Here is a 219,193-nt window from a genome sequence, read left to right as displayed (position 1 = left end):
AATACAAACAGTATGGTAAATCTGTCTGGAGTAGGCAGTTCTCAAAAGTGAATGATGGTGCAATGTGGTGAGAGAAGCCACCAAAACAAATCTGAACGACTGATTAACATCATTTTGAGCAGATGGAATCAGTTAATCAGTGAAATCACCTGGTGGAGGAGGTGGTTGCAAAGAAAACCTGCACCCTTTCTGCCCTTACTGGAACGAGTTTGAGACCTTTGACTTACAAGTAGATTAGTTGAATTGAAAACTCTAAATTGACCGTAGGTATAAATCTGTGTGAGAGGACACTGGCATCACTGCTTTTCACCCTAATCACTTCCTTTGAAAGGCGCTACAGAGATCGAAGCTCATAATAATAATCATAACAATCAGAATAAATTTCAGCTCAGTTCAGGGCTCAACACTCACGCTTGCCCACTTGACATTAGCAACTCAGTGGTGCTATTAGACTAACACACCATACCTCAAACCTGGCTACCTGATGTAGCAAGTTAATTTTCATGCCCATTTAGAACAAAATATGCCAATGCACCCTCCAAATAAATAAATATCAACATATGTCAGTGACATTCCTGGGGATGCAGAAACATTTTTCCCCCAAATTGATCGGTAGAGCCTAAATGAAACCAGATTAACTCAACTTCTCCAGATTTTCTCTGTTTGTTTCATTAAGCACTGTGGGTATATTCAGCACAGAGTGCAGGACGTGATCACACTGCTTCACATTAAATAAACAACAGTCTATTTTATTCAAACATATCAACAGTGTGCGTCAGTTCTACTGTTTGTTGTTGCCGACACAGCAATAACAGGTTGGAATCTCCACCACCGGACGCCCTCACCAAAATGGCTGCCATTTGGAAGTCCCTTACTCCATTATTTCACATGATTATGATATTTTTATATGAATGTGCATGTTACACAGAGCACAGAGACGTAAGGGGTAAGTTAAACTGGGGTTGTCGGTGCGTATATGCTCCGCAACTTTGATATTGACAATGGCAGCACATGTGGACATCGGTCAGCCGGTACCCTCAAGATTGCCGTTGTAGCGGTCTGATCAGTCCCCCCCATCTGATCAGTAACCCTGCCTCAACTGCACATGCGTTGTTTTGGAGCGGAATAACACACACACTGCAGTCTGATCAGTCCCCCCAGTACTTAGTCACGTTATAATAGTAATAAATTCAATCAAAATAAACAAAGACCGTAGACTATTCGGATTTATATAATGGCTGAGTGGATCCTTGTCATTTGATTGGTGCTTTGTATGTCACATGTCATGGATTAATTCATCCCATTTGTGTTGCATTGCATTTAGAGTGCAGCTTGGTTCCATTTAGAGTGCAAATTTGGTTCTATATGTTTGGTACCATTGCCCTCTGCAACGCACGGCCTTGTGCACACACGCATGTGCACACGTCCACACACGCTCGCGCCCGCACATGCGTGTGCACACACACAACATGCGCGCACGCGCACACACAAAGCAAATCCAATCAATCAATCAATCAATTTTTTTATATAGCGCCAAATCACAACAAACAGTTGCCCCAAGGCCCTTTATATTGTAAGGCAAGGCCATACAATAATTATGTAAAACCCCAACGGTCAAAACGACCCCCTGTGAGCAAGCACTTGGCTACAGTGGGAAGGAAAAACTCCCTTTTAACAGGAAGAAACCTCCAGCAGAACCAGGCTCAGGGAGGGGCAGTCTTCTGCTGGGACTGGTTGGGGCTGAGGGAGAGAACCAGGAAAAAGACATGCTGTGGAGGGGAGCAGAGATCAATCACTAATGATTAAATGCAGAGTGGTGCATACAGAGCAAAAAGAGAAAGAAACAGTGCATCATGGGAACCCCCCAGCAGTCTACGTCTATAGCAGCATAACTAAGGGATGGTTCAGGGTCACCTGATCCAGCCCTAACTATAAGCTTTACCAAAAAGGAAAGTGTTGTCTGGAGGCTGGTAGCAGGAAGAAAGAAAAGCTGGACTCATTTCTGACGTGATTTTTTTTTTTTGTTTCGCTGCAGTGAGGACATACACAGTCAACAACTCGGGTCAATACACGGGACAACAACTCTCCCGAGACAATTTGATTGAACTAACTGACGCTGCTTGTAAAACACACACACACAACAAAATCCACAACAAATCCACTGTGCTGTCTGGGGGCTGTTAGCAGGAATAAAGAAAAGCTGGACTCATTTCTGACGTGATTTTTTTTTTTCGCTGCACTGAGGATATACACAGTTGACCGAGCCGGTTACGTGTGAGAGTGTGTGTGGGGGGGGGCAACGACACGATGATTTGATTGAGCTAACTGAAGCTGCATTCTTGTAACACACACGCACACACAAAATCTACTCCGCTGTAAGCCGTCTGGATGCATGAAGACCTGTTCACATGAAACGCTGACATGATTTTTGGCTGAACTGAGGAACTACATTTTTTTTTTTTTTTTTTTAATGGAAGTCCGAAGTCAGTGCACATCATCACTGTTACAGTGGAACACCAAAATGTAAGTCCCTTTTCTGTTGTTTATAAACTAATAAAATATCAAATGACAAGGATCTATTTTAGCCATTATATAAAACAAATAATGAATGTTTTTACATTCTTTCAATGGAACAATAATTTAATTCAGTGAAAGCTGGAACAAACCATTCAATGAGGTGAAGCCGCGTTGAATAGTTTGTTCACGCTTTCACCTCATGAAATATTCCTACCATTGAACTCATGAACATTCATTATCTGTATCTGTATTGCACTACTCGCCACAGTGTTGAATGTTTTTGTAGTCCACTTGTAATTTCTAAATTATCTTAAAGGGTATATTTATTACAGATTGGCAGACTTTGTCTATTTAGACTTAGTGTATTTCTATTACTACCCAGTCTGAACAGTCCCCTTTCATGGCAATTCATCTTGTTATGCTGATGGCATCTCATCTCCATCATGGCATTCATGTTCACTATATATCTAGAGTGAGATTACAAGCGTCTTATTACTTTGGTGAGAAGTGAACCCATGGGTAGGTACGTGCATGTGACCTAAATATGGCGTCCACTGTGGATGTATCAGCTGTACCTGGCCTGGGAGACTTTCCAGGCAATAGTGCTGAATTCGCATTTTGTAGAATGTGTTTATTTTTTGGCAATCGGGAATCTCCCTATTTGATGTAGTTGAACCCTGTTTTCCCCAAAGTCATTTTCATACGGCATTCCTGTGACGAGTAGAGGCTAAAAAAATTCTGTGATTGAAATTTTGTGCCGAAAAAGTCAAAGAAATGAAGGTGAGTAAGACTGGTTTTCAAATCATATAGAACATTTAATTCATGTAATTATGTACCTTTCTGCAAATTTTGGTGGTGATCAAAGCCTTTGCATGTACAACCCCTGGCAAAAATTATGGAATCACCGGCCTCAGAGGATGTTCATTCAGTTGTTTAATTTTGTAGAAAAAAAAGCAGATCACAGACATGACACAAAACTAAAGTCATTTCAAATGGCAACTTTCTGGCTTTAAGAAACACTATAAGAAATCAAGAAAAAAAGATTGTGGCAGTCAGTAATGGTTACTTTTTTAGACCAAGCAGAGGAAAAAAATACGGAATCACTCAATTCTGAGGAAAAAATTATGGAATCACCCTGTAAATTTTCATCCCCAAAACTAACACCTGCATCATATCAGATCTGCTCGTTAGTCTGCATCTAAAAAGGAGTGAACACACCTTGGAGAGCTGTTGCACCAAGTGGACTGACATGAATCATGGCTCCAACACGAGAGATGTCAATTGAAACAAAGGAGAGGATTATCAAACTCTTAAAAGAGAGTAAATCATCACGCAATGTTGCAAAAGATGTTGGTTGTTCACAGTCAGCTGTGTCTAAACTCTGGACCAAATACAAACAACATGGGAAGGTTGTTAAAGGCAAACATACTGGTAGACCAAGGAAGACAAAGCGTCAAGACAGAAAACTTAAAGCAATAGGTCTCAAAAATCGAAAAATGTACAACAAAACAAATGAGAAACGAATGGGAGGAAACTGGAGTCAACGTCTGTGACCGAACTGTAAGAAACCGCCTAAAGGAAATGGGATTTACATACAGAAAAGCTAAATGAAAGGCATCATTAACACCTAAACAGAAAAAAACAAGGTTACAATGGGCTAAGGAAAAACAATTGTGGACTGTGGATGACTGGATGAAAGTCATATTCAGTGATGAATCTCGAATCTGCATTGGGCAAGGTGATGATGCTGGAACTTTTGTTTGGTGCCTTTCCAATGAGATTTATAAAGATGACTGCCTGAAGAGAACATGTAAATTTCCACAGTCATTGATGATATGGGGCTGCATGTCAGGTAAAGGCACTGGGGAGATGGCTGTCATTACATCATCAATAAATGCACAAGTTTACGTTGATATTTTGGACAATTGAAAGGATGTTTGGGGATGATGAAATCATTTTTCAAGATGATAATGCATCTTGCCATAGAGCAAAACTGCAAAAACATTCCTTGCAAAAAGACACATAGGGTCAATGTCATGGCATAGGGTCAATGTCAATGAGCAGATCTGATTTGATGCAGGTGTTAATTTGAGGGATGAAAATTTACAGGGTGATTCCATAATTTTTTCCTCAGAATTGAGTGATTCCATATTTTTTTCCTCTGCTTGGTCTAAAAAAGTAACCGTTATTGATTTCTTATAGTGTTTCTTAAAGCCAGAAAGTTGCCATTTGAAATGACTTTAGTTTTGTGTCATGTCTGTGATCTGCTTTTTTTCTACAAAATTAAACAACTGAATGAACATCCTCTGAGGCCGGTGATTCCATAATTTTTGTCAGGGGTTGTATATTTTTATGATTGTCAACACCAATGTCAAGTCAACAAGACAGCGAACATGATAAAATTTCTGGGGTTTTTTTTTAGCTGGGAAACTACCATCAGAAAACACTGTTTAAACAGCTGATCGCTGCAAATCACACGTTTAAATGAGATAATAATTAGGTTTGCCAGAGTACCATCATTTTGAAGTATAAATTAAGAGAAACTGGTCACAGCTTTGTGTTGTTTTTCCTTTAAGAACAAAGACGTAAATTACCAAGATCTTCCAAACTTTAAATTCTCATAACTTTCTTCATATGTGACACAGAACAAATATTTAAACACCTTTAAGCTCTTTCCATCCACGCCACTCTTTTACTATTCCTTTGACTTCAATGTTTTTATCACATACCTACCAGGGGGGATTTATTTTACTGGAAGTAAACACTGCACATCACCAATGTGGCGCACATGCCCACTATGCGAGAGGGGACTGATCAGACGGGGGGAGACGATGAGACCGTGACACCCCACCATATTACACCAGCACAATCTACTCCAATATGATCCACTGCATTGTAGCCCAATACAAATATGGTGGAAGCGTTGCTATCCAAAACTGTGTTCAGCACCCGCAAGAATTGGAGAAACAGCCATTAATGTAGTAGAAGTATGTAAGACTAGCAGGTACACAATACAGCAATATTTATCCCTCATGGTACAACTGTGAGCAATGGAAGCAAGCTAAATACAAAGCAAAAGAAGTACCTAAGTGGCAAGACTGCTATCAAATAAATGTATACATAAATAGACAATTTCTGTCCTTTAGGTTTAATCCATCTGTGATATGAACATGTGACTGTGAGCGCAAATAGGACAATTTTGCAGGTTTTCATCTAAATGAGTAAATACGATTTATATACACTCAGCACTTATAAATTAACTAGTTTTAACTAGTAAATTAACAGGGAGAAATCACATCTACACAACTCCAGACAAACTGGGCGCAAAGTGATGACGTCACTGCACGTACCAGCTAGCACAATTTTTGCACAACTGAGTACAATTTCTAACAAGAAAACTGACTTTCCTACGTCGGAACGTAAACCTAGCGATGACTCAGAGGCCCGGTGAAATTACTCAATAACCCAATAAAGTTGTATATGTCAAACAGCAGTTACATCTCGGAAATCATACGAAGAAGTATGTTAGCTAATGAGCTAGTTAGCTCGCCCAAAGAAAGAAAGCGGTCCTCTGCAACACCAAACTCTGCTTCATTTAAAAACAAATACAAGCCACAGAGCGAAAATAACTATTTTAAAATCAACCGGCTGCTAGTGCAAAACTACACATATAGAAACGACAGTGGAAGTTTCGAACATTCCACTGTGAAGTTTTTTAAAGAAAAGGCGAAACACACACACCTTCACAAGCGCCGCGAGCAGGAAAGTATCGCTCCGTCTGCGGAGCCACTGCTCGGTCACAAAACACCCACATATTCATCCGCCAACTGAAAATACAGGATTTTTTTTCCACTTAAAGAATATAATAAATATGTTTGTCACCGTTGTACGGAAACACACATGAAAAAGTGGAGATTAAAGATAGATTAGTGCATTTTATTGCTTAAAATTTGTTTATCTAGTACTGGCGGAAAGCTACATCATCAAACGAGGTGGTTTTAAGACCCTCATTTTCGATGGTCTTTAGTTTAGCGAAACTGCGCATGCTCATTGTATATATATATATATATATATATATATATATATATGATTTAGAGTTGAATTATTATTGAGAAAAATAAAAATACTATATATTTTTATTTTATTAACTGTTATGGATTTTATGTATGTATGAAAGTATGTTTGCCTGTGAGTATTTTGTTGGGCCACACTGGAAACAAGCATTTTTTTTTTGTATTTATTTATTTTTTGCTTTTTTGGGTTACCCCGTATTTTATGTATTTATATGTTTAAACATACATTTTTCTATTTTTATGCATGTTTACATTTTATACGAATTAAAACACACACACACACACACAGACACACACACACACACACACATATATATATATATATATATATATATATATGTAGAGAGACAGAGAGAGAAATGAAAAACATGAAAATAAACTGATTCCACTTCTATTTCACGCTTTATTTCACAATTTATTTTATTTTGTTTTGAAAAGCAGCATTTGGAAATTGCAAACATATTTCACTGACCGAACACCGAAATATGGGGATGCTTAAGATTTTTGCAAATGACTGAATACATATCTCACCATTTGCAAAGTGTATCATGGCGGCATGGCAGGCGTTAAAGGTCAGTTTGTTAAACAACGGTAAGACCAGCAGTGATATAAGGAACTAAGACATGGGCATTGAAGGGAGTGCATGAGACAAAGCTGCATATGGTAGAAATAAGAATCTTGACCCTGCTTGCTGACGTCACTCTCGTTTGGTGTTGCTTCACTGATCACAGTAGATCTTCTGCTGGCTGTCAGCCACATGTGAATGACAAACTGTCCATCAGTCTAGATTTAGATGTCCCACAAGATCTTGATTCATTTTCTGTGTGCCAATCAACACTTTAAAAACAGTATAACTGAGCCTGTCTGGCAGGTCTGAGTGATGGAAGAAATTCTGGTATACAGTGATGGTATCGTGACGTTAGGTTTTGGAAAGTCTTTCAGTCTGCAAAAACCACAAATAAAAAGATCTGGAGCAGCAGAGAGTGGATAGACCCTGGACAAGGACAAAGATGCTGAAAGATGAAGCTGAATGATGTGGAATAATTTTCCAGTGTGTATTTTTATGTCTCTCATTGATTTCCAAGTTAATTGTAACTCAAAAACATGTGAACGGAGTAAATTCGCAGTAAATTTGGCACAGAATTAGGCTTTGGGTCAAGGATAAACTGATTACATCTGGAAGTACATGCAGCTAATTTAGTATTTTTATAATCTCTCCCATTAATTTATATGCCAGTTGAATATTATTAAAAAAATAAAAATAAAATACTTTGGTGGAGAAGCAGGCTTTGAATCAAGGATGAACTGATTTCATTTTGAACCCGATACAGGTTCAGAATCATTTTTTGAAATTATTTTTATTAAATCTCCAATTGATTTCCATACTTTATTTGTATTTCACACTTTCCTTTCAGGAGAGTGTGTTCCAATTATAGAGGAATCATACTTCTCAACCTGGGAAAGTCTGTTCCAGGATACTAGACAGGTGTCGAGAACTTGAACCCAAAAAGGCTGGACACAAATGCAAGACTCACACAGAGGTGTGGAATGAGTTTAAGGATTGACTGAGCAAACAGGCAAAGGTCGGCACACAAAAAGGCAAGCCAGAATCACCAGCGATGTCCAAATCATGAGACTAACTCGAGGTGAAAAACAGGCAAACAGTTCAAAAAACACAGTATGGCAATAACAAGGAACAAGGACTGTGAAAAGGCTGGTAGCAAAGACACGAGGCACAACAAACTGGCAGAGACAGGAGGGAAAACAAAGGGCTTACATAACAGGTGATCCAGGGAAAATTAGGAACAGGTGTGAGAGAACAAACAGGAAGGAGGTGTGGAAAACAGAAGGGAAGAGCCACACCCAGACCCAACCCCACAAGACAAGAGTGTGCAATAAGAAAAACACAAAGCAAAACAAAACCTGAACACAAAGCAATGGAAAAAATCCAAACATGAATGCAAAGAAAATACAAAACCCACACATGAACGCAGTCCCACATGACAAGAGGAGACTTAGACTGTTAGTCGAACCTCACTGAAACCAACCAAGTGCACTAACCACTTGGCCACCACCACTACACCATTAATCACCTTTAATTGCACTGTTGTCTACGGCTGGGGGGGTACACGTCATTTCCGGCAAAGTGGCAAATCCAAAAGTGAGAATTTGTACTTTCGCGACTGGCCACTTGGTGAAAAAGTGTTCCGACTGTATTGCTTGTCTATTGAAATCAGCTGGTTTGGTTTAGTCTCTAACTTGCTTTTATCAGCCAGCCGATAGCTATCATTGCCTGTTATGATGAGATTTGTACACCAAGCTGACCTGACATGAACCATTATACATACAACTCACTTTATTGAGGAGTCTGACCCCTTTGAAAAGTGGCCAAATTACATGGATTTGCAGACTTGCACGACGTTTTCGTCGGCCAAAAACGGCCACCAGAGGGCACTGGGGTACTGCTCGTACTCAGCCATAAATAAGTTGAATTGAAAATCAACAAATAATGGTAATTCACCATAATTAAATGTTTTTTTTTAAATTGTCACAATTTGTAGGCCTACCATAAATGTAAAAATGACTTAAACATGCTCTCCTGAATACTAGGACTAGGACTAGGGGAAGGGTTCACTAGTCTGAAGGTTCATTAGTCCGATATTCCGAAGGTTCAGTAGTCTGTATGTGTATTTACTCCAAATTAAGCTAAACATCGCAAATCAGAGTAACCCGTGAAGGCTGGATAATTGCCATTTGAATTAAATGCCAAAGTCTTAATTACGGAATGTATGACATTTACATTGTGCGGTGCATCCCTATAACCAGCAAAATTTAAAAACAAAGTGATGTTTTTTTTATTAAAGTAACATTCATTCTCGTATCACTACAAAAAATATCTTTATAACTGAAACAAACAAGACATGTAAGTATACAGCTAGTAGTGCAGCCTACTGAAATCAAAATATATTCATTTATTCTTGTGAACCTTCAGACTAGTGGGATGTGGGAGGATCCTAGGACTAGTGGGCCCTAGTACTAGTGGACTAGTACTAGTACTAGTAGAGCAACCAGATTTATAAAGTGTGTAAAATGTACATACTTGTGGTGGCTGAAGACCTGAGTGAACAGAACCTCATACAGCAGTGATTCACAATGCATTTAGTCATTTATGTGTCTTGAAAACTCACTAGAATCATATAATGCAACGCTAAAGCGCGAATGTTAGCATGTAAACTCGCTAGCATCACATAACATGATGCTAACAGGTCAATGTTAGCATGAAAACCTGCTACCATCGCATAATGTGATGCTAACTGGCTAACGTTACCATGAAAACTTGTTACATCAAATGACATGATGCTAATCACATAACAAGATGCAATAGGCTAGCCATGAAAACTGTCATGCACATAACGTGACATAACGCAATACTAACAGGCATCACATAACGCAATGCTAATGGGCTGACATTACTTTGAAAACTCACTAGTGTCAAAATAATGCAATGGTAATGGGCTAATGATAGCATGTTCACTTACTAGCATCACATAACACAATGCTAACAGGGTAATGCTAGCATGAAAACTCAGTTGTTTCCCGTAATGCAATGCTAAGGGTTAGCTTTAATATGAAAACTCTCTAATGTCACATAATACAATGTAAAGGAGCATCACATAATGCAGTGGTAATTGGATAATGTTAGCATGACCTGAGTTCCTCCATTGTGAGCAACTGGGATTTATATTATACTTTATAAAACGCAGATTTCCTTAGAAAAATGTTATGGCACGTGTTCATTTAACGTCACGTCTCAAAAAAGACAATTTAAGTGTGTGTTTTTTATTTTAATTTTAATTTTTTCTTTTCTAACATATAACACACAGAGATGGGGGTCGTATAATTGTAATGCAGATTTCAAAATGAGATAGGCAGGTTGGTGATATTGTAATAACTATGTAATAACTTTGCAGGTGTAAGGTTGTGGTTTTAATGTCAGAAAATCATCATGACTGGAGGGATGAGTGAAATTCATTTACTATCTTTATGCTCTTTTTCTTCCCCTTCACGCTCCTGTTTGTCCGCTGCAAACATCAAATCGTTCATCGCGTCAGAATATATTTTTTTTTAAAAATAGCTCCTGATTTCATTGGCACAATAATAAGTTTCTCTCATCCACACATCTCTCATAAATGGCTTTTTTTCTTGTGACAACAGAGGCTGGGGTATTTTTTTTTTAAATTATGCTTAATAGCTTGGTAATAATGAAGTGTTTTTGAGAGATGATCATTTTTGCAGCCCACAGTGGTAATGGCTTTTAATTCTTCACCTGTGCACGATGAAGCGACTGGCAAAAGATAGCACACAGAGCTGAATGTCATCTGCAAAGGAACAGATAATGTGGCCTTTTAATTCACTTTTTCTCACTGGTGTTTCCTCAGTAATAAAAGACGTTTGGTTTGTCTCTGGGTTATTGGTCTGTCCAGCTTCATTAGTGTCTTTTTTTTTAAATCCTGAGTGGGAGAGTGGATGACACACTGCAGCCCCCCCCCCCAAAAAAAACACACTCATGTGTCCATTAGGTTTGTCTTGTCCTTTTTGCAGACGTGCTCCCTAATAAAGCGGTACCAGCCCGCATTATTTCTCCCACAGAAAGAAGTGCACTTTCCTTGAGACTGTTTGTCCAGATCAGGAGAATAAACAGCCTCCGTGCATGTTCACGTGCACTCCGGATTACTGCCCAGTGGGAACTGGATGCATGATGCTGGTTGTGTGACTGTGTGTACATTCTAATGAAAGTCGACTCTTTCATGTGCAGCTTTTTAATTAGTGGAAGTTGAAGTTGGCCTGTAGGTGCACGCCATCACCAGCGGGGAAACCAGGTGTGATGTCACAGAAGCAGGTTCATCGTTTTTTTAGCCACAGGGGCTGGAACATGACGTCACCATAGACGGTAATTGGCTGCCACAAGTGTCACAAAGTTACTCAGAAAAAAAACAAAAACCTGAAGGTGTCAAACAGCGTTTGTTCCTGCAGTCCAAGAAAGAAAGAAATACAGAAAGAAATACAGAAAGATAGAAATACAGAAAGAAAGAAAGAAAGAAAGAAAGAAAGAAAGAAAGAAAGAAAGAAGAAGAAAGAAGGAACGAAGGAAGGAAGATAGAAAGAAAGGGATGAAGGAAGAAAAAAGAAAGAAAGAAAGAAAGAAAGAAAGAAAGAAAGAAAGAAAGAAAGAAAGAAAGAAAGAAAGAAAGAAAGGAAAGGAAGGAGGGGAGGGAGGAAGGGATGAAGAAAGAAATGGATGAAGGAAGGAAGATAGAAATGGATGAAGGAAGGAAAAAGAAAGAAAGAAAGAAAGCGATGAATGAAGAAAGGAAGGAATGAAGGAAGGAAGATAGAAAGAAAGGGATGAAGGAAGGAAAAAGGAAAGAAAGAAATACAGAAAGAAAAGAAATACAGAAAGAAAGAAAGAAAGCGATGAAGGCAAGAAGGAAGGGAGGGAGGGGGGGGAGGGAGGAAGGGATGAAGAAAGAAAGGAATGAAGGAAGGAAGGGATGAAGGAAGGAAGATAGAAATGGATGAAGGAAGGAAAAAAAGAAAGAAAGTGATGAAGGAAGGAAAAAAGAAAGAAAGAAAGAAAGAAAGAAAGAAAGAAAGGGATGAAAAAGGAAGGAAGATTTATTTTCTTTCTTTCTTTCTTTCCTTCCTTCCTTCCTTCCTTCCTTCCTTCCTTCCTTCCTTCCTTCCTTCCTTCCTTCCTTCCTTCCTTCCTTCCTTCCTTCCTTCCTTCCTTCCTTCCTTCCTTCATCTCTTTCTTTCTTTCTACTCTAATGTTCTGACAAAACATTATTTTCCTTTTTTCATTTATCTTTTTGCAGTTGTGTTGCAAAAAGAAGGCTTTAAAATGCACGCAGGCAATTAAAATGATGTGCGAATAAAAAAATTGATTAAATTGAATATGTGAACATTGTCTCCCACTTCCACACACTTTCCAAATCACACCTGTACATAGCCCACACTGTTTGTTTTAAAATGACACCGAAAATAAGAATGTTGTGATTTATTATCCTTTTTGCATTATGCTGTTGTTGTTGTTCAGTAAAGTGTGAAACAAAGGACACTGAGTGATTGACACCAGCAGCTCCAGCAGTCGAAACCCGTCATATTTCCAGCGTATTGCAATATACAAGATGTCAGCATAAAGATTTAATATTTTTAAAAAGACACAAAAATGAGGGAAATGATTTGTGTCTCTAAGAAAGTTTCCATTTCTGTGGACGTCACTTTAAAGGGCAAAGTGCACAGACACACACAGACATGTGGTAAAACCACATCTACATGTAAATGTGCAAAATATTACCCCTTTAAATAAAGAGAACCCTCAAAATGAAGACACGCGAAATTCTGAAAAATGTTTGAAAGGACAAAATTTGGAAACTGAAATGTAATAGTGAAGATAAAGAGCTGATGTGAAAATAACTGCAAAACTAATTACAGCTGATTGTTTATTAATGAAATAAATATTTCGGCCTCAGCAAACATATTGACCAAGCACAGATTTGCCTCTTAAACAATAATTGTTCTAACTCTACAAATAGAACCAAATAACTTTTGTGGAAAAAAAAAAATACATTTGCATGTTTACATTCTCATTTTAAGTGTAAACACCCCTCAGTGACTAAACTTGTTATGTGCAGCTCGGTTTGGTGCCGTGTTCAATTGCACAGTGGTCTATCATCCCTCCTGCACACCATGCTTTATTGACCTTTCACAGCCAGGCGGGGAGCTCTAACTTAATTGCTTACGACCACATGCAGTTTCTCCACTGCTCAGCTGTTTATTGAAACAACTCAACTGAATGTAGTTAGAATGATTTATTACATTTTAATAGCTCAGAACACTCTCAAATGTGTTTTATTCAAAATATATAACATAACATGTGGATAAGTTACAAGAATAAATTTGACTTTACTGGTAATCTTACTTGTAGTCTTCACTCAGTTGGTGTGTATCATAGCTTTCAAAAAAAGTCTTTAATGCTGTTATGCTGCTGTTTTAAAGCTATGGAGTTCCTCAAGTGTCTGTTCTAGGCCATGCCTTATGCTTTATTTACTGTATATGCTGCCTTTGTGGTTGTAGTTCAAACTTTTAAACTTTATTCTCAAAACTTAGAGTGGATATCCTGAGCATGTTCAATGCTCCAGACAGGGCTTCTGATTGGCCAAAGCTCTGGGGCAGGGTGTGAATTCTGCACGAGCAGAGAGAGGACATTCGGATGCACCAACATGCAATGCAGCGTGACTGATCATTTAGCCAAGGTCAGACGTAACTGAAGAAAAAAGACATTGTGGCCCTCTGCTTTTTTTCTGGATATCAGATTCTCTTGGCGAGAAGGTGCTGCAGAGAAAGAAGGTTGTTTGCTGTCCTCACTGTTGCAGCCCACCAAACAGCGGCACAGTGGTAAGGTGCTATCAGCACACAAATGTAGTGAGGAAGTATGATGTCATGATCCCCTAGCAAGCCCGATTCTAGTCACATTTGGGTTCAGACCTCAGCGAATCCCGCTCAAATCTGACTGCCCCAAGTGTGCATATATGTCTTGAAACTGGGAAAATCATTCTGCTGAATGCAGCTCTTTGTGTGGCAAGTAGAAATGTGATGTCATCTGTCCATCAGAGCCCTAAATCCACAGGAGACTGATGGATTAAATTATATTTGCCACCGGACAAAAAATGTAAATATGTAACTAATGATTGTACTCAGACCGACATCGTAGTGAGACAAAACCATTATGCTGATGATACTCTCTTTTATGTAACTGTCAAATTTAGTTGTTTGTTCATCTGTAAGCCATTGTAAAAGAGTGGATGTCTGAAGTCAAATCATAAAAGAACAAATGCTGTTGTGATAAAAAGAGAAACTAGTAAAAGGATTTTGAGATTGGAAAAAAAAAAAAAAAACAATTTCAAAATGTAGGCATGAAATTTGATTTCTGGTTGATATTTCCCATGCATGTAATCAGATTATAACAGTTGTGTTTCTTTCCCCAAATGAATACTTGAGACACTGCAACATTTCAGCATGCAAAAACTCTGACTTGTGTGTGTGTGTGTGTGTGTGTGTGTGTGTGTGTGTGTGTGTGTGTGTGTGTGTGTGTGTGTGTGTGTGTGTGTGTGTGTGTGTGTGTGTGTGCGTGCGAGTGATAGTGGTGTTGGTGGGGGGTGAGGGGGGGTCCTAATGCTTGTGTTATAGCACAAATTGCAGCGCTGGCCTCTCTTAAGGCTACCAGTGAAGTTTAGAAAAAAATTCAAACATCAGCTCATTACACAGTGAAGCCTCTGAGTGCTTCTCCGAGTGGCCGTGTCATCCTGCTCCCGCAGAATTGCAAATCAAGGTTGCAAAGATGTACTCAGAGCTCGACTAAAAATTCTGAGAAAAGTGGCCCAAAAACCTTGAAATATCCAACTTGTTCATTTGATTTTATCTGATCCATTCTGTTTTTTCTTAATGTTCTGCAAACTCAGTGTTTTGATGGTTAGAGTTATACATGGTTAATCCACAATAACAGCAAGTCACATGGAGTTAGGACCTCCTCCTTTGCACCACGCCGCCTTAGACAACCCCACAGCACAATCAAGATTTTTGCAACAACAACCCCCCCAAAACAGATATTCAAGATGGCGCCCAAAATGGCTGCCAAAGTATGATGTTCTGTTATTGTAAGTTCTGTTTTGACTAAACTCATGAATGTTATTATTTAGCCTCGGCACAAATGTATCATGACCTAAAACCTTCTTCTCATGAAATACTTTTGAAAATTGATGTCTTTTACATGTCATTAAATGCATTTTAATGGGAAATATAATGTTGGTGGCCTTTTTGGGTGATATCTTGGATTTAAAACTTATGAATGGCGTTATTTAGGCACAACTATATTCACTGCGACCTAAAATTTTCTTCTGTAGGAATATTTTTTGTGACAAATCGTTTTTCTCATAGAATATTTTTTAAAATTAAACCCTTTTCACATTGTTTAATGCATTTTAATGGAAAAAAATTGGATGCAATTTTGAATTTAAAACCCCCGAATGAACCCCCGACACAAATGTATTTATTGTGATCTAAAACCTTGTTGATGTGAAATACTTAAAAAAATGACATTTTACGCCAATGAATGCATGTTTAAAAAACTATACGTATGCCGGTAGTCTTGTTGGGTGCTATCTTGAATTTAAAACTTGCAAATGGAGTTTTTTAGTCACAGCTGTATTTATTGTGACCTAAAATTGTCTTCTGGAGGAATATTTTTGAAAGTTATTTACGTACAAATGTATTTTTTGTGACATAAAACTTGTTTTTCATGGAATATTTTTGAAAATTAAGCCCTTTACACACTGTTTAATGTATTATAATGAAAAAGCTATTTTGGACGACATCTTGAATTTAAAACTCCTGAAACTAATTATTTGGCACAGCTGTATTTATTGTGACCTAAAACATTCTTCTCATTGAAAAAAGCCCTTTTTACAGCCATTTATTGTGTTTTAAAGTTTTGATATTTTTTTGGCAGTCATCTTGAATTTTTGTGCTGAGGTCAGTTTATATATATATATGTGTGTGTGTGTGTGTGTGTGTGTGTGTGTGTGTGTGTGTACAACAACTGGCAAAAATTATGGAATCACCAGCCTCGGAGGATGTTCATTCAGTTGTTTAATTTTGTAGAAAAAAAGCAGATCACAGACATGACACAAAACTAAAGTCATTTCAGAAACACTATAAGAAATCAAGAAAAAAAATTGTGGCAGTCAGTAACAGTTACTTTTTTGACCATGCAGAGGAAAAAAATATGGACTCACTCAATTCTGAGGAATAAATTATGGAATCACCCTGTAAATTTTCATCCCCAAAACTAACACCTGCATCAAATCAGATCTGCTCGTTAGCTGCATCTAAAAAGGAGTGATCACACCTTGGAGAGCTGTCGCACCAAGTGGACTGACATGAATCATGGCTCCAACACAAGAGATGTCAATTGAAACAAAGGAGAGGATTATCAAACTCTTAAAAGAGGGTAAATCATCACGCAATGTTGCAAAAGATGTTGGTTGTTCACAGTCAGCTGTGTCTAAACTCTGGACCAAATACAAACAACATGGGAAGGTTGTTAAAGGCAAACATAATGGTAGACCAAGGAAGACGTCAAAGCGTCAAGACAGAAAACTTAAAGCAATATGTCTCAAAAATCCAAAATGCACAACAAAACAAATGAGGAACAAATGGGAGGAAACTGGAGTCAACGTCTGTGACGGAACTGTAAGAAACCGCCTAAAGGAAATGGGATTTACATACAGAAAAGCTAAATGAAAGCCATCATTAACACCTAAACAGAAAAAAACAAGGTTACAATGGGCTAAGGAAAAGCAATCGTGGACTGTGTGTTGTGGAAGTGTAGGAACACGGACCCACAACAGGGGCGCAATGAACGGACAATGGAGGAAGATAAATAACAAGTTTTACTATTGTGAAACAAGCACAATAATTACAACAATCACAATTTGGGGCCGAATCCGCTGGTGTCGTGTGGGCAGGCTCGAAGGTAGGAGACGCCCGTCTCAGTAGAACCGGAACCACCCAGATCTCCTCTGCCACCGAACCCTGGAGATGCTGGAACCGCCAAGTCCCGAATTCCCAGGTGGCCACTGCCTCCGCTCGTCGGATCCGGTACTGCTGGCAGGAGAGAGCACACACACAGGTGGGATGCGAGCACCCGATAATGGAGAGGGGAGAAGCCGCCTCCACCTCTTGTCAATGTACAACAGGAAGGTGAGTACTTATCCAAGCAATAAGCTCCTAGTAGTCAACACTCCTGAAAAGGCTTTACAAATGATTAGTCAGTTTACACTAAATGTGCATGCGGAGATTACTACCTCAGTCGTAGACGATATCTCGGCACTGAGGTGGAGACGCCGTCCTCCTGATATACCCTGGTGCTGAGTTGAAACAGCTGTGTCCCATAATGGGTGACAGCTGTCACCTTGGCTGCTCTCACCAGGTGGCGACGCCCTCTGGTGGTGGTGGGCCAGCAGTACCTCCTCTTCAGCGGCCCACACATAACACTGTGGATGACTGAATGAAAGTCATATTCAGTGATGAATCTCGAATCTGCATTGGGCAAGGTGATGATGCTGGAACTTTTGTTTGGTGCCATTCCAATGAGATTTATAAAGATGACTGCCTGAAGAGAACATGTAAATTTCCACAGTCATTGATGATATGGGGCTGCATGTCAGGTAAAGGCACTGGGGAGATGGCTGTCATTACATCATCAATAAATGCACAAGTTTACGTTGATATTTTGGACACTTTTCTTATCCCATCAATTGAAAGGATGTTTGGGGATGATGAAATCATTTTTCAAGATGATAATGCATCTTGCCATAGAGCAAAAACTGTGAAAACATTCCTTGCAAAAACACACATAGGGTCAATGTCATGGCCTGCAAATAGTCTGGATCTTAATCCAATTGAAAATCTTTGGTGGAAGTTGAAGAAAATGGTCCATGACAAGGCTCCAACCTGCAAAGCTGATCTGGCAACAGCAATCAGAGAAAGTTGGAGCCAGACTGATGAAGAGTACTGTTTGTCACTCATTAAGTCCATGCCTCAGAGACTGCAAGCTGTTATAAAAGCCAGAGGTGGTGCAACAAAATACTAGTGATGTGTTAGAGCGTTCTTTTGTTTTTCATGATTCCATAATTTTTTCCTCAGAATTGAGTGAGTCCATATTTTTTCCCTCTGCTTGGTCTAAAAAAGTGGTCGTTACTGACTGCCACAATTTTTTTTCCTGATTTCTTATAGTGTTTCTTAAAGCCAGAAAGTTGCCATTTGAAATGACTTTAGTTTTGTGTCATGTCTGTGATCTGCTTTTTTTCGCACAAAATTAAACAACTGAATGAACATCCTCCGAGGCCGGTGATTCCATAATTTTTGCCAGGGGTTGTATAAAAGGCAATCTATGTATGTATGTGGCACGGTTTGTGTTCGAGGTGAACTGCGACAGTAGCAATCAACACCAAACTTGGTATGCTGACTGGGGGCACCAAGGGGGACGTCTTTGAGGCCCATACGTTTAAAGCACACGTGAGCAAACACATATACACACACACACATGCAGTCAGCCTTATACACTCAACAAAAATATAAATACAACACTTTTGGTTTTGCTCCCATTTTGTATGAGATGAACTCAAAGATCTAAAACTTTTTCCACATACACAATATCACCATTTCCCTCAAATATTGTTCACAAACCAGTCTAAATCTGTGATAGTGAGCACTTCTCCTTTGCTGAGATAATCCATCCCACCTCACAGGTGTGCCATATCAAGATGCTGATTAGACACCATGATTAGTGCACAGGTGTGCCTTAGACTGCCCACAATAAAAGGCCACTCTGAAAGGTGCAGTTTTGTTTTATTGGGGGGATACCAGTCAGTATCTGGTGTGACCACCATTTGCCTCATGCAGTGCAACACATCTCCTTCGCATAGAGTTGATCAGGTTGTCAATTGTGGTCTGTGGAATGTTGGTCCACTCCTCTTCAATGGCTGTGCGAAGTTGCTGGATATTGGCAGGAACTGGTACACGCTGTCGTATACGGTGGTCCAGAGCATCCCAAACATGCTCAATGGGTGACATGTCCGGTGAGTATGCCAGCCATGCAAGAACTGGGACATTTTCAGCTTCCAACAATTGTGTACAGATCCTTGCAACATGGGGCCGTGCATTATCCTGCTGCAACATGAGGTGATATTCTTGGATGTATGGCACAACAATGGGCCTCAGGATCTCGTCAAGGTATCTCTGTGCATTCAAAATGCCATCAAAAAAATGCACCTGTGTTCAATCAATCAATCAACTTTTTTCTTATATAGCGCCAAATGACAACAAACAGTTGCCCCAAGGCGCTCCATATTGCAAGGCAAGGCCATACAATAACCATGAAAAACCCCAACGGTCAAAACGACCCCCTATGAGCAAGCACTTGGCCACAGTGGGAAGGAAAAACTCCCTTTTAACAGGAAGAAACCTCCAGCAGAACCAGGCTCAGGGAGGGGCAGCCTTCTGCTGAGACTGGTTGGGGCCGAGGGAAAGAACCAGGAAAAAGACATGCCGAGAAGGGGGGCAGAGATCGATCACTAATGATTAAATGCAGAGTGATGCATACGGAGCAAAAAAAGAAAGAAACAGTGCATCATGGGAACCCCCCACAGTCTACGTCTAAAGCAACATAACCAAGGGATGGTCCAGGGTCACCCGATCCAGCCCTAACTATAAGCCTTAGCGAAAAGGAAAGTTTTAAGCCTAATCTTAAAAGTAGAGAGGGTATCTGTCTCCCTGATCTGAATTGGGAGCTGGTTCCACAGGAGAGGAGCCTGAAAGCTGAAGGCTCTGCCTCCCATTCTACTCTTACAAACCCTAGGAACCACAAGTAAGCCCGCAGTCTGAGAGCGAAGCACTCTAATGGGGTGATATGGTACTACGAGGTCCCTAAGATAAGATGGGACCTGATTATTCAAAACCTTATAAGTAAGAAGAAGAATTTTAAATTCTATTCTAGAATTAACAGGAAGCCAATGAAGAGAGGCCAACACGGGTGAGATATGCTCTCTCCTGCTAGTCCCCGTCAGTACTCTAGCTGCAGCATTCTGAACCAACTGAAGGCTTTTTAGGGAACTTTTAGGACAACCTGATAATAATGAATTACAATAGTCCAGCCTAGAGGAAATAAATGCATGAATTAGTTTTTCAGCATCACTCTGAGACAAGACCTTTCTGATTTTAGAAATATTGCGTAAATGCAAAAAGGCAGTCCTACATATTTGTTTAATATGCGCTTTGAATGACATATCCTGATCAAAAATAACTCCAAGATTTCTCACAGTATTACTAGAGATCAGGGAAATGCCATCCAGAGTAACGATCTGGTTAGACACCATGCTTCTAAGATTTGTGGGGCCAAGTACAATAACTTCAGTTTTATCTGAGTTTAAAAGCAGGAAATTAGAGGTCATCCATGTCTTTATGTCTGTAAGACAATCCTGCAGTTTAGCTAATTGGTGTGTATCCTCTGGCTTCATGGATAGATAAAGCTGGGTATCATCTGCGTAACAATGAAAATTTAAGCAATACCGTCTAATAATACTGCCCAAGGGAAGCATGTATAAAGTGAATAAAATTGGTCCTAGCACAGAACCTTGTGGAACTCCATAATTAACTTTAGTCTGTGAAGAAGATTCCCTATTTACATGAACAAATTGTAATCTATTAGACAAATATGATTCAAACCACCGCAGCGCAATGCCTTTAATACCTATGACATGCTCTAATCTCTGTAATAAAATTTTATGGTCAACAGTATCAAAAGCAGCACTGAGGTCCAACAGAACAAGCACAGAGATAAGTCCACTGTCCGAAGCCATAAGAAGATCATTTGTAACCTTCACTAATGCTGTTTCTGTACTATGATGAATTCTAAAACCTGACTGAAACTCTTCAAATAGACCATTCCTCTGCAGGTGATCAGTTAGCTGTTTTACAACTACCCTCTCAAGAATCTTTGAGAGAAAAGGAAGGTTGGAGATTGGCCTATAATTAGCTAAGATAGCTGGGTCAAGTGATGGCTTTTTAAGTAATGGTTTAATTACTGCCACCTTAAAGGCCTGTGGTACATAACCAACTAACAAAGATAGATTGATCATATTTAAGATTGAAGCATTAAATAATGGTAGGACTTCCTTGAGCAGCCTGGCAGGAATGGGGTCTAATAAGCATGTTGATGGTTTGGATGAAGTAACTAATGAAAATAACTCAGGCAGAACAATCGGAGAGAAAGAGTCTAACCAAATACCGGCATCACTGAAAGCAGCCAAAGATAACGATACATCTTTGGGATGGTTATGAGTAATTTTTTCTCTAATAGTCAAAATTTTGTTAGCAAAGAAAGTCATGAAGTCATCACTAGTTAAAGTTAATGGAATACTCAGCTCAATAGAGCTCTGACTCTTTGTCAGCCTGGCTACAGTGCTGAAAAGAAACCTGGGGTTGTTCTTATTTTCTTCAGTTAGTGATGAGTAGAAAGATGTCCTAGCTTCACGGAGGGCTTTCTTATAGAGCAACAAACTCTTTTTCCAGGCTAAGTGAAGATCTTCTAAATTAGTGAGACGCCATTTCCTCTCCAACTTACGGGTTATCTGCTTTAAGCTACGAGTTTGTGAGTTATACCACGGAGTCAGACACTTCTGATTTAAAGCTCTCTTTTTCAGAGGAGCTACAGCATCCAAAGTTGTCTTCAATGAGGATGTAAAACTATTGACGAGATACTCTAGCTCCCTTACAGAGTTTAGGTAGCTACTCTGCTCTGTGTTGGTATATGACATTAGAGAACATAAAGAAGGAATCATATCCTTAAACCTAGTTACAGCGCTTTCTGAAAGACTTCTAGTGTAATGAAACTTATTCCCCACTGCTGGGTAGTCCATCAGGGTAAATGTAAATGTTATTAAAAAATGATCAGACAGAAGGGAGTTTTCAGGGAATACTGTTAAGTCTTCTATTTCCATACCATAAGTCAGAACAAGATCTAAAATATGATTAAAGTGGTGGGTGGACTCATTTACTTTTTGAGCAAAGCCGATAGAGTCTAATAATAGATTAAATGCAGTGTTGAGGCTGTCATTCTCAGCATCTGTGTGGATGTTAAAATCGCCCACTATAATTATCTTATCTGAACTAAGCACTAAGTCAGACAAAAGGTCTGAAAATTCACAGAGAAACTCACAGTAACGACCAGGTGGACGATAGATAATAACAAATAAAACTGGTTTTTGGGACTTCCAATTTGGATGGACAAGACTAAGAGACAAGCTTTCAAATGAATTAAAGCTCTGTCTAGGTTTTTGATTAATTAATAAGCTGGAATGGAAGATTGCTGCTAATCCTCCGCCCCGGCCCGTGCTACGAGCATTCTGACAGTTAGTGTGACTCGGGGGTGTTGACTCATTTAAACTAACATATTCATCCTGCTGTAACCAAGTTTCTGTTAGGCAGAATAAATCAATACGTTGATCAATTATTATATCATTTACCAACAGGGACTTAAAAGAAAGAGACCTAATGTTTAATAGACCACATTTAACTGTTTTAGTCTGTGGTGCAATTGAAGGTGCTATATTATTTTTTCTTTTTGAATTTTTATGCTTCAATAGATTTTTGCTAGTTATTGGTGGTCTGGGAGCAGGCACCGTCTCTACGGGGATGGGGTAATAAGGGGATGGCAGGGGGAGAGAAGCTGCAGAGAGGTGTATAAGACCACAGCTCTGCCTCCTGGTCCCAACGCTAGACAGTCACAGTTTGGAGGATCCAAAAAAATTGGCCAGATTTCTAGAAATGAGAGCTGCTCCCTCTAAAGTGGGATGGATGCCGTCTCTCCTAACAAGACCAGGTTTTCCCCAGAAGCTTTGCCAATTATCAATGAAGCCCACCTCATTTTTTGGACACCACTCAGACAGCCAGCAATTCAAGGAGAACATGCGGCTAAACATGTCACTCCCGGTCTGATTGGGGAGGGGCCCAGAGAAAACTACAGAGTCCGACATTGTTTTTGCAAAGTTACACACCGATTTAATGTTAATTTTAGTGACCTCCGATTGGCGTAACCGAGTGTCATTACTGCCGACGTGAATTACAATCTTACCAAATTTACGCTTAGCCTTAGCCAGCAATTTCAAATGTCCTTCGATGTCGCCTGCTCTGGCCCCCGGAAGACAATTGACAGTGGTTGCTGGTGTCGCTAACTTCACATTTCTCAAAACAGAGTCGCCAATAACCAGAGTTTGATCCTCGGTGGGTGTGTCGTCGAGTGGGGAAAAACGGTTAGAGATGTGAACGGGTTGACGGTGTACACGGGGCTTCTGTTTAGGGCTACGCTTACTCCTCACAGTCACCCAGTCAGCCTGCTTTCCCGACTGCCCGGGATCTGCCAGGGGGGAACTAACGGCGGCTAAGCTACCTTGGTCCGCACCGACTACAGGGGCCTGGCTAGCTGTAGAATTTTCCACGGTGCGGAGCCGAGCCTCCACTTCGCCCAGCCTGGCCTCCAAAGCTACGAATAAGCTGCACTTATTACAAGTACCGTTACTGCTAAAGGAGGCCGAGGAATAACTAAACATTTCACACCCAGAGCAGAAAAGTGCGGGAGAGACAGGAGAAGCCGCCATGCTAAATCGGCTAAGAGCTAGTAGCTACGCTAAGCTAGCGGATTCCCAAAAACACACAAAGTAAATAATGTGCAAATAATCCAAAGGTGATTCAGCAGAAGGAGTGCCCCAATCTGATCTGTTCTTCGTCCATAACAGACGCCTGCCCATACCATAACTCCACCGCCACCATGGGCCACTCGATCCACAACATTGACATCAGAAAACCGCTCACCCACACGACGCCACACACGTTGTCTGCCATCTGCCCTGAACAGTGTGAACCGGGATTCATCCGTGAAGAGAACACCTCTCCAACATGCCAAACGCCAGCGAATGTGAGCATTTGCCCACTCAAGTCGGTTACGACGACGAACTGGAGTCAGGTCGAGACCCCGATGAGGATGACGAGCATGCAGATGAGCTTCCCTGAGACGGTTTCTGACAGTTTGTGCAGAAATTCTTTGGTTATGCAAACCGATTGTTTCAGCAGCTGTCCGAGTGGCTGGTCTCAGACGATCTTGGAGGTGAACATGCTGGATGTGGAGGTCCGGGGCTGGTGTGGTTACACGTGGTCTGCGGTTGTGAGGCTGGTTGGATGTACTGCCAAATTCTCTGAAACACCTTTGGAGACGGCTTATGGTAGAGAAATGAACATTCAATACACGAGCAACAGCTCTGGTTGACATTCCTGCTGTCAGCATGCCAATTGCACGCTCCCTCAAATCTTGCGACATCTGTGGCATTGTGCTGTGTGATAAAACTGCACCTTTAAGAGTGGCCTTTTATTGTGGACAGTCTAAGGCACACCTGTGCACTAATCACCTGTGAGGTGGGATGGATTATCTCAGCAAAGGAGAAGTGCTCACTATCACAGATTTAGACTGGTTTGTGAACAATATTTGAGGGGAAATGGTGATATTGTGTATGTGGAAAAAGTTTTAGATCTTTGAGTTCATCTCATACAAAATGGGAGCAAAACCAAAAGTGTTACGTTTATATTTTTGTTGAGTGTATATTTGAATTAGATCACGACCTGCTCGGCTATACACAGCTACAATAATTAAGCAATCGACACCAAACTTGGTATGGTGACAGGGGGCACCAAGGGGGAGGTCACTGGGGTCCTTAGGTTGACAGCGCACGTGTGCGAACACACACACACACACACACGCGCACACATGGTCAACCTTACATAGGCTTTGAAGGATTATGTCAAAACTACTTCATGAATTCTCACCAAATTTTCACCACAGAGACATATTACGCCAGGGAAGACTCCAATAAATTTGGGGGGTGGTCCAGATCCGAATCCGGATTCTGGCTCAAGATTCACTTTATATGGGGTTTGAAAGATTACACCAACATGACTTCACGGATTCTCACCAAATTTTCAACACAGATACATATTAGGGCATGAAAGACCCCACTGAATCAGAATTCTGGATCAAGATTCACTTTATATCAGCTTTGAAGGATTATGTCAAAACTACTTCAGGGATTCTCACCAAATTTTCAACACAGATACATATTACACAAGGGAAGACTCCAATAAATTTATATATATATATATATATATATATATATATGCAACATCTTGATTGTAACAGTATTCTAAAGAAAAAGGAATTTTTCACATTTCACATTGTCATGATGGGGTATTGTGTGTATAATTCTGAGGGAAAAAACGAATTCCATCCATTTTGAAATAACGCTGTAACATAACAAAATGTGGAAAAAGTGAAGCGCTGTGAATACTTTCTCGATGTACTGTAGTTCTGGACAATTCATACAGGACTATTTTTATATTTGAATCTGCTTTTATGTCTTAGTTTTACAGTTTCCCTTTTGTTTTATTTTTGTTTCTTTTCTTTTCTTCTTTAATGCCCTTATTACAGTGAATTGGGACTCACTGTGACCAAGTGGGCGTGTCTTAGAGCCTGTAGCAAATTAAGTAATGACCTTTGTGACATACATTACTAAAGTGTAAAACTAGCCCTAAATTTAGCTTCTACCAGACGAGTTTCAACATTCACACATAGAAATCTCTTTAATATGAATCTCAACTCTTTGTTTGTTTTACCTGTAATAAATTGATTAAAGCTACTTTTGCACAATATGACCCCTTTAAAGGTGTGCCTGCCTGTGAATGTCAGGTTGAACAGCTGATGAGTGTTCGAAGAAAAATTAAAGTTATGATAGCACCAAAGGAGCAACACCCGAATAAACAAGAGGGCATTAAATGTTTCTAAGAGGTAATAAAAAATAAAAAAAATCACTCCCTTCCACTCTTTTGGCTGCTGAATTGCTTTGAAATTATTAACTTTTTTACAGTATCGCCTAATTAACTTTCCAGACAAGTAAAAGAACAAATAAATAAATAAAAATATTTCGGCCAGTAGCTGACGTCATTCTACGGTTGTTCCACGGAACTCCTTTTTTGGTAATCCTGTTTCTTAAGGGGAGCTGTCAGATCAGCACCACGTCGCGCGCTCTGTTTGCGCCAGGAATAGTCCTGGTTAACTACAGAAGACACTTTACCGGGTTTACAGCGCCCTTGATCGGATTTTGTGCTTAGACGTCTCTCGATCTCTGTGGTTTGACATGCCACTAGGTCGAGAAAGCAGTTTTCGCGATGATTTTTGGGTATATCTCTACTTTTGAGGTGTATTTTACGCCCTGAACTTCAGCCGTGATTGTTGCTTTTTAATTTTTTTTTTAAAGGCTTTTCGTGTCTTACGTGACTGACCTGGCAGATATGTGTCCTCTCCTGTACGGACTGTTGTGTTTGTGCGCGCTGGGCTGCTGTCAGCAACCGAGCGCGCGGGTGGATGATGGAAAACGGTACATATGTCGCGCCGTCCCCATCAGTGGCGACACGACCTGCCCGGTGACACTGCTGCCCGAGCTGAGCCCCGGGAGCCAAGAGGAAGAGCTCAGAAACACTGTCATGCAACTACGGGACACAATTTTACAACAGAAAGAAACCATTTCAAAACAGATTGGCACCATCAACCAACTAACCACCAAACTGTCTCTGTGCGCCTCAGCCTCCGACGACAGGACGTACGGCAAGGCGGGGTCCCCGGGCAAAGACAAACAAAATACAATGGGGGATGTGCCCAGAGATCCCAACGACACAATTGACAGTTTGGGAAAAACCATGCAGGGTCTCAAAGACCGACTGGAGAACCTGGAGGTAAGGTTTGCCAAAGATGCGTAAAAAACAACTCTCGCAATGAATTTACGGGTTTGCACAGTGCTTACATATTATGTGAACATGTTCACATGGATCGTAAAGCAGCAGTCAACTCAAGTGGACATTGCTGTGGGGGAAAAGGATAAACCCAAAAATATCAGTTTACGCAGGAGAAATTTTGTTGTGTGTGTGTAAATTACGCACGGGCAACCAATCAAGTGAGTTAAGTATGTTAAACACTGCTTTCAGCAAAATGCAAAATCCCAAAAATAAAAAAAGGTTTTTAAGTTGATTTTATGAATTAATTAATTTCTGCAAACACTAAGTCTTCTGAATGTCTTTTCTTTAAAGTACCATCCCTGCCTGTTGGCAGGTTACACTGTGGTCATCCTGCTGATGTCGTCCTCTGTGTCCATCCTTAGCAGCAACAAATACGGGCCAACATATCGGGCGCTGCCTTCCCCAGCGAGCTTCGCGATCTACTGCAGCTTCGCCTTGCAGATCTGGAAAAGCAACTCCTGAAGAAAGTCAGCAACCTGGAGGAGGAGAAGAGCTTGCTGTCCAACGCAACCGTCGCCTACAGGCTGAAGACGGAAAACACACTGAACGCTCTGGTGGACAGGATCAGTGAGCTGGAGAAAGGTAAAATGCCCCCCCCCCCAATCCCCAAATGGACCTCTAACACTGTCAGGCTGAAAACATCTAATCTGGATGGGTAAAACTGTTTGGAGATGATGAGGTACAAAAGTGTGATTCAGAAAGGTGAAGCACACAAAAAACACATTAGTGGAGATGAGGAGTAAAATGGAGAATGGTGCTGCACAAAGGGAGAAGATGTACAGCAGACTGATAATGAAGAGAGAAAAAGGCGCTGAGAGGGTTTGATGAATGAAATAAAGCGTGACATCACCTGCACAGAAACTTTTTTTTCCTGCATAAAAGGAACTCAGTATTCTTTTTGATGAGGCAGTTATAAAACCAAATTCCTGCTGTCTGTGACAAGGGACATGATGGTCATCTGCTCTATTTAATTCTCTTGGGCATCATTAACACATCTGAGAAAACTGAAAAGACTCCATTCTTTTGGCTTCTCATTTGTTCACGTTTACAGGGTGTTAACTGTATTTTCCGAAGCACAAGTTACAGTTATTTGGAAGTCCTGTGACTTATAGTCTGGTGTGACTTATACACTGAAAAATCATGTGTTCGTCATTATAATTAATAACAAGAACAATCAAAGATTTCTGACGTCTGCCAATCTGGATCACCTCAAAATTCAGTGGAGTCTTCCATGTCCTAATATGTGTCCGTGGTAAAAATTTGGTGAGAATCCATGAAGTAGTTTTGACATAATCCTTCAAAGCCTATATAAAGGGAAATCATGATCCAGAATCCGGATCCGGATTGAGATCGCCTCCAAAATTTAGTGGAGTCTTCCAGGTGCTAAAATGTGTCCGTTTTGAAAATTTGGTGAGAATCTGTTTAGTAGTTTTGACATAATCCTTCAAAACCTATATGAAGGGAAATCTTGATCCAGAATCGGGATCCAGATTCATATCACCAAAAAAATTCAGCAGAGTCTTCCATGTCCTAATATGTGTCCGTGGTAAAAATTTGGTGAGAATCCGTGAAGTAGTTTTGACGTAATCCTACAAAGCCTATATAATGTGAACCTTGATCCAGAATCCAGATCCGGATCCAGATCACCTCCAAAATTCAGTGGAGTCTTCCATGGCCTAATATCTATCTGTGGTGAAAATTTTATGAAAATCCATGAAGTAGTTTTGATGTAATCCTTTAAAGCCTATATAAATCATGATCCAGAATCCGGATCCGGATTCAGATAACCTCCAAAATTTAGTGGAGTCTCCCGGGTGGTAAAATGTGTGAAAATTTGGTGAGAATCTGTGAAGTAGTTTTGACATAATCCTTCAAAGCCTATATGAAGGGAAATCTTGATCCAGAATTGGGATCCAAATCTATATCACCACCAAAGTTCAGTGGAGTCTTCCATGTCCTAATATGTGTCCGTGGTAAAAATGTGGTGAGAATCCATGAAGTAGTTTTGACATAATCCTTCAAAGCCTATATAAAGGGAAATCATGATCCAGAATCCGGATCCGGATTGAGATCGCCTCCAAAATTTAGTGGAGTCTTCCAGGTGCTAAAATGTGTCCGTTTTGAAAATTTGGTGAGAATCTGTTTAGTAGTTTTGACATAATCCTTCAAAACCTATATGAAGGGAAATCTTGATCCAGAATCGGGATCCAGATTCATATCACCAACAAAATTCAGCAGAGTCTTCCATGTCCTAATATGTGTCCGTGGTAAAAATTTGGTGAGAATCCGTGAAGTAGTTTTGACGTAATCCTACAAAGCCTATATAATGTGAACCTTGATCCAGAATCCAGATCCGGATCCAGATCACCTCCAAAATTCAGTGGAGTCTTCCATGGCCTAATATCTATCTGTGGTGAAAATTTTATGAAAATCCATGAAGTAGTTTTGATATAATCCTTTAAAGCCTATATAAATCATGATCCAGAATCCGGATCCGGATTCAGATAACCTCCAAAATTTAGTGGAGTCTCCCGGGTGGTAAAATGTGTGAAAATTTGGTGAGAATCTGTGAAGTAGTTTTGACATAATCCTTCAAAGCCTATATGAAGGGAAATCTTGATCCAGAATTGGGATCCAAATCTATATCACCACCAAAGTTCAGTGGAGTCTTCCATGTCCTAATATGTGTCCGTGGTAAAAATTTGGTGAGAATCCATGAAGTAGTTTTGACATAATCCTTCAAAGCCTATATAAAGGGAAATCATGATCCAGAATCCGGATCCGGATTGAGATCACCTCCAAAATTTAGTGGAGTCTTCCAGGTGCTAAAATGTGTCCGTTTTGAAAATTTGGTGAGAATCTGTTTAGTAGTTTTGACATAATCCTTCAAAACCTATATGAAGGGAAATCTTGATCCAGAATCGGGATCCAGATTCATATCACCAACAAAATTCAGCAGAGTCTTCCATGTCCTAATATGTGTCCGTGGTAAAAATTTGGTGAGAATCCATGAAGTAGTTTTGACGTAATCCTACAAAGCCTATATAATGTGAACCTTGATCCAGAATCCAGATCAGGATCCAGATCACCTCCAAAATTCAGTGGAGTCTTCCATGGCCTAATATCTATCTGTGGTGAAAATTTGATGAAAATCCATGAAGTAGTTTTGATGTAATCCTTTAAAGCCTATATAAATCATGATCCAGAATCCGGATCCGAATTCAGATCACCTCTAAAATTTAGTGGAGTCTCCCGGGTGGTAAAATGTGTGAAAATTTGGTGAGAATCTGTGAAGTAGTTTTGACATAATCCTTCAAAGCCTATATGAAGGAAAATCTTGATCCAGAATTGGGATCCAGATCTATATCACCACCAAAATTCAGTGGAGCCTTCCATGTCCTAATATGTATCCATGGTAAAAATTTGGTGAGAATCCATGAAGTAGTTTTGACGTAATCCTTCAAAGCCTATATAAAGGGAAATCATGATCCAGAATCCGGATCCGGATTGAGATCACCTCCAAAATTTAGTGGAGTCTTCCAGGTGCTAAAATGTGTCCGTTTTGAAAATTTGGTGAGAATCTGTTTAGTAGTTTTGACATAATCCTTCAAAACCTATATGAAGGGAAATCTTGATCCAGAATCGGGATCCATATCCATATCACCACCAAAATTCAGCAGAGTCTTCCATGTCCTAATATGTGTCCGTGGTAAAAATTTGGTGAGAATCCGTGAAGTAGTTTTGACGTAATCCTTCAAAGCCTATATAATGTGAACCTTGATCCAGAATCCAGATCCGGATCCAGATCACCTCCAAAATTTAGTGGAGTCTTCCTTTGTCTAATATCTATCTGTGGTGAAAATTTCATCAAACTCTGTGCAGTAGTTTTGATGTAATCTTGTTAACAGGCAGACTGACAAATAAATAAATAAATAAATGCTGATGATTTTATTATGTCCATAATCATGTTTTTGTCATTATTATTAATAATAATACAATAACTAATGTTTATACACAGCTTTCCTAGGAATCAAAGTACTAAATGAAATAAACTCCAATAATAATAATAATAATAATAACAATGCTCAAATCCCAAATTAAAGAACTGACAAAAAATCAGATGGACTCACATTTTCATTATAGTGTTTCCAACTCTGTCTGTGTCCATCTGACAATTTCTTTTGTCTGCAAATAATACCCAGTAAGTTGTCCAACAAGCATTTATTTGTCCATCTTTCTTATATTTGGAATTTCACAGTCCTTATGTTACAGACCACAAGCTGAGGGCTTCCTGCATAAATCCACACTTCTCTATGTTGCTGATGGCCAGCAAGCTGTGTCCATCTGATAATTTGTTTTGTCCAAACTGTGTCAAGTAACATCCAATATCTTTTCCATCACACATTTATTTGTCCATGTTGCTTATTTTTGGAATTTAAATGTCCTTATGTTGAGTAACAGCACATGCTGTGGGGTGCACATGTGCTACGCTGAGTTCCTTTTCTACTGTTAAACTCCCTCCCAGGGAAACATTATTACAAAGTAGTTCCACATAGGGAAAAAGGTGCATCTTATACTCTAGTGTGACTTATGTTTTTTCCTCTTCACAATACATGTTTGACAGGTGTGACTTATACTCTTGAAAATACAGTATGTGTAGTTTATATATATATATATATATATATATATATATATATATATATATATATATATATATATATATATATATATATATATATATATATATATATATATATATATATATATGTGTGTGTGTGTGTGTGTGTGTGTGTGTGTGTGTGTGTGTGTGTGTGTGTGTGTGGGTTATTGAATTGAATTGAAAGCCTTTGTCATTGAACTGTTGCAGAACAACAAAGATTAGATTGCAACCCACTGGGTACACATACAATAAACAAAAAGGTACATGATAAAATACACATACAACAATTTAAAATTCACAAGTAATAACGTGCAGAGCATCCAGGTAAACATGGGGAATTCCATTTATCCATTTTTTCCATTTATCATGACTCCTGTGTTGTGTGGGCCGCCAGAAGAGGAGGTACTGCTGGCCCACCACCAGAGGGCGCCCTGCCTGAAGTGCGGGCTTCAGGCACGAGAGGGCGCTGCCGCCACGGACACAGCCGGGAGTGACAGCTGTCACTCATTATTTACTGACAGCTGTCACTCATTCTTCATCATCTCACTCCATAAAACCCAGACGTCATCTCCACCTCATTGCCGAGATATCGTACTTCTATGGAGGTAACTTTCTCTGCCTGTATTGATTGATTGTGTTGCAGCTGTCTAACCGGAGGACCGGCGTGGGTCGCGACTGTTTGTCCTACTTCCCGTCAGATAAGTGGTTACACAGACGCTGCACGAGTGTGTATTAGAGGTGGAGGTGGCATTCCCACCGTTGTTGTTACGGGGTGTACACACACCCACACTTGACTGTGTTTTTGCTCTTCGCCAGCAGTACCAGATCCGACAGTCGGGGACGGTGATCACCTGGGAATTCGGGACTTGGCGGCTCCAGTATTCACCAGGTTCGGTGGCGGCGGAAATCGTGTGGTTCCGGCTCTTCTCAGGACAGACGTCTTCTATCCTCGAGCCTGCCCACACGTCACCTTTGTGGATTGACTGTTATCAGATTCTGAGATTGTCTGTATATTCGTTGTGCACCTTCACAACATTAAATTGTTACTTTTTTGGCTCATCTATTGACCGTTCATTTGCGCCCCCTGTTGTGGGTCCGTGTCACTACACTTTCACAACATCCTGGCACCTTATAGGCACCTTATCAACAAATTTACCGTTTACCGGCACTTTAGAACAGTTAATTCTGTTCACTGGCCATTGTGTTGCCTGTTTTTTTGTTTGTTTGTTTTTTGGGGTTTTTTTTGGAACTGGTCATCCTGTTTGTCCTTCATTGTAACTCCAAGCTCTTCAGAACAGTTCATATTGTTCATCGGGATTCCCAGTTCCTTTAGCCCCTGTTCCAACAGACACCATTGTTGACCAAAACACCACCACGACTATCAAATTGTTGCAGGTCCTGGTGATAATCTTGATGGTATCTTCTACCATCAAGACTTAACAAGAATATCCCAGAGTCATAAAGACAGCACCAGACATGTTAAAATGGGTATACGTGTAGTATGTGTGTGTAGGTATATTATATGTGCATAGCATGGATATATAGATTGGGTATAAACACTGGGAAAATATTTATTTAATTTGCTATTGATTACCTTTATTTAATTTGTAAATGTCTATTCACAAAAAGGAAAAATGGAAAAAGAAAAGGGAAAAAAATCACTTGAAATGGGTTATATGTATGTGCTTAAACATGTGTATAATGTGCATATATGAGAAGGTATAGGAGTATGTGTATATGTATATGTAAATATGTTTATATGTGGGTATTTATGTGTATTTGTATAGATATATTTAAATATCTTTGGTGTTAAAGATATGTAGATGTGGGTGTATTTATAATTTTTGTTCATGTGATTTTTGACATGTCTCGAATAAATTAACCCCTAACTGAACTAAACGAAGACTATCCCCAGGACAATTTGATAGTCGTGGTCAAACATCACGTAGTTTTTGATTCACTTGGCTACAAAGGATTCATCGAAACAACTTTCTCTTCCTCTCTGCCTTCTTCATTGCAGGCAGCGGTGACTTCAAATCCCCTGAGCAGTTTAAGGTGTCTCTCCCACAGCGTACCAATTACCTCTATGGACGCATCACTAAGAGCCTTCCAGAGATGTACGCCTTCACCCTCTGCATGTGGATCAAGTCCAGCGCCAGCCCCGGCATTGGCACACCCTTTTCTTATGGTGTGCCGGGCCAGGCCAATGAGATTGTGCTCATTGAATGGGGCAATAACCCCATCGAGCTGCTCATCAATGACAAGGCCAGCATGACACTTCCATAAAACCCCATGAACAAGTTCCTCATGTGCTTTTCACAGAACCACAGCTAACTCATCTTCTTGCACTCCAGGTTGCACAACTGCCGCTGGAGGTAAGTGGTGGAAGGTGGCAGCACATCTGCATCTCTTGGACCACCCGTGACGGACAGTGGGAGGCTTACCAAGATGGGGAGAAGCTGGGTAGCGGTGACAACTTGGCAGCCTGGCACCCCATCAAACCCGGGGGGGTTATCATCCTCGGGCAGGAGCAGGTAGGAACCCACCAGGAAATGGGTGCAAGTGACATTTGTCTTTGGGACACCTTTAACCACTATTGGTGCCAAGTTGGTTGCGCTAAACAGAATCTTATGTTTGACTATTCAGGGTCATCCAAGAACAAAGGTCATGTGACCAAAAGAAATGTGATATATGACTTCACATTAGTATTTAATAGTAACTATAGGGCCGGTTTCATCAATCAGTCTAATATTTTAGTCTACTAAACTTAGTCGACTAAGGTTAGTTGCTCAACATTAGCCGTCTAATCTCCGTTTCACAGCAACGGCTAAACTTGTAGATTAGCTGCCTAACATTAGTTGACAATTTTCACGGGCACAAGCGGCTTTGCGAGTGCCGTTGCCAAGAAACGACTCCAATGTGTGACAGTTTTGTTGACTTCCGGGTTGCTCGCCTGCTACAACTATGGCTGAGTTCGGCACACGGTCGACTTGGCAACGTGGATGGAGTCGCCAATAACCTGCTGAAAGGTCCCACAGGTGTAAAACCTCAGTGCAATCAAAACTTGAAGAAGAGCTGGAGCTATCATGTCCACCATGAAGAGGATTGTAGATGGACGTAAGCGGGATCGGTGTTGAACCTCGGTGTCCGTAAACATCTTCAATGGACCACCCACTCCCGCCACAAGGCTCTTCTTCCTTCCTGCTCCATCAAGTGGTGGTACAAGATAGCTGCCATTGTTGAGGTAAGACACTGAAGTTTTGTCATCTAAAATAAGATTAGCCTCCTCTAGCAGGCTAAAAGATTTAGTCGACAAACGCAAAACTTTAGCTGACTAAGCGCTTTGTGCAATGACAAACATCAAAAGATTAGTCGACTAAACAAGATTAGACCGCTTTATGAAACCGGGACCTGGTGTATACACTCTCTGGCCACTTTATTAGGTACACCTGTTCAATTGCTTGCTAATCAACCAATTACATGGCAGCAACTCAGTGCATTTAGGCATCTACACATTGGTGAAGACAATTCAATTTAATCAGCTTATAAAGCGCCAAATCACAACAAAAGTTGTCTCAAGGCGCCTAACACAGAACTGTTCGATATAAAATTTAAAATAAATAAATAAATCAAATAGATAATTAAAAACAGAAGTAAAGGAATAAAACAGATAAAAAATAAAAGCTATTCACAAGAAAGAGAATAAAAATAGGTTTTAAGACTTGATTTAAAAATGTCCATAGACTCCGGCTGCCTCACGGTTGCAGGAAGACTGTTCCACAGAGCGGGTGCATGATAAGAAAAAGCTCTTTGACCTGCTGACTTCTTCTTCACCCTGGGAACACAGAGTAGTCCCGCATCCTGCAACCGCAAAACCTGGGCCGGCACGTAGGGTTTCACCAGATCGGCCAGATAAGACGACTTGCTGAAGTTCAAACTGAGTATCAAAATGGGGAACAAAAGGGATTTAAGTGACTTTGAACGTGACATGGTTGTTGGTGCCAGACGGGCTGGTCTGAATATTTCAGAAACTGTTGATCTATAGAGATTTTCACACACAACCATCTCTAGGGTTTACAGAGATGTTCTGAAAAAGAGAAGATATCCAGTGAGCAGCAATTGTGTGGATGAAAATGACTTGATGTCAGAGGTCAGAGGAGAATGGGCAGACTGGTTGAACGGGCGACTGTGTGATGCCCTCATGTCAATATCGATCAACATCTCTGAGGACTGTTTCCAACACTATGTTGAATCTATACAAAGAAGAATTAAGGCAGTTCTGAAGACAAAAGGGGGTCCAACCAGATACTAGCAAGGTGTACCTGTCATGCCCCGCCCAGTTCCAGGCTTCAGCCCTTATTTTTCCTCTTTATTTGGTTCTGTTCCTTTTGCCCCAGCCTTGTTTTATTAATTGCCTTCTTCATCAAGTGTTTATCCTATGTTCTATTTTTGCTTTGGCACATTCTTCTGTTACTTTTATACTTCAGCCATGTTCCAGTTCCATTCTAGTTTTGTTCTATCAGTCTGTGTTTTCATGGTTTATCATTTAGTTATTGCTTGCCTATTTTTGTTGCTCTCATGTCTGTAATATGTAGTACTGTGATGTCAGGTTTTGTTATCACTTAGTTTCTGTTTTTCTTATAGTTTTGTCTGTCTGTTCCACTTAGTTTTGTCATAGTGTGTTATTTCCCATTATTCTGTTTATCATCTTCTGGTTTGCTTTTAAGTCCTGTTCGAGTTTAGATTTGTGTTCATGTTTTCTTTGTATGATCTTTAGTTGTCATGTCTGTAATCTCGTCACCACTTATTTGCACCTGCCTGTCATTCTCTTTGTCTGCACTTCTCTCAGGTCTCTAAGTTGTCATCTCCAGTTTCATTGTTATCACAGTCTCTTTCTGATCACTGCACTCTCATGTCCCGCACCTGCACTTTGTCATCACTGTTGGCCACGCCCCACTCATCTGTCATTTTCTTGCCCTTTTGTCACCGCATTTCTGCATCTCTTTTGCCTCTTGTTGTCACCTGACCACGCCCCCTTCCAGGCCCTTCCTCCTCCATGTGCACCTCATTATCTTATTAACACCTGTTCTTATTTAAACTGCTTCAGTTCACTTCCTCGCTGCTCGTTTGTTGATTCATTCACTCACCAGCACTTTGTTTCAGTCCTGTTTTGCCAAGCCGTGTTTTTTGACTCTGCTCTGTGTACCGGATCCTGCCTTTTGCCTCAGCCCTGACAACTCTGTTTGCTCGTGTACTGACCCTGCTTGTTTTTGACCACGTCCTCTGTCTTGTCCCTGCCCGGTACTTTTGCTCCGCGGACTGCCTTCCTGTTACTGAACCCAGGCCTGAATAAAACCATCCTTTATGCATACATCCTGTGGTGAGCCTGCATTTGTGTCCAGCCTCTGTCTGTGCCTCGCCTCCGCTCAGTCCTGTCAGTACCTAATAAAGTGGCCAGTGAGTGTATTTCTAACAAAACAAAAAATATGCTGCATGGCGCTAGAGGGTTTTTATTTTTATTAAAAGGGCATATTGTGCAAAAAAATTGTTTTATCAATCGTTAATAGTTAAATATAGTTGGGTTTACATGTTACACATCTGTGGATGATCCAGTACTGGTCCCCCTGCCTCTCTCATTAGAAAGGGGACAGGAAGCGACCGCACCTCAGTTAGCTGAAACTGGAGTTACATTAACAACCTAATATTAGATGTTACGGTGCTATGTCTCAGAGGACTTCCTCCGCCTTGGTCAGCAATGATCTTTGATTACATTGTTTCCGCTGTTTAAATGAGTCTGCTGTTATGGCCCCTGCAGGACGTGGTGGGCGGGCGCTTCGATGCCGGACAGGCATTCGTGGGTGAGCTGAGTCAAGTGAACATTTGGGACCGTGTTCTGAAGCCGGTCGAGATCCAGACTATGGCCAACTGTACATCCTACCTACCTGGGAATGTCATCTCCTGGCTGGTGAACAACGTGGAGGTCTTTGGGAGGGGAGCGTCCAAACGGCCCCTGGAGATGTGTCAGGAGCGACTCCCCAATGCTTAATTGGGTCTGTGTATCTGCCTCCAGGTTAATGTAGCTGCTGGTTTCATCCTTTCACACCTTATTCTGCACAGACTCAGTGGTACTCAAAAAACTGATGCTTTAGAGGAACTCAATTAGACTATGAGCAGGATTTCCATCTAATAAATATATGTAGGCCTGACCCAAATGAAGCATATCCAGGCAAGATAATTTAATTTAATTTAGTTGGGACTACATATATTAATTAGATGGAAATTCTGCCTATAATTGGATTGAGTTCATCCAATAAGTCATTCGTTTGTGTGATACACTCAAAAACTGACTCACTGGATTGGATTCCATCTAATAAATATATGTAGTCCCAACTAAATAAAGTTACATTATCTTGCATGGATGCATTTTATTTGAGTTGGGGCAACATATATTAATTAGATGGAAATTCTGCTCATAATTGAATTGAGTTCATCCAGTGAGTCATTCGTTTGTGTGATACACTCAAAAACTGACTCACTGGATTGGATTCCATCTAATAAATATATGTAGTCCCAACTAAATAAAGTTCTATTATCTTGCATGGATGCATTTTATTTGCGTTGGGGCAACATATATTAATTAGATGGAAATTCTGCTCCTAATTAAATTGAGTTCATCCAATGAGCCATTTTTTTGAGTGTAGATGTGGAATTAAAATAAGGAATAAATGTTTTATTTTCCCTGATTTGCACAGATTTTGGCATCCAGAATCATCCAAGCAGCATTTAGTGTTTCATTTTTAAAAGGTCACTCCTTTGTTGAAATGAGTTTTGAATTTGTGATTGTTTCATTTAGTGTTTGAGGTGTTTCAAAAGAGTGAATCGTTTTCTGACATAAGTGTTGTATTTCATGTTTCAAGTGCTTGAAACAGTAATCAGCCTTTTTGCTTCAAAACAGAAGCAAATGTGTCATTCACTGTTTTGAGCAGTATGAAACAGTGAATCCGTTTCTGAAATGAACACTTTATTCAGTTTTGGAAGCCCATAATTAGTAATTTTTTTTTTTCTGAATTGTTTTATTTAATATTTCAGGTGTTTCAATTTAGGAATCCTTTTAGGAATAACTTGAATCATATTCTCACGCAGTCATTTTATTTACTTTTTGTTTTAAATGTGCAGATTATTTCCCAAAGGAAGTATTTCATTGATCATATTTAATGTTACAAAACAGCAATTAATATTTTTTTTAAGTATTTGCTTTAATTTACTGATTTGAGCATTTTGAAAATGTTTGTTTTCAGCAGCATTTGTTTCATTCAGTGTTTTGTGTGTTTTTAAGACGGTTAATTCACTACATGAATTGTTTCAGTCATTGTTTTGAGCAGTTTTAAGCAGAATATTTTTCTGATTGAAATGTTTCGATCACAGTCAAATGATTCATTTAATGTTTCAAGCATTTGTATCACAAAATAATTTTGTGAATGAATTGCATTTTTTTTAAATCATGTATAACTACAGAGGATATAGTGTTGCACTCACAGAAATATTTGCCCTAACTTTTAAGATTTATGTAATTTTATTACATGACAAATTCCCATTTACTTTTTACATAATTTTAATACAAACATACCAAATAAATATTACATGATGCATATTCATTAATCCTATTTATTTGAAATGCATAATCCTCAGCTTTATGTATTTTAAAACATAATTACTCTAAATCAATAATAATGACAGTATTTATTTAAAATACATAAAGTATATTGTCTGAATTGCATAATAATTATGTTACCTATGGGTAACATAATAGGAATAATGAATATGCATCATGTAAGGTTTATTTGGTAGGTTTGTATTAAAATTATCTAAAAAAAAAAAAAGTAAATGGGAATCAGTCATGTAATAAAATTACATAAATCTTAAAAGTTAGGGCAAATATTTCTGTGAGTGTGAGAAGCTGACTGAGGAATCAGAGTGTCTAGGTTTGTGATGGTTCTGATCAAATCTAAGATCCAGGCTTTCGGTGCCTTCCTGGATTCAGCCACCTGAAGTGTGTCTGTATGTGGTGAACGCTCAAAACTTGTGGAAACATTCAATAATCTCTGCAATGGTGTTTGTGGCCCTGGGCCCTCTGTCTTTAAGATCAAGGGACACCTGGGCTGAGCTGGTGGATTCATGAGGTCACTGGTCTGAGGTGCTTGGCTGATATCATTGCAGGAGGACAAAGGTCCAAGGGTTAGGGTTAGATGTTTCCTGTCTTACAGTATGGTTGTGAGACTTGGGTGCTAACCCCTGCCCTACGGTGACGACTGGATGTCTTTGGTACTAGGTGTCTTTGGAGGATCCTTGGGTACTGCTGGAATGACTTTATGTCACTCAAACGGTTACTTATAGAGACACAGATGAGAAGTGTCACTCGCATTGTGAGGGAGCATCAGCTGGGAAACTTGGGACATGTGACATGTTTGTCTGGTCATGATCTATAGCACGCAGATCCTTAAGTGTTGAGGACTCCAGCTGCGGGAAAATTCCAAGGGGACGCCCACCATCCAATAGTGCTTCCCAGCCAAGTTGTTTTTTCAGGTTTGGGAACAGATGAAAGTCAGAGGGTGTCAAGTCAGGGGAGTATGGTGCGTGATCTACCAGTTCGAATCCACACTCGTGGATAGTGGCCATGGCCACTGTTGACTTGTGAGCTGGGGCATTGCCTTGATGGAACAGCACCTCTTTCGTCAGCTTTCCTGGTCACTTCTTTTTGATAGCCTCACGTAACTGTCTCAGTAGGTTAGAATAGTACTGTCCATTTATGGTTTGTCCCTTTTCAAGATAGTCCACGAACACAATGCCCTTGGCATCCCAGGAAACTGAAACCATGACCTTTCCCCGCAGACGAAACGACCTTGGCCTTCTTTGGAGGTGGTGATCTTGGGTGTTTCCACTGCATTGATTGTTTTTTTGTCTCTGGTTCAAAGTGGTGAACCCAACACTCATCCTGGGTAAGAAAACGTTCCATGTAATTGGCTGGATCCTCTTCAAATTGTGCCAAGTTTGCCTTCGACATGACTAGCCTGGTGCGTTTCTGATCAGGCGTCAGAAGACGTGGCACCCTTGACATTCCAAGTTCTTCATGCAGAATGTGTTCAATTCTCTCACGGGATATTCCCACAGCATCTGCTAGCTGATTAATCGTTGATCGTCTGTCGTCCATCACCGTTTCATGAACAAGGTCAATGTTTTTCTGGGTTGTGGCTGTTGCAGGCCGCCCAGACCTTGGGCCGTCTTCAAGGCTCTCTCTGCCCCTCTTAAATTCAGCTGCCCACTTCTGCACTGTAGATATCCGCATGAATGTCCTTGGGCTTTAACCCCTTCTTATGCAGGTACTTAATCACACCGCAATGCCAGATTTTGTCCATTTTTGCCGTTTCCCTCTACCACAAACTTTCAAACTTGGCTATGAACCACAAACTACCTCACAACCTGGAAGAAAATAACACAGTTAGTCATCAGAACTTAATGCATGCCAAGTTTTATTGAAATGGCATTTCTCCTTCTTGGTGAGCCTTAGAACTTTTCAGCCTACCCTCGTAGCCAGGTGAGACGCCCACATCTCACCTGCTGCGGGATGGGAGATAGACGGCTACTTTAAAGAGATGGGACCAGTCCAAAACACGACATAAGCGCACAGTCCCAGACCTGGTCTGAGTACTTTTCTAAATGAGCTGTTTCTTTTAGCATCTCGAGCAGTTTGAATCAGTGAATGAATCATTTTCCAAAGCAATTAAAAGCAAATTATTAATTCAAAAATGTTTCTGCTGTTGGAGCATTTCAGGAGGAGTTTCAACCCCAGATCCACCTCTCTAGGTCCATCTTTGGCTGTGAGTTGGTCCTTTCACTGGTTCAAGATTAAAGGCGTGGCTAAGCGTTTCTTGGCAGGGGATTGGGCTTCAATCAGCACAGCATGTGTTTACCGTCTGAACTTAAGATGCATTTGTTTTGCTGGTTGAAGTATTACGATTGAACCGATCCGTTTTTTATTTTTACTCTGCAGCTTCGTTACATGTAGTGAAGATTTATCCTACATGCAGATAAATGACACCAGTGATGGTGGTGATTTTAGTGATTCATCATAGAGCTTCACCCGTTTTTTCAGTCTGAATGAACCCTGTTTCATGCAGTGAATAATGAAAGTATTCTTTGTGGTAGTTTGTTGTTTGGTTAAAAGCATTAATATGGATGGAAGAATTTACCTTTCTGTCACTTTGCGCCTGTGTTTGGAGAATTGTGTTTGATTATTGTACGTGTGCAATCTGTTTTCAGTACATTTACGATTCAGCGTTCATGTCGTAATGTGGCCTTCCTAAAGTCATAAGTGCTGTTAAATGTTTGCTGAGTGTTTGTTTTGTCCATAAAATAAAACTCTGGACAATAAAGAGAAGACATACTGCTGCAACAAAGACCTTTTTTTTTTTTTTTTTTTTTTTTTTGGTTCATGAGTCTAATATTAAATCGTGAATCATCTTGTTTTGCGCTCGGAGTTCGGATGGATGAGCAGGACTTAAGACGGCTCACGTCAAGACAACAACAGGTGTCTTCGGTGGCTTTAGAGACAACAGATGAGAGAAAGTCAAAAGGTCTTTAGTGATGTCACAAAGAGACACTGAGAAACTCTCAAATGTGCTGATATATTTCAGAATGTTCATATAAAATCTTATATTTTGACCCGGTATAAAATCGCAAATGATGAGCAGCTCTTCGGAAATGAAAGCATTGTGCCTCAAGAATGTTTCATGAGTTCTAATGAGTGGATTTAGGTCTGGGCAGTTAATGGGATTAGATAGTCATTTGCACACTTTGAGGAGACAGGCAGACTTGCTCATCAATAGCTGATATAGGACTTGTGGTTGTCATGGCAACACCATATTGAATACAATGCAGTGAAAATGTTTGTGCTTGCTTGAGTTTTTACAGAGTTTTAATTTTGGCACATTCAATGACATATCTTTTTTGAAATTCAGGCTTTTTAATGATAATATATAATGTACGAATAATTTCATAAAACTAAATTTTCTAAAATTAAATTTAATACATTAAATTTTCCTAAAATCATACCTTTTATACTCAGAACAAAACCAAATCTCTACAGCATGAAACAAATTAAGCAAAATGATCAAAGCTGAAACAATGACGTACATAGATGCTACTGGGTCCATATGTATTTGGACAGTGACAGTTTTTCTAGTTTTGCTTCTCTCCGTTAACGCATTGGAGTCTGAGGTACATTTTTCTGGCAGTTCACATAAACTGACTGACCATGAAAGAAGGAAATTAGTGAAGGAAGCCACCAACACACCCAAATATTTCTGAAGGAATGACAAGCTTCTGTGGCCATTATTGTGTGCATAGACCAAGTTTTGTCTGTTGCATAAACAATAGAGTGGCATAGAGAAGGATTTTCTTAAAAATGAGGAGTAAAATTTCTGTTACAGTTTGCCAGAAGACACATCCCTATATTTCATCTGTTTTCTTGTATAAAAAATCCTTCTCCTTCTGGTCCACCGTGAACCCGTGTGCGGTGGTGCAGCAGACAAAAGATGTGTCCAGTTGCAGCCACAGAAGCCGATAACTCCTCCTGAGCTGTCTGGGTGTCTTGGTGGCTTCCCTCACTTGTTCTCTTCTTGCACAGTCATTCAGTTTTTTTAGAAGTGCCAACTCTAGACAGATTGCCATGCGGTACCACAATGGTTTTGTTTCAAAATGATTGATGTAGAAGAAGTTCAACACATTTTGTGATTTGTAAATGTTCATGTATCCGTCCACTGGCTTGTCTAAAGAAAACTAGCTGTAGAAGTGTTTGTCCAATTACTTATGGGCTGTGGAATTACACAAATGACTGTAATTCCTAACTATTGAATAAAATATTTTTGAGACCCCCAGAAATAAAGCAGTACAAGAACATCTTGATGGTTTCATTTCAAGTCTGTTGTGGTGATGTAAAGAAGAAAATTAGAAACAAGTGAGACTCTGTCCAAATACTTATGGACCTGACTGGGAATTTTTGGTGAGTTTTTTAACAACCTTGTCCTACTTCATGTCCACCCCTTTCTCCACACATGAAAAACTGCAGTAACGGTTTCTTATGGTGTATTATTTCCACACTGCACTGAGAAAACCTGACAGAAAGCAGCTGAAGGCCGATGCACTTACAAAGGAGCAGTTATTTATTTCAGCACTTGCTGCTCCTCACTGAGATGATGACAGCTAACATTCATCAGCAGACTCACGGTTAATGTGCTGATGTATCAGACAGCAGACAGGCTGTCACCGTTCCCTTTGCAAGCTACAAAACTTCACAAAATGTAAAGTGTCGCACAATAATTTGTGCTAAATTAAAGACGGACATTTCAAGCATTAATAAATAAAAAGCTCTAAGTAAAATATTATTGTTTTTGGATATTTCTTCAGTTCATGTTCTGATATATTGATAATGGCATCCTCACAATTTTCACTTTCAATACCCATCAAAAAACTCTTGTAAATTAATCTTTTCTAAGAGTGGCTTATATACACACACACACACACACACACACACACACACACACACACACACACACACACATACACATACATATCTGTATAAACATACAGTGAAAAAAGAACCAATGTTGTGTGGGCCGCCCGAAGAGGAGGTACTGCTGGCCAACGCCAGAGGGCGCCCTGCCTGTTGTCGGGTTTCAGGCACCAGAGGGCGCAGTTGCCACCCAGGAGCCAGGACTGACAGCTGTCAGCAATTCATCATCATCAGCACCATAAAAGTCTGGAGGAGACACCACACCTCTGTGGAGATATCAGCTTACCTCACAGGTAACCTTGCAGCTGTTTCTGTGCCATTTGCACATTATTTACTACTGAGTTTGCAGTTGTAACCTTTGTACGCTCGCAGCTTGGAGCTGGGTTTTGTGGAGTATGGAGGGAGTTGGCGTTTCCTGCTCCTCACTTTCCTGAACCTTAAGTGTACTATTGGTACTGCACGTTCTCAGCGTTCCTGTTTCTGGGAGTGGTGGATTATTCCCTCAGGAAGGAATTGTGACTTTTTGCTGACTGCTTACTGGGTGTCCACACACCCACCATTAACCTGTTTTTGTTCCTGCCAGCAGTGCCGGATCTGACAGCTGGAAGCAGAGGCCACCTGGGGACTCAGGATTTGGCGGCTTCGGCATACTGCAGGTCTCCGTTGGCGGTGGAACCTTGTGGGCCCCGGCTCTTCTCTGGATAGGCGTCTCCTACCCTCGGGCCTGCCCACACGTCACCAGTTGTATTTTGTGATTGACTGTCTAAAAGCAGTATTTGACCTGTTGTGCACATTTGCCGCAATAAATTGTATTTATTGGTTTATCTATTGACCGTTCATTTATGCCCCCTGTTGTGGGTCCATGCATTACACTTTCCCCAACAATCAACTTAAAATAGTACTACAATTGGTAAAACCTGAATGAATTAAGTTGTTTGAACTTAAGTTAGCAAGTTAAATCACCTTTAACTTACAAATGTAAGTTCAAACACCTTAATCATTCAAGTTTTACCAATTGTAACACTTTTTTAAGTTGGTTCAACTATTCTCTTTTTTCAGTGTACTTACCTATCTATCTATCTATCTATATATATATATATATAGAGAGAGAGAGAGAGAGAGAGAGAGAGAGAGAGAGAGAGAGAGAGAGAGAGAGAGAGAGAGAGAGAGAGCGCGAGAGGGTTTGTTGTCATTCTGTCAAATGTACTGTAATAAATGTTTATCTCTTGACCCTATTATGTGTCACCAGCCTGAAAATTTCCATCATCTACAATAAAGATCGATATAAAGGTTGATATTTCCCTGTGGCTAAGAGTCAGAGTGACAAATGTTACAAATAACTTTGTTTACATGTTTTAGTCTTCCATTTTTACATATTAACTGCAATGATCGCTGTCATCAAAACAAAAGAGATTAAAACTGACCTGAAAATAAATTACACCATTTTAAAAATCTGGTGTTTAGAGCTGAAAGCAAAAACTTTTACTAAAACCAAAAAAAAAAAAAAAAAGGCAAATGTGAAGAGCAAAAGCAAATAATACACAATAACACAGTATCTTAAAAACAAGATTAAAGCAAACAAAAAAGTGACTCTATCCATTCACAGCTCAAACGTCCATTCAGTGTTTAATGTGACCTTTAGTGGTGCTGTTCAGTTACTATGAGTTTATCTGAATGGCAGCCTGAGATATTTCACTCATTAATTGGCCACCTCAACTCATGCTACAAATACAGAAGTGTAACGTTAGTGCACATGTGATTACATACATTTACACAATTTATTATGACATGTCTGGTTTTTCCAGAATTAACCTCAAAAGGTTTGTTTTGTCAAATTGGCAAAGATGAAGGTCAGGCACCTAAGTGGCTCTAATCTACTCTTCTTTTTTAAGATATTTAGATAAACCTTAGTATACACCAGTAGAGGTCTACATTAGAACTGGTATGTATTATAGAAGACATACCTTACTGAATTTTCATGTAGGGGCTGAAGGTCAAAATGTTGATTTTTCACTCCAATTTACACCAAACATGGCTCACAAATGGAGATTGGTTCCAAAATTATCCAGGGGGAGTTTAAATTTACCAAAGGTCAAACACCACGATACGTTAATTGGGAGTTTGACCAAACCAAACCTTTCTTTGTAATTTAAAAGTCCCCCTGGAGTCTGATGAGATCACACATGGTGAGATTGTACTGTGTTAAACAGGAGCGGGGGGATGAGGAGGGATAGACCAGCTGCATCTTAAGACAAGTACTGAGGTCCACCCGGTGTGAGGAGCGGTCTCTTCTCTCCTCTCTCCAAGTTAAAAAGAATTATGCTTTGACCATCAACCTCTTGATTTTTCAGGAATACTGCATTACTGGAAGCAAGAATCTGCAGAAATAACACATCCACGGAGCCTTTGTCGAAAAAAATGATAATCAGGGCAGTAAGTTTGCTGAAATAATTTTTTCTGGAACTTTTTCTGCAACATGCAAAAGCCTGTTCAGCTCTGATTTATTTCTTGGGACACACTGCTTCCTTGTGGTCAACCAGTAAAAACTATATGTCAGAGAGATTGAAATAAACATAAAGAAATGCATTGTTTCTACTGTAATATATTGTACTTTACTGTTCCTCTTCTTTTATTGTGCTTATCAAAACATTTTTATATACTATGTATATGTACCTTTAGGAGGAGCAGATTCATCTCATCTTTCCATAATCTAATCGAATCTGGTTTTTGTGAATGTCTCTGGTTGTGTGAGGAATCCCTGCATTCAGAGTGATGTTTACACGTTTTTTTTTCCCAAATTACCATACTGACCTAAATATAGGATGTATTTTTTATTTTTTTAAATACAGCTGAAAAATATGGGGCAGTCTTAGGGCCTCCATAATTAGCAGGCATCTATGTAACAAAGTTCAGTACTTTTAAAAATATCCTGTGGTCATTACAATGAAGTTCATATAATTTATTAAACGCTGTCAGTAAGTAATACACTGAACCCTGTCAGGTACTGCATTATGCCATTCTGGATATTTTATGTGATACTGTACCCGTTGTTTGCTGTGATGACGAGGACGACATGCAATGACCGCGATGAAGCAGAAGGTCGCTGCAAGAATGGCCACACATGACAGGATGAAGATCACGTGGTTGTAATCTGAGCGTAACAGAGAAATGTGTCTTTGTGAATTCACAGTCACAGTGAATTCTTAATTTCACATATTTGTCTTTGACCAGAAATAACAAAATATGAATTTTGTACACTGAGTTGCAGGAAAATGCACAAAACGTGTGACTTTGGAGTGAAAGTTATAAAGAAATCACAACAAAGAGAACAACATTGTCAGTAAATCGACTGAGCACATCTAACAGACTGGCCAGCAACATGAGTCTCATCAGCTATTCCCCTAGTTTTATTCACATACTTTGGAACATATGAATCTAAAAGTCACATGAAAACCTTTAAAGGGTCTTGAGAAACAGCCTATTTTCCAACTGTCATTGATTGTATGAAATTCTAAGGAATTATTGAACTTTGATTGGTAACAAGTTATTACACAATTTGTATCAAACTAGAATGTGATGTGAAAGCTGCGGAGGATCAAAATGCTCAAAAAACCTAATGTACTAATAATTATCTGAATAATTATATATATATATATATATATATATATATATATATATATATATATATATAATACATTTTTTCACTGTAAAAAATTAGATTGTCTTATCTATCAAGCTATTTATCTATCTATCTAAATCTATATAACTACAAACACACACACTGATGGAGCCCATTTCTCTATATGGCAATAACTTTCACAGTCATACTTAATAATACATTACGAGGCATCCCATGACCGTAATCCTTTTGCTCTTGGTCGTAATCAGCCCCCGGGCCACTAATTTGGGCTGCATGCATCCCACACTCTGTGTAAATCCCTGTATCTCAGATCTTTGGGTGCTCACTGTTTCTCCTGACGTAGAGGCTGAAAGAGGTCTGCAGCTTGCTGATGTCGTTGTGGACACTGATGTCCAGACAGTGGACTCCGATAGAAGTGAAGGTGTGGTTCAGCCGCAGGGTATTTCCATGTAACATGGTCAGAGTGCACAACCTCACGATGTCTGGCTTACATTTGGGCAGGAAATGCCAACACACCCACATGGGAGGACTGAAGACACACAGACCACAACTGGTAATCTTCCTTAATGACCCTTAATATTTTTTTTTGTTGTTTTTTGGTGTTTTTTTTTTTCTTTTTTGCCTGAAATTTTCAAACACACTAATGATTAAATGAGAAATAAATAAATAAAATCCCACACACCAAATTATCTGCTTTCAAACTGATTGTTTTGATTATTTTAAATTTGCATTGATTAAAATGTCATTGTGCATATCTGCACTTCAACAGTCAGACTAAACAACTTAATAGTGTCGTGCTGATTAAATAAAAAGCAGTAAAAACTAGAAATAATTATGTGCTGATTATAACAGACCATTTAACTGATCATATTCATTAGATTAATTTCAATAGAGAAAAAAGATTATGCAAGATTACTGTATGTATGTATGTTTTACAGCAATATCTAAGAAATAACTTGAAATTAAACAAATTAGTAATAAACAAGTTAGAACTTGTTGGGAAGAACACAAACCTGAAATCATTGCATTCTTCTTCTGTTTTCTCATTTTAACATTTTTTTTCAGTGTTTTCATTGTTTGATTATTGCTGCAGTCACATTAGGGTCTGTATGACAAATTCCATTTGCTCAGTTCACTAAAATAGCTGGGACTGGAACTGTGCTACACTGAAAAAAGAACCAACATAAAAAAGTTGTTTCAATTGGTAATATCTAAATGAATGAAGGTGTTTGAACTTAAGTTAATATGTTAGATCAACGCTAACTTGCAAACATAAGTTCAAACAACGTAATTTACTTGGATATTACTAACTGAAACAATTCATTTAAGTTGGTTCAACTATTCTCTTTTCTCAGTGTACACTCAAAAAACCAACATGGGTGTTGTTGGTTTTTATGTTACATGAACATAAGTCTAACATGTAGCTTCTACAATAGAGAATAAAGTTTTATGGGTGAACACATTCAAATCATGTAGTTTTAACATAAATTGCAACAACGTTAAATTTAACTTGCTCAGTGAACATAATAAAATTATGGAATGTATTTCCACCCAAGTAAAATGTGTTAACGTAGCCTGAAACAGTTTTGCTGAGTCACCTAAATAGTCCATGAGCCAGTCATGAATTTTGACCTAATCGGTACAACATAAGAGGAAAAAACGACACTTAGAATCCAGCTTCAGTGTATCATGGCCTACACAAAAATGTTTGATAGCCATCCCAGGGTGGTAGCTGTAGCCAGGTAGGGGTCAACGAAGAATTACACAGAGGTCAAACTTTAATCATGTTGGAAACTATATCACATTATTTGTCTGATCATAACAATTCCAAAAAGCTATAGTTTGGACTATCTATGGTGGAATGTTCTGGAGTTATGGGGTAAAAACAGCAAAATGGTGACAAAGGTCAATTTCAGTTTGTACAGGGGTCAAAAGTTAAAGTTGCTCCAATTTCAGCAAAAAATGATGCAAATTATTGGTAGAAATAAAAGGATCAATAAATGGAATAGTTTTGACTGTGTTGAATGCTTTGTCTCCAAAGTAAAGGTCAAACAAGGTCAACATCCATTGAATTCTATGACATGTGACATATGTTACCCTGTAACATGATAACTAAGCATGACAGATGGTGCAAATTATTCCTTTTTAGAACCTTATTAACCCAAACTATAATCTGCATAATTTTTTACTGAAATTGGAGCCACTTTAATATTTGACCCCTGTACAAACTGAAATTGACCTTTGTCACCATTTTTGCTGTTTTGACCCCATAACTCCAGAACATTCTGTCATAGATAGTCCAAACTATATCTTTTTGGAATCATTATGATCAGACAAGTAATGTGATATAGTTTTCAACATGGTTGGAGCATTTTTAAAGTTTGACCTCTGTGTAATTCTTCATTGACCCCTACCTGGCTACAGCTACCACACTGGGATGGCTATCATACATTTTTGTGTAGACCATGGTACACTGAGGCTGGATTCTAAGTGTTGGTTTTTTTTCCCCTTAAGTGGTACCGAAAACCTGCTTGGCCCATGGATTAAATGTAAATTTGCTGGGTCAACATGATAAATTTGCGTTACTGTTTCTTAATTACCATGGGTCAGGCCAACTAGATTTGTAAGGGTAAATGTAACAAAAAAAACAGTAAGTCTCTTTGGCTGCTCGCTTGTTTCCGCTCAGGGTCGCCACAGCAAACCAAAGGTGGACCTGCATAAATTGTGCTGATCCAACACAGCAAAGTTAAGTTGACATGTAACTATACTATTTTAAAAGTAGTTGTAACTACTTACAGGGCAGGGGTGGTGGCCAAGTGGTTAGTGCACTTGGTTTCAGTACGAAAGGTTCCAAGTTCAAACCCCACCCCTGTCACATTTCTCTGTGTAATGTGGAGTTGCATCATGAAGGGCATCTGGCGTAAAACGTGAGACAATTCAACATGCAGATAGATCCACCTCAGATTTGTTGTAGAGACCTTGAGCGCAAACACAGGAGCAGCCAAAGGGACTTACTTTTTATTTTTGTTACATTTACCCTTACAAATCTAGTTGACCTAAACCATGATAATTGAGTAACAGTAATGCAAATACATCATGTTGACCCAACAAATTTACATTTAGGTCTACATTTACCTTTTCAAATTGAGTTGGGCTGAACCATCGTAATTAGGTAACAGTAACGCAAATTCATCATGTTGACCCAACAAATTTACACTTAGGTCACTCAGCAAAATTGTTTCTGGATGGGTTAACGCATTTTATTGGGGTGGAAATACTTTCCACAATTTTTTATGTTCACTGAGCAAGTAATTTTTTGAGTGTACAGCAGCTACTGTGTTGTCAGTGTGGGTCACATTATAGAGAAAAAAAAAATCACTCTTGTCAAAGTAAAGTCATGAATGAAATCGCTAATTTGACAAAGACAGACAGGACAAAAACAATACGGTGGATGCGGGTGCAAAGATACTACTTACCTTCCATCGACTTGAAAGGAAAAACTGGTATTCTGAGACACTTCACACTGCGAAGGACCCTTCAACTCAACGTGTTTGATAGCATCCACAAATCAAGGGCAAGTATCATTCACTCGAATGTAGATACAGTTTCAACGTCAAATGTGATGGTGAGATTGGAAACATTACATTTTGGGTTCTGCAAAAAGGGGCATTTCAGTCTTAATGGTGGTATGAGTTCTGCCTTTCTAGTGCTGCCTTTTTAATGACTGGTGTGTCTTTAAAAAGTCACCAATTCCTCCATCCCATTATTGTCAGATCAGTCAAGAACATACATTCTGGAGACTGAATGTGATGATTGGTAATCTATACACTCAAAAATCGGACTAATCTATACACTCAAAAATCTGACTCATTGGATTGGATTTCCATCTAATAAATATATGTAGTCCCGACTAAATTAAGTTAAATTATATTGCATGGATATGAATTTTTGAGTTGGTGCTACATATATTTATTAGATGGAAATCCTGCACATAATTGAACTGAGTTCATCCAATTAGTCATTTTTTTGAGTGTATCCAATCCGGCAGTTCGTGACGGGATTCCGAAAAGTACATTAATCTATGGGTTCCTGACAGGGGTGGTTTTCGTGAAAGGGACACTAATTCATCTTGTGAGGGGGGCGTGAAATGTGGGGTGACTTGGGGGGGTTTCAGGGGGTTATGGATAGGGTTAGGGTGGGTAGACATTTATGCTATTTAGGGTTATAGTTAGAGTTAGGAGAAGGGGAAGATTATAAACAGCAAAATAAAAAAAAACTTTTCATGAAAATTGGATGCTTTTCATAACGAGGGCATGAAAAAAAACCAAAAATGGAGACTGGACTGTTATATTAGGACTATACAATGCTTTTGACCCAAGTTTTGGTCATAGTTGTTGACTTACCCAGCACTTGAACATCCGTGGAGTAGACCCCAGTTATTGGAGGTGTGTATTTAGTCATGTTGACTCCTATTTTCAGACGCAGGGTATAGTTGCCTGATTCTGAGTAATTATACCGCACAAGTGGTTCAGTCCCTTGGATGACCTCGCTATATTAATGGAATAAAGATAGGAAGAAGCAAGAAATCTAAAGCGAAGAACTGAGATATTTTAACAATGACAAATGCTCATACCCGTTTCCTAAATCCCATGTATAAGTGAACATCGCCTTGCTAAAGCTCTTTTGGGGATCGAAGAGTTCAAACATTGTCTCAGTGGCAACGTCTGAAGCCAGTTCCCCCGTGTCTCTCACAAAAGTGGTGTTTCCATCCGTCTGGTAGAAAATCAATTTCCCAGCAACATTATCTATTGTAAAAGAAAAGTTCCATTTCATTATGAAGCAGGTAAGGCTAAAGAGAATAAGACATATATAGGATGCTAGAGGATATACCTAAATCAATCAAAGGGTCGGCCATCTCTGACACACCCAGACGCAGAAGAAAAAAACACCAAAATCCAGAGTGTACTTTGCCTGAAATCACACATCTCCAAGTTAAACAGTAAAAAAGAAAAGATGACATTTATCTGAAACAGGGAGATGTTACATTTACCTCTGCATATCTGCTGGTTCCTCACACAGGAGCAGGAGAAAGTGAGAACTAACAGTCCAGTGTCTGGTGATGGGGAGGCAAGGGTTGGTGTGGCATTAAAGGCTTGAAATTGTCACCATGCGTTTCAGTCATGTGCTTAGGGAGAAACAATCAGCTTTTGAATCGGAGATACGTACTCAGATCACATCACTGACCCAGACCCATATCTCCAAACACATTCTGCACCACAAAAACAATGTTCAGGAGCATTTATTTATGTGTTCCTATACAGCTTAAAGAAATATCCACATGGTGGCGCTAATACCTCGAGAACCATCCCCCAAGCAGGGAATTGTAAGGCTGTTTAATTCTGTGCAAAATATAGCAAGCTTAGTATTGATGTCATATTCAGCACTGAAAGATACATACATACATATACGTGTATATATATATATATATATATATATATATATATATATATATGTGTGTGTGTGTGTGTGTGTGTGTGTGTGTGTGTGTGTGTGTGTGAGTCAGAGAGAGAGTGTAATAAGTATTCACAGAGCTTCACTTTTTCCACATTTTTCAAGAAATTCCTTGTTTTTCCTCAAAATTCAACACACAATACCCCATAATGACTTTTTCATCTTCTTTCGGCTGTTCCCGTTAGGAGGCCTCACTCCAGATCAATCGTTTCCATCTCACCGTGTCCTCTGTATCTTCCTCTGTCACACCAACCGCCTGCACATCCTCCCTCAGTACATCCATAAACCTCCACTTTGGCCTCCCTCTTCTATTCCTGTCTGGTGACTCCATCCTCAGCATCCTTCTCCCTATATACCCTGGGTCCCTCCTCTGCACATGTCCAAGTCATCTCAATCTCACCTCTGACTTTAGCCCCTTTTCCACTACACAGTTGTAGCACTACTCGGCTTGGCTCTACTCAGTTCGGTTCCAGATGTGTCATTTTCCACTACAACTAGAACCTCCGCAACCTGGGTGGGGTCGGCTGCGCGAAACTGTCATGACATCGTTTGTACGCGACACAAAAAACACATTAACAATGGAGGACAATGAGGTGATTGTTTATTGCTTATTCTGTGGATTCTTTAAAAAAAAAAAGGCTGCAGGCTTCGAGATGAAGAAATTTACAAACGTACAGGAGACTTTTTGTCTCCAAGCAGTCCCACCTGAGCTGTCCCTCTGATATGTTCATTCCTAAACCTCTCCATCCTTGTCACTCCCAAAGAGAATCACATCTTCAACTCTGTCCCCTGTCTTTTTGTTTGTGCCACCGTCTCTAAGTTGTACATGAAAAAAAAAATTGTTTTTGAGATTTTTGCAAATTTATTAACAATAAAAAGCTAAGAAATCACATGTACATAAGTATTCATAGCCTTTGTCATGAAGTTTTTTGTTACTGTTGAGTTTGTGTGCCAAATAAATTCATTCATTCATTCAAATTCATTCATTCATTCAAGTTCAAAATTGAGCAGTCTAACTTTGTTTAGTCAAATAAACTCAGTTAGTTGACTGATTTTTTTTTTCAATTTATTTATTTATTTTTTATGTTAGTTGTTGCACAAAGCTATGGAAGCTCTGAACTGCCATTGTGGATTCAATCATTTTGGCTGGGCTATGTCGTTTGAACCAGTTACAAAGTCGTTATAACATATTATTAAGTTGTTCGAACGTATTGTCAAAGTCATTAAAACATATGGTCTAAGTGGTTAGAACGACTTGGCAAAAGGTAGGCTAAATGCTAAAAACATAGCTTTTTCCCATAATGCCATGCGGGGTGTCATGCGCATGCATCACATTGACTACAGGCACGTTACAGGTGGATGAGCAGCAAACCGGCATCTACTTACTTTGATTTCACTCTCATGGCATTATGGGAAAAATGACTTTTGCCAAGTGGTTCTAAACACTTACACTATATGTTTTAACAACTTTGGCAACACATTCGAACGACTTTATAATATGTTAAAACGACTTTGTAACTCGTTCATACGACATAGCCCAGCCAAAATGATTGAATCCACAGTGGCAGTTCAGAGCTTCCGTACAAAGCACTTAGTCAGCTAAAATTTCACGCTACCCGACTAAAGTTTTTAGCCTGGTACAGAGGAGGTTAATCTTATTTTAGCTGACAAAACTTCGGTCATGTACCACCACTTGATGAAACACTCTAAAGCACGCTTCCGGTTGTAGCAGATGACGACTGTCATTATGTGTTTGTGACAGTTTTCACATTAGCCACCGGGTGTCGCTGTTACGCTGAGTAGTGTTGTGTGTACAAAAAGGCTTGATGGAAGTGTAGAAGAAGAAATTGGAGCGAAACTGCACATCATTCTGCAGTTTGTATGTTTCTCTAAATGTTAATAAAGACAGTTAACGAAAACAAAGACTGGATAGTTCATGACAACGGCCAGTACGGAAGTAAACCAAACTGTCGCTCATTGGAGCCGTCTCTTGGTAACAGCATGCGTGAGGCTGTTATGCCCGTGAAAACCGTCGACTCACGCAAGACGGTTTGAAACGGTGATTAGACGGATAATGTTGAATTACTAACCGTAGTCGAATAAGTAAGTTTAGTAGACTGAAAGATTTGACTGGTTAACGAAACTGGACCCAAATAGTACAGCATATATACCTAAGTAATAGGATTAATAAATGGAATAGTTCTGACTGTGTTGAATGTTTGGTCTCCAAAGTAACGGTCAACAATGTTGACGTCCACTGGATTCTATGACATGTGACATATGTTACCCCTTAACACGATAACTAAGCATGAAACATGGTGCAAACTATTCCTTTTTAAAATCCTAGTAACAACCAATAATTTGCATCATGTTTTACCGTAATTGGAGCAGCTTTAACTTTTGACCCCTTTACAAACTGAAAGTGACCTTTGTCGCCATTCTTGCTATTTTTACCCCATAACTCCTGAACATTCAGTCACAGATAGTCCAAACTATACCTTTTTGGAATCTTTGTGATCAGACACATAATGTGGTATAGCTTTCAATATGATTGGAACTTTTTTTTTTACCCCTATGCAGTTCTTCATTTGACCCCTACTTGGCCCCCTATTGAAAATTCAAATGGCTAACATTATTTTTTTAAAATATGTACCAAAAGGTATACACAGTCAAACTTTGGTGTTTGTAACCGGATTCCTCTGCAAATATTCTGTTACCTGCTGCACTAAAAACTACAGAAATAAATCAACATTTTAGAATCCTATTATTTTTTAAGGAACCCAGGCTTACTACGTGAGGGGAGATGCACTGTTCCATCCATGTTCTTTGATCACATGTAAGACGCAGACATGGGGTCAAATACTTTGCAATTTATTTAAATACAAATACAAATACTTTAGATTTTCGAATTCCAAATACAAATACAAATACTTTGTACTTTTTCAAATACAAATACTTTATATTTTGAGTATTTCAAACACAAATACAAATACTTTCTATGAACTATAAACAACAAATCAACACAAAAACTAATAAACTGGTGACAATTTATTGTGAAAATAGAATGACCAAATACTAGTGATAAGTAAAGGATTGAATGTTTTATCACAAATTCACTATTATAATATAACAGGCAATAATCAAACTATCACAATCTATATTCAACACGGTGTCACAGAGATTCCCAAGTTTGAAAAGTATTTGAAAAAGTATTTGGAAAAACTTGGGATCGGCGATGTATTTGAAATACAAATACAAATACTTTGAATTCAAAATCAGAAAATACAAATACAAATACTCCAAAAAATGTATTTAAGTATTTTCAAATACAAATACTTTTGTATTTGGCCCCATGTCTGGTTTCATTGTAATCAGTGAATTGTTGCTGTGTTCCAGTGTTTAATGCTGGTTTTGTTTGTAACCGGTGTGGTAGGTCTCCGTGGTGATAACTGATGCGTTACATGCATAATGTGCCCATTTTCACCAATAAAATTCTTTCAGATTCACGAAGCAGGTCCATAACTAAACAATATGTGACAATCAGCCCTGGTCTCCCCTATATCCCCCCTCCCCTTCTCAAATACTGAGTCATCCTTTTTCACAACAGAGGTGTGGCGTCTGAGGTGTCACTCTTCGAAGCTCCGCCCCTCAGGTCGAAATCTACCGGGAAGGTTCTGCAGCGCGTCAGTGCGTGTCCGCGTGCTGCTGTGCGTGCCACACAGAAAGGTGTGGGATTTACACCTGGATCCATACGACAACCTATCATTTAAAAAAAAATAATAAACCACCTTTTTTTTTTTTGTTTTAACTCGCCGAGACTGACAGAAACTGTCAACATGTCTCGGACTCCCGATGACGTCACCAAGCTCACCGAAACTACGTACAAGGTGAGAAAAAAGTTATTTAGTAATTAAGATCCAATCTGTTAATGAACTTAAGGGTGTGCAGTTCAGCCCAATGTGTCAGATCAGATTCTGCTGTCTGCCTTTTAGTTATTTATGGATATATTTATTTAAAGGGATCGAGGGTGTGTTTTGTTTTTATTATTTCACTTTTAAAATGTCACATCAGTGCAGCTGCTTTTGTTCCTTAATGGAAAACATTTGGTGCCTTAGTAATAGGTTAAACAAAAGAGGAAAAACAGTCACACCCTGTTATTATTTTATATTGAAGTCACAGTGAACTACTTTTAAAGTCCTTCTGACAGGTGATCAGACTCCTTCAACCAACCAACCGACCGATCAATCAGACTGATCAAGTGATATTCAGCTATTTTCCACAAGAAATTAATCTGTTGATTATTTTGTGATTAACCTTTGATTGTATTTAATAATAATTAACACACACACACACACACACACACACACACACACACACACACACACACACACACATATTTATTGTCCATAATTCCAAGATATTTAACTGAACTGAGCCCATTTAAATTAGATTTATGTTGGTTTGCAGTATATTTTGAAACAGTTATTGTGGCATTACAGTAAATTATTTGATTCCTGTTACCATCTCAACTATTTTATTTATATAGCATATTTCCTCACCTCCATTCATCAGCTTCTATACCCACTTACCCCAATCAATAGTGGCAGTTAACAGAATATTTACAGAGGAATCTTTGCAAATGGTGATAGAAGCACCAATTTTGGCACAAATACTCTTTAGATTCTTTTGAAAAAACTGACTGGCCACTTGACCCCTACCTGGCTGCCTATTGAAAATTCAAGTGAAGAATTACACGGGGTCAGGGTCAAAATTAAAAGTTGCTCCAGTCATATCAGAAACTATACCACATCATTTGTCTGATCACATAGATTCCAAAAAGGTATAGTTTGGACTATCTATGCCTGAATGTTAGGGAGTTATGGGGTAAAAACAGCAAGAATGGTGACAAAGGTCAGTTGCAGTTTATATAGGGTCAAAATAAAAAGTTGCTCCAATCATATCGGAAACTATACCACATTATTTGTCAGATCACATAGATTCCAAAAAGGTATAGTTTGGACTATCTATGACTGAATGTTAGGGAGTTATGGGGTAAAAACAGCAAGAATAGTGACAAAGGTCAGTTTCAGTTTATATAGGGTCAAAAGTTAAAGTTGCTCTAATTGAGTTGAGACTGCACTTTTTTAATTTCCTTGTGCTTGTATGTACAGTGACAATAAAGACATTCAGTTCAATTCCATTTTGGTAAAAAGTGATGCAAATTATTGGTTAACAGGGTTTTTAAAAAGAATAGTTTGTAATATGTGTCATGCGGTTACGGGGTTACATATGTCACATGTCATAGAATCCAATGGACATTGACATTGTTTGACCTTTACTTTGTAGACCAACCATTCAACACAGTCAAAACTATTCCATTTATTAATCCTATTAGCTCAACCAATAATCTGTACCATGTTTTACCATAATTGGATCAACGTTAATTTTAGACCCCCTGTACAAACTGAAACTGACATTTGTCACCATTCTTGCTGTTTTTACCCCATAACTCCATAACATTCAGTGATAAACACTCCAAACTATACCTTTTTGGAACAAAAACAAAGAGTTCACCGCGCTTCTGTATAGCACAAAAAAATCTGGTGCAACCAGATAGGACTAATTTGTAAAAGATAAAAATAACTGGTGCAACACAGAAATAAGTGCCAGGAAATTTAATAAGGTGCTGAAAGCAAAAATGTACAATGGGACTAACATTTCGATGTGAGAGTCACATCTTCCTCAGAGTCCTGCAAAGACAGAGATGGTACATCTTAAATACTAATAAGAAGCAGGTGTCCTAATGCTTCCAAAGGGGCATGACCATCCGTCAGACACAACACTCACTCAATTAGTAATCAATTCACGATTAGAAACACTCTGTCCCAAAACACACAAAACTAAAACCAGACTGAAAAACAATTATTAGAGAAAGCAAGTACATTTTAGATCTTCATTCAGACCAAAAGGTTCCAAGGTGCCTAAAGTGTAAATCCAAAATGCTTCTCTACATAAGAGTTTTTTAATAATATCACCACCTCTGGGTGGAGCTATGATTCTCTCAATCCCCCCAAATTTTAAAGACGCTGGAGAGCCATGACCATTTATAGTGCCTTGCCATGGCATAGGTTAAATTCAGAGTACGGATTGCTGTTTTATGTTCAGCTATCTGTAATTTAAGTTGACGTTTTGTTTGGCCAATATATGCCAATCCACAAGGACATTTTAAAATATATAATACATGAGTAGTATTACAATTGATAAATGAAGAAATGGGATATTGCTTACCAGTGCGAGAATGAGAGAAACATGAACCATTAGTGGAATTTGAACATGTGTATATTTTAAAATGCCCTTGTGGATTGGCATATATTGGCCAAACAAAACGTCAACTTAAATTACAGATAGCTGAACATAAAACAGCAATCCGTACTCTGAATTTAACCTATGCCATGGCAAGGCACTATAAATGGTCATGGCTCTCCAGCGTCTTTATAATTTTGGGGGATTGAGAGAATCATAGCTCCACCCAGAGGTGGTGATATTATTAAAAAACTCTTATGTAGAGAAGCATTTTGGATTTACACTTTAGGCACCTTGGAACCTTTTGGTCTGAATGAAGATCTAAAATTTACTTGCTTTCTCTAATAACTGTTTTTCAGTCTGGTTTTAGTTTTGTGTGTTTTGGGACAGAGTGTTTCTAATCGTGAATTGATTACTAATTGAGTGAGTGTTGTGTCTGACGGATGGTCATGCCCCTTTGGAAGCATTAGGACACCTGCTTCTTATTAGTATTTAAGATGTACCATCTCTGTCTTTGCAGGACTCTGAGGAAGATGTGACTCTCACATCGAAACGTTAGTCCCATTGTACATTTTTGCTTTCAGCACCTTATTAAATTTCCTGGCACTTATTTCTGTGTTGCACCAGTTATTTTTCTCTTATACCTTTTTGGAATCTTTATGAACAGACAAATAATGTGGTGTAGTTTGTAATATGATTGGAGCATCTTTTAATTTTTGACACCTTTGTAATTCTTCAATTGACCCCTACTTGGCTACCTATTGAAAATTCAAGTGGCAAATTGTTTTTTTTTTTTTTTTCTCTCAAAAGAGTAATGTCAAAGGAGTATTTGTGCTGAATTTGGTGATTCTATCACATTTTATAGGATTGTTTCAGTTATCTGCTACACTACAAGGGTCACGGGGGGCTGGAGCCCATCCCAGCAGTCATAGGGCGTGAGGCGGGGTTCACCCTGGAAGGACGCCAGTCTGTCACAGAGCCACATTTCCTCACCTAAAATAAAGCAAAATATATGTTCTTTACATTTTAAAATACAGAAAACAGTTTTTAAGCAAAAAGTACTGAAGGACAGCCTTACAGTCCTCACAATAATCCACCACAACACAAGTGCATATTAGCACACTAGTTTGAAACCCGTTAATATCAGCTTGTTTCTATTTTCTGGATTAAAATGAGTTTATGGTTTTGTTTTCTTTCTTTTTTTTTTACAAACTGTACAACATTTCAAAATAATTAGATGTGTAAAAATGCTGCTTAAAACATCTGAAGCATTTTAAATGGTACAGTGTTCTAAAACTAGTCAAAACCGGCAGATTAAAATAAAACTGTAAAATACCAAAATTTTCAACATGAGAAGCTTAAATGAGTCAAATTTGGACTTTGTTTGCGATGATAATTTCCTGTAAATGATCATTCAATGAGAAAATAATGAAAATAATTAAGAATTATTTCTTCATTAATCAACTAATTAATGAATTCATAGTTTCAGCACTAAATAGAGTTCATCTTTATCACTTGACCCCATAGTGATTATTCAGTGAAATTACATTCATCAATTATTATTTTTTTTTCCCCTAAGCAAAATATAAAGCAAACTGTAGCTACATCTCACAATGTGTCACATAGAGTCCTGAGAATCTTTAAGAGATGTTTTCTCCATCACAAATCTACTGAACGTTGTATAATGGATATAATCTGTGCCCCTAGTGTCAATAAAGATCATGAGGCTCCTCACCTGTGGCAATCAGGTGAGCGAGCACATGGCCACGAGGGCGTGTAGAAGTGATCCTGTCCATGAGGTGATGATGTCGTCAGAAAGGCAGAAATATGACAAACATACAAGCGACTGAAGGAAAGCCAGAACTTGATTGTGAGCTTCATGCTGCTGTAGGGTGTGGGCTGGTTAAGATTCCCAAGCTTCACTGTTTTTTTTTTTATTTTTTAATTGGTGGTTGACTGCTGAGATTCTGATCTTGGCTCAGTCAGATGGTGTTTTGGAATCTCCATTTTTCATTCGCAGATATACCAATTAATTTTTTTTATTTTCACTTGTACTGAAACTGAAGACGGTCTGTTCTTGTACCTTTCCTGTACACTCTCTTACAACTAGGGATGTCCCGACTCCCGATCATGGTTTTTTGGCCCCGATCCGATTCCGAGTCATCTGATTTTGAGTATCTGCCGATACCGAGTCCCGATCCGATACTTTAAAAAAATGAATGAACAATGAACAAATGCTAAATCTATAATATTTTCATTTTAATCACCTTATTTTATTATTTATCACTTAAACAGTGCACTTCTCCTTGAGGTAGCTTGAATAATCAAGTAATAAGAGTACAACAACGTAACAGAGCACTTCTGTAAGGTAGTTCGAACAAACAAGTAACAATAGTGCAAAAATAAAAATATAAATTTGAATTAAATAAATAAAAGCAAACAGTATCTCAACTTACAAGTGTTCTAAACTTTTTTTTAACAGTAATCAGAAATTTTGAGGTAACAAACAACAACAAAAAACATTTCCAAGGATTTTTCTTCAGAAAACTGCTGTATAAATGAGCAGTCCTGTGACACGTTTCTGTTTTGTACAGATCAGTGGTTTCTGCACCGATCTGTTTTGTAGAGATCGGTGGTTTCTGCACGATCTGTTTTGTGCAGATCGGTGGTTTCTGCACCGATCGGTTTTGTGCAGATCGGTGGTTTCTGTCACTAGTCTTCCGTGTTTTGGCCCGACGCGTCGTTCCTATTGGACAGCGCAAAGCTACGTCACAGCTCAGAGCGTCAAAACTTGGATTGGGTTGAACTTTGACTGCATCAGCCTGCCGACAAGCGGCAATGTGCGCTCCCGTCAGAAGCATCGCGTCAAAAGCCGAGCTAAAGCGACACTTCTGACGCCTCTAAAAAGCAACACGTCTCATTGAAAATAATGTTTTTTAGACCGATTCTTGACGCCTCTGATGCTTCCGATGCTTTCAGTGTGAAAGAAATGAGCTTGAAATAGCGCTGATCAAAATAATGAGGATAAAATCTATATCAGATTCCTGATCGGGATGCAACATCCGATTTCAATCAAGTCTGAAACCATGTGATCGGGCCCGATTTCCGATCACGTGATCGGCTCAGGATATCCCTACTTACAACTATCCTAAAACTGAATCATTTTCTGAAGCGACTGTTTCATTTAGTGCTCAAGTGATTCAAAGTAATGAATCATTTTGAATGAATCGTCAAAGCTCACCACATGTTACCGTAGTGCTTTGAGTGTAATTTTCTGAAGCAATTGCTTCATTAAGTGTTTAAAAAAGGGAATAATTTTCTGAAAGAAGGAATCACCAATGTATACTAGATGCTACCATCTTAGTGTTTGAGTATTTCAATACAGTGAAAATTTTTCTAAAGCAGCTGCTTGATTTCATGTGTTGAAATGGAGAGTCATTCTATGAGTTAATTGTTTCATTTAAAGGTTTTTGCTTCATTTTGTGTTTGGAGTATTTCTATTCAGTAATGGCTTCATTCATGTTTGTGGCATTTCAGAACAGTGAAACATTTTTCGAAACATTAGGTTCATTTCTTTTTAAATACTAACAAACTCTTTCTCTTCAACTGTGACATGTTTCGCATATATATATATATATATATATATATATATATATATATATATATATATATATATATATATATATATATATATATATATACTATGCCTATATATCTTCAGCTTTAAATAAACCATGTTTTTGCACAACTTAACCAGAAACACTCAACTTTAACCTCCTGGTTACATGATTCAATACATAACAAGGGCAGTTCTCACCCTACCTAACCTGCATCACGAAGACCAGTCTCAAAGTTGTGCAAGGTCTTGGCAAAGTACCGTAGCAAGTATGATCGCAATCTGTGAACCCATCATGTTCAGACATACAGACTTGCACAGTTTCTATGGGACTGTTAAGCTCTGACGTAACACGTTATGTGATAAATCTGTTTCCGGGTCCAAACAAAACACTTGTGGTTATGTAAATTGACGAGATTAATTTCGGTACAGCCCCTACAGCGTCAGCAATCAAAACAAAAAAGCCAGGGTAGGGGCCCTACCTGATCAGTTGTAGCCACTTCTGTTTCTGTTTGTCATCAGCTGGGAATCTATAAAACAAAGCGTGCCTTTTTTTTGTTGTTGTTTGGACCCAAAAGTTGAAAATCATGCGATGCGTTACATCACACTTAACAACCGAATAACGGCCTTTGGTAAACAATTCGTTTTGGAAGCTTCCATTTTAACTGGGGGGGTCAAATCTACACATTACAACGGGTTCTCGATTTGACATAACTCCACATGTATATACGTAGAGAATGGGCATGGCCTCGTACTGGGGCCCTTCTTATTTGGAGGAATTGTGCTAACTACATTCCAGTTGCTAGACCTGCTTTTCTTTTAGAGATGCACGTAAAAACATGGCCCATGTGGGAGTTTCCAGGGTAAACAAATGTCACGTGGCTGACAGGCAATAAACAGGTCAGTTTTATGTGTTCGTGCTGTGATTCAAATAATTTACATACAATAACGGTTTTTCCACGCGTGAAGTTTGGGATAGCGTAGTCCTTCAAAACTCTCTCTCTCTTGGTGTCCTACCTGTTTTGCATACTTGCAGAGGTGCCTAAATACACCTTATTTTTCACACTTTCTGTCAGAAAAGCAGTCCCAAATTCTAGTTATTCATCAAATCGAGTTTTCATTGTTGATACAATTACAAGGTAGGAACGTAAGGAATGTTGTAGTCTCAGTTAGGTAACAGGGTTCAAAAGTGGGACAGAGTAGCCGCAGTTGTTATTTTTCTAAATATTATCAGAGTATGTAACAGGGAAAAGAGTGATGAAGGTCAGACAGAGATCTGTAGTTTAAAGCCTGCCACAGTTTCAGCTGAGCAAGAGAATAAAAGAAAACACTGAACCAGTTTCCTTTTCTCTCTTCTCGGCTGTGTTCTTTTCTGCCTGTGAAGTCATACCTGCCCCGTCATTGTTCTGCTGAGGGAGTGCCACGGGAGTAGAAAGAATGGGTGGCGATCGGCTCTTGATGATCGGAGAGGATGACGGGGGGGCCGGGGCGGGAGCCAATCGCCATGAGGCTCACGCTGCAAATAGCTGCTCGAGGGAGTTGTAAAACACACTTGAGGGGGTCAAGTTAACAATTAAAAGTTTTATTGTTCTCAGATGGAGATATTTATAGAGCAACGGCACAAACACTTGCGCTTGTCATGTGTTTCGATTCTCCACCCATTCCCATAAAAACAGCCTCAGGAGTTTTATTTTTCTCAGCAAGCTGTTTTTTTTATTTTTATTTTACAGAAGGTGATTTAACTAGAAATGTGATGAAGTAAAGAGCGCATGTGCTTTTTGAGTTCCATCTGTGACCTTTCCCCTCTGCTCCTTGTCCCAGAATGTGTTGGAGCAGTTTAACCCGGGCTTGAAGAACCTGGTCAACCTCGGGAAAAGCTACCAGAAATCTGTTACAGGTAAATACCAGAGCATTTCCCAGCAAAAAAAACAAAAAAACAAAAGGATCTTCTTGACCAGCTTCTTGATCAGCAGTAGTAGGGGAGCTTGGACAGATCCCCTTTGTATAGATCATGCAAGAAAACAGAAGAAAAAAAAAAGACCAAATCTGGACTCGAGTCTCCCATGTGCCTTCTGGCAAGCTGTAGCTGAAATTTCTTCTTTTCTGTGCTGCTTCCCAGTGAAGGTGTGTACCTGGTAATGCATCAGGCAAAAGTTGCACAGTGCACAGTTTCTCCAATCACAGCCACAGAACCCTGGAACTACAGAGTTGTCTGGGTGTTTTGGTGGCTTCCCTCACTAGTCTTCTTCTTGTTCAGTCACTTCTTTTTAAGAACTGCCTCCTCCAGACAGATTTGCCATACAAGACCACAGTGTTTGTGTTTCTTAATGATTGATGTACAACTAAATGAAGTCCAAGAAATATACAGGAAGTGTTCATGTGTCCATCCCCTGACTTGTCTAAATAAAACTGGCTAAAAAGTGATGACCTTATTTACAATCATTCTTGTATTTATTATGACCGATTACTTATGGGTTGTAGAAATGGAGAAACTATGTATACAAATGGCCTTAATTCCTAAATGGTTGTTGTGATACTTTTGTTAAACTCCGTGAATTGAAGCTGAAGTCGACACTACAAACACATCTTGATTGTTTTGCTCGATGTGGTGACGTACAGAGGCAACATTTCAAAAATTGTCACTGTCCAAATACTTATGAACCAGACTTTCTAATTACTTACTTCTGTAGTTCTCATGATATTATTATTATAATTATTATGATTATGATTATTATTATAGTATAATAATATACTGGTATATTCTAAATATTTGCTGAGCTTGCATATTTCATTAGACATTTTGTGTTTGTAGGTTGCTGGGAATACATATGTATTTCGTTGGTATTTTTAGTGGATTATCTTTACTCCCTAGGCAAATTTTTCAAAAAATATTATATCCAAGAAAGAAAGAAATTGTCAGAGGCTAGCATAACTCTGAAAGGCCCAATTGTTAATAATGTTTTAATACGACTAGAGTTGTTAAAATGTTAACTTGTGCTTTAACCTTTCACTAAAAATGTAGCCAGTAAACCAGTATTGAGCAGTATGTCTGGTATTTATATTGTGCATTTGTATTTATATTTATATTTGCAAACTGTTTTTCCTTTTTTCACTTTTGATACTCTGTGTGCTTCTTACCCTGTGTGCTGCTATAAAATGCTGCTGGAACCTCAAATTCCCTGAGGGAGTCTTCCCAAGGAATCAATAAAGTTCTATCTAATGTAATCTAATCTACATGAACAAAACAAAATACTTCTGAATGCCTGTCATTCAGTAATTGTGTTTCTTTGGGCAATATTAAGGTCTGTGATGTAAATGAAATGTTGCGGAAGACACCTGAATTGAGCTAGCTAGCGCTGCCGCCGCTGCGCAGGCTGTTTAAAAATGACACCGGCGGAGTTGGAACTGGTCTTTCTCAGGTGGTAACCTGTTGGTTTATCTCTGTCTGTCACCACAGCGATGACCCTCGCTGGAAAAGTCTACTTTGATGCCGTCTCAAAGATGGGAGAGAATGCTATCGCGTCACCGGCCTCCAGGGAAATTGGTAAGTTTCAAACCAGTCGTGGTTGAAACAACACTTACAGATGATGAACCTTCAAAGGAGCAACTGCTTGATGTCCTCCGTCAAATGTCACTCATGGGAAAGTTAGCGTATGATAAAGAAAATGTCCTCCAAAGGTTCGGTTTTACTGTGCGCTAATGTGGTTAGCTTAACTTGGAGAAAGAGTCTTCAAATTCCTGGATATCTTCAGTTCTTGAGACTACTAGCTCGGAAAAAAGTCAGTCATTATTTCTTTCTCTACATTTGCACAATTATTAATCAAAGCACATTTTCTTACACTTCAAAAAAAAAAACAGGCTACTGTAGCTTCTAGCTAATAAAGTCAACAAAACCTCTGTTCCTGTTTGTTGACAGCTTGAAATTATTTGTAATGAAATAGGTTCTTGATGTAGGTTCTTCAAATACAAATACTTTTGTATTTGAAAATACTTAAATACATTTTTCGGAGTATTTGTATTTTCTGATTTTGAATTCAAAGTATTTGTATTTGTATTTGAAATACATCACCGATCCCAAGTATTTCCAAATACTTTTACAAATACTTTTTCAAATACTTTTCAAACTTGGGAATCTCTGTGACACCGTGTTGAATATAGTTGATGGTTATTATGATTATTATGATTATTGCCTGTGATATTATAATAGTGAATTTATGATAAAACATTCAATCCTTTACTTATCAATACTATTTGGTCATGCTATTTTCACAATAAATTGTCACCGGTTTATCAGTTTTTATGTTGATTTGTTGTTTATAGTTCATAGAAAGTATTTGTATTTGAAAAAGTACAAAGTATTTGTATTTGGAATTCAAAAATCTAAAGTATTTGTATTTAAATACAATGCAAAGTATTTGACCCCATGTCTGATGCTAACAGACAGCAAATTTTTAACCAGCTGAGGCTCTGAAGGTCTGTCTGTGTCTGTACCACCCCTCACCAGATGGTGGCAGTCACCAGCTCTTTGGTTGTTTACTCACAGAAGAGAAAGAAATATTTCAGAAAACAGAAACATGCTAGTGTGGATATGTTCTACGCGGAACGTGAAGCGGGTTAAAGTCGGATAGCTTTGCACTCCCATTTCTGGAAGGGTGCTGCTCGCTTCTGTGTCGGAACGAGGAAAAACATGCTCGCTCAGCTGTAAAGCAACCCTGCTAATTACATCTGCCAAGGACGTAATAAAAATCATCAGTGTTTATTTATTTGTTTGTTTGTTTGTCTGTCTGTCAGTCTGTGTTTTAGTTTAGCTCTGCCCCTACATGTCCGATCTGCTCCCACTGTGGAGTGTTTTAAGTCCCGTCTTAAGGCCCATTTTTATTCCTTGGCTTTTAACACCGCGTGAGTTGTACGGTCCTTGTGTCTTATTTTATTTTTATTTTATTGAAATGTATTTTTTTTATCATGGTTTTATCTATTTATGTATTATTTTATCTTATCTATTTTATTGTTCTTATTGTTATTATTGCTATTTTCCGTGTCTATGCTTTTGTTGTGCAGAACTTTGGAGACTCGGGTCTGTTTAAATGTGCTTTATAAATAAAGTGGATTGGATTGGATTGGATTAGCAAGATTGCGTCAAAACTACTGCGTGGATTTTGATGAAATTTTCACCACAGACGCCATTAAATTTTGGACGTGATCCAGATGCTGGATCAAGTTTCACTTTATATAGGCTCTGAAGGATTACTTGTAGCAGGGTTACGTCAAAACTACTGCACAGATTTGGACAAAATTTTTACCACAGATACATATTAGGCCATGGAAGAATCCATTACATTTCAGAGGTGATCCAGATCTGGATCTGGATTCTGGATCAAGTTTCACTTTATATAGGCTTTGAAGTGTTATTTCCCCTGGCTCTTTCTGTAACACTGCCCCACACAAAGTACAAACTCACACTATTCCGCACTTTTAAATTTATTCAAAGTCAAGATGCAAATCAGGCCTGGTTTCTGAAGAACTTCTCTCACAGATGAGATTGAGATCCGCCCTTTCAGACCCAAGAACAATGGACACAAGCACTTTATAAAACTCTTCACGGGTGTAACAAAGGCGGACCTTATTTTGCAAAATCCTTCCCTTATTGGTCCCTGTGGGCATTCAAGGGAGGTCCCACCCCCTGCCATTGACCCCCGCAATAACGGGACATGTATGCTTTATAATGTAATCTGAATCTCTTTGTCCTAAGTGGTAAAACTGGTTAAATCCAGTTCAACATACGCATTCCAACGAATGCACATTCCAAAAGAGAACAGAGAAAAATATATGAAACTAAGGATATAATCCTAAGTAAAATAACTACTTTAATAACAAAACAAATAAAGAAAACAATAATTAAACACACACATATATCTAACAGAAGGACTATCTCAAAACTATTTCACGGATTCTCGCCAAATTTTCACCATGGACACATATTAGGCCATTGAAGACTCCATTAAATTTTGGAAGTGATCCGGATCAGATTCTGGATCAAGATTTAACTTTAGACACGCTTTGAAGGATTACGTCAAAATGACTTCGCAAATTCTCACCAAATTTTCACCATGGATGCATATTAGGCCATTGAAGACTCCATTAAATTTTGGAAGTGATCCGGATCAGATTCTGGATCAAGATTTAACTTTAGATATGCTTTGAAGGATTACGTCAAAACTACTTCACGAATTCTCACCAAATTTGCATTACAGATAGATATTAGGGCATGGAGACTCTACTGAATTTTGGAGATGATCCGGATTGGTGGACATCAGAAATCTCTGATTGCTCTTGTTGTTTAATGTTTATATTAAGGGTTAGGATTAGGTTAAGAATTGGGGATTATTTTTCTGAACAAATCTTCTGCTTCCGATATGGTCCAGAATATTTCCGACTCGCATGCTGCTTACCTTTTTGCTTCATGCTGATGTGGCTTCAGCGTCTCCGCAAAGCTATTGTGAAGTTCCTGCAGGATTGACTTCACTGTTCCTTTGACTCAGTTCCATTTATGCTGTTAGTACCAAGATTTGGAGCTGTCCTACTTTGTCTATCATTCCTGTTTTTTGTCTTCTCCTCAGACATTCCTTAATAATTAGACTCGTGTCTGTTCAGAGTGATGTATAGAAGGAGAAGAGGGCAAGTCTAGTATTCATTTACTGGCTGGATTTTCAAGGAAGACTATTGCTATCTGAGACATATCTTTGAGAAATAGCTTTTGGCATTTATGTTTAGCCAAGTTAAGTTTTTTTAATGGCATTTGTGCAAATTCAACTTTGAATCGTGTCATGACATTTCTGCAGCGTTTGAGATGATGTAATGCTTTTGGAGCTCAGATTTGCAGAGCTGCCTGTGTAAGTAAAGCGTAAAAACAAAGCAAATTTCACTTCTGTAGTATACAAACTCAGTAATAGTCCTGTGGTAAATGGTAAATGGACTGCATTTATACGAGGGCTGTCAATAAAGTAACGGTCCTTTTTATTTTTTTCAAAAACTATATGGATTTCATTCATATGTTTTTACGTCAGACATGCTTGAACCCTCGTGCGCATGCGTGAGTTTTTCCACGCCTCTCGGTGACGTCATTCGCCTGTGAGCACTCCTTGTGGGAGGAGTCGTCCAGCCCCTCGTCGGAATTTCTTTGTCTGAGAAGTTGCTGAGAGACTGGCGTGTTGTTTGATCAAACTTTTTTCTAAACCTGTGAGATACATCGAAGTGGACAAGGTTCGAAAAATTAAGCTGGTTTTCAGTGAAAATTTTAACGGCTGATGAGAGATTTTGAGGTGATTCTTTCGCTTTAAGGACTTCCCACGGTGCGAGACGTCGTGCAGCGCTCTCAGCTGCCGTCGTCAGCCTGTTCAAGCTGAAAACCTCCACATTTCAGGCTCTATTGATCCAGGACGTCGTGAGAGAACAGAGAAGTTTCAGAAGAAGTCGGTTTCAGCATTTTATCCGGATATTCCACTGTTAAAGGAGATTTTTTTAATGAAAGACGTGCGGACGGGTCCGCGCGTCGGGACGCAGCCGACGCGGTGCGGCGGCACAGGAAAAACACCTCCGTGTTGATAACCATTTGTAAACCATCAGTGGAGTGAGTATATGAGAAATTGTTTAACAGCAGGACATGTTCCAACTTGTCCTTAAGGCTTTCAACAGAGGTGTTTTTCCTGTGGCGGAGCGTCGCGGCGGCTGTGTCCCGACGCGTGGACCCGTCCGCACGTCTTTCATTAAAAAAAATCTCCTTTAATAGTGGAATATCCGGATAAAATGCTGAAACCGACTTCTTCTGAAACTTCTCTGTTCTCTCACGACGTCCTGGATCAATAGATCCTGAAATGTGGAGGTTTTCAGCTTGAACAGGTTGACGACGGCGGCTGAGAGCGCTGAGCGACGTCTCGCACCGTGGGAAGTCCTTAAAGCGACAGAATCACCTCAAAATCTCTCATCAGCCATTAAAATTTTCACTGAAAACCAGCTTAATTTTTCGAACCGTGTCCACTTCGATGTGTCTCACAGGTTTAGAAAAATTTTTGATCAAACAACGCGCCAGTCTCTCAGCAACTTCTCAGACAAAGGAATTCCGACGAGGGGCTGGACGACTCCTCCCACAAGGAGTGCTCACAGGCGAATGACGTCACCGACAGGCGTGGAAAAACTCACGCATGCGCACGAGGGTTCAAGCATGTCTGACGTAAAAACATATGAATGAAATCCATATAGTTTTTGAAAAAAATAAAAAGGACCGTTGCTTTATTGACAGACCTCGTATAGCTCTTTCCCATCTGCATCAGACGCTCAAAGCGCTTTACAATAATGCCTCACAATCATCCCGATGTCAGGGTGCTGCCATACAAGGCGCTCACTACACGCCAGGAGCAACTAGGGGATTAAGGACCTTCCTGTCAGGCTGGGATTTGAACCGAGGATCCTCTGGTCTCAAGCCCAACATCTTAACCACTAGACCATCACCTCCCGTCCCCTCCCCTGTGGGTACGGAGACAGTGAAGGCTACAACAATATGACATTTTATGCCAATCATTTTGACCATAATTAATTAATCTGCGGCTGACCTTGCCAGGGCACTTCTACGGTAGAATCCAAATACATGTGTGCTCCATTTAGTCCATATTGGGTTAATAGTCAAATACCTCAACGTTTGGCAAAAGCAGTTCTTTAAGAGCAATAGTGCGGATCAGTTCAATAATATAGTTTAACCTCTACATTGTGTTTCCCCCATGGGGCACAAATACATGATTTTCCTGACTGGAGGCAGGTACTTTAACCACAAGGCTAAAACCCATGGGCTCGAGTGTCTGTCGCTAGAGCGTCTTTTGGTATTGGGGAGTGAGGCTTTCCGACTACATATGCACAGCACTCCAGCTTGCCTCTATTACAGTTAGCACCAACTTAGAACATAAGTGGCCCCAAGGCGCTTCACAAAGCATCAGGTCTAACCTTACACACCCGCTGAGCAGGCATGCCGTCAACAGCAGAATGTTGACGGCATGCCAGACTCAGTGGGGTGACCATCTGCTGTAGCCATACTACCAATAACGGCAACACCCTGCCCAATAAATCACCTGTGGATCTGGATTGTTATACCCACTAACGATGTATTCTCTTGCAATGTTGAAGAAAGTGGTGGGGAAAAATTCTGGATTGACCCCTTTAACCGTTTATGCCCAGATTTTTTTTTTTTTTTAATAAGTGGAAAAGGTTGCATTAGTACCTTTGAGATTTTTTTTTTATTGTGAGTAGAAAATGACAGTGATGCACTTCGACAACAGTTGTTGCCAGTGGGGCAAAACGTATTAATCATATCCACTCCAAAGGTTAGTCGGTTCTGTCTTGCGCTATGTCCCACAGCTCTACCAAGGTTGAAGAAGATTAATTTGATCATTTTTATGTAATCCGGCTGACAGACAAACTGCAATGAAAACATTTCCTCCTTGGCAGACATGAGTGAATCTTTTGGCTTCCTAAGTTGTTATACACAGTGCCCTCCAAAAGTATTGGGCTCCTTGGTATTTCACATAATTACATTTGTTTACATCCTTTCAAATACAAAATGTAAATCAGGCTTCTCAATATACAATATATATATATATATGTATATATATATATATATATACAATATATATATGTATATATATATATATATATACAATATATATATATATATATATATATACAATATATATATATATATATATATATATACAATATATATAAATTCTAAAATTATCTTCCTTAAGCCCAAACTGAAAGCAAATCTCTACAACTTCATATAAATTAATAAAAAAAATATAAAAGCCAACCTCCATGACCAGTAAAAAATCAAGGACCAAGACGTCGCCCAGTATGGCGGAGCCGGGGCCCCACCCTGGAGCCAGGCCTGGGGTTGGGGCTCGCGCGCGAGCGCCTGGTGGTCGGGCCTTAGCCCATGGGGCCCAGCCGGGCTCAGCCCGAAAGAGCGACGTGGGCCCGCCCTCCTGTGGGTTCACCACCTGCAGAGGGGGCCATGGGGGTCGGGTGCAGAGAAGATTGGGTGGCGGTCGAGGGAAGGTGGCCCGGTCCATGCTCACAGCCCCTGGCTGTTGGGACGTGGAATGTCACCTCACTGGGGGGGAAGGAGCCTGAGCTTGTGCGGGAGGTTGAGAGTTACCGACTAGAGATAGTCGGGCTCACTTCCACACACAGCTTGGGCTCTGGTACCCAACTTCTGGTGAGGGGCTGGACGCTTCATTTTTCTGGCGTTGCCCACGGGGAGAGGCGGAGAGCTGGGGTCGCATTGCTTATTGCTCCCCAGCTCAGTCGCCGTGTGTTGGAGTTCACTCCGGTGAACGAGAGGGTCGCGTCCCTACGCCTTCGGGTCAGGGACAGGTCTCTCACCGTTGTCTCGGCCTACGGGCCAAGCAGCAGTGCAGAGTACCTGACCTTCCTGGAGTCCCTGGGAGGGGTACTAGATAGCGCTCCGACTGGGGACTCCATTGTTCTACTGGGGGATTTCAACGCCCACGTGGGCGGCGACAGTGAGACCTGGAGGGGGGTGATCAGGAAGCATGGCCTCCCTGATCTGAACCCAAGTGGTGTTCAGTTGTTGGACTTCTGTGCTAGTCACAGTTTGTCCATCACGAACACCATGTTCAAGCACAAGGGTGTCCATAAGTGCATGTGGCACCAGGACACCCTGAGCCAGAGGTCGATGATCGACTTTGTAGTCGTATCATCTGACCTTCAGCCACGTGTCTCGGACACTCGAGTGAAGAGAGGGGCAGAGCTGTCAACTGATCACCACCTGGTGGTGAGTTGGATCCGCTGGGAGTGGAGGAAGCCGGTCAGACCTGGCAGGCCCAAACGTATCGTGAGGGTCTGCTGGGAACGACTGGCGGAACCCTCTGTCAGCAAGGTCTTCAACTCCCACCTCCGGGAGAGCTTCTCCCAGATCCCGGGGGAGGTTGGAGACATGGAGTCCGAGTGGACCATGTTCTCCACCTCCATTGTCGATGCGGCCGCTCGTAGCTGTGGTTGCAAGGTCTCTGGTGCCTCTCGCGGCGGCAATCCCCAAACCTGGTGGTGAACACCGGAAGTAAGGGATGCCATCAAGCTGAAGAAGGAGTCCTGCTTATCTTTGTTGGTAGGTGGGACCCCAGAGGCAGCTGAAAGGTACTGGCAGGCCAAGCATGCCACAGCCCATGCGGTCGCAGAGGCAAAAACTCGGGTCTGGGAGGAGTTCGGGGAGGCCATGGAGGAGGACTATCGGTCGGCCTCGAAGACATTCTGGCAAACCGTCCGACGCCTCAGGAGGCAGAAGCAGCTCTCCACCAGCACCTTTTACGGTGCGGGTGGGGAGCTGTTGACCCTGACTGGGGATGTTGTCGGGCGGTGGAAGGAATACTTCGAGGATCTCCTCAATCCCATCGTCACATCTTCCGAAGAGGAAGCAGAGACTGGGGACTCAGAGGCGGACTCATCTTTCCGGGCCGAAGTCACCGAGGTGGTTCGAAAGCTCCTCGGTGGCAAGGCTCCTGGGGTGGATGAAATCCGTCCTGAGTACCTTAAGTCTCTGGATGTTGTGGGACTGTCTTGGCTGACACGCCTCTGCAACATCGCGTGGCGATCGGGGACAGTGCCTCTGGATTGGCAGACCGGGGTGGTGGTCCCTCTGTTTAAGAAGGGGGACCGGAGGGTGTGTTCCAACTATAGGGGGATCACACTCCTCAGCCTCCCTGGTAAGGTCTATTCCAGAGTACTGGAGAGGAGAATTCGACCGATGGTGGAACCTCGGATTCAGGAGGAGCAGTGTGGTTTTCGTCCTGGTTGCGGCACACTGGGCCAGCTCTACACGCTCCATCGGGTGCTCGAGGGTTCATGGGAGTTCGCCCAACCAGTCCACATGTGTTTTGTGGATCTGGAGAAGGCGTTCGACTGTGTCCCTCGGGGCACCCTGTGGGGGGTGCTCCGGGAGTATGGGGTCCAGGGTCCTTTGCTAAGGGCTATCCGGTCCCTGTATGACCGCAGCAGGAGCTTGGTTCGCATTGCCGGTAGTAAGTCAAACCTGTTTCCAGTGCATGTTGGCCTCCACCAGGGCTGCCCTTTGTCACCGGTTCTGTTCATTATTTTTATGGATAGAATTTCTAGGCGCAGCCAGGGTGTAGAGGGGGTCTGGTTTGGGAACCACAGAATCTCGTCTCTGCTGTTTGCGGACGATGTGGTTCTGTTGGCTTCGTCAAATCAGGACCTTCAGCGTGCACTGGGGCGTCCAGGATGAAAATCAGCACCTTCAAATCCAAGGCCATGGTTCTTGACCGGAAAAAGGTGCTTTGCACTCTTCAGGTCGGTGGAGTGTCCTTGCCTCAAGTGGAGGCGTTTAAGTATCTCGGGGTCTTGTTCACGAGTGAGGAACGGATGGAGCGTGAGATCGATAGACGGATCGGTGCAGCATCTGCAGTGATGCGGTCGCTGTATCGGACCGTCATGGTGAAGAGAGAGCTGAGTAGGGGGCAAAGCTCTCGATGTACCGATCGATCTACGTTCCGATCCTCACCTATGGTCATGAGATTTGGCTCATGACCGAAAGAACGAGATCGCGAGTACAAGCGGCCGAGATGAGTTTCCTCCGCAGGGTGGCTGGGCGCTCCCTTAGAGATAGGGTGAGGAGCTCGGTCACTCGGGAGGAGCTCGGAGTCGAGCTGCTGCTCCTCCACGTCGAAAGGAGTCAGTTGAGGTGGCTCGGGCATCTTTTCCGGATGCCCCCTGGACGCCTCGCTGGAGAGGTGTTCCGGGCACGTCCCATTGGGAGGAGGCCCCAGGGAAGACCCAGGACATGCTGGAGGGACTACATCTCTTGGCTGGCTTGGGAACGCCTTGGGGTTCCCCCGGAGGAGCTGGGGGAGGTGTGTGTGGATCGGGAGGTCTGGGCGGCTTTGCTTGAGCTGCTGCCCCCGTGACCTGACTCCGGATAAAGCGGAAAAAAATGGATGGATGGATATAAAAGCCAAGATGATGGGTTGCATAAATAATGGAATGCTTTGGTATAATAACTGTAAATAATCAGTTTTATTGCCGGTTTTCAGGGGATGGATACATGTACATTTCCAAGACACTGAATATGTCTTGAACTTGATTTACATGAGTTATGAAGAAGTACAGACAGTATGGTACTCTATGGTAAATCTGTTTGGAGTAGACAGTTCTCAAAAACTGAGTGACTTTGCAAGAAGGAGAAGAGTGAGGAAAGCCACCAAGTGCTTGGTTATACCAAAGGGGCCCATTACTTATGCAACCCATCATCTTGGCTTTTATATTTTTAATTCATTTATAACAAGTTGTAGAAATTTTCTTTCAGTTTGAGTTTCAGGAAGATAGTTTTCGAAAATTTTATATTTTTGTATTTCAAATTGCATAAATACATTAAAATGTGTGAAATACCAAGGGGCTTTTGGAGGTCACTGTCAAATCAGATAAATAATGAAAAAATGGATTTGACACCTATTGTAAGGCCAAGAAGGTTTCACACATGGCTTTCATGAAGAGATTCACCAAATCTGGGCTTTGCAGCTTTTCCTCGACCATCTGGAAGAAACCAGACTGTGAATTTTCTCACATTTGACGGCAAACACCCTGAACAAACAGACAGAGAACACTGATCCTTGTCATCCCTTCTTCCTCCATATGCCTCATCAAACCCACTACTGGGTGACTTTTCTCTGTCTGTGGACATTCATATGTATAGAGGGGAATATTTACTTTTTGGCTTGAGTTAATCAATTGGCTTGAATTTGTTCTGTCTTTAGTGGTGATATAATTGATTTCTGTACAAGTTAAACTCCACCCCCGCTGAAGATGACAGATACCTACATCACTGTGTTGTTATGACTGGTTCTGCAGACACACGTAAGGATTTTATTCTCGGAGGTGACGTATTGGGTTTTTCTCTTCCCGCTATGAGTAGTGTGGAGTAACAAGCACTTGCGTCATAGCGGTTGGCAGGTATTTGCACAAAACTACCTGAGGCTTTTATTTTATAATGTCCTGCTCCGTTTCTGGGCTTCAGTTCTCCCACATGGCTGCAGTGTGTCTTTCAGATTGATGCTGTTGTTAAAAGTTGCAAGTCGACTTGTAATTAGAAAATTACCTTTGCAAAACAAACTACAACAAACATGACAGTTGGCATCAGTGGGTTCTACGCTTGACCAGAAAAGGTCATTAGGGCTCCTCTGCTGTTGGATTTAATTGGTTAACTGGTCAGGTTGCCACGTCCACCACACCACAGAATCACCTTAGATCCTGGATTACAACTACCCAAGCAGATAACCGGTCCATCATCAACTGTCTGTCTGTCCCAGGCATGGTGAAATATGGGTGTCATACCCAGAGAAACGCACCACATGACCATATTGTCTGAACTGGGATTCCCTCACAGTGCAAGTGACTCTCCTTGTCTTATGCTGCGCTTACACATAACGATGGCAAGTCACGAATGCCACGAAGCATACATTCTTGGCTGCTGATCACGAATGTGATGATTTGGGGCAGAGGCGTCAGGTGTCCTCAGGAACTGTTGCAACCTGTTCCCACGTGCTACGATTAATGGCACATGTTGTTGACGAATTATCAGGAACCATTATGCATGGTCAAGAATAATGTTCCACATTGTTTTGTGCTGTTGTGCTCTGTTGTGCGCTACAGCGCATCGTTCTGTCACGTTCTGAATGAGGCAAATTGTCTCCACACACACCCCCATATTCATCCTACCGTCAGTTGCTGAACAATTCAGATTGCTCCAGTTTGCTCCTCAGAATCCACAGTGGAAGAACTTTGTGATTGCATTCTTATTTTGGCTCTGTATCATGGAAGGGAAAGGAGGAGGAGATGGAGAGAGCCAGATGTGTGGCTCCATGCGGCTCTCGTCTCGCTGCCTTTCCCAAACATCAGGCACATGCAGCAGGTGGAACACCTGCAGGAGCTTGCTGAGGAGGATTGGAACGAGACTTTTAGCTGAGTTGGCGTCACTGTCCTTCTTCAGCATACTGCAGCAATGAAACTGAATGTGGTTCAGCAGGGTTTAATTGTGCGCACGTCAGAGAAGAACGCTGTCACACTCTGTTAAGGGTCACCACTGATCAAGACAGATCAACACACTCAGTTGTGACCTCCATGACATAAGGCGTAATGAGGGTGGTGCATGACATTCATGGAAAATTTTTTAACAGCCAAAAACATGCTCCACGAAAATCACGCACCAACACGCACTATTAAGAAACTTATTCAGATGCGTTAAGTCACATTAAGAATGTCAGGAATGTGCCAAGATGATGCAAATATGACATTCGTAATGCATCCTGCCTATGTGTAAATGCAACATTAGTCTCACTTAGTAATCTGTCACAAAGTCTTTCCAGCGGTACCCAAGGATCCTCAAAAGAGACCTAGTTGCAAAGGTGTCTTGTCATCACTTTAGGTCACTGATGAGCATCCAAGTCCCAAAACCATACAGTACAACAGGAAGCACAAGGAAGCAGCAAGACCCCTTAGACTTGGACCTTTTATTCAGCAAAGTTGTTTAAAAAACTGAGTTTGGTTGAATGTGAGCAGATATTACTACTCACAATTCTTCACAACTAGTCCTCCTGCTTTTGATAGCAGTCACATCTTTAGTTACATCAGTAGTGCAGGTGGATCAGGGAGATAAGGACATACCAGTCTGTGTTCTTGGACAAGAGACTTTATTTGCATTGTCCCAGTCCACCCAGCTGTAAATGGGGACTTGCAGTGATTGGGGAATTAACCTGTGTTGGACTGATATCTTGTCCGGCAAAGTCACAAACTCTCATCTGGTTTATGCTGTGGTATCAGAAGACAAACTCCAGCACCAGTGGGCCCTGTATAAGGCTTATTTGCACTTCTTCATTATACGTTATTACTGAGGAACCACCGTATGTGACGGCCCTATGTGCCTACGCCACCATGTTGATTTGGGTCAAAATGCTGTTTGTTCCCTTCTCTATTCGCTTCCCATCATTTTGGTACAAGTTCATCTTTGTCTCATTTATCCACAAGATGCTCTTCAAGATGTCTGAAGGATTTTCCCATTTATTTTTACTTCTTATTGTTTTATCAATCGTTAATCTAGCCTTTTTTGAAGTTGGCCTATGGTTTACATGCTACAGTTTTCTCTGAAGTCTTGTCTAGATTGTTAACTCTGATAAACAGTTCTCAATTTGGCCAACTATACATCTGTCCTTCCAGTCCTTTTGGAGTTGACTTACCCACACTTCGGGTTTTGTCTGGCACAGAGCAATGCGGGTGTCATTTCTAGTTTTCGACATACGCAGTTGTCATTTTCACACCCAGTGCCCATGTTGTGTAAAATAAAGTCTACTTGTGCTCATCTGTGCACTCATGGGTGTAGAAGAAGTAGTTCTATACAGATCCTGAGGCCCATTAGTGCCCAAGTTTATCCCCAGATACTGTAGCATGAAGCGGATGAGAGCCGAAGACTTTTTCTGCATGTGACACAGTCCAAAGGTCCAGTCCAGCGAAGGTGCAGTGCATAAGTACAGTAAAGCAACAGAAAACAATTGCACCATAGACTCATCAAAATCTTGGTCTGAAGTGGAGGGTAGTTTTCTTCTATTTATACGGTGCCGTATTCAATACCCCGTACATGGGTAAACTCATGATACATATGTCTATTCGGAGGATGAGGCATTGCAGGAATGAGACCTTCAACTGTTTCACCTCAGGGAGCTTTAGTGGCTGCTCCCATAAATGATCCACTTTCACTTTGAAGCTTTGTGCACAGGTCCACTTCCTAGCCAGAAAACCTCTCCCTTGAGTCCAGCATTCAGCACACCCCTGACTCTTAAAGACAATGACAGAGGACATGCCCAAAACAAACCCATGATTAGTTAAGAGACTAAATGCAACCACTTTTCACTCTGTGCCTTACTTTGCACAGAGCTTACACAGCATGTAAACAGCAAAGTGAAGTTGGGCGTGCTCCAAGATCTGGCAGTATAGTGGTTATAAAGATAGGGTCCCTAATGTTTTTTGTAAATCTCTGCTTTATTTTAGGTTTTTAAACCCAATTCTAAGTTGCTTCTCTGGTAGTTTGCAACCACCAGTTATAAATGCAAATGTAACATTTGAAACCAACTGCACATTGATTGTCCAATTTAGTGGCAAAACAGTCAGTGAAATTCTGTCTCTACAATGTTGTGTTCAGCTTAACATCAGTAAAAGATCACCTTTGTTACTGTTCTCTGGAACATTATGCCGCGCTAGTGTACGTGCTATGCTAGATATTTACTCCTTATATTATGAGCTGTCGTTTTGGGTGAGTGTATGATTGCACGCTTCTGTGTGGACTCCACTTTGAAAAGCAGCAGGTATTGATGGACTGAAAATGTTACTGGAGAAAGAATGGAGTGATCCACACCCCTTCCAGCTTTTTTCTGCACTGTTTGCTAAGCGAAACGGTATGACTGAGGTACACGATGGCAGCCGGGGAGTCAGGGTGAGGATTCAGAATGGACAGACTGCTAATGGCTTCTGTTAACGGGTTTTGACGGGTGTGGTGATGGTATTGGGGGGTTAATGTCATGGCTGGAAAGAGATTGTGACATTTCAGACTTCTGAGCTATTTCACGGGACTCTTTAACTTTCCTGGCACGACCAGCTGTATCATCACTCTTTCATTACAGGCTCAGCATCACCCGAATCATCAGGGAGCCACAAGTGCCTCCCAAAGTGCGACTGCTTCGAATTTTCTCCCTTTTTCCTCCTTGTTACGTTAAGACTCCAAAGGCAATCGGCACATCTGGCAGAAAAATAAGGTGCTTTTTTTTGCTGCAAAACCTGTGTCAGAACTTAATGTTTATAAGGCCTTCAGTCGATTTCGCTTCATGTTTTAGAAGCAATAGTGAAGAACGAAAGGTTGGATTTGGTCTTAGTTTATCTTGGTTAGGTTTCACCTGAAAATAAGAGGCCAGTTGTCTTCATGTGTACACCTGAGATCTCAATCCATGGCAGATCTTTCAAAGATATTTTCTTTGTGGATTGAGGATCCATCATAAACTGCTTTCAAGTTTGAAGCATTTTCGTACCTCTTGGGGAGGATTGATTTTAGCAAAGCTAATCTTAAGTCCTTTGCATCCTGGTTTCTCCGAGGTTTCACTGTATCTTCAACCTGGTGTAAAGCAGCACACAGCTTGTCCTTGTTAGTTTCCTGTTGTTAGCCTTAAAATGAAGCGTGGTCAGGTGCTATTTGAACCCACCTTATGTAGGCGAGTTCCAATGGCTAATTTTCAACTTGCGCCGCCATCTTGAAACTAAGACTTCCGGTTAGGGATCCTCTCACTCGCGTGTTTGGTGTCATTAGAAACAGCTGCCAGATTTCCAGGGAGTGAAATGGCCACTGGAGGTGAATAAATACGTAATTTTGTTGTTGTTAACCCACAAGGAATGAGAAGGAGTGCTGCAGCGGTGTGAAAGTCGATGTAAAGCCCCAGTCACACGGCACTAATGAAGGACACTGAAGCCAAGATGAAATAACAAAATCTGGGCTTACATTGACTTTCGGAGACATCTTTAACCGTCATCCAGCTTGTTTCTGTAGCTGGCGCTTCGTCAGAATTTTCAAACTGTTGAAAAATGTGAATGAATCCCGACGACAACCTCAATTCGTCCGTATTGCGTTTTGCTTCCTGTGTTGTGTAGTTCCCGTACCGTCAGTGTTCTATTTGACTGTCATCCAACTTCGTCCAACCTCCCAAGTCCAAAATCTTGCATGAACGTTGACCATATCTGAATGGATCAATAAAACCCAGTGAGCTGAACGGGACTCGTCCATGTGTGGGACGAAAAGCAACGTTGTCATTCAGAAACGACAGCGGCAAGAACGTTTTATCAACTACTTTAACTGCGTCGCCCTAACTGGATAGAGTTGTGACGTCATCACGCATGCGCGTAGGCGCTGTTCTAGCGGCAACTTGAAAATCATCCATTCTGCTAGTACACTCAATGAAACTGAATTGAAAATAGCATTTAAACAAAATAAAGGTAAACCACAATGGAACAAGGCTTCCAGGCATTTGCAGTGCGTCACTGTCCTCAGCTAACTTTTCAACTTTTCCTGATGTAATCACATGACTTCTTTAGGCAGGTTTGCACTACCCAACAAGTTGCGTCATTCGAAGTTGTGAATTGTGCTTAATGGAAATGTATTTCAAAAAACTCTTTTTACTCTCACAAGAGGTGGTTTTGCATACGATTGATAAAATATTTCGCAAAAGTGCAGGTGAAACACATTTTCTGCTGTTCTGCTATGATGTACAGAAAGAGTCATGTGACATTCTAAAATACCCTGCACAGTACGTATGGATGGAGGAAGAGACGGAAAGCTTTTTACGTCATAAGAGATGATGTTACAGCACTATTGCATTTTTTTTTTAAATAACGAAATGTATCTGGAAACAGAAGTTTTATACCAGAGAGAGTTTATTTTAGATGAAACAGACAGGTAAAATAGAGGAGGGTAATGACTAATGTCAGGGGTCCTCACTCTGTAACATTTAAGTAAGGCCTCTCGATCAACGAGGGACTTCTAAGGAGAACAGAGATGCATTTACTGCTCAATAAACTGTAACGTTGGAGCAACTAAAACCCTGTTAGACTCCAGGGTTTAAAAAGTATATATCCTGTTTGATTTCTCATCTCATCTCATTGCTTGCGTTTTAAGCCTTCATCTAGTGGTTTATTAAAAACGGACAGGGTTTTGTTGAAAAATCTATTAATTTTTTTTTTTTTTTTAGATCAATACTGCACCTATTCAAAAGAAAGGCATCAGATTTTGGCAGCATGGTGGAAGAATGTCATGGGTTTGATTCCCGTCTGTGGCCATTCTGAGTGGAGTTTGTATGTTCTCCTCGTGTTTGCGTGGGTTTCCTCCGGGTGTTCCAGTTTCCTTCTAAATTTAAAGACACACAAGTCAGGTTACGTGAATTGGAAACTTTATAATTGTCCAGGTCTCCTTTTGCAAAAGAGGTCTTGATCGCAATGGGACTAACCGGGTTAAATAAATGTTAAATGAAATAAATTTTTAAAAAGATGGCTGATGCATACCCTGTGTAAACAAACGTATGTCTGTAATGATGTTTTTGGCTGTGTGTGACTTCATTATGAAGCCATTCATACCAATATTTTGTTGATCATGTATGCTTCAGATTATCCATGTATGCTTCTTGGTCATCGAGATATGCAAAATAAATAAATAAATAAATAATAAAAAGACCTTTTGTTTTAACATTTTTTCCCTTCATCTTTGACCAAGCTACTCAAAAGTCTAATCATCTCTAGATATAGAGTATATTATACAAATACTGAATGTTTATGAGTTCATTGGTATGATTATTTCATGAGGTGAAAGCTGGAACGTACCATTCAATGATACGTTCCATCTTTCACCTCATGAAATATTCGTACCATTGAAAGAATGTAAAAACATTCATTATTTGTTTTATATAACGCCTAAAACAGATCATTGTCATTTGATATTATATTAATTTATAAACAACTGAAAAGGGACTTACATTTTGGTGTTCGTCACTGCTGCTTTGATGTCAAAAGTCCTACATGAATTTTAAATAGGAGTCCAAAATTGTTCTCAGTCAACTTGGAAAAACATATGTAGTGATACTTCCAAAAAAAAAAAAAACTTTGTGTACTTCTTCAGTTCAATGAAAAATTTGTCCAGCTTTTCATCCTATCAGCTCTTCATACCTTCAGACGGCTTATGGCGTAGTGGATGTTTTTTGTCTGTGTGTTAAAAGCATTGGCGCTGTCAGTTAGCTTGTTCAAATCGTCATCCGTCAGCAAAACAAACTCCACCATGTTTAGCTAAACGCCTCCCCCACTAGTGTGTGCATGGGCGGGGTTCGCAGCGTGCAATGGTACAAAACATATGGAACCTAATTTGCACAGTAAATGGAACCATATTTGCACACTAATACAACTCAACACAAATGGGATGAATAATCCATGTCATGTGACATACAAAGCACCAATCAAATGACAAGGATCCACACAGCTGTTATACGAGGTCTATTAGATAAGAAACCGACACACTTATTTTTTTTAACTATATGGATTTGAATGACATGCGATTACACCAATCATGCTTGAACCCTCGTGCGCATGCGTGAGTTTTTTCACGCGTGTCGGTGATGTCATTTCCCTGTGGGCAGGCCTTGAGTGAGATGTGGTTCAGCCCTCTCGGCTGAATTCCTTTGTTTGAGACGCTGCTCGAGACGGCGCGCGTTGCTTTATCAAAATTTTTTCTGGACCTGTGAGGGATATCCGAGTGGACACTATTCGAGAAATTTAGCTGGTTTTCGGTGAAAAGTTTAATGGCTGATGAGAGATTATGGGGTGTTTCTGTCGCTGTAAGGACTTCCCATGGAGCGGGACGTCGTGCAGCGCTTCCAGGCGCCGTCGTCAGCCTGTTTCGACCTGAAAACATCCTAATTTAAGGCTTAATTCACCCAGAACGTCGTGAGAGAACAGAGAAGATTCAGAAGAGGCCGACATGAGGACTTTATGCGGAAATTCCACTGTTTAAGGACATTTTGTAATGAAAGACGTGCGCGCAAATTCGCCGAGTCGTTTCCGTGACGACTCGGCAAATCTGTGTGCGCCGCGACAGGAAAAACACCTCCGTGTTGAAAACCATTTGTAAAATTCAGGCGGCTTTTGATGGCTTTCAACAAGTGAGTAACTGAGAAATTGTTTAACAGCTTGGGTATGTTCCAACTTGCCCATTAAGGTTTCCAATGGAGGTGTTTTTTCTGTCGCAACCCCCCGCGGTCGGGTCCAGCCCGACATGCTACTCTGCCCGCATGTTCTTTCATTACAAAATGTCCATTAACAATGGAATGTCCGAATAAACTCCTCATGCCGACTTCTTCTGAAAGTTCTCTGTTCTCTGACGACTTACTGGGTCAACAGAGCCTGAAATGTGGAAGTTTTCAACTTGAAACGGCGAGACGCTGCCGCCTCAAAGCGCAGATCGCCGTCAGGCACTGTGGGCCGTCCTTAAAGCGACACTACGAGACCAAAATCTCTCATCAGCCGTTAAAATTTTTACTGAAAACCAGCTGAATTTATCGAATGGTGTCCACTCAGTTGTGCCTTACAGTTTTTGAAAAATTTTTTTATCAAACAAAGCAGCAGTCTCTAAGCCATTCTTAAATAATGAAAAAACGACGAGAGGGTGGGCGACTCCTCACTCAAAGACTGCCCACAGGTGAATGACGTAACCGACAGGCGTGAAAAAACTCTCGCATGCCCACGAGCGTTCAAGCATGTCTGATGTAATCACACGTGATTCAAATCCATATGGTTTATGAAAAAAATAATAAGGTCGGATACTTTTCTCACAGACCTCGTATAAACAAGCAATATTCCCACCAAGTCTGAAGGAAGTCTATCCAGCTGTTTTTGAGTTATCTTTTCCAGAGACATGTCCACTAGTGAAAACCACACCCCTGCTCACCACTCTACCAACACGCAGGGTAGAAATGGATCAGATGTTTCTTTGTGCAGTATTAGTATCGGGACAAATATACAAAGGTCTCATGCAGTTTTTAAAGTTATTTGAAGGTGTTTTTTTTTTTTTTTTTTAATTCTGCAGATGATGATTGATTAGACCCGAGGCTAGTTTTGTGCGCCGTAGTAATGAATGATGGTGCGTGTTGGGTGTGATTGGCAGGTCATCGCTCTATGTTAAGAAGTCTTCACAGCTATCGATCTGCCACCAATGTGCTGAATGACTGCAGATGCTACCATCCGTCAGCAATTAATAATGGTTTTAAAATATGAAATGTTGCTTTCAATCACCATTAGTGCGATAAACTTGTTCTCACCACTTTGTATTAATGATTGCATAAACAAGCTGTGAGGTGGTGTTAAAATGTCAAAGCTTGAAGTTTACTTTGAGATTGACAGTTTTATGTTTCTGGGTTGTATATATGGTTTGATTACGTTCACAGCTGTATCAGAAAGGCTCTGAATAATAAGCTTTGTGAGATATGGCTGTTAAGGTTTTGAGTCGGAATTTGAAAGGGTTCAGTGAATGCACTTTGGAAAAGGAAGGTCATGATGAAACCTTCATCCGAAAGTAGAGCCCGACCGATATATCAGCTGGCCAATATTATCAGCCGATATAAGCCCTTTTCAAAGTACTCACTATCGGCCGAAATTTTGCCGATAGAACGCCGATAATTTCTCATAAACAGAACAGCTACTGAAATAATGTTTGTTTCGGCAATGTAAAATGTCCTTGCACCGTCTGTCCAGTAGATGGAACTCTGACTCCATTCAACTGAGAGCTGCTTACACCTGCTTACAATGTGTTCATCCCGGCCCCGTAGTAGTTCGCCGTCACACTGCACTGATCGCTGACAAAAGCATACAAGTAAATTATAAGGATGTTGTTTGTAAACTTTTTGCAATTACATTCACCCCACATTTCTCCTGTTCAGCTGAACTCAGTTTGATTACTCGCTTATGTAGTAATGTGTCAAATGTGCTTCACTGTGTCGGTCATGCTTTTTATTAAGCCCACTTTGTGTAGACCTTATTCTAGCATGAAACTTTCGTTTACTGCTAAGAGGTTGAACATTCAGCTGATCGGCTGATGTATCGGCTATCGGCAAATTAGCCGATTTATCGATTATCGCTTTTTTTTTCATCCAAATATCATTATCGGCATCGGCCTCAAAAAATCCATATCAGTCGGGCTCTATCTGAAAGCCCTGTTCTCACTTTCCATGGATATACAATCCCGGAAGATCACAGTCCAGAACCATGACAACCTGCGTGTGAAGATAACGGTTTCCCATCAATGTGATCTAGCACTTGGTTTGATGATATAATGTGGCAAAAACAACGGCAGCATGGCTGGATTATAACTTTAGCATAACTTTGCTCTTCTGGAAAAACTCCCACTGATGATGCAGCATGTACGACAGCATTACAGATTCCAAGGAAAGCAAGGAATTACAATGTATGTCAAAGGCTACAACAGGAATATTAAAATATTTAAAAAAAATTCTGCTCACAGTTGAACCATGACCCATGAAACAATGATGGAAGATGGCATTCAAGGTTACTCAAGGGAAATGTGATGGTATATTTTGAAAGGCCACATACGACTTCCTCATCATGTCTAATAGGACTATTGGCTTATCACCTCTGATTCATGAGTTACCAGCCTTAGAAAAATTTCTCCTTGTCCAATTAGTATTGGATTAAAAAATTGACATTGTACTGTGACCTTGACCTTGGCTCCTGAACCTGAAAACATAAAGGGTTCAATCCTTGGGTGGGACTTGACTAATGTACAAAATTTGGCTAAAATTCCAAAATTTGTTTCCGAGATATTTTGCACATGCAGCTGAAAAACAACAAGCCAGTAAGACAGCTGTTGGAGGGGTTAAAGCTACAGTGTGTAGGATTTAGTGTCATCTAGTGGTAAGATTGCAGATTGCATTATATGACATCGCCAGTCATGATTTGGCTGTCCTTAATGTTTTCCACTTCTTTTTTTCTCGGATTCGTGTTCTCTTGCTTTCCTCATGTGATAAGAGTATGTTAACAAAAAATGGAGGATCATAGCTAAAAAAATAATAATAATAAAGAAAAATACTAGCGAATAGTAGACATTGTAAAGGGAATCAAGCACTGATCCCTCTTCTTTTTCTTCAGCTCTTCTGGCTATGCTGCAAAAAGTGAAAGAATGTGTAATTATTCCCTTTTGTCTACTGTATCAATATGGTGTCGCAACATGGCGTCCTCCATGATTGGGGCTCACTCCCATGTAGATATGAAACCTATGAAAACAAATTGATTCGTTGTTGCAGCTATTTTATAGACTATAACAGGTGGTTATGAATGCTGTATTCCATTTCAGCTAATGCTCCCTAAATCCTACACACGTAGCTTTAATGACACAAGCTGCAGTCGTCTGATTGTCTGATGTGTTTTCACATGAATGCTTTTTGTAGACCACGTCGCGTATTGCCATGACATGACATCAAAATGAATACAGAAGAAGTAGCTCCAAACACTCCACCTACACTGGAAAGCAAATAGTTACAATACGTGACTCACGTAGGGGGAGTTCGTATTTCATTTTACAAAGCTGCAGGAACAAACACAGTGGCAGATCCAAGTGTTGTTTACATCATTGTGATTCAGGACAAAAATCACACGTCGCCTTAGTGACTAGAGGACTCGTAATGAGGAAGGTTCGCCAGTTATATAAGCCTTTTAATGGAAGGTGACCGGGAGAAGAGGTGCCAACAGGTCAGCTGCCAGGTTTTGTCCTGTACGTCCAGGCTTACTTATCAAACATCACCTACGGGCTGGAGCTCTGTTGGCAAAAGGTATTGCTAGTTCCCAAAACCGTCACCTGTTGACACCCTCAGAGGCATTGCTCTGCGGTCCCGTACAGCATTCCTTGTGAAAGACTTATGTAAACTCAGGCGTCACAAACAATACATAATTAGTGATACATCCTTTTGGTTTGTTGTTTTTCAAAAGCTTTATTAAGCGTTTTTTAGGTGTGGGTTGGCTTAAATAGCTTAGTTGTTAGTACTGTTGCCTCACGGCAAGATGGTCGTAGGGACTGCTTCCCGCCTGGCACTGGGAAAAACGGGTCCAACTTTGTAAGTGGTACTGCTGAAATGGTTAAAGTGAGATTGGATCAGCACTTTAAATCTTCAAACGAGCACAGACATAGATAAGGATGTAGGATAAAGCCATTCCAATCTTGTTTAGAGCAAGTAGTGAGGAAAGCGTTTGTGTTTCGGGTCTTTTGCTTTTCACTCGGCTGCACAAGGAATTTGCCTAAGATTTTTACTTGAGGCCATTTAAAAGAATCTGCTTTCTCACATTGTATTGCCATGGAGAGAACCCCTGAAATTATTTTAGAGTTCTTTACATCTCTACCAACCCTGAGCCGATGTTCGTCTAACAGACTCATGCACTGTACAACCCGTGTAGTTGGTGTTGCATTACCAACTGTCTCCCTCAAGCAGGCTTTAACACCTTGTTATCCCTAAGGTGAAACCCACAGGTGCACAACGGCCTCTTTGAACCCTCCTCTTCTTTCTTGGCCTCCCTTTCAATCCCATGCAGTCTGTTGTGGGGACTGTACAAACAGCACCGCACAGAGCGCTGGCCCTCCGGACCAAAGCACAAAGGCGGCATTTACAGGGATGTTCTGGTGACCTTCAGAGGGCAATGTTGTTATAGCGCTCGCGTGCCTGCCGGTATCACAGAATTACAGCTTGGTATCAGCAGGCATTGCATTTGTTGATCTAAGACGGGTGATGGCAGACACTGGGTCAAATGCGTGAATGCCGTTAATAACAGGAGTGGAGTTGATGCAGGACTTTCCTAAAGGTGTCGAAATTCTTTCATTCTTCACTGTTGCAGACAGACGGGTCTTGATATGATGCACTATAGTGTTTTTACAGTTTGTGCCAGAACATGATGTCCGATAGTAAACCTTTGGTCTAGATTTTGCCCCATTGTGACACAGGTATAACTATAAACCGCAGGATTACAATTGTCCTCTTCTGTTTACAGTACTAGCCGACTCCCATTGTCAGAATATGGCTCCATCTGTGGAGACTGTTCTGTGTCTGACTGCAAAATACAGGAGAATTTGATAGAAATCAAGCTGATTTGCAGCTGTTCAAATATATTGTCATAGATAGATGTTATACATGTCATAGATAGATGTTATAGATGTCATCTGTAAAATATATCTGTATGTGTTGAAAAACAGACTACACAACGGACATCAACACGGGACAGAAATTATGCCAAAAGAGCAAAAAATGTGTCTATTTGCACACTCTTATTTTCTGAGAACAATTAGTGTTAACTATACCTGTTTCAAAATGAGCTCAGTCACAGATTCTAAACAGCAGTATGTGTTATCCTAGCATGGTTCACACCATCATCTAATTAAAGCAGGAAATGCGGGAAGCTATCATGTTGGCTAGCTGTGTCATTTCCAGTTTTATTAAAACATCACTTTGCTGGAGTTTTATACAAAACTGTGTTAAATAGAAGACATACACAGTTATTTACAGCCTGTCATGACAATGGAATGGATAGTAAAAAATGCATTCCCTGATTTACATGTATATTACCCAGTTAGCAAACTAGCTAAGTTGATACTGTGGCCTAGTGGCTATCTGCGTGTGTAATTAGAAAGCATATGAACCCTTGGGCTTTGTGACATTAAAACAATCTGGTTTTTTATATTTTTTAAGGAAATCTTAATTACGTATCCTTGCTTGAAAGGGTGATATTTTGGGAATTTTGTTTCTGTGTTAGTAGTTATGTTGCTAACACCAGAGAGACAAAGGACCAAACCTCAAATAGCTTGGAGCAATATTGATTAAAAACAGTGTGTGTTTGTCAAGGATGAAGTGGTTCTGTTTGCACAAAACTGATCAAATGTTGAGGCCATCAAGAACCATATATTTTGGTATATCTCAAAGTGGTGTCCATACAGTTGGTATTCAACTGTTGCAATGCTAATCCTCTCACTTCCTATTTATGTGGTAGGTGGCAGGATTAGCATTCCAGACACTAAAAAAAATTCAACAGGTCCAAAATCATGAGGTGTTAACTGGCTTGTTTGTGTGGGGCCGCTGAAGAGGAGGTACTGCTGGCCCACCACCACTAGAGGCGCCCTGCCTGGAGTGCGGGCTCCAGGCACCGAGGGCGCTGCCGCCTTACAGGAGCAGCCAGGATGACAGCTGTCACCCATCACCGGAGACAGCTGATCCCAATCACTACGGAGGTATATCAGCAGGACGGCATCTCCACCTCATTTGCCGAGATATCGTTTCTACCAGAGAGGTAACGTATCAAAGCAAATAGAGTGCATCTTTTGGATTGAGCTAGTTTTTTGGATTACTGTTCCAACGAGAGGTGGAGGTACCTTTCCTGCTGTTCGGAGTCCTGGGTGCATACGCGCCCCATCTAACTGTTCTTTGCTCCTCGCCAGCAGTACCAGGTCCGACACGCGGAGGCAGTGGCTACCTGGGAGTTCGGGACTTGGCGGCTCCGGTATTCCCGGGGTCCTGTGGCGGAGGAAGCCGTGTGGTTCCGGTCTTACCTTGGAGAGGCGTCTCCTATCTTCGAGCCTGCCCACACGACACTTTTGTGAATTGACTGTTGTCCATTGCTGTGATTGGTTGTATTCGTTGTGCACATTCACAACAGTAAAGCGTTGTTATTTTGACTTACTCCATTGTCCGTTCATTTGCGCCTCCTGTTGTGGGTCCGTGTTCCTACACTTTCCCAACAGGATATCTCGGCCAGCGTCATGGATCCCGAGGGGCGTCAACCGGCTGTTGAACGGCCAATGGAAGAACAGGACGCGCAGGCGTCCGCGGGAGGGGTAATCGGTGAGTTGCAGCGGATCTCACCGCTTTCACGACTCGGTTGGATTTCATGACCAAGCAGAACGTCCTCCTGAACCGCAGGGTGGAGGCTCTCGCCGCGCAGGTGGAAGCGCCGCTGCGGCTCTCCCTCCCGTAGATCCTGTGCGTAACGTTGACGTTCCACTGGTTGTTCAACGACCTCTCCCTCCTTCCCCGGAAGCATACATAAGCCCTCCAGAGCCGTACGGAGGCTGTGTGGAGACGTGCGCGGATTTTCTGATGCAGTGTTCGCTCGTCTTCGCACAGCGTCCCGTTATGTACGCGACCGATGCTAGTAAAGTAGCTTATGTCATAAACCTGCTTCGCAGTGAGGCACGCGCTTGGGCTACAGCGCTCTGGGAGCAGAATTCACGGCTCCTTCTGACATACGATGGGTTTGTGAGGGGCTCAGAACCGTGTTCGATCACCCTAATAGAGGAGAAACCGCTTCAACCGTGCTACTGTCAATGAGACAGGGGCGCCGGAGCGCAGCTGTTTATGCAGTCGACTTCCGCATCGCGGCTGCGAGATCCGGCTGGAATAACGCTGCCCTCCGCGCCGCCTTTGTAAACGGACTGTCTTTGGTTCTCAAGGAGCACCTGGTGGCTAAGGACGAACCGCGGGATTTAGACGGGCTTATCGATCTTGTCATACGGTTGGACAACCGGTTAGAAGAACGTCGGCGGGAACGAGACGAAGGGCGTGGCCGGGCACGCGCCGTCCCTCTCCCTTCCGGTTCCGACCGCGCTCCGCCTTCCCCACGCTCCACGGCCCCTGCGCTCCGTGGGGCCACAGCTCCCCCTACTGACGAAGCTATGGACACGAGTAGGGCAACATTTAGGGCACCAGCTGCACAGAGGAGACGGGCCCATGGAGCTTGTTTTGTTTGTGGTGCACTAGAGCACCATGTGAGAGACTGCCCCGAGCGGTTACAACACCAACGCCCGCCCCTAGAGACTGGGCTAGGGGTGGGCCGAGACATTCACGTGGGACACACCCACATTGCTACACGACTCCCAGTCACGATCCTGTATGAGGATTTAACCCTGAAGGCCCCAGCACTGGTGGACACGGGCTCTGAGGGGAATCTGTTGGACTGCAGATGGGCCAGGGAGATAGGGCTCCCTCTGGTGGCGCTTACCTCGCCTGTGCAGGTTCGAGCACTAGATGGCTCCCTGCTCCCTCCGATCACACATAAGACACCACCTGTAACGCTGGTGGCAGGAAACCACCGGGAGGTGATCGAGTTTTTTGTGACTCAGGCCACTTCCCGTGTGGTTTTAGGCTTTCCCTGGATGTTGAAGCACAATCCCCGGATTGATTGGCCGTCCGGGTAGTGGTTCAGTGGAGCGAGACCTGCCATCGGGTGTGTCTAGGTTCCTCGGTTCCTCCCGGCTCCCAAGCTAAGGATTATCTTCCTTAAGCCCAAACTGAAAGCAATCTCTACAACTTCATATAATTAATAAAAAAAATATAAAAGCCCACCTCCATGACCAGTAAAAAATCAAGGACCAAGACGTCGCCCAGTATGGCGGAGCCGGGGCCCCACCCTGGAGCCAGGCCTGGGGTTGGGGCTCGCGCGCGAGCGCCTGGTGGTCGGGCCTTAGCCCATGGGGCCCAGCCGGGCTCAGCCCGAAAGAGCGACGTGGGCCCGCCCTCCTGGTGGGTTCACCACCTGCAGAGGGGGCCATGGGGGTCGGGTGCAGAGAAGATTGGGTGGCGGTCGAGGGAAGGTGGCCCGGTCAATGCTCACAGCCCTGGCTGTTGGGACGTGGAATGTCACCTCCTGGGGGGGAAGGAGCCTGAGCTTGTGCGGGAGGTTGAGAGTTACCGACTAGAGATAGTCGGGCCACTTCCACACACAGCTTGGGCTCTGGTACCCAACTTCTGGTGAGGGGCTGGACGCTTCATTTTTTTGGCGTTGCCCACGGGAGAGGCGGAGAGCTGGGGTCGCATTGCTTATTGCTCCCCAGCTCAGTCACCGTGTGTTGGAGTTCACTCCGGTGAACGAGAGGGTCGCGTCCCTACGCCTTCGGGTCAGGGACAGGTCTCTCACCGTTGTCTCGGCCTACGGGCCAAGCAGCAGTGCAGAGTACCTGACCTTCCTGGAGTCCCTGGGAGGGGTACTAGATAGCGCTCCGACTGGGGACTCCATTGTTCTACTGGGGGATTTCAACGCCCCGTGGGCGGCGACAGTGAGACCTGGAGGGGGGTGATCAGGAAGCATGGCCTCCCTGATCTGAACCCAAGTGGTGTTCAGTGTTGGACTTCTGTGCTAGTCACAGTTTGTCCATCACGAACACCATGTTCAAGCACAAGGGTGTCCATAAGTGCATGTGGCACCAGGACACCCTGAGCCAGAGGTCGATGATCGACTTTGTAGTCGTATCATCTGACCTTCAGCCACGTGTCTCGGACACTCGAGTGAAGAGAGGGCAGAGCTGTCAACTGATCACCACCTGGTGGTGAGTTGGATCCGCTGGGAGTGGAGGAAGCCGGTCAGACCTGGCAGGCCCAAACGTATCGTGAGGGTCTGCTGGGAACGACTGGCGGAACCCTCTGTCAGCAAGGTCTTCAACTCCCACCTCCGGGAGAGCTTCTCCCAGATCCCGGGGGAGGTTGGAGACATGGAGTCCGAGTGGACCATGTTCTCCACCTCCATTGTCGATGCGGCCGCTCGTAGCTGTGGTTGCAAGGTCTCTGGTGCCTCTCGCGGCGGCAATCCCCAAACCTGGTGGTGAACACCGGAAGTAAGGGATGCCATCAAGCTGAAGAAGGAGTCCTGCTTATCTTTGTGGTAGGTGGGACCCCAGAGGCAGCTGAAAGGTACTGGCAGGCCAAGCATGCCACAGCCCATGCGGTCGCAGAGGCAAAAACTCGGGTCTGGGAGGAGTTCGGGGAGGCCATGGAGGAGGACTATCGGTCGGCCTCGAAGACATTCTGGCAAACCGTCCGACGCCTCAGGAGGCAGAAGCAGCTCTCCACCAGCACCTTTTACGGTGCGGGTGGGGAGCTGTTGACCCTGACTGGGGATGTTGTCGGGCGGTGGAAGGAATACTTCGAGGATCTCCTCAATCCCATCGTCACATCTTCCGAAGAGGAAGCAGAGACTGGGGACTCAGAGGCGGACTCATCTTTCCGGGCCGAAGTCACCGAGGTGGTTCGAAAGCTCCTCGGTGGCAAGGCTCCTGGGGTGGATGAAATCCGTCCTGAGTACCTTAAGTCTCTGGATGTTGTGGGACTGTCTTGGCTGACACGCCTCTGCAACATCGCGTGGCGATCGGGGACAGTGCCTCTGGATTGGCAGACCGGGGTGGTGGTCCCTCTGTTTAAGAAGGGGGACCGGAGGGTGTGTTCCAACTATAGGGGGATCACACTCCTCAGCCTCCCTGGTAAGGTCTATTCCAGAGTACTGGAGAGGAGAATTCGACCGATGGTGGAACCTCGGATTCAGGAGGAGCAGTGTGGTTTCGTCCTGGTTGCGGCACACTGGGCCAGCTCTACACGCTCCATCGGGTGCTCGAGGGTTCATGGGAGTTCGCCCAACCAGTCCACATGTGTTTTGGATCTGGAGAAGGCGTTCGACTGTGTCCCTCGGGGCACCCTGTGGGGGGTGCTCCGGGAGTATGGGGTCCAGGGTCCTTTGCTAAGGGCTATCCGGTCCCTGTATGACCGCAGCAGGAGCTTGGTTCGCATTGCCGGTAGTAAGTCAAACCTGTTTCCAGTGCATGTTGGCCTCCACCAGGGCTGCCCTTTGTCACCGGTTCTGTTCATTATTTTTATGGATAGAATTTCTAGGCGCAGCCAGGGTGTAGAGGGGGTCTGGTTTGGGAACCACAGAATCTCGTCTCTGCTGTTTGCGGACGATGTTCTGTTGGCTTCGTCAAATCAGGACCTTCAGCGTGCACTGGGGCGTCCAGGATGAAAATCAGCACCTTCAAATCCAAGGCCATGGTTCTTGACCGGAAAAAGGTGCTTTGCACTCTTCAGGTCGGTGGAGTGTCCTTGCCTCAAGTGGAGGCGTTTAAGTATCTCGGGGTCTTGTTCACGAGTGAGGAACGGATGGAGCGTGAGATCGATAGACGGATCGGTGCAGCATCTGCAGTGATGCGGTCGCTGTATCGGACCGTCATGGTGAAGAGAGAGCTGAGTAGGGGCAAAGCTCTCGATGTACCGATCGATCTACGTTCCGATCCTCACCTATGGTCATGAGATTTGGCTCATGACCGAAAGAACGAGATCGCGAGTACAAGCGGCCGAGATGAGTTTCCTCCGCAGGGTGGCTGGGCGCTCCCTTAGAGATAGGGTGAGGAGCTCGGTCACTCGGGAGGAGCTCGGAGTCGAGCTGCTGCTCCTCCACGTCGAAAGGAGTCAGTTGAGGTGGCTCGGGCATCTTTTCCGGATGCCCCCTGGACGCCTCGCTGGAGAGGTGTTCCGGGCACGTCCCATTGGGAGGAGGCCCCAGGGAAGACCCAGGACATGCTGGAGGGACTACATCTCTTGGCTGGCTTGGGAACGCCTTGGGGTTCCCCCGGAGGAGCTGGGGGAGGTGTGTGTGGATCGGGAGGTCTGGGCGGCTTTGCTTGAGCTGCTGCCCCCGTGACCTGACTCCGGATAAAGCGGAAAAAAATGGATGGATGGATATAAAAGCCAAGATGATGGGTTGCATAAATAATGGAATGCTTTGGTATAATACTGTAAATAATCAGTTTTATTGCCGGTTTTCAGGGGATGGATACATGTACATTTCCAAGACACTGAATATGTCTTGAACTTGATTTACATGAGTTATGAAGAAGTACAGACAGTATGGTACTCTATGGTAAATCTGTTTGGAGTAGACAGTTCTCAAAAACTGAGTGACTTTGCAAGAAGGAGAAGAGTGAGGAAAGCCACCAAGTGCTTGGTTATACCAAAGGGGCCCATTACTTATGCAACCCATCATCTTGGCTTTTATATTTTTAATTCATTTATAACAAGTTGTAGAAATTTTCTTTCAGTTTGAGTTTCAGGAAGATAGTTTTCGAAAATTTTATATTTTTGTATTTCAAATTGCATAAATACATTAAAATGTGTGAAATACCAAGGGGCTTTTGGAGGTCACTGTCAAATCAGATAAATAATGAAAAAATGGATTTGACACCTATTGTAAGGCCAAGAAGGTTTCACACATGGCTTTCATGAAGAGATTCACCAAATCTGGGCTTTGCAGCTTTTCCTCGACCATCTGGAAGAAACCAGACTGTGAATTTTCTCACATTTGACGGCAAACACCCTGAACAAACAGACAGAGAACACTGATCCTTGTCATCCCTTCTTCCTCCATATGCCTCATCAAACCCACTACTGGGTGACTTTTCTCTGTCTGTGGACATTCATATGTATAGAGGGGAATATTTACTTTTTGGCTTGAGTTAATCAATTGGCTTGAATTTGTTCTGTCTTTAGTGGTGATATAATTGATTTCTGTACAAGTTAAACTCCACCCCCGCTGAAGATGACAGATACCTACATCACTGTGTTGTTATGACTGGTTCTGCAGACACACGTAAGGATTTTATTCTCGGAGGTGACGTATTGGGTTTTTCTCTTCCCGCTATGAGTAGTGTGGAGTAACAAGCACTTGCGTCATAGCGGTTGGCAGGTATTTGCACAAAACTACCTGAGGCTTTTATTTTATAATGTCCTGCTCCGTTTCTGGGCTTCAGTTCTCCCACATGGCTGCAGTGTGTCTTTCAGATTGATGCTGTTGTTAAAAGTTGCAAGTCGACTTGTAATTAGAAAATTACCTTTGCAAAACAAACTACAACAAACATGACAGTTGGCATCAGTGGGTTCTACGCTTGACCAGAAAAGGTCATTAGGGCTCCTCTGCTGTTGGATTTAATTGGTTAACTGGTCAGGTTGCCACGTCCACCACACCACAGAATCACCTTAGATCCTGGATTACAACTACCCAAGCAGATAACCGGTCCATCATCAACTGTCTGTCTGTCCCAGGCATGGTGAAATATGGGTGTCATACCCAGAGAAACGCACCACATGACCATATTGTCTGAACTGGGATTCCCTCACAGTGCAAGTGACTCTCCTTGTCTTATGCTGCGCTTACACATAACGATGGCAAGTCACGAATGCCACGAAGCATACATTCTTGGCTGCTGATCACGAATGTGATGATTTGGGGCAGAGGCGTCAGGTGTCCTCAGGAACTGTTGCAACCTGTTCCCACGTGCTACGATTAATGGCACATGTTGTTGACGAATTATCAGGAACCATTATGCATGGTCAAGAATAATGTTCCACATTGTTTTGTGCTGTTGTGCTCTGTTGTGCGCTACAGCGCATCGTTCTGTCACGTTCTGAATGAGGCAAATTGTCTCCACACACCCCCCATATTCATCCTACCGTCAGTTGCTGAACAATTCAGATTGCTCCAGTTTGCTCCTCAGAATCCACAGTGGAAGAACTTTGTGATTGCATTCTTATTTTGGCTCTGTATCATGGAAGGGAAAGGAGGAGATGGAGAGAGCCAGATGTGTGGCTCCATGCGGCTCTCGTCTCGCTGCCTTTCCCAAACATCAGGCACATGCAGCAGGTGGAACACCTGCAGGAGCTTGCTGAGGAGGATTGGAACGAGACTTTTAGCTGAGTTGGCGTCACTGTCCTTCTTCAGCATACTGCAGCAATGAAACTGAATGTGGTTCAGCAGGGTTTAATTGTGCGCACGTCAGAGAAGAACGCTGTCACACTCTGTTAAGGGTCACCACTGATCAAGACAGATCAACACACTCAGTTGTGACCTCCATGACATAAGGCGTAATGAGGGTGGTGCATGACATTCATGGAAAATTTTTTAACAGCCAAAAACATGCTCCACGAAAATCACGCACCAACACGCACTATTAAGAAACTTATTCAGATGCGTTAAGTCACATTAAGAATGTCAGGAATGTGCCAAGAATGATGCAAATATGACATTCGTAATGCATCCTGCCTATGTGTAAATGCAACATTAGTCTCACTTAGTAATCTGTCACAAAGTCTTTCCAGCGGTACCCAAGGATCCTCAAAAGAGACCTAGTTGCAAAGGTGTCTTGTCATCACTTTAGGTCACTGATGAGCATCCAAGTCCCAAAACCATACAGTACAACAGGAAGCACAAGGAAGCAGCAAGACCCCTTAGACTTGGACCTTTTATTCAGCAAAGTTGTTTAAAAAACTGAGTTTGGTTGAATGTGAGCAGATATTACTACTCACAATTCTTCACAACTAGTCCTCCTGCTTTTGATAGCAGTCACATCTTTAGTTACATCAGTAGTGCAGGTGGATCAGGGAGATAAGGACATACCAGTCTGTGTTCTTGGACAAGAGACTTTATTTGCATTGTCCCAGTCCACCCAGCTGTAAATGGGGACTTGCAGTGATTGGGGAATTAACCTGTGTTGGACTGATATCTTGTCCGGCAAAGTCACAAACTCTCATCTGGTTTATGCTGTGGTATCAGAAGACAAACTCCAGCACCAGTGGGCCCTGTATAAGGCTTATTTGCACTTCTTCATTATACGTTATTACTGAGGAACCACCGTATGTGACGGCCCTATGTGCCTACGCCACCATGTTGATTTGGGTCAAAATGCTGTTTGTTCCCTTCTCTATTCGCTTCCCATCATTTTGGTACAAGTTCATCTTTGTCTCATTTATCCACAAGATGCTCTTCAAGATGTCTGAAGGATTTTCCCATTTATTTTTACTTCTTATTGTTTTATCAATCGTTAATCTAGCCTTTTTTGAAGTTGGCCTATGGTTTACATGCTACAGTTTTCTCTGAAGTCTTGTCTAGATTGTTAACTCTGATAAACAGTTCTCAATTTGGCCAACTATACATCTGTCCTTCCAGTCCTTTTGGAGTTGACTTACCCACACTTCGGGTTTTGTCTGGCACAGAGCAATGCGGGTGTCATTTCTAGTTTTCGACATACGCAGTTGTCATTTTCACACCCAGTGCCCATGTTGTGTAAAAATAAAGTCTACTTGTGCTCATCTGTGCACTCATGGGTGTAGAAGAAGTAGTTCTATACAGATCCTGAGGCCCATTAGTGCCCAAGTTTATCCCCAGATACTGTAGCATGAAGCGGATGAGAGCCGAAGACTTTTTCTGCATGTGACACCAGTCCAAAGGTCCAGTCCAGCGAAGGTGCAGTGCATAAGTACAGTAAAGCAACAGAAAACAATTGCACCATAGACTCATCAAAATCTTGGTCTGAAGTGGAGGGTAGTTTTTCTTCTATTTATACGGTGCCGTATTCAATACCCCGTACATGGGTAAACTCATGATACATATGTCTATTCGGAGGATGAGGCATTGCAGGAATGAGACCTTCAACTGTTTCACCTCAGGGAGCTTTAGTGGCTGCTCCCATAAATGATCCACTTTCACTTTGAAGCTTTGTGCACAGGTCCACTTCCTAGCCAGAAAACCTCTCCCTTGAGTCCAGCATTCAGCACACCCCTGACTCTTAAAGACAATGACAGAGGACATGCCCAAAACAAACCCATTAGTTAAGAGACTAAATGCAACCACTTTTCACTCTGTGCCTTACTTTGCACAGAGCTTACACAGCATGTAAACAGCAAAGTGAAGTTGGGCGTGCTCCAAGATCTGGCAGTATAGTGGTTATAAAGATAGGGTCCCTAATGTTTTTTGTAAATCTCTGCTTTATTTTAGGTTTTTAAACCCAATTCTAAGTTGCTTCTCTGGTAGTTTGCAACCACCAGTTATAAATGCAAATGTAACATTTGAAACCAACTGCACATTGATTGTCCAATTTAGTGGCAAAACAGTCAGTGAAATTCTGTCTCTACAATGTTGTGTTCAGCTTAACATCAGTAAAAGATCACCTTTGTTACTGTTCTCTGGGAACATTATGCCGCGCTAGTGTACGTGCTATGCTAGATATTTACTCCTTATATTATGAGCTGTCGTTTTGGGTGAGTGTATGATTGCACGCTTCTGTGTGGACTCCACTTTGAAAAGCAGCAGGTATTGATGGACTGAAAATGTTACTGGAGAAAGAATGGAGTGATCCACACCCCTTCCAGCTTTTTTCTGCACTGTTTGCTAAGCGAAACGGTATGACTGAGGTACACGATGGCAGCCGGGGAGTCAGGGTGAGGATTCAGAATGGACAGACTGCTAATGGCTTCTGTTAACGGGTTTTTGACGGGTGTGGTGATGGTATTGGGGGGTTAATGTCATGGCTGGAAAGAGATTGTGACATTTCAGACTTCTGAGCTATTTCACGGGACTCTTTAACTTTCCTGGCACGACCAGCTGTATCATCACTCTTTCATTACAGGCTCAGCATCACCCGAATCATCAGGGAGCCACAAGTGCCTCCCAAAGTGCGACTGCTTCGAATTTTCTCCCTTTTTCCTCCTTGTTACGTTAAGACTCCAAAGGCAATCGGCACATCTGGCAGAAAAATAAGGTGCTTTTTTTTGCTGCAAAACCTGTGTCAGAACTTAATGTTTATAAGGCCTTCAGTCGATTTCGCTTCATGTTTTAGAAGCAATAGTGAAGAACGAAAGGTTGGATTTGGTCTTAGTTTATCTTGGTTAGGTTTCACCTGAAAAGAGGCCAGTTGTCTTCATGTGTACACCTGAGATCTCAATCCATGGCAGATCTTTCAAAGATATTTTCTTTGTGGATTGAGGATCCATCATAAACTGCTTTCAAGTTTGAAGCATTTTCGTACCTCTTGGGGAGGATTGATTTTAGCAAAGCTAATCTTAAGTCCTTTGCATCCTGGTTTCTCCGAGGTTTCACTGTATCTTCAACCTGGTGTAAAGCAGCACACAGCTTGTCCTTGTTTTTCCTGTTGTTAGCCTTAAAATGAAGCGTGGTCAGGTGCTATTTGAACCCACCTTATGTAGGCGAGTTCCAATGGCTAATTTTCAACTTGCGCCGCCATCTTGAAACTAAGACTTCCGGTTAGGGATCCTCTCACTCGCGTGTTTGGTGTCATTAGAAACAGCTGCCAGATTTCCAGGGAGTGAAATGGCCACTGGAGGTGAATAAATACGTAATTTTGTTGTTGTTAACCCACAAGGAATGAGAAGGAGTGCTGCAGCGGTGTGAAAGTCGATGTAAAGCCCCAGTCACACGGCACTAATGAAGGACACTGAAGCCAAGATGAAATAACAAAATCTGGGCTTACATTGACTTTCGGAGACATCTTTAACCGTCATCCAGCTTTGTTTCTGTAGCTGGCGCTTCGTCAGAATTTTCAAACTGTTGAAAAATGTGAATGAATCCCGACGACAACCTCAATTCGTCCGTATTGCGTTTTGCTTCCTGTGTTGTGTAGTTCCCGTACCGTCAGTGTTCTATTTGACTGTCATCCAACTTCGTCCAACCTCCCAAGTCCAAAATCTTGCATGAACGTTGACCATATCTGAATGGATCAATAAAAACCCAGTGAGCTGAACGTGACTCGTCCATGTGTGGGACGAAAAGCAACGTTGTCATTCAGAAACGACAGCGGCAAGAACGTTTTATCAACTACTTTAACTGCGTCGCCCTAACTGGATAGAGTTGTGACGTCATCACGCATGCGCGTAGGCGCTGTTCTAGCGGCAACTTGAAAATCATCCATTCTGCTAGTACACTCAATGAAACTGAATTGAAAATAGCATTTAAACAAAATAAAGGTAAACCACAATGGAACAAGGCTTCCAGGCATTTGCAGTGCGTCACTGTCCTCAGCTAACTTTTCAACTTTTCCTGATGTAATCACATGACTTCTTTAGGCAGGTTTGCACTACCCAACAAGTTGCGTCATTCGAAGTTGTGAATTGTGCTTAATGGAAATGTATTTCAAAAAACTCTTTTTACTCTCACAAGAGGTGGTTTTGCATACGATTTGATAAAATATTTCGCAAAAGTGCAGGTGAAACACATTTTCTGCTGTTCTGCTATGATGTACAGAAAGAGTCATGTGACATTCTAAAATACCCTGCACAGTACGTATGGATGGAGGAAGAGACGGAAAGCTTTTTACGTCATAAGAGATGATGTTACAGCACTATTGCATTTTTTTTTAAATAACGAAATGTATCTGGAAACAGAAGTTTTATACCAGAGAGAGTTTATTTTAGATGAAACAGACAGGTAAAATAGAGGAGGGTAATGACTAATGTCAGGGGTCCTCACTCTGTAACATTTAAGTAAGGCCTCTCGATCAACGAGGGACTTCTAAGGAGAACAGAGATGCATTTACTGCTCAATAAACTGTAACGTTGGAGCAACTAAAACCCTGTTAGACTCCAGTGGTTTAAAAAGTATATATCCTGTTTGATTTCTCATCTCATCTCATTGCTTGCGTTTTAAGCCTTCATCTAGTGGTTTATTAAAAACGGACAGGGTTTTGTTGAAAAATCTATTAATTTTTTTTTTTTTTTTAGATCAATACTGCACCTATTCAAAAGAAAGGCATCAGATTTTGGCAGCATGGTGGAAGAATGTCATGGGTTTGATTCCCGTCTGTGGCCATTCTGAGTGGAGTTTGTATGTTCTCCTCGTGTTTGCGTGGGTTTCCTCCGGGTGTTCCAGTTTCCTTCTAAATTTAAAGACACACAAGTCAGGTTACGTGAATTGGAAACTTTATAATTGTCCAGGTCTCCTTTTGCAAAAGAGGTCTTGATCGCAATGGGACTAACCGGGTTAAATAAATGTTAAATGAAATAAATTTTTAAAAAGATGGCTGATGCATACCCTGTGTAAACAAACGTATGTCTGTAATGATGTTTTTGGCTGTGTGTGACTTCATTATGAAGCCATTCATACCAATATTTTGTTGATCAATGTATGCTTCAGATTATCCATGTATGCTTCTTGGTCATCGAGATATGCAAAAATAAATAAATAAATAAATAATAAAAAAGACCTTTTGTTTTAACATTTTTTCCCTTCATCTTTGACCAAGCTACTCAAAAGTCTAATCATCTCTAGATATAGAGTATATTATACAAATACTGAATGTTTATGAGTTCATTGGTATGATTATTTCATGAGGTGAAAGCTGGAACGTACCATTCAATGATACGTTCCATCTTTCACCTCATGAAATATTCGTACCATTGAAAGAATGTAAAAACATTCATTATTTGTTTTATATAACGCCTAAAACAGATCATTGTCATTTGATATTATATTAATTTATAAACAACTGAAAAGGGACTTACATTTTGGTGTTCGTCACTGCTGCTTTGATGTCAAAAGTCCTACATGAATTTTAAATAGGAGTCCAAAATTGTTCTCAGTCAACTTGGAAAAACATATGTAGTGATACTTCCAAAAAAAAAAAAACTTTGTGTACTTCTTCAGTTCAATGAAAAATTTGTCCAGCTTTTCATCCTATCAGCTCTTCATACCTTCAGACGGCTTATGGCGTAGTGGATGTTTTTTGTCTGTGTGTTAAAAGCATTGGCGCTGTCAGTTAGCTTGTTCAAATCGTCATCCGTCAGCAAAACAAACTCCACCATGTTTAGCTAAACGCCTCCCCCACTAGTGTGTGCATGGGCGGGGTTCGCAGCGTGCAATGGTACAAAACATATGGAACCTAATTTGCACAGTAAATGGAACCATATTTGCACACTAAATACAACTCAACACAAATGGGATGAATAATCCATGTCATGTGACATACAAAGCACCAATCAAATGACAAGGATCCACACAGCTGTTATACGAGGTCTATTAGATAAGAAACCGACACACTTATTTTTTTAACTATATGGATTTGAATGACATGCGATTACACCAATCATGCTTGAACCCTCGTGCGCATGCGTGAGTTTTTTCACGCGTGTCGGTGATGTCATTTCCCTGTGGGCAGGCCTTGAGTGAGATGTGTTCAGCCCTCTCGGCTGAATTCCTTTGTTTGAGACGCTGCTCGAGACGGCGCGCGTTGCTTATCAAAATTTTTTCTGGACCTGTGAGGGATATCCGAGTGGACCACTATTCGAGAAATTTAGCTGGTTTTCGGTGAAAAGTTTTAATGGCTGATGAGAGATTATTGGGTGTTTCTGTCGCTGTAAGGACTTCCCATGGAGCGGGACGTCGTGCAGCGCTTCCAGGCGCCGTCGTCAGCCTGTTTCGACCTGAAAACATCCTAATTTAAGGCTTAATTCACCCAGAACGTCGTGAGAGAACAGAGAAGATTTAGAAGAGGCCGACATGAGGACTTTATGCTGAAATTCCACTGTTTAAGGACATTTTGTAATGAAAGACTGCGCGCAAATTCGCCGAGTCGTTTCCCGTGACGACTCGGCAAATCTGTGTGCGCCGCGACAGGAAAAACACCTCCGTGTTGAAAACCATTTGTAAAATTCGGCGGCTTTTGATGGCTTTCAACAAGTGAGTAACTGAGAAATTGTTTAACAGCTTGGGTATGTTCCAACTGCCCATTAAGGTTTCCAATGGAGGTGTTTTTCTGTCGCACCCCCCGCGGTCGGGTCCAGCCCGACATGCTACTCTGCCCGCATGTTCTTTCATTACAAAAGTCCATTAACAATGGAATGTCCGAATAAACTCCTCATGCCGACTTCTTCTGAAAGTTCTCTGTTCTCTGACGACTTACTGGGTCAACAGAGCCTGAAATTGGAAGTTTTCACTTGAAACGGCGAGACGCTGCCGCCTCAAAGCGCAGATCGCCGTCAGGCACTGTGGCCTCCTTAAAGCGACACTACGAGACAAAATCTCTCATCAGCCGTTAAAATTTTTACTGAAAACCAGCTGAATTTATCGAATGGTGTCCACTCAGTTGTGCCTTACAGTTTTTGAAAAATTTTTTTATCAAACAAAGCAGCAGTCTCTAAGCCATTCTTAAATAATGAAAAAACGACGAGAGGGTGGGCGACTCCTCACTCAAAGACTGCCCACAGGTGAATGACGTAACCGACAGGCGTGAAAAAACTCTCGCATGCCCACGAGCGTTCAAGCATGTCTGATGTAATCACACGTGATTCAAATCCATATGGTTTATGAAAAAAATAATAAGGTCGGATACTTTTCTCACAGACCTCGTATAAACAAGCAATATTCCCACCAAGTCTGAAGGAAGTCTATCCAGCTGTTTTTTGAGTTATCTTTTCCAGAGACATGTCCACTAGTGAAAACCACACCCTGCTCACCACTCTACCAACACGCAGGGTAGAAATGGATCAGATGTTTCTTTGTGCAGTATTAGTATCGGGACAAATATACAAAGGTCTCATGCAGTTTTTAAAGTTATTTGAAGGTGTTTTTTTTTTTTTTTTTAATTCTGCAGATGATGATTGATTAGACCCGAGGCTAGTTTTGTGCGCCGTAGTAATGAATGATGGTGCGTGTTGGGTGTGATGGCAGGTCATCGCTCTATGTTAAAGAAGTCTTCACAGCTATCGATCTGCACCAATGTGCTGAATGACTGCAGATGCTACCAATCCGTCAGCATTAATAAAATGGTTTTAAAATATGAAATGTTGCTTTCAATCACCATTAGTGCGATAAACTTGTTCTCCACCACTTTGTCTTAATGATTGCATAAACAAGCTGTGAGGTGGTGTTAAAATGTCAAAGCTTGAAGGTTTACTTTGAGATTGACAGTTTTTATGTTTCTGGGTTGTTTATTGGTTTGATTACTTCACAGCTGTATCAGAAAGGCTCTGAATAATAAGCTTTGTGAGATATGGCTGTTAAGGTTTTGAGTCGGAATTTGAAAGGGTTCAGTGAAATGCACTTGGAAAAGGAAGGTCATGATGAAACCTTCATCCGAAAGTAGAGCCCGAACCGATATATCAGCTGGCCAATATTATCAGCCGATATAAGCCCTTTTCAAGTACTCACTATCGGCCGAAATTTTGCCGATAGAACGCCGATTAATTTCTCATAAACAGAACAGCTACTGAAATAATGTTTGTTTCGGCAATGTAAAATTGTCCTTGCACCGTCCTGTCCAGTAGATGGAACCTCTGACTCCATTCAACTGAGAGCTGCTTACTACACCCTGCTAAATGTGTTCATCACCGGCCCCGTAGTAGTTCGCCGTCACACTGCACTGATCGCTGAAAAAGCATACAAGTAAATTTATAAGGATGTTGTTTGTAATAACTTTGCAATTACATTCACCCCACATTTCTCCTGTTTCAGCTGAACTCAGTTTGATTAACTCAGCTTATGTAGTAATGTGTCAAATGTGCTTCACTGTGTCGGTCATGCTTTTTATTAAGCCCACGTTGTGTAGACCTTATTTCTAGCATGAAAAACTTTCGTTTACTGCTAAGAGGTTGAAACATTCAGCTGATCGGCTGATGTATCGGCTATCGGCAAATTAGCCGATTTATCGATTATCGGCTTTTTTTTTCATCCAAATATCATTATCGGCATCGGCCTCAAAAAATCCATATCAGTCGGGCTCTATCTGAAAGCCCTGTTCTCACTTTCATGGATATACATCCCGGAAGATCACAGTCCAGAACCATGACAAACCTGCGTGTGAAGATAACTGTTGCCCATCAATGTGATCTAGCACTTGGTTTGATGATATAATGTGCAAAAACAACGGCAGCATGGCTGGATTATAACTTTAGCATAACTTTGGCTCTTCTGGAAAAACTCCCACTGATGATGCAGCATGTACGACAGCATTACAGATTCCAAGGAAAGCAAGGAATTACCAATGTATGTCAAAGGCTACAACAGGAATATTAAAATATTTAAAAAAAAATTCTGCTCACAGTTGAACCATGACCATGAAACAATGATGGAATATGGCATTCAAGGTTACTCAAGGTGAAATGTGATGGTATATTTTGAAAGGCCACATACGACTTCCTCATCATGTCTAATAGGAACTATTGGCTTATCACCTCTGATTCATGAGTTACCAGCCTTAGAAAAATTTCTCCTTGTCCAATTAGTATTGGATTAAAAAATTGACATTGTACTGTGACCTTGACCTTTGGCTCCTGAACCTGAAAACATAAAGGGTTCATCCTTGGGTGGGACTTGACTAATGTACAAAATTTGGCTAAAATTCCAAAATTTGTTTCCGAGATATTTTGCACATGCAGCTGAAAACAACAAGCCAGTAAGACAGCTGTTGGAGGGGTTAAAGCTACAGTGTGTAGGATTTAGTGTCATCTAGTGGTAAGATTGCAGATTGCATTATGACATCGCCAGTCATGATTTGGCTGTCCTTAATGTTTTCACTTCTTTTTTTTCTCGGATTCGTGTTCTCTTGCTTTCTCATGTGATAAGAGTATTTAACAAAAATGGAGGATCATAGCTAAAAAAATAATAATAATAAAGAAAAATACTAGCGAATAGTAGACATTGTAAAGGGAATCAAGCACTGATCCCTCTTCTTTTTCTTCAGTCTTCTGGCTATGCTGCAAAAAGTGAAAGATGGTGTAATTATGTCCCTTTTTGTCTACTGTATCAATATGGTGTCGCAACATGGCGGCCTCCATGATTGGGCTCACTCCCATGTAGATATGAAACCTATGAAAACAAATTGATTCGTTGTTTGCAGCTATTTATAGACTAATAAACAGGTGGTTATGAATGCTGTATTCCATTTCAGCTAATGCTCCCGAAATCCTACACACTGTAGCTTTAATGACACAAGCTGCAGTCGTCTGATTGGTCTGATGTGTTTCACATGGAATGCTTTTTGTAGACCACTCGCGTATTGCCATGACAATGACATCAAAATGAATACAAGAAGGAAGTAGCTCCAAACACTCCACCTACACTGGAAAGCAAATAGTTACAATACGTGACTCACGTAGGGGGAGGTCGTATTTCATTTTACAAGCTGCAGGAACAAACACAGTGGCAGATCCAAGTGTTGTTACATCATTGTGATTCAGACAAAAATCACACGTCGCCTTAGTGACTAGAGGACTCGTAATGAGGAAGGTTCGCCAGTTAGATAAGCCTTTTAATGGAAGGTGACCGGGAGAAGAGGTGCCAACAGGTCAGCTGCCAGTGTTTGTCCTGTGACGTCCAGGCTTACTTATCAAACATCACCTACGGGCTGGAGCTCTGTTGGCAAAAGGTATTGCTAGTTCCCAAACCGTCACCTGTTGACACCTCAGAGGCATTGCTCTGCGTCCCGTCAGCATTCCTGTGAAAGACTTATGTAACTCAGGCGTCACAAACAATACATAATTAGTGATACATACCTTTTGGTTTGTTGTTTTTCAAAGCTTTATTAAGCGTTTTTTAGGTGTGGGTGGCTTAAATAGCTTAGTGGTTAGTACTGTTGCCTCACGGCAAGATGGTCGTGGGACTGCTTCCCGCCTGGCACTGGGAAAACGGGTCCAAACTTTGTAAGTGGTACTGCATGAAATGGTTAAAGTGAGATTGGATCAGCACTTTAAATCTTCAAACGAGCACAGACATAGATAAAGGATGTAGGATAAAGCCATTCCAATCTTGTTTAGGCAAGTAGTGAGGAAAGCGTTTGTGTATTCGGGTTCTTTTTGCTTTTCACTCGGCTGCACAAGGAAATTTGCTAAGATTTTTACTTGAGGCCATTTAAAAGAATCTGCTTTCTCACATTGTATTGCCATGGAGAGAACCCCTGAAATTATTTTAGAGTTCTTTACATCTCTACCAACCCTGAGCCGATGTTCGTCTAACAGACTCATGCACTGTACACCCTGTAGTTGGTGTTGCATTTACCAACTGTCTCCCTCAAGCAGGCTTTAACACCTTGTTATCCCTAAAGGTGAAACCCACAGGTGCACAACGGCCTCTTTGAACCCTCTCTTCTTTCTTGGCCTCCCTTTCAATCCCATGCAGTCTGTTGTGGGGACTGTACAAACAGCACCGCACAGAGCGCTGGCCCTCCGGACCAAAGCACAAAGGCGGCATTTACAGGGATGTTCTGGTGACCTTCAGAGGGCAATGTTGTTATAGCTGCTCGCTGCCTGCCGGATCACAGAATTACAGCTTGGTATCAGCCAGGCATTGCATTTGTTTGATCTAAGACGGGTGATGGCAGACACTGGGTCAAATGCGTGAATGCCGTTAATAACAGGAGTGGAGTTGATGCAGGACTTTCCTAAAGGTGTCGAAATTCTTTCATTCTTCACTGTTGCAGACAGACGGGTCTTGATATGATGCACTATAGTGTTTTTACAGTTTGTGCCAGAACATGATGTCCGATAGTAAACCTTTGGTCTAGATTTTGCCCCATTGTGACACAGGTATAACTATAAACCGCAGGATTACAATTGTCCTCTTCTGTTTACAGTACTAGCCGACTCCCATTGTCAGAATATGGCTCCATCTGTGGAGACTGTTCTGTGTCTGACTGCAAAATACAGGAGAATTTGATAGAAATCAAGCTGATTTGCAGCTGTTCAAATATATTGTCATAGATAGATGTTATACATGTCATAGATAGATGTTATAGATGTCATCTGTAAAATATATCTGTATGTGTTGAAAAACAGACTACACAACGGACATCAACACGGGACAGAAATTATGCCAAAAGAGCAAAAAATGTGTCTATTTGCACACTCTTATTTTCTGAGAACAATTAGTGTTAACTATACCTGTTTCAAAATGAGCTCAGTCACAGATTCTAAACAGCAGTATGTGTTATCCTAGCATGGATTCACACCATCATCTAATTAAAGCAGGAAATGCGGGAAGCTATCATGTTGGCTAGCTGTGTCATTTCCAGTTTTATTAAAACATCACTTTGCTGGAGTTTTATACAAAACTGTGTTAAATAGAAGACATACACAGTTATTTACAGCCTGTCATGACAATGGAATGGATAGTAAAAAATGCATTCCCCTGATTTACATGTATATTACCCAGTTAGCAAACTAGCTAAGTTGATACTGTGGCCTAGTGGCTATCTGCGTGTGTAATTAGAAAGCATATGAACCCTTGGGCTTTGTGACATTAAAACAATCTGGTTTGTTATATTTTTTAAGGAAATCTTAATTACGTATCCTTGCTTGAAAGGGTGTATATTTTGGGAATTTTGTTTCTGTGTTAGTAGTTATGTTGCTAACACCAGAGAGACAAAGGACCAAACCTCAAATAGCTTGGAGCAATATTGATTAAAAACAGTGTGTGTTTGTCAAGGATGAAGTGGTTCTGTTTGCACAAAACTGATCAAATGTTGAGGCCATCAAGAACCATATATTTTGGTATATCTCAAAGTGGTGTCCATACAGTTGGTATTCAACTGTTGCAATGCTAATCCTCTCACTTCCTATTTATGTGGTAGGTGGCAGGATTAGCATTCCAGACACTAAAAAAAAATTCAACAGGTCCAAAATCATGAGGGTGTTAACTGGCTTGTTTGTTGTGTGGGCCGCTGAAGAGGAGGTACTGCTGGCCCACCACCACTAGAGGGCGCCCTGCCTGGAGTGCGGGCTCCAGGCACCTGAGGGCGCTGCCGCCTTACAGGAGCAGCCAGGATGACAGCTGTCACCCATCACCGGAGACAGCTGATCCCAATCACTACGGAGGTATATCAGCAGGACGGCATCTCCACCTCATTTGCCGAGATATCGTTTCTACCAGAGAGGTAACGTATCAAAGCAAATAGAGTGCATCTTTTGGATTGAGCTAGTTTTTTGGATTACTGTTCCAACGAGAGGTGGAGGTACCTTTCCTGCTGTTCGGAGTCCTGGGTGCATACGCGCCCCCATCTAACTGTTCTTTGCTCCTCGCCAGCAGTACCAGGTCCGACACGCGGAGGCAGTGGCTACCTGGGAGTTCGGGACTTGGCGGCTCCGGTATTCCCGGGGTCCTGTGGCGGAGGAAGCCGTGTGGTTCCGGTCTTACCTTGGAGAGGCGTCTCCTATCTTCGAGCCTGCCCACACGACACTTTTGTGAATTGACTGTTGTCCATTGCTGTGATTGGTTGTATTCGTTGTGCACATTCACAACAGTAAAGCGTTGTTATTTTGACTTACTCCATTGTCCGTTCATTTGCGCCTCCTGTTGTGGGTCCGTGTTCCTACACTTTCCCAACAGGATATCTCGGCCAGCGTCATGGATCCCGAGGGGCGTCAACCGGCTGTTGAACGGCCAATGGAAGAACAGGACGCGCAGGCGTCCGCGGGAGGGGTAATCGGTGAGTTGCAGCGGATCTTCACCGCTTTCACGACTCGGTTGGATTTCATGACCAAGCAGAACGTCCTCCTGAACCGCAGGGTGGAGGCTCTCGCCGCGCAGGTGGAAGCGCCGCTGCGGCTCTCCCTCCCGTAGATCCTGTGCGTAACGTTGACGTTCCACTGGTTGTTCAACGACCTCTCCCTCCTTCCCCGGAAGCATACATAAGCCCTCCAGAGCCGTACGGAGGCTGTGTGGAGACGTGCGCGGATTTTCTGATGCAGTGTTCGCTCGTCTTCGCACAGCGTCCCGTTATGTACGCGACCGATGCTAGTAAAGTAGCTTATGTCATAAACCTGCTTCGCAGTGAGGCACGCGCTTGGGCTACAGCGCTCTGGGAGCAGAATTCACGGCTCCTTCTGACATACGATGGGTTTGTGAGGGGGCTCAGAACCGTGTTCGATCACCCTAATAGAGGAGAAACCGCTTCAACCGTGCTACTGTCAATGAGACAGGGGCGCCGGAGCGCAGCTGTTTATGCAGTCGACTTCCGCATCGCGGCTGCGAGATCCGGCTGGAATAACGCTGCCCTCCGCGCCGCCTTTGTAAACGGACTGTCTTTGGTTCTCAAGGAGCACCTGGTGGCTAAGGACGAACCGCGGGATTTAGACGGGCTTATCGATCTTGTCATACGGTTGGACAACCGGTTAGAAGAACGTCGGCGGGAACGAGACGAAGGGCGTGGCCGGGCACGCGCCGTCCCTCTCCCTTCCGGTTCCGACCGCGCTCCGCCTTCCCCACGCTCCACGGCCCCTGCGCTCCGTGGGGCCACAGCTCCCCCTACTGACGAAGCTATGGACACGAGTAGGGCAACATTTAGGGCACCAGCTGCACAGAGGAGACGGGCCCATGGAGCTTGTTTTGTTTGTGGTGCACTAGAGCACCATGTGAGAGACTGCCCCGAGCGGTTACAACACCAACGCCCGCCCCTAGAGACTGGGCTAGGGGTGGGCCGAGACATTCACGTGGGACACACCCACATTGCTACACGACTCCCAGTCACGATCCTGTATGAGGATTTAACCCTGAAGGCCCCAGCACTGGTGGACACGGGCTCTGAGGGGAATCTGTTGGACTGCAGATGGGCCAGGGAGATAGGGCTCCCTCTGGTGGCGCTTACCTCGCCTGTGCAGGTTCGAGCACTAGATGGCTCCCTGCTCCCTCCGATCACACATAAGACACCACCTGTAACGCTGGTGGTGTCAGGAAACCACCGGGAGGTGATCGAGTTTTTTGTGACTCAGGCCACTTCCCGTGTGGTTTTAGGCTTTCCCTGGATGTTGAAGCACAATCCCCGGATTGATTGGCCGTCCGGGGTAGTGGTTCAGTGGAGCGAGACCTGCCATCGGGTGTGTCTAGGTTCCTCGGTTCCTCCCGGCTCCCAAGCTAAGGAGGAGGTCAGAGTCCCGCCCAATCTGGGGACGGTGCCGGTGGAGTACCACGACCTTGTCGACGTGTTCAGCAAGGATCTGGCGCTCACACTTCCCCCCCACCGTCCGTACGATTGTGCCATCGATTTGGTTACAGGCAGTGGGTTCCCGTCCAGTAGACTGTACAACCTCTCACGGCCTGAGCGCGAATCAATGGAGACCTACATCCGGGACTCGTTAGCTGCCGGGTTGATCCGAAATTCCACCTCCCCGATGGGCGCAGGTTTCTTTTTCGTGGGTAAAAAAGATGGCGGACTTCGTCCATGCATCGATTATAGGGGGCTGAACGAAATCACGGTTCGCAACCGATACCCGTTACCCCTGTTGGATTCGGTTTTCACGCCCCTGCATGGAGCCAAGATTTTTACCAACCTTGATCTTAGAAACGCGTATCATCTGGTTCGGATCCGGAAGGGAGACGAGTGGAAGACGGCATTCAACACCCCCTTAGGTCACTTTGAGTACCTGGTCATGCCGTTCGGCCTCACAAACGCCCCCGCGACGTTCCAAGCCTTGGTTAACGACGTATTGCGGGACTTCCTGCACCGGTTCGTCTTCGTATATCTAGACGATATACTCATCTTTTCTCCGGATCCTGAGACTCATGTCCGGCATGTACGTCAGGTCCTGCAGCGGTTGTTAGAGAACCGGCTGTTTGTGAAGGGCGAGAAGTGTGAGTTCCACCGCACTTCTTTGTCCTTCCTGGGGTTCATCATCTCCTCCAACTCCGTCGCTCCTGATCCGGCCAAGGTTGCGGCGGTGAGAGACTGGCCCCAACCAACAAGCCGTAGGAAGTTGCAACAGTTCCTAGGCTTTGCTAATTTCTACAGGAGGTTCATTAAGGGCTACAGTCAGGTAGTTAGCCCCCTGACAGCCCTGACCTCACCAAAAGTTCCCTTCACCTGGTCGGATCGGTGCGATGCCGCGTTTAAGGAGTTGAAACGGCGCTTCTCGTCTGCACCCGTTCTGGTGCAGCCCGATCCTAGTCGCCAGTTAGTGGTTGAAGTGGACGCCTCGGACTCAGGGATAGGAGCCGTGCTGTCCCAGAGCGGGAAGACCGATAAGGTCCTTCACCCGTGTGCCTATTTTTCCCGCAGGTTGACCCCAGCCGAACGGAACTATGACGTCGGCAATCGAGAGCTCCTTGCGGTGAAAGAGGCTCTTGAGGAGTGGAGACATCTGTTGGAGGGAACGTCCGTGCCATTCACGGTTTTCACTGACCACCGGAACCTGGAGTATATCAGGACCGCCAAGCGACTGAACCCCAGGCAAGCCCGCTGGTCACTGTTCTTCGGCCGTTTTGACTTCCGGATCACCTACCGTCCCGGGACCAAAAACCAAAGATCGGATGCCTTGTCCCGGGTACACGAAGATGAGGTCAAAACGGAGCCGTTGGATCCCCCGGAACCCATCATCCCGGAGTCCGCTATCGTGGCCGCCCTCACCTGGGACGTAGAGAAAACCGTCCGGGAGGCCCTGACACGAGACCCGGACCCCGGAACCGGACCGAAGAACAAACTCTACGTCCCACCAGAAGCCAGGGCTGCAGTTCTGGACTTCTGTCACGGTTCTAAGCTCTCCTGTCACCCTGGGGTGCGAAGAACCGTGGCAGTCGTCCGGCAGCGCTTCTGGTGGGCGTCCCTGGAGGCCGACGTCCGGGGTTACATCCAGGCCTGTACCACCTGTGCCAGGGGCAAGGCGGATCACCGTAAGACACCGGGATTGCTACAGCCGCTGCCCGTGCCTCATCGCCCCTGGTCCCACATCGGCCTGGATTTTGTCACGGGTCTCCCGCCGTCCCAGGGAAACACCGTCGTCCTCACGATAGTGGACCGATTCTCCAAGGCGGCCCACTTCGTGGCCCTCCCGAAGCTCCCAACGGCCCAGGAGACAGCGGACCTCCTAGTCCACCATGTCGTCCGTCTGCATGGGATACCATCAGACATCGTCTCCGATCGCGGTCCCCAGTTCTCCTCGCAGGTTTGGAGGAGCTTTTGCCGGGAATTGGGGGCCACGGTCAGTCTCTCGTCCGGGTACCACCCCCAGACCAATGGACAAGCAGAACGGGCAAACCAGGAGATGGAGCAAACCTTGCGCTGTGTGACAGCCGCGCACCCGACGGCCTGGAGTACCCACCTGGCCTGGATCGAGTACGCGCACAACAGTCAAGTGTCGTCCGCCACCGGCCTCTCCCCCTTTGAGGTGTGTTTGGGGTATCAACCCCCGTTGTTTCCGGTGGTTGAGGGGGAGGTTGGTGTGCCCTCGGTCCAGGCCCACCTACGGAAGTGCCGTCGGGTGTGGCGTGCCGCCCGTTCTACTTTGTTGAAGGCCCGGACGAGGGCGAAGAACCGGCTCCCACGTATCGTCCAGGGCAGGAGGTCTGGTTGTCCACCAAAGACATTCCCCTTCAAGTGGACTCCCCGAAACTGCAAGAACGATACATCGGCCCCTACAAAATACTCAAGGTCATCAATCCCGCCGCAGTGAGGCTCCGGCTTCCGGCCTCACTGCGGATTCACCCGGTATTCCATGTGTCAAGGATTAAACCCCATCACACCTCACCCCTCTGCACTCCGGGTCCGGCGCCACCTCCTGCCCGGATCATCGACGGAGAGCCGGCTTGGACCGTGCGCCGGCTCCTCGACGTCCGACGAATGGGCCGGGGTTTTCAGTATCTGGTGGACTGGGAGGGGTACGGCCCCGAAGAACGCTCCTGGGTGAAGAAGGGCTTCATCCTGGACCCGGCCCTCCTGGCCGACTTCTACCGTCGCCACTCTGACAAACCCGGTCGTGCGCCAGGAGGCGCCCGTTGAGGGGGGGGTCCTGTTGTGTGGGCCGCTGAAGAGGAGGTACTGCTGGCCCACCACCACTAGAGGGTGCCCTGCCTGGAGTGCGGGCTCCAGGCACCGGAGGGCGCTGCCGCCTTACAGGAGCAGCCAGGATGACAGCTGTCACCCATCACCGGAGACAGCTGATCCCAATCACTACGGAGGTATATCAGCAGGACGGCATCTCCACCTCATTTGCCGAGATATTGTTTCTACCAGAGAGGTAACGTATCAAAGCAAATAGAGTGCATCTTTTGGATTGAGCTAGTTTTTTGGATTACTGTTCCAACGAGAGGTGGAGGTACCTTTCCTGCTGTTCGGAGTCCTGGGTGCATACGCGCCCCCATCTAACTGTTCTTTGCTCCTCGCCAGCAGTACCAGGTCCGACACGCGGAGGCAGTGGCCACCTGGGAGTTCGGGACTTGGCGGCTCCGGTATTCCCGGGGTCCTGTGGCGGAGGAAGCCGTGTGGTTCCGGTCTTACCTTGGAGAGGCGTCTCCTATCTTCGAGCCTGCCCACACGACACTTTTGTGAATTGACTGTTGTCCATTGCTGTGATTGGTTGTATTCGTTGTGCACATTCACAACAGTAAAGCGTTGTTATTTTGACTTACTCCATTGTCCGTTCATTTGCGCCCCCTGTTGTGGGTCCGTGTTCCTACACTTTCCCAACATTGTTGCTAATTTGTAAACATACGAGGTCTGTCCGTAAAGTATCGTACCTTTTTATTTTTTTCAAAAACTATATGGATTTCATTCATATGTTTTTACGTCAGACATGCTTGAACCCTCGTGCGCATGCGTGAGTTTTTCCACGCCTGTCGGTGACGTCATTCGCCTGTGAGCACGCCTTGTGGAAGGAGTGGTCCCGCCCCCTTGTCGGATTTTCATTGTCTGGAAATGGCGGAATGAAAAGGACTTTTTTTCCATCAGAATTTTTTCAGAAGCTGTTAGAGACTGGCACCTGGAAACCATTCGAAAAATTTATCTGGCTTTCAGTGAAAATTTTACGGGTTTCACAGAGAATAAGGACTTTAACTACAGGTTTAAGGACCCCTTTAAAGGACGGTCGGTGCGCCGCGCTGCGAGCTGCAACGATGCGGCACAAACCACTGGATCATTTCTAAGCTGATGGCTCTGTGGATACGAGACCGTCGTGTGCTCTTTCTCTGGTTATCACAAGACCTGGACATCAGCCATTTTCCGGCAGATTTCACTTTTAACAAGAGATTTTGTCATGTAAAGCTGCGCGGAGGCTTCGCGCGTCACGACCGATTCGCTGATGAAGCGAGACAAAGGAACACCTCCGTTTCGGCGTGTTAGAGGACAAGTTGGGACATGTCTATCTCGGCTTTCAGTGCTTACCAGTCGAGTGAGTATAAAAGAACTTGTGGAGAGCTGGACATGTCCCAACTTGTCCTCTAACACGCCGAAACGGAGGTGTTCCTTTGTCTCGCTTCATCAGCGAATCGGTCGTGACGCGCGAAGCCTCCGCGCGGCTTTCCATGACAAAATCTCTTGTTAAAAGTGAAATCTGCCAGAAAATGGCTGATGTCCAGGTCTTGTGATAACCAGAGAAAGAGCACACGATGGTCTCGTATCCACAGAGCCATCAGCTTAGAAATGATCCAGTGGTTTGTGCCGCATCGTCGCAGCTCGCAGCGCGGCGCACCGACCGTCCTTTAAAGGGGTCCTTAAACCTGTAGTTAAAGTCCTTATTCTCTGTGAAGCCCGTAAAATTTTCACTGAAAGCCAGATAAATTTTTCGAATGGTTTCCAGGTGCCAGTCTCTAACAGCTTCTGAAAAAATTCTGATGGAAAAAAAGTCCTTTTCATTCCGCCATTTCCAGACAATGAAAATCCGACGAGGGGGCGGGACCACTCCTTCCACAAGGTGTGCTCACAGGTGAATGACGTCACCGATAGGCGTGGAAAAACTCACGCATGCGCACAAGGGTTCAAGCATGTCTGACGTAAAAACATATGAATGAAATCCATATAGTTTTTGAAAAAAATAAAAAGGTACGATACTTTACGGACAGACCTCGTATACATATATGGAAATGTGCAACTACAGTGTATGATTCACAACCTGACCTGAACACAATAAAGGCCATTAAGCCACATATCCATGATGTCTCTGAAACACTAAAAGATTGTTCTTCATGTCATCCTAGGTGTGGTTCTGATGGAGATCGCAGAAGCCAATAGAAAAGTCCATTTTGAACTTGAAGAGAACGTGAGTAAACCTTAACTGGATTTGCACTTCTCTGAGCTTCACCACCGAAAATACGTTCCTACAGTAATTTGACAATCTATCTGCAATCTGCATTAATCCTGATCCAGACTACTGAAGACATGAAACTCTGAGATTCAGTTAATGTAACAGCAGTGACGATGTCAGAGAGCTGTTAATACAATAGATGCTCATTTTGGTGAGACAATCTGTCTCTGTTTAGCTTTAGAAATGCTTTGATTGGGTTGTAATGCTGCGTTCAGAAAAACTAAATTCCCTGCGTTTGCTTAGACTGAAGCAATGTGCACGGATATTTTACGTGACATTTTAATTTGTTCAATTGACAAGTCAGTTTGCATTTATGCCAACCTATCAGGTATTATATAACACCTAAATAAATCCTTGTCATTTGATTGGTGATTTGTATGTCACGTGATATGGATCATTCGTACCATTGGTCATTGTGTTCCACTGACCGTGCAAATTTGGATCCATTTACCGTGCAATTTTGGTTCCATATGTTTTGTACCATTGCACGGTGCCACCACCGTGTGTGCTCACACTAGCGACAACGGCGCTTAGCTTAAAAACAAACATTGCAGGGTTTGTTTTATTAACGGTGTTCATTATTGTAACACACAAAAAACTAATCGAGTAAACCATATGCCAATTGGAGGTATTTGCAATATTCGCTGGGACGTCTCTACCTGAATTACAAGTGCTGTCGGATTAAGAGCTCTACAAATTTCTGTTGGGATTTTTCGGTGGACTGAGGAAAGCAGATGACAGTCTTAAATGAAGAAGTCAATACACGGCATCAAGTACAGACTACATCTTCAGGAATGTTAGGCATTATATAAAACAAATAATGAAATAAATAATAAATAAGAATGTTTCATGAGGTGAAAGCTGGAATGTTCCATCTTTCACTTCATGAAATATTCTTTCCATTGCACTCATAAACATTCATTATTTGTATACCGTATTACCTAGCCATGACACATAACCCAGTTTCATCAAAATTCTGCTCTACTGCAGTGCAATTTGTAAAAACACACAAAAAAGCAGATTCTATTTCCAGTCAACTTTTAAAATAAGACTGGATAAAATATGTGCTTTTCTTCATGTAAATGTTAAATTTATTTTTCAAGGCAAAGCTAACACAACCCTGTTGAAACATTGACTCATCTAGCCACCTAGCTTCTCGAGTTAGCATGTAGGTTGCTTGAGAATTAGCTTGTTGATTTCCAGGTTTGAGCACAGTCTGTATTCTGACATTATTTGTTCCAGCTCAGTTTCACATTTTTTTCATGATTCCGGCACAAAATGAGTCACATTTTCGTTAGGCATTTTTGAATTTGATTTTACTATTTCTAACCTTACCCCTTCCCCTATCCGTAACCATAACCCCCACAGTCACCCACTTAAAAAAAAATGTTCATTCCCAAACCAGTTAGAACCTGATAATGCCTGATAATAACACTCAAAGTAAGACTTTGTGACATAACATTTAACTTTTGGGGGTTAATAAAAATGCCCAGTGATACATGTTATATTTTATGTCCTTCACTGATGCTGCAGTTAACAAGCTAGTCTATATGCGAGGCACAGTGTTTAGCCTAACGGCAGCTAGCTTAATATTTCCAACATTATTTGTATTTACATGTTAGCCTGTCTGTTAAACATTAAAAAAATTTCATGTCTAAGAGTAACATTTATAAGATACATAGCACAATATTTACCTCCTCTGCTACTTATGAATTTTTTTTCAGAGGAACATTCAGAGGATGACAGGAAGTAAAGTCAGCACAAAGATACTGCAAACAGGAAATAGATTAATTTGAAATAAAATAATAAAAAATTGCATTAATAAGCATTTATCATGATTTCAAATGAGCATTTCTCTTCCGGATGACTGAATAAAAAAATTGTTGTTTTGGCTTTGTTCCTAGTGATGCATCAGCCAGCCTACAAAATTGCTTGTGTAACTTTGATACTAATTGCAGGGTCCTGGTGGCCTGGTTGTTACTAAGTAGTGTAAACTTGTGTTATGTTTTAGGAAAACTATGTACATTTTGGAACTTCAATTTCCCTGAGGGAGTATTCCCAAGGAATTAATAAAGTTCTGTCTAATCTAATCTAATTTTGTCATTCAAATTAACGTTAGGCTCATGGTAATGTCAACCCATATGTGACCGCACTGTGGATTGTATTTCTAGAGACACTTATCAGGATGATGTATGTTACAATATGACTTGTGTGTTCTCTCTCTCTCTCTCTCTCTCTCTGTGCAGTTCCAGAGGTTCCACAGAGAGATTATTACCGAACTGGAGAAGAAAACAGAGATGGATGTCAAATACATGAATGTAGGTATCGACCGCCAACACCACCCGCCTCTGAGGAAAAGCCACTCTGTAGGCTGAGATCTCAGTCGTTATTACAGTTTATGCTGTATATTTTGATTTTGACAGCCTCCGTTGTAATTCAGATTTGTTCTTTATTGGTTCTACTCAAGTACAGGTTCTTTGTTGGTCTTAGAGGCTGACATCAAGTTTTTAAACGGAACCATTTGTGCAATAAAAACTGCTGCCATCTCCTATATCCCCTTCCATTTAGCAGTTCTTTGTCTCATTCTTTTCATGTCAAATGTCTCCCATAGGCCACCTTCAAGCGCTATCAGTCAGAGCACAAGCTGAAGCAAGACTCTGTGGCTCGTTCGCAGACAGACCTGAAAAAGCTGACGAGGAAAGGCATAGGCAAGCAATCCTCCAAGTATGAGATCAGAACGAAGGAGGTGAGGATGAACCAAGACCCACCCTGACTGCCAGCCTGAGCCTCCCTTCAAAATGCAGCTCACACTTCTTTTAACACTTTGGAATAGGCACGGAACAGCGGCCAAATCAGCTTTCATAACACTCGCATACCAACGCAATGCAGACGCTTCATTCGGCTGAAATATCACGTTTCGCTTTCCTTGTCTCGTAGTACTAAAAGCCCTCCTGTTGTATACAAAGAAGATAGACGATAAGCACTATGACGCAACAATGCCTGAAAACACCACCAAAGTTGTTTATAGATGCATTTTTCAGTCAAATTCTTTGTAGTTGTCTACAGCGCTATTTCAGAGGTTTTTAGCTGATCTCTGTAAATCTTTGTGAAATGATGTTACCACACTCCTGGAACCAGTGGTGGGCACAGCTCAGATCGGCTAACAGCCAATTAGCAAAGCTACCGTTAGGTTTTTAGCTAACTTTGAAAACTATTAGGGGACCATTTATCTTATACTGCATTTCTTTACGCTAACATTAAGTCAGCTAACCTTTTATTGAATAAGATTTTAGTAAGGTAAAAACTGTAAACCCTAAAGTCATAATGATTGTTCCTATTAGAGTTTATACACTAGTCCAATAAGCGAAATCAACACATCGTGTAAAGGCTACAAGCATCACCTCGAAAAGATGAGGAGCAGGAGGTCATGCCTTACTAAATGCATTAAGTAGAATAAATAAATGTTTTCCATGTTTTTTTTTATGGCTTAATATTTCTTATTAATATGCTTTGTGTACTTTAAGCTGATGGAGGATTTTCATCAATTTCCCAGGTGGTAGTCACTGAGGTAGCCAAACAACTCAGCAGTGGCAAGGCCCCGGGGATTGATGAGATCCGTCCAGAAATGGTGAAGGCTCTGGGTGTGGAGGGATTGTCTTGGATGAGACGTCTCTTCAACATTGCGTTGAAGTCTGGGACAGTGCCTAAGGAGTGGCAAACTGGGGTGGTGGTCCCCATATTTAAAAAGGGGGACCAGAGAGTGTGTGCCAACTACAGGGGCATCACACTACTCAGCCTCCCTGGTAAAGTCTACTCCAGGGTGCTGGAAAGGAGGGTTCGGCTGATAGTTGAAACTCTGATTGAAGAGGAACAATGCGTGTTCCGTCCTGGTCATGGAACAACCGACCAGCTTTTTACTCTCACAAGGATCCTGGAGGGTGCCTGGGAGTATGCCCACCCAGTCTCCATGTGTTTTGTAGACTTGAAGAAGGCATATGATCGGGTACCCCAGGAGATACTGTGGGAGGTGCTGCGGGAGTATGGAGTGAGGAGGTCCCTTCTCAGGGCCTTCCAATCTCTGTACTCGCAAAGCAAGAGCTGTGTTCGGGTGCTCGCCAGTAAGTTGGACTCCTTTCTGGTGGACATTGACCTCTGCCAGGGCTGTGCCTTGTCACCAATCCTGTTAGTGATATTCATGGACAGGATATCGAGGCTTAGTTGGGCGGGGGAGGGGGATTTCCAGTTTGTTGGGCTCAGGGTCTCATCACTGGTTTTTGCAGATGATGTGGTCCTGTTGGCTGCATCGACCGGTGACCTCCAACACTCACTGGATTGGTTTGCAGCCGAGTGTGAAGCAGTTGGGATGAGGATCAGCACCTCTAAATCTGAGGCCATGGTTCTCAGCAGGAAACCAATGGATTGCCTACTCCGGGTAGGGAATATGGTCTTGCCCCAAGTGAAGGAGTTCAAGTACCTCGGGGTCTTGTTCAAGAGTGAGGGGGGACAATGGAGCATGAGATTGGCCAGAGAGTCGGCGCAGCAGGGGTGGTATTGCATTTGCTCTACCGCACTGTTGTGACGAAAAGGGAGCTGACCCAAAAGGCGAAGCTCTCGATCTGCTGGTCAATCTTCATTCCTACTCTCACCTGTGGACATGAGGGTTGGGTCATGACCGAAAGAACCAGATCGAACTAGAATGGGCTTCCTCAGGAGGGTGGCTGGTGTCTCCCTTAGAGACAGGGTGAGAAGTCATCCGTGGGGAGTTCGGAGTAGAGTTGCTGCTCCTTCGCGTTGAAAGGAGCCAGCTGAGGTGGTTCGGGCATCTGGTAAGGATGCCTCCTGGGCACCTCCCAAGGGAACCTGTGTTCCAGGTACGTCCATCTGGGAGGAGACCCCGGGGAGGACCCAGGACTAGGTGGAGAGATGATATCTCCACACTGTCCCCTGCTGGAGCTGTTTCCCTGCGACCTGAACCCCGAAAAGTGGTTGAAGATGAGTGATGAGTGAGTGATACTTTAAGTAGTCTGAATGTAAACTAGTGACTAATTTCATTTGTTCATTTAATTATCATCATGTGAGCTTGGCATGCTAAACATTTTTGGGAATCTTCATGTTTACATGTCAACATGTTCAAATTTCACTTCTTTAAGTCTGGGTTTTTGTTGTTTTTTATTTATTTATTTATTTATTTTTGCTTCAGGGTTTTATGGCCAAAAAAAAAAAAATCCCCAAGCTAAAGCTAATAATTAAAGTTCGTGGTTAGCGGTAGCATCAACTAAATGTTTTAGTGGTTTATTGTTTATCACAGTTAACTTTTCAGTTAGCTGATTAGCAGTTAGCTAACTTTTAGGTTAGCCGTCCCCACCGCTGCCTGGAACTGTCTTTTACAGGGACAGATGGGGGATTTTGCAAATGTTTCTGGAGGACTAGTCCCCAGATCTTGATTAAACCTGTCAGTCCTGTATATTTGTATTTTTGTTAATCTAAAGGCAAAATAACTCACATTTCTATGCAGCAGAATAGGAACATTATGTGTTGGTTCGCTGCCTTCAGCTACCAACGGAAGAATGTGTTTTTGTTAATGGTGTGCACACCCAAATTTGCACAAACATATGCATGAATGAACGCGTATGCACACAATTTCCAACTCCGCCGAGAGGAAGATTTTTTTGACAGTAGAGAGAGACCTCAGGGTTTCAGTCCTGCTAAGATGAAATGATATTTGGAATGAAAAATGAAAAGTCAGAGCCTAGAGAAGTGACAGTGATTGCAGATGAATCCTAAAGACGCAACTGTGAAGTAGATTATAGTTCTCTGTCTCCAAGATAGCACTTTCGAAAACTGCAATATGAGCAGCATCCAAAATTAGTTCATAGACAGAAGAAAAATACAGAGAAAGTCAAACTCATATTTGACTTTTTAATTCCTTTTTACCTGCTATGGTGTTGATTATGAACCAGTGCAGCTTGTGAAAGAGAGGGCGCAATATTTGCAGTTCAGTGATGTTGCATTTGCATTAATTTCTTAAACTGCAACAGTTAATTTATTTGTGGGTGGAAAGATGGTTTGTGCAGCTTTATGTTGCTCAAATGGATATAGAATTTTCAGAATTCTCAGGTTTATTTTGTGATTGCTTTTGGATTCTTTGCTGCAAAGCAGTGAAAGAAAGGAGCATGCATACAATTAGGTCAGTGAAGCACTTTTTGTAATTTTGGATCTGTACAGTGGATTTGAAATGAAACAATCAAAATGTGATTCAGGTGTAGACTTTCACCTTTGTTTGCAACAGTTTTAAGAAATACAGAGAGTCTTCTACTGTATGTAAATCAGTCTGCAGTAGGCAGTTCTGAAAATGTGACTGTGCAAGAAGACAAGTGAGGGAAGCCACCAAGACCCCTATTACAACTTTAAAGGTGCTATAAGTGTCTGTGGCTGAGTGGAGAAAGTGTGCATAGAGAAACGTTTCTGTTGCATCATCACTGAGACCAGATAAGAGAATAATTTTCTTCAAAAGAAGACATGAAATGGACAGACAAGACATTCAAGCCTAGATTTGATCTGTTTTCCTGCATGGAAATCCTGCTGTTTTCTACTCTACCATAAAGCTCTGACTGGTGGTGCAACAGATAAAAGATGTACAATGCACAAATTCTACAGTCACAGCGAAAGATGCCTATTATCTCCTCCAGAATTGTCACGGGTGTCTTGGTGGCTTCCCCCATTTGCTTCCTTCCTGCATGGTTATGCATTTATCATACAGTACCAAACTGTCTGCATTTCTTAATGACAGATTTTCATACATGAAAACAGATCAAATCTGGCAAACTGTATGAAGTTTCACATCTTTTTAAGAAAATTCATCTAACAAATTGACTTTATTTATGTAGTTATAGTTTTTGCTGGGTTCAAGTAGTCAAACATTTTAATGACCCACATCTGTTTAAAATTTGATTAAATTAGAGATAAGATGTTTTCAGTTGTCCGTTTATCACTAATCATTGACTGATTTAATTATTTTAAAGATTAAAACTAGACATTAATTGATTTTAAACAGCTTTGCACTAATGATAAAGTGGGTGAAACTGGCCAACGTCAAGGAACAACTGGTTTTGACTAAAAATGAAAAGAATTTTGATGTTGAACTTTCATTTGGGAAAAAAAAACATGGTAAAGGGCTTTAAATACAATTTTCTGACATTTTAAAGGATACATAAATAATTAATGAACTGGAAAAATATCTCCTAATTAATCAAGAAGGCTTGTCACAGCTGATTAAGAAGAAACAAAGTGGTTGTAGTTTCTAAAAAAGGCTCCACCCGAATATCAGTAACGTCGCTCTAACCTTTGTCTCGCATTTGTTTATTTCCGAGTACGTTCTGCTAAAATTAGTATCGGTCAACAGCTTATCTTTGTGCTTGAATGGCACCTTTTAAAAGCCATTTCTACAATAAACTCTCCTTATCTGGGTGGACTTTAATAGTCTGAGCTTTGCTCTCAAGGTGAGCTGAAACCCGGGTTTCTCCTCTTTAGAGGTGTGAATGGCTTCTTCTTTATCAGATCACAATGACACCGTGGGCCGTGTTGGGAAGAAGAAGCAAACTGTCCTGCCCACCAATAATCAACGTCGGGTTCCACAAAGCTGCCGATAATGAGCTAGACTCCGTGTGTCGGCTCTCTCGCAACCTCAATGACAGACCGGGTGATTGTTTGCTCTGAAAATCTGAAATGAAGTGCCTCAGTTCAGCGTTTGGCAGCCTGTCATAGAGAAAGAGGGAAGAAAATGAGAGTAGATACTAGAGGAGGCTTTTTTAGGACAAGCTGTTTGGTTAGTGGGCTGAGAATTCATTTTATAGAGTGTAATATGTTGACTTTGGGGTCAGATCACACGTCTGCCCAGTGCGACAGCAGAATCATCAGCAGACTGATTAGATTTCCCCGCGATGAGACTGATGCATCATGCTGTGATTGGAAAACTCATCAGCTTAAACCCCGTTTATTTACACACACAGAGATCCTTCGGATGGTCGCTGTCAAAGCTAGTTGATGTCCTGCAGATTTATTGCAAGTGCGCAAACTTATTTCTGGCACACGCCGTGTGACAAACCTGTTTAAAATCTACTCTGAGCATGAACATGTGGAAACGTCAAAGCCAAGAGTGAGGACTGTATTTTAAAAAGCAGGATTAAATGGGGGAAATACAGTTTGTTGTAACAAGTTACCATTTTTCATTATAACTAAGGAGGGATGTAACTATAACAGTTTATTACAGTTATTTAAATACTAGAGCATTGCCTGTGGGGATCCACGGGTCCTAGATTGGGTAGTGTTTATATATATATATATATATATATATATATATATATATATATATATATATATATATATATAGGGTGGTAATAAATTATGCAAAGTTTCTATAATGAGGTGGAATAGCATTTGAGCCCAGAATGTTTTTAGAATCTTAAACCTTAGACCAGAACAATTTTTAGAAGAACTCAACCCTTTTATTTCTTGTCAATTGTGTATTTTTTTTATGTTAATTTACTGTATTAATGTATTTATAAATTGTTTAGGTTCTTGTTATCATATACACATTATTATTATTATTTTATTACTACTTCTATTTTGTCATTTGTTTTTTTAAATGGACCACAAAGGAAATAAGTGTTTTCACTTTCTTGCGTCATCCATGTATTTTTAATGTATTTACAATTATATTATGCAATTACATTGAACTTACTAAATAGAATTACAACACCACTTCACTTTTAATATATAGATGATTTACTACCCCCTGCTGGAATGGCGTGTAATTATCAACGTTCATTGTTCAGTGTTGTTTGCTAAATAATTTCCTTTGGGAAAAATAAAGTTGATCTTTTATTTATTCTTAATATCCGTAGTTTCTCCAAAAATATTGGTCCTATCTATATTCTATTTTGGAGGCGTTCATCCTTGACTCAAAATACATAAGCATACCAAACGGCAAATGTCATTTCTCCCCAGTTTGTCCGTGATCGAACTTAGACGCACGTATGCCTTTTAATATATAGATGATTTACCGCCCCCTGCTGGAAAGGGGTGTAATTATCAACGTCCTTTGTTCAATTGTTGACACACACCAATTAGCTAAACTGCAGGATTGTCTTACAGACATAAAGACATGGATGACCTCTAATTTCCTGCTTTTAAACTCAGATAAAACTGAAGTTATTGTACTTGGCCCCACAAATCTTGGAAACATGGTGTCTAACCAGATCCTTACTCTGGATGGCATTACCCTGACCTCTAGTAATACTGTGAGAAATCTTGGAGTCATTTTTGATCAGGATTTGTCATTCAATGCGCATATTAAACAAATATGTAGGACTGCTTTTTTGCATTTACGCAATATCTCTAAAATTAGAAAGGTCTTGTCTCAGAGTGATGCTGAAAAACTAATTCATGCATTTATTTCCTCTAGGCTGGACTATTGTAATTCATTATTATCAGGTTGTCCTAAAAGTTCCCTGAAAAGCCTTCAGCTAATTCAAAATGCTGCAGCTAGAGTACTAACGGGGACTAGAAGGAGAGAGCATATCTCACCCATATTGGCCTCTCTTCATTGGCTTCCTGTTAATTCTAGAATAGAATTTAAAATTCTTCTTCTTACTTATAAGGTTTTGAATAATCAGGTCCCATCTTATCTTAGGGACCTCATAGTACCATATCACCCCAATAGAGCGCTTCGCTCTCAGACTGCAGGCTTACTTGTAGTTCCTAGGGTTTGTAAGAGTAGAATGGGAGGCAGAGCCTTCAGCTTTCAGGCTCCTCTCCTGTGGAACCAGCTCCCAATTCGGATCAGGGAGACAGACACCCTCTCTACTTTTAAGATTAGGCTAAAAACTTTCCTTTTTGCTAAAGCTTATAGTTAGGGCTGGATCAGGTGACCATGAACCATCCCTTAGTTATGCTGCTATAGACTTAGACTGCTGGGGGGTTCCCATGATGCACTGAGTGTTTCTTTCTCTTTTTGCTCTGTATGCACCACTCTGCATTTAATCATTAGTGATTGATCTCTGCTCCCCTCCACAGCATGTCTTTTTCCTGGTTCTCTCCCTCAGCCCCAACCAGTCCCAGCAGAAGACTGCCCCTCCCTGAGCCTGGTTCTGCTGGAGGTTTCTTCCTGTTAAAAGGGAGTTTTTCCTTCCCACTGTCGCCAAGTGCTTGCTCACAGGGGGTCGTTTTGACCGTTGGGGTTTTTACGTAATTATTGTATGGCCTTGCCTTACAATATAAAGCGCCTTGGGGCAACTGTTTGTTGTGATTTGGCGCTATATAAATAAAATTGATTGAAATTGATTGATTGAATTGTTCAGTGTTGTTAGCTAAATATTTTCCTTTGGGGAAAAAATAAAGTTGATCTTTTTTTTTTTTATTCTTAATATCCGTAGTTTCTCCAAAAATATTAGTCCTATCAATGTTCCGTTTTGGCTGCATTCATCCTTGACTCAAAATACATAAGCATAACAAACGGCAAATGTCAGTTCTCCCCAGTTTGTCCGTGATTGAACTTAAATACACGTATACACATTTACAGAGGCAACTTTGGCTTTTAATATATAGATGATTTACCCCCCTACTGGAATGGCGTGCAAGTCCAGAATTCAATTAGCAACATCCATTGTTGACTGTTGTTAGCTAATATCTCTAATTTCTCCAAAAATCTTAGACCTGTCAACTTTCTGTTTTTGTGGCATTCATCCTTGACCCAGAATGCATAAGCATACCAAACGGCAAATGTCAACTCTCCCCAGTTTGTCCGTGATCGAAGCCATACACACACATGTACGCATACACACACGCAGAGGCCACTTGACTATTAATATGTAGATGTTGTTTCCTATTTAAAGCACAAGTTTTTGACTGGTTGACATAACTAAGTCAATATATCATTTCATTTCTTAGACTGTAGATTAGAATACCAGAGAGACAGATTATGCCAGTTCAGTCAGTGAGGTAGGACCACCACTCCTTCCTCGCCTTTTGAAAGTGGCCTATATGCTCTAGCCAGGTGATACACAGGTGTCCTGTTGGCATCTGCATGCTGGATCATGCTCAGGGAACCATAACACCTGGCCGTAGTGTTGACGTTCCCTCACAATGCAAGTGATCCACATCTTCTGAGGCTACATAAGTTGTCATTCGGGCAACACAGTCATTTTACTAACGCCATATTATTACTCATTTAAACAGGTATTAATCCCATAACTCAGAGCTGTTCTTTGACCCTGTGTGCAGTGTTATCGCACGTTGTCAGCACGCCAGACGGACATGCAGAATTTCATTGCTGAGGGCTGCAGGGAGGCTCTGCTGGAGGAGAAGAGACGCTTTTGTTTTCTGGCGGACAAACACTGCATGTTCTCCTATCACATGAGCAACTTCCATGAGAAGGTAAGAGCGGAGACCTTTTGCAGAAATAGACAATCGGATTCATTCTGTCATTCATCAATTTATTGTTCTTTCCAGGCTAAGGAGTTAATGACAGTGAAGCTCCCCACCTGGCAGGAAAAGTGCAGCGACATCTCCAATGTGCCAGACACAATAATGACCATGATAGAGGAGGAGCTCACCGCGCCTGAACCATCACCTGAAATCCCACGATACAACAGAGTGAGTGTCTTAGCATGATTAGTGGTGCGCACAGCCAACTGAAATGTTTGCTTTGATAACCACTAATCCACTATCTGAAAAAGTAAACTGATAAAACCCTAACATTTTATGGGATCTTACTAATAACCGCAAATGTTTATCCTGTGTATAAAGCCCAGTGTTGCCAACTTGGCGACTTTCTCACTACATCTGGCGACTTTCCAAACCCTCTTGACGACTTATTTGGTCAGAAGCGACTAGTGACAAATCTAGCTACTTTTCCTGGCGTCACTGGAGATTTTTCTGGTGTCTGGCGACTCAAAAGTGAAAGCACGTATTGATCTAGTCTCTGTTCTCACCGAGCGGCAGCGGGTCCCCCCACCTCCGCTGCTGCCGCAAAGCTGCAGAGCCCAAAGCACTGAGCTGGGGGTTATCTACAATCCTCCACGTTCAAGCACGCACGCGCAATACCTCCGCGGCTGTTCCCGCATTGAATGTCAAACCAGACTCGGACTCAGTCAGCTAATTAGTCTCCAGACTTTGAGAAGCCCTGGCCTTGAGAAGTTATTCTATTTTGAGAAGTGATACACAATGTTGGTAAATGGTAAATGGACTGCATTTATATAGCACTTTTCCATCTGCATCAGACGCTCAAAGCGCTTTACAATAATGCCTCACATTCACACCGATGTCAGGGTGCTGCCATACAAGGCGCTCACTACACACCAGGAGCAATAGGGGATTAAAGACCTTGCCCAAGGGCCCTTAGTGATTTTCCAGTCAGGCTCGGATTTGAACCGAGGATTTTCTGGTCTCAAGCCCAACGCTTAGCCACTAGACCATCACCTCCCCCGTTAATGTTAATGGCAAAATAAATAAACAAAGAAACAAGTTTATTTGTAGTTCTAAATATTATTAAGGTGTTTTTACTCACTTTTTTGTCTTTCCCACATTTTTTTCGACTTTATTTCAACAAATACATTAACAGTAAAAGAACAAAGCACAAGGCCACAATAACATTCACAGTATTATCAATATAAATAGAAAGAGATAGAAAAAAGTTAAATAAATTGTACAGTAACAAAAGTAAAGGGATTATTTAACAGTAATTCTCTTTTTAAAAAATCCTTATAGAGTGTGGCAGTTTTATGACATTTGGGAGTGTGTATAAGCTTAATACTGCTTATATATTTTTCAAATTCAGCCAGAAGTCCGTGTAAATTCCTATTCAGTACTCTGCATTTATGAATATGGAATTTTCCAAACAATATTAAAAGGTTGATAATGTATTCAGTGGTCCCTCCCACAATGTTTTTTTTACTACATCATCCGTTATGATGTTATAATATGCAAATTAGATGATGATGTCATCTAGAAACTTCTAGCAGCTTTTAGCTTTTACTTTTCTTACTGAGGAGTTGGCAACACTGATGAAGCCTTTAAAGTAACGTGTGTGTGTGTGTGTGTGTGTGTGTGTGTGTGTGTGTGTGCGCAGCCCATATATGGGTAAAGAGGTGGAGCATGGGCAAGATCATACCTGGGCAGGACCACAAATGAAACCTGAACACTGATAAGCTCAGCTAACAGGCTAACCTCAGTTTAGGTGTTTGTTAAATCATATTTTTGGGGGCTCAGCTGTGGTTCTCATAATGGTTTTGCTTTGGTGTGGACATTAAAAATTATAACCTGTTTACTTTCTCAAGTAATCATGGCTTAATGACTTAATCTTATGAAGCTATTGATAACTGCTACAAATGCTAACACCGTTATCATCCTAAATTACATCACAGTTATTTCATATGAGCAGTTACTGGCACACATACGTCTTAAATGACCCGTTCAGAGAGTTAACCACACAATAAGCTATTTCATTGCACATATTTGAAATAAAATGCTCCACAAAAAAGAGAAAAAGACAGGCCTTTACTGTAGCTGTAGCCTGTTGAGCCTCTGACGGACTGCAGCGACAACACCAGCTGTCACTCAAAGCGGCCACGCCCCAATGAGTTAGGATAACTTGGCTTTCCCACTATCCCAATCCCTTGATTTATTTAAAGAAAACTGTAAAAGTGATTATTTCTATAAACAATAATCCTTATACTTGAGTTTGTCCAATTACTTATGGATCCACATTTGTATTTTAACATGGATTTGTGATTTCTCGAACATGTGCTCTTCTTTCTCATTCCAACAGAACACTGCAAATTCTCTGGTTCCGCCTCCAGCACCTCCTCTAAAGGCCCAGATCAGTCCGCTAGCCAACATGTTCAACCCAGAGCCCACGTCCCCGGTCACCTCCTCCTCAGACCAGAATTCAGGTATTTGTGAGCTATCAGTTGGTATTCCCGAATCACCAGGCTACTTAACGACAGCGCTCCATTTTACAATCTGAAATACTTGATTTTGAATCAGTCATTAGTCGTCATCACATCTTTACTCTGGTTTTCTGCCTCCAGACCAGGGCAGTATTGGGGACCTCAGTCTGTCCAGATGCACATCTCAGTCATCTGGTCTCAACATGAGCAGAAAGCCTCGGGTTCAGACCATCTTTCCCCACACAGCGGGCAACAATGAGACACTCCTTAGCTTTGACGACGGTGACTTCATCACCGTGCTGGTCCATGAGCAGAAGGACGGTTGGCTGTACGGGGAGCTGGAGAAGACCCAGCAGTAAGTCTCAACTCTGTTGACGTTGGAGGTTCTTCAACAGATGAGCGCAACCATGTAGAGTTCTGTGTCCCCTGGATGGTTATGTGTGGTAGTAAAGTGATTTTAGCCTTATACTTTCAGGGTAAAATGCACATTTTTCATTACAATATGAATGGTTACCCAAGTGATTGACCTTTGGCTCACCTTGGCAGGGCAAATCTGAGAAACACACAGGTGTGTGCAAGATTCGATCCCATTCAGACTGAAAAGCAAACTCCTTGACCTTTGCCCACATCTATTCTTTAAGAGCAATTTTGGTGCCAACCTTCATTGACATACCATTTGGGAGGAGAAGTCCAACAAACAGGCAGGTATTCATGGCATGCCATGAATGACCTTTAGCAAGTTTGACCTTGTAGGCAATTCCGGAACCCACCTTCGTATGTGTACCTAGATTTATAAATCAGACAGAAAAAAAACCCTTTAATTTTGAGCTTTTATCCCAATCACCTTGACCCCATCTGAGCAAGTCCAGAACCCAATGCCATATATATGCCAAGCTTTGTGCAAATCAGAGTCAACCCCCACCTCCATTTAATTATGACCTTTTACCCCAATGACCTTGACCCAGTGAATGGCTCTTGGAAAATATGGCCTCCTCTGGGTAATTCCAGAACCTGCCTCCATATGGCAGGTTCCAGAGTTGTAGTCTTACACACCTCTCTGCAGCTTCTCTCCCCCTGCCATCCCCTCATTACCCCATCCCCGTAGAGACGGTGCCTGCTCCCAGACTACCAATAACCAGCAAAAATCTATTTAAGCATAAAAATTCAAAAAGAAAAAATAATATAGCACCTTCAACTGCACCACAGACTAAAACAGTTAAATGTGGTCTATTAAACATTAGGTCTCTCTCTTCTAAGTCCCTGTTGGTAAATGATATAATAATTGATCAACATATTGATTTATTCTGCCTTACAGAAACCTGGTTACAGCAGGATGAATATGTTAGTTTAAATGAGTTAACACCCCCGAGTCACATTAACTGTCAGAATGCTCGTAGCACGGGCCGGGGCGGAGGATTAGCAGCAGTCTTCCATTCCAGCTTATTAATTAATCAAAAACCCAGACAGAGCTTTAATTCATTTGAAAGCTTGACTCTTAGTCTTGTCCATCCAAATTGAAGTCCCAAAAACCAGTTTTATTTGTTATTATCTATCGTCCACCTGGTCGTTACTGTGAGTTTCTCTGTGAATTTTCAGACCTTTTGTCTGACTTAGTGCTTAGCTCAGATAAGATAATTATAGTGGGCGATTTTAACATCCACACAGATGCTGAGAATGACAGCCTCAACACTGCATTTAATCTATTATTAGACTCTATTGGCTTTGCTCAAAAAGTAAATGAGTCCACCCACCACTTTAATCATATCTTAGATCTTGTTCTGACTTATGGTATGGAAATAGAAGACTTAACAGTATTCCCTGAAAACTCCCTTCTGTCTGATCATTTCTTAATAACATTTACATTTACTCTGATGGACTACCCAGCAGTGGGGAATAAGTTTCATTACACTAGAAGTCTTTCAGAAAGCGCTGTAACTAGGTTTAAGGACATGATTCCTTCTTTATGTTCTCTAATGCCATATACCAACACAATGCAGAGTAGCTACCTAAACTCTGTAAGTGAGATAGAGTATCTCGTCAATAGTTTTACATCCTCATTGAAGACAACTTTGGATGCTGTAGCTCCTCTAAAAAAGAGAGCTTTAAATCAGAAGTGCCTGACTCCGTGGTATAACTCACAAACTCGTAGCTTAAAGCAGATAACCCGTAAGTTGGAGAGGAAATGGCGTCTCACTAATTTAGAAGATCTTCACTTAGCCTGGAAAAAGAGTCTGTTGCTCTATAAAAAAGCCCTCCGTAAAGCTAGGACATCTTTCTACTCATCACTAATTGAAGAAAATAAGAACAACCCCAGGTTTCTTTTCAGCACTGTAGCCAGGCTGACAAAGAGTCAGAGCTCTATTGAGCTGAGTATTCCATTAACTTTAACTAGTAATGACTTCATGACTTTCTTTGCTAACAAAATTTTAACTATTAGAGAAAAAATTACTCATAACCATCCCAAAGACGTATCGTTATCTTTGGCTGCTTTCAGTGATGCCGGTATTTGGTTAGACTCTTTCTCTCCGATTGTTCTGTCTGAGTTATTTTCATTAGTTACTTCATCCAAACCATCAACATGTTTATTAGACCCCATTCCTACCAGGCTGCTCAAGGAAGCCCTACCATTATTTAATGCTTCGATCTTAAATATGATCAATCTATCTTTGTTAGTTGGCTATGTACCACAGGCTTTTAAGGTGGCAGTAATTAAACCATTACTTAAAAAGCCATCACTTGACCCAGCTATCTTAGCTAATTATAGGCCAATCTCCAACCTTCCTTTTCTCTCAAAAATTCTTGAAAGGGTAGTTGTAAAACAGCTAACTGATCATCTGCAGAGGAATGGTCTATTTGAAGAGTTTCAGTCAGGTTTTAGAATTCATCATAGTACAGAAACAGCATTAGTGAAGGTTACAAATGATCTTCTTATGGCCTCGGACAGTGGACTCATCTCTGTGCTTGTTCTGTTAGACCTCAGTGCTGCTTTTGATACAGTTGACCATAAAATTTTATTACAGAGATTAGAGCATGCCATAGGTATTAAAGGCACTGCGCTGCGGTGGTTTGAATCATATTTGTCTAATAGATTACAATTTGTTCATGTAAATGGGGAATCTTCTTCACAGACTAAAGTTAATTATGGAGTTCCACAAGGTTCTGTGCTAGGACCAATTTTATTCACTTTATACATGCTTCCCTTAGGCAGTATTATTAGACGGTATTGCTTAAATTTTCATTGTTACGCAGATGATACCCAGCTTTATCTATCCATGAAGCCAGAGGACACACACCAATTAGCTAAACTGCAGGATTGTCTTACAGACATAAAGACATGGATGACCTCTAATTTCCTGCTTTTAAACTCAGATAAAACTGAAGTTATTGTATTTGGCCCCACAAATCTTAGAAACATGGTGTCTAACCAGATCCTTACTCTGGATGGCATTACCCTGACCTCTAGTAATACTGTGAGAAATCTTGGAGTCATTTTTGATCAGGATATGTCATTCAAAGCGCATATTAAACAAATATGTAGGACTGCTTTTTTGCATTTACGCAATATCTCTAAAATCAGAAAGGTCTTGTCTCAGAGTGATGCTGAAAAACTAATTCATGCATTTATTTCCTCTAGGCTGGACTATTGTAATGCATTATTATCAGGTTGTCCTAAAAGTTCCCTAAAAAGCCTTCAGTTAATTCAAAATGCTGCAGCTAGAGTACTGACGGGGACTAGAAGGAGAGAGCATATCTCACCCATATTGGCCTCTCTTCATTGGCTTCCTGTTAATTCTAGAATAGAATTTAAAATTCTTCTTCTTACTTATAAGGTTTTGAATAATCAGGTCCCATCTTATCTTAGGGACCTCGTAGTACCATATCACCCCAATAGAGCGCTTCGCTCTCAGACTGCAGGCTTACTTGTAGTTCCTAGGGTTTGTAAGAGTAGAATGGGAGGCAGAGCCTTCAGCTTTCAGGCTCCTCTCCTGTGGAACCAGCTCCCAATTCAGATCAGGGAGACAGACACCCTCTCTACTTTTAAGATTAGGCTTAAAACTTTCCTTTTTGCTAAAGCTTATAGTTAGGGCTGGATCAGGTGACCCTGAACCATCCCTTAGTTATGCTGCTATAGACGTAGACTGCTGGGGGGTTCCCATGATGCACTGTTTCTTTCTCTTTTTGCTCTGTATGCACCACTCTGCATTTAATCATTAGTGATCGATCTCTGCTCCCCTCCACAGCATGTCTTTTTCCTGGTTCTCTCCCTCAGCCCCAACCAGTCCCAGCAGAAGACTGCCCCTCCCTGAGCCTGGTTCTGCTGGAGGTTTCTTCCTGTTAAAAGGGAGTTTTTCCTTCCCACTGTAGCCAAGTGCTTGCTCACAGGGGGTCGTTTTGACCGTTGGGGTTTTACATAATTATTGTATGGCCTTGCCTTGCAATATAAAGCGCCTTGGGGCAACTGTTTGTTGTGATTTGGCGCTATATAAAAAAAATTGATTGATTGATTGATTGATATGTGTGCCAACCTTTGTGCAAATCAGAGTGGGGGGAAGGAACCCTTTAATTATGACCTTTGACCCAGTGACTTTCACAAATGTGATCTTGCCTGGGTAATTCTAGAGCCCACTTCCATAAAGTGTGCCATGTTTGATAAAAATCAGAGAAAGAGAAATTATGTGTGTGTAGGGGTGGGGGGTATAATTTCACCTATGACCCTATGACCTTGACTAAAACAAGCCCCTTAAGGACAGTTCTGGAGTCAGCCTACATACCCACAGCAAGTTGGGTAGAAATTGGTTCAAGCACATCAGAGGACTTGTGGAGCATGCACACACGCACCTACACACGCACATTTCTCATATTAATGCAGCAAGTTGTGTAACAGATACAGCCTAAAATCAATTTTCTAATCGCCGTCATTTTCAGTCCGACTCGATCAGTTAGCACTCACACAAATGAATGCCAGCCGTCTCTTCTCCCCTCCTTCCAGTGTGTCATGAAGTGGCCTTTTGAAGGGTGGAGTTTTTCACTCGGTCTGCGGTCCTTCCTGAAGAACAGCATATCTTGGGATCAATCGCAGTACATTCTGTTTCTTAGCAACAAATTTGGAGCAGGGTTCTGATAAGCCGTGATTTTCTCAAGACGTGACTTGGAGACAACGTCTGAGTCCATGTGACCAAAATCTGTCTTGTCAAAATGACAGAGCTGATGCCACTTCAGATCCCATTTCCAGCGCTTCTCCACAAATTTATCTCACAAACTCTTAATTAAAAGAAGCCAAATGCTGAATGAATGAATTTTCTATTGACTATTTGTAAAATGCATCTGTGTATCTAAACCACACCAGGATACATTACTTTAGTAGAATTGCTTTATTTGTTAATTTGTTTGTTTGGCTGTGTAACGTTAAAAACTAGAGGGTGGATTTGGTTGTGATTTTGCTGCTTGGATCAGAGAAAACTCAGAGAATTTTGAGGCCAATCTGGAGCTCTTTATCTCAATATTTTCTTCTTATCTTTCTCTGAATTGCAAGAACAGACCTTATGACATCATAAAAGCAATATGCACTCTCCGGCCACTTTATTAGATACACCTGTTCAATTGCTTGCTAACACAAATAGATAATCAGCCAATCACATAGCAGCGACTCAATGCATTTAGGCATCTACATGTGGTGAAGACGACTTGCTAAAGTTCAAATTGAGCATCAGAACGGGAAAGAAAGGGGATTTAAGTGACTTTGAACATGGCATGGTTGTTGGTGCCAGATGGGCTGGTTTAAGTATTTCAGAAACTGCTAATCTATTGGGATGTTCATACACAACCATCTCTGGGGTTTATAGAGAGTGGTTCAAAAAGGAGAAGATATCCAGTGAGTGCCAGTTGTGTGGATGAAAATGCCTTGTTGATGTCAGAGGAGAATGGGCAGACTGGTTGAATTGTGCCACTGCATGATGCCATCATGTCAATATCAGTCAACATCTCTGAGGACTGTTTCCGATGCCCTGTTGAATCTATGCTATGAAGAATTAAGGCAGTTCTGAAGGCAAAAGGGGCTCCATCCCAGTACCAGCAATGTGTACCTAATAAAGTGGTTGGTGAATGCATATGCTGTATAAAGACCAATAGACCAAAAAGGGTTTGGCATCATATCAACACTGTATATTGCTGTAACTGTTGTTATAATCTTGATCGCTATCTTTAGTCGAACCGTTGTCTTTGGGTTTTGTCTTACTTCCTATTCTACACATTTATAGTGCATCTATGATGGGCAAAAAGGCAAACAAAAAACCTACCTGAAAATTTATCAATTCTATCCTGACCCCAAGACCATCTCTCCAAAATAATTTCATGGAAAGCTGTCCTTTGTTTTTTGAGTTATTTTGTACAAAACCAAGCATAGTGGAGCAGATAACTGTAACAATTGTTCATTTCTGGAAAGAAGCACCAAAGTTGGCAAAAATACTCCTTAGACGTTACTCTTTTGAAAAAAGGTCAATTGAAGAATTACACAGGGGTCAAAATTTAAAAATGCTCCAATCATATTGAAAGCTATACCACATTATTTGTCTGATCACAACGATACCAAAAAGGTATAGTTTGGACTATCTATGACTGAATGTTAGGGAGTTATGGGGTAAAAACAAGAATGGTGACAAAGGTCAGTTTTAGTTTGTACAGGGGTTATAAGTTAAAGTTGCTCCAATTTTGGTAAAAAGTGGTGCAAATTATTGGTTGAACTAATAGGATTAATAAATGAGATAGTTTTGACTGTGTTGAATGCTTGGTCTGCAAGGTAAAGGTAGAGCAATGTCGACGCCCATTGGATTCTATGACGTGACATAACTAAGCATGCCACATAGTGCAAACTATTCCTTTTTAAAACCCTATTAACTCAACCAATAATTTGCATCACATTTTACAATATTTAGAGCAACTTTAACATCTGACCCCTGTACAAACTAATGCTGACCTTTGTTACCATTCTTGCTGTTTTTACCCCATAACTCCATAACATTCAGTCATAGATAGTCCAAACTATACCTTTTTGGTATCATTGTGATCAGACAAATAATGTGGTATAGCTTTCAATATGATTGAAATATTTTAAAATTTTGACCCCTTTGTAATTCTTCAATTGACCCCTACCTGGCCGCCTACTGAAAATTCAAATGGCTACTCAGTTTTTTCAAAAGAGTAATGTCTAAGGAGTATTTGTGCCAACTTTTGTGCTTCTTTCCAGATTTGAAGGATTCCTCTGTAAATATTCTGTTGTCTGCTGCATTAGCAGACAGTGCAACCATGTTAAATCTGTCCTCAAGTGGAGATAATAATTGATCTTTAGCAGATGATAAGTATATCTCCAGACAGCTGAAACGGGAAAGGTCAAAAACCTTCCAAGCGCCAAGGAAGAGTATTTACTGCTGACAAGACCTAAAAGTCGATTACCATTCAAAACGATCTATTATTGTTACACCTCATGCCAGAGGTACCCAACTCAGTATCACATCTTTTTTTTTTCTAACATTCACCACTTATGGCTTTGAACTGGGGACTTTCTTGTTGTGCGGCAAGTGCGCTACGAATGCACCACCAGACATAACCGAAACATTATTTTGTGTTGGTGATGAAATTCATCTTTGTCATCCTTTAATGCACATTGGCACGCGAGTAATGTATCTGCCTCACAACAAGAAAATCCTTGGTTCTATGCACCTGTTAGATCAGTCATTGGTAACTATGTCACAAAAAGGTGCAGTACTGTGTTGTAAAGTAGTGCAATTGCTCATGTGGGACTGTGTACAAAATAACTTGGAAACATTAGCATATTTTCACCAAATTTGGTAAGAATATTGTTTGATATTCGCCAAAAATATAGTCTAGGAAACACATTTTCCAGGTTATCTCTGCAAGTGGTAGAGCTAAAGAGACAATGTGAAGCTAGAATTTATTTATTTAATTTTACTTTTTATTTGTGCTTTTTCAAATTATTACAAAGACATAACATTAGAACTTAATCTGTGGGGTTCTATAAAAAAAAAGATTATAGACAGAGTTTTATAATCGATCCACTTTGACCATCTTTTCTCAAATTTACCAGCTTTCAACCTCAGACAGTGAGTAATTTTTTCCATCAAATAAATTTCCTTGATTATGTCAATCCACTGTTGTATTTCCAGTGGGTCACAAAGCTCAAATTTTAAATAATAGTAGTAGCAATACTGCAACTACTACTACTGCAACTAATAATAATAATGTAGCACTTTCAACCTGCAAAATTCAAAGGGTTCTCCTTTGCAAAAAACTGAAACATCTCTAAATAAATACATAGAAGACGAGTCAAAATTCAAACACTAAATTAAAAACCTTTAATGCAAACCATTCAATATAAATAGCATGAGACAAGAGCAATCTGAGATTTATGACATCCGCCAATCTGGATCCGGATCACCTCCAAAATTTAATGTAGTCTTCCATGGCCTAATATCTATCTGTGTTGAAAATTTCATCAAAATCGGTGCAGTAGTTTTGACGTAATCCTGCTAAGAGACAGACAGACAGACAAATAAATAAACACTGATGATTTTATTACGTCCTTGGTGGACGTATTATAAAGTCATGCCCTAATTGTAAGCAACAGAAAATAAATGTTAATGAATAAGTCATATGTAATCAAATGAGATGAGTGATGTTATTATGACATCATAAAGATGCCATTAAATGATGTCATAATTGTCCAGAAAAGTACATTTTCCAGTATGCAGCCAATAGAGTTAAAGGGGTGATCCAAAGCTCATCTTGAACAGGTAATCATTTGTCATTACGTGGTATCAGTGACATCATGATGATATCACTTAAATGTCACTATAGTCCAAAAAAAACACATTTAATTATGCTCATGCTCAGGGTATGCTTTGCCCCTCTGAAATGTTGCATTTTGAAACCTTTTTTCATTGTGTCTGATATTGTAACGTGCATCTCATTTAACCTAGGCGGGGTTGGTTTCCTTCATCTTACTGCAGAACTTATATCGACCCAGCGACATCAAATAGGTAAGAAAACAGCGCTTTATATCAAAGTGAGAAACTGATCGATAAGTTCTTCCTCAGCTGATAATTAATCGTTGGGGCTTTATGTGACATGTTTTAACAGCAACCGGAGCACGCCGGTGCATAGTCTGAGTGTGGCCAGTCTGCAAGAGCAACACGAAGAGGAGGAGCCAGTGTTGCTGCCACCGGCCGACTACAGCGACAACCCATCCAGCCCGGCGGTCCAAACAGTACCCTCGCCACAGAACACAGTCAGTATCAGGTCCTACACAGGCAGAACCTGACCACATATGGCCATTGACCACCGTAACTGCATGAATTAGACTTCCAGCTTCGCTATGGTGTTATAAAATCATTGGTTACACATGTGATGTCATAATTAAAGGGACACTCCTTGACATTGCGAAAGCAACTGCCAGACCAAAGCAAACTGGTTTGTTTTCATTTGATAGACTGGGAACACTCCATCTCATACTTGTGTACCCAGCCCTCACAGCCGTGTGTTGTGCATGTCTGCAGTCATGGGTTCAACACAAACAGTGCAACGGGGAAAATGATCGGATTAGTTTTTTTATGCTTATGAAGGAGGGTCCCTTTAAGAAGTTTGAAAATGTTTAAAATAAAAAAAACTATGGCTGCAGATCTCCTTTAGGAAGAAAACATGTCAGTTCTCGAAAGTATTTAGAATCAATATGAAATGGACTTCTTGATTTTGAATGCCTCCATCCTCCTCACGGGATGGTGCAGAGCAGGTTGTACAGTGAGATAAGGAGTTGGGCTACCAGTGTGGAGACGGGTTTGATTTCTGGTCACGCTATTGCATTGTTCCAGTCCACCCGGCTGTAAGTGGGTTCTGGCCTTGGCTGGGGAAGTAACCTGTGATGGACTGGCATCTTGTCCAGACAGAGGTTGTGGGCTTTCATCTGCCTTGTGCTACGGTGTCCGGAGATAAGCATGGGCACCGAAGGGCCTGAGGATGGTAACCATAGAGGTGTCAACTAGCTGTCTCTGCGGAGGCTCCTTGGCTACCACTAACAAGACTTTTTGTCAAACAAGCTATTACCTGGGGAGACTCAGATGAGGGTAACACTTGCATTGAGAGTGAACTTTAGCTAGCACATTTTAGTCATGTGTTCCTCTGGGTATGACCCACCAAGCAGGTGCCTCCGTGTTGATGACCTCGACCGCTGTAGAAGGCCAAGGGAATACCCACCTTTCACCCCGTAATGGCAGGTAGATGGTTACTTTTGAGAGGTGGGGATGGACTGGTTGTCTGCCTGGATGGTTCCAATTTACAACCCAGGTGTAGTGAATGTGGCAACATTTGGCACCAGCACATGCTGACCTCCTGTGGTCATAGAGAGGGCAAGTGTTCCTTAGAGAAAACTAATTCTGTTTGAAGAGATACTCTACACGGTTCCTCATAACTAAACATAAAAATATGTTATGAACTAAAGCATCTAGGACTCAGGTCCAATGTGTACACTGATGACATGGATAAGATGAAAGTTCAAAACGCTGGTCTGAAGGTGGCTATAGTGTTTCCTGTAGAACCCTTAGGCTTGGCACTCAAACCCTGGTTGCCCCATTAGAGTTACTTATTGGCAACCGGACTGTTAACAGGCTGCTATTTTTGGGTTTCCAGGTCATAAAACGTGATGATTAACATAAGAATTCTAGAAAGGATTTCATGTTTCCTGGTAGCATATCTTTATTGCCTTTGTTGGGTCACTGCACAGCTGACGCCCATATCCCAGGCAGCATAGCATACCATCACAGAGCCATGTGTAATGTTTAGTTTGCCTAATCATGTCTAATCATCTTCTGGTTGCACAGTCATTGCCGCCACTCCCTGGAAACAGAGCCAAAAGCACAACTCTACCCCTGTAACACAACTCAAGAAAAAAAAAATTGGCTAGGATCACGTTTGAGCATGAATCCGAATGAATCAAATGCCACATAAAGGCCTGTGGAATGGAGAGAGACCGCAAGATGGTAGAATTACAGGGGGATGGATAGAGGACAAAAGGGTACAGACGCAATTTCAGTTAGTGGCTGTACTGTGTCAGCTCATTGAGGATGAGCTAGTAGCTGTGCAGCAAGCAGACGCATTTCCTCGTCACTCATTGCCTCCTCTGTCTGTACTCAGCGTCCTCCGTATGTGCTGCCTCAGGGTTTTATTGTAAAACCCGCTGCACTGAGGGATACCTTCATGTACCGATAGGAATTCAAGTGCTTTCCAACTCCCTGCATACAATGAAGATCTTTTCGAAGATCTTAACCCGGCCAACCTCAGAAAAAGTACTTTCAACCCATTTAACCAATGATTCAGGTGACAGCAGAGAACTAACTGGTATTATAGTCCTTTCATTTAAAAAAGATTTGTGCCGCACTCGGTTCAGAGCACCATAGGTGAAGGTCTCTAGCAGAACTACATCGCTACTTCCAGGGTTGCGTGGTAATGAATTACAGTAATTTACATAACAAAGTAATGTAATTAAATCGGTTTACATTTTTACATAATAAAATTACAAAACATATGTAAGTATAATCAGACTAGATTACATTGCAAAAACATGTAATCAAATCAGTTACACTGTCAAGGATTATTTGATTAGATTTTGATTATTAAAATATAATTCAGTTTCAATTGATTTCATTTATATAGCACCAAATCACAACAATGCTGCCTTAAGTCACTTCACACAAGTAAGGTCTAACCTTACCAACTCCTAGACCAAGCACACAGGCGACAATAGTAAGGAAGAACTCCCTCTGATGATTTGAGGAAGAAACCTCAAGCAGACCAGACTCAAAGGGGTGACTCAAAGCTAATTTTAAATTTTAATGAAACATTTTTCTGTGAAAAGAGCTGATTTCTCCTATGCACACAAAAGGCTTGTTACCTCCGCCAAGGAGGTTATGTTTTCAGTCGAGTTTGTTTGTTTGTTTGTCTGTCTGTTTGTCAGCAGATGAAATTTTGTGGAGTGGTTGGAAATGACAAGAGGAACAAGTGATTCAATTTTAGTGGTGATCCGGATCACGATCCGGATCCAGGAATTTTTTAAAGGATTCTTCACCATTGTGGGATAGGGGGAATTTTGACATTGTAGTTTCAAAACAAGGCAGAAAGGCTTGAAAGAAATTAGGGTGTAACATAGTCAAATGTTCTATCAAACAACAAAGTTTGGTGATGATCAGATCCGGATTCCAGATCTGGTGATCCAGAATATGGTAAATGGTAAATGGACTGCATTTATATAGCGCTTTTCCATCTGTATCAGACGCTCAAAGCGCTTTACAATTATGCCTCACATTCACCCCTATGTCAGGGTGCTGCCATACAAGGCGCTCACTACACACCGGGAGCAATAGGGGATTAAAGGCTTTGCCCAAGGGCCCTTAGTGATTTTCCAGTCAGGCGGGGATTTGAACCCATGATCTTCTGGACTCAAGCCCAACACCTTAACCACTAGACCATCACCTCCCCGAATATGCAAAAATCAAATCAAATCAATTTTATTTATATAGCGTCAAATCACACAGTTGCCCCAAGGCGCTTTATACTGTAAGGCAAAGCCATACAATAATTACGGAAAAACCCCAACGGTCAAAACGACCCCCTGTGAGCAAGCACTTGGCGACAGTGGGAAGGAAAAACTCCTTTTTAACAGGAAGAAACCTCCAGCAGAACCAGGCTCAGGGAGGGGCAGTCTTCTGCTGGGACTGGTTGAGGCTGAGGGAGAGAACCAGGAAAAAGACATGCTGTGGAGGGGAGCAGAGATCAATCACTAATGATTAAATGCAGTGGTGCATACAGAGCAAAAAGAGAAAGAAACACTCAGTGCATCATGGGAACCCCCCAGCAGTCTAAGACTATAGCAACATAACTAAGGGATGGTTCAGGGTCACCTGATCCAGCCCTAACTATAAGCTTTAGCAAAAAGGAAAGTTTTAAGCTTAATCTTAAAAGTAGAGAGGGTGTCTGTTTCCCTGATCTGAATTCGGAGCTGGTTCCAGAGTAGAGGAGCCTGAAAGCTGAAGGCCATCCAGAGTAAGGATCTGGTTAGACACCATGTTTCTACGATTTGTGGGGCCAAGTACAATAACTTCAGTTTTATCTGAGTTTAAAAGCAGGAAATTAGAGGTCATCCTTGTCTTTATGTCTGTAAGACAATCCTGCAGTTTAGCTAATTGGTGTGTGTCCTCTGGCTTCATGGATAGATAAAGCTGAGTATCATCTGCGTAACAATGAAAATTTAAGCAATGCTGTCTAATAATACTGCCTAAGGGAAGCATGTATAAAGTGAATAAAATTGGTCCTAGCACAGAACCTTGTGGAACTCCATAATTAACCTTAGTCTGTGAAGAAGATTTCCCATTTACATGAACAAATTGTAATCTATTAGATGAATATGATTCAAACCACCGCAGCGCAGTGCCTTTAATACCTATGACATGCTCTAATCTCTGTAATATAAAGGGAAAATCTCTGTAAAAATATAGGGAAAATAGAAAATGTGTAAGTGTGAGGTGACAAATGAAGCTAGAGATGCACAACTAACACCAAATTGTAGCTGAATCTGTACTGATTCAGTAAGGTGTCATCAGATTTGATGTAGCTTCAAATGTTATGGAGCTAGAGCCAGAAGAAAACCGCCATTACAGAAAATCGTTTTTATACAATAACTTTTGAACTAATAAAGACATAAAAGTGATTCCAAGTTCTAGTGGTATGTTTTCATGGTCAAGGATGTCAAATATAAAGGAAAGAAAAGTGTATGTATCATAGTTTTGGTTGTAACACTGAATTGTTGAATAGATCACTGTGCCAAGGAGGGAATCTCTTTAGGGTCAGTGACCCTATGGTCTTGTGTAGCACATGCAACACTTAAAAAATAGTTCTATTTCAGAATTTACTGTTATTTATTTAGAGAAGTGTTTCATAAATGTTAAAAAATTCATATATTTGCAGTTTAGTTGAATAATAAATTGAATTTTGTCTCTTATTACATGCAATATCAATATCAGTGCTCAGATGACAGTAGCTTCTGGGAAAGGTGCAAGTTGCAATAAACTGTGATGCCAAGCACTAAGGATACATGCTATCCAGTCACAGCAGATGAAACTTTTTTTACTACTGCACTGTAAAAAAAAACTTGAGAATACTTCAAATTTGCAGGCAACAGTCTGCACTAAGACTTTTATGTTGTGCCGGTGATGAACTATATACTATAACATATATTTCATCATCGGCACAACATAAAAGTCTTAGTGCAGACTGTTGCCTGCAAATTTGAAGTATTCTGAACTATTTTTTTTTTTACAGTGTAAGCAAACAGCATTGTTAGACTTTTTTAGGTTCAATAATTCCACGGCGTGTAGATGTTATGGCGTCAGTGACCCCATGGCCTTGGCGGAGGTTTGCACTCTCCGAGTGCTTCTAGTTTCTTTTTAATTTTGTTCAAAAAGCTGTTAAAATCTGTTAATGTGTACTTCATCTTTTCCAGGAATAGCATTTTAAGATGTATGTTAAACAGCATGATTATTCCTCAGAAGTGCCTTGGACTGAGATGTGCAGTTGATCTTGAAAGAAGATCTTTATTAGTAGAAGAAGCTGGATGTAGTGATCCTGGGCTGGCATGGTTATGTTGAATCATGACTGGGGACCCCACAGCAGAGAACAACACCATTACATTTGTACAATGGGCTTTATTCATTGTTGGTACGTAGGCAGAGGCCAATTTACACAAATAAATGCTGTCTGTGGGGCAACAGTGTCCTGGTGGGGGGAATCCAATGCAGCAGTCCAAAAACTAGAGCCTAACCAATATATCGGCCGGCCGATATTATTGGCCGATATAAGCCCTTTTCAAAGTACTCACTATCGGCTGAACACAAGCCTATAATCAAAACAGGCAGAGGTAGCAAGCAAGACAGGTAAAAAACTTAAAGAAAACAGAAAGGCAACAAAAGGTTGTCAATGGGAAAACAAAGGAGAGGATTGTTATGGAAGCAAAATGTTCTGGCACTGGAGTGAGGAAATGCCAGGAATTAAATACAGCATAAAATAATCAGTGAAGGAAAATGGGTGCGCATATGTACAGGAAAAACAAGAACCAACAAGGAATGGCAAAATGAAAGCACCAGCGGAAGTGAAAGGAGTGTGACTGTGACAGATGACAGGTGATCGACAGCTGTGAGACGAGTTGAAAATGACAGTGGAGGTGGCTTGTACAGTAGAATGAACATTTCATGGGCAACAGCTCTTGTGGAAATTCTTGCATCCAGCGTGTCAAATGTATGCTTCCTGAAAACGTGACATATGTGACATTGTGTTATGTGATGCAACAGCGGGGTTTGGGCTGGGCTTTTATTGTGATCAGTCAAAGACCTACAGGTGCAAAAATAATGCTGTTTAAGACTTTATATGCTGCAAAAACTGATATCTAAGAAAATAAAAAAGAATAGTTTAAAGAAAATTTGACTTATTTTTTTTTTTTGTCTAAATAGAAAAATAATCTTGTCAAGCATTTTTTACATGAGGAAAAAAATGTCTTATTTTGGGAGAATGTATCTCACTTTTTCTTAATAAGTTTTTCCAGCTAATATCAAGCTGCATTTAACCAGTAACCAGGAAAGGCAATGAATTTCAATTCATCCAAGCATTCAAGAATTCTGTTCAGTTTTAAGGCACATTTTGTTTATTCAGTGCCAAGTTTGCTAGTTTTGAGAATTCTGAGTAAATTTTTACCCCATTGGCAGATTTTTTTGTGCTTAATACGAGACAATTTGGCTGATTTTGGATTATTTGTCGTCTTTTGAGAGGGACCGTTTTTGCAGTGTAAATCATTCATCATCACAACAGAATTAAATCAGTGCAGGCTGATGTGAACTATTGCATTTTCTATTTTCTGCTCATCTCTGCAGAAAATAAATAAAACGTTTCTCTATGCTGATATTTATTAGCCGTCATAAGACGTCTTTAATGTTAATACCCCTCAGCGCACACAGCTCGGGCATTCGTGTTCTCAACTTTATTGTACCCATGCTCACTTGGTTCTGTGTTAGCCGTAAGATAATCATCAGTCGGGTGAGAGTAAAAAGAGGAGTGTGACTCTTGCCAGCCTTTCTGGATTGTCGAGATTCATGACTGAGGTCTGAGGTTGGAGTTTACTCCGCACTGCTTCACTCCACTAATCGGAAGGAAGCCACTGCTACTGGCAAACCTGATCAAACCAGTCAGACAACATGGACTTTCATCACATCTGGAGGGCGGGTGTTGGCTTGTAACGACTGTGGTTGCTTTTCTCTCTGTGCACTGAATATTCAATGGTGGTCTCTTTTGTCTGTTCTGCAACAGGTTGCTTTAGTCAACGGCCCTGCAAAGCCTCCTTTTCTCGGGTTGGTGACCTACTATTCCTCGTCAAACATGAAATCCTTCTCACATTGGCGATCATTCGGGAAATACATTTGAAGAATCTAAATTTCAACCTTTTTCACCCTGCAGAGGTGGGAATCCGTTTGCCACCGTCAAGCTGAAGCCCACAGTGACCAATGACAGATCAGCGCCGGCCATCTGATGTAAAGCGGGAGGATTTTTTGCTGCCGTCATGCCTTTAGGGGAATCGTACAACATGGGGCGCCTGTGCTGCACTGAATAATCAACCCGACCTGACATCTCACCAGCCTGCATGCTTGTCTTTCACAGTGTTGGCAAAGTGGGCTTATTGTGCCACTATATGTTATACATGTCAAACGTACCATAAACATGCTCACCATGAATATTCTAAAAGGCAAACATCTGATTTTGTGTTATAGTTTACTCAAAAATGAAAAGTCAGGCATTGATCAGTCATGTCTTGCCCAGCTCCTACAGCAGCTTTGTAGCGGACTCTCAAAATATCATATATGGAAAAGGGGCTGCTTATATGGCGGCATGTTCTCATTCTGAGAATATGGATGTCTGGCAGCCTGTATTTTTTGGATGGTCTGTGGTGTTTGGGGATCTGTGGTCCCGCTGCATTTTGCCTTGCCAATGATATAGGTAGATCTTGTTCGCTGTTAGTGCAGTGATTTAATACAATGCGCGTATATTCACATATTTTGTTAGCAGAATAGTTTTGAGCCAAATATTTAAGGTGGGGAATTTTGAAAGGAATATCTGCCTTTGCAGATTTTGGAAGTGTTTGATAGTGAAGACCCACATTTCGGTGTGAAAGGTGGGAGAACAGCATCAAAAATCTATGTTTAGAATATAAGAAACTGATTTTTTTTTTTTAATTGTGAAAGGAACCATTGAGTCCAGAGGGTGCAACGCAAAGCTGCAAAAAAAAAAAAGAAAAAGGGAGGAGCACAAAATTAGGCAGGGGAGGGGGGGTGTATGTGCATGAAAATTCTCTAGGTATATCTTATATATATATGACCATCTGTTTGACCTTGTAGTTACAAAATATAAAATGTTTTTGGAATATCTGAGCAATAGTTTATGTTTGTTATGCATTACTAAATAGAGATGATCTCATTAACATCAAAGTCTGACTGCAACATTGGGGCTACTTCATCGAAGGACCTTACATTCTATATGTCAACAGGTTCTACGCTATTAATGGTGAATGCAGTAACAAGGCCAGAAACATTTTTTTCTGGGATAAACATGTCCTTATTAATACTGTATTGTTCCAAATATAATTTGTTTTTCCTTGGAAATACATTTGAAAAAAAAATGGAATAATCTTATATTCACGGTCGAGAATTTTACATGTCATATATTTGATGCATTAGGTGGTGTTAAATACCTGTGAAATCAGTGTGCTTCCCAGGATTAAAGCCACCTGCCCCTACCACTAGCTTACAGTGTTGTATGACAGAGACACAGTGATCATTCTGAAAAGAATATACCTCAAAAGTAGGGTATAAGTTAACAAGCAACTGAGGAAAAGTTATGAGGCAAACTTTAAACTCATGTTGCTAAATGCAGCAGAGTCATCAAATAACTCTCAAGCAGCCAAGAAATGTAGACTAACACACTATAATGTTGGAAGATGTCAAGCCCAAAAATACTGTAAAAATGTTAACAGCCAGAAAAAGTTTATCATGGTCCTAAAAGTGGTATAGGGAGTCAATACTCGACTGAAAAAAGAAATGAAGGCTGCCCATAAAATATGCTTTTATAAGGATTATTTTCAAAGAGAAGCATTTGTTTTGTTTATTTTTTTAAAGGGTCGTCAGAAAAACTCTTTCCAAAAAATGCATTTGGGGGGGCTGTCGTTTGATCTGGTTATCTTATATTCTGAACAATACATAGTCCCTGTGGCTTGTTTACAGTCAACACTGTGAGAGTTGTCTAGATTGATGGTGATGCTGAAACACACAAAGTAAACAAATGAGAAATACGTACAGGTAAATAGCAGACGAGCATCCAGGCTGTCTTCCAGACTCACCAAAAAAAAAAAAAAAATGATTCTGTTTGTCTTTAGAGCAAAAAATAGCACAATTTCTAAAAAGAGCTCTCGTGACACAGAGTGTGATATGTCAGGAAAAGGGTGATATAAGTGAAACTGAGCAGTCTATTTATATACAGGAAGGTTATACACAGTAAATCTGAGATATTTTAGATAAAATTGGCAGAAGTCTATTTTGTAAAGATACCACTCTGAAATGGACACTGTGCTCGGTCTGAATGATGGAGAACTTAAAACAGGAAATGACCATGAAATTGACCTGATGATGAAGGAAATATTTTTATTTTTCACAGTTAAAATGTCGGTCTTCTCTGTAATTCCACTGGCTTTTGATCTAAGCTGTAGATTCTGAAGACAATACACAGTTTTCACTAATTGAAACTATCTTGGACTTTGCATTATATGCAAATTAGGAGGGTTGTTATTTGAAATATTTAATATTTTGTGAAGAAAAAAAGTTTTTACTATACATTTGCTTTACAGAATGTGATCACCACCTGGAATACAAATGAAACATTTTATTCATCTTTATGGACCTGCTGTTGTAAGTTAAGTGATCATATTGATGTTCCCACTGGCTTTCTTCCATGTGCCTCTTGCCACTGTGTTGACCAGTGTAGATTTCTTTGTGTCAGTAAAACAAGATAAAGTCAAAGTCTTTGCATCAGCATTAATCTCATGGTTTTTTTTTTCCCCCTCCCAATGCTTTCTCGAATGTACAGTTTTAATGACTTTTAACTCTGATCAAATTTGTTGTAAGTTGTTCACACATTTTGGGGTCCATGCATCTTAAGAACCTGCACAAATTTGCCGTAGCAAAGGAACAATTCAATTTATTTAGTGTATATATAGCACCAAATCGCAACAAAGCTACCTCAAGGCGCTTCCCACAAGTAAACCTTACCAACCCCTAGAGCAAGCACACAGGCGACAGTGGTAAGGAAAAACTCCCTCTGATGATTTGAGGAAGAAACCTCAAGCAGACCAGACTCAAAGGGGTGACCCACTGCTTAGGCCATTCTACCAAAAAGGTTTACAATAAGAACACAGCACAACAGCAACTGACGTGTGTTGATTGTTGACGGGAGCCACCCGGATCTATTCCTACAGCAGAGTCCGCCCCACCCGTGTCCACCACAGAAATCATCCTATCCAGAAACCTTTATTTATAATGCCAAAAAATGTATAACAGTAACTTATAACTAGGGATGTCTCGATCCCTTCTCAAAGATCAGCATATGGTCCGATTAAACCATCTGACCTGAAAGGGATCGGTGAGCATGAGACTTGCTGTGATCCGTCCCTCCATCCGGTCTGTTTCGGAAGCCACCTGTCGGCAGAGCTGATAGCCACTAAATGATGTCGCTTCCCTGTTTGGTGTTTCAGTGCAGTTTGTTTTTTAATCCACTCATAATTTTCTACTATCTTCTTCTTTTGTAGAATTTATTAGCAGTTAGCAACCTGTTAGCACATTACTGCCACCAACTGGACAGGTGCTACACTTTCTTCCCTTTTACATATAGACTATCCTGTGTGACATCATCCATAGGATACCCAAAAAGCACCAGTGAAGCTCAGATGGGGCGGCAGTTCAGGATTTTGCCATGTCTTGACAGTGCCTGATTTCGCCTAACTCCAAGCCAACCCATAAATGGCTGAAGATGTGGGGCATAGGCAAGACCAGATGACCTGGACGGGCCGAATGAAGCCCAAATATGCTTCTTATCTCGGAGCTCCAAGAAGGGCAACTTTAACTTTAATCATATTCACTCAACTAATAATTTGCATCACTTTTAACCAAAATTGGAGCAACTTTAACTTTTAACCCCTGTACAAATTGAAATTGACCTTTGTCACCATTCTTGCTGTTTTTACCCCATAACTCCAGAACATTCATTTACAGATAGTCCAAACTATACCTTTTTGGAATCTTTATGATCAGACAAATAATATGGAATACCTTTCAATATGATTGGAGCATTTTTAACTTTTGACCCCTGTGTAATTCTTCAATTGACCCCTTCTTGGCCGCCTGAAAGTTCATGTTGCCACTCTGCATTTTTAAAAGAGTAATGTCTAAGGAGTACGTGTACCAAATTTGGTGCTTGCATCACCATTTGAAGCATTTTTTCAGTTATCCGCTGCATTAGTTCTGGATTTCTTTCTTTTTTTTTTTTGTAGTGTGTTTTGTGTGTCCTCATACTAGTGGAGCAGATAACTGTAACAATTGTTCATTTCTGGAAAGAAGGACCAAAGTTGGCACAAATACTCCTTAGACATTACTCTTTTGAAAAAAAATGAGTAGCTAATTGAATTTTCAGTAGGCGGCCAGGTAGGGGTCAATTGAAAAATTACACAGGGGTCAAAATTTAAAAATGCTCCAATCATATTGAAAGCTATACCACATTATTTGTCTGATCACAACGATACCAAACAGGTATAGTTTGGACTATCTGTGACTGAATGTTATGGAGTTATGGGGTAAAAACAACAAGAATGGTGACAAAAGTCAATTTCAGTTTGTACAGGGGTTCGAAGTTAAAGTTGCTCCAATTTTGGTAAAAAGTGGTGCAAATTATTGGTTGAACTAATAGGATTAATAAATGAAATAGTTTTGACTGTGTTGAATGCTTGGTCTGCAAGGTAAAGGTAGAGCAATGTCGATGTCCATTGGATTCTATGACATGTGACATTTGTTACTCTGTAACATGATAACTAAGCATGCCACATAGTGCAAACTATTCCTTTTTAAAACCCTATTAACTCAACCAATAATTTGCATCACATTTTACAATATTTAGAGCAACTTTAACATCTGACCCCTGTACAAACTAATGCTGACCTTTGTTACCATTCTTGCTGTTTTTACCCCATAACTCCATAACATTCAGTCATAGATAGTCCAAATAATACCTTTTTGGTATTGTTGTGATCAGACAAATAATGTGGTATAGCTTTCAATATGATTGAAACATTTTAAAATTTTGACCTCTGTGTAATTCTTCAATTGACCCTTACCTGACTACCTACTGAAAATTCAAGTGGCTACTCAGTTTTTTCAAAAGAGTAATGTCTAAGGAGTATTTGTGCCAACTTTGGTGCTTCTTTCCAGATTTGAAGGATTCCTCTGTAAATATTCTGTTATCTGCTGCACTATACGGTGTGACAATAAAACACTCTGCTCTAAAATCTAACCAAACAGCGACCTCTGTTGGTTGACTTCAACAGCTACAACAACAAAGGTGAAGGCGCGCCAATAGGAACGAAGCATCGTTCTTCCTGCTTCACGGAGCGGATGTGAACTGCGGCTGCTGGTGCGGTCTCGTTATCATTCATTTTCGCTGGTTGATTGAACAGAAGCCACAGCCCTGTGCTGTTAGACGGCTAATGAGAGGACGCCTGAGGTTAGTTTATTGGTCAAATTGATTATTGTGGAGGAGTAAAACCTGTGGGCTTGTACTAGCTCAAACACGCTAAACGTTAGCCTGAAGCTTCGGTGCGCTTCGTGACATTTGAACGAATCACTGCGCCACACTGGTGCTGGTTTTATCGCTTTTCATTTCTTATTTTTTAATGTATGTCTGTGGATATTGTATTCATTCGGGCCGCATTGACATTTAAAGCTGAATAAAGTAATTTCATGTACATGTATGTGTCTACAGTGCCCTCTAAAATTCATAATTCATTTTGTGTAAAAAGTATACAACAGTATATATAAGCACACATCGTACATTTTGATATAATGCTACAAAGGAACACATACAAAATAATACTAAAATCTTACAAATTTAACTAGACGACGTTCATCATGAAGTTTATTGAATATGTTAACAGATGGAGACTGTACTACATGTTGTGGAAGACTGTTCCATAAACAAACTGTTCTGTTACTAAAAGAGAATTTCCTAATATTAAGTCTAGTTCTGTTTACTTTATAAGTGTGGCCCCTCAAACCTGCATAATGTCTTAAAGTAAAGAAAATTCTAAAACAATTCAAAATCATGCATAATTTTATACGTTTCTCGTAGATCTCCTCTAATTCTTCTATTTTCTAAGATAGTAATACCTAATTCTCTAAGTCTATTATTCCGGTGTAACAGTATAGCTTCCCCCCCCCCGACAGGCAACATTTCAACATTCCGCTCTTGGAACTCCAAAATGATTTTAGACTGAAAAAGAGCTAGTTGCCACTTAACACTTTTAAATCACTCTTGATGGCTCTGACCTGTTGATGTTTTACCTGATTGTATTATTTTATTCAAGTGTCTGTTTTCTATGTAAATGTAACTGTGTATGTAACTCTGCCCTGCCTCTTGACCAGGACACTCTTGAAAAATAGATTTTTTTTTTCTACAAAATTAAACAACTGAATGAACATCCTCCAAGGCTGATGATTCCATAATTTTTGCCAGGGGTTGTAGAACCAGGTATATTCCACACTGAAACCAAGTGCACAAACTACTTGGCCACCACCCCTGCAGAATCCTACAGGAATGCTCTTTGGAATTTCTTGAGGCTTCTTGTCTATAGGAATCCTATAGAAATTCTTATAGGAATCCTATGGGAAAATAAAATTGCATAGGACTTCTATATGATTCCTTTATGAGAAAGGGAAGCTGTAGGGTTTTAAATGTTTTTGGTGACAATCGCACAAAATAAAAATCCAGGATTTGCTCCTAGAACCAGAAGTGCACAAAAATCCCTTTTTATATGTGTTGTTTTTGTCCATTCGGCTGCTCCCGTTTATGTTTGGAGTCGCCACAGCGGATACAGCCAGATCCGCACTGGTATTTGGAATAAGTTTTTACGCCAGATGCCCTTCCTGACGCAACTCCAGCGTCATCTGGAGAAACACACGCAGCCGCTGGTGTTACGACGAGGTCTCCTGTCCAAGTACTAACCAGGTCCCGCACTTCTGAGATCTGACAGGATCAGGTTTACACAGAGCAGATCGGCTGCTCCCTCTTTTATATGTGTGTAACGAACAGAAAAAATTATTATTTGGGCACTAATTATGTCTAGTGAGGCATGTTTTGGGCGGGTAACTGTTGCCTCGAGGATCCCGCCTGGCTCTTGGGCTGCCAGTTTGAGAACGCTGAATTACAGTGAAGCGTTGCACTAACGGCTCATATCTGTTATATTGCCAAACATGATGGTGGAATACTAATTTCAATGCTGTGTCGCCTTATATTTTCTTCCACGTGTCCAGGTGCAGCCATGCCCGTCTCCCTGCTGTGGGCGGTGGATGTGTTTGGGCGGGTCTACAGCTTGTCCACAGCAGGCCAGCAGTGGGAGCACTGCAGAGATACTCACATCGAGTTCAAGCAAGTGACAGCGACTCTTCAATGCTGCTGGGCCATTGGCTGCGATAACAACATCTACCTGAACGTCCACGCTTCAGATCTGCCCGTCCGCTACCAGGAGGAGACCTATGAGAATCAGGTGGGTTTTGCCTGTCGTGGCGTTTCAGTACCAGCAGATCTGGGTTGATAGAGTATTTGTTTCTGTGTGTTTAAAAAGAAAGCAAAATGCTCTTCTTTCTGCATTTGTCTGCGGGTCTCTGGTATGTGTCAAGTCAAATAGAAATTATCGAGTTCTCCTGAATCTCGTGGTTTCTGTATGATTGCATGAGTGAGAATGTGGTTGCTACACTTTCACAAGACTGTTGTAGTTCCTCTCTTGCTGAACTCTCATTCTTAAACATTTGCAAAAAGTGACAATTTGCACAGTTTTGCAATAAGATACCAGAAGCAGAAGAACTGAGACAGAATGGTGTTATCACTGTTCAAAGAAGTCTGAGGAGACAACATTGCTGTTTGTCTGTCTCTTTGTCTGTCTTTCAGCGGTGGAATCCAAGGGATGGCTTCTCGGAGCGTCTGTTGCCGAGTGATCGGTGGCAGTGGAGTGACATCACGGGTCTGCAGCACCAACCCTTTGACGGTTTCCAGCTCCCGTCTAGCAGCTGGGATTGGGAGGGTGACTGGTATGTGGATGAAAACTTTGAGGGCGAGCCCACCGAGAAAGGGGTGAGTATCCAAGGAAACAGTGGTGTTGTCTTTTGTGGGCATCCTCAGTCATGTTACCCATGCTGCCTACATGTATGTGTATGTGTATGTGTGTGTGTGTGTGTGTGTGTGTGTGCACACATATACAGTGGGGAAAATAAGTATTTGACCCCCTGTCAGTTTTAAAGGTTTTCCAACCTACAAAGAATGGAGAGGTCTGTAATTTTTTTCGTAGGTACACTTCAACTGTGAGACAGAATAAAAAAAATATCCAGAAAATCACATTGTATGATTTTAAATAATTAATTTGCATTTTATTGCATAAAATAAGTATTTGACCCCCTACCAACCAGCAAGAATTCTGGCTGTCACAGACCTGTTAATTTTTCTTTAAGAAGCCCTCTTATTCTGCACTCTTTACCTGTATTAATTGCACCTATTTACCTGTATAAAAAACACCTGTTCGCACGCTCAATCAGTCACACTCCAACCTGTCCACCATAGCCAAGACCAAAGAGCTGTCTAAGGACACCAGGGACAAAACTGTAGACCTGCACAAGGCTGGGATGGGCTACAGGACAACAGGCAAGCAGCTTGGTAGAAGACAACTGTTATGATTATTTATTAGAAAGTGGAAGAAACACAAGATGACTGTCAATCTCCCTCAGTCTGGGATTCCATGCACGATCTCACTTTGTGGGGTAAGGATGATTCTGAGAAAGCTCAAAACTACACAGGAGGGCCTGGTCAATGACCTGAAGAGAGCTGGGACCACAGTCACAGAGATTACATTAGTAAAACATGATGCTGTCATGGTTTAAAATCCTGCAGGGCAGCAAGGTCCCCCTGCTCAAGCCAGCACATGTCCAGGCCCGTTTGAAGTTCACCAGTGACCATCTGGATGATCCAGAGGAGGCATGGGAGAAGGTCATGTGGTCAGATGAGACCAGAATAGAGCTTTTTGGAATCAACTCCACTTATCATGTTTAGAGAATGAGAACAACCCAAGAAAACCATCCCAAACCGTGAAGCATGGGGGTGGAAACATCATACTCTGGGGGTGCTTTTCTGCAAAGGGGACAGGACGACTGCACCGTATTGAAGGGAGGATGGATGGGGTCAGGTATTGCGAGATTTTGGCAAACAACCTCCTTCCCTCAGTAAGAGCATTGAAGATGGGTCATGGCTGGGTCTTCCAGCATGACAATGACCCCAAACACACAGCCAGGGCAACTAAGGAGGGGCTCCGTAAGAAGCATTTCAAGGTCCTGGAGTGGCCTGGCCAGTCTCCAGACCTGAACTCAATAGAAAATCTTTGGAGGGAGCTGAAACTCCAAACCTGAAAGATCTAGAGAAGATCTGTATGGAGGAGTGGACCAAAATCCCTGCTGCAGTGTTTGCAAACCTGGTGAAAAACTACAGGAAACGTTTGACCTCTGTACTTGCAAACAAATGTTTCTGTACCAGTTGTTAAGCTCTGATTTTCTAGGGGGTCAAATACTTATTTTATGCAATAAAATGCAAATTAATTATTTAAAAATTATACAATGTGATTTTCTGGATTTTTTCTTTTTTGTTTTTTTTTTATTCTGTCTCTCACAGTTGAAGTGTACCTATGATAAAAATTACAGACCTCTTCATTCTTTGTAGGTGGGAAAACCTGCAAACTGACAGGGGGTCAAATACTTATTTCCCCACTGTGTGTGTGTGTGTGTGTGTGTGTGTGTGTGTGTGTATGTATATATATATAGATATATATATATATAGATAGATAGAGAGAGCTTTGAAAGTGATATACCGTCTATCAAGCGTTCATGTAGATTGTTTTTTTAAATTATGAGTTGTTTGCCTTTAAGTGTCAAAAATTGTGGAAAAAAATGACAGAACTGCACAATGAATTAATTATTTTGTGACTATACAGTAAAACTGTACAGACATCACCATCAGTTTTACCTGTCCAATGAGGCATGTTTTCAAAATGTTGTTTTTTTTTGGGGGGGGGGGGGGGGGGGGGGGGGTGATTAGCAGTCCAAAATCTACTCATCATTCATCGTGAACCGCTTTTCCGGGTTTGGGTCGCGTGGGCAACAGCTCTAGCAGGGGACCCCAGACTTCCCTTTCCCGGGCCACATTGACCACCTGTGACTGGGGGCTCCCGAGGCGTTCTCAGGCCAGTGTGGAGATATAATCTCTCCACCTAGTCCTGGGTCCTCCCCGGGGTCTCATCCCTGATGGACGTGCCTGGAACACCTCCCTTGGGAAGTGCCCAGGAGACATCCTTACCAGATGCCCAGACCACCTCAGCTGGCTCCTTTCAACATGAAGGAGCAGCGGCTCTACTCAGAGCTCCCCACGGATGACCAAACGTCTCACCCTATCTCTAAGGGAGACACCAGCTACCCTCCTGTGGAAGCCCATTTTGGCCGCTTGTACTCGTGATCTAGTTCTTTTGGTTATGACCCAACCCTCATGACTATAGGTGAGAGTGGAAACGAAGATTGACCAGTAGATCGAGAGCTTTGCCTTTTGGCTCAGCTCCCTTTTTGTAAAGGTACTTATTTTATATACACTTTTTTGGCATTTTTCTTATGCAGTTAGCTTATTTTAATAAAGCCTTTTTATTTTCTGATACTCCACATTTTTTCTCCTGATATTATTTTATGGTGATCAGCAACAACAAAATTAAAATAAGTTTTATATTTTATGTTCAGCATGTTTTGATTTTTATGAGTTGTTTACATCTCCAGGGGTGGACTTACGCCCTTGATTTCCCTTCTACCTACGCCAAAGACAAGAAGTGGAACTCCTGTGTCCGTCGCAGGCGATGGCTTCGCTACAGGAGGTACAAAGCCATGGATACCTGGGCAAAGGTGGGCGTTCAATCCCTCTGTATTCTGTATAAAGGTTTTGTGTGTAAAAAGTCTTTCTTCACCTGTGTGCTTCTGTTTGTGTCGGAGGGCAGATCCCATCACAGCAGACGACTGTCCAAGATCCCTTCAGTGACATCAGCTGTGGAGGCTGGGAAATCAATGAGGAGCCAAGAGGACGACTCTCACTCTGGGCCGTCTCTCTGCAGGGCAAGGTACAGCACACACACGTGCCTTCTCCCGTGTGTCCATGACAACGATCCTTAAGTAATAATTTGTTTAGAATATGCAAAAAAAGAGAATATCTGTGGAAAAAGATATGGCAACATGGTTAGCTACCAGACTTTTATTCTTGGATCATTTTGTAAAAACTAACTGCCAAATTTCTACATGGGCTGCAGGAACAGCCTTCAAATTATAATATACGAGGTCTGTTAGAAAAGTATCAGACCTTATTATTTTTTTCAAAAACCATATGGATTTGAATCACGTGTGATTGCGTCAGCCAAGCTTGAACCCTCGTGTGCATGCGCGAGTTTTTTCATGCCTGTCGGTTGCTTCATTCGCCTGTGAGCAGGCTTTGAGTGAGGTGTGGTCCACCCCTCTCGTCTATTTTTTTATTGCGAATAAATGTCTGAACGATTTGGAGCTTTGCTGCATCAATTTTTTTCCAGAAACTGTAAGAGACCTCCAGGTGGACACCATTCGAAAAATTAATATGGCTTTCAGGGACGATTTTATGGATATTAAACAGATTAAGGGGTGTTACTGCCCCTTTAAGGACGGCCCACAACTGCTGAGAGCGCAGCGCGCGCCCAGCTCCGATGGACAGGCTGACACCCCGCACAAACAATCAGATCATTTCCAACGTGAAAGCTTTTTGATCCGGGACCTCGTCTGACTTTCACAAAAAGGCAGAAGATGTGGACATCAGCACTTTTTCCGGCACATTCCACCGTTACAGGAGTTTTTTTTTTTCATGGAAAAAGAAGCAGAGGGACGCGCCACGGAGCCATTCATTACGCGGGACAAAACCACCTCGGTGTTGGTCTCACAGGATGGCTTAAAGGTGGATTTCAGATGGATTCCGGTTGCTTTCCAGTCATGTGAATATCTGATTGTGATTGTGCATGAGCTGAACATGCCAGAACAGCTGGAAAAAAATTGATGCAGCAAAGATCTAAATCGTTCAGACATTTATTCGCAATAAAAAATAGACGAGAGGGGTGGACCACACCTCAGTCAAAGCCTGCTCACAGGTGAATGACTCAACCGACAGGCATGAAAAACTCACGCATGCGCACGAGGGTTCAAGCTTGGCTGACGCAATCACACGTGATTCAAATCCATATGTTTTTTGAAAAAATAATAAGGTTGGATACTTTTCTAACAGACCTCGTACATAGAGTTTTACATGCGAGCATGAAACTGGGGTTGGCCTCGGCAGAGTTACCGCATGTTCTCTGACTGGTTTTGAAGACATATTAGTGTCCACAGCAAAGTCACACACCCACAGACTTGTTAGAACATGTAATCATCCAAATTTGCACTACTGTAGTTCCTTCTCTCACTTTCTACACTATGACAGAATCACCTTGTCCTCTCATATTTTACACTCTGTTCTCTCTCTCTTTCCGTGCAGGTATGGTTTAGAGAGGGCATCTGCCACTACAATCCTGAAGGCTTGCTGTGGGAGGAGGTGTCTGTGCCCGGTGAAGTGGTTCAGATCAGTTGTGGACCTGGGGATCTAGTCTGGGCAGTGCTTTGGGAGGGGCAGTTTATCGTCAGGGTGGGCATCAGCCGAGACTGCCCCAAAGGTACTTTAGCTTGCTGTTGGTTGGAGGATTCATCATGCATGTGCACACTTTTGTCTCTTCTGTGTTGACATAAGGTCTCCTGTGCAGGTACATCTTGGACGGTGGTGGACTCGCCCAGGTCTGAGGTGGGAGCCACACATGTAGCAGTGGGTGTCAATGTTGTCTGGGCTGTGACAAAGGACAACAGAGTAAGAAAATGTAGGGTGGATTCTGCTCTACCTCAGCCCACTGACAGAGGAGGGAGGAGGTCACATTGATTACAGATGATCAAAAACTGGCTTCCAGAATATGATGACGTTTTGTGGGGAGTTGATACTCTCCTTTTGAGTTTTCACTTGATGTCTTTCTTCACTCTCTTCAATATTCTTTTGATTTTTCTTTAATCTAATTCTCCGGCATTAACTTTGTGTCATCGCAAAATGGGGACTGCCCTCCTCTGTCAGGTGGCAGAAGTCACTGTTATCCTAATGAAGTTACATAATGTGGGCTGTTTGTTTTTAAACACCAAAGATAGTGGGCAGCTGAACAGTTGTCAGTAGTAGTAGTTAGCCTTTAGTGACATGACCCTGAAGTGATTCTTTGGTTGATTTGGTTAATGAATCCACATTGGATGAATGTCCAAGCTCCAAATTTAGCTTTAAATTTGTGTTGAAGGTTTAGGTTCAGTTAAACCCAAAGCAGGTTTCAGAAGACCTGTCATCTTCCGTACTCAGAGTATACTTTAAAATTGTTAATTTAGTACTGTGTGCAGGATTTATTAACTCTTCCAGACCATAAGAGGAGAAGGAAAGAGGACCAACAAAGGCGTATGAGAGTTAGACGTCTCACTGCCAAATGCTTCTTCTATGCTGTACTAGTTTCCAGTGCTTTCCGCCTTTTGCATGTTTAATCTATTGATGCAAATATTTCTGGGCTGCTATCCTTATTAAAACATCAATTGTTTATACAGTTCTGTGACGAAAATGGAAAAACGATCGTTACGGCAGATAAGAAAAACCATAACGTTGAAATGACCCTACTGCAAGCATGACTCACTCACTAAAGTATTCATTTAAATGACTGTAACGTGCTTCGAAATCTAGCAGCTCCAGATGTGACTTAGTGACACAACTACCAGTTATGGCTGCTACAGTTTGGACAAACACCAATGTCCATGGCTCACAGAATTAGAGGCGTGTTCCTGCTTATTCCTTGAGGACTTGGGCGTGTCCCACTGTTAAATCGTCAAGTGAATGATGGTTGTCTTGCAGACATTTGGTCCCGGAAGTGTTCGGAAAAAAAAGCAACCAACCAGTATAATGGAAAAAAGATTTAAGGTTACACTAAAAAAAAAAAAAAGAAGCTAAATAGGTAAATCAGAGGAGTGCATTGCAGACAGTCTGTCAATCAGTTCTTTTAATTTTTGCTTAAAGGTCCTCTTTTGACAAAAAGGGGTAAATTAATTATTCATTTATTACCTCTCAAACACTCTGCAAGGGAAGAGCCTGGAAAATCTAGAGAGCCGCACTGGGATTTGACACAAGTTTTACTCTGGATGCCCCCTCCTGACACAAGTCCAGTTCTGCATGGAGAAACCTGCTCAATGCTCCTGGTGTTCCCAAGCAGTATCCCAGTCAAGTATTACTCAGTTCCTGCTCCAATTAAATGCTGAGATCTTACGGGAACAAATGTTCACAGAGCGGCACAGTCAGCCATGAAGAAAGCAACAAATGTAAGACAAAGTGGTAAACACTCACAATAGTAAGCAACATGGAGTTGTGAAGGTAAAGTGATATGCTCCACTCCTGTTTATACCTTTTTAAAATCCCTGCAGCCTATAGCACTCAGTTACTTGATGAGGGTTCAGGGCTTCGGGAGCACACTGAGATTCAGCCTTTGACTTTAAATGTCTTTCACAGGAATCAGACCCGCGGGGATTTTCATATGAGGTGATTCCTTTCATTATTTTGCTGATTTTACAGGTGTGGTTTAGGCGTGGTGTGAACTCCCACAACCCCCATGGCTCCGGCTGGATCAGCATGGTTGGGGAAATGATGATGATAAGCGTAGGACTCAACGACCAGGTAAATTCTAGCCACAACTGCTTCATGTCTTGGTGGAATAATTAGAATGTGGTTGTTTTCACGTGGAGCCCCCTTTTTTTTCTAAAAGTGTCTGTGTGGTGTCTAAGGTGTGGGGTATCGGCTATGAGGACAGGGCAGTGTACTACAGACAGGGTGTGACCTCCAGTGAACTGAGTGGGAAAACCTGGAAATCCATTAGTGTTCCCAGAGATGGAGAAAGATCCCACTCCAGCACCAGTGCCAACAGCCTGCAGAGGTGAAGACGCCTTATTTGCAGTACAATTACCCAAGTAGTATTTTTTAAAAACAATATCACACAATAATTACCATATTTTCTGCAGTTTTGGTCAGTTTTTAAAACTAGTTTGGCAGGTCCTGCTACTTATACTCTGGTGCAACTTATATCCTGAACAATCAGGTGTTTGTTGTTGTTGTTGTTGTCATCATTATTAATGATAACTATTTATATTGGGTTTTCCCAGAAGTCGACACACTAAACAAAAGAAACTCCAATAATAAAACTACAAGACAACAATGCACAGAATCTCAAAATTAAGAGCCCATTGCATGTTTATTTGTCCATCTTGCTTATTTTGGAATTTAAAAGTCCTTTTGGTGCACACCACAAGCTGAAGGCTTTCTGCAAAAATACACTGTTCAGGATCGGTGTCCATCTCACATTTTGTTGTCATAACTGTGCCCAATAACATCAGATATGTTGTCCATCACACATTCATTTGTCCATCTTGCTTATTTTTGGTCCTTATGTTATCTAACAGCACATGCTGTGGTGCACACATGTGCTACACTGAGCTTCTGACCATTGTTAAAATCACCCCCAGTGAAACACTGTGTTAAAAAGTGAGTTTCACATATAGTAGCAAAAAAAGTTCCACTTGTATATGTTTTTGTTTTTTGTTTTTTTCTCTTCATCTTGAAAAGTCATTTTTCTGACAGGTGTAACGTACTCTGGAAAATATGGTAAAAATCATGTTCAGGTGTTTGGGAATGGGCTGATAATTTAGGTTGAGATCCTCATTTGAAGCAAGAGTTTTCAAAGCATGCCAACAATAATAAATATTAAGTTACAGTTTCTTCAAGGTTGAATTTGGTTCCTCTATGTCCTCCCTCAGTGCTGGACGCTTCTTCTGTGGGGAGGTGTGTAACCACTTGGGACTGAGTGATGTGGACTCTGATGCAGAGAAGGGCTCTACAGACGGGGCCAGATGCCTCCATACTTCTAACTCCCCCGAGTCCTTAGCCAGTGCTCTCACAGATCAGTTATCTGAAGCTCCTATTGATGCCCCTAAACCCCACATCCCCAAGGTTACCAGTGACAGTTTCATCTCTGAACTTGTCTCTGACCGAGAACCGGCAAAAGCCAAAAGAGAGAACGAGTCTGCCATTCCAGTTGTCCAAGAGGAGGTTGACCTCCCAGATGGAGAGGTCAAGTTTCCCTGTTCTGGTGTTGTTCTTTCCTCCAGCCAGTCTGGAATGCCTCCTGACCCCCACTGGAGTAATGTGGACCTGGAAGAAGCTCAAAGTCAGCAGGTTCAGGATGGAGCTGCGCTGGATGCAGCTGATACCTGCAGTTTGTCATCAGTGGCTACATACACCCTTGGCTTGGAGGACCCGTATGGAGCAGACGAGCACCCGCTCTGGGCGTGGGTCAGCGGAGGAGGCTGCTCTGTGGACAGTCACTCGCACCTCAGCTGGTTCAGCTACTCTTTGACTGTTGCAAGTGAGTTATATTTGGTTTGGTATGTGGTGATTAAAAAGCTTTGAGCATCTGCTTAAGATGGAAAAGTTGCTGGATCCTGCTCAGAGAAGCTCATCATGTGGCTGTAGTGTCATAGAAATTCCCTGCAATCCAGGTAATACACATCATCTGGACATCTCTAAGTAATGGCTCATTTGACACAACTTGTAGTCATTACTACTATGAAGCATCAAAGGCGGCATCAAGATTACAGAAATAAAAATCAAAGAGCAAACATGCAATCTGCATCTGCAATCTGGATTTAATCAACTGTTACTTGGTCGAAGGTCTACGTACATCAATTTTTTTTTTTTTATTGAAATCCATTCCATCTTTTTGTTTTAACTGAAGATGTTCCCGTTTCTTCTTTCCAGCCGTGACCCAGTCAGTCCAGTCCATGAGTCTGTCCATCACTCCGGCACAGACCGCAGCCTGGCGGAGACAGATTTTTGAACAACTCAATGAGCGGACCAAGAGAGAGATAGAAAACTTCAGACATTATGAGCAAGCTGTAGAACAGGTACCTGAATTATGAGACTGGGCTGAAAAAAACCCCCACCCCTTTCTGGGATAATTCTGTCCCCTTTATCCCTTTATTTATTGTCTTTTCCTTCCACTCCCCCCACCCCACTCCCCCAATTCATGTATTAACATGTGTGATTACATGGATGCCCGTCTCTACTGCAGTCTGTGTGGGTGAAGAAGGGAACCATGCAGTGGTGGAGAGACTGGAAGCCACACAAGTGGATAGATGTTCAGTTTGCTCTGGAGCAGTTCTCAGGCCCAAACGGAAACAAGGATGGCATCCTCTTCATTTATTACAACTACTATGAAGAGAAAAAGGTGAGTAGGATACTAGTCCAGGTTGTGTGTGTGTGTGTGTGTGTCTTGTACGTGACCTAAACTGTGCAAGCATGTGGGGTTTTTTTTTTTCATTATTGTGCAGAAAAAGGCGTATATGTGTTGTTTTTTTTTCCCATTCAAAATAGCATACTTGTAGTTTTTGTGTACTTTTTATATGTTGCCCCTTTCTACATTTTAATAAATTTTATTACACTATGGATCTGAGAGAAACACATTTTCAATACTCTGTGTGTCCTGTACATGTAGCAGATTTGAAAAGCTGACTTTGACTTTTTATTTTTAACTTTGAAAACACAAGGAGGTATAATCTCAACTCGATGGGTATAGTCTGGCCTTGCCCAAAATATACCCCAGGGTATCAACCTGCCTGGGCTATTTTATAATCTGGGGTGTATTTTGGGTTATGCCAAATTGTATCTGGGTATCCCTTGGTAGGGGGTTAATCTCATCTGCTACACTGTATAGGCCCCATGTTGGATTTCACTTGAATAGGGTTGTTCCCTGACTTGGGTCTTGGCAGCAGAACCTCTTGGACTGGAGTAGAGATGGGCAAAGTGTGCAGGTTTTTCTTACAACCGACCCTCTCAGCAGGTGGTTTTCCTACTAATCTCTTCCCCCTCAACTCCAAGTCCTGTTCCTCTGTGAAATCACTTACTAAGGCCATTCGTAACAAAGGAAACCTAGACCGTTTTGGCTCTCCAGACTGAATTTACTTTTCTGTTCTCATTTGGACTTACGTTGCACACTGACAGGCTGAATGTAAAAGTTAATCCACAAACATTACAGGTGCATAAACATGACCACTGTAAAAAATGTCTGTGGCCTCATCAATTGTTTAATTTAATGCACCCCTTGGAGGGGTGTGGAGGTATTGCAGATGGGGTGTGGTGAGGCAAAGTAAATAAAAAGGGGGGCCCTGCAGAATAAGATGAGAACCACTGGTTTGACTCATTCCTTTCTATTTTTTATTTTTATATTTATATATTTATATTTTTATTCCATATATATATATATATATATATATATATATATATATATATATATTTTTTTTTTTTTTTTTTTTTCCCCCCCCCTCTGTTTAAGGTGCAGCTCCATCCAGAGATGGGAGTTGTGTTTGTATTGGAGATCCTCCTGTCCTGTGCACCAACAGCAATTCTTGTATATTCGTCCGTGAATTGTTCTGTGAATTATTTATGTAATTTATGTTTGTAGCATGGCCCAAGCAGAGGGTCACCCCTTTGAGTCTGGTCTGCTTGAGGTTTCTTCCTCAGAGGGAGTTTTTCAATTCAATTCAATTCAATTTTTTTTTTATATAGCGCCAAATCACAACAAACAGTTGCCCCAAGGCGCTTTATATTGTAAGGCAAGGCCATACAATAATGATGTAAAACCCCAACGGTCAAAACGACCCCCTGTGAGCAAGCACTTGGCTACAGTGGGAAGGAAAAACTCCCTTTTAACAGGAAGAAACCTCCAGCAGAACCAGGCTCAGGGAGGGGCAGTCTTCTGCTGGGACTGGTTGGGGCTGAGGGAGAGAACCAGGAAAAAGACATGCTGTGGAGGGGAGCAGAGATCGATCACTAATGATTAAATGCAGAGTGGTGCATACAGAGCAAAAAGAGAAAGAAACAGTGCATCATGGGAACCCCCCAGCAGTCTACGTCTATAGCAGCATAACTAAGGGATGGTTCAGGGTCACCTGATCCAGCCCTAACTATAAGCTTTAGCAAAAAGGAAAGTTTTAAGCCTAATCTTAAAAGTAGAGAGGGTGTCTGTCTCCCTGATCTGAATTGGGAGCTGGTTCCACAGGAGAGGAGCCTGAAAGCTGAAGGCTCTGCCTCCCATTCTACTCTTACAAACCCTAGGAACTACAAGTAAGCCTGCAGTCTGAGAGCGAAGCGCTCTATTGGGGTGATATGGTACTACGAGGTCCCTAAGATAAGATGGGACCTGATTATTCAAAACCTTATAAGTAAGAAGAAGAATTTTAAATTCTATTCTAGAATTAACAGGAAGCCAATGAAGAGAGGCCAATATGGGTGAGATATGCTCTCTCCTTCTAGTCCCCGTCAGCACTCTAGCTGCAGCATTTTGAATTAACTGAAGGCTTTTTAGGGAACTTTTAGGACAACCTGATAATAATGAATTACAATAGTCCAGCCTAGAGGAAATAAATGCATGAATTAGTTTTTCAGCATCACTCTGAGACAAGACCTTTCTGATTTTAGAGATATTGCGTAAATGCAAAAAAGCAGTCCTACATATTTGTTTAATATGCGCTTTGAATGACATATCCTGATCAAAAATGACTCCAAGATTTCTCACAGTATTACTAGAGGTCAGGGTAATGCCATCCAGAGTAAGGATCTGGTTAGACACCATGTTTCTAAGATTTGTGGGGCCAAGTACAATAACTTCAGTTTTATCTGAGTTTAAAGCAGGAAATTAGAGGTCATCCATGTCTTTATGTCTGTAAGACAATCCTGCAGTTTAGCTAATTGGTGTGTGTCGTCTGGCTTCATGGATAGATAAAGCTGGGTATCATTTTCCTTACCACTCTTGCTCTGGGGGTTGGTAAGGTTAGACCTTACCTGTGTGAAGCGCCTTGAGGCAACTCTGTTGTGATTTGGCGCTATATAAAGGAAATAAATTGAAATTGAATTGAATTATATATTGTGGAACAGGTCCCTCAGTGGTATAAGGAAACGTGCTACCAATATGTCATCATGGGTTTGATTCCCAGTCAGAAAAACACATCTGCATTGTGTCAGTCCACCCAACTGTATCTGGGTTAGCGGCCTAACCTGCTTCAGTTTGACGTCCCATACAAGGGGAGTCATAGACTCTCATCCACTTCACATGCTCCCAAATCCAGACATATGCACCTGCACCAAATGTGCCTCTGGGCCATTACTGGACTTACTTTTTACTCATAACATCTGTTTAGTTCTGTGTGTCCTGAAAGGAGTGTTACAGTTTTGTGTGAAAACCATAATACTGCATGGGTACGTCTTAAAATATTTTTATGAATTAATTTAAATATACAAGTGCTGTTGTTCCATTCTTGCACTCAACACCACATTTTCCTTTATTTATGTACTTTGCTTTCAAGCTACTTTTCCTCTCTTCTGTCTAGTACCTGCATGCTTTCATCAACGAAGTGACCATTCTGGTTCCTGTGCTGAATGACTCCAAACACACTTTTGCTATCTACACTCCAGAGAGAACTAAGCAGCGATGCCCAATCAGATTGGCAGCAGCCACAGAGCTGGAGATGCATGACTGGGTAGGTATCGCACTCTATTTTTGCTTAGGAAAACAGGACCTTGGGTATTTCTGCTTCTCTGCGCTGCTTCTTTTTCTTAGTGTTCTTGTGTCACTTTTGGGAAGAGCCATCACAGCTGGGGTTTTGTCAAGTGTTGAATACTGTGGCAAAATCAGTTCTCTCATCATTAAGACGTGCTTTTGGATTTGGAAATGGTTTGAGAAACAAGGTTACCTTAAAAAAACAAAAAAAACTTTAAAAGATTTGTAAAGCAATGTGATCACACTGCTGATGTCACTAATGCATTAGAATAAAGCACCGCAGTTGCCTTGATGCTTCTTTTGGTTTGATTTTCTCTCTGTTCTTTCTGTCTCCAGCTGGCTTTGTTGAGCGTGTCATGCTGTGACTCCAGGGGGGTCCACGGCCCTCCGTCCAATCAGGCCATATGGTCCATCACTTGTAAAGGCGACATCTTTATTAGTGAGCCCTCTCCTGACCTGGAGGCCGTGCCTTACCCAACACCCTGTGACCAGATGTAAGAATAACCTGTACGTCTCGTGGGTACAGGAGATTTTTAGAAAATAGTAATTTTCTTTACTTTCAGCAACACTTTATGGCCTTTATCTCATTTTCCAATGCAGCAGTCATAAAGTATTTCAGGTATTTCTTTCCATGTGTAGGTTCTGGCGACAGGTTGGAGGTCACCTGCGTGTGGTGGAGTGTAACAGCGCTGGCGTGGTGTGGGGGATTAGCTACGACCATACTGCCTGGGTTCACACAGGGGCTTATGGAGGCGGCTTCTTCCAGGAACTGGCCAGCAGCACAGATAATATTTACACACAGACAGACGTTAAGAGTGTGTACATCTATGAGAACCAGAGGTGGAACCCCGTCACTGGCTACACTAACAGGTAGAACACTGTGTTAGCCAGAGAGGTTTGAGTAGCATGCGAGGCTGGATCAAGGGTCCAATGTTTGCATTGGCTTGCATTTTGCATCTAAGTGCCTTGCTGTATATATCTTGGGGGGGGGGGGGGGGGGCTTGGATTGAATAGAATGTCATAAATTGTATGATGTCACAGGTCATTTATGTTGCCATCCTAACCATAACTGATTGAATCACTGTTTTTAGTCACAGATCAGGTCATTTTTCAGTTCATCATTTGGGGGGCGGGTGACAAACATCACTGTGCTTTCCATTTTTAAAAAGAACAGTGATAAGGAGGAACTTTTGCCTATGGGTCTGACTAAAACCAAGGTGCCAGCAGCAATTCCTATATAAAATATATTAGGCTGGATATTAACCAGACCCTATCAGGAGATCTAATAGTTGACAAAATTATCAACCAATCAAGTGCTAAATTAAAGTTTTTATATCGACAAGCTAAGCATTTCAATATGAAGACTAAGAGGCTACTTGTTTCTGCTCTTATTAAATGTCACTTTGATTACACCGGTGTGTCTTGGTTTTCTAACCTGACCAAGACAAATAAGGGGAGGTCACAGGTTATGCAGATTAAGATAATACGCTTCCTCCTCAAAACTCATCCTGGTCACATATAGACCCTGACGAATTCAGTATGGTTCGTATGTTGACGGTTGATTTGAGAGTGGACCAACTTAAACTAAATCCTGTTTGCTGTTGTACAGAAATTTCTTTTTTAAATACAGAAAACCCACAGCATTAACACTAGATCCAGTGCCTTGTCTTTGGTTATCCCCTCAGTTGGGTCCTTTGGGCCAACATCGTTTTCTTATACTGGTGCTAAGGTATGGAACAGCCCCAATTTCCAAATAAAATCCTGCAGAAATAAATTTGATTTTAAATTCAGGGTAAAAAAAAATCTTTTTTCCTTGATGGTCAACAATTTTACTGATAACTTTATCTATTTCTAGACTTGATTTATTGTCTGTAAATATTGTTTTAATAATGTGTAAATACCATACTTATACTCTTATTGATTATGTTTGTTGTCAGTATTGTTAACTGTTACCTCTAGTCATATTCTATCTGTGATTTATATTGGGCCACAATGGAAACAAGTCCATTTGTCGCTTTTCAGAATCAGTATCACTTTGTCATTATACAGTGTATAATGAAATTTCCCTTAACTCCTCCTTATAAAAATATAAAAATATTAAAATATAAAGTATACGAAATATAAAATGCAGATAAAAAAAGGTATGCACAATGCTTGGTGTGATTACCTAAAGCAGCACTTTGCTGTGCAGAATTCCAGGTGAGGACGGTAAGTATAGCCTATAGCTTAAATCTCAGTCCATATAGTTCCATCCACAGTTTGTAAGCTGTCTGTGTTTCATGTTCATGTTTTTTGTGTTACCCTGTATTTTTGTTTTTACATTATTTTACAAATCAAATTAATTGGACTGCTCTTCATGTGCTTGCAGTGTGCTCAGTGCAAGTGTAATATCGAGGAAAATTTAGGAGTCTTGATGGGGGCGTCACTGAGAGTAATAGTTTGTATCCAATGTATGCGATCGAGATGTTACTGCAGTATTATCGCATGATGGTACAACACTTTGTGAGTACTTGTTATATATTTTTACAGTTGGTTTTGTCCATTTTTTTCAGCATTACGGTTAACGTGTGAATAGTTTGCTGTTAATCAACAGTTTTTCAGCAGTCCCAAAACTCTGCGATAACCCTGCTGCACCTGTTGTGACTTCATTGAAATATGGACAATTAAGTTCAAAAGCAGCTTGTGGTTGATTACAATGTGCTTCGTCCAAATAAACACAGGCTTTTTGCCGCTCGTGTAAGAGGCCACCGTTTTCTGTGTTACACACTGATTGATTAAATTGCATGTAGGATTACAGAGTTATCTTTGAAAGTGAGGTTTTCACTAAAAAAAAACAATCACATCATCAGGAGCCACATTACATGAAGATTTTGGGTGTTGGGTTGAATCAGGGGTCGAAATACATTTTTTAACCTACTTGCACTGGTGCTAGTAACAAAAAAAAATAAAAGTTACTTGCGCAACCAAAAGTCAGTCTTATATCAACCTTAAAACTCCTCCTATGATGTTTCAGAGTCTTCCCCTCTGGGGAGAGTTTGCCACTGCTGCTGCTGCTCTCCCCTGTTTTTTTTTTTTTTTTCCACGTACGCGCACGAACAAATTGTCCATGACGATTATTGTATTTATTAACTACACACATATAATAAAACAAATGATGACTGATTTATAACACAATTATGACAGAGTTTCAGTGGAGAGAGAGCGAGGAACTACGGAGCCCTGGAAGTGTCATCGCAAAATGTTTTGCATGTGGCGAGAATGTGCGCTCGTTTTATTATATTGTGTGCACGTTTTAAGCATCGTTTGAGTTAAACAAGGGCACGATCTTACAGAGCCGCAGCGGCAGCATGGAGCTGTGTCCATGTTTTTTTTGTTGTTTTTTTTACGTGCGTGTGTGAACTAATCATCCGTGAAGATAATTTTATTAACTACACAGATGTATAATAAAACAAATGGTGGCTGGATTATAACACTATGATGACAGAGTTTGAGGGGCAGAGAGAGAGCGAACCGCAGCCAGCCAGGTTTTTTTTTTTTTCTTTTCTTTGTTTACATGTGCGCGCGCGAACACAACAAATAGAGCACAGCAACTCACTCCGTGTGTGAGTCATAAAACGCAGGGAAGATGAAGACAACACACTGGAATTTTTTTCTTTATTTATTCCTTTATTGGTTCATTTTACTGGTGCTTATAGTTGATAAAACTTGGATAAAGTTACTTGCACCAGTGCAAGTGCAGTATAAAATTACGTGCACCGCTCGAGTAATACGTGCACAAACTAGCACATGCACGTACTATTTTGAGCCCTGGTTGAATTCATTTGTGACTTGTGTGTGTGTGTGTGTGTGTTTTTTGTCTTAGAGGTCTGCCCACAGACCGTTACATGTGGAGTGATGCGTCAGGGTTACGTGAGTGCACCAAAGCGAATACCAAACCGCCATCTCCTCATTGGACTTGGGTAAAGCACCAACACAGCAGTTGAATACACTGAAACAGTCTGAGAGCTTGTCTGGACTTAGGACAGATGAGATCTGATGCCACAGAATGTTTCGAGTCTTTCACTTCTCGTTTTGGCTGTTTTTTTTTTGTTTTGTTTTTTTTAAGGTGTCTGACTGGAGCATCGACTACGGCATCTCAGGAGGGACAGACAGAGAAGGCTGGCAATATGCAGCTGATTTTCCAGCGTAGGTTTCTTGTGTTTTGTTTTTTTTTTCCTCAAACTCAGAAATGAGATTCTACACAGTTATGACTTTCACTGATTTATTTTATTTTTCTTCTTCTCCTGACTTTTCTACAGGTCATATTATGGTTATAAAACAATGAAGGACTTTGTGCGCCGTAGGAGATGGGCCAGGTACAATAAAGAGCAACATTTTTAATATAGTCAGTGGTGGACATGGCAGAATACTGAGCTGTGACAACTTTAAGCTTTGCTAAAATATACCTGCTGATGTAATCCTGTTTTCTCTATATTTAATAATTAAATAGTCAGTAGTATTTAACACATATGTATGTAAATAATGGCAACAAATTAATTTTATATATTTTTTAAAAAGTTTAAATTTTGCTTTATTTAAATACTTTTAAATCCAGGATCTTTTTGCTCTTTCAGTTTTGTGAACATTGTAAGAAAAGACATTCTTAGACATTGTGATTAATTTCTCTAAAATTAATCCACTCACATTTACAATGGAAATCATGCATAAGTATACTATGATTGTCTTTTCAAAATGTACTGAGCTTTGGTTTGGCTCGAGATAATGATCCAGAGCTGGTGGACAACATGTATTTTTAGCCACAGTTTTCTGAATTGTTGTTGTTGAGTTTGAATCAGATAAATAACCACTAACGTGTAACTGATGATGCTGACTAACCAAGTGCCCACTGGTTGTAATTTTCCTTTTAGTTGAGGCCAATATACTGTGACATCATGACAAATGGCCAAACATGCAACAGAACAAAAATAATGCTGTATCTTGCAAAGTTGATGACTGTTTCAAAACAAAACCCCTGTCCTGCCCCTGTGTCTGGATAAACTGGATAAACAAAATTTCATGGATGATTTCTTTGCCCATGTGCCACCCCACCAACAGTTTTCATGAAAACTGGTTTCCTGGTGGAGAAACAGGTCAATCATCAGACAGTCAAAAATGGAGTTATTCATTACAATCGTTATAAGTCCTGTATTTTCATATGTTGGTGACTGTTTTTCTGATTTTTTTTTAATTTTTTTTTTTTTCTACTTCTTCATCTGTTGACATATGCTGTAATTGTAATAGTTGATGTGCAGTGTAATTACTTACGATCATCAAGAATACGGGTTGTATAATTTACAAAGATCCCATTAAGTTGTGGTGCTGATTAGGATCCAGATGTGCATATGGGATTTTTTTTTAAAGCGTAAGATTGCCATTTTCAGCATTTTAAGAAATTTCCAAGAAGGTAAATACACTGGTCCTTTTACACAAAGTTTATGGGAGATGAGTGAAATTTCATGCTGATCTGGATAATTGCAAATAATTGAGAATTGTTTGGTGTGGCAGTGTCTCCATTGAGTTATAAAAGTGTTTTAGATTCTGTTACTGTACATTTGATGCTTAGTGTTTGCCTCCAGCAAGGGCAAATATACAACCCCAATTCCACTTAAGTCGGGACGTTGTGTATAATGTAAATAAAAACAGAATACAATGATTTGCAAATCCTCTTCAACCTATATTCAATTGAATGTACCACAGAGACAAGATATTTAATGTTCAAACTGATAAACTTTGTTGTTTTTGTGCAAATATTTGCTCATTTTGAAATGATGCCTGCAACACGTTTCAAAAAGCTGGGACAGTGGTTTCTTTACCACTGTGTTACATCACCTTTCCTTCTAACAACACTCAATAAGCATTTGGGAACTGAGGACACTAAGTGTTGAAGCTTTGTAGGTGGAATTCTTTCCCATTCTTGCTTGATGTACGACTTCAGTTGTTCAACAGTCCAGGGTCTCCGTTGTCGTATTTTGCGCTTCATAATGCACCACACATTTTCAATGGGCGACAGGTCTGAACTACAGGCAGGCCAGTCTCGTATCCGCACTCTTTTGCTACGAAGCCACGCTGTTGTAACACGTGCAGAATGTGGCTTAGCATTGTCTTGCTGAAATAAGAGGGACGTCCCTGAAAAAGACGTTCCTTGGATGGCAGCATGTGTTGCTCCAAAACCTGAATGTACCTTTCAGCAGTGATGGTGCCATCACAGATGTGTAAATTGCCCATGCCATGGGCACTAACACACCCCCATACCATCACAGATGCTGGCTTTTGAACTTTGTGCTGGTAACAATCTGGATGGTCTTTTTCCTGTTTTGACCGGAGGACACGATGTCCATGATTTCCAAAAACAATTTGAAATGTGGACTCATCAGACCACAGCACACTTTTCCATTTTGCGTCTGTCCATTTCAAATGAACTCGGGCCCAGAGAAGGCGGCAGTGTTTCTGGATGTTGTTGATGTATGACTTTCGTTTTGCATGGTGGAGTTTTAACTTGCACTTGTAGATGTAGCGATGAACTGTGTTAACTCACAATGGTTTTCTGAAGTGTTCCTGAGCCCACACGGTAAGATCCTTTACACAATGATGTCAGTTTTTAATGCAGTGCCACCTGAGGGATTGAAGGTCACAGGCATTCAATGTTGGTATTTGGCCTTGCCGCTTACATGTAAAAGTTCTCCAGATCCTCTGAATCTTCTGATTATATTATGGACTGCACATGATGGAATCACTAAATTTCTTGCAAATGAACATTGAGAAACATTGTTCTTAAACTGTTGGACTATTTTTTTTTGTATGCAGTTGTTCACAAAGTGGTGATCCTCACCCCATCTTTGCTTGTGAATGGCTGAGCCTTTTGGGGATGCTCCTTTTATACCCAATCATGACACTCACCTGTTTCCAGTTAACCTGTTCACCTGTGGAATGTTCCAAACAGGTGTTCTTTGACCATTCATCAACTTTCCCAGTATTTTGTTGCCCCGTCCCAGCTTTTTTGAAACTTGATGCAGGCGTCTATTTCAAAATGAGCAAATATTTGCACAAAAACAATAAAGTTTATCAGTTTGAACATTAAATATCTCGTCTTTGTGGTGTATTCAATTGAATATAGGTTAAAGAGGATTTGCAAATCATTGTATTCTGTTTTTATTTACATTTTACACAACATCCTAACTTCATTGGAATTGGGGTTGTAAGTGTAGCCGCCAAACACGGGAATTGTCAGCATCTCCCAATCCAGAAGGTCGCAGGTTCAAGACTGATCTATGCTATACCCATCATACTGCTGTGGAGACCGGCATCTCAAACAAGAACAGCTGCAAACCGTGGAACTGTGTTTTCCTCCCTTCACAGGAAGTGTAAGTTGACCACCACAGGACCCTGGCAGGAAGTCCCACCAATCCCACTGAGTGATGTCACCATCGTGCCATGTGCAGCACAGAGCAGCGTGGATGTGATTCCACTGTGGGCCATCAGCAACAAGGGAGATGTGCTTTGCAGACTGGGAGTCACCACGCTGACACCTGCTGTAAGTTTCAACAGGTGACCAGTCTGTAAGTCAGAAATGTGCCACATGGTCCTCATCTCTGGAGCTGCAACTTGCACACAGTGCACAGGCATTATAGTTATGTCCAACTTCACTTTACTATTTATACAGCATGTAATCTGAGCACAAAATACAGCACATGGCCCACCAACCCCAGCATCTGTAGTTGATGGAGATCTCCTGCATGGAGATGAGGTAAAAGGGGGAGAAAAAAAGCCCCCATCTGCAATCGGCCTGTATTGACTACAGACTAAGGTAAACGCTAACTGTGTAACTAGCTATTTTAAAAGGTTCTAATTAAAAGGTGGTGGCCAAGTGGTTAATGCTCTTGGTTTCAGTGCAGAAGGTTCCGGGTTCAAATCCCACCCCTGCCACATTTCTCCATGTAATGTGGAGTTGCGTCAGGAAGGGCATCCAGCGTAAGACCTCTGCCAATTCAACATGCAGATCTACCTTGGATTTGCTGTGGCGACCCTGAGTGCAAACAAGGGAGCAGCCGAAGGGACTTACTTTTTTACCTCAGTCAGGATCCTCTCCATACTTTGAGACACTTCTAAATACATTTTCATCTGTTCAGTGGTGACAAGAAGCCATTTACCACGAGGGCTCTTAGCTTGCCCCATTCAGTTATTTTAGTCAGCTCCATAACTTGTGGTAGTGTTTACATTCTGGATCAATACAGCATTGAATTAAATTGATTTTCTGAAAAGATGAATTAAAAAAAATGTCTTAAAAAAATACTGGTGCGCCCCTTTAACATTATTTGTGTCTTCTCAGGGCTCCTCATGGCTCCATGTAGGAACAGACCAACCCTTCAAGTCTATCTCCATTGGCGGTGCAAGCCAGGTTTGGGCCATCGCCAGGGATGGTTCTGCATTTTATAGGGGTTCTGTGTCTCCTCAGGATCCATCAGGTTTGTATGAGACCTGTAAATGCTCTGGCTGAAAGACCAGAGAGCATTGTTGGTGTCGATCATATTTGAAAATGCTTCTGTTCAGAAAGATTTTGACTTCAGTTTTAAACTAAAGCTGCAGATTATTTGTTTCACAGTTGCACCTATTCTGGTGTTGGGTGTGTGTCCCTCTGCAGGAGACTGCTGGTGTCACATCCCATCCCCAGCCAAGCAGAAGCTGAAGCAGGTGTCTGTTGGGAGGACGTCAGTGTGTACAGTTGATGAAAATGGTATTGGCAGTTTATCCTGAGGCAGTTAAACCGCAGGAGGGACTTTCTGATCAGGTATCGGTCTTCTGTCCAGGTAACCTGTGGTACCGGCAGGGTGTGACCCCTGGCTACCCTCAGGGTTCCTCCTGGGAACACATCTCCAATAATGTGCGCAAGGTCTCTGTAGGACCTCTGGACCAGGTCGGTACAAGGATGCTGAGGCGGTTCTGTTACGACTGTCTACATTGAAATGAATAATAGAAGTGGGTATGAATCAGTCAGAACCATCAGGATTGTTAGAAAAATGTAATTAAGAAGTCATGATGAGAAGGCTTCATGTTCAACTTGATAAACAATTCACATGCTGCTTAGTTGATAAATATTTGTTGTTGTGTTTGGGAGTGAAGGTTTGGATCATAGCGGATAAGGTGCAGGGTAGCCACAGTCTGAGTTGTGGAACAGTCTGCCGCCGACTCGGGGTTCAGCCCATGGAGCCCAAAGGACAGTCTTGGGACTACGGCATTGGGGTGAGACTCTAACATTTGTCGTACCCTCATTTTCAAACCACTCTCTCCTTGTTTACCAACATTGTCAAACCCACATGAACAATTTAAGTAACAGAACCAACTGTCTTGTCTGAAACTCTGCTTTACAGTATCTATGAAAATTCGTACTGATTAGGACATTAAAAAAAATCTATATATCTATATATGAATTAATGAAATAAAGCTTGATATATTTTGAAGTTTCTGGGGTTAATATCTGCTGTCCTTTGACGGATCTGACTCCAGTTTGTCGTGTTATTCTGCTATACACTGAGACACTTCACACTTCAGTTTCAAGGAGATTCCACCAGATTCCTGAGAGTTATTGGGGTTCTTTATTGGACTTGGAGATTCCTGGAGTCCTATTTATCCCATTGCATGCATCTCCTTGGAATTTAGCTCTGAGCTTCAAGTATGTGCTGCTCATTTTAAAAGTAGGTATGTGCTAAACTAATTGGTGAAGTTGCAGAGTTTTAATATCAGTCCATCACCAGCGGGACTCGGTCTGTTTTTGTGTCCACATGCACATGTTTAAATGACGACCCTGCAGGGGGTTCTGTGAGAATGTGCAGCTTTTATCGTCCCTTTCCTTCTCTCACTTTTTTAGGGTGGATGGGACCACATCACGGTGAGGGGGAACGCCACGGAGCCGCCCCGCGTCAATCTTTCTTTACCAAGAGACACGCCCCTCGCTGCTCCTCAGAGTCCCCGTCCTGTCAGGAATATGGAGGTCAGCGGCAGCGCTGCGTGATACCAAATGTAAATCCACGGTTGCAAGTCAAAACATCCGTCCTGAGCTGTTTTATTCCCGCTGTGAATTTTCCCTTTGAAGTCAGTTTTAATTTTAATTCTGACATAGCATTAATGAGTTCCCATGAACTCAGTCTGAGTTTTTGTGTTTGAATGATATTAGTTTATGGTCTTAGCACATTTTTGAAATTTATTGATGAGGATCTTTTTAATGTGGTTCTTGTTCGATTTTGTCATGTGGTCACAGTCATGGAATTAGGTATTTTGAAAAGCATTATCTTGTATTTCATTCTTCTTGACCACCAGAGATGGCGCCGCCCAGAAGAATTCATAGGACCTTAGTGACGTTTAGAACTCTCCTTTTAGTGTCAGATTGAAGTTGATAGCAGTGTTTCCCAATCTTGGTCCTCAAGACCTAAAATGTGCAGTACTTTGGGTCCCAAGGACCCGGACTCGGGAAACACTGGTTTGGAGGAAAACCTAAACCTTGGCACCCTTGAGTGACACTGATTTTTGAGAATCAATGACCATGTATGGTACATTTTACCACACTTATTAGTACATAAAAAATATTTTCATATTAGGTGGAAAATTAATAATTGAGGCTGCAGATTTTAGCTAAAAATGAAATGAGACTTTCAATTAAAGGGGTGATATTCTGCACCTTTCTCACCAAGCCAAAATGAAATAAAATTTTATGGGAATTAGCAGAGTTCCAGATGTAAAGCATACTGCTACTTGTACTATTTATTTGTGTTGTTCCCTTGACATGATACGCTGGATCTTTAAAAAATAAAAATGAACTGCATACAGGTGAACCCCGTTAACTGGTGCAAGTTGGGGTCCACAAAATCGAACCACAAGTTATCTGAAACTGCGAGTTATACGAGGTTGATCAAAACATACAGTAGTCTTTATAAAGTAGTCAAAATTTTTGAGGGTCCACAAATCAACCATGAGTAAAGCTGAAACGTACGACGGCGTTTTAAGGCCACATTGAGATGTGTGTGTGTGTGTGTGTTTTTAAGACTTTGAGAATAAAGTCGCAACTTTCTGAGAATAAAGTCGTAATTTTACAAGAATAGTGTCGTAATTTTGCGAGAATAAACTTGTAATTTTATGAGAATAAAGATGTAATTTTGTGAGCGGAAAACTCAAAATGAGATCTGTGGAGTGCTTTAAGTTGTACTTCAGTATAGGTATTACACAAAGGAAATACTTTGTCTCTTGGCCCACCTGCACCACATTATAATTAGTATCAGAATTTTGAAAAGAATACAGGAGAAGATGTCTATTCTGGAGGAGGAACCGCACGGACTTCACCTGTAGTTCTGGCGATTAGTCGCTCCTGAAATCGCCTCTTTCGTGGAGGAGGACATGGCTGGAACTGGTGTCATGGGGTTGTATCCCCTGGTGCCAGGGGATACACTTCCTGGCGGGGATAATGACTTTGGCACGACACTAGCAGTTCTCGCTTCTCGTATAAATACAACTTTATTCTTGTAATATTATGACTTTATTCTTGTAATAGTACAAGTTTTTCTCATAAAATTACAACTTTATTCGCATAATATTCCGAGTTTTTTCTCAGAAAATTACAACTTTATTCGCATAATATTACAAGTTTTTTCTTAGGAAAATTATGACTTTATTCTTGAAGTCTTAAAAAAACTCAATATGGCCCTAAAACACTGTCATGCAAACGCGAGTTATGCATACGCAAGTTAACGAGGTTTGCCTGCATTAGTTTTTGCAGTCCTGCATATGTGGTCAGATTAACTAGCTATTGCTAATAGTGGCAGACAGTAATCAGGGGCAACACAACCATTACAAAGTGCTTATTGCTAACTGTCTAACCATTTATAGTTAGCATTAGCTGTGTTGTGTTAGACACCATTGGCATTAGGATGTCTGGCGGTGACTTCTTTAATATAGTCAGGGGCCATGTTAGCATCATGTCCGGGATAAATGCCAGTACATTGGCGTCTTAACAACAAATTCATTCATTCATTATTAAAATTTTTAACCATGAATACTCCACAAACACTGAGATGATGCATCCTTTTTAAAAAGTTGTTTTTTTTGTTTGTTTCAAATAATAATACTGTACCTATTTCTTTAAATGGGGAGCTACTGCTGGCCACACCCACTACCCCTCACGACAGCTGGTGCAGTTTGTCTCCCACTGACGCGTGTTGGCTGGTTACCCACAGGTGGATCAGGTGACTGATTGTGCCTCACAGAGCCAGCAGGAGTGCAGATATGAACTTCTGTTACATATGTCACACAAGTGTAAAATGAGCTGTTTCAGGCTGAAATTGTGTATAAAAGAGGAGAATATATAGATGCACAGTCTTAGAACTGTGGTACTTTTACAATGATAAACATTTAAGCAGAATGATGTGTATCTTTAAAAGTAGATTAAAACACATTTTACACAATATAACCATGTAAAAAACCCTATCTAATAAAAAAAAAAAAGTTTTAACATTTAGACATGCTGGTTGTTGCTTGCCTCATACAAACAGCTGACTGATGTTTTACAAAATAATTCCATTGTTATCATCTTTTAAAATATGCTGTTTAGGATTTTGTGTAATTTTTAGCTTTACCATTGTTTGTATGAATGAGATTTTTTTTTTTTTTTTTTATAAAAAAAATGCATGATGTCTGCATCTTTACTACTGATGGTTGCAGAATGATGAAAATGTTTTGTTATAAATATGAATATATTAGTATTGTCTGAATAGTGACTATTGGAACTGTATTAAGATGGAATCTAGGTTTTGTGTTTAATGGACATAAATGATCTTCAACCAGTCCTTTGGCATAAAATATTCGTAAAATACACAATGGTGAGTTTCCTCCCCATCATACAATTGTTCAGAATAATTACTGCATAAACGCATGCATTAAGAAAGTTGTGTTCCAGTCTGCTACAACCTTTTGTCAGCGTTGAAACTGCAGGTACGTGTGATTAACAATAATGAAATTGTGTTGCTGCAGCTTGCGTAATATCAGTGCTGCTGTCATTGTGGGCTACGTTTCTCAAGAGTTGTGCACCGTCTCAGTACTTGTCAATAAATAAAACGTTTATTGATAATAATTCATCACTCCTCAATAACTTTTGTCCTTCCTCAAAACGCACAAAAGCAAATAGTTCAAGCATCATCCGTTCCTTCCAGGTATGGATGCAGAACCTGTTTCAGAACAGCTAGAAAAGCAAGCCGTGGAAATAATCTTCATACGCAAATAACTGTTTGAAGAAAAAAAAAAAAATTCACTGTTTAGCCCGACTGCTCGTCCCTCCTTCGTTAATGTGACAGTTGTGACTTGAGGCTATGCTCGGCGGGTTTCTCAACAAAAAAAAGCACACAAGAAGATCACAAGATAAGACAAAAACAGAAGAAGAACTAGTCCCTGGCCCTGCTTAAATGATCATGCAAAAAAGAAAAAAAGAGATGGCGATAGAAAAGCTCTTCCTTTGTGGGTGAAGGAAGTTTTTTTTTTTTAAGCTGTTCATAAAGTTTCACTCTCCACATTTAGTCTTTTTGTCTGCAGCTTGAAGTGTTCACAAATCCTCCTTTACTTCTTCTGGGACGATGGAGGTGGCCTGAACTGTTGTTTAAACGGGTGCATCTGTGGGAACTGGGTATTATTTTGAGATCTGGCCCTAAAAGTCCACCCACGCACCCCGTCTTTACTATAGAGACCAGCATCTTCAGAGCTTTCCTGTTCTCCCAAACCGCACTGCGGCTTGCGTTAGCTTCGCTGGCTGAAGCTGTGCATGTGGGTGAGGTACTGGGTCAGACCTTCTTCCCCTTCCTCTTCCAGGTGCTGCTGGTAGCACTGGAGCAGTTTAGCGGTACTAGCATCTGAGGGGACTCCCCCAGCGGGCGTGCAGGCTCCCGACATATCCAGGATGATGGTGGTCAAGGCTTTGATGTAGTTCTTTGCTAGAGTCAGCGTCTCGATCTTGGAGAGCTTCTTGTCTGTTTTGACGTGGGGGATGGCCTCACGCAGTGCTTGGAAGGCATTGTTGAGTTTGTGCATGCGCTGCCGTTCCCGTTCGTTGCTCTCTAACCGGCGGATGCTGCGTTCTTTGGTACTGGAGCCGTGTTGTCGGCGGCGCCTGTGAGAACCAAGGCTAGGTCTTCCTCCAGCACCTCCACCTGCTACTCCTTGCCGCTTATGGTCTGCGCTCCTCAGCGTTCCTCTCCAGGAGCTGCCAATGTGGACTGAGGCCTCAGAGCCTTCCTGTTCACTGGAGCCAGGTTCTGCTTCGGGTTCTGTATCTGGCTCTGGCTCCGGGTCTGGATCAGACCAGGTCCTCCTGGAAGGTTTCACAGCCTTTCCTTTGGACTTCATTCTGTGGCCTTCTTTATTGCTCACTGATGATGTCACAGCTTCTGCAGGAACACAACAGTCATGATTGTCAAAGTGGAAAAAGCAGTTTTATTATCATTTCCAGCAACCAGCAGAGGGGGATGGTCATGTGATTATTCTGGTCTAAAGTAGACTATATGTCAGCGGTCACTAACCCTGTTCCTGGAGAGCACCTGCCTTGCATGTTTTCCATGTTTATCTACTCAAGTCACACCTGATTTTTTTTTTTTTTTTTTAGTGGTGTTTTCCAGCTCTTGTTTGGCTGAGCACACCTGATAGAGTTAATTGCCTGGGAGTGGAACAGGGAGAGTTAGAAAACATGCACATTGCAGGGCGGGGGCCCTCAAGGAACAGGGTTGGTGACCCCTGCTATATGTATTTCAAAAACGTTTTTAGATACAAATCCAAATGGGGAAAAAGTTGGGAAGTATGAAAAATGTAGATTTATACCCCCTCATTTAATGCACATCCATTCCTGTATTCGGATCTGCAACACATTAAAAAAAAAAAACAAATCAGTCAACAGGTGACTGATTTGGTACAAAAGCAGCATCTACTAAAGGTCGAGTCAATGGGGAGCAAAGATGGGCAGAGTATCTCCAGTTTGTCAAAGAAATTTATTGAAAGGTTTAAAAACTATGTTCCTCAAAGACAGATTGGAAGGAATTTGCATATTCCTCCCTTTACAGTGCATAACATTATTAAATGATTCAAGGAATCTGGAGGGATTACAGTTCATAAAGGGGATGGACGCAAGCCTAAACTGAACACTCGTGAGCTCCAATTCCGCAGATAGCACTGCATCAAGAACAGTCATTCATCAATAGCTGTTATAATCACATGGGCAAGGGATTACTTTGGGAAATATTTGTCAAGCACTACACTATGGAGTTACATTCACAAATGCCACTTAAAACTTTACTATGTAAAAAGGCTTATGTTAACCTTGTCCAGAAGCAGTGTAGAGTTGTCTGGGCTCTGAGGTTTGTGGGTTTGACCATCAAAAGTGGAAACATGCACTGTGGTCAGACAAATCAGTATTCCAGACCTTCTTTTGGAAGAAATGTATGCCGTGTCCTCCTGACCATGGATAAAACGGACTTCTATTAGTAATCCAAAAGCCAGCGCTCTTGGCAAAGCTAATTTGTGTTTCTGTGATGGCAGCGTTAATGCAGAAAAGTACATTGAGATTTTACAGCAATATGTGCTGCTGTCAAGGCAACATCTTTTCCAGGGATGCCCATGCATTTTTTTAGTAAGACAATACAAAACCACATTCTGCACATATTACAAATGACATGGCTGCGGACGAAGAGGGTATGGATACTAAACTAGCCTGCCTGTAGTCCTGACCTGTACCCCAATGGAGAGTGTGTGGAGAATTTTGAAAACACAAATGCTGACCCTGTACTGTTGCAGATCTTAAGATGTGTTTGCAGGACTAATGGAGCAAAATAACACCTGAACCTCTTCGTCTTTTGGTATCAAAATGCCAAAACATCTAAGTGGTGTGAGAAGGAATGGTAACATTACAAAGTGATAAATTCTTTAACAGCCCAAGGTTTTTTGGAATGTTATCAGCCTAGAATGTGGGAATGGGTGAATATTAATAAATGAACCAAAGTTGACCACATAAAACATTAAATATCAGTTCACAATGAAATAAAATTCAAAGCATTTTCCACACCATCCCAACTTTTTCCTGATTTAAGATGTTGTAGATGCTATTTTGGTTTGAAAAAATTGGATGAAACTTTGAGGCAGGTCCAAATCAAATTTTTGCTTTATTGTTGTGAGATTTACTTTTTTTTTTTGTATAATGACATCACATAGTTCAACACAGTCTGCCTTATGATGTTACAAGCACCTGCAGTTCCAAAATTAAAACTCGCCCTCTATAGTTAGTGGAGGTCTAACTGTTCAAAGTACTGAATTTATATAAAGTCAAGTATTTTTATGATGTTTTCTGTAACTTAATTGGCGAAACTCATTTTGAAACAGGTTTTATGTCGGCCTCTTATGGTGTGAAGACTCTATGATGTTGGAGTTTTAATCTATGCCTCCCTTATCCCTCTTGCTCCTGAGATAATCATTTCAAGGTTACACATGAAAAAGAACAAGCAGCACTTAGTGGCAACAGCAGAAATGTTTCACTCTGTGTTTCAGCTGTGGGGTGAATTTAAAAAAAAAAAAAAAGAAAAAACTAAATTAGTGGACTGATTTATTGCTAAACTTTGCAAATTACATTATAAGCTGACATTCACATGTAACAATAAACCATACAATATCATTTAAAAGATAATGCTTTGAAATATTATCTCATACTGTAAGTTTAATCACCTCAATAGTCAAATCTTATCAGATTATGAGTCAGTTTTCTTCACAATAACAACATATTCTGGAAACGGGCCCAAATATTTTGAAAGTCTTACCTTGGATGTTAGATGATCTTTCCTCGTCTTGAGTCTTGTTCACAAACAAAGACAAAAAGTGTCACTTAAAGCAGGTTACGAGCAGGCAGAGCTGTGCAGTGCTGCACACAGTTAACCGTCACATGTGAACTACCTGTTGCTCACTGATGTACACGTTGCTCTGCTCAGCCAATGGCAGAACCAGTTCAGCCTTGTGTGCACAGTGCTCAGCCCACAGCCTGCTGGCCAGTGTCACAACAGACGTGCAATGATTCATTCTTCAACAGCTTGGAAAAAAAAACAGACTGAAAGACATTATAATGAAGGCTCCTGCAGGTTTTGTATGGACTGAGCCAGGATTAGACTTTCTGATCATATTGGGGACTGTATTAAGCATGTTGAAGTGTAACACTTCTGTCATCTCCGTCTTTGTTGAAATACAGCGGCGGCTCTAGAATTTTGTAGCTGAGTACATGAGCAGCACGAGGGGGGCATTGCAGCTATAACCCTCCCCGAAGACATTATGTATGTTTGCATACCTTAGTTCAAAGTCATTTTCACTCAATGGTTGATTTAGAATAGACGCTGTTTAACTTCATGGTGAGTCCGGCGAAACAATTTTTATTTTGTTTTACAATGGAGGATGTTTTCAGTATTTTGGTCTAATTCATGCAAACAAATGTGCCTATGTGGATGAAAGTAAATACTGTACAAAATGTTGGAGCCACAATTATTGTGCCAAAAAAAGCAAAATACCCAATATTTCTCAATAAATATCAATATGTAAAATATGCACCCACTTCACCTTGAAAAACGTATTTTGATCCTTCTGATTGAGTGGTTTCCTACAATTTATAAGAATAGGGCAGCATGTCCACAAATACAATGTAACGACAAATAACTTTTTTGTCATACCAAATTTTTTTGTATGTTTGAAAATTAAATTTGTAAAGTGATAAGTAGCAGCTGTTTTTAAAGAAAATTTAAAAACATGAATCCCATTATCGTAACTATTATTATTATTTTTCATTTTGCAATTTTTATACCCGCTTATTCCAATTAAGGGTGATGGGGGGGGGCGGTTGTAGCTTATTGGGGGGCGAAAAGCGGGGAAAACCCTGGATAGGTCAACAGTCTATTGCAGATCATTATTATTATTACTGTCTAGAAGTGTTTGTATGTCAAATTAAAAAAAAATTACATAGTTAAAAACATTTGAGGGTTATTTTACTGCTGAGCAGCAGGATAATGTGCTGAAGGACTGATGATTGAAACAGCACAGCGTTATGGTTTCTTGACTGCTGCTGTAGCTCTGAGCAGTTAACATAATTTCCATTGTGGTTCTTCACACTCCACTGCTTCATCTGAATAGAGTCCTCTAGGCTACCTGTGAATGTACAGAAAAAAAGGCAGGCTTACATCAACTCATTTACTCCTTAGGGAGATGGTGGCATAATGATTTGCACATTTGACTGGGGCGCCTGTGATCCAGGTTCACTTCCCAATTGCAGCCACACTCCCAACATGTGTTGTGGGCCCTTCTGGAAATAAGCTTTACGCTTTCGTTGGCTACCCATGTTTAATATGATCCTCTTCTTCTTCTGTCAAATCAATTCTTAAAGCAATCTTTACTTTTGCCAATTTTATATTTGTTCAGTGTTTAATCAAATGGATGCTCTACAGATCTCAATAAACTGGTATAAAAACATTAAAAAACTTAAATAAATAAACAAATACAAATTAAACATAATACAGGCAAATGTTAGTAAAGCTCAAAAATATTTTTTTAAGAAAATGTCAAATGTTACCAATTGTATGCAAACATTTGGACAGCCCTGATAATTTTCATGATTTTCCTTTATAAATCATTGTCTGGATCAGAAATTTCGGTTAAATATATAGCAAACACACTGATATTTGAGAAGTGAAATGAAGTTTCTAGTATTTACAGAAAGTGTGCAATAATTATTTAAACAAAATTGGGCAGGTGCATAAATTTGGGCACCCTTGTCATTTTATTGATTTGAATACATTTAGCACTAATTACTGGAACACAAAATTGGTTTGGTAAGCTCATTGACCCTTGACCTCCTTACACAGGTGAATCCAATCATTAGAAAGGGTATTTAAGGTGGCCATTTGCAAATGTTTCCCCTCTTTGCATCTCTTCTAATGAGTGGCAACATGGGAGCCTCTAAACAACTCTCAATCCATCCATCCATCCATCAAATTTTCTTCCGCTTTATCCGGAATTGGGTCACAGGGGCAGCAGCTCAAGCAAAGCCGCCCAGACCTCCCGATCCACACACCTCCCCCAGCTCCTCCGGGGAAAACCCAAGGCGTTCCCAAGCCAGCCGAGAGATGTAGTCCCTCCAGCGTGTCCTGGGTCTTCCCCGGGGCCTCCTCCCAATGGGATGTGCCCGGAACACCTCTCCAGCGAGGTGTCCAGGGGGGATCCGGAAAAGATGCCAGAGCCACCTCAACTGACTCCTTTCGACCTGGAGGAGCAGCGGCTCGACTCCGAGCTCCTCCCGAGTGACTGAGCTCCTCACCCTATCTCTAAGGGAGCGCCCAGCCACCCTGCGGAGGAATCTCATCTCGGCTGCTTGTACTCGCAATCTCGTTCTTTCGGCCATGAGCCAAATCTCATGACCATAGGTGAGGATCGGAACATAGATCGATCGGTAAATCGAGAGCTTTGCCCCCCTACTCAGCTCTCTCTTCACCCCAACGGTCCGATAGAGCAACCGCATCACTGCGGATGCTGCACCGATCCGTCTATCAATCTCACGCTCCATCCGTCCCTCACTTGTGAACAAGACCCCGAGATAATTAAACTCCACTTGAGGCAAGGACACTCCACCGACCTGAAGAGGGCAAAGCACCTTTTTCCGGTCGAGAACCATGGCCTCGGATTTGGAGGTGCTGATTTTCATCCCGGATGCTTCACACTCTGCTGCAAACCGCCCCAGTGCACGCTGAAGGTCCTGATTTGACGAAGCCAACAGAACCACATCGTTCGCAAACAGCAGAGACGAGATTCTGTGGTTCCCAAACCAGACCCCCTCTACGCCCTGGCTGCGCCTAGAAATTCTGTCCATAAAAATAATGAACAGAACCGGTGACAAAGGGCAGCCCTGGCAGAGGCCAACGTGCACTGGAAACAGGTTTGACTTACTACCGGCAATGCGAACCAAGCTCCTGCTGTGGTCGTCCAGGGACCGGATAGCCCTTAGCAAAGGACCCCGGACCCCGTACTCCCAGAGCACCCCCCACAGGGCGCCCCGAGGGACACGGTCGAACACCTTCTCCAGATCCACAAAACACATGTGGACTGGTTGGGCGAACTCCCATGAACCCTCGAGCACCTGATGGAGCGTGTAGAGCTAGTCCAGTGTGCCGCGATCAGGATGAAAACCACACTGCTCCTCCTGAATCCAAGGTTCGACCATCGGTCGAATTCTCCTCTCCAGTACTCTGGAATAGACCTTACTGGGGAGGCTGAGGAATGTGATCCCCCATAGTTGGAACACACCCTCTGGTCCCCCTTCTTAAACAAAGGGACCACCACCCCGGTCTGCCAATCCAGAGGCACTGTCCCCGATCGCCACGCGATGTTGCAGAGGCGTGTCAGCCAAGACAGTCCCACAACATCCAGAGACTTAAGGTACTCAGGACAGATTTCATCCACCCCAGGAGCCTTGCCATAGAGGAGCTTTCTAACCACCTCGGTGACTTCGGCCTGGGTAATGGATGAGTCCGCCTCTGAGTCCCCAGTCTCTGCTTCCTCTTCGGAAGACGTGGCAATGGGATTGAGGAGATCCTCGAAGTATTCCTTCCACCGCCCGACAACATCCCCAGTCAGGGTCAACAGCTCCCCACCCGCACCGTAAACAGTGCTGGTGGAGAGCTGCTTCCGCCTCCCGAGGCGTTGGACGGTTTGCCAGAATCTCTTCGAGGCCGACCAATAGTCCTCCTCCATGGCCTCCCCGAACTCCTCCCAGACCCGAGTTTTTGCCTCTGCAACCACACGGGCTGTGGCACGCTTGGCCTGCCGGTACCCGTCAGCTGTCTCCGGGGTCCCACCTACCAACAAAGATAAGTAGGACTCCTTCTTCAGCTTGACAGCATCCCTTACTTCCGGCGTCCACCACCGGGTTCGGGGATTGCCGCCGCAACAGGCACCAGAGACCTTGCGACCACAGCTACGAGCGGCCGCATCGACAATGGAGGTGGAGAACATGGTCCACTCGGATTCCATGTCTCCAACCTCCCCCGGGATCTGGGAGAAGCTCTCCCTGAGGTGGGAGTTGAAGACCTCGTTGACAGAGGGTTCCGCCAGTCGTTCCCAGCAGACCCTCACGATACGTTTGGGCCTGCCAGGTATGACCGGCTTCCTCCCCTCCCAGCGGATCCAACTCACCACCAGGTGGTGATCGGTCGACAGCTCTGCCCCTCTCTTCACTCGAGTGTCCGAGACACGTGGCTGAAAGTCAGATGATACGATTACAAAGTCGATCATCGACCTCCGGCTCAGGGTGTCCTGGTGCCACGTGCACTTATGGACACCCTTGTGCTCGAACCTGGTGTTCGTGATGGACAAACTGTGACTAGCACAGAAGTCCAACAACTGAACACCACTCGGGTTCAGATCGGGGAGGCCGTGCTTCCCAATCACCCCCCTCCAGGTCTCACTGTTGCCGCCCACGTGGGTGTTGAAATCCCCCAGGAGAACAATGGAATCCCCAGACGGAGCGCTATCTAGTACCCCTCCCAGGGACTCCAAGAAGATCGGGTACTCTGCACTGCCGCTCGGCCCCGGATCTTTCAACAAAACAATGACCCTAAACAACTCTCAAATGACCTGAAAACAAAGATTGTTCAACATTATGGTTTAGGGGAAGGCTACAAAAAGCTATCTCAGAGATTTCAGCTGTCAGTTTCCACTGTGAGGAACATAGTGAGGAAATGGAAGACCACAGGCACAGTACTAGTTAAGGCCCGAAATGGCAGTCCAAGAAAAGTCTCAGATAAGGTGAAGCGAAGGATGGTGAGAACAGTCCTAGTCAACCCACAGACCTGCTCTAAAGACCTACAACATGTCCTCTCCTTGCTGCAGATAGTGTCTCTGTGCATCATTCAACTATACAGTGCACTTTGCACAAAGAGGTGCTGTAATGCAGAGGAAGCCTTTTCTGCGTACACACCACAAACAGTCGCTTGAGGTATGCTAAAGCACATTTGGACAAGCCAGCTTCATTTTGGAATAAGATGCTGTGGACTGATGAAACTAAAATTGAGTTATTTGGACATAACAAGGGGCGGTATGCATGGCTGAAAAAGAACACAGCCTTCCAAGAAAAACACTTGCTATGTACAGTAAAATTTAGAGGTGGTTCCATCATACTGTGGGGCTGTGTGGCCAGTGCAGGTACTGGGAATCTTGTTAAAGTTGAGCGTCACTTGGATTTCAGTCAATATCAGCAGATTCTTGAGAACAATGTTCAAGAATCAGTGACAAAGTTGAAGTTGCACCGGGGCTGGATCTTTCAACAAAACAATGACCCTAAACACTGCTCAAAATCTACTAAGGCATTCATGCAGAGGAACAAGTACAATGTTCTGGAATAGCCATCTCTCAGTCCCCAATTTCAATTTTCAATTTATTTTCATTTATATAGCGCCAAATCACAACATTGTTGCCTCAAGGCGCTTCACACAAGTAAGGTCTAACCTTACTAACCCCCAGAGCAGTAGTGGTAAGAAAAAACTCCCTCTGAGGAAGGAACCTCAAGCAGACCAGACTCAAAGGGGAGACCCTCTGCTTGGGCCATGCTACAGACATAAATTACAGAACAATTCACAAAATGAGTATACAGGAAATGCTGTTGGTGCACAGGACAGGAGGGTCTCCAGCACAAATAACCCAGACCTGAATATTATTGAAAATCTGTGGTGTGATTTTAAGTGAGCTGTCCACTTAACCTGACTGAACTGGAGATGTTTTTTTAAAGAAGAATGGTCCAAAATACCTTCAACCAGAATCCAGACTCTCATTGGAAGCTATAGGAAGCGTTATTTCTGCAAAAGAAGGATCTACTAAATATTGATGTATTATTTTCTGTTGGGGTGCCCAAATTTATGCACCTGCCTAATTCTGTTTAAAGAATTATTGCACACTTTCTGTAAAGCCTATAAACTTCATTTCACTTCTCAAATATCACTGTGTTTGTCTGCTATATGATATATATTAACTGAAATAGCTGATCCAAACAACCAATGATTTATAAAGGAAAATCATGGAAATCATCAGGGGTACCCAAACCTTTGCATATAACTGTACCTAATTTCTGTTGGCCGCTCCTGTTTTGGATTTGCATGTTGATTTGGCACAAGATTTACACTGGATGTCCTTCCTAAGGCAACAACATATATACAGGGAGAACAGGGCAATGCTGACCTTGAACTGAACTTTCATAAATATTTGTAGTCCTGTGGTCTGTGTTGTTGTTTCCCTGTTAACTTTCTTTGCACAGTTGCACATCATTCAGTGTTATATATATAAAATTTATAGATTTTTTTTGTTCGCAGCTGTTAATGGTATGGTAGTAAATGGTAGGCTCATATCAGCTGATATGAGCCTTTCACAAACATATCACTGTCTGTATTATTTTTTTTCTGAATCCTTTTACCAAATAAGCAATGTAGGAAAAAACACTTTTTCTGTTGGAAATGGTGTTATTACACAGGTTGTCCAGCACAGGACAATCGGACAGGATTGTTTACAATGCTGTCAAGTCTGGCTGGGACCCTCATCATCCCTTGTTCGTATTAGCTACAAAACACGGAGCCAAAGCGACCAACTGCCATTTATTTTCAATTAGAGTGGCTGCTAGCTAGGCGGAGCCAAAATAGATGAGAAGTCCATTTTCCGCAAATGCTGAACGATACGGCACAGTGACTGCTGCTTATATCTATAGTTATTTATAATAAAGTTCAAACATCAAGCCTGAATTACCCTTCTTTGTCATTAAGGGTTTGATAATTAAATTTTTACCTCCGCCAACAAAGTTGGGGTTATGTTTTCACCCGTTTCTTTGTTTGTCTATTTGTGAACAGCCTGTAACCCAAAATGTTTTATATATCATTATGGCATTTTTACAGAGGACTCATATCCATGTCCAGGCAAGAACTAATTCAGTTTTCAAGGTCAAAGGACATAGTCAGGAAAAATGTTGGAAAAATCCCTATCCTTTAACATGGAATGAATTTTGAAAACATCATAACTGTCAAAAAAGATTGAATTCCTTTCATATTTATGTAGGATGATATCCTTTATTGGCTGACAAAGTCTAATCCGGATTACAGATTTTGTGGCCATTTAAATTTAACATTGAAAATGCCACTTCATGAATATTTTACATTATATCTTAATCAAATGTGCCCCAGTCACTCTCATATTTGAAAGTGGGGTGCAGACTGGCACTCACTATCACCTGACAAAGTTTGATCTAGATGTGATCCGGATTACAGATTTTGTGGCCATTTAAATTTAACATTGAAAACCCCTCTTCATTAATATTTTACATTATATCTTAAATGTGCCCCAGTCACTCTCATATTTGGAAGTGGGGTGCAGAATGGCACTCACTATCGCCTGACAAAGTTTGATCTAGATCTGATCCGATTACAGATTTTGTGGTCATTTAAATTTAACATTGAAAATCCCACTTCATTAATATTTTACATTATATCTTAATCAAATGTGCCCCAGTCACTCTCATATTTGGAAGTGGGGTGCAGACTGGCACTCACTATCACCTGACAAAGTTTGATCCAGATCTGATCCGGATTACAGATTTTGTGGCCATTTAAATTTAACATTGAAAATCCCACTTCATTAATATTTTACATTATACAGTATCTTAATCAAACATGCCCCAGTCATTCTCATATTTGAAAGTGGGGTGCAGACTGGCACTCACTATCGCCTGACAAAGTTGATCCAGAGCTGATCCGGATTACAGATTTTGTGTCCATTTAAATTTAACATTGAAAAGCCCACTTCATGAATATTTTACATTATATCTTAATCAAACGTGCCCCAATCACTCTTATATTTGAAAGTGGGGTGCAGACTGGCACTCACTATCACCTGACAAAGTTTGATCCGGATCTGATCCAGATTGTGGATTTTGTGGACGTGTGAATTTAATATTGAAAAGCCCATTTGATGTACATTTTGCATTATACCTCAATCAAAAGTGCCTCAGTCACTCTCATTTGTGACAATGAGGTGCAAACTGGCACTCTCAATGAATAGACTAAGTTTGATCCGCATCTGATCAGTATTGCGGATTTAGCTGATATTTGATTTTAACATTGAAAAGCCTTTTTGATCTATATTTTGTATTATTTTAGCTTATGAAAAGCCACTTCTAACAGGACTTCGAAAACATTTTTCCAAGGTAAAAATTTGTGGAATTGGAAGCGAGTGTTGGTGGATGTATATATGGGTATTGTAATTTTTATTAGCCCCTAACAAAATCCATATTGGTCTGGCTCTGCTATTAAATGCCCCTAAATCCTACATATTGAAGCCACCAAAATATCTTTGATTTCTTCGTTAAATGACTATGAATTCTTCGTCTTGTTTATGCTGGCGTCACCCCGTCAGCTGTAACGCTCTCAGAGGCTAATGTGCTTTGCACATCCAGCTGTTGGTGTCCTTGAATGTGTCTCACGCGTGTCAACAGTGAGACAGGTCCGACCAGGTTTTCTCTTCAGGTATCTAATCAACCAAACCTCGCTGATGCTGGCTCTGTGGAAACATTATCTGCTACTTTGAGTTTGTTCAGTTTCTGCTCTCATGGGCCCTTGGGCCGCCACTGTTTATTTAGCCGCGGCCTCTGATAAATTCTGTGCTTTACATACTTCAGTAATGAAGCGGGCAAACACGGCCTCCACAAGCATGTTCTGGGTTCGCGCCCGACACGCTGTACGTGTTCTCTGCTGTGTGCAGAATAACAATCGAATTTTTAAAAAATGAGATTTCAAACTCGTCATAACACCGCTTCAAGGACATCTGGAAAGGCAGTGAGGGTGTTGCGTAACTGTGTGTTTTATCCCGTCACAGCCAACAAATATGTCATGCCAACTGTGTAAATCGAACACAGCGATGTCATCGATGGCGGGGGGGCTTTGAGTCTACTGGACGAGGAGACAAATAAGCCATTAAAAAATGCTGGTTCGTCATAAAACGGTAGAAAGGCAACAGGGGTTTGAGCTGCAGATCAGGAAGGTGAGTCAGTTTTTCCGTTAGGTAACAGGCTGATCGTCTGCATGGACGCCTCATCAGGCCATAGTGACAGCATGAGGCCTGCAGGGGGTGAGGTCAAATAAACATGATATCTCAACAGTACCGTGTATATCATCAATATCAGCAGATGATGTTTTTTCTGAGGGTAAACACTGTAGACATTTTGGTGTTAACTAAAAGTATATGGCCTTAAAAAAAAGAAAAAAGGAAGTACTTCTTTAAGCTTTTAAGGCTTTTAAGATATCAAATCAAAATAACAGAAATTCAGCCTTCTTTAATTAAAAAGTATAATAATAATAAATGAACCTGTGATGCTCTTTAATTTTGAAGAGAACAAATTTCTTCAATGTGACATAAAAAATATAGTGTTTTTATTGTTAAAATCAAGAACACCGAACATTAAAAGTGACACCATCCTAATTTCTTTTACGTCAAGATGTTTAAATTGTCCTCATTTATCTTGGGAGCAGGTTTGAATCAGCAAAAACTGTGAATCTTCATCTGCAAAGTCTCTGTGAGATAGGTTTTCTTTTATCTCATTCTTTGCAATCCCACTTTATGATGTCACATAAGCCTGGCAAAGATAAAAGCCATAATGCTGACTGCCCTGTAGTCTTGTTTGGTGGAGGAGAAAGATTTTTGGACCCAAAGTTCACTCTACTGGTCAGGATGTTTTCCAAAACACAGCCCCTGAATAATAATAATATAGTCATTCATTCATTCGTTCATTTTCTGTCGATGATCCGGGTCTGGGTCGTCACATATTTGCTTGCAAAATGAAACATAAGTAGATATTTTATTTTGTATTGAAACTCTTGAAAAAGACATTTTGGGCACATTTTTATTTCCCAAGATGAATAAATACGAGTAAGTGTTGTTACCATACTGAACCACGAGCTCTGCATCATGCAGCAATCCGAGCCGTGTGTTGACTTTGTTGCAACCTCACGGCTCAAGGTCTGAAGGCGCAACATGAGTGAGGAACAGGCAGGTTTGGGACGAAACAAAACGGTCTGGTCTGGAGCGAGCAGTCCAGCTGTGGCGTGTTGGAGCACGGCTGCAGTTTTGAGACACGGATTGTTTCACATGTTGGTAATGACGGCTCTTCTCTAAGGCAGAGAAGTCGTCCTCCCATTCCAAGCCTGCAGGGAAAAGCAAGCAAACACACAAGGAGTGATGAGGAACTGCCAGTACCCTGGATTTAACAGGATTTACAAACAGTACATTTAGCTAATTAAACTTTGGGGTGTTCCACCCTGATCTTCTTACAGTGTCAGAGGCCTCAGTTTGAAGCATCAAACACAATGTCAGCCAGGTTTAGTTATTATGTGGTCTTTCTGACCTATAAATTCTAGAACAAGATATATCCATTTACTTAATTTTGAGAAAAAAAAAATCATGATTCTTTTGTTGTAAGGAAATAAGTTTATATATTTTAGTAAATTACATTATCACTTTTTAACACATAATAAAAAAAAAAATCCAATGGCTGAAAATGACATTTGTGGTCAAAACTCCATACATGTAAATCCACATTAAAAAAAAAAATAACTTATAGATGTAACTCATTTCATAGGGAAACAGGCACGGCACATATCTTATTTTGAAACCAAACTAACATTTGCGTTTAAACATCAACAGGATGTCTTGTTTTGAGTTATTAATGGCAGGTGTTACACTCTCAATATACAATGTGTTGGTGGTAGTCATTTAATTTTTTTTTTTTTTTTCAAAAATGGCATTTATCTTGCAAAAATCTTAAAATTTAAAAAAAAGAAAAAAATGTAATTCAGATTGTAAATCAGATTCAGTCAGATTGGGAATGACATCAATCAATCAATCAATTTTTTTTTTATATAGCGCCAAATCACAACAAACAGTTGCCCCAAGGCGCTTTATATTGTAAGGCAAGGCCATACAATAATGATGTAAAACCCCAACGGTCAAAACGACCCCCTGTGAGCAAGCACTTGGCTACAGTGGGAAGGAAAAACTCCCTTTTAACAGGAAGAAACCTCCAGCAGAACCAGGCTCAGGGAGGGGCAGTCTTCTGCTGGGACTGGTTGGGGCTGAGGGAGAGAACCAGGAAAAAGATATGCTGTGGAGGGGAGCAGAGATCGATCACTAATGATTAAATGCAGAGTGGTGCATACAGAGCAAAAAGAGAAAGAAACAGTGCATCATGGGAACCCCCCAGCAGTCTACGTCTATAGCAGCATAACTAAGGGATGGTTCAGGGTCACCTGATCCAGCCCTAACTATAAGCTTTAGCAAAAAGGAAAGTTTTAAGCCTAATCTTAAAAGTAGAGAGGGTGTCTGTCTCCCTGATCTGAATTGGGAGCTGGTTCCACAGGAGAGGAGCCTGAAAGCTGAAGGCTCTGCCTCCCATTCTACTCTTACAAACCCTAGGAACTACAAGTAAGCCTGCAGTCTGAGAGCGAAGCGCTCTATTGGGGTGATATGGTACTACGAGGTCCCTAAGATAAGATGGGACCTGATTATTCAAAACCTTATAAGTAAGAAGAAGAATTTTAAATTCTATTCTAGAATTAACAGGAAGCCAATGAAGAGAGGCCAATATGGGTGAGATATGCTCTCTCCTTCTAGTCCCCGTCAGCACTCTAGCTGCAGCATTTTGAATTAACTGAAGGCTTTTTAGGGAACTTTTAGGACAACCTGATAATAATGAATTACAATAGTCCAGCCTAGAGGAAATAAATGCATGAATTAGTTTTTCAGCATCACTCTGAGACAAGACCGTTCTGATTTTAGAGATATTGCGTAAATGCAAAAAAGCAGTCCTACATATTTGTTTAATATGCGCTTTGAATGACATATCCTGATCAAAAATGACTCCAAGATTTCTCACAGTATTACTAGAGGTCAGGGTAATGCCATCCAGAGTAAGGATCTGGTTAGACACCATGTTTCTAAGATTTGTGGGGCCAAGTACAATAACTTCAGTTTTATCTGAGTTTAAAAGCAGGAAATTAGAGGTCATCCATGTCTTTATGTCTGTAAGACAATCCTGCAGTTTAGCTAATTGGTGTGTGTCCTCTGGCTTCATGGATAGCTAAAGCTGGGTATCATCTGCGTAACAATGAAAATTTAAGCAATACCGTCTAATAATACTGCCTAAGGGAAGCATATATAAAGTGAATAAAATTGGTCCTAGCACAGAACCTTGTGGAACTCCATAATTAACTTTAGTCTGTGAAGAAGATTCCCCATTTACATGAACAAATTGTAATCTATTAGACAAATATGATTCAAACCACCGCAGCGCAGTGCCTTTAATACCTATGGCATGCTCTAATCTCTGTAATAAAATTTTATGGTCAACAGTATCAAAAGCAGCACTGAGGTCTAACAGAACAAGCACAGAGATGAGTCCACTGTCCGAGGCCATAAGAAGATCATTTGTAACCTTCACTAATGCTGTTTCTGTACTATGATGAATTCTAAAACCTGACTGAAACTCTTCAAATAGACCATTCCTCTGCAGATGATCAGTTAGCTGTTTTACAACTACCCTTTCAAGAATTTTTGAGAGAAAAGGCACTACTACTGTTCATGTTTACTGGCTACATGAACAGTAGTAGCCAGTAAACCAGTATTGATCAGTATGGCTGGTATTTATATTGTGTATTTATATTTGCAAACTGTTTGCAAACTGCAAACTCTTTTTTACTTTCACTTTTGATACTCTGTGTGCTTCTTACCCTGTGTGCTGCTATACAATGCTACTGGAACCTCAATTTCCCTGAGGGAGTCTTCCCAAGGGATCAGTAAAGTTCTATCTAATCTAATCTAATCTTTGTGTGTTGGGGAGCACAGTGGATTAGTGGTTAGCACTGTTGCCTCACAACAAGAAGGTCATAGGATCGATTCCCACCTGTGGCTTTTCTGTGGGGAGCTCGTATGTTCTCCCCGTGTAGTGTGGGTTCCCTCCAGGTGCTCCGGCTTCCTCTCACATCCAAAGACATGCAGGTTAGGTGGGGTGGAAACTTTAAATTGTCCGTGTGTGCGGGTGTGAATGTGTTTGTTTGTCTATATGTGGCCCTGCAACAGACTGGCGTTCTATTCTGGATGAACCCCGCTGGAAGATGTTTGTCTGTTTCTCAGCTGCACTATATCTTAAATAGTTATGAACAGGGTTGAATGATGTGGAACTGTGGTCACAAAAGAACTGATTTGATTTTGAAGTAGACCTCGTGATTCCTGAGGTGTGAGTTGTGGGTTGATTTGGTCATTTTTAGCTGATACTATGGTGATGCTTCACTTTGTGAAGATGTGTTCCATTAGAGCCTGTAGAAAGTTGGATCTTCCAAATAACTCTTTGGATGGATTTTGATATATAAGTATTGAAATTGTTACCGCTATCTTCAAATGCGACATCCGGCAGGTTGTAAGAACGGTTGCTTGACAAAGATGTGTGTGGCTCTGAGTGGAGCTCCAACGTAGGACTCTCCTGTGGAGGAAAAAGTCACAGACAATGAGTAATAATTGAAATTAAATTTATTTTCATCCCAAAAACCGTTTTAGGAATTAACTCAGTTTGATACGAGAACTTTACCTGATCAAACACGTAGACTGTGACGGCTTCATCAAACAACACACTTTTCCTCTTCTTTATGTTCCTGTCACTCCCCGATGTTGGACCTGAGCAGGTTTGACCAGAGTCCCGAAGACGTTCAGTACAACTGACATCCTCACATTCTTTCACTGAACTGCTGAGCCAGTAGGCCGTGGCGTTTTTGAAGTTGCTGGACACATTATTGTTGGTGCTCGCATGTAAATCGGTTATCTCTCTGGACATCCCGTCATCGTGAGGGTAGCAGATGTTCCCAAAAAGTTTTGGGATGTAATCCTCATGGAAAATCAGGAATACGTTCTGATCCACTGTAATCATTTCTTGATTGGTTGTCATGATGAATCTTTTGTGAGTGCACTGAAACTGTCCCGCATACTTAAGATGATTTAAATGTCATGGTTTAACTGCTCTGAGAAGAAGGTACGTACGAGTATCTCTAGTAGAAGGTGAAATAAATGTTGACTGGTGGATGGGTTGTGTAGGTCCAGACTGCTTCCAGAAGAGGATTGTGGGTGTGATACCTGCGGTCATTGGTCCTCGATGGCTGAGGTGCTGCAACACCTTGACTTTAGATCATGTGACCAAAGGAGAGCCACACCTGCATGGAGCTCTTCACCCCTGCATGATTCACAACAACAGTCTATTAATTTAATGTGTTGATCAGTATGTTAAGAAGTGACAGAAATTATTAAGCCCATAAGAACTCAGGATGGTAATAAATTAGTAAACACCAGCTTTTAACATTGCTTTTCAGAAAACCAATTTGACCTGTCGAAAATATACTCTCAAGTGTTCTTTTAAGGGGCATAAAACTAATAATCTACGAATAATATTGTGCACCAATTAAGAACATTGTGTAAGTAAAAGCAATCATGATGCCTAAAATGTGGACAAATACAAGAAGCGATATACTGCATATAACCAAAATTAAAGAATTGATAGAATGTGTGGCTGGGGCTGTGGCCAAAGTTTTTTTTTGTCTGTACTGCAAATTTGTGACAGCTAACTTGAAACACTGTTTCGAAACCTTTAAAACACCCATGTTTCGAATATTGTTCCACAGTCTGCATGAAGAGGAAGATATCACAGGATGTGGTGCCATCTGATGAACACTGGCACCTGGTGGACATTTCAGGAATGTGCACTAACATCAAACTATGAAATTGAATGGACTGCATTTATATAGTGCTTTTCCACCGGCATCAAATGCTCAAAGCGCTTTACAATAATGCCTCACATTCACCCCGATGTGAGGGTGCTCCCATACTAGGTACTTACTACACATCGGGAGCAACTAGGGGATTAAGGACCTTGCCCAAGGGCCCTTAGTGATTTTCTGGTCAGGCTGGGATTTGAATCGAGGATCCTCTGGTCTCAAGCTAATCACTAGACCATCACCTCCCAAATTCATATAAAATGCTACATCCATGGAGTGTCTGTATGTTGCTTGTTTCATTTAGGCCGCTAATACTCTGTTGGCTTTGACTTTGCTTTGCCAATATACTTTGCCATTACTTGTTGAACACTGACAATTATAATTTTAATTGATTTCAGATGGATGATACTCTGTCTCAACTGAACCACTATGCTGTACCATTTCCTGTTGAAAAATATCACTTACCTTTGACTTTATTTGAATTTTAGTTGTTCAATCTTGTATTAGCTTCAACTTCACTTATCCATTATATTCTGCCATTGAACACACTTTCAGCCCATTATTTTATTTTTAGCTGCTTTGCACTGGGTTAGCTTCAACTTTACTTAGTTGTTCATCACTATACTGTGACTTTAGTTGACATTTTCACCTCTGACTTTAATTTTAGATGTTAATACTCTGTTAGCGTCTCACTTAGCCCACTATATTATCTCACTACCTAATAACATGTTTAGTTACGAATATTTGAATTTAGCTGGCTAATGCACTGTTGACCTCAGCTTCACTGTTGACACGTATAGCTGTGAGTATTTGATTTTTAGCTGGCTAATACTCTGTTAGCTCCAGCTTCACTTAGCCCCTATGGGCTGGAGCGGACTTTACACCAAGCGCCCTCTGGTGGCCATTTTTGGCCAATGAAAATGGTCACTTTTCAGAGGGGTCAGCCTCATCAATAAAGTCAATTTAATGTACAATGGTTCATTTCAGGTCAGCTTGGTGTATAAATCTCATCATTCCAGGCAATGATAGCTATTAGCTGGTTGTTACAAGCAAGTTAGAGACAAAGCAAAATCAGCTGATTTCAATAGACAATCAATGCAGCCCGAGCTTGTTTTCATCGTGCGGCCAGTCGCGGAAGTAACAAATTCTCACCTTGGGATTTCCTACTTTGCTGGAAATGATGTCTCCACTCAAACCTATCCTATCTCACTTACTGACACATTTAGCTATGACTATTTGATTTTTAGCTGGCTAATACTCTCTTAGCTTCAGCTTCACTTAGCCCATTGTACTATCTCACTATTGACGCATTTAGCGATGTCTATTTGATTTTTAGCTGACTAATACTCTGTTAGCTTCAGCTTCACTTAGCCCCTATACTATCACACAACCTATTGACATGTTTAGCTGTGACTATTTGATTTTTAGCTGGCTAATACTCTGTTAGCTTCAGCTTCACTGTTAACACAATAGCTATGGTTGCCACCAGTACCTTAAAATACAGAATTGTCCTTTATTTTACAATTAATTGTTGCATCCCGTATTGAATCAATATGGCACGTAAATTGTTCTGTATTTTCATAAATGTCCCTCACACACTCATCAAAACTCAATAATGAACGAAGATAAAACACAGGAAATATAAAGGGCAGCCAATGTCATCTCTGTACCTCGCGCTGGGTCCTTGCTACAGGCCCCGACGCGAGGTACGGCGGCTAGACCTCAGACTTTCATGTCTGCATCTCCTTTTGCCCACTTTTGTGGTTGGCATGTCTACACTCGAAACTCCACCACATCCAAAGAAGCAAAAACGTTTGCAAATATACAGACGTGAGTGGAAAGAGTTGAACCCCTGGCTTGACAGCGGTAGTGGCAGTGGGTACAAGGCAAACTGTAGGCAAACAAGTTTTTTTTTTTTTATTTCCTCAAAAAGTAAAAATGTTGATCCTCACTTTAAAGATTAAAATTATTGGTCTGTTTTCTTTAATATTTGTTTATTATTGCACACTTCAGTGCCTGCACAGTTTATAATTAACAGTTTTTGAGTTAATAAAGCATTTAAAACTTTAATGACTAAATACTTTTTTTAATTAAATATATCACTTCTTGGGTGGTGGTAGTGGCTCTGAGGAGTAGAGGTGGGTGGATCGATCCTAATATCGATAATATTGATAACAACGCTGGTATTGATATTGAACGATCCTCGTGTAAAAAGATCAATACTCAAGATTTTTGTCTCTCTCACATGCACTGACTGCTGCGCACGCAGATTCATCAGAGTCTGCTCTCTGTCTGTAAGAGCAGCGCTGTGCTGTGTCACACAACATGGAGCAGTGCACCCTTGTATTGTGGTTTGTCAGCCATCTACCTTAGGAGATTTTGTTTTAAGTTGTGTAGAGTGATATTTTTTTAAACAAAAATGTTGATTGTGATAATAAAGTATTCTGTTGTCACGTACAATGTTTGGCAAAATTCTATCCTAGGTCTTTTGGATCCTTTGGATCTATGAAGCTTAAATATGAGGGTGATTCTTTAACTACAGGCACTATTGGCCTTGTAAATGTAATTTCCACCACACCATTGCCTTACAATATAAAGCGCCTTGGGGCAACTGTTTGTTGTGATTTGGCGCTATATACATGTGCTCTGATGTCACTGTTTATCTCCATAGAAACTACCCAAACAATCTTTCATACAAACTGTTTAAAGGGACATTACAGTGTTGTGGTGGAAATTACGGCAATAGTGTGGGACAACTACATTTTGTTTAAAAAAAATCACAACAGTTGTATGACATTGAATACCCCAATTATGTTTTGATTATTTTATATTTTATTCAGAGATATTTTAAAACATTAGAAAAAACGTTTCTTTACCATTCATTTTTATCATTGAAGATCAAAAGTCTGGGTGTGGGACAAGCACAAAACGGCAATATTTGCATATAATGATGCTGAAAAAAGGTGAAAAAGTCATCATAGACTACTAGAACAAATTTCTTAACACACTTTCATTGTAAAGATAACTATAAAAGTGTGAAATTTCCCCTTTTTTTTGTTTTTCATACAATATGATCAAAGGACATAAGTGCCCGTAGTCTAAGAATCACCCATGAAAAAGTATCCGTATCGGTATCGATATCGGCGATACTGGCCCTGTATTTATTTGGTATTGGATCAATACCAAAATTCACGGTATCGCCCACCTCCAGTGTTGTATAAAGTACCGGAAAATCACACTTAAGTAAAAGTATAGATACCTATTAAAAAATGACTTTGGTAGAAGTTTAAGTCACTGATTGAAATGCTACTCAAGTAAAAGTCTTAAAGTATCTAGTATTTATTGTACTTAAGTATGACAAGTAATGTACAACTAAATGTACTCAAGTATTGAAAGTAAAAGTACAAGTAAATGTTAATAAAAATGGACTGATTTTTATATATATATATATATATATATATATACTCAACAAAAATATAAACGCAACACTTTTGGTTTTGCTCCCATTTTGTATGAGATGAACTCAAAGATCTAAAACTTTTTCCACATACACAATATCACCATATCCCTCAAATATTGTTCACAAACCAGTCTAAATCTGTGATAGTGAGCACTTCTCCTTTGCTGAGATAATCCATCCCACCTCACAGGTGTGCCATATCAAGATGCTGATTAGACACCATGATTAGTGCACAGGTGTGCCTTAGACTGCCCACAATAAAAGGCCACTCTGAAAGGCGCAGTTTTGTTTTATTGGGGGGGGGGGATACCAGTCAGTATCTGGTGTGACCACCATTTGCCTCATGCACTGCAACACATCTCCTTCGCATAGAGTTGATCAGGTTGTCAATTGTGGCCTGTGGAATGTTGGTCCACTCCTCTTCAATGGCTGTGCGAAGTTGTGACGACGAACTGGAGTCAGGTCGAGACCCCGATGAGGACGACGAGCATGCAGATGAGCTTCCCTGAGACGGTTTCTGACAGTTTGTGCAGAAATTCTTTGGTTATGCAAACCGATTGTTTCAGCAGCTGTCTGAGTGGCTGGTCTCAGACGATCTCGGAGGTGAACATGCTGGATGTGGAGGTCCTGGGCTGGTGTGGTTACACGTGGTCTGCGGTTGTGAGGCTGGTTGGATGTACTGCCAAATTCTCTGAAACGCCTTTGGAGACGGCTTATGGTAGAGAAATGAACATTCAATACACGAGCAACAGCTCTGGTTGACATTCCTGCTGTCAGCATGCCAATTGCACGCTCCCTCAAATCTTGCGACATCTGTGGCATTGTGCTGTGTGATAAAACTGCACCTTTCAGAGTGGCCTTTTATTGTGGGCAGTCTAAGGCACACCTGTGCACTAATCATGGTGTCTAATCAGCATCTTGATATGGCACACCTGTGAGGTGGGATGGATTATCTCAGCAAAGGAGAAGTGCTCACTATCACAGATTTAGACTGGTTTGTGAACAATATTTGAGGGAAATGGTGATATTGTGTATGTGGAAAAAGTTTTAGATCTTTGAGTTCATCTCATACAAAATGGGAGCAAAACCAAAAGTGTTGCGTTTATATTTTTGTTGAGTGTATAAAGTTTATCAAGGCTTGTAAATGTAGTATTAGTCAAAATACTGAAAATTGTGCACATCACACAAAAACACTTCAGAAACAAGGTTTCAAAACCTAAATAAGAGTAGGATACTCACTAGGTGTTCACAGGAAACAGTTATTTATTTCTATAAGTATTTATTTATTTTCATTGTTACATGGTTTTATCTTTTCTGTTGTGTTTTGTTTCATTAGGTTCTTTTTGTCTCTCTAAAATTGTATTGTAACATTATTAGTCTATTATTATTGACTATTATTGTCTATTATGTAGACTATTATTGTTGTTGCTATAATATATGAATACAAATAAATTTACAAAATTACAATTTTACTCTTTTACGACAATGAACGCTGAGCCATTAATTATACAGAAAACAAATCAACACAAACGTGCTGATGCGAACAGCTTAATGCTAACTTTAACATTGGAAACGCCACAGACATGCTAACGTGTTAGCATCGGTCCCGTTTTTAAGTTATAAAATACATCTATCAACTGTTTCAGAAGACCATAACAGGTCGGTTTAACATAAAAATATTAAATATTACTCATAGACATATGCTCTTCAGGGTTTTAGCGGGAAAGAATTAGGATAAAGCGAAATAAAATCCACGAATCGTAGATCGAAGCATTGCTTCGACCTGCGAATCACTGCTTTGATTGGTTCAAGGTTCAAAGCAAAGCTGCACTGCAGAAAAGTTGATTACAGACCCGCAGTGGGTCTGTAATCAATGCAGAGAAATGATCATTTTCCTGACAAACACCCCCCAAGTACACAACTACAAAAAACCCTATCGGACATGCCTCATGACAAATCGGCCTGACTTTGTTGCAGTCACTAGTAATCAGTGGTGTCTCTGGGTGAAAACACGACTTTTTTCGTGTGTGTGTGTTTTTTGTAACGAGTAATGGCATTGCGCATAGAAAATGTATCGGAGTAGAAGTATGCAATTAAGGTCGGAAATGTAGTGAAGTAAAAGTGAAAGTAAGCTGAATTTCAAAAACTCAAGTCAAGTATTTTTACTTTGTTACTATACAACACTGCCCACCTCTACTGAGGAGCAGTGGTGGGCATCTTTTATTTTCATTTCTGAAAGATGGCAACCCTACGTATAGCTATGACTATTTGCTTGTTAGCTGGCTAATACTGTTAGCCGCTATGCTATCTCACTACATGTTTAGCTTTGGCTTCTCTTTGCTACCGCTAGGACAGTATTAGCCCTGACTTTATTTAACTTTAGCTGGTGAACACTGTTCGCTTCAACTTCACTTAATCACTATACTGTTCATTTATGTTACTGTTGTTAGAAACTTTATTTAGCAATTGGATCGTTATATTTAACTGGCATGCTAAAAGCATGCATGAACTTGCATGACATTGATTTCATTTGTGTGTCAACCACTAAACACTGAATTTGGTGATTAATTTAGTCCTTCTAAACATGGTTTTGTCTCATAAACAGGAATTCTCCAGAGCATAATTCCATGTCTAAGACCTGCCATGTCTTTTTTATTATTCCGCTGGTCACGTTAATAGGTCATTGTGCACAAACAACACTTGAGTCTGTCAACAACAGGATGTACTAAAACAGATTTGTCAGTCTTTGTCCATTCGATGTAATCGTGTATACTTGCACACAAACACAGACTTTGTTTGGCCTCTCTCTCCTGAGCCTGAATAAATATCAAGGAGCGGTGACAAAGACGCAATAGGAAACTTTTGATGCTCTGCAGTCGCCAGGCAACAGCTGTGTGAGTGACTAAGGGAAGGAAGAGGACAGCTGACTCACAGATGCTGTGACGTAAAAGCGCAACGGTCTCACTGAGACAAAAAAAAAAAGAAAAAAAATGAGGCCTGTGATCTGACCCGCTTTAAGATAAATAAACAACAGGTGGAGCAGTGAAGGACCAAAATAGATTTTAAAGGGGTCATATTGTGCATAATCCATTTGAATGCACATTTTACAAAAAATGTGATTGCAACTTCACGATAAACATCCTCCAAGTGCATGTAGAAACAGCCCTGCTATAGCCAAAAATTAGGCCTGAAACGGCTCATTTTAGACTTCTGTGACGTATGTCACAGAAGGTCATATCTGAGCTACTGCTTGTTCATTTTTGAGACCTTTTAGGATGCAGCACCTCTGTGTTTATGAAGTATTTGTATCGGCAGGGGTGCACATAACTGGTACTCGTGTTTGCACGTGTTAAACATCATTGATGCACTTTTCCTACAATCTGTCATTGCTTTCCTCTTATGAAGCGCTTCTTCCCTTGCGTTTTCTGCTGCACATCATTTATTTTTAGCACGCACAAGCACCATGAGCACCAGTTTTGTGCATGCCTGTGTATAGGAAGATCAGCATGCTTGCAAAATGCGAGAACTTGTGGTCTTGACATGAAAACTTGTCGAACAAAAGTCTGAAATTGTGTTTAAATTTTCACGCGTGTGGTATTTACAAAAGGCAATCTGAATTTGAAATTACAGTTTAACAAAAGTGAATATTTTGTATTTATACAAAATATATTGATTTTATGTTAAGTGAAAATGCAACATATTTACCTTTATGTTTTTGGCTACAAACTCTGTCTGTTTTTAAGACACCTTTACACTGAAAAAAACAAAGTGAAAACCCGATTAACTTGCTCCAGTTGAGAACACACAAATGAATTATGTTGGTTCAAATGTCAAATGTTGGTGTATTTGGATCAACTCAGTACATTTGAGTGTTACCAACTAAAGCATTTTATTAAGTTGGTGCAACAATTCTCTTTTTTCAGTGTGACACTGCATTAGCGTGCAAAAAATAAAGATAATATATCCCCTTTAAAAGATTCTTTAGCTTAAAACCATGTTATTCCCAGAAAGGAACAAATGTAGAAAACCTTCATATTCATTAGATGGTGGAAATCGATTGCAGTGGCGACAAGCAAAGTGATACCATTAAATGTTCCACTTGCTAATGCATCTTCTTATAGAATCGTGATGAAAATCATCAGTGTAGCTCCGCCCCTGGATTATTTCAGCTCTGCAGAAGGAAAAAAAAAAGGCGAGGAAAATGATTATCATCTAAGTGTTGCTTCAGCATTTTGCTACATCATGATGCTGCAAACCATGTTACCAAAGGCAATACTTCTACGCAGTCATCGTGCACGTCGCTTTTCTTACCGAGCAGCTTGTCAGCTCCAGTCGTTCCTCTGGATAACTGAACAGATGCACAGGGGAAAAAAAGCAGAAAGGGATAGAGCCAGAATAAGGAGAGCAAAGCACAGATGAGAGAGGGAACGGATGTGAGGACAGAGAAAGGGCAAAGAGCTCACATGCACAGTCCATCCCTGAGGACCGCTGGCCTCTGTGCACCACAAACAACATGACTGACACAGGAACAGCACATGTTAGTTAGTACACAGCAATCCTGCAGGATTCTTACACACATACAGTATATTTTAATGCCAGTGTGAATTTCACAGTCTTGTTTTTGAGTTGCAGCTTCACGGTGAACATTAGCGCCTTCAGGAGGTTTACAGTGGAATAGCAAAATAGGGAACTGCAGGACTCTTTGATTCCAGATTGCAGAGGTAAAATTTCACTCCAAAAACAGAATAAATCTCAATCTAGAAGGGCATTCAGAGAGTACATACCTCCACCAAACAGCCCTCTGTTTACACCATCGCCCTTTACCTCTTTGTCATTGGAATAGTTTATCATTTGATCTGTTCTCTTTGATCCTGATTGGTAACCTTTTTTTATTATTATTGCTGACCTATAATCCTGATCCTAATTTTTGTTCTTGATCACTCATTATTCATTGCTGATCTTTGATCGTGATCACCAAGCTTTGATCCTGACCTCTGATCCCAATTGTTCATCTGTGATCCTGATCCTGACTGCTGACCTGTGATCCTGATCTTTGTTCCTAATCTGTCATTGTTTGTTGATCCTGATTGCTTATGTGTGATCCTGAACCTTTATCCTGATGTGTGTCCTTTGATCCCTGTCACCAGTTGCTGATCCTGATCTTTGCTCCTGAGCACTCGTGTCTGATTGCTGACCTTGATCTCTGATTGTGATTGCTGATATTTGAAGTTTGAATCTTGTAAAAGTGGTCACAGTCTTGGTTTGATTCTGTAATAAGAGTCAAAGGAATCAGGATTGACAAACAAATTTTAGAGAAAAAAGGATCGAAGAACAAATCTCAGCGATCAAAGATCTGATCAGCTCATATCTAGTTATTGTCAGTTATTGTTATTGTATTGTAGTTATTTCTAACTGCTCACATTTATATACGGTAACCGTCAGACCGAAAGGATCAGTAAGAAAAGAAATTATAAAATATCAAGGATCACTGGCAGGATCCACCCCTTGATCTGGATCAAAAAAGTTGAGATGTAAATCAAGGCTATCAAAGCTCAAAGACTATGGATCAAAGTCTGGATCCACACCTTCATCAGGATCGGGATCAGAGGTCAGATCAAAGCTTGGTGATCAGGATCAAAGATCAGCAATGAATGATGAGTGATCAAGAACAAAAATTAGGATCAGGATTATAGGTCAGCAATAATAATAATAATGAAAAAGGTTACCAATCAGGATCAAAGGTCAACAATCTGGATTTAATAATTAAGGCTGATTGACTGATGTGTCGGTCTCGATAGTTAATCAGTTATTGTGACCCAGAGTCAGTCACTTACATTTACTCATTACTTACTCATTGTTTTTAACCACTTACTCACATCCAAACAGTTAGTACTTCACTAAATGACTTTCACTTAGTTTCTCTTATAGTTCCTTCAGTTTTTATTACTTTGAACATTCTGTGTTCAACGCACCAAGGATCAGTTAGTTACTCTTGCTTATCTTTCATTTTGAGATTCCAGATGTTTGAGTCGTCCCTCAGGCAACAAAATCACTGATGCTGGAGTTTTGCTTTCCACACCCTGACAGCATCAGGATGTTGTTTCCGGGAGGCAACAGCCACACCTCTGACTCCTCAGAGAGGAGTGACAAATGAGATGGATGGATGAGGTTGTTTTTCCTCTTCACGTAACCCTGATTGGATTCCCGTCTCCCCTCCTTTTGACACAGCAGCATGTTGCCCAGTGACCTGCACCCAGCTCAGCCGGGGCAGCGTGACGGTTTTACAATAAAGTGTTTCAGTCATCGGCTCTTTTTTTCTACTGGCTGTAGCAGTACATGTGAGGATGTGACCCTGAGCTGAAAGCCACCTCGCTCAGCTTTTTACGTACATTCTGTTTCACATGTGAGCAGGGATTGATCTGACCTGCCTGAGTTATTCATAATCTGATATGTCAGATAAATGACGACAATGATTTCTTCCTTTCTTCCTGTCGTGGTGGGAGTTAATGCAGCCTTGTTAAGGAAATGTTGCAGGGGCGTAGACAGTGTTTTGTATGCCAAGGGGGGGGGGGGCATTCAGGGGCAACATTTTAAACATAAATGTAAGTTCAGTATTATTTAAAATCTTCATATTATACACCTGATGATGAGGATGATGATGATGAAAACTTTTTATATGATTTGCATTCAACCCGCCAAATGAAATACAATTACATATATACATACATACACATATTCAACAAAAAACATTTCAACAAGGGATGACGCTAATCAAAAAGGTATAGGCTGAAGCTCATGCTTATCATGCCTAACCTTTTTACAAAAACAAATTCAACAAGGTAATATGAAATATAAGAGCAAAAAAGAAAAAACCTGAAGCACTTTAGAAAAAATAATATATAAATAAATACAATTTCATAATAATAATACAACCAAAAGTTACATTAATTACATTATCATTCTTCATACTTGATTTATATATTTTTGTAATATTTTAGTTTTAAAACATGTTTTTAAATAATGAAAATGAAGTACACCTTTTTAATTCATTGTCACAGCTATTCCATAAATGAACACCTCTTACAGAAACACATCTTTGCTTTATATTTGTTCGTATCTTAGTTTTTTGTAAATACTTGTTCCCTTCAAATCATATCGACTCTCTCTGATTTTAAACAGCTTCTGAATATTGCGGCAAAGTAAATGATTGGCTACTTTATACATTATCTGTGCCATTTTAAATTCCACTAAATCATAAAATGTGAGGGCATTACTGTCAATAAACAAAGCATTAATTGATTCCCTGTAATTTGATGCATTAATAATTCTTATAGCTTTTTTTGCATCCTAAAAATAGGAAGAGTGTTACTTTTATATGTATTACGTATATGTATATGTATCACCTTACAGCAGATGTTACATTTTTTTTCATATAAATTTCATGCATATTTTTACAAATACGGTATGTTTTTGTCACTGTTCCTTTAAATGGAAAGGAGCCACTGCCACATCTTTTCTGCTATGAGAAAGCATCTCTCTTTCTTTCTGTTTCTCTCCCACACAGCATATGACTGTGGTACAGATCAAGCCAACAGGAGTCCCGAGAGCCTCAAAAGAACTGTTTCCGGTCTAAATTGAGCATATAGCAGAATTTCTTCTTAGAAATGTCTCACAAATAACTGCAACCTGTATTAATCTTTTTTTTTTTTTTGCAGGTTTTTCTCTGTTACAGAATTCAATAAAATTGTACATTGCAACTTTTGCAAAGTACACCTTGTGACTTGGCGGAAAAATGATTCTGCGCTCATCGGGAAACATTGGAGTGGCTTTGCAAGGCAAACACAGTCCGGTTTATAAGTATTTGGACAGTGATACCATTTTTGTACAACTGCAAATTAGAAAAAGTTGTGATGATATGGACAATGCAGATTTTGGAAATTGCAATGATTCTTACATTTACTTCAGTTTCAAAAACATAATTTTAGTACGATCCCAAGGTATTCCATATTATGTGTGGTAAACTTCATTCCATTAGTTTAAGTGCGTCCATTCCTGCATTTCAGGCCTGCAACATATTCCACAAAAAGTTGGGTAACTAAAGCATTTACCACTTTGTAATGGTGCCATTCCATCTCGCAACACTTAAATGAGTTTTGGCATTGAGAACACCAATCAATGAAGCCTTTCAGGTGTTATTTTGTCCCTCATCCATGCAGCGGAGAAGGTGATCGACTGCAGTCTGCCATCCCTACAGGACCTGTATGCCTCCAGGGCCCTGAGGTGAGCAAGGAAGATTGTGGTCAATCCCTCCCACCCAGGTCACAAACTTTCTGTCACCCTCCCCTCTGGCAAGACACTGTGATCCAACAGGACCAAAATCTCAAGACACAAAAACAGCTTCTTTCCATCCACAACAAAACAAATCTTTGACCCTCAAGCGACCAAGTTATTTTACCACAAAGTACAGATTGATCATCCCTGCACTGAAAGGTACTGTACATCTGTACTCCAATCACCTGCTTTTGCACAGTCCCATTCCACTACGTTATATTTATTTAACAGTGACTTTATTTATTATTATTATTTAACAGTCAAATATTGCCTATTTGACTCTTTTACTTCTTACAGAAGTGTTTTTTCTTTTCTTTTTCCTCATTGTTTATGGACAAATAACACCAGATCAAATGCCTTGTATGTGCAAACTTACTTAATAAAATCACAATAAAATCGATTCTGATTCTAATTGTGGTTCTGATTCTGATTCCTCCTGCAAATGTGTGCAACAGCAATGGGTGACTGTTGTTGCATGTTTTGTTTTAAAATTCTCCACACATTCTCTACTGTGGACAGGTCAGGACAACAGGCAGGCCAGTCTAACACCCGTACCCTCTTCCTCTGCAGCCATGACTCTGTAAAGTGTGCAGAATGTGGTTTTGCATGTGTACTGTTTACTGCACAGTAAGACAAGTCTAAAAATTAGGGTTTTTTTCCAGTTTCAAAGCTGCCCCAACTTTTTCTGATTTGAAGTATAAATAACTCTCGACCTTTCACCTCCAATGAACTTACTTCCTATAACCACGTCTTGAAGGCAGATCTTGTTTTGACTCGACAGTGAGCAAGATAGCGCACAGCTGTCTCCTGCCGTGTCCCACAACGCACTGCAGCACACACAGAAACCTGACTTGAGCTTGCCCTGCGGTATAGAAAGTGACAACACGTGTACACACTTAGGTGGCATTTCGGCATCAGTTTTGCATTAATTGGTTTGAGCCGTGCTCTTTTGATGGAGCTGTAGCCCTCAGGCTGAAGAACTGCGTGAATGACTATCCTTTTACACTGCAGGCGCAGAATCATCACATCCAGCCGTCAGACGGCAAGTGACACCCAGCAATCCGTGCGTGGAGGGTAACTGGAGATCACCGGGCTTATTCTGAGCATGTGAAGTACACCAGACGTAAGGCCCCAGGGGGCAACATATGGAACTGCAGTCGGTGAAGTCTCTGTCCAACGCCAGGGGAAGGACGCAATGCACTGTGGGTAACGTGAAAATGGAGCATCCTGTCGGGGATGCCGTCTGCAGACTTTATTTGGACACACAGAAGGGTCTGACGGCTGAAGACGGGCGGCAGGCGGTTTGGACAAAGAGGGAGTGCAATCTGACACTAAAATAACACTGTATGGACTAAACCCAGTTTGCTTGTTTACTCAAGGTGTGGGGTTTAAAGTCTGGAAACTTTATGTATGTTAAGAATGCCGGCAGACATTTATGGGGCTGTTTGCATTGAAAGTGATATCAGCCAAATACTGCGCATCTGTCGACAGGCCGCCTGCTGGCTGCCAAGGGCCACGCCATATTGGGATAAGTGTGAGTAGCGGGTGGGAAAATGTGAGGCAGAAAAGGGGGCAGAAAGCTGTGTGAGGAAGGTGGGTCTGTGTTGGTCGGGGATTTGGCTGGTGGAGGAAGGGCGATTGTGTCTTTACTTATTTGCTCTTAGAATACGAGAGCCGTTTATTGAGCTGTAATTCACCACAGAGTGTCCGCGTAATATCAGAGGGAGATGTAAACTCACCCTCAAGCAGACTCAGACTCTGCAGAGCGGGACGCACCTGAGACGAAATAGATGAAAACGTTCATCGCCATCATAGGTCGAGCTGTAGAAGAACCCATGGGATTAGATCGGGTGCGATTCTGGCATCTCTGGCTTAATATAGGTGCTTCCTTGTCTGAAACTGTAGCCACAAAGGCACTCGTACAAGTGCACACCTCTGCACTAGATTAGATTAGATTATCTTAGATTGAATTTTATTAATCCCTTGGTAAGACTCCCTGAGGTAAATTGAGGTTGCAGCAGCATTGCATAGCAGCACACAGAGTATCAAAAGTGAAAGTAAAAAATAAATTGCAAATATACGTAAATATAAATACCAGACATACTGATCAATACTGGTTCAGGGGCTACTACTGTTCCTCTCATTCCCATCCCCTGTCTTCCTGTTAACCCTCCTCCCCCTGAGTGAGGAGTTGTACAGTCTGACAGCCTGAGGGACAAAGGAGTTTCTCAGTCTGTTGGTCCTGTACTTGGGAAGGAGCAGTCTGTGGCTGAAGAGGCTCCTCTGGTTGCTGATGACGGTGTGCAGAGGGTGACTGGCATCGTCCATAACGTCCAGCAGTTTGTCCATTTTTCTCTTCTCTGCAACCGTCACCAGAGCCAAGTTGTGATCAAACAAACAAAAATTCAAATATTTCTCAGATTTTCTACAGAATCCTTTTCAGGCCTTTTAAAACAAGCCTAGTTGGAGAGCCAAGGTCCAAAAGTATATGTTGATCTTTGAGTTACATGAGTACAATTACATCACAATTAAATAAAATAGAAATATACGTTTTGAAAAATGATCCTAAATCTAAAATAAAATTCCATTGGGCATCCCTATAGGATGTTATGTAGGCAAAACAAAGGTATGTTTTCTGTTGATCTGATGTGTTGAATTTCATCAAATTTTAACAGAATTGTCATTGTTATATACTCTCTTAGTTTGGTGATTTACAAGATAATAGCACATTGTTTTTCAGTTATAATGTTAAGAATCTAGAGAAGCATGACTTATCTTTCTTGGTGGCTAGCTAGCTAGCTTTCTAGCATTTTATAGCCTAGATACCTAGGATAGGCACTTACAGATGATCTCTGATGCCATTTATAGGTTTCGGGATATCACGTACATATTTATCATTTTAAACTACTTTTTTGGAAATTTTTTAAAATCAAATTTAGCTTTTGCCTTTTAAAAATGGTGGTGAAAATTTTGCAGGACATTTTAATTTTTTGTGGGGGGTGGGGTGGTGTACACTTAATTCATGTCAAAATTATGACAAAATGAAATAAAAAAAAATTTAATTTAAGCAAATAAATTGACATTCATCTATGATGCTATTATTTAATTATTACATACTGCATATGTTTAAGTGAAATACAATTGAAAATGTCTGCTGCTTTTCATGTTTTCTCTTTCTTTGATTTGCATTCAATTGGGCATGAAAAATGTTATATACAGGTGAGCCTTTAAGAATTTTCTGAAAATGTGAGACTGTATTTCTTTAAAGGAAAGACTCTGGTGATATGGACGAGTTACCTCTGTCGATTTGTTCCCAAAAAGGTCGCATAAGGTAGCGTGTCTCAAAGAGCTGTTGCTGGATTTTGAATTTTGTTTTATTTTATGTTACGTATTTTGTTGTGGAGAGATGTCGACAGTAATCTGGTCTGCCTCAGAAAAATGTTGTTTTACCTCTTTAACTTTGCAAATCTGTTTTCTCTTTTATCTACTTATTTAAAAATCTGAGCCTATGATGTCACAAAGAGCTACATTTGGCTAGCAGGAATCTGACTCTTCTTGATGATGGAAGTAATAACTGCAGGAATGCTCTTCAAGTCTTTTGGGTCATTGCAGCATCTTCCCACTAGGCGGCAGTAGAGTGTAGCAGTCTTTCTTAGGCGGGGTTTAAAAACATTAAAGAAAGAAAGCCTGTTTCTTTGATCTCATGTGATCGGTAGATACAGTCAACAAAGCAAATTATCTACCTGGAAAAAGTCCAGTTGGACATTTACACAGTTTTACAAATTATAAACAAGCCTGCGCTTGTGTGTCACTTGATGAGGATTCATTTAGGAGCTTGAGATTGCAACTGTGTACAAAACACATCATCACATCCTTGTAATCAAACCTCCGCTAAGGGAGCTGCTAAGTGGCTCGAAATAACATTTCAGCGGCAATGGAGAATCTGCGCGAAATGTCATGTTGCCTGAGAAAAGTGTTGAAAAGCTAACAATCGCGCATAACCACGACCTCTGACCTGCACATTGAAATAGACCCAGTGGCACTGAAAGGGGGTGGGGGTGGTGGGGGGAGCCCCTCTGGCGGAACTCTTCGACACGTTTAAAGTGTTTATTGGACAGCCGGGCTTGACCGCCTGTTGACAGAGCTCTCATTTACATGCACACACAAGCGCGCTTGGATAAGCACAGATCTGTTTCAGCGGCTAATCTTAAATGTGATGAGGTTTGGAATCGGCCGGCGGGTACATTGCAACACCTCGCACTGGAGGACACGGGTTTGTTTCTCTGAGACCCCGTTATACGGGAAGTCCAAATGGCTCCACTTTTGGTAAACTGTTTGTCAGCGGATTGGCATTATTTATATATATATATATATATATATACTCAACAAAAATATAAACGCAACACTTTTGGTTTTGCTCCCATTCTGTATGAGATGAACTCAAAGATCTAAAACTTTTTCCACATACACAATATCACCATTTCCCTCAAATATTGTTCACAAATCAGTCTAAATTTGTGATAGTGAGCACTTCTCCTTTGCTGAGATAATCCATCCCACCTCACAGGTGTGCCATATCAAGATGCTGATTAGACACCATGATTAGTGCACAGGTGTGCCTTAGACTGCCCACAATAAAAGGCCACTCTGAAAGGTGCAGTTTTATCACGCAGCACAATGCCACAGATGTCGCACGATTTGAGGGAGCGTGCAATTGGCATGCTGACAGCAGGAATGTCAATCAGAGCTGTTGCTCGTGTATTGAATGTTCATTTCTCTACCATAAGCCGTCTCCAAAGGCGTTTCAGAGAATTTGGCAGTTCATCCAACCAGCCTCACAACCGCAGACCACGTGTAACCACACCAGCCCAGGACCTCCACATCCAGCATGTTCACCTCCAAGATCGTCTGAGACCAGCCACTCGGACAGCTGCTGAAACAATCGGTTTGCATAACCAAAGAATTTCTGCACAAACTGTCAGAAACCGTCTCAGGGAAGCTCATCTGCATGCTAGTCGTCCTCATCGGGGTCTCGACCTGACTCCAGTTCATCATCGTAACCGACTTGAGTGGGCAAATGCTCACATTCGCTGGCGTTTGGCACGTTGGAGAGGTGTTCTCTTCATGGATGAATCCCGGTTCACACTGTCCAGGGTAGATGGCAGACAGCGTGTGTGGCGTCGTGTGGGTGAGCGGTTAATAAAACAAAACTGCACCTTTCACAGTGGCCTTTTATTGTGGGCAGTCTAAGGCACACCTGTGCACTAATCATGGTGTCTAATCAGCATCTTGATATGGCACACCTGTGAGGTGGGATGGATTATCTCAGCAAAGGAGAAGTGCTCACTATCACAGATTTAGACTGGTTTGTGAACAATATTTGAGGGAAATGGTGATATTGTGTATGTGGAAAAGGTTTTAGATCTTTGAGTTCATGTCATACAAAATGGGAGCAAAACCAAAAGTGTTGCGTTTATATTTTTGTTGAGTGTGTATGTATATATATATAGTTGTCCTTCCTTATGCTGCACCGCCTGCTCCTCCTCCAAGGTAGTCCCTGAACCCCCCCCTTACAGAAATCCTATCAGTTGCTTCCTAAGCTGGCTGGCATTCTTCCGGCCCTGATCCAGTTACACGGCAAATGGCATTTAAGGGGAAAAATG

General features: G+C 41.4%; 6 protein-coding genes and 1 long non-coding RNA gene across 8 annotated transcripts; 3 read left to right on the top strand and 4 right to left on the bottom strand.

The window, feature by feature from the left end:
• Positions 1–26,298: 26,298 nt before the first annotated feature.
• Positions 26,299–41,561, top strand: nptx2b (neuronal pentraxin IIb). 2 transcript variants are annotated; one of them, XM_034194495.1, is made up of 6 exons: positions 26,299–27,044; positions 27,470–27,686; positions 33,785–34,029; positions 34,119–34,298; positions 37,580–37,810; positions 41,461–41,561. In XM_034194495.1, exons 1-5 carry the CDS (start codon positions 26,604–26,606, stop codon positions 37,808–37,810), a joined length of 1,314 nt encoding a protein of 437 aa, XP_034050386.1. In that variant the 5' UTR covers positions 26,299–26,603; the 3' UTR covers positions 41,461–41,561. The 2 variants fall into 2 exon arrangements, with proteins under 2 accessions (XP_034050386.1, XP_034050385.1); XM_034194494.1 differs by having other exon boundaries at positions 26,301–27,044; positions 27,467–27,686; positions 41,461–41,558.
• A 5,017-nt stretch (positions 41,562–46,578) lies between these two features.
• tmem130 (transmembrane protein 130) lies at positions 46,579–52,805 on the bottom strand. Its single transcript, XM_034193502.1, has 6 exons — positions 52,606–52,805; positions 52,376–52,521; positions 51,449–51,458; positions 48,299–48,501; positions 47,377–47,483; positions 46,579–46,710 (listed from the first exon to the last, which is right to left on the bottom strand). The coding sequence occupies exons 1-6, from the start codon at positions 52,803–52,805 to the stop codon at positions 46,579–46,581; spliced, it is 798 nt and encodes a 265-aa protein (XP_034049393.1).
• Positions 52,806–57,319: 4,514 nt separating this feature from the next.
• baiap2l1a (BAR/IMD domain containing adaptor protein 2 like 1a) lies at positions 57,320–151,800 on the top strand. Its single transcript, XM_034193874.1, has 14 exons — positions 57,320–57,370; positions 65,224–65,299; positions 66,860–66,946; positions 118,582–118,643; positions 120,935–121,006; positions 121,300–121,434; positions 129,969–130,121; positions 130,197–130,340; positions 132,514–132,637; positions 132,776–132,989; positions 141,628–141,687; positions 141,788–141,935; positions 149,048–149,088; positions 149,195–151,800. The coding sequence occupies exons 1-14, from the start codon at positions 57,320–57,322 to the stop codon at positions 149,265–149,267; spliced, it is 1,440 nt and encodes a 479-aa protein (XP_034049765.1). The 3' UTR covers positions 149,268–151,800.
• A 2,603-nt stretch (positions 151,801–154,403) lies between these two features.
• Positions 154,404–183,069, top strand: tecpr1a (tectonin beta-propeller repeat containing 1a). Its single transcript, XM_034193671.1, has 24 exons — positions 154,404–154,552; positions 156,358–156,590; positions 156,992–157,174; positions 159,901–160,023; positions 160,116–160,235; positions 161,663–161,837; positions 161,925–162,025; positions 163,799–163,900; positions 164,008–164,156; positions 165,034–165,641; positions 166,034–166,179; positions 166,347–166,502; positions 169,660–169,809; positions 170,166–170,323; positions 170,469–170,699; positions 173,692–173,788; positions 173,935–174,014; positions 174,128–174,184; positions 177,225–177,399; positions 178,195–178,330; positions 178,507–178,599; positions 178,673–178,779; positions 178,986–179,105; positions 179,731–183,069. Exons 2-24 carry the CDS (start codon positions 156,366–156,368, stop codon positions 179,872–179,874), a joined length of 3,636 nt encoding a protein of 1,211 aa, XP_034049562.1. The 5' UTR covers positions 154,404–154,552; positions 156,358–156,365; the 3' UTR covers positions 179,875–183,069.
• bhlha15 (basic helix-loop-helix family, member a15) lies at positions 182,953–187,294 on the bottom strand. Its single transcript, XM_034193672.1, has 3 exons — positions 186,825–187,294; positions 186,692–186,725; positions 182,953–184,282 (listed from the first exon to the last, which is right to left on the bottom strand). The coding sequence occupies exons 1-3, from the start codon at positions 186,945–186,947 to the stop codon at positions 183,636–183,638; spliced, it is 804 nt and encodes a 267-aa protein (XP_034049563.1). The 5' UTR covers positions 186,948–187,294; the 3' UTR covers positions 182,953–183,635.
• Positions 187,295–194,608: 7,314 nt separating this feature from the next.
• On the bottom strand, positions 194,609–212,035 carry LOC117531445. The gene is made up of 3 exons (XR_004566626.1): positions 211,956–212,035; positions 211,665–211,675; positions 194,609–194,619 (listed from the first exon to the last, which is right to left on the bottom strand). It is a non-coding gene; the product is annotated as an uncharacterized LOC117531445 (long non-coding RNA).
• Positions 196,920–201,159, bottom strand: LOC117531444 (serine/threonine-protein kinase LMTK2-like). The gene is made up of 3 exons (XM_034194552.1): positions 200,566–201,159; positions 200,367–200,460; positions 196,920–197,131 (listed from the first exon to the last, which is right to left on the bottom strand). The coding sequence occupies exons 1-3, from the start codon at positions 200,917–200,919 to the stop codon at positions 196,935–196,937; spliced, it is 645 nt and encodes a 214-aa protein (XP_034050443.1). The 5' UTR covers positions 200,920–201,159; the 3' UTR covers positions 196,920–196,934.
• Positions 212,036–219,193: the final 7,158 nt, after the last annotated feature.

Source organism: Thalassophryne amazonica, chromosome 18 (assembly GCF_902500255.1).
Source record: "Thalassophryne amazonica chromosome 18, fThaAma1.1, whole genome shotgun sequence".
Taxonomy (NCBI): domain Eukaryota; kingdom Metazoa; phylum Chordata; class Actinopteri; order Batrachoidiformes; family Batrachoididae; genus Thalassophryne; species Thalassophryne amazonica.
Note: the sequence above shows the minus strand (reverse complement) of the source record. Positions and strands in the feature narration are given on the sequence as shown.

Bases quoted from the DNA above. Each gene is read 5' to 3' on its own strand.
- nptx2b (XM_034194494.1), top strand. From the start codon at position 26,604: ATGTGTCCTCTCCTGTACGGACTGTTGTGTTTGTGCGCGCTGGGCTGC. The intron at 27,687-33,784 runs GTAAAATGCCCC...TCTTCATTGCAG, and splicing joins GATCAGTGAGCTGGAGAAAG to GCAGCGGTGACTTCAAATCC. The intron at 34,299-37,579 runs GTAGGAACCCAC...TGGCCCCTGCAG, and splicing joins TCATCCTCGGGCAGGAGCAG to GACGTGGTGGGCGGGCGCTT.
- tmem130 (XM_034193502.1), bottom strand. From the start codon at position 52,805: ATGAAATGGAACTTTTCTTTTACAATAGATAATGTTGCTGGGAAATTG. The intron at 47,484-48,298 runs GTGAGCACCCAA...TGTTACGCTCAG, and splicing joins CCTCTACGTCAGGAGAAACA to ATTACAACCACGTGATCTTC. The intron at 46,711-47,376 runs GTACAGTATCAC...TTATTTCTGCAG, and splicing joins GTCATCACAGCAAACAACGG to ATTCTTGCTTCCAGTAATGC.
- baiap2l1a (XM_034193874.1), top strand. From the start codon at position 57,320: ATGTCTCGGACTCCCGATGACGTCACCAAGCTCACCGAAACTACGTAC. The intron at 121,007-121,299 runs GTAGGTATCGAC...TGTCTCCCATAG, and splicing joins TGGATGTCAAATACATGAAT to GCCACCTTCAAGCGCTATCA. The intron at 149,089-149,194 runs GTTGGTGACCTA...TTCACCCTGCAG, and splicing joins GCAAAGCCTCCTTTTCTCGG to AGGTGGGAATCCGTTTGCCA.
- tecpr1a (XM_034193671.1), top strand. From the start codon at position 156,366: ATGCCCGTCTCCCTGCTGTGGGCGGTGGATGTGTTTGGGCGGGTCTAC. The intron at 161,838-161,924 runs GTACTTTAGCTT...TCTCCTGTGCAG, and splicing joins CAGCCGAGACTGCCCCAAAG to GTACATCTTGGACGGTGGTG. The intron at 162,026-163,798 runs GTAAGAAAATGT...CTGATTTTACAG, and splicing joins CTGTGACAAAGGACAACAGA to GTGTGGTTTAGGCGTGGTGT.
- bhlha15 (XM_034193672.1), bottom strand. From the start codon at position 186,947: ATGAATCATTGCACGTCTGTTGTGACACTGGCCAGCAGGCTGTGGGCT. The intron at 186,726-186,824 runs GTAGTTCACATG...TTTGTGAACAAG, and splicing joins TGTACATCAGTGAGCAACAG to ACTCAAGACGAGGAAAGATC. The intron at 184,283-186,691 runs GTAAGACTTTCA...GTGTTCCTGCAG, and splicing joins AAGATCATCTAACATCCAAG to AAGCTGTGACATCATCAGTG.
- LOC117531444 (XM_034194552.1), bottom strand. From the start codon at position 200,919: ATGACAACCAATCAAGAAATGATTACAGTGGATCAGAACGTATTCCTG. The intron at 200,461-200,565 runs GTAAAGTTCTCG...TTTCCTCCACAG, and splicing joins CAGTCTACGTGTTTGATCAG to GAGAGTCCTACGTTGGAGCT. The intron at 197,132-200,366 runs GTAACAATTTCA...TTTTCCCTGCAG, and splicing joins TGTCGCATTTGAAGATAGCG to GCTTGGAATGGGAGGACGAC.